Source organism: Misgurnus anguillicaudatus, chromosome 6, assembly GCF_027580225.2.
Source record: "Misgurnus anguillicaudatus chromosome 6, ASM2758022v2, whole genome shotgun sequence".
In the NCBI taxonomy this organism is placed as follows: domain Eukaryota; kingdom Metazoa; phylum Chordata; class Actinopteri; order Cypriniformes; family Cobitidae; genus Misgurnus; species Misgurnus anguillicaudatus.
Window position 1 is genome coordinate 3,733,180 of NC_073342.2, and position 236,278 is coordinate 3,969,457.

At 37.2% G+C, this 236,278-nt stretch overlaps 4 protein-coding genes across 14 annotated transcripts; 1 reads left to right on the plus strand and 3 right to left on the minus strand.

Moving 5' to 3' along the window:
- Nucleotides 1-61,433: 61,433 nt before the first annotated feature.
- irx3b (iroquois homeobox 3b) lies at nt 61,434-63,995 on the minus strand. Its single transcript, XM_055192595.2, has 2 exons — nt 63,629-63,995; nt 61,434-63,013 (listed from the first exon to the last, which is right to left on the minus strand). The coding sequence occupies exons 1-2, from the start codon at nt 63,818-63,820 to the stop codon at nt 62,141-62,143; spliced, it is 1,065 nt and encodes a 354-aa protein (XP_055048570.2). The 5' UTR covers nt 63,821-63,995; the 3' UTR covers nt 61,434-62,140.
- Nucleotides 63,996-102,728: 38,733 nt separating this feature from the next.
- On the minus strand, nt 102,729-220,719 carry LOC129434041 (uncharacterized). 9 transcript variants are annotated; one of them, XM_055192843.2, is made up of 10 exons: nt 220,441-220,719; nt 191,909-191,958; nt 184,369-184,699; nt 170,650-170,790; nt 160,898-160,957; nt 148,837-148,959; nt 129,163-129,249; nt 116,302-116,374; nt 104,772-104,867; nt 102,729-103,309 (listed from the first exon to the last, which is right to left on the minus strand). In XM_055192843.2, the coding sequence occupies exons 3-10, from the start codon at nt 184,684-184,686 to the stop codon at nt 103,167-103,169; spliced, it is 1,041 nt and encodes a 346-aa protein (XP_055048818.2). In that variant the 5' UTR covers nt 184,687-184,699; nt 191,909-191,958; nt 220,441-220,719; the 3' UTR covers nt 102,729-103,166. The 9 variants fall into 9 exon arrangements, with proteins under 9 accessions (XP_055048818.2, XP_055048819.2, XP_055048813.2 ...); XM_055192844.2 differs by lacking the exon at nt 191,909-191,958 and adding an exon at nt 220,301-220,343; XM_055192838.2 differs by lacking the exon at nt 220,441-220,719 and adding an exon at nt 193,220-193,439.
- irx5b (iroquois homeobox 5b) lies at nt 193,942-196,713 on the plus strand. The gene is made up of 3 exons (XM_055192847.2): nt 193,942-194,416; nt 195,260-195,665; nt 196,111-196,713. Exons 1-3 carry the CDS (start codon nt 194,207-194,209, stop codon nt 196,626-196,628), a joined length of 1,134 nt encoding a protein of 377 aa, XP_055048822.2. The 5' UTR covers nt 193,942-194,206; the 3' UTR covers nt 196,629-196,713.
- Nucleotides 220,720-222,861: 2,142 nt separating the features above from the next.
- On the minus strand, nt 222,862-235,403 carry amfra (autocrine motility factor receptor a). 3 transcript variants are annotated; one of them, XM_073868371.1, is made up of 14 exons: nt 235,316-235,403; nt 234,489-234,816; nt 233,308-233,400; nt 229,547-229,711; nt 229,171-229,327; nt 229,032-229,070; nt 228,818-228,948; nt 228,553-228,686; nt 226,385-226,495; nt 226,027-226,217; nt 225,840-225,943; nt 225,619-225,753; nt 225,354-225,544; nt 222,862-224,883 (listed from the first exon to the last, which is right to left on the minus strand). In XM_073868371.1, exons 2-14 carry the CDS (start codon nt 234,738-234,740, stop codon nt 224,712-224,714), a joined length of 1,875 nt encoding a protein of 624 aa, XP_073724472.1. In that variant the 5' UTR covers nt 234,741-234,816; nt 235,316-235,403; the 3' UTR covers nt 222,862-224,711. The 3 variants fall into 3 exon arrangements, with proteins under 3 accessions (XP_073724472.1, XP_073724473.1, XP_073724471.1); XM_073868372.1 differs by having other exon boundaries at nt 228,818-228,956; nt 229,040-229,070; nt 234,489-235,348; XM_073868370.1 differs by having other exon boundaries at nt 234,489-235,348.
- Nucleotides 235,404-236,278: the final 875 nt, after the last annotated feature.

The following is a 236,278-nucleotide window of genomic DNA, read 5'->3' on the forward strand; positions in this document are numbered from 1 at the left end:
TGACATGGTTAACCTGCACAGGCCACGTACTACACGGGCAGAAGCTAAATGAATTGTTGGAGCCATTCATAGATTTATTATTTTTAGCTGCGTCTCTCGGAGGGCACAGTCTGTGTAACTTGAATGCACTGTGAATAGTTTTGGATTCAAGTGTCTGCTGAATGCCTGCATTTAAATCTAAAACAAAAAGATTTGTCGCTGGAAAGATACCATGTAGTACCTTGTTTAAGCCAGTGTTACAGTGGAGATACAATACGCAAACCTTTAATGATTGGTAATGATTTAATGTAAAACTTGAACGTGTCTGAATGGGCAGCATTGAGCGTCTGACTCGGCTCTGTACTTTATATGAATGCTCGGGTTTGAGGCGGTCTTGTGGTTAGGGTTTGATATTATGTATATTTTAAGGGTGGTAGTAGGACAATCTGATGGCTGGGGTTGTCTGAATATGACGGACCTGTCTGTGGGTTTCATGGCGGGCACTCAAGCGCCTGCCCAGCACACTATAAGCTGTCAACCGCATGATCAAAGGTGCTTGAAGACAGCATTTCTGTCACACTTGCTCTTTTTGTAATATTGGCAGATTCATACTGAAATAACTTGACTGTAGGCGAGGTGTATTACATGAGAGTTAGGAATGAACCAGATGAAAAAAGGTTCTCAGCTGCAGTTAAAGTCCCCATGAAATCAAAACGATTCTTTTTTTTTTATCGAGTATTGCAGTGTTTATTATGAACAGTTTATCCGTAAAGTCATTTTTTACTTATGTGCCCTCATAAATTGGAATCAAAATCTGAAAATGTACTTCCTCCGTGACATTCTCTGATGATGTCAGCTAGATGGCTTGGGCGGATCATCTTTAACTCCACCCCCTCCAACTTGTGCCTTTTTCTATATCCAATCAATTCACATTGGAAAACCTACTATTTTCCTCACGTGACGCTGCATCTGAAACCGCGTACTTCCATCACTTCAAAAAATGACTTTCTTACTTAGAAAGTTCTACTGAAAACAAGACAAAAATACAAAAAATTCTTAAATCAAGATGTATTTTCTTGATGAGCAAAATGACATAGGAAAATACGTTTTTAGACAAAAAAGTATACCATTTAAATAAATTTGTGCTTAAAACAAGCAAAAATATCTGCCAATGGGGCAAGCAAAAAAATCCTGAACATTTTTCTTAAACACTAAATTCAAGAAAAATTTGCTTACCCCATTGGCAGATTTATTTGCTTTTTTATGCCTAAAATAACTTAAATTAATATTTTTGGTCTAAAAACTAGACTTATTTTCTTGGGTCATTTTGCTCATCAAGAAAAAGCATCTTAAAGCAACACTATGTAGTTTCCATGTAAAAATGACTTACAGCTCCCCCATGTGGTTGAAAAGTGCAACAGTGCCTGGTATTAGACACTCTTCTGCAGGCAGGGGGAGGGGCGGGGCTGTGTGCTCTACCCTCCACCGCCACTTTCAGAGTGTGCTTGTAGCAGCTAGGAGGCTGCTCAGGTTGCAGCAACAGTACAATTTGTCCAGTTAAAAGTTGTTCTATCACTGAAACAATTTTAGAGACATTATTTAAAGGTAAAAAACTACATAGTGTTGCTTTAATTTAAGAATTTTTAGATATTTTTACTGAAAACAAGACAAAAATACTAAGATTTTTTTCTTGAAAATCATTTTTTGCAGTGTATAGGTGAAAAGTACCCGGATGGTCTACTACTATCGGCAAAGCTTTGAAGTGTACATTTGATGGACACTTTACTATACTGTCAACCAACAAAGAAGAAGAATAGGCATTTTCATACTCAAACATTTTGGAAAGTCAATGGTGACTTCCAGCTCATTGTGACTTTAACTCAACCTTGCAAAGTCACCTGCATGTACACTGCAAAAAATTACTTTCTTACTTAGCATTTTTGTCTTGGTTTCAGTAGAAATATCTAACAATTCTTAAATGAAGATAGATAATTTGCTCATCAAGAAAATACAAGAAAATAAGTCTAGTTTTTAGACAAAACAAATCAAATTTAAGCGAATTTGTGCTTAAAACAAGCAAAAAAATCTGACAATGGAATAAGACATTTTTTCTTGAATTGCCTTAATACAAGAAAAATCAGCAAAAAATTTATTTTTCCATTGGCAGATTTTTTTTGCTTGTTTTAAAATATTTTCTACTGAAACCAAGACAAAAATATAAAGAAACTCATTTTTTGCAGTGTAAGTTTCTTCTTAACCTCAACACATCAGCTTGTTCATGTGAGTGAACAAAAACTACCCTCATGTCGTTTGATCTCCAATGTCTTTCTTTGTTTATCAGAACCCAAACAAAAAAGTGTTGTTTTGGGTTTTTGGTTACTATGGAAGTGGATGATGACCGCCTTTCAAGCGACAAATAAATCTTTTGTGTCCCCAGAGCACATATGCAAAGTTTTAGCTCAAAATATCATATAGATAATTTATTATAACATGTTTAAATTGCCACTTTGTAGGTGCAAGCAAAAATGTGCCGTTTTTGGGTGTGTCCTTTAAAATGCAAATGAGCTGATAATGCAAACACTGATCACCATAATTGTGGTTTGTTAAAATAAAAACTCAATTGTGCTGTTGCTTATTATTTTCTCTCTCTGTCTCTTGCGCTAAATGGCAGTGCCGTGGTTGGATAGTGCAGATTAAGGGGCGGTGTTATTGTAATAAAACTTGCTACCTACATCACAAAACAAGCAAAATTTCCATGACCTATTTTTTCACATGCTTGCAGGGAATGGTTTACAAAACCTAAGTTACCGGGTTGTTTCTTTTTACATTTTCTGGGTGAATTGAAGCACTGGGGACACAATTAAACATGGAAAAAGTCAGATTTTCACGCACTTTAAGTGTCCTGAAAGCATAGATGAGATTTTTTTCTTTCATTCCTCTTTCTCTGTCCCTCGCTAAAGGTTCAATATTTGTGGGGGTCCCTACCATCAAAAATTTGAAAAACCCATGGCTTAGATTATCATAAAGCCCCCCTAACCTAAACAATGCACTTTTATATGTGTTTCAATCAGAAAGTGAGTCGCCGTGTGTGTGCAGAAATATCCGGTTATTATACAAATCCATCTATTCTACTTTGTGTAATCTCCTGCAACAGTCACCCAAAACAGGCTGTTGAGCTGAAACTTTACAAACACATTCTGGGGATACCAGAGACTAAGTTAGGGGACCTTTAAATTCCAGGTTTATCTATTAGGGCTATAAGACCTGACCAACCAAAAGTAGCGAGAATAACATGTCGGTATCTAAAAAACATAAAAGCAATACATAGTTTATTAATGTTTAGGTGGATTATGGCTGTACTACAGTGCAATATTGCAATGGTGTCCAAAAACAAACAAATAAATAAAATTGTACATGCCCAAAAATCCATAATAAAGAGATAATGTCCTAAAACCAGACTTTGTAGGATATACAGGGAAGTACCACTAGGTGGCGCTCTCACATCATTGTTTACATAGAGACCCTGTCAAGCTCTCTGTTTTTCTCAGATTGAATGTTATTTAATGGAAATGTTGTCACAAGACACATTGTTACGTTCTCACCTCCTTCCCAGTGAACTCTTGCCAAAACCTGTTACCTTGACCATAATAATTAGCTGCTTTCAGAGAGTCGCTCCGGTCAGGACTGAAGACATAAAGTCTGCTCATACGTGAGGACTTTGAGTGACTCTCAGGTCATGTGCTCTTGACCTCGTGCTATCATTGGCTCGACATTAACACCGCTTTAATGTATGCGTGGCATGTCACCTTTGAAATTACATTTTCAAATCAGCGCTGTTATGCTTTGCCAAACTGTTAATCGTTTACAGTGTCGAGACTACCGTACTGCTCCGAGACAACCCACTGCTTGTATAATATTTATGAAATCCAAACATTGTGTTAGGTTATGTATAATGAGGATGTTACAATCCATATTTAACAACAAAACCTTTCACTAGGATGTATAAAGTTATAGATTTAAACATGACACAAATCCCCTCATTGCACCTCTGCTCCGTCAAACCCAAAGTTTTTCACCTCACCTGCTCTGTCAAACATTAAAGTCATTTGACTTTCACACTAATGTGTTTCTCATGTAATGCATTGCTCACTGTAAGTCAGGTATTTCATGAGACGGACTGTGAAAATGTTAAAAAATAATTAAACCTAACAAAAGAGATCTCTCACATAGAAACAGGGACTCAATACTCATGCACTGCCTACTTAACTGACATGTTTTTGTGACAAATAGATATCTTTGATGTTTCAGGTGCTGTGTGAAAGCACATTTCCAAAGCACTTTTTGTGAATAAAGAAAAAAAAATTTGATCACAATCAGATAAAGCAGATGTTAAATGTTTTTTATCCACTTTTACAGGTCAATAATGATAATTTTTAAAAAATGTATTTATGAGGTTATGAGGAACGATTGATTAATAAATGATGACATTTTGGCAATAATCGTTAAATAAACATAGATAAATAACATTGTAAATATCATTTTTCTTCAGCATTACTATACACTAAATGCTTGGGTATTTTAATTTTAATTTAACCAAAATTCTGGACAGTTCTAACCCGGGTGATTCTCACGAAAACTTGGTTTTAAAACTGTCAAGCATTAAAATGTAAAAATTGCTTAAATTTACTTTTTTTCCCACCAGACATTGAAAAACAAAGTCTGGAGTAAATGGGAACATTAATTTAAAAACTTTTACTTATCATTTAACACTTTTTGTAACATAATTTAAAAAATTAGTCCTAAAAAATCTCATTACCGCAACAGTCAGAAAACATCAACACTGACATATTTTCAAAATGACATGACAAACCTGAAAGAACATAATTTGGAGATTCTGCACATGCATTTAAAATCAAAGTATTATGCTTCTATGAATTAAATTAACATTTAATAAGCATCTGTTGCGGTAATGATAATCAAAATGTTGTGTAAGCATTCTGACAAGACAATATTTCAAATTAACTGTAAAAAAATGATCTTACCTGGTAGCCATCTTGAAGTAACTGGTCCATGTGCTTGGTCACTCAAAATCAAACTTTATTCAAAGTCTGTATGTGTGCTTAAACTGTTCTCAAAAAGTGTTGCGGAGGATGAGAACATCAGGCATGGACACATCATTTTCCTAATTTTTCTTCATTATTATTATACATGAATATTCAGTAAATATTTTAGTCTAGCAAAACATCCATTTATTTTTTTTCGTAATATTTTTGTGTTAATTTGATTAAATTACAACATAACGCATGTTCAAACACAGCCGGACACATTGCGGTAATGAGAATTTCAGCAGAAAATGAGATAAATTTTACAATTATAAATTCTTATGTTGAAATCACACATTGTGCAAGGTAGACAGTATTGTGTTAATTCTGATGCTTTTTAATGTTACTATATTACACATTTTAAAGCTAAAATCATTAGTGCCGTGGTGTTTCAATGGTTTCGTGAGAATCACCCACTTATTGTTGGGTCAAATATAAACAAATTTTTACCAAGTGTTGGATTGAAAATAACCCAGCATTTTTTTTAGAAGGGAGGTTTCCTAGACAGGGTTTATCTTATCCCAGACTAAAATGCATGTTTGAGCTGCCTTACTTAAAAAAACAACATGCACTGACATTTATCATATATCACATCTATCAGTGACATATCATGAAAATCTGACTTTTTCCATGTTTAAGTGCTATAATTGGGTCCCCAGTGCTTCTACACTGCAAAAAATGACTTTCTTACTTAGTATTTTTGTCTTTGTTTTCAGTAGAAATATCTAAAAAAATCTTTTTTTCTTGATAAGCAAAAAGACCTAAGAAAATAAGTCTAGTTTTATAGACCGTTTCAGCAGTAACAACATAAACAAGCGGCTGTTGCGGTCCGCACGTAACTTCCGGTAAACTCTGCTAATAATAAATAACAACAAAGTTCTTTAAACGTAGTTTATTCATATAACAAGCTAAAAAACAACACATAGATTACATAGGAACCAAAACATTTGTTATTTTCGACGAGGCATTTGTTCAAGAGATCAGTTTAGCAACTAGTCAGACCATTTAAAAAAAGCGAAACCGGAAGTAAAGTTCGGATCCTGACGTGTATCACGTGCGTCCGATGAAACCGTCTATACAAAAAATATAAAATTTAAGTGAATTTGTGCTTAAAACAAGCAAAAATACGAGAAATAAAAATTTTGAAATAAGTTTAATTTTTTTCTTAAACTTCTTAATTTAAGATTTTTTTTCTCAGCACATTGGCAGATTTGTTTATCTTGTTTTAAGCACAAATTCACTTAAATTTGATATTTTTGGTCTAAAACTAGACTTATTTTCTTAGGTCAATTTGCACATCAATAAAATACACCTTAAAGATCAACCCAGTAACTTAGTTTTAGTAAACCATTCTCTGCAAGCATGTGAAAAGCTAGATCATTGTAATTTGGATCCCCTTGTGATGTCAGAAGGGGATAATACCACCCCTTAATCTGCACTATTCAACCACGACACTGCCATTTAGTGCAGATATCAGCTCATTTACATTTAAAAGGACACAACCAAAATGGCACATTTTTGCTCACTCTTACAAAGTGGCAATTTTAATATTGTCACCTTCCTAAAATAATCATTTTTCAAGTCTTTTTTTTCAGGTTTCTCAGAAAACACAAATAAATGGAACTAACTTTGAGGTTGAGTAGATTTGTGTTCTTCTTGATGCAGCTGCCATTTAGAAAAGCTTGTAAAAGTCATTGAGAATTAGGCAATTTAAATAAAACAGCCTAAGTCATGCTCTTGACAGGCCATTATACTACAGGGGTAGAATAGCATGATCTGTTCAAACGAGGATGTGGGCGATTTTACCAGACGTGGCCAGATTCATGAGGAGATGATATATGCACAAAAAAAATTTTTTGTCAAAGGCAATTATTTTAGGAAGGTGATGTTATGTTACAATAAATTATATGGTATTTTGAGCTAAAAGTTCACATATGTACCCTGGAGATACCAAATATTTATTTAACATCATAAAAAAGTCTTGTGAAATGTCTCCTTTAAGTTGCACACCAGTAATGATTTTTTGTAAAAACAGCTTTAATGTCCTAATATAAGGCTTAGTCCTGGATTAATTTTAAACCTGTTCAAGAAACCACCTCAGAGAGTATATGTGGTAAAATATTGAATTGGTCACAATGTTCTTTTTTAATTGTAGCACATATTTTTTTGCATTTCTGTGTGTCTATTTGTTTATACAGCACATGTACATGGGATTGTATGGTTCTTCCCAGCGATGCCATAGAAGAACCATTTTTGTCTAAATGGTTTAATAAAGAAAATTGTTTCTGTTTCACAAAAGGTTCTTTGAGGAACCAAAAATGGTTCTGCTATAGCATCACTGTGAAGAACCTTTTAAGCACCTTTATTTTTAAGAGTGTAAGTGTGTTCTGAAACATGACCGTGATGCATTATTCAGTGTTGGAGACCCACAGCTTTGTTCCGCTTTCATTGGACAGACGGTTCCAGCTGTGTTAGAGTCCTCACATGTACAGCAGAGACACACCGAGAGACAGACAGATCAATGTTTATATTAATGATCTCAACTCTGACCCCATCCACATTTACATTACACCTGCCTATTGTCTCCTCGCTGCAGTCATTTCTCAAACACCACCTGGCTCAGTTTAACCTGAGATGAAAACACTTAAAGTGCCTGAATGTGTGTGGAAGAGAGATATACGGACAGAATGAGAGATTTGTGAATATTATAGTGGTTTATATTTCATTTTCACTGGTTGGTTTTATTAGCTTTTCTACTTTTTGTTAAACGAAAGTCACAATAAAATCTTCATCCAGTACCAAGATTTTCCAAATAATTTTAAATTCACCAATAAACTTTATATATATATTTTTTGTTCATGTAATAAATAAAAGTCTATTTCTGTTTATTATTTGTTTTGAAACACAAAGTTATGTCTTCAACATAGCTAAATGTACAACAACCCACAACTTAAACTTAAAGATTAAATCAAGCAGTTAATGGTTAATTTAGGCAACAGGAAGTAACACTGAAATTATTGTCACATGACAATCAAAACAAATCACAGTTGTTGACATTGAATAATTTGATCATAACATTCAAAAGGTGTTCCTGCATCAAAGAGCCGAAATACTTCTGGAGTCTGTCACCGCATCAGTACCTCAGTGAATGAATGACAGATAGTTAGCGTTATAATAGCTCTCATGATGGTTACGTGCGTGAATAAGTATGCCTTTTCACACCTTAAGAGAATAAGCTGAATAAATTAGTGAGTCTATTGCCTCTTGGGTTAGACATTAGACGTCTTTAAATGGGACATGAGGGTGTGAAGTGTTAGTGATTCATTAAAACTAACATATGTGTGTGTGTGTGTTTATTTAATGGTCTATCTGTCCGAGCTAACCTTCTCCAAAGACGCTGAAAAATTATGTTGTATAGTACAGCAGAGCAATGCTGATTATTATTTAACATCGAAAATGTACTTTTTTAAGCTCCTGAGATGTACGTGTTATGTATGTGAATGTGTATTTTAAAGGTTATAGTAATCATGAATTTAGCTGAATGATGTGTAATACTGTGTAATAGCACAAAATGCTACAATAAAAGCCCTAATGCTGTTTGTACTTAAAAGTCAAGCAATCATGACTAAACATTTCTTAAATTTTGCATTTTGGATCCATAACTTAAATCATTCAAAATTTTCATGTGCAAGGTTTTATGGGTATTCCTCACTGAATTTTGTACTGCTGATAATTTTAAGATAATTGCACTTGAATGTTTAAGGTTATGAATGTTTAAGTTAATAGGTTGAATGAACAAAGATATTTAAGTTTGATCAAAGAATAAAAACTGATGGGACATATAAACAAAATAAAGTGTAATATATAGTTTTTTTTTGTGAAGTCCCAATTATGGTGATCAGTGTTTGCTTTGGTATTCATGCCCCACATTCAACTCACTGTATGTCTCTCCACTATAATGAAGATATATGTGAACCATGCAGTTTGTTGTGTGCTTTTGTGAAGAATTAAGTTTGACACAGAGTCAGTCCTGAATACCTTTCATTACACCTTGTTATATAAAGTTAAAGCAACACTATGTAGTGTTTTTACCTTTAAATAACGTCTCTAAAATTATTTCAGTGATAGAACAACTTTTAACTGGACAAATTGTACTGTTGCTGCAACCTGAGCAGCCTCCTAGCTGCTACAAGCACACTCTGAAAGTGGCGGTGGAGGGTAGAGCACACAGCCCCGCCCCTCCCCCTGCCTGCAGAAGAGTGTCTGATACCAGGCACTGTTGCACTTTTCAACCACATGGGGGAGCTGTAAGTCATTTTTACATGGAAACTACATAGTGTTGCTTTAAATGACAAGTCTATGTGAACACAAAGTGAACTTAATTGTGAACTTAAAGGATTACTTCACTTTCTTTAAAAAATCTCGATAAAAATCTTTCTTTGTTCAGTTGAGAAGAAATCAGTGGTGGCTCGTGACAGCTCTTCCGAGGGGCGCAAATTCAAAATGTGTGTTCAGAGTGTCATGTGTGTTGCTCGTGTTTTCAGAATATGTGTTTGTTGCATCATGTGAACCATGTGCATCATGTGTTTTGTCAAAATAAGTGCCTGCTGCACTCGCGTCAAACCCGTTTATGATAAGAGAGACGCTCACGTTCACAAAATAAACGCAAGACACTCCCTTAAGAGTAAACTCTGATTACGCATGAGATCTTGTGACACACCAGCGTGATCTTACATATTATGTAATCACGTGGATATGTCACGTGTGACGTATGTGAAACTACTGCTTCAATGTTTACATGTGTGGAGAAAGAGGAGGGTTCAGACGTTGTTGCATGTGGAATGATACTAATTAATATCTTTGTGTCAGTTTATTTATTAAATGGTCTGCAAGTGTGCGTTTCACATATGTAACGCGTGACCTTTTCATGTGATGACACAATACGTAAGGTCGATCTGGCGCGTCACACGGCTGGTGCAAGACGAGAAGTTGTGGTTTAAAAGTGCATATTTTTTATTTTTCTTGTCAGAAAATGACTATAGTTTCGCTAGATAAGACCCTTATACCTCGGTTGGGATCGTTTAGAGTCCTTTGAAGCTACGTTGAAACTGCAATTTTAACCTGCATTAAAACTGTAAAATGTTGGGGTCCAATAATGTCTATTACAGTTTTTTACAGATGCTAGGACACATTTCTCAATACTTAGGTCACTTTTGCAAAACTCTTCACACAGTGAGAACAACATAAGGAAATGTGGGATAAACCGAGGATCAATTATCAGTGCTTCGGCACAAAATGCCTTCAATGACTACATCTCTAAAATTTCATGAATTACTTTCTATTCAATTCAATTTTATTTTATTTATATAGCGCTTTTCACAATGGGTGATTGTTTCAAAGCAGCTTTACATTAATAGAAGCAGTAAAAGCACAGAAAAACGACAGATAGCATAACATAATACACAATAGCACAAGCAGCTAAATTTGCTGCGGCTATGAATCAACATTATAAGCGTGCGTATTGCTAATGTAATGTAAAGAAGAGGGTGCTAAGTTAAGCCCAAGAGGGCTGCCTCCCCGGGTTGAAAAACCCCCTAGGAGAAAAAAAAACCCCAGGCTCAGCCGGGGAAGTAAAAAAAAGTCATAGGAGGGAAAAACCCTTGGGAGATATATTTATATATACATTGAAACGATTAAGGAGATTAGGCGGAGGTTAAGCGGGTTCTGCTGGTGGTCGTTGGTCATGCATCAGCTGGGCATCACGTTGAAGGTCTGCCGGTGGGTCAGAGGTGTGCCGACTTTCACATTTACCGGAACTGGGTCTGTTTGTCTCATTGTCCTCGGAGACAAGGACGAGACATAAAGAAAGAAAAACAAAACCCAATTAGCGTAGGGGCCATTCATATGTATACACATGTACATATACACAAACATATATCTATATATATATACACACACATACACACACATGTACATATACGTATTGAAGATACAACGTCATCCCAGTGAAAGACTCTGCACAGTTTGGTTTAGGGAGAACGAGAAAAATGCACGGGACGGCGAATGTTTTGGAAATGGGTGCAGTGACACCCTTTTAAGGACTGAAGTCCCGCCCCCGACTAATGGGCTTAACACCACAAATCTATACTCACCGAGCTTTATTGAAATCCAGACGAGCAAGGGAGTAAAGACACAACAACTGCCAAAATTCTTTATACATACGGGCCAATTTGCACATGCTTACATACTGTTTTCAAAACTGTTAAACATATGTTTAAAACAATAGCATAATACACAACTGAATAAGACAGCAATTTGCTACATTTCTACAGTAATATTTTAATGAAATATATTTTAAATCTTAAATTAAATGCTATAAAAACAATTGGCCAAATGGAGAAGACCGAGATGATTAGCATTACTATTGTATCTGTATCAGTGGATGGTGTTTATACAAATTATTGTATTTTGGCATTACATGGAGTGCAAACAACTAAAAAATATACGACATAAAATATTGACGAATTCTGCATAATGTCTGATTCATTCTAGTAATATATATTGCAGTGAATTATAAACAGAGATTTGTCCTTGTTTTACACAAGAAAACATTGTATAATGCTACATGTTGTTAGTGTTTTTAGGTCATTGTTTTGTGGGTGACAAAGTGTGTTTGTCGGCTGTCAACCTTTGCTAGTGTTCTGGAAGAATGAGTTGATTTGAGACCTGAATAAAGTGTTTTAGTAGTTGTAGTGCATTTTGAATGTGAAATTAACTGCTTTGCCAATCTGAAAGTTGGTTAGGAGAACTGTGTGAAGAGTTTTGCAAAAGTTACCTAAGTATTGCGAAATGTGTCCTAGCGTGCGAAATGTGTCCTAGCGTCTGTAAAAAACTGTAAATTGAGAAAAATCCTGGAATGTTTTCCTTAAAAACTTAATTTCTTCTCGACTGAACAAAATACAAAAACAAGACATAAACATCTTGGATGACATTGGGGTTAGTCAATTATCGGGATTTTTTTGTGAAAGCTGAATTTTCCTTTAACAATTTAAGTTCGCTCTATGTGGCCACCAAGTTAAGTGAACTTAAATATATAAGTTTTTGGAAGACCCAATTGAATTGAGGGAACGAGTTTACGCAATCAAATGAGTTCAGTCAACTTATTAGGGTTTTCAGTGTACATTATTTCAACCACGTCAGAGTAAATTAGTGATTCATATAATTTACATACTGAATCTAAAAAAAAATATGTTATAGTATTATTCGGTTGTAGTGTCACTTATTTAAGAATTCACATTTTTATATAATTAACAAATAAAAATTCATAATCTGTTTTCCACCTTTTCCACCTGTTTTCCATTCATTTGACATGTTTGGGTTATTTCAATGCATTAATAATGTACAAATATGTTAAATGTTAAAACAAAAATTTAGAGACACATTTTTCTTACAATTTTTTATATATTTATAAAAATTATATATTTTTGTTATTAAACAAAATGCATAAATAATGAACTTTTGAAACTATTTTAATTATAATAAAAGCAAAATGTCTGAATTTTACAGGTAGAAAGAATATTTTTGTTTAATTATAACTGACTAAATGGGATGGTATTGCACAGAAAAACAAGCATTGTAAATCTACTGAGTGTAACATTTTACATTAAACAGAGTTAAATCTATCTGTGTTCTGAATCCTGTGAATTAAATCCTTAATGATTCATAAGGACATCATTTTGGAAATGAGTTTTCCAAATAATGACCTGTGAATAAATACACCTGACTTCTACTGATATACTGGTGGCAAAATCTTGCATTGTCCAATGATCTTTGACCGCCGAGACCCCAGCGAGCATCTGCGTATGTATTTGCGTCTCAGCACATTCCTTGAGTCCAGTATAACACCAGATTCCCATTTCTAACAACTAGGAGTGAAATCATCTCCAGATCTAATGGAGGTGTTGGAGGTTCAGTCTTTAGTTTGTCACAGTTTGTCTTCGCTGACAGTTTTATGTGATCAGGGTGTATCTCCCATGACTGTCAGGCAGGTAGTGTATATGACAGCTTTACCGAGTAAATACAGTAATCTGTCTAACACCTGCCAAACACACTCCAAATCTACTGCCATTTACTGGGTTTGTCTGGCTTGGCAGCTCTCTTTAAACCAAATCTCAGAAAAGTTTCCTTGTTTCCCATTGACAGAAAAAGGACAGGTGAAATATGGTTTTACATGGAAAAAGCCATTCTAATATTTATAATGTTTCATTGCTTCAAAGTAGCTTTACAAGAAAGACAAAGAAATAAATCTTTTCTGTTTTCCAAATGTTTTTTCTATGTAGACAAATGCAATAAAATAATTTTTTTTGGGGGGGGGGGGTTGAAATACAAGCATGAATCAATTTTTGAGCATGCTAAAGAATTATATTTTATTTTATTTAGTGTTTTAATGAATGAATTTTTCATTAAAAGCATTGTTACATTAAAAGAGCTAATACTGAAATATACAGGTCTCATTTAAAGCATTATTTTGGTCTGTAGATAAGCGTGATGTTTGTTTGGGTTGGCCGCGGCAGCTAAGGTGGGTCGGCAGACTATATCCTTTGCTGGAATGATTGATTGAACCTTTTGTTTCCATTTACCCCTGAGGGCAGAGAGTCAGTATATCCATTATTTATGGCTGCCTCAGTGCGGTGGGCCGCCCGCTTGGCCCCTGTCTTCTCGCCTGCCTTTATGACATAAACCTCTGAGAAAGTGTTACAACAGAGAGAAATATAGCAACACGATCAATCACACCTAACCTGGTCGGAGGTCGACCCTCATCACTAAATGGGAACCTGCTTGATCATACGTTAAAACTGTAGCACAATATGAGAGTTGGTGACAGTACAAACTCAGATTGAGAAACAAGGATAAGCAATTTGAGTTGTCAACCGTAATAAGGCTGTAGACTTTCCAGAGAAGAATAAGAAACGTAGATATGTCTAGAATGAAAAAACTGTGAAGGTTAACTGTGAGACTGTATGTGAAGAATGAAACAGTATTGTTTTGTAAGCCATTAAAATTCATGGCCATAACACTTAACACAGACATGTGAATGAAGCAGCAGAAGGGGCGAATGATATTCACTTCTTCTGACCTGAAATTTGAAGGATCAAATCAAATTTGGTTTAACAAAAAACAAGATACTTGAGAACTCAACTCTACTCTTGGTACATAGCTAACAATTTTACGTTATAAAAACGCTCCCGTAACATCTTACGAAAGTTTGGAAAACCTTTCTTAGAACGTTAAAAGCGTCCAGTTTTTAAGACGGGGTATTAACGTTATTGTTTGGTTATAAGAACGTTATTCAAAACATTTTAAAAAAGGTTCAGTCTGTTGTTATATTAATGTTCTAATTGAAACGTTCAATTCACCATTATATCAATGTTCTCAGAATGTTTTTCTAACGTTCGTAACAGGTTATAAAAACATTGTTTAAACGTTCTTAGAATGTTAAAAGCATACAGTTTTTAAGACGTGGTATTAACGTTATTGTTTGGTTATAAGAACGTTGTTATATTAATCTTATAATAACGTTTTTTAAAACGTTATTAAAACGTTCCATTCGCCATTATATTAATGTTCTCAGAAAGTTTTTCTAACATTCATAACGAGTTATAAAAACATTATATTTAAATGTTCTTAGAACGTTAAAAGCGTCCAGTTTTAAATAACGTTCTTATAACCAAACATTAACGTTAATACTACGTCTAAAAAACTAAGAACTTCTAAGAACGTTAAAAAATAAACGTTTTACAAACTTTCGTAAGACGTTACGGGAACGTTTTTATAATGTAAAATTGTTAGCTGGGTCGGTATCGGATCGGATTGTACTCCCTGACTTCTACAATATTCGATCTGGCCATTTTTTGCCAATATCGGATTAATATCGATACTGCATATCGGATCGTCCCACCCCTATTTAAATCCCCAGAAGATAAATTTTTATGCTAACATTTTTAGAATGTTCCACTATGCAATGGTAATGTTGTAATGCTAACATTTTTAATGTTAATGTTTTTTAAAACGTTCTGCTAACAATACAATTATAAGGTTTTCAATGCTACCATTTTAATAAAGTTACATTGCATACACAACAGTAATGTGTTCAATACCAGGTTGTGTAGAACGTTCTGCTAACAATTCAATTATAATGTTTTCAATGTTACCATTTTAAGAACGTTATATTACATACACAATTATAACATTTTCTATGTTACTGTTTTAAGAACGTTACATTATATACATTATATACAATAGTAACGTTTTCAATACTAAAGTGTGTAGAACGTTCCACTAACAATAATAACGTTTCTAACGCTAACGTTTTAAGGACGTTTATTAATTGCAGATAACGTTAGAGAAATGTTCTACTAATGTTATTGCAAGAACGTTTTTGGATAACTTTAGGAGAACCTTTAGAGGACTGTAGCCAAAGTTACAGGAACGTTCCCTGTTAGCTGGGTATCCATGACAATTAGCATCAAACAGCGACAAACTTATGGAATCTCGCATGTAAATCTCAAGAAAAGAGGGTCGTAAAGTTCATTCACTCGACATCACTAAAGTTTGTTGGATCGAAACCCGAACAGATTTTCTTTTTTTAAGCACCAAATGAAGACAACGAGGCCGAGTCATTCTGCCTGAGTTCCTCTATAGACAGCATATGGCGCAGCGTGAAGGCAACAGTTGGTTCGGTGAAGATCTACAGACGTGGACAAAAGAGCCTCCAACCTCACAGCCATTTCAGATGAAGGCAGAAACAATATGTTTTACTATTGATGATCAACCGTAGAGAGCACTTTTGTCTGTCTTGTCCAGCATTCAGAGACGTGTTTCCAAATGTTTTACACCTCATATAATGCTTTGAATGTGTCCGGCACACTTTGACATAGATGGAGCGTTGTTAAGGTCGGAGTGTCTGGTGTTGTTGAGAACAAAAACATGCTGTTAATGAAGTGAGCAATCTACAATTGGGTGAGAATTTTGCTTCGCTTGGCATTTTTGTTTGTTTTTAAATTATATTGAGAAATGTAAAAGCTTGGATAATAAACAAAACTATACACACAATCACTTCAATTGAAAACTATACTTGCCGAGCACCAAGTGTACAGTGAAATGCAGACTGATCTCACGGAAAGTCGTGTTATAGTCACCAAAAATGAATACTTTTTTTGTGTCCATGGCACGAAAAACAGCTTTGTTTCGTGTCACTTGCACAAATTTCTATAAATAGTCTTTCATGTTCGTGGCACAACGTTCTTTTTACATTTTATGTACTTTTCTCATAGTTTTTTGCTATTTACTTACCATTGTCGCTTGGGGTTGGGGTTAGAATCACTTTCTGTTACATTTTTAGACATCCTAACCCAAACCCCAACTCTAAACATACATTCACATCACAAGCGACTTTGTCGCTGTGTGTCGCTCGTCTCTTTCAAAAGAGACGTTTCTATATCTAGTTGTCATACACAAATGAGTACCATCCACTCCAGTAACTGACAAGAGACTGATGCCGTGAACTCCACTGCTTCGTTCTTATTGGTAGTCGCTCCCAAAAGTCGCTCATAATTTGTATAAAGTTAAACATTTCTCAACTTTGTCGTGCGACTGGACGCCCCCCATCCAGTCGCCAACGGTCAATGTCGCTCGTGTCGCCGGAAGTCGCCAATCTTCCATTGAAATTAATGAGATCGCATCGCTCTGCAACTGCTAGTCGCTGCTATTCTGAATGCAGCTTAACCACAACTCCAGGCAAGAATAGTTTTAAAAGCAGAAGAAAAACGAGAAGAAACCAATACATAAAAATACACTCTAACCCATAACCCGAAAACTGACCCCAACCCCAAGCAACAATGATTTGAAAAAAAGAGAAAACAATACATAAATTGACACAAAAAATAAAGTTGTGCCACGGACACAAAAAACTATAGAATTTGTGCAAGTAACAAGAAAAAGACATTTGTGCTCAAGGCACGAAAAAAAGCAGAATTTCATGTCATGGACATGAATAAATTAATCAAATTTGTCGTGACTATAACACAACTTTCCGTAAGATCATGTTGGTGAAATGACATTTAAACCATGTACCAAAGAAGACATCTGTTGGGATTTTTTTCACGGCAATTCATACATATTTTACAAATTGGCTAATTTATATGAAACGACCAAGTTAAAACCAAATTCGCAAGCTTTTCTACGATTTGCTCTGGCCCGTTTGATGTCAGGTTTAGCCGTAGGGGTATCATTATGGTTTTTTTCTTCTTCTAATAATCGTATGTTTTTGTATGATTCACTTCATATTCCTTACACTAAGCAACTAAAGCAAAAACATTAGAAACATATGAATTTATACGAACAAAGTTTTTGTATGATTTGCTTTTCCCCTTTTAATGTTGGGTTTAAGGGTGGGGGTAGAAGTGGGGTAACTGTATTTTTCTTCTAATGATTGTAAGTTTTTGTACGATTCACTTCGTACTCCTCGCACTAAGCAACTAAAACAAAAACATCAGAAACAAAATCACAATGTGTAACACAATATCATGGCAATTAGTTTTTTATGAAGTGGCTAATTCATATGAATTTGTTTGACGTTTTCGTAGGATTTGCTTCCGCCCTTGTGATCTTTGGTTTAGGAGTGGCGTATCACTAGTGTTTTTTTCTAATAATAGTACATTTTCGTACGATTCACTTCTTACGAATTCATACGAAAAAGCCAACATGTACAAATTCCAGACTGATCTCACAGAAAGTCGTGTTATAGTCACAAAAAATGTGATTTATTTATTCGTGTCCATGGCACGAAATTCAGCTTTTTTACGTGCCTTGAGCCCGAATGCTTTTTTGTGTCACTCGCACCAATTTCTATAAATAGTTTTTATGTCCGTGACACAACTTTCTTTTTCATGTCAGTTTATGTAAAAAATTAGAAAACAATACATAAAATGACACGGAAAAGAAAGTCGTGCCACGGCCACGAAAAACTATTTATAGAAATTTGTGCGAGTGACACGAAAAAGACATTCATGCTCAAGGCATAAAAAAGCTGAGTTATGTGCCATGGACACAAATAAATTAATCACATTTTTTGTGACTATAACACGACTCTCCATAAAATCATGTTGACAAATTCCTATAAGATCAGGCTGGGAGACCGACTCATCTCATACATTATGCAATGATTAATCAGCGTTTTTCAGGAGTGATACAATTATATGCAGTGTTGGGGGTAACGCATTACAAGTAACTTGAGTTACGTAATAATATTACTTTTCTGAAGTAACGAGTAAAGTAACGCATTACTTTTTAAATGTACACATTAATATTTGAGTTACTTTTTCAAAAAAGTTACTTTTTTATATTAATTAATTTGATTTAAAAATATGCACTGAATTAAACTAAACGTATGCACTGTGTGGAAACACTTTGAGTCAGAAACTGAGATGGCAGGCCAGAGCTAAACATTTTTGTGATGAAATATGCAATTTCTGAAGGCAGAACTTTTCAGTCATAAAAACACCTGCAAGGCCTGAAAGAGATCAAGCTTTAGCCAAGAAAAAGTAACGCAAAAGTAACTAAAAGTAACGTAAGCATTACTTTCCATGAAAAGTAACTAAGTAATGCAATTAGTTACTTTTTTTGGGAGTAACTTAATATTGTAATGCATTACTTTTAAAAGTAACTTTCCCCAACACTGATTATATGTATATAATAAATATTATAAAATTACGCCAAATATACTGTAGTCCACTTACAGGTGTATCAAAAAGTTATACGACTTTTCTACTCAAATGTCCGTTCTCTGAACCCAAACTCAGAGTCACAAAGTTGTGTTTTGTCTAAAAAAGAAGACAGGAATTGTCAACTGTCTTTAAACACATTTTTGTTCAGGCAATGACAGGTGCTGACAGTGAATATCTGAAGAGCAGTTTAAAGCTGTTTTCTGTAAACATGGACAAAGACCTGTCGACAGCTAAATTCAAACAGACCTGGATGAGATTCCTGGTTCAAATGAGGGTCAGTAAATGAAATAGGTTAAGAATTTAAGTCAGACAACCTCCGAGTTTTCTTTAGAAATTGTTATGATGAAGCCGTAAACTTCAACCAGAAGGTTGTTAAATGCATTATGTTTAGCAACTTTAATGTTTAGCCTTTATATTTCACAACTAAGTTATATTCATCTATATCCATTTTAGATACTTTGCTTTCACCTTTAAATTGCGACTATGGGTCCACACTGAAAGTTGTGTACGTCAATGCAATGTATGTTAGAACCTTTCTGTGAAATAATACATCCAGTGCATTTAAATAAATAAAAATGTAATTGTGTAGCCCAGTTTGTGAAAATGCAAGATTCAGAAAGAGTCCTGCTGTTCATATTGACATCGAAAACACCGAGCTGGATATCTGCCTCTGTGTCTTTGTTTGTCTAATGACAGCACCTTTCACTACGCCCGCTCACACTATAAAGAGCAGTGTGTGTCTGTGACCTCTAACCCCTGACCCCGGTTGACACCTCCACACCCACCCAGGAAATGACCCCACTATGACCCGTCGTCGGCATAAAGCGCAGCACTACCCGAGTTAAAGGCGCTCATCATGAGAGCAAGCAGGCGAGTGATCCGGAGCTGCCAGCGGTGGGGGGTTACGTTGGCTTATTTAAGAGGGGCTATTACATGATAATGGGCATTTGAACTAAACGATGAGGGCTTTTAGGGCACAGAGGGGGCAGGAGATGAGAGCTGAGACAGAGAGACACTGGTGGGCCACATTTGATAAATTAACAGAAGTCAACACCCATCTGGTACTGCGTCGCCGAGCCTCTCCGCCTTTATTTGTGCTTTTATGTTCTCTCTTTTGCTGTCTTCAGCATTGACCAGACTCCTGCCACTCACTATTGCGTCTCTTTTAAAGACTTCCTGGGACTTCCAGCATATGCAATGCTTTAAGAAATTACTGTTTTAAATTAAACCCAACTCTCGCCATAGTCATAGAAGCTGGCATGGTGTTAAAAGAAAAAAAAGATCAGTACCAAGCACTGAGAAATGTTTTAGTCTGGGACTAGGATAAGCCCTCTCCGGGAAATCACCCCTATATGTGATGAAGATTTTCCCAATCTCTGAACGGCAATATAATATTCATAAATGCTACATTTTTGATGCGTTATGCTGATTTCAATGTTAAGTCAATGTAAATATGCGTTTACGCGCATCTAGAGGTCTCACAGCGCGAATTAGGCGTTTAGCGCGCCGCCGTAGACGCGAATCCGCAGTGGGTTTACACCATCCCGTTTAAGGTGTCAAAATGTGTCTACCGCGTGTAGTTTGCCGCTTGAACATTTTTAATTTACTCGCTTCATTTGCGTGAAAACCGTGTGTGAAATTCTAGTCATCATGACATTCACGCGGAAATTCACGTCATGGGAGGAGCTTCTGTGACTCCGCTCGCTTTCTGTAATTACGTCGCTCCTAGAGCAAGCTCCTGATTGGTTAACGCGGCGCGTTTTTCCGGCAAAGTTCAAATTTTACAACTCGCGCGAATGAGGCAGAATTGCGTCTATCGTGCCGCACTAAACACCTCATTCGCGCCGCGGGACCTCCAGACGCACGTCAACGCGTCTTAACATTGATTTAACATTGAAATCACTCGCACTTGACACCTCTACTGTGGCTGGTGTGAACGCAGCATCAATGACACGAATTGATGCGCGAATGACGTGAATTGAGTGTTGCCACGGGAAACGTGCGAATTGAAAAATCTAAACTTTGGCGTGTTAAAGGCACACAAGGCAAGTTGGAGTATTATTTCTCTACTAGCTCCCCCTAGTGTCTGGGAGTAAATGCTTTCTATATCTGAGACTTTACGAGACTGAAGGACACCGGGTCGGATACAGCGAACTTGCAAGTGGGGTATTCTTCCTTCAGACGGTAGGGGCGGGCGAGAGGGTCTTCATTCGTCATGTAATGAGTCATTTAACAATATACCAACTTACGAAGATGATTTATTAACATAAAAATGCTGCCTTGTGTCCCTTTAACCAATCAGGAGCTTGCTCTAGTAGTGACATGATTACAGGAAGTGAGTAGATTCGCATAAGCCCCTCCCATGATGCAAATTTCCCCGTGTATGTCTTGAATGGCTAGAATTTCACGCACGGCTTTCACGCACGAATAAAGCGAGTAAACTCAAAATATTCAAGCATCCAACTAAGCGTTTTTGTCGCCTCTACCGTGTTTGGTGTGAATCTAGCATTAGAAGGACTGATTTATCATAACAATCCTACAACAGAGATAAAATGAGGGCTGAAAAGCATTTAATGAAATCAAGACACAACATGGATCGGATTCCACAGTTAAACACTACGTCTATGGCACAAACACCATCTGTGACTTGACAAACCTCATTGCTGAATACATTTGAGAGTCATAGCTTGGGCGTTTCATATGATTTTAATATGTTTAACATCAAAACACTATGACCCTTCAGATCGACGTCCCACTCAGCCCATCCCACAAACCTAAGCGTAACATCTGCATCAACTGGACGTGTGTCATAACCAGATGTGAGTTATCATGGGAATACAGATGGAATTTTATCAGGATGTGACTTTAACCAAAACGGGCATGTGTGCGGAAACAATAACGTTAGGAGCTCTTAATTTCCCCTGAAAACCCCATCAATTATTCATGCTGATGCAGTCGACGCTACGGCTGGCGTCTTCGCACCATGAACCGCTGTTAATTACAACCTACAAGACTGTTACAGTTAATTTCGAGGCGAGCATATTGTCTCTCTGAGGCCGGCGAGCGGGTCGTAAATTATCCTGAAGGTGAAGGAGAACTCGAGGGAAACAGTTATGAAAATTTCATCAATCTCGGCCGCACACCGCAGCTGGTCCTGTCAGCGGCCGCATTGTGGAAGAGCGGCACTGGGCGGAGGGTCAAACCTGGAGAGCGGCGAGGGCCGCGGGTGGCCTGTCACATCCCCGTACTGCTCTCTGTCACGGCAAACACACACACACGCGCACATCGCCTATTATTGTAGCGCTGGGCAGACAGCCACAGAGGCAATCTTCAGCCTGTCCTCCTCTATTAATTTACTCAAAGCATACTCTGTGGTCAAGACCTCATCTTTTCATCAGCTTGACTGAATGTGTGTGCGTGTGTGTGTGAGATCATTAGCACTCACAATTTGCCACATCATATTTTAGCACAACACACAAATGCCTGTTCTTGTGAGGGCCAGATTGGTTTTTGATTGTGACAAGAATGTGACAAGAAAGTCTAAAGGAGCTCTTTATTAACTTGTGCATGAAACCATAACAAGCCTTCAGTAACATATATCGCTCAGTTATGTTAGCGAAACATCACATTGCTTTTTGTGACATCCTGTACGACAAATGATGGATGTGAACCAGATTCAAACATGAGTGATTCAAACATATGTGCTTGTAACCATTTAGCCATTGCTCCAAATGGCCTTTCACACTATACTGATAACTGAGTTCATAATAATGAGTTCACACTTTTCTTCAAATTGATGACTGATAAAACATTGACAGCCAATCAAATCTATTTACATTTAAAGTGCTTGAGTATTTAAAATGGCAGACAACACTGTGGAGAAGCGCATTGCCGAAGTCCATAACAGGTATCCAGCGCTGTTGCAGTTGCAGTGAAATTGAATACGTAATGGTTTTATTCCACTACACTGATAGATAAGATGATACGATTACACAAAGTAGATTCACTGTTTAGAGACGAAACGCAGCGTTGAGAACATGTGCTGGTTATAGCTGTGCAAATGCAACAACGACGTTATATTAATAAGTTTAATGATATGTCAACATTGCAAACGTTTTTATTAAAGGAAATGTTTAGTGAATGTAATGATTTGTGTGAATTCTGCACCTCATGAGCACATGAATATAATGTTTAGGTAGATGGAGTTTTGGTAATTTATCAGTATTTTACACAGACAATATAGTTTTGACCTGCATGCACACATCTATTCTGCTTTGTTGAGATATTGATCATATATTTGGCCTTCATCCCAAAATTACAGTCATATCAATTTTGGTCAACATTGCCCAGCCCTATAATCGTCCGGTGGTCAGGACTCTAATATAGTTATTGTTATAGTTAAAGTTATTGTTAAAGTGTTAACAGCTCATAGTTTGTTATGTATTTGTTAACTTCAATTAATTTTGTTGTTGCGTTCATTAGTTTTATTTGTTTTGTTTTGTTTGTTTTGTTTATAGAGTCATATCTTATAAAAGCATCTGCTAATTAAATACGTGTAAATATTAAGTCAACTATCTATCTTTTTCATCTTTTTGATAGTTTGTTCATTATTATTTTGTCTTCTTTTCTTAGTTCTGTCTATTCATTGCTGCATTCTTAAATTTATTCATTCATTGTTTTCTTTCATTCTTAGTTTTTTTCTTTTTCTTTTGTCCTTTATCATTTTATTCTTCTTTCTTTCTTTCTTTCTTTCTTTCTTTCTTTCTTTCTTTCTTTCTTTCTTTCTTTCTTTCTTTCTTTCTTTCTTTCTTTCTTTCTTTCTTTCTTTCTTTCTTTCTTCCTTCCTTCCTTCCTTCCATCCATCCATCCGTCCATCCTTCCTTTCATTCTTTCTTTCTTTTTTGCTTCCTTCCGTCCGTCCTTCTTTCATCCTTCCTTCTTTTCTTCTTTCTTCCATCCTTCCATTCTTTTCCTTTCTTTTTTCCTTTCATCCTTCCATCCAACCATCCATCGATCGATCGATCCATCCATCCTTCCTTCCTTCCTTTCTTTCTTTCTTCAATTTATTTATGCATTCATTGTTTTCTTTCATTCTTTGTTTTTTTATTTTTCTTTTGTCCTTTATCATTTTATTCTTCTTTCTTTCTTTCTTTCTTTCTTTCTTTCTTTCTTTCTTTCCTTTTTTCTTTCTTTCTTTCTTTCTTTCTTTCTTTCTTTCTTTCTTTCTTTCTTTCTTTCTTTCTTTCTTTCTTTCTTCCTTCAATCCATTCGTCCATCCTTCCTTACATTCTTTCTTCCTTCCTTCCATTTTTCTTTCTTTTTGCTTCCTTCCGTCCATCCTTCTTTCATCCTTCCTTCTTTTCTTCTTTCTTCCATCCTTCCATTCTTTTCCTTAATTTTTTCTTTCTTCCTTCCATCCAACCATCCATCTATCGATCCATCCATCCATCCATCCTTCCTTTCTTCAATTTATTTATGCATTCATTGTTTTCTTTCATTCTTAGTTTTTTCCTTTTCTTTTGTCCTTTATCATTTTAGTCTTCTTTCTTTCTTTCTTTCTTTTTTTCTTTCTTTCTTTCTGTCTGTCTGTCTGTCTTCCTTCCTTCCTTCCTTCCTTCCTTCCTTCCCTTCTTCCATCCATCCATCTTTCTTCTTTCTTTCTTCCTTCTGTTCTGTCTTTCTTTTTGCTTCCTTCCATCCTTCCTTCCTTCCACCCTTTTTTTCTTTCCCCATTCCTTCATTCCATTCTTTTTTCTTTCTTTTTTCCCATCCATCCATCCTTCATTTCTTCCTTCCATTTTTATTTTTTCATTCCCTTCTTCCGTCCATCCATCCACCCTGCTTCCTTCCATTATTTCTGTCTTTTTTCCCTTCCTTCCTTCCATCCTTCCATTCTTTTCCTTTCTTTTTTCCTTTCTTCCTTCCATCCAACCATCCATCCATCCATCCATCCTTTCTTTCTTCAATTTATTTATGCATTCATTGTTTTCTTTTATTCTTAGTTTTTTCCTTTTCTTCTGTCCTTTATCATTTTAGTCTTCTTTCTTTCTTTCTTTCTTTCTTTCTTTCTTTCTTTCTTTCTTTCTTTCTTTCTTTCTTTCTTTCTTTCTGTCTTCCTTCCTTCCTTCCCTTCTTCCATCCATCTTTCTTTCTTTCTTTCTTTCTTTCTTTCTTTCTTTCTTTCTTTCTTTCTTTCTTTCTTTCTTTCTTTCTGTCTTCCTTCCTTCCTTCCATTCTTCCATCCATCTTCTTTCTTTCTTTCTTCCTTCCATTCTGTCTTTCTTTTTGCTTCCTTCCATCCTTCCTTCCTTCCACCCTTTTTTTCTTTCCCCATTCCTTCATTCCATTCTTTTTTCTTTCTTTTTTCCCATCCATCCATCCTTCATTTCTTTCTTCCATTATTTTTTTTCATTCCCTTCTTCCATCCATCCATCTATCCGTCCATCCATCCACCCTGCTTCCTTCCATTATTTCTTTTTTTTTCCCTTCCTTCCTTCCTTCCTTTCTTCCTCCATCCTTCCATTATTTCTGTCTTTTTCCCTTCCTTCCTTCCTTCTATCCATCCATCCATTCATCCATCCATCCATCATTCCTTCCTTCCTTCCATTCTTTCTTTCTTTCTTTTTTCCTTCCTTCCTTTTTTCTTCCATCCATCCATCCATCCTTCCCTTCTTTCTTTCTTTCTTTTTTCCTTCCTTACTTTCTTCTTTTCATTCATTTATTCATTCATCCACCCATCCATCCATTATTTCTTTCTTTCAGTTTTTTCCTGTAATTGATGTTTTTGGTACTTTTGTGATTACAGTAAGCCAAATGTTTGCAATTGCTGACAAAATGTATAATTTATACAAATGAAATGCAATTTAAATAGTTAATTTCTTTTTTGTTCCTTTCTTTCTTTCTTTCTTTCTTTCTTTCTTTCTTTCTTTCTTTCTTTCTTTCTTTCTTTCACCAGTGCAGGTTGAAGTGCTGCAGCTTGCCTCGCCGCCCCTCCCTGCCAACAGCTGTGCCACCCGTCCGCAGTCATACATCAGCAGCCTCACTCGTCCGTTCACCGCAGCCACAGACGGACACTGAGGTGTGCGAGCGGCTCATCTCATCAGGTGTGAACACCGTCTTCCATCCCTCAATCTGTCAATTAGTGCTGCAGTAGATCAGACGCGAGCGAGTGTGTGTGGGTCTTTGATAGTGGGCAGAACAGCCTGTCACACAGGAGAACCAGGCGGAACAGAGCTGACATGGCTATTTTTTACCCTGGCTCCACTTTCCATGAATGCTTATGAATTTTTTTGACACTCACATTGAATGGTTTTGCATAGGAGGCGCAAAAAAAGACTTCTCGACACTTTTAAAGATAGCAAAACAGATTAAAGATTGAAGAAATGAGATAATTAACTAATACAAGATTTAAAAAATATATCTCAGATCAGTGTTTTGTGTTCAATCATTCACTTAAATGTAAAGTAGTCATGCAAGAATTGACATATACCACTTCAATGTAAGGTAACAGCCTAATCCAACTTCTATAATATGAACCTACTAATATGATTTCACTGTTAAAGCTGCAGTCTGTAACTTTCACCTCTCTTTACTCTTTACTATCACACTTACGTAGCCAACTATGAGGCCACCAAGGTCAGGACCTCAGTACATTTTTCATATTAAAAAATAAAATGTAAAGTTCTCTAAATGACTAATAAGTAACAATGTCCACTCCCAAAATATATAGACAGAGTGTATTACTTCAATGCACATGAAAATGTACACAATAACAGTAACACAGATTTTTTATTTTTAACCAAAAACATTACAGATTGCAGCTTTACAAAATGTGAGTTTGGTTTCTATACTATAAATTACGTATTTGATATACCTATGAAACTAGACATGAAACACAGACTATAATGGTATCTCAATGAAAGCCATCTATATTATACCCAAATGTGATGTCTGATTTGGCGATGACCTTTCGTGTTTGAGGCGCTGTCTGGGTCTTAGCGAAAGCCATCTCCTCCATAAGACTGGCACGTTTTGGCACCTCGGACAGACGCATAAACAGATGCAGTCTCTGTTAGTAATGACAGGTGATTATATGTGGCAGCAGTGCCAAGGCAATTAAACGGCGAGCTGACGGCACCATTTGGTGCGCTGTTATCCCAGCGTTAAGGCTAATTGTGGCAGCACTTTCACTCCTGCCAGGACACTGCGTCGAACATCGTTCATTTTACACCGATACATGTTGTCTAGAAATGAATGCTGTTTTTTTCTGAGGGCTTCTGGGATCAGACATGGTAAAGTAATTACCCGACGTTTCATAATTATGATCAGTCAAACTGTTTTTTGTGGCAATGTTCCTGTTCATCTGATTCTCTCAGAGGCTATCAGTTGAAATAACAATGCATTTTGAAAACAATCGAGTTTTACGTTTATGCATTCGGCAGGCGCTTTTAGCCAAAGTGACTTGCTATGCAATACAAGGTATACATTTTTTTATCAGTATGGGTTTGAACCCATGACCTTTTGTACTGTATTACTAACGCAATGCTCTACCACTGAGCTATACAGGAGGTTTAAGGCAAGGATGTAAAATGATTGTACCCCTCTCTTTGTACCCCATCAATGAGAATCAAAGCAGATTGTGTAGGTATCAGTGAAAATGTAAACAATGTAAACAAATTTTGGTAAATTAACACGTTCGACCTTTATAAAGACCATTCTTTAAAGGGGACATTTCTCAAGACTTTATAAGATGTCAAATAAATCTTTGGTGTCCCCAGAGTACATATGTGAAGTTTAAACTCATGCAAAAGTAAGCTGACCTCTGCACAAATGGCAGGGGTGTGTTTGGATAGTGCAGATTAAGGGGCGGTATGATCCCCTTCTGACATCACAAGGGGAGCCAAATTTCAATGAGCTATTTTTTCACATGCTTACAGAGAATGGTTTACCAAAACTAAGTAACTGGGTTGATCTTTTTCACATTTTCTAGTTTAATTGAAGCACTGGGGACCCAATTAAAGCACTTACACATGAAAAAGTCAGATTTTTATGACATGCCCCCTTTAAATATCAGCATAAGGTGTTACTGTATTACTATATAAGGTGGGCAGGGAACACTGAAAAAAAATTTACTTTAAAAAATCCTTGTAAGAATTTGCACGAACTTTTTTAAAGTAAAATGTACACTGTAAAAAATAATATGGCCCATCTACTCAATAAAATTGTGGCAACAGATTACAAGCAATATCATTGATTACATTCAACAAATCAAAATTGATTTAGATTTACTCTATAAACTCCTTAATATTAACATATTCAAAAAGCCAAACTGCAATTTGCAATTAAAAATTTTATTAAAATTTAAACAAAAATATTGGGTATACTAGACAAAGATGTAGCACTATACAATAAAAAATATTATGCCATATCTACTTAATAAAAGTGTGGCAACAGATTACAAGCAATATCATTAATTAAATTCAACAAATAAAAATTGAGTTAGAATCACTCCATAAACTCCTTAATAGTAACCCATTCAAAAAGTTAATCTGCAATTTGCAATTAGAAATTAATTTAAATGTAAACAAAATATTGGGTATACAGGACAAAGACCTAGCACTATACAATAAATACTATTCAATTATACTATTTTAATTTAACATCATCCATTAATATTATTATTAGTAATGAATATTATATCTAATTTCAGAATGACAGACAAAGATGAATCAATTCTTATTTTATTGCAGTCAAAAGAACAGGAAAGCATCTCATTTTTAATGGTGTATTTGTCACAGTGTAAACTTCAAAAAGTATTTTACAGTCTTTAAAGAAAACCGTCCACATTTCCAGATGAAAGGTTCCTTGTTTGTGTTCTGTTACATTGATTCACACCCAGAACATCAGACAGCAGTTTAGACTTACTGTACTGTAATCAGTTTATAAACTTTGAAGAATCCAGCTCCAAGAAAAGTTTCTGAAACACCTGAAAAGATGCCTGGGATACTGGAGATTCAATGCATCGATCCAATGAGGATAAAGACTGCCCTGGGAACACCTTTAAGGCCTCGATAACAATCCCAGCATCCTTTGGGCTTCCACTCCTAGAAGATCCATTCTTTACAATTACAGCCTTCACAAGCTGCTCAAGTCCCACATCTTCATCTTTATCCTGCAACATTAAACAGCAATGTCTTAAAACCTTTATAAATGTATACAGCTTGAATATTGAAATAATCCACACATTAAACTTGTATATTAAAATGTTTTAAAGAAAACTGGAAGATATGTGCAATGAGTTCATCTGAGTTTGTGGCTTATTAGGTGTGTTTGAAATGTGCAGTAATATCGAAAACTGTTAATAAATTCTCATTGGAATGACAAATAATATCAAAAAATGTCGGAAAAGATATATAATCTATATTTATAATTAGGGCACATCTTTTCCCTACATTTTTTTCTGTCACACGATAGGATACAGTCACATATTTATTTGTTAACCAAGTTACTCACATGTGTATATACACACACATACACTATATACACAATATAATATGTACAATATATTTATTTAATAATATTCCTCACCTTTTGTTGTGAATAAAGTTCTCCCTCAGCAATGTTTCACGTTGCCTGCAGGAAGCTGCAGTACGTTACAGGCCTTCATGAACACAAAATTTAGATAATAGGTCGCGAAATTAATAATAATAATAATAATAATAAATGTTTAATTTACATTATGTAGAAAGCTTAAACATTTTAAAAAGACAACTTATACATTTAATATCTTACTCACCTTTTGTGGAATTAAATGAATAATGTTATATTTCCCCGCAGTAATGATACTTTACTCCAGTAAGAGGCCTTTGTCAAACAATTCAGTCAGAAATGGTTCATGTTTTCCGCGGGAAAATTCATCACAGGGGGTCGCAATTGAGCGCACAATTAATTTACAGCGGAGAATAGTTTTACATTACCAGTTTATTCGAATACTTTGTGGATATAATTAACACAAAACTAAATAAAGCAAAAAAGACCGCAGTAAAGTCACATCCGGAATTCCGGATTCATCCGGAAGAATCACACCCCTGCCAGTTCATATTAATCCTTATTGTAATTAATATTTACAAATTACAAACAAATTATACAAAGAAACACTGCTTATATACTTATAAGACCAAAGATTGCCCGTTAAATTTACCCGAAATGAAGTTTATCAACAGTTTAAACACTACATTGATCAACTGTGATTTTTCAGCAAGACTGGTCGAGGTGAGGCGCCGTTGTCCGGTATAATATAAGCGCGGAGCAGCCGCTGATTATCTGGAGCTCCCATCGCCAAAAAACTCGAAGTTTGTGAAATGTTTAAATAGGCGGTGTCTTTATGAACCTACTGCAGATTCTTGTTTAAAAAACATACATTCTCGACTGAAATGCTTTCCAAACTTTGAATTTTGGCACAATAACAGAAATATTTCCTAAATCCGTCTGCTCAGCGCACACGACCTGCATATCAACCCGGAATGGTTTTTGATTTAAAACAGCTGATTCGTAGTGCGTTGGATTTATTCAGTATTCGCTACATGCGCAGATACACAATAAGAATAGCTAAATCCTTCACAAAAACAATATGTTGTTTTTATTCTAGTCATTTTTAAAGAACTTTAACACAAAAAAAAAACAAACTACATGAAATTAATTTTATTAAATAAAGTTTACATATTCAATTTCATCAAATCTACAAGCCTGCAGAATTACTTTTTACAGTGTGCTGCTTTTTTAAGTACAACTTACCTACTAAAATCAAATAAATTCTACCTAATAATGCATGAAAAACATATGTTAAATAATTAAGTAAATGTTAATTCATTATGTTTTTTTTAAGTTAGATTTATTTTAATAATCTAGGTAAAGTCTATTCGTTTTTTATTGAAGCATTGCTGTCCTAAAAATATTAAATAAATCGTATTTCCCGTTTAATATTTTCTTTAACATAGTTTTATGGACTTATTTTTAGTGTTATAAATGGCATTATAACACAAAATTCATGACTGACTATAAGTCAGTCATTGAATAAACTTGATTCGGAACAGAAACGCACACAAACTGTGTTTCTGACATGCATTGTCAGCACTGTGGAAAGAAATACAATATAATGTTCTGAACAAGGTTCATGTAAAGAAACACTGATCACCTGAACGGTGACTTCACAAAATTATTATTTACAACAAAACAACATCAATAATATAAGAGCTTAAAGGCGGAGTCCAAGATGTTTGAAAAACGCTTTGGAAAAGAAGACGGGCCGACTACCAAAACACACTTATAGCCAATCAAATCAAATCAAATGCCGGGTTGCGTATGTGTGGGGCGGGTCTATCAACAGAAGGTCCAGATTCTATTGGGCTAGGGGCGTGATTGTTTAGGTGATTTCAAATATCAACATTGGCTTTCAAACATCATGGACTCCGCCTTTAACCTTTATGACATTTTATTAACAAATATTTATGTAGTTAAGGTTCTTATCAGTTCTTATTCTGTGATAAAGCTTAAAAAATAAAAATATTCAGGTGCAAAGGATTGTGGGTATTCTACTAATTTTACTTGAATTTTTTTTTTTAGTTTAATGGATTTAATATTCTTAAGTTAAATGAACTAAGATTTGTTACTTGAATCTGCAAAAGTTTTGATTAAAATTTACTTAATTATTTTAGGACTATGTGCAGTGACTATAAAACAGTTAAATAATACAAGAAAATATCTAATACAACTTACTATTCCCACACAGTTCATTTTTTACATGAATTAATTGTGTATTTATCATTATTTTACTTAGGAAAATCTAGTTCTTAATAAATGTTAATATTATTATGTAGAAATTATGAGAGTTAATCTAATAAATATTACTACACCAAAAAGTTTTTCAGTGAACAAACGGTGACCCAAACAAAAAAAAAAGTCCAAATGCACTGTCAGCGGGCAAGTCCCCTGTGGTAAAAATCATTTTTTTTATTTTTGTTTACATGCCTATGATGTTTTTTAATATGCTTCAAGACTAACCATGTGCAAATCATCATTCAACATCATTGCTGAATATTTTGAAAGTTTTTCACTCGTCCTAATGGAATGAAGGTGCAGAAAGGGAAAACCTCCAGCATTTTTTGTTTGCAGATAATACTGACCATTGTTGGTATACAGATATTGTATATGTAAGAGGCAGCAGTTTGGTATCGCAGAAATAATTCCCGACAGTGTGACACTGAAAGAGCTTACATCATGATAACAGTCTGCTTACTGTACATTATCCCACTTATTGCACAGCTATTTACCTCATAAGTGAGGTAAGGAGTGTTAAAAATTGATTTAAAATATTTTATTTGCTCATTTTTAATGAATGCATTGCAGACCATACACAAGGAAAACCAGACAAAATGTCATGAGCATAATATTTGGTTTATTAGTTTGTTATTATTTAAAGACATAATTATATTTAATTGTATTTAATATTCCGAACCTTGGAATGTTGTGATCGGCCAATCAGAATCAAGCATTTTACAGAGCCGTGCAATAATTCCACATATTTTTGGGGAGGCTGTTGAAATGCAATCCTGTAATTATATACAAGAAGTCATTTTCAATGAAGATTGTATCAGGGTCCAGTTGTAGCGGTCACATTAAGTCTGCTTTGTCAGAGCATTACACATCTCGGTGTAATGAGAAGTTGACACCTGCATGACACATGTGTTGAAATGGCTGTTGACCATATGATGCCACAGAACGCAGTGTGCTGTTATTCTTTCATTACTGAGGTCTTAACTCTGAACAGCCAACGCTAACAGCTTTTAATCTTGCAGGATTTGACACAGAAGAATGGTCCCGTGTGGAATTTCACAGCCGTGTACACGCCACACCTCACAGGCAGATTTTATCCACAGACATGTGTTTGCAGACCTGAAACAATAATGAGATTACAAGCTATAGTATGTAACCCACTACACATGTTGTTCAATCAAATATAACCAAAATGTATTTTTCTAATCTGAAATGATAGATTTTGTTTGATACTATGCTGGATACACCGTTGTCTAAAGCTGGTGTAAGATGTAATTCATTTAATTTTCACTTTGCATACTTGCTGTATTGGAAATGATGCCTAATAAAAATGCATAGAGGAAACATTTTTACTCATATTTTTGCTTCAGATACTCCACTTTAGACATTCTACTAACTTTTCAAATACTGTCAACTAACTCATTAGATTTGGTTAGGTTAAGGGTATGAGAATAAGTTGTTTTGGTCAGCCCTGTGTATTTTTTATTTATAATTTTAAAGTTAGGTGTTACATTTAAATATTTTTTATGAATGTTTTAGTTTTCCTCTTCACTATATTGTCCACTTTAAGTGTGATAATAATGTGCATTAAATGTTATGATTTGTGTGAAGCATTGTTTTGGCAGAGGAGAAGTCCCCATCAGATGGAGTGTAATTAGGAGTCTGTGAACAGACTGTTGTCTCGCTGGGCTGTGTTTGATGCTGTCGGGACGCTGTGCTGTCAGTTTGACCAAAACCAGCCAATTTTAAATGGGGGGTCAAAGAGATTTCCTGTGATCAGCTTTAATTTACCCACAGGCATGCCAAAATCACTTGATCATCCATACAGCAATGACACCTTCCACAAATACACATACATATCATTGTCCAATTATTTTATACTTGATGTACAAATGACATGTTATTGGTAATAGCAGCTATATTAAGATATGCTTTTATTAATGAAAGATTAACAGTATAAATGATGTCTTAACTTGATTTTGAATTCAATTACGCAACTTCAATGAATGTAGTAGAGACAAACTTGAATGGCTAGCTGTGTAACACTTTATGTGTCAAATTTGTTACCGTATTACAGAAAATACATTTTTTTTACATTAAAGGGGCCATGTCACAATAATTTTTTAAGATGTCAAATAAATCTTTGGTGTCCCCAAAGCACATATATGAAGTTTTAGCTCAAAATATCATATAGAAAATGTATTATAGCATGTTAAAATTGCCACTTTGTAGGCGTTTGCAAAAATGTGCCGTTTTGGGTGTGTCCTTTAAAATGCTAATTAGCGGATGAAGTGCAAACACTCATCACAAAGATGGTGGTTTGTTGCAATTCAAACTCAATTGTGCTTTTCTCTGCACTAAATGGCAGTGCCGTGATTGGATAGTGCAGGTTAAGCGGTGGTATTATTATAATAAAATCCCCTTATGACATCATAAGTAGAGCCAAATTTTAATGAACTACTTTTTCACGTGCTTGCAGAGAATGGTTTACCAAAACTAAGTTACTGGGTTAATCTTTTTCACATTTTCTAGGTTGGTAAAATCACTGGGGACCCAATTATAGCACTTAAACATGGAAAAAGTCAGATTTTCATTCCATTACCCCTTTAATAAATGGACATTATTTAAACCATTTCTACAAAACAAGCTTATTTTATTCATTTATTTTTTGCACAAATTTCTATATTAAATGTATTTCTGAAGCTGACCCCCAAACCATGTTAGAAAATTGCTGTAAAAAAACAATAAAATAAATAATTTTTTTCTAATTTATAAGAAATGTAAATGTATGAATGCTTGCAAATTAAATGATTGCATTTAAAAAAAGGTTTAAAGTAAAGAGCACACAACTGAGACAAAATTTCCCACCTTAATTTTGGCTTGAGATATTTTCTGGGAAATAAATTAAGTGTAATTAAGGCTGATGGATATTTTTTTAATGTCTACAATCCCCTCTTTGGTAAAAATTCACTTCTGGATCATAATAAATAAGGTCTTTAGTCAGGGGCGTCGGACTGGGGGTAAAACCAGTACTGATTACCAGGGCCCCAAAGGAAGAGAGGGCCCTTGAAAGTCTGGAATGTATTATGGGGGTGGGGCATGGGGGCCCATCAGGACTGCCTTTGCATAGGGCCCGAGATCTTGTGCAACGCCCCTGCCTTTAGTTACAGACAAACATATTTGTGTCTGAGTACAAAATGCCATTACAAATATAACAAAAATAACCATGACTTTTGTATTTGTCATAGACATGAGCTCATAATAATTTATTCATGCTATTAGTAATGGAATTGGCCTAAAGTTATTTAGAGTACAGGGCATTTAAACAAATAAAGTAAATGCTAATACTTTTGTACTTTAAAATATATTTTACAAACCTGCAAGATCATTATCAGCAATCTGTTTTCAATTTATAATCAAATTAAAGGTCTCATGTCTTCAAGATATTTGTGTCCTCAGCATAAACTTTTATTTAATCTCAGATAACAAATCCTATTTTAAATGTAATTTTACACAATGTGTATTATCACGTGTTCATAAGGTCATTATTTAATGATGGTGTTTTGTCAGTGCTTAACTGGAATCAGACTATTATAGTCACATTGCTTTGTCCTATCTTTCTGACAGTAGTCATTAAAGCTTAACTGTGAAAATCATTACAATAAATACGTTTGAATATGCATTTAACATGTTTTAAATCGATCCTGACACATTTCATTCCACACAAGATACTTTCATGTCACAATAGCCATTTGATCACCTCCTTTTATTTGAACACGTCACATTTTATTTGAAACGCAGAAAATGATACGACTAAATGACTGTCAAACATCTGCACAGTCTGTTGCTGTTTGAAGATAACATTGCTGTTTTTAAAGGATAAAACATTTATTAAAGAGTGTTAAACAGTGAGTGAATTCATGATAGACACATTTAAACTTCATGAGTCCTCTTCTGTGAAACACTCACGAAAAATAGATGTCAAAGAAACAGAATTTATTTGAATCAATGATTCTTGATTTTGGCCTAGTTTTAGTGATTTCTGTTTTATTTTTACACTTTCTTACACATTTTTTTAGTAAGAAATGCTGTCTGCTGGTCATAGGCAATTTTGATACTGAGTTGGGTTATGTGTTCACTGTAAAAGGTTGAGAAATAAAATCTGCTGGGGAGCAAAATAATAAAAAATATAAAAAATGGCTTTGCCATAATGTTGGTAAATGTGTTGATACAGTGGTGCAGCAGGGCTTGTAAACACTGTAATTATAGTGAAGTTAGAGAGATAATTAGGAAACGTTAAGGAGCCCCGATGGAGAAAGACTTAATAGACTTATATAATGACTCCCCATTACTTTACCTGATGATTATGACCTTTATTCACATCTGCAGTGTAATTTAATCTACATCCAACAGCACAATAAATGTATTGCTCATTCTGAATCATGAGAAGGGGCGGGTCTATTGAAATTGTGCTATAAACATTCAAAGGACAACAACTATTTTTACCAATCTGGCCCTTAATTAACACTAAGTGCATTCACATGCATAAATGAGCAGTTTCCTTTTATAAAATCGCTATTTGGAGATAGGTATGGTCTCTCGCAGACAGTGATGTCAAGTCTGCCCAGTCATTTAAAAAGCTGTTGGGCAATCGGTCAAAAGCTATACGGTTATATCTCTTCTCATGTCTGTAAATGTAGCATGAGCCTTTAATTTCCATCAACTGCATGAGTCTACAGCAGAGATACTTTACAATTATTTCCGCTTATGATGTTGATCTTTTACACAGAAAGACATGCGCACATGAACAAAAAAGCTCGAAAGCCTCCTCACCTGTCAAACGACAACGACACCCAAACAAAGAAAGTGTATCGTGTATCTCTTATTTATTTTCTTTTTTCTCTTTTATATATTGTTTTCTCATTTCTATGTAAAGCACTTTGAATGACCTCTGTGTATGAAATGTGCTATACATATAAACTTCATCAAATATTAACATTCAGTAAAACAAATTATGTAAAGTTCATCAGAAGTTCAGTTCATACAAGTGACACAAATCTTCACGTTAATCGTCATATATTAAGTCTTAAGCATGTTTATTATTTTACACCTTTCTCGCTTTGCGACTGGATGATCCAACATCACTAAATCTGTGATGTGCCACAGGGTTTAGTGCTTGGCCCTCTCATTTTCTTATGAGAGCATAATTAACATCTTTTGGGTCCAAATGCAAAAACTTGTTAACTGCCAGTACAAGTCTAAACTTAAAGTGCACCTATTTCATTGCTAAAAACCGTTATTTTGTGCATTTGGTATAATACAATGTGTTTGCATGGTTTATGGTTCAAGAAACACATTATTTTTCACATATTCGCTCACATTCGCTCACAATCCAACCCTAACAGGAAATAACTTACAGGCTTTGAGTCAAAGCGGGAGGAATCCCAGGAAGTAAAGTGTTGCCTACAATCCTTGTGTTTGTTGTAGTCCAAGAAAAGAGATTAATGTTGGAGACGATAACTCGCGTCATCGTTTGCTTTGGGGTTTGTACCTTTTGCATATATTAACATGTACTAATACAAACTTACACACCAACGGAAATGTAACATTTTAAAAATCATAAATCTTTAAAATCATAAAATCATAACAATGTCATTTCTATTGACAGATAGTTTGTTTATTTATTTTTTTGTCTGATGCTTTGTTCTTAATTTTTCCTTTCAGCAAATTCAAATGTGTTTTTTGGTTCATTTCTTAGATGTGTTGTATACTTCCGAATGGTTTTGACACAGGATACTGTCAGAGTTCTGTATATTTTCTGTTTTCACAGGGTCCACCTTTAGCCCTTTCGCTATTACACATGTCGAGAGTTTGCAAAACACCAGGCTTTACTGTGTTATTGAAATGATAGCTATTATATCCATTCAACTGAGGTCAGACACTCAGTTATTGAATGAGGTTTGATCTTTCCCCAATGAGAATCCAATGGCATCGATCGCTCTGTAATACGAGCTCATTAGCAGACTGATTCAGGATCAGTGTGTTTGGGAAACGAAGAGGCAGTCCATCTTGACCTTAGCTAACGTCTTCAATCGATTAACTCAGACTGCAAAAATAAGCCGTGGAGAGGTGAACAGTGCTTGGCCTGAAACATGATTACAGTACTTTGGCCTCTTGGTTTTTAGCATTAGAGTAGAGTAACTTTATTAGCACTTACTGATAGTATTAATAATGACTTGGGGCGACTGATTTACATTGATTCTTGTTGCGTGCGTTTCAAGAGCCGTATGGCACCACACACTTGATGTGTTTAAATTATGTGAAAGTGCATGCTAAATTACTGTACTCGGAGCTGATGGCAGGTAATGTCGTTAATGACTGCCTAAAAGATTCGATTAGACTCTTTAAGCATTTCAATTGAGTGTTATGTACCTGAGTTAAGTATGTCTACTGAATATGTACCTCAAAATACTGGAGCTGGCCTTTAAGGAACGTGAACGCAATGGTTTGTCGAGCAGAAACATTATGGTTGCTGTTACACCTCACAAGCCTCGCTGTGTGTTATCATCATTAACTGCAAAATACAGTAATGGCTAAAATGCAGTCAACATTTTTTTCCCTTTTTGAACCTCAGCTGTATCCTAAACCACAGTTGACACCGTGGAGTAGCGTCTAATATAAATGGCTAATGGATTGTGATGACCAACTACATGGTTGAAAGACCATGTAATCTCTCTTCAATTACTGAAAAGCACACACAGCTCTCTCTCTCTCTCTCTCTCTCTCTCTCTCTCTCTCTCTCTCTCTCTCTCTCTCTCTCTCTCTCTCTCTCTCTCTTTCTCTCTCTCTCTCTCTCTCTCTCTCTCTCAGTGAGGGGTTGTGATGTGTAAAAAATGAAGATCTGTTTTTAAGAGGCTCTTGAAGGCAGTAGGCAGCTGTCTGATTATCTGTGTTTAGCACCATGTGGTATTATAAAGCGCTCAGATGCACATGCACACACTTTGAACTCACTTGCATGCTCGTCAAGTATCCCTACTATTGATCTTGTTTTGTTTCATTGGTTTTCATTGACTATTCAGGTAATAATGGAGCAAACATTTTGTCAGAATGTTTTTTTAATGTTACTCGCATGAATTTCTATAAATAGTTTTGTTATAGTAATGTCCGTTGCACGACTTTCGTTATATTCGTTTTTCTTTTCGTTTTATTTTATGTTTATTGTTTTCTCATGGTTTTTTCCTATTTTCTTACCATTGTCGCTTGGACACAAATAAATTAATCAAATTTTTCATGACTATAACGCATCTTTCCGTGAGATCATGTTGGTGTTAGTACATGTAAACGATATGCAAAGTTACAAGTCCCAATGTATCCGATGACGTGGGCAACAGTTTACTTCCTCAGTTAGTTGACGTGGACTCGACGCACATTATCATAGTCACGCCCGATTCTGACTCACAGCCTGTAAGTAGTTCATGTTTTTATATTTAAAGAAGTTAGTACTGACTAATCCATGATTCAAACACAAGTTTTTAGTAGGGTAGAGTGCGCTTGTTGTTTGTCGTCTCTACGAACCGAAATGCAGACATGGTTCAAATGTTTGAGTTTCTTCACTTTACCAATCTGTTGGGCCCTTCTCAAGTCGCGCTGGTAAAGTTGATCGATCAGCTGTTGCCAGTAAATAACATAAATATAAAATCTACAATAAGTTACTGTCAACCAGCTGCCAGTAAAACTGTCATTTTTACAGGATTTTTTTCAGTGTATTACTTTTAGTGTCATAAATTGTAACACAAAATTCATGACTGACTATACAGTAAGTCAGTCATTGAATAAACTTGATTCTCCACAGAGACACATACACAACTGCGTTTTTGAGATGCATTGTTAGTACTAAAAAAAGATGTGCTAAACCAGCCTGGGTTGTGATTCCTGAAAGCATCGTTAGCCAACTACAGTCGCAAGTTCCATCGTTTCAGCATAGTGCACATTCGCAAACTGCATCGCAAAGTTGTGTCGTTGGAACGACAGCTCTTCACCTTTTTTTTCACCTTTTGAACAAAATAAGCAAAAAAAAAAAAAAACATGTAATACAGTCTATATCCAACATTCTAAATATATTAAAAAATTATTTGACATCTTTAAGTTTGTAAACAGAATTATAACGCTGCATTTGAAAACTGCGCATGTGCACAGTCATACAAGCTTTAAGACCCTGGGGAATCCCTGGGAGGAGTGACTTAAGAGGCAACTTGCGCGTGAATTGAATATCTTGAAAATAAACAATAGATAAAAAAATCACGATAACAAAATCATGTTACTATGCTTTCGGGAAACAATCGTGACAAGTTAGTTTGTTTCTCCAACTATGCATCGTATGCTGGTTCAGCAACGAGTTACGTCGTTGTTCGGGAAACGCACCCCTGATCTCTCAAGAATTCGTACATATTTTACGAGTTTGGTAATTCATACAAATTTATACGAATTATATTGTGCAAAAATTTACGATTCTCATGAAAATAAAACAATAGCGAAACCTAACTCCGCTACTAAACCCAACGTCACAGGGGTCAAGGCGAATCGTACAAAAACGTACGAATGTGGTCATATGAATTAATACAAATTAGCAAACTCGTAAAATATGTATGAATTCTTGTGAGATAGCGTTGGCTAAACAGGGCTCATGTAAGTAAACAAGATGAATGGTGACTTCACAAAATGATCATTAACAAAAAAACAACTAATTGCGTTACTTAGTTACTTTTCATAAAAAAGTAATGCTTACATTACATTTTAGTTACTTTTGCGTTACTTTTTCTTGGCTGAGACAGGTGTTTTTATGACTGAAAAGTTCTGCATTCAGAAACTGCATATTTCCATCACCAAAATGTCGAGCTCTGGCCTGCCATCTTAGTTTCTGATTCAAACTGTTTTCACACAGGCGTGTACACATAGAGTGCATAATGTGATTACGTTTAGTTAATTAAACTAAAAAAGCAACTTGCATTACTTTTTTGAAAAAGTAACTCAAATATTAATGTGTACATTTATAAAGTAATGCGTTACTTTACTCTTTACTTCAGAAAAGTAATTGCACGTTACTTGTAATGCGTTACCTCCAACACTGTTTATATTTAAATATTTAAGTATTTAAAGTTTTTATTCTGTGAAAAAGCATAAATAATCAACATATTCAGGCACAAAGGATTATGGGTATTTCTTACACATGTACTGATCATTTAAGTTCATTTCACTTGAATGTTTTAGTTTAATGAATTTTATATGCCCAAAACTTAAAATATTAAGTGACGCTTATGTGATTGTTTATCTAAACACAATGTCTGGGTTAACAGTGTATATAAACCATGTGAACACATTTAATTACACCAAATACACAAATACAAACACCATAAAGACATCTGTTTACTCTACTAAAACAATAATATTTACCAAACTTTGAGTTTCAATTTAAAAATCTGCACTACTCAAAGAAAATGTTACACTGTAAAAAATACTTTTGCTGACTTAATTTATTTGTTAAAGTAACAGTATGTAGGATTGTGGCCAAAACTGGTACTGCAATCACAAAACTTGTGGCCAAAACTGGTACTGCAATCACAACAACTGGTGGCCAATACACAACATGACAACATAAACATCAGTTGAGGGCTGCAACTCCACTTTTTAAATGACAATATCCTGGCCGGACCACTGTTGTCAGTGATATAAGTATTTGAAATAAAAATGATTTCTTAATGTCTAGTGACATATCAGGGCCATTTTATGATTAATTGATATAAATTTATTACATACTGTTCCTTTAAATCAACTCAGATTTTCAAGTCATTTCAACTTACTATTATTTATCTTGACTAGAGATCAGTTGTTTTACAGATGAGAAAGTCAACTTTATTTTATAAGTCTCTTGTCAAGATAAAGAAATACTTTACTCAGAAATATTGTAAACAAATAGAAAACAATAATAAATAAATCTCTTTACGTTTTCAGTTTCAAATTTGAAAGTTTAAAATTGCTGTAATGTTTGTGGAGCCTGACAATTCTTCAGTAAGTACTAGTTTGGCACAATGTTTTAAACTTTTTCTGAAACACATGTCAAAAAAATCTAAAATTTGGGAGCAAAGATTACACTTTCTTGGCACATGCATTTAAAGTATACATTTCTCTTTTTTGTCATCATTTTATATAATTTTATGTCTGAAACCTTTAAATTAAAAAAATAGTTTGCACTCATAAAGATTACGGTCAGATAACTGTAAAATCTCATATGATGATTTATAAAGTAATGTGTGAATATGGCATGCATGCATCTGCTGTGAATAAAGCAAGATGTCTGACCCATCCACTGCTGTTTTTACTGTACTGTACCTCCTCTATATGGCTGAGCTAAAAGCAACCCGACGACTAATGCTTTTATTAGACCAATGCCACAAAATGACGAGCAATCTAATCTCATCAAGCATTTAAGAGTATGAGAAATGAGACGTTTGCAGGTATACACAAAGTCCTAATGTCAGTGTTCCCGGGCTCTTCGTCCCCTCTGGGCTTTCTCCATCACGACGACAGACAGAAAGAATGATGTGAATATTATTCTTCTCTGAATGGCATTAGAAGCCCACATGGTTTCCGCGACAACTTTAGCGGCACGGCGATATGAAAACCGAAGAGGTCGTGGCTCATATTCAGCGATGATTGACAATTATGGCCACATAATTCTCCTCCTGTCAGTCGCGCGCTGCACCCTGCTCTCTCTCCATCGGAGTGACACGTCCCTTAGATAGAGGAGAATAAATATGTCATAAATCAAGCCAAAGGCTTATGGGCCCCCACTGGGATAATCTGCCATGATGCACCAGTCTAGTATTCATCATTAGATCGAGAACTAGCAAAAGGTCACAGCACCAGGTAATTTCCTCCCTCTCTTTCTCTGGAATCGCGGACACGCGGCCCGCAAAACGCCCGCTCATCTCAGCCAATAAGAGTGCATTAAAATGAGATTTCCGTATTATTTCCCCCAGCCTCCGCCGTATTCACGGATAACCTCGTTTCGCGTCAACATTTCGCCCTACTTGTTTCTTTTTCTCATCTGCTTTCCTTTGTGTGTCGTGTCTGTCAGACGTTGATTTATTAGCATCTCCTAGCATCGCCGCGGCGCTAGCTTAAGTCGGGTTAGCATGGGCGCCGCTGTCGGCTGCTGAGCTAATTACCGCTCTTAATGAGGAACCGCTGCTTGGGTGGACATGACACTTGAGGCGTGTCGTCAGAGAAAAACAAACAAAGGGAAAAATTTCATTAGCGCAAAGTGACAGCTTCTTTTTATCTCGCTTCTCGTGGCTCAGATCGCACCGCGGTCTACGTCGTTTGCTCTGCATATAATGAACCGCTCTGGTATTTTTCGGAGTAGTACCAGACTTGCTTCTTAAGAATCAACGATAATAAGGAAGCGACTCGCCCTGCGTGTGCTATGGCAAACATATCAATTATTCATCTTTGTTAGCCTTATTATCTCTCTAGCACTAACGGTAAACGCCATGGCGTATTTGACAGTGGCTAATGATCAATGGCTCATCCAGACTGGAATAGAGTAAGATGTGTGACAGGACTGATTATATTTACACGTTTTTCCTCTAAATATAGACAAGTTGCAGTCCTGCCAGTGTCGATTCAGGAGGTGATGGTGAAGGAACACCACGCTACCGTAATAAGAGCTGTTGTATTGAGGGCTTACCATATGAATTTGTTAATGTAACAAAATGATGAATGATTGATTACTGCATGTGCATACAAAACATTTAAAAATCTAACTTTTAACTAATGTTTAAAAAGTTTATACTTTTTAAAGTATATAAACTTCTCTTTGACCTGACAGATATCACTGAATGAGTTATCCTTTAACTCATTCATCGCCAGCCTTTTTGAGAAAAGTTGCCCACCGGCATTTTTGTGATTTTAACAAAAGTTTCACAAAATTCCTTGCAGGAAAAATTATCTTCTATAAATATATAAACAAACAAATTATATCAAATTAAAGAACACACCCTCTGCTTTCAAACAAACAATAAACAAATAAACAAACAAACAAAATGGGGAAAAAACTTTCATTATATATTTACTTTTCCCACTTAATTTAACCACTGAAATATGGATATTTCTCTTCAAAAATACAACATTTTGAGCAAAAAGCTTTAAAAAATTGCGTTTTTGTAAAGGAATTTATGTTAGAGATCAGACTCAGAATGACTATCAAACATAAAGGCAGTTAAAATAAATCATTAAATCTTTTTAACTTCCGTTTTTGATAAATTCGGTTTGGCGCCATCCAGTGGATAAAAGTTAAAAATTACACTTTCACTTAATTCGTCCAGAAAGGCATATTTATTAGTTAAATATTAACTCATAATTGATGAGATAACTCGTCAATGGCGGAGAATGAGTTAATATCTCCTATATAAGCTCTGAAAACTAAAATAAATAAATAAAATTTATTTAGCTTTTCATTGCATCTCATTAAGATGGTCTTGAGTATGCAACAATGTAAATGTCTAATTTAATAGTTTAGTTTGGCAGAAGTTCCAAAATTGCCAAAGCTTTGTCTACAATTATAGAAGCACAAGTACCAAAAGTTCTTAAAGGGATAGTTCACTTTAAAAATAAAATTACGTGATCATTTACTCATCCTTATGTTGTTCTATATCTGTATGAATTTATTTTTTCTGATGAACACAAAAGAAGATATTTTGAAAAATTATGGTAAACCAGCCCAGTCTCATGAAATTTCGTTATATAATCACGTAACTTTTTATTCTTTTTTCGTGACATTATCACGAATCTTCGCGTTTTCGTGATGGTTACAGTTGAGTAACCAATACGTGATAATCACACAAAAACAGGAGTTATTGTGTGATTGTCACGTATTTTAGGAAAATAGGAAAAAGCAGTTGAGTAACCAATACGTGATAATCACACGAAAACAGGAATTCGTTATACGATCATGAAAAAACGCGGAAATTCGTGATAATATCATGAAAAAAGAATCAAAAAATTACGTGACTATATCACAAAACCTCGTGAGACTGGGAAGGGTAGACACACAGCAGATAGTGACCATTAACTTCCATAGTAGGAATAAAAAATATGATGGAATTTAATGGGTACCGTCATGTGTGTGCTAACCATCATTTATCAAAATATTTTCTTAGTCATCTATCACAATAATTCCAAAATATTTTATCCTACTATGGAAGTCAATGGTCACTATCTGCTGTGTGTTTACCATCATTAATCAAAATATCTTCTTTTGTGTTCATCAGAAAAAAAATTCAAACAGGTTTAGAACAACATGAGGACGAGTAAATGACAGAATTTTCCTTTTAAAATGAACTATACCTTTAAATCTCTTTGGTGCGAGTTTTAAATATGCACATATTTAAATATTTTGTGTCACAGTCAGCAACAAGACACATGAGACATATGAGAGTAAATATTATTTGTCATCTTTGCCATCAAAACCTTAATTTGACCTTTTAAAATATATATGTGAACATAAATGTGGTTTGAGAGCTGTAGTGAATCTTTGACATTTTTTACCATGTGTCACAATTTTCTAATGTTATCAGAAAACGCACCTACAAACTAAAATCCTGTTTTTGTTCCATCATGAAAGAAAAAAATTGGTCCTGTTTTATATTATGTGTTTTTAACTATTGTTTACTTAAAAGACATTGAAGACACAGTACATATATGTTGTTCTGGTGGGGTTAAGGGTCAAGAGTGTAATGACAAGATACTTAAATGTAAGTACAATGTGACAACACACATGTTAACAATAGTTACATTGTATAAGATGAAACTTATTCCTAAATGTAAGAATTTTCATTTGTTGGTGATATCCCTTTAAGGTTCCTAATTTGTTACGTCTGTACTTGCAGGCAGCACCAATAATGGCATCAGCCCTAAACTCAACAAGTTTTAATTTGTTTTTCTCGGCCTTACGCGAGGTCTAGCATCCTTGTAGATGTTCATTTGTTTACGCTCATTCTCTCACCCTTATTTTCCCATTTCTGTAATTCTTTTATTTTTCGATTTTCTTTATTTCTTGTCTGGGTAAATCACATCAGCCCTCCAACCCCCTCCCCTACGCTTTGATAAATAATTTGCGCTGATGCGCGGAGCCGTCAGTCATGCGGGCGAGCGTGGCGTGGGCTCTGCCGTGATGCGATAACCGCTCGCATCTCTTGGCTGCGGCGCAGAGATTTATTGAGCGCCGATAAGTGAAGAGCTAGCCATCACGCCCAGCCAAATAGACTCCCCTATGCGTTTATTCTTATTGCGGCGAGAGATGCAAAATGTCTCCCCAGAGGGCCTCGCTGCTGCCAAAGAGGCCTGGCAGGCTGAACGTGTCATTACTTTCTATTAGATAAAGAAGGAAATGCGGCTCGCTGGGACTGCGGCGATGATGGCAGTCGTTTGAGTGAGTGACAGAACATCACTCACCGGCACCTCTGGAAACGACTGCCATCCGCAGCGGCCTGTCATCGCTCCGCCGTCATATTTTTCTCCCCTGCTTAAGATGTTTTTTTTGTCTTTGCTGTTTTCAAGTCATTAAGGAGCGCGGATCTCTCGGGCTGTTGTCGCTAGCGTGGCCTCGCACGTGAAACTGTCCTATCAGAGGATGACAGAGGAACTGTCTTGGAGACAGACTGTTTATTAAGGCCTGCAGTGAATGAAATATTACACAATGGGTTCTAATAAGCACATTATAAATGCACACTATAAGGTGATTGAGAATAAGGCTTCTGTTCTGACAATGAATCAAATATTAATTATAAAAGAGTTTTATTTCTGAATGCTGATTGGTCTACAGCCTTCTGTTATTAATAACACTGTTATTAACACAACTGTCTATTAAAGAAACAATTTGAAAGTTCTAAAGATATAGCAGAATTTTTTCTAATTAAGTGGATGGGTTATATTTGTCTCTGCACAATACTATTGTTTCTGTATAATAATATCTTGTGCTCCTGTATAGCTCAGTGGTTGAGCATTACCCTCAAAGGGACTAATTAAGGGAATTTTACGCCTCTTTAGAACGACCGAATCAAGGAATCAAGCCAAGTTTTTTTATATGAATCTTGACAGATAATCTGGAAAGGTCACAAAATCTTATTTCACTGAGATAAAGGGAACCATGTTTTTAAACTAAAGAAAAGTGGCTTGGGGGTAGAATTGACCCCAAGGGTTTTATTAGGGTTAATATATGTATACTTTTTTTATATAAAAATAAAAATTATTCGCTTTCAATTATAAATTAAAGTTGTAATAAGTTAAACTAATTCATCGTTATTTTTTAAGTTACAGCAAGATACTGTAAAACATCAAAGTTGAAATGATTTGTAAATCCAAGTTGATTATAGTTAAAAATGAGACATTTTTTGTGTGTAAAAATATTCATATATTAATATATTATGGGGAGGCAGTGGTTCATGTAGGTTGTCTACAAACCGGAAGGTTGTTGGTTCAACCCCCGGCTCCACTTGACCAAGTGTCGAGGTGTCTATGAGCAAGACACCTAACTTAACTCTGGACTCTTCCCTTTTCTCAAAATTTTTAATGTTGCGCAAATTTAGTTAGTGTATTTATTTTCCCTTCCCAGGCTGTTTTGTTAAAGTTAGCTGAAGAGGCAAAGAAAATTACGACGACACAACATCACTTACTTCCATTTTAATGAATTGAAGCCAAAAATGTCTAAACCATGGATGCTGCCAAGTTACGTAATTCACGTAATTCGGTATCAAACTTCCACCCAAACGCTCGCTCGCGAATGACCATCTTTGGAAAATTTTGTTGGAAGTGTAAATTATTTTTTATTTAGAGGCGAGTCCTTTGCATGGAGAGGGCGGGGTTTATAACTTCTACTGCAGTCAGCCACCAGGGGGCGATCAAATAGCAAGCGGCTTCACTTTTCAAGATGTAGAGGCACACCTGGTATCATCATCCAGTAGCCCAACTTACATACACATTAGTGATGTGCGGGTCTGGGTTTTTTCCAACCGGTGGGTCCTGCTTTATGAAATATTTGGCCCACCCCTTCCCGCACCTGCGACCATTAAAATACACATACAGGCATTTGTAATATAAATAATAGGGGCTTTATTTCAGCCTAAAAGTGCTTGGAAACAGCCATTAGATTACATCACCCTGTAAAATGGCAACAACATACGCGAATAAACGTATAGGATAATGATAAAAAATTAACAATTACAAAACCAGCGTTTGTATTGTTTATTCACACACTCCTGACCTAAATTTCTCCTGCACATCGTCTTCACTTTTATGTCTCCGTTTGTTTTGTTGTTGTCGCCGGCAGTGCGAGCTGCTTGGTGCTTTCGTGACTTGAGGCTAAGGTCAAAATTACGTTGCTACGTAATTTAACCTTATCAAAGAACCTAATAAAATATGAAAATAAATATTCCCAAATATGTAATATAGACTATAGGGAATTGCACGCAACATAATTTTTTTTTATTATTTTGTTTTTAATGACCCGCTCCGCAATAAAGTTACAATAAATGTCTTTACGCGTCCCAATCGTTATGAGATGACCCACACATCACTTATACATATCAGTGAAGAAAAATAAAAATAGCATTGTTTTTATACAATAGAGGTAGACATTCTTAGATAGTCTCAGATCTTCATCTTGTGTCTGCATAATTTGATGCTTTTTATTTTATTTTTTGCCATTAAAGTTAGATCATCGTTTACAAGTGACATTCTTACAGGCAACCGAATTTCAGGCCACTAAACATGCAAACAGTCCCAAACGATTTATGTTGGTTTTGTGGGTAATGACTGAGACTTCATTGACCCCTCATGATTTGGTTCATTGCCCTGTCTAACTCAAGCAGTCTGTCTGCAGTTACGTTCAATCCTACTTCTGTTTAAAACAGATAAATGTTTCCACCCATCAGCACCTGTAATTCAACTCCACAGCCCCGTCTGTTCTATTGGCAGGTGATTGAAGCTGTCAGGTCATAATTCAACCAGGCAAAGATCCCGAGCCGTTCCCACTGCTTTCGTCCGAACAAGCCGTGCTTTAGTGTGAATTGACTTGTTGTAAAAGTCAATGGTCCAATACCTGGTTTTAAAGGTTCAGCAGCTCGCAGTTATTTCAGCTGTCAATATTTTGAAACTACAGTCGACAGTGGCATTCGGCAAGGTTGCCGTCCGTGCAGCGTGTTGGTGCATTTCTGCTTGTCTCCAGGACTGGGCATAAATCCACCGGCTCAGTTATACGTTTGACTGAATTGCTTGGAAAATCAGTGACTTTGCATATTACTGCAGTTGTGGAAATAAATAACTTGTTCGTTTAATGTGATGTTACTGTAGCAAAACTGTCAGAAAACGCAGGCACACACTATTCGCCAGATTCAAAACAGTATCATTATCGTATGATATAAGTGTTGTTACAACCTGTTGTTGTCAATACAACACCAAAAATGCAACACAATCTTGTTGCAATTCAAACAGATTTTTTAAGGTTATGATGTACGAATTTGTACAATCTCATTGCTTTTGCCGCTGTTATAATGGGTTTATAGGCACACTATAAAAATGCTGGGTTATTTTTAACCCAGTGTTTGGTGAAAAAGGGATGAGCCCAGCGCTGGGTTAAATTAACCCAGAAAGTGTTTATATTTTATCCAACAGCAAATTAAAACAACCCAGCATTTTGGGTGGAAACAACCCAGCATTGGTTTTTGACCCAACGATGGGTTAAAAATAACCCAGCATGTTTTAAAGTGCAGGGTTAGGGGTGAGGTGTCATTCATGCTTTTGCCTCATAATCATACGGTTTGGTACAATTCGCATCAAATGATTTAATGTGAATTAGCTACATTGTAAAATATGTATGAATTTCCAATGCTATCTCGTGGTAATTTTGCACATATTTTACGAGGTGGCTATTTTGTATTAATTCGTACGACCACATTCATATATTTTTGTACGATTTGCCTTGACCCCTGTGATGTTGGGGTTAGGGGTGGGGCATCGTTATAGTTTTTTTTTTGCAAGATTTACTTTGTATGAATTCAAACGAATTAGCTGACAAGTTTTTCCGCCTTTTTGTGTGAACATGTCATGTATTTCTGTTTACGTGTCACTGTCACGTATTTGTTACTCAACTGTTTTGTCCTATTTTCTTACCATTATCGCTTCGGTTTAGGGTTAGATTTACATAAAATGACATCCTTACACTATAAAAAAGTCCGTAAAAATGTCAATGTTATTGCAGCTGGGTTGCCGGTAATTTACCGTAGATTTACATTTATGTTATTTACTGGCAAGAGTTTTTTCAAAGTTAAATAAATTTTAAACATTAACAAGTCTTTATCTTTACAGAATAAAACTATACAATAACAGCCTCATGCAAAGCATTCTGGGAACCATAAATCATCATCAACCTTTTTCTGTTTTTTGCTTCAGATTTTGTTTCCCAGAATGTTTTGCTTGATGCTATTTTTTAGTTTTACTCTGTAAAGACAAAGACCTGTAAATGTTTAATGTTCACTTAACTTTGAACAAAATGTTGCCAGCAAATAACATAACTTTAAATCTACGGTAAATTACCGGCAACTCAGCTGCAATTCCTACAGATTTTTTTTACAGTGTACCCAAACCCAACTCTAAACCTAATGCGAGGGCGACAATAGTTTAAAAATTATAAAATATAAAAAATAAATCAGGAAAAAGGTCGAAACCAATACTTAAAGTGACATCCTAACGCAAACACCAAATCAAACGTCAATGGTTTGAAAATAGGACAAAGCAGTTGAGTAAAAAATAAGTTACAGTAAAACGCAAACAGAAATGCGTGAATCAAAAAGGTGGAAAAATGTGTCAGTGTCACGGAAAAGACTCACAAAATTATGTGACTATAGGTAGGCTACATAATTTCGTGATACAGGGTTGAAATATGAATGTGGTTGGAAATGGATATGGTTTTTGACAAACTTTTATCTGTCCCACATGTGATTTTAAAATACTATTTACTTACATTTATAACTGCAGTGTTGAGCGCTTTCAAACAGTCCTGATTCATAAGCACCGCTGTACTTTGAGAAAGCCATAGACACATTTGAAAGGAATCTATTTGGCACTTCGGCTCTTTTGTCTGTCTTTCCTTAGAAAATAAAGAGTGTGGGTTTTCTTTGTATTTCCCCTCCTCAGTTTTTCCTCCTATGACCTCCTTTGCTTTGTCCAGGGATATCATTACTGTTTTGCTGAATATTTCATACACTTCAATCCTGTCTTCAGCTGACAAATGCCATCTCTCACCTGCCAATAAAGGCAGGAAATAAATAAAACAAATGCTGCTGTGGATAAACTTAAAAATCGGCCCATAAGTCTTTTTAAGCACCGCTGTCATCTCTCGAGTTTTTTCAATTCTTTAGCATCTAAGATGTTGGCCTGGCAACACCCCCTGAATATGCCCTGTGTTCTTTTCTATAGCTTCCATGTAATATCCTTTCCTTATCTTTATTTCCTTACATTCCCCTTTCTGTTCCTTTCCTGTTCAGTTCCCTTTACTTGCCCAAAATGAATCATCTTTCCCCGCATTGACGAGATATCTCGTCAATTAAGAGTAGGGATGCACCGAATCCAGATTTTTTAGGTTCGACCGAATCCCGAATCTACCGTTTAAGATTCGGCCGAATCCGAAACCGAATACCGAATCCTACTCGCATCCTTATTCCATTAACACAGTAAAGCACATTAATGAAGTAAACAATGTCCACAGCAGTGTATTTTTCATTTTATTTAATTTTAACTGTACATTATGCCAGGATGACAAGTTGGAAAACTATTTTGACAATTACCATAAGCCTATGCATAATGAAAGCGATGCGTTGCGACACGCTCGTTTTTCCAATAAGCAAGCAGCTCCGCGCTGAAAACTATATACTTTAAGTAAGAAGCTCCGCTTAGTGATGAGCGAGTCACTCGAAACTCGGATCATTTAACCCGATCCCTAAAATGACTCGAGAACCATGAGTCCTTAGTGACCATTAACCCGAGTCAGTTGAGTCCTCTCAGATTGTGCTTTAAAATGAGAAATTGGATCAAACACAAAGCTCTTCAAATGTTTACAACAGAATTACAATAACTCTACATAAGCTGCCATATATTCTATAACTTGCAACAACGAGTTAATTTACATCACCAAATGTCGACTGGGGGTACCGAGTGAGCCAAAAGCACACTCGTAATTTTCTGCAGCTCCGAGTCCGAGTACAAAGGGATGCGTGCGCGCGACAATGAGTTGGTCCGCGGCTCGGGGATTCACACAGAGAGTGAATCAACTCATAGAGCTTGAATCCTGGACTAGGAGAAACGAGCCTTGCTCGTGTTATTAACCCACTGACTCATGTAGGCTAATCTGTTGCAATATTTGACTGGCACAATGTTTTGGGTAGAAGCTGCAAATGTACACCGACAGACGTACACGGCTCCTCTTGTTGACTGAGTCACTCAGAGTGACGCGAGTGGTTCACTCACAGGACCCGTGCAGGAGCGGGCGAGCGGCTCTGTCTGGGACTCACTCACAAGATCATGTTCTTGCGCGGATGAGTGACTGTGTGGTTGCATTAACCGAAGCCTATCGTGGATCTTGTAAGTCAATCTGAAACAGGACACGTTCCTCTCACGTCCCAATTCAACAAAGCCTCACATCTTTTAAACGTGGTGTTGATATATTTGTCGTTATGAAATTAAACTAAACACACACACCAAACTTTTACAATTATGTTATTGATAATGTTACCATGGACATGCATGTTTGTTGCAACCCTATATCACGACATTGCGTGACTATTTCACGCATGGACCAGCGTGACAATGTCACGCTTTGCCGCGTTTGAGCGTGTGCATGTCACGCTTTCTGTTTGTGTCGCTGTCACGTATTGGTTACTCAACTTTTTTGTCCTATTTTCAAACCATTGTCGCTTCGGTTTAGGGTTAGATTTGGTGCTTCTGTTATATGTCACTTTAAGTATTTGTCACTTTAAGTATTGGTTTATAAAATAAAAAGATACAATACTTATTCTTTTATATTTTCTAAACTTTAACCAGTTGTCACCTGACGTTGGGGTTAGAGTTTGTTTAGGTAAGGGTGTCATTTTATGTAAATCTAACCCTAAACCGAAGCGACAATGGTAAGAAATTAGGACAAAAAAGTTGAGTAACCAATACGTGACAGCGACACAAACAGAAAGCGTGACATGCACACGCTCAAACGCGGCAAAGCGTGACATTGTCACGCTGGTCCATGCGTGAAATAGTCACGCAATTTCGTGTTTTTTTACAAGTTCCTCAGGTCACATGAGCCCTTTTTTGCGAGCAGAGGAGTCGTAGACTCGTAGCTGCATGCGTGATCTGAGTTGCATTCGTATTAGCGATTGGAACTGGGAGATTTTGACCAAGTGATTCAAGTGACTCAAGTGACTCGCACAACCCGGATCATATTAGTGAGTGACTCAGATTAACCCGAATCCTTAAAAAGATCCGGGTTGACCATCACTAGCTCCGCTCGTCAATGTCACAAGGTGTGTTCGACTTCATACGGCGCTGCGCAGACCGATCGGTGGCTGACTTAAAGCAGTGCATTCCGGTTAGTATTTTTGTCCGACTTCAGCTGGCGCTGCAGGCACGTGACTGTGTCATATGGTTTTTAAGTACCGCGAGAGCGGTTCGAGATCAGCCGCCTGAGTTAGCCAGCGCATTTCCCGAAGAGGAGCTGCACGGGCTGTAATGACGACACAGCTGTTTCACCATTGGACGGATTCTCCACATGACAACAATCACATGTGTTTCGTGCTTATTTTCACGCCCTCAGTCCACAAATGCTCACAAATCTGTATTTTTATAACAGTTAAAGCTCTTTTCATGTAGTCGCGATGTTATATTGTGTCATCTTCATCAAAATAAAATGGAAATAGAAATGAAAAAATGTAGACCCCACTTCATTGGTATTTAAATAATTTATGCTTATTTTGAACTTTATTATTGTAAAAACAGATGATGTAAGCATCTTCAGTTCCACTCATGCTCATACACGGACATTCAAAACAGTATAATTCACTTTTTATGTATTTTACATCTTACAAATCATGTTTATTGCGATAAAGCAAGCATACGGCACGTGATCAGCCATGCCTGACGTAAATGCCGCAAACTACGGGAAGCACAGCGCGTCCGACTTCACGTCTCCGTTTTCAGCTCCTCCCCACCTGCACGCGGCTAATCTCGCCGATCGGTTACATCCAGCCGCAGCCGATGTCGAACACACCTACAGTCTTCACACGGCCGTCCAATTACAGTGGAGGAGAGGCGGGACATTACCACAGCAACCAACCGGCTCACAGCTGAAGCATCACTGCGACCAAGCGCTCAGCTGAAAAACAGCTGGCATTTGGCGTCCTCAAGGCGTTTTCAGACGTGTTTAAAGGTTTTGGTGTGTCCAGCTCCTAAGGCTCACCGAAAGAAAAAGCTCATCTCCTGTAATACCACTTACCCAATTTAAAAAAAACTGAAGCAAAAAATATTTTATTAATTTCACACTCTGTGTATGTTTTGATCAATGTGATTTGAGTTCCGTGGGATAGTCACAGAATTTTTTGCTCATTTTTTACCATTGTTGCTTCGTTTTAGAGTTAGATTTGGTGTTTGCATTAGTGTGTAACTTTAAGTATTGGTTTATACATTTTTTTCTGATTTATTCTTTTATATTTTTCTAAACTTTAAACAGATGTCGCCTGGTGTTGGGGTTAGAGTTGGGTTTGGGTTTTGTCATTTTATGTAAATCTAACCCTAAACCGAAGCGACAATGGTAAGAAAATTGGACAAATTAGTTGAGTAACTAATCCATGTGAAAATTGCAGGGCCATGGAAAAATGTGACGATCCGTGAGAATGCCGCTGAAAAATTTGCAAAAAAATCTGTGACTATCCTACGGAAATTTGTGAGATCAGGTTGGTTTTGATAATCGTTCTGAATCTGGTCTCTAACAAAATTCCTTCACAATTATTTCAGATTTTTGCTAAAAAAATATATTTTTGTAGAAAAATACCCATATTTAAGAGTTTATAAGCAGAGAAAAAAAATATACAGGATTAAACGTTTTTCCCGTTTTGTTTGTTTGTTTGTTTGAAAGCAGAGGGTCTGATATTTCATTCGATATATTTTTATGTTTATATATTTTTAAAAGAAAATTTTCCTAAATGGCCTTGAGAATCACAAAAAAATGGGTTGGGCAACTTTGCAAAAAAGGCTGGAGGGCAAAGTGTTAAGTTCAATTCAAAAATTGTGAATATCTACAACTGTTACAGTCCTGTTCTGTTGTTTCCTTTTGTTTTTCCCAGTTATCTCCCTTTGGACTCAGTTTCCCATAATCCTCCACTCTCTTTCACTTGATCATTAGTACTCATTATCATCACCTGCCAACAGTTAACATCATCCCATCCTCTCTATTTAAACTGACTCTGTGTATTCATTGTTGTCCGTTCTTGTTAATGCTATGTTTCCTCAGTGTAAAGCGTGTTCTGTATCATCCTGCTTGTTTATCTGTTTATTGTTTTATTATTCATGTTATTATAAGTCTATTATCTCTCCAAAGTTACATACCGTAACAAATACTGACAGTACAGGGTTTTTAAATTAAAATCAAGTTAGTCAAAATTTTTATTCTTCAGCTGAATGTCTTCATATTTAATTTAATGTAGTGGATATAGTGATGCTTTTCTCTACAGGTGTTGGCTTACAAGCACAGGCTAAAAGGGCAGTGTGCTCCTCTCAAAATCTGTTGAGATTATTCATCTTGTACATCTTGTTTTTTTGTTTTAGCATGCCCTTGGTTTCACATGTGTACTTCTGTGATTGAGCAAACATCATGTTTGGGTCAATAAACAACATACAACACAAAGAGCTTAAACCTTTTTGCTTAACAGTAATTTTTCTTCAGATTTTTGTGTAGTGCTGCTAAGAGAGGATGTCTCATGTCTAAAGTTGATTATTTTTTAATATGTCCATAGTGAAACTTGGTGGTGTACAGTATGTGTTAACACATTTGTGAGTAAAATTCCTCAAGACAGTGCGATTGGGTGTGTTAGGATTGGGAATTTGGCTCTAAGAACAAACTGCTCTAAACTGCAAGCACACTGCATCTCGGTCCAGATGAAAGCATGTTTACTCTTTATTTAATTCAGTTTCTTGAGCATGGAGTGCCACAGGGCTCTGTCTTCAGCCCTCAAACTTTTAACTACACCAGTATCACGGGCCAGGGAAGTCTAACGGTTTCTTTTGATTTCAGTGTCTAAACCAAAGAATATCCTTGTCTATAACTCAGCAGAGATCAGTATTATGTTCTATACAGCATATCTGATGAAAAAAATCTCTTTTCTATCTGGGTGTACTGTATCTCATGAACCCCACCCAGAAATGTCTAGGACATTAGTATTGATAATAACAACAGCTATTGTGTTTGGACAGGATAATTTTCATTGGTGTATTACAATGATTTCTGTTTTGCATTACAGTAATGACAATTTGTATAATGTTTATTTTGATATACTAGAATGCATGTTTGTGTTCAGTCATATCTGAGCTCACCGGCGCTCTGAGCTGCTGGTCTGACGTTTCATTAGAGACCGTGTGTGAGCTGGCAAATGCTAGCACCAGGGATGATTTTCCAAGGACCAGATGCTTTTCAACATCAGTCCAGTGAAGGACACGTGTGCTGGGTCATCGAGAGAGAGATGGCCCTCTCATATTGGTGCTATTTAAACAGGCGTGTGAGAGGAGTGACCGGCAGGTTTATAAGATTTAATTCACTTTACAGATAACTGCAATGATTATACTCCTCAAATAGGCAAGTGAACTTTATATTTACCTCTGCTCCCACATAAACACATAATATTTGATCTGTGGATGACTGCTGTATAATACTTGTCCGTACTATCACTTTACATATCAATTCTTGACATAAAAAAGGATGACTCCTTTGCTTTTTATGTAGGCCTATAATAAAAGCTTTATTACAAAAATGTTAGTTGTGGTGGAAAAAACTTTACAAATGAGGAAAAGCTTTTGTGTGTAAATGATTTACAAACAAATGTTTTGTTTACTTGTTAATTGTTTATCGTTAAAATTTTAAAATGCAATAATAATATTTTTTTATAATGGATGTCTGGCATACAATGTGAATAAACAAACGAAAGTCATGGTAAAAAGTTTCCAACAGTTTTTTTTTTTAAATTAACCTCTTTGGGGCATGAAATTGCCCATATTTTAAGAAACAAGCGTTCACATTCAGTCAGCCATGGTAGTTAATGTCCTTGTTTGATAAAGATTTGCTGTGATGCGCATGGATACAGTAATGTCATTGTGGATAACTGTCAGGAAACATGATTTCAAGCCATTTAATTATTTTGGATGTGGATTTAACAATTCCTATGTCTTTGGAAAACGACCACCTGTTCATCCGTGTAAGATATATTTATACCGAACCCAGATTCCAATAACTGTATATTCTTATTCAATACAACACATACTGAGTCCATCCTGAAGAGGATGAGAGAAACTCCAGGGAATTCTTAGAGGTCGACATTTTAATACTGGTAATTAAGTTCTAATCTTCTTGGGAATCCACCTGTAAAATTGTATTAACCATGCGATTTCCCATGGTCCTGTGGGGCGGCGCCCCAGTAAGGAAGTCCTATTTTGGATGTTTGATTATTTAATGGGAGAGTGATCTTACGCCTCGCACATTTCTCAAGGTCATGGGAGTTTCCAGGGAGAGTTGTGTGTGGATGATACAGCGGGCCAAGGATGACGGAGGATGTTTAGTTGGATTCAGGTTGCGTATAGTTCATCAACATTCAATATTTTCGGAGAAAAGTAAACAATAAACTGGTAGCTGTGGTCAAGTGCTGTAAATAGACTTACCATAAAAGTATTGTAAAATGTAATATTTTGCCCTTGATAAGTTTACAAATGTAACTGATAAAACAAGTGACATTTTTTAGGCAAAAAATGTATAATCTTTTTGTGTATAACAGTGCTACACAAAGCACAAGATGTCAAAATCATATAAAGCTTGTTTGAAGTTTGACTTTGAGGATTGAAGATTTATTTCAGTATTACTCATTCACTCGCATGTCCCCGGTTTTGGCCGCCAGCCGTCATGTTGAAACTAGCGCCGCTGTGTTAGATGACTGCCAGCACATTTTCTCAGATGAAGGTGAAGTTGTGTCTTATTAGTTCACACGTCGGCTCTACATTTTAGTCCAGAATGATGATGTGGTGGAGCGGTGAGAACATTTAGGGAAGTTGTTTACAGGGCAATGCTACTGTACTTGTGTACCATCATGCATTGAAATCCCAGATGCTTCGAAACATGAATCACAACCTGAAGACTATACATTCCCTTCATTGTTGCTAAGGTGTTTAGTTTGTTGATTTGTTCTGGTTATCAGATGGTTTTTTACTTAGTGCCCTATGTCCAAATCTCTATCATAATCCTCTCTTAGGGTCTGTGGGATACCTTCACCTGTTTTAATGTATTCCAGACAAAAAAAAGTTGTGCCGAAAATAGATAGTAAAATATTTAACAATCTCAAAAACAATAGAAAAAATAGGAATTTTATGTTCTGGTTTAAAGCAAATGCCTCACTAGTTTTGTTAACTTCATGTTTCTTAGATCAAAAAGACATTTTTTCTTATTTGTGTTACAAAGTCTATATAGTAATAGCACTTCTATATCTCAACTCATTATAATTTAATTAAGAAATGAAAGAATTGAGAAATTTAACTTTAATCAGTCACTGTAAAAAATTATGTGTTAATTTTTACACATTGTGTGTGTCATGCCATTTAAGGCGTTATTTCATGTTAAAATAAATGAAAGGGACAACACAAGTTGTGTTAAAAACCGTGATGGGAGTAACGCGTTACAAAGTAATTCCGTTACTGTAATTCCTAGCGGTAACAAGCATGTAACATTGAATGTGTTGTCCCTAAACTAACACACCTTCTGTGTTATTTTTCATTGTGCCGCCCACCACGGTGCTGCGACAATAAATGTCTTGTCTGCAAGCGTTCATTTATCACAAAATAGAGTAACGCGAGTATTCAACTCATTTAAACTTTAGTAATTGTAACTGCGTTACTTAAAAAAAATACTTCGTTACATGCTCATTACCGCTACAAGTAGTGGAATTACAGTAACGGAATTACATCCCATCACTGTTTTTAACATAACTTGTTCCCTTTCATTTATATTAACATGAAATAACACGTTAAATAGCATGACACAATGTGTAAAAAATTAACACATCATTTTTTACAGTGTAATAAAGTGTGAAAAAATCTTATACAGAATAAATTATATGTGTTGATTCATTTTTCAAAACAGGGCATCAGACAAAAAACAGAGCCCCCCCTGGCTAAGTAAGGTGTCTGCACACACATTTTGTATTGTACTGTACGTTCAAACAATTTTATACTGACAATTTTATATCATATGGGTTGCTTTAGCCTGAATGACTCTTTTACATTTCTCTACAGACTTTGTTACAAACTATAATTCCAAAACAAAAAAGGTAAAACACTGTACTGACGTTGCTGCCATATACTGTAGGTTTAGCCGAGGTGCCTCAAGTGATCCAATTTTACTGCACACTTTTTCTAATAACAGAGCAGTTTTAATTTTAAAGCATCTCTCGGTCTCAGTCAGCTGGGTCATAAATTAGTACATAGTGTACACGGGTACAAGACCCTTGTTCATTACTGGGAAACTGATAACTTTATTTCTGTGACATGACTACTGAAGCGTGTTGTAAATCGTGACTACTGTTATTTATCAACAAACTGATGTTTATGACATTATTAATGCTGTTTAGAAGACATTATGAAATATATTATACAGTATGATAACCAGAGGTAGACACTATTAACTATTTTTACTTTCTACATAAAAGTAAATTTTCATGTATTCGTATTTTATCAGTGTTTTTCTTTGGAAAACATACATTCCAAAGCATATTATCATTATTTTTTACTCCACTACGTTTCATAATTTCAAGTTTATATTTTTATTTATATATTTATATATATTTACGTACATTAAACATCTAGTTGTTTACTTTTACTTAAGTAAAAAGTGCTTGTACTGTTACTCAAGAAAGTAAAAGTACACAATTTTATGTAACTAGGTATAAAATCAATTTTAAACTGTTAAGCGTCGCCGTCCCGAATACGGGACACCTACGTTTGCATTAATATTGTTGATGTCAATTTTAATCTATCACTACAAACTATATATCGTTGGAAAGGTCTAAGCCTCCAGAATAGACATTTCAACAGTATTTTATAAAATAAATTATGTAGGGAGAGTAATTGATTCATTTATGAAGAGAGTGTGCCTCAAAACATTTATTTTCTGCTAAATGTCACTGTCCCACCAGCAGGACGACTACATTTACTTCAATGTTTGCATATGAATTCTTATCTAATCATGACAAACTGTATATTCTTTGAAAGCTCCAAGAGTGTAGATTGAACTCAATAGGGTGGGGTGACGCTTAAAGGAATACACATGATTCTATGCTTTAGAATGTAGTAAACATTTTTTAGTAAAGTCAATTTTTTTCTGATAAAGCACAGATGCTTGGAAAATGTACTCAAAGTACTCAAGTAGTGTCCACCTCTGATGAAAACTATATTGTATTTCCTACCTGTAGCAATTCTTATGTTGATATTTAATAAAAGTTGTCTTTTTGTAAAGTTTGATCACGTTTTATGATGTTTATTTAGTTGGCTCGTTCGATTTCTATCTGAGAGGCCAACGAGAGGCTTCAAAATAACAGATAATTTCAGGGATGCTCCCTGTTTTATTTTTTTTCATTGCATTTCAGTGTACTTGAATGATTTTAGCATTTGAAATGGCCGACTTCCTGATCAGTGCCCTGAGCATTGAGCTGATTGAGACGCAACCTCAACTCAGATTAAGTGGGAACTTCTTTTCCTTGACACACAAATAAAACCCTAAAACTAAAACGTTGAATAAACCCTACCCTGCAAGTAAAAAAATGAAGCATATTTGTCAGGTCAAAACTTAAAATAGTACATTGAATTGACTCGCAAAACCCGGTTGTTTTAACTTTATGCTGCATTTTTTTTTACAGTGTAGGCCGACAGTTGTTTTCTTCAGAAAATACAAATATTGTTTAACATCATGCCTTGTTAATTTAATAAATATTTTCAAAAGAATTCAATACAATTAAAAAACATTTCGACAACAATGTTATTAAAACTACCAACTAAACAAATTTGTGGTGTTGTGTGTCTGAAACATTGATGATTTTTAGACGCGGCCTGCAGAGGGCGCTGTAACGCAGAGCAGTTGAGTGAATCTGAGCCAACAATCTCTCAAATCCTCGCAACTGTTTTCAGTTATTTAAGTGACCTATGTTGTTAATATTCAAGCCTTGAACAACATTAACTATATTTTACACATTTTATAATTAAATGTAAAGGCAGTAATTGAATTTATAGTTTTAGTGGGGCAGGTAAGCCTATTGTAAAACAAGAAATCGAATTAAAGCAAATATATAGCAAATCTTCTCTTAAACAAAATTGACAAAGAATAATGACAATTGTGGGATTTTGTTTTAATATTCAAAATATATGTCTTTGTACAATATTATTTCAAGTAGGTACATTTTCATTACATTTACAAAATCATTTCAAATATTTAGCTTTTTCCTCCACATATAAATGAAGCTTATTCAGAAAAGCATGTGACATACAAACTGAAATGGGACAAAACACTTTTTGACGTAACAACAATAGAGAATTATTGACCAACAAAGATAAAGATACATGTTGTTGTCACTTATTGCGAATCCTTAAAACGGATGTGCTAAAATAAGACAATGATGGAGATGCAGCACTTCAATTCACAATTTATGTGAACAAAGCTTTGTGTTTTATGTGTTTTAAGACATTAGAGAGAGTTTTAAAATTCCCATATAGGCAACCTCTGTGAACTATCTTTGACATTTCATTTTGATATTGTATTCATTTATATTTATTTTATTTAAATATGCTAGCTCTGAATCAAACCAGTATATTTAGGATTATTTATTTACTTAGAAAAATGTCTAACAAATCAAAGAGTGAAATTTATTTGTACGGCAATAATAACATTATAAAACATATAATCTCATAATAATTAAAGATGTAATAGACAGTTTCAATCTATTATAAATTCAGGGCATCTTTTAAGTAGAAATATGATATTTCTCTGATAGATAAAAACTCCCATAATCAAAAACAAAACATGAAAAAGTCTTTAAATGTCTGTTTTATTCATAAGTTGTGAGTCCTCTGGTCTCCATGCTTCATGTGTATGTGGTTATTTAGGTTGGTTTGCTGTTTAAGTCCAAGGTAATGGCTGGTTAATGCCATCTGATGGGCAGAAAAAGACATTTTTGTCCAGTTTTGAACATGGAGAGGATTTCTGATCGACTGAGCATCACAGTTCCTCCAAGAAGACTTTTTGGGACTATCAGGCGTAGTTGCAGTTTCAGCTAAAGACCAGATTTTGGGCTTTTGGGGTGGATTGTCTAAGGGCTGCTGTGCTGCCGGACTCTTTTTCATTTGATCTCTCTCAGCCTCATCTGATTTTTTATCACCCATCATATTGTTCACAAAATTCTTTTCAGCTTCCGTATGATGATATTCCTCAGATGCATCAAAATCAGTCCTGTCTGATACTTTAGACACAGATTTCACATCATCCCCAAATTCACAATCCTGCTTGTCCTCGAAATTCTCCGTGTCTATGTTCTCCAAGTCTATCTCCTCATCCTCGTCTTTCCTGTCTCCGTCCTCGTTGTCGCTCGTGTACACATCTCCGTCCTCATCCGTTGGCGTTTTGGGAACCCAGGTCATTTTGTTCTCTTTTTTTAGTCTCCTGCGGGCGTTGGCGAACCATGTGGAGACCTGAGTGAGGGTCATTTTTGTGATGATGGCCAGCATGATTTTCTCACCCTTGGTGGGATAGGGATTTTTCCTGTGCTCGCTGAGCCAGGCCTTCAGGGTGCTGGTGCTCTCACGGGTGGCGTTCTTGGATCGGGATAGATCTCCATACTGATACTGATGTCCGTACGGGTAGAAGGATGCATGAGGAAACCCTGCGTGCTGAACACCAGGGCTGTCTTTAAACTCGTACTGTGAGCCCTTGGAAAAACACAAACATATATCAGCATTTATTTACTGCCTTTAATCACAAATGCAGAGGTGCACAATCCAGGACAATGAATTAAACAATATAATAAAGGACTTCTTCCAGAATCTTACATTTGAAAAGTGAAAAATGGGTTAATGGTTGTGGTTAAACATTTTTTACTTGAACAAAGCCAGGTCATTTAAATAGAGTACATACTGAAACACATTTGTAGGTTGGCTGACAAAACCTTTTTTTTTTTAGGGATAAAGTTAATCTCTGTATTTATAAAATAAGTTTATATTTAAGTTTAGAAAGTAAATTAATACAAAGTTAATATAACATTCGGTTTAAATCAGCAAATAAGAAAAATAGAACAAACCTCGACTAGATTTTGGTTTAAAAATAAAATATTTGTTTTAATTTTTAAAAAGAGCCAAACTTTTTAAGAAACACTTTCGTTCTTTTTTGGCACGTCACACTCTCTAGATACCTTATTTTGTATGATGTTTGTATATTTAACCTTATTTCCGTTTTTTTTACTGTAATATAAATTATATACTTTTAGATATTCTAAAACATGAATATGTTTGTTAAATAAAAAAGATTGTTGAGAGTTTTAGACTCACCAGCTGACTGAGTATAGTCAGGTCACTGGAGTACGGCAGGAAAGCGCTGTAACCCTGCGCGCTGCTGAATGGAGCTCCATACATTACATTGGAGAGGACGCTGCGCGAGCCCGACGCGCTCAGATCCGCGCCCACGCGCCCCGCCATCGGCCCGTGCAGCGCTCTGATGTAGCCGAGCTGCGGGACAGACATGACTCCACCGACAAACAACAATCACGCGGGACTCAGTGTAAAACTCACGGAGAGTCACAGCCCGTCTCCTGTCTGAGGTGGACTGAGGTCAAACTCACATTGAGTGGGATTGTTCACAACACGCATATGTGATTGACATTTCTAGTGTCTAACAGGCCCCTCCCACCTAAAACTCTCTCTCTCTCTCTCTCTCTCTCTCTCTCTCTCCCTCTCTCTCTCTCTCTCGTTCGCAGACTTTCGCACACGCACGTCTCTGACGTTTATAGATAACCTGAGACTTTATTTTCTTATTTATTTTAATAATGACAAACTGTTAATATAACTTTAAATTATTACCACATTTAACACAACAAAAATATAATTATTTCGTTTTCTTTATCATTATATGACATTATAAAATATAGTTAAAATGAAATGGATAGACAGAATGACAGTAACAATAACAGGAAAATCGTCATAAACAGCGTTTGTTATTTGCCATGACATTAACACATATTTGACCAAACAGCGATGGATAACAAGAGATACAATATTGAAATTCGAGGATAAAATAATATAAAACATGAAGAGCTGAAGAGCGCTGTGCTTTACTGAATAAAATGACATCACAATCGCTTTATTACGAATAGATCATAAATCTTATTTAATGGTGAATGCTATTATCTCATCTTTTGTTTTGGTGAATTTCAGGTTTTACCAAAACTAATCAGCTTTAAAAAGATTTTTATCCTACAAAGCAGACGATAATAGCCTATTATTGTTATTATTCATTGCCATTACTTAACACAAAATAAGACAGTGGATGTTTAATAATTGATTTTAGAGTAATAATAAATTAATAAAACGTGGAGTGTACATGGGAAGCATAATAATTGTTTTTTCTATAATTAAATAATGAAGAAAAAACTTAACTTGTTAGGTTTGATGACTTCAGTTATAATTCAGTTTTATACAGCTTTTAAATGTAATTGCTGAATTAAAAAACAATGTTTGATGTAGTTTTGTCATCAGATTATACTGTACACTGTAAAAAAAATCCGTAGAAATTGCAGCTGAGTTGCCGGTAATTTACCGTAGATTTAAATTTATGTTATTTACTGGCAACATTTTGTTCAAAGTTAAATGAACATTAAACATTTACAAGTCTTTGTCTTTACAGAGTAAAACTAAAAAACAGCATCAAGCAAAACATTCTGGGAAACAAAATCTGAAGCAAAAAACAGAAAAAGGTTGATGATGATTTCTGGTTCCCAGGATGCTTTGCATGAGGCTGTTATTGTATAGTTTTATTCTGTAAAGATAAAGACTTGTTGATGTTTGGAATTTATTTAACTTTGAACAAACTCTTGCCAGTAAATAACACAAATGTAAATCTGCGGTGAATTACCGGCAACCCAGCTGCAATAACATTGAAATTTTTACGGACTTTTTTTACAGTGTACATTCTTACTGATTCTGCATTTTTTGGTTACTCAATAATAGGATTTAGTCAAATATATTACTGTTAACTGTTACTGTTTACTAAACTAACTCTAAACTAACTTGTATCTTGTTATAAGCACCTATTGTATTTTTACCTTCCTATGACATATCTCTTTTGTTTCCTAATCTTTGTAAGTCGCTTTGGACAAAAGCGTCTGCTAAATATAAATGTAAATGTACTAAAGCTCTCTTAAGGCTAAAATGATATGAAAATAAGAAATCCTTAGCAAACCAAATAAAAGCTGGCCAAAGTATAGAGTTTGGTATTCATTTAGTCCAACTCTACACACTTTTCAAGTGAAGAATTAGCTCACAAAAAATGAAGTTTATTTAATTAAGTTTGGGAGGAACATGGTCATGTAATGCAACCAATCAGCATGAAGAGGTCTGTATCATCACTCATGTCTGTCCTATGACAGCATCTCTCCTCTACCCCATCACCTCACTCTCGGCTGGTACCCATTCCAGTTATGAGGGGGGAGTACATTTTGATTCAGGCAAATATTCTGAGCTATGAGCCTCCTCTTGGACAGCATGCTAAATATTATCTTATCTGGTTACATGTAGGGCTGTCAAAAGATTAATCACGATTAATCGCATGCAAAATAAAAGTTTGTTTTTGCATAATATATGTGTGCGCACTGTGTAATTATTTGTATTTATAAATGCACACACATGCATGTATTTAAGAAACATTTAAGTGTGTGTGTGTGTGTGTGTGTGTGTGTGTGTGTGTGTGTGTGTATGTGTGTACCTGGTAATTATCACGTTGTAATTATCACGTTGTGGGGGACCAATTGTCCCCACAAAGATAGGAATACCAGTATTTTTGTGACCTTGTGGGGACATTTTGATGTCCCCAAGAGGAAACAAGCTTATAAATCAAACAGAATGATGTTTCTTGAAAATGTGAAGTAGTAGAAGGGTTTCTGTGATGGTTGGGGTTAGGGAATAGGGTAGGTTAGGGGAATAGAATATACAGTTTGTACGGTATAAAATGCATTACGTCTATGGAATGTCCCCACAAAACATGGAAACCAGAATGTGTGTGTGTGTGTGTGTGTGTGTATTACCACAAACATTGCTCTGGTGCCTATTTTTAAGACATTTGACAAGTTAGGTGTGCGGTTATCAGAAATTAATGCATACCCACGTAACATTTCAGAATACAGCATTCAACAGACCGTGGTATAAATATAAATAAAAATATACATATATACATTTTTTCTTAAATGTATATTTGTGTGTATTTATACAAAATAATTACACATAACACACACACACAAATATATTATGCAAACACAAAACTTTTATTTTGTATGCGATTAATCGCGAATAATTTTTTGACAGCCCTAGTAAATGCGAATTCGTCAAATTACATTTCTGACATTATTTCATCACCCTCATCTTGTTTCAAATTCACAATTTAATATTTTTTTCATGAAACACAAAAGCAGAATTGACTATTATTAAATGATAATAATTGAATAACAGCTTAAGTCTGAATCTGTTCCTCAATTTTGAGTTTTGGTGTTTTTTTACCTATTTGGAGACAAACATGTTCACAACGTTGTGTCATTTGGAAAAAGCTTTTTCTTTTGTATTCCATGAAAAACAAAATAAAAGCATAAGCAATAGTTTGGGATGATGGGTTTAGATACAAATAATGACATGAATGTGTATGAGTTTTAATTTATGAGCAAGCTATTGCTATAACTCAGTCCAAATACAATAATAGGTCCTTTGAGAGATTTAACAGTTTATAAAGACTTCATCATCTGCAATGAGTATGTTTACATGAACTAAATTAGCGGATTTCTAAAAAAAACTGTTTATATGGAATTTGGATATTCGCCTGGTTTGTCCCAAGCAGTAATGCCACTGCCTATAGTAAATATAACACAAGTTTTTTGAGTCGAGCCGATTAAGACATTTACAAGTAATGTAAAATCAGGGTATCTAATGGACACCTTTGCCCATCAGATTTTGCTTTAGTCATTTTTGACCTTTCTTTGATAAAAAGGAAAACGTATATACGCGTTTACATGGCATTAGACTTTATCAGTTTATTAAGCATAACCAATCGTTTAAACACACTGATTGATCATTGTAAATCTTTGCTATTATATAAGCCGTATAACTGCAGGTCTCTCCTGAAGGCCGAGGTGTTATACTGTACAAGATTAAAGGCTACTGCTTTGACCCGTCAGCATTGATTTGCATGCTAGTGTCGGTTGGTAAAGTGGTGCAGAAAACAAAACAGAAATAATGTTTGCAAATCATTCTCTGCCATCTCATCCTCTTTTTCTCAGCAGGCAAATGACTGGAATCTCAAGGAATAAATATAGGTTATTTTCTCATTTAGTCACGTTTTCTTATGGCAGTTGAACAGATGTGCTCACACAGCCAGTTATCCTTAAGTAATAGATACATTGAAGATACAGAGAAAGCCATTTCCCCTTCATACTAACAGGAGCGTTTGGCGTCTGTGTAAAGGTCATAGGTTAATGCGATGCACGCTTGCACGGTTTGTTTTCCTGCGAAGTTTAGATAAGTAGCCGACCAACGAAGCTTGTAATTACAATATTCGGAAAACTGGCCCCGGATCAGTATATAAATCTCTCCATCCAATTACAAGATGTAATATTTCTGCAGTGGAGCTGGTAATGAGCTCTAATGCCTGCGCTGGAGTTAATCCCCATCGGATGCCGCACAGATCAGATGTTGCCTATGTAATTAGACTGGCAGAAAATCATTATTTCATGTTCAAATAGAAAATGAGGTTGGTTGGGGAAGTTAATTTCTCTCTGCTCTGTCAAGCATGGACAAGAATTTAATGATTTAATTACAGTTGTAAGCTCTCTGGATCACACTTAAATGGAGCCAAGGTTTTTTTTTGCCTTTTTTCTTTGGCACATTGGTGTGAAAGGGTACGATAGCTCAGAGCCTTTGACACAAACTCAAAAAGAGACAATGTCTTTGTGAGGGCTTTTGATTATGATATTAATTTCCACGGTTTCTTGTTCAACAACTTTACCACATAATACCTCTTTCACAGTGATGCCAAAAAGGATGGCTTTTCGTGAAAATGTCGAACATTAATTAAATGTAAGTAAGCCTGAACTATGCCTTTAAAATATCTGCTGAAATAAAAGAAGAAAGCATAACTGTATATGTTGAAGATATTAAGGGTAAGTTGAACCATTTGGGACATCAGTTGGGACATAGTGTGTACCTAAAATGTAAGGGATACTGTCCCAGGGACAGGCTGGGACCATTTATTCTGACAGCGTAGGACAGCAGTATTTATATTGAGCCAATCATGTAATAGTGTACGTGTTTTGTCCCAAAAGCACATTTTTAAAAGAGTAAAAATTGTTTGAATGAGGTGTTTGCCTTTGCAAACGATTTGTGAAGTTTTGCATGTTGTGTGTTTTGGGGTTGTGCGAACAGATTTACAGGTTCTAAAATCGTGTCTAAGCAGTTGTCACAAACTATATGAGAGCATCTGTGCCCTGTGTAGTGTTAAATATATTCCCAACGCTGACATCCATCCACAGTACTGTTTCAAATTGCGAGTATGGATTTTAGTAGGGCTGGGTATTGTTAGGAATTTCACAATTCGATTCAATTTCGATTCTTGAGGCTTCGATTCAATTCGATATTGATTCGTTTGCTTCGATATCGATTCAATAATAAGTAAATACACAAGCAATTAGGTACCTGAGTATATTTTTAAATAATGTGTGTAGTATTACTAATGTTTGATCACGTTGATGGTGCAGGCTTGAAAGAAGTGCTGCTGTTTGCCATCTTTGATCTTTAGGGGCATTCCATTCGACCTTAAGTGGACTGCGAAGTGGACTTCACAGGGTATTCCGCCATCTTAAGTGAGATTCCAATCCGAAGGGAGCGAACATGTTCAGTTCGAAGGGCACTGCGCACGGCATAGGGAATCAGGGAACATCGATACATCACTTCACAGGAAGTGAAGAGCGATAATCACCCAACTGTCATTGCGCGCATCACGTGATCGCCAATCAGAACAGTCAGACCGCTATGCAATTATATGACAATCGTTTAAAAACACATGAATACATATAGTTAACCAAATAAAAGTTTACTTTCATATTTGCATGACAGTTACAGCAGGGCTTCAATTCTGTTAATAGTCAAGTAATAGCAGCAATAGTCAATTTAAGTGTATAATAAACATACGTTTTTCATTACGTAGTACTCAATGTTTTTTATTATTGTATAGTGTACATATTTTAAATGTGATAGTAAATAAAAATTAAAATATGAATGTAGTCCTATATATATTTATGTTATATCAATCTGCGCGACCCCTTGTTTACTTTCTTTGATGACGTTTGAAGGCCGTTCCAAATGAGCGGTTATTGTCCGTGAAGTCCACTTCAACTGATATACCGTGCTCAGGGAGTAGGGCTGAATCGATTCATAGGATTTCATGAATCGATATTGAATTGAGAAACAAATAATTGCAATGCATTGATGAATCGATATTTTTACCCAGCCCCAGATTTTAGTATTCAAAGGTTTTTTGTGTTATTTAACGATAGATCCATATCCCCTATTCTGGTTTATATTTAAAAATTATCCCTTGTTCATTGTCCCATAGAAGCAGCTTCCAAACAAATAAATAAATTGTTGATAATTTTAACATTCCTTGTTTTTAAATATATTGGTCATATATTTACAGTGCAGTTTGGGTGCGTGTGCAATTTTGGGACCGTAGTGAGAAACAAAGCAAAGAAACAAATTCTAGGGCATGCTATTAAAATCATGTATATTTGTACATATTTTCCCAATATATAAGTAAGCTTTTGAAGCAATACCATTAAAAAACACACATGATTTTTACACTTGATGTAAATAAGCAGCATGCACACCGCCAATGACTCGCAACGGCGGAGTGATGCAATCTAATTCACTTCGATGGAAGCTTGACGACTTCTGACAACATGAGCAACAGTGATCGTTGGTGAGAGGATGTCCAGCTACATGAAAAGTTGAAAAAAGTATGCAAATGACAAGCGACTTTTGAGAACGACTACCAATGAGAGTGAAGCAGTGAAGTTCACATCATCTGTCTTTTGTTACCGAGAGGACTAAAGGGCTCCTTATAGTTGTGCGTAGGTCCTACGGCATAGCCGCAACGGCGTAGGTTACACATCGGTTTTCATTTATACTTTTTATCGTCGACATGCAAACACGCATGCAAGACCATTGGATGGCAGTCTCCAGACGTGTAACCACAGTAGCAGGGCAGCCGTCAATGAAGAAGCAGCTTGGCAAGTTTAACCCACAAATGAAGGAGAAACAGCAAGTTGTTGTGTGTGTTTGAGATGACCAGCAGTGATGAAAGTAAATAAATAGTGACTAATGTTGCAGTTTGAGTTTAATCACTCCTCAACTTGGCTCATCTTTGTTCTCACCGTCAAAAACAGAAATGCCTATGACGCAGTTTTTAACCTGACGGGAGGGGTTCCAGTGGACCAATCATAGCACTTGCGGTCCGCGTAAAACTGACACGCTATTAAAAATTTGGCGAGGTGCACATCAGGCTACGCAGAGGCTATGGATACCTTATGAACGACTATAAATTGGACTTAAGTGTGCATTTGACTCCACTTGTAGACACACACTCATTGACTTCCCTAAGCATTTCCCTAAGGAATTGTTAAGTGCGTTTCACTTCGCTAAGTAGACTTTCTATTTGGACAGACCACTGTTCCCTCGTTTTGACCGAGGAAGTGAGTCTATTCATAGTGCCCCTTGTAACGTATACTCGTGTTCTCTTGAAGGGACACACTTTTTTGAAAATATGCTAATTTTCCAGCTCCCCTAGAGTTTAACATTTGATTTTTATCGTTTTGGAATCCATTCAGCTGATCTCCGAGTCTGGCGGTAACACTTTTAGCATAGCTTAGCATAATCAATTGAATCTGATTAGATCATTAGCATCGCGCTAAAAAAAAGAGTTTTGATATTTTTCCTATTTAAAACTTGACTCTTCTGTAGTTACATTGTGTAGTAAGACAGACGGAAAATTAAAAGTTGCGATTTTCTAAGCCGATATGGCCAGGAACTATACTCTCATTCTGGCGTAATAATCAAGGACTTTGCTGCCGTAACATGGCTGAGCAGGCGCAATGATAGTCCCCAGCTATTGGAAAATCACAACTTTTAATTTCCTGTCAGTCGTAGTACACTATGTAACTACAGAAGAGTCAAGTTTTAAATAGGAAAAATATTAAAACTCTTTGGTAATTTTTTAGCACGATGCTAATGGTCTAATCAGATTCAATTGATTATGCTAAGCTATGCTAAAAGTGGTACCGCCAGACCCGGAGATCAGCTAAATGGATTCAAAAACAGTAAAAATCAAATGTTTAACTCTATTGGAGGTGGAAAATGAGCATGTTTTCAAAAAAAGTTGAGTGCTTCTTTAATAGTGCTCTGAAACGAAGCTAGTGTAGCTAGAAACATTTGCATTCATGTACTGAAAAGAACGTTTCGATATGGGTTTTTACAAACCCGTAACCCACAATAGTAATAGCGAAAGCACTAAATATAATGTCATCTGAATATTAAAACATTACAATCAGAAATCACCACACCAGTTCAGCCCTTTGAGAGGACCCGACACAATACGACAACCCCCTCAATAGACACCAAACACGCATTGTAATGTAAAACATGCCGAGGAGGAAAAGGCAATTATTATTTTAAGAGAACGATTACAATCTGAAATGAAAGGACCTCTGTGGTCCGTTATTTTTACGAGAGGCAGATTAATCTCCTCCAATCTTTCCAATCATAATCAGGTCTGTCTCTCACACCTGGTCTTACTGTGTGTGTGGCCATGATCGAGAGAGAGAGAAAGTCAAGTAATTAATGACTCTCGCCCCACGGCTGACAGTAATGGATTGGCTGCTATCAGTGTTGGCCATCCGTTAGTTCGTGGGAAAATATTGCGGCGGCCCACTTTGATGGAATTGAGTGAGTCTTCATCAAATAAGGTTTTCCAGTTAAGTCATCTTGACTTCTAGACTGATTGTAAGAGCTCCCCGGGGCAGGTTATGATGGTCAGATGCTTCTTAACAGATAATTTAGCCTATAAACGTTTTTTTTTGTGTGTGTGTGTTTTACCATTCAATGTGATGGGTTTGATTCATGTATGCATACCATCAATGCATTGTAAGTTGCTAAAAAGTTTGATAAAAGCATCTGCAAAATACTTGAAAACGATGATGCAGACAAACATAATTTTTACAAACATAAAAATGATTTTCTGTAGTATATATTGTGTCTCAGATGCTATTGATAAACATTAAGTTCTATTGAGCATCGTTGAGGCACAACGGCATATTTTGTTCCTATATCTATTATTAGAAATGTAATATATAATGATATCAACATATAATGCATACACCACAGTCCACAAGCTTTGCTAAATCTCGTTTAAATGGTAAATTATGTTTCAAAACTCCGATATTTTCCATTCGACTCCAATATAGCCTATACATCTTCCCTCACACTCTCATAAACGCATACACGTTGAGGAAAAATGATTAGCATAAATACATTAGAATATGAATAAGCGTGAGCGCACGATTCTCCTTCAATAATGATTAATATTCATTCACGTAGCTCTCTTCAGATCAGCCTCACTACCCAACAATCCACAACTATTAATATTTAAATGCTGGTTTTATTTAACGCCCATACTCTGCATGCGGGTGTTTATGGGTGTGATCTTGATAAGTTTCTCATGAGAGCTGCACTTGAACGGATGCATTCGGCCTGACGGTGTCATCTGCGAAATCCAATTTAACACAAAGCGCTCTTATTTACAGAGAAGCCACAGATAAACATCCCTGAATGACTTTTGTCCAAAACCATTATGCTCACAAATTCAGAACCCAAACCTTTTTCTCGGCTTCTTACTTCTATAAAATATATCTTTGTGAGGGAAGTCTCGTTTGTTTAGAAATCTGCCCTCGATTCAAATGTCAAGTGCATAAACTGAGACCTTGGTTGTGGCAGACTGGAACCTTTCTACCTAACAAGTAAGTTTAATATGCTAACCAGCACTCCATAAACATAATAAAACCTTCTTATATATGTAAAAATTATCACATTAATATGAACTTAAACATTTAAAACGTCAAATACAAGTGTCTGACCAATGACCAAAGGCACAATATCAATATCAAAAATGGGCCTGTTTACACATTAGCATGTGTTTTGGTCGATCGGATCACAAGTGGACAAGGCAGACACATGTCCGTTCACACCTGGTGTTTTAATCCATCTCTTTTGTCCACTTTCGACCGCTTCTGTTTTGATTACTTAAAGGGGATGGTCTATGGATAAGACCCTCTGCTTTGTCAAAACACGAGCGGTTTAGTTGTCACGCACTAATAATATGTTAGACTACTGCTGCTTGCGTTGTTAGCAAAAATCATGCACAAAGTTTTGTACTTGTATATGTAAAGGGCTTTCTCTGATATTTCAAAGCAATGGGCAAGATAAGCATACAAAATTTGCTTACAAAATGAGTTTTAGTTTTTTTTTAGTTTTAGCAAAAATAGCCTAGAGACCACGATGAACACTGTGGGTTCGCACTGATGAAGAAACATTGTGATCGGGATATTACACATTAGATAAGTAGGCAGAGAGTGTGCAGTCTTTTCCAACATATTGGACTACATGACCCCTCTGAACGTGGTCAAAAGTGGAGGAGCTCAAAATGGTTTAGACCCTGTTTACAGCTGTATTTAAGGCGGTCCACTTGGGATCCAATCGAAACATATTAACTCTAACCAGCGTTTTTTTTTAAAGTTGCCAGCCAGCGCCAGCATTTTTAATGATTTTCACAAAAGTTTAATGTCTTTCAGAAAATGTTCTTTAAATATATGAAGAGTTTGGTTCCAAAACGCGATAAATGCCATTAAAAAAAAATTAGTTACCACCAAAATCAGTATTGTATCAGGTCAGTATTAAAAAGTCAATTCTTAATTTTACATGAAATCCGATATCCACCGTGTTATTCTGCTATCTTCTCTCCTTTTTTCCCAAAACGCAATAAATGCCAGTCTTTCTTTTCTGCAGAATGCAATAAATCCGCTCAATAAATCACAGCACACCATTACACGCATTGTAAACAAACAATGGCGGTGCGTTGAGTACACGGAATGCTAGTTTTCCTCTACTTTGTACTTTGTGATCAACAAACAAACAAAAACAATATAATACTTTTGATTGCATTGATTAACCTGTGGTGGTCTTCTGTGGCGGGGAAGAAACGTAAGCCATTTGGGCGACGGAAAAATGCTCACACGACAGCATCAAGCTACTTTCACTAACACATTGACCCCAGGGGATCTTATGAAAAACTTTACATTATTTTACTCAAAGTCAACAAAAATCAAGCAGGACCAAAACATTTAACAGCTGATCGCTGTCAAAAAAGTTCAGCGATGACGTCCCAAGGATGATAGCAGCAATGACAGTGTTTTTAATATGACAAAGTAAGTGTTTTGATTAATGCCATTAATGTTTAATCAGTGTATACCACTAGTCAACTAAATGAATACAACATGGCAAAGATGAATGCACATTTATATATTGATTCGATAGATTTATAGCATTTTGGAAAAAAAACGTACACTTTGTTACATTTTGTGGAAAAAATAATCAGTTTTTATAATAAATCTTTGAAAATCAAATTATGGATTAGAATTTTTTATGTTATTATAACCCAAAGATGCTATGTGAAAGTTTGTATCAGAAAATAGTTGTTTTCATCTTGTCACTTTCTTGGTATAGAAAACACGTTTTTACCCAAATTAGTCAAAATGGATTTATTGCGTTTTTTGGAACCAAACTCTTCATATCTTCAAAAATACAAAATTTTGAGATAATTGCATTTTTGTGAAGATATCAGATTCAGAGCGATGATCAAAACATACACAGAGTTTGAACTGTTTCCCCTAAGGGATTGCTTCCGGGTTTTATAAGTTGGGTAAAAGCGCCACCTGGTGGATAATAGCGGAAATATGGATTGCCAGAAAAACTTGTCAATGGCAGGGTAAGAGTTAATACCAGGCAGTTGTAAATAGGGCCTGTGTTATTTAATACTAAAAAGTACAACTATTAAAGGATTAGTCCATTTTCTTAAAAGAAAAATCCAGATAATTTATTCACCACCATGTCATCCAAAATGTTGATGTCTTTCTTTGTTCAGTACAGAAGAAATTATGTTTTTTTGAGGAAAACATTGCAGAATTTTTCTAATTTTAATGGACTTTAATAGAACCCAACATTTAATACTTAACTCAACACTTAACAGTTTTTTTCAACGGAGTTTCAAAGGACTCTAAACAATCCCAAACGAGGCATAAGAGTCTTATCTAGCGAAACGATTGTCATTTTTGACAATAAAAAAAACAAATATACACTTTTAAAGCACAACTTCTCGTCGTGTAGATCCGGTCGTGATGCGCCAGCTGACCCCACTACGTCACCGCAATACGTCATGACGTCAAGAGGTCACAGAGGACGAACGCGAAACTCCGCCCCAGTGTTTACAAGCGTCTTGAAAGAGGACCGTTCCTACGTTGTTGTATGTCAACTGATACTAATTAATATCTTTGTGGCAGTTTATTGTTTAAAATGGTCCGCACGTGACCTCCCTACGTCACTACGCATTTACGTTAGGTCGCGCTGGACCGGACCTTCATGAAAAGTTGTGCTTTAAAAGTATATATTTTTTATTTTTCTTGTCAAAAATGACAATCGTTTCGCTGGATGGGACCCTTGTGCCTCGTTTGGGATTGTTTGTGGTCCTTTGAAACTCGTTTGAAAAAAACTGTTAAGTGTTAAGCATTAAATGTTGGGCTCTATTAAAGTCCATTAAAATGAGAAAAATTCTGCAATGTTTTCTTCAAAAAACATAATTTCTTCTGGACTGAACAAAGAAAGACATCAACATTTTGGATGGCGTGGTGGTGGGTAGATTGTCTGGATTTTTCTTTTGAGAAAATTGAATATTCCTTTAACAACTATTTGACCCAGTATTTTGTTTTCATATGTACTCAATATTTTCAACATATTAAAGTGTTGCACTGTTAGCTTAGCATCGCAAACAGAGTCCCCCCCCACATATGTATGTAAATTAGGCGGCTGCTAAGGAAACCCGCCACCACTAGGGGGCCCCTAAACTATGGTCCAACGACCATAGACCTAACATTACCCAATTCTGACTTACATGTGCAACACTACAATGCTTGGTGTTGCTGATAGAGCGACAAGCAAGGATCTTGATGTTTGATCAATGGAAAACTGGCAATAACGATGACCTACATTACATACATAGCAAAGCCCTCTGCCCTGCGTTGCCACTTATATATGACCATTTCCCACTTGGCCCACTGCTGCCAGCTTTCCTTTCCTTGAACCTGTATTTATTTTAAATTGCAAAAAATGAAAAAAATCTATCATTCAAGCATAGAAAAAGGATAAAAAAGAAGCATGAAGACGAGAAGAGACAAATAAAACCAAGAGGCCCCCCCAAAAATTTTGCTTCCAAATCCATTTTGGTCATTTATGTGAGCTGCAGAACATTCCAAACCAGTCAGGGTACATTTTTCTGTAGATGAAAATCTTAAAAACTATAACTTTTTTATTGTTTTTACAGGGTATACCATGAGCAATGCATTTTGAATGTACGCTTCAAGTGAGCTACCTATGTAGAAATAGACAGCAAGGCAGTTCGGTGGGTATTGAAACAGAGCTGTCATCTGTAACTGATGCTAGAAGCTGATTAGCTTATTTCTTTTTGTATGCTAACAACCCACCAAACCATACTGATCCTGTCACATAGAGTCTAGCTAACCATCTCAATAAAACCATTTTATGTGCAGGATGGACGTAAGCATTCCAGTAAACGTTCATAATTACCACTTTAACACTTCACTTCATGACCACTGGTCTCTAGATGTGGCTATCGCTAGCGACTGATATGGATTCGCCTGCCCACTTCCCAAGCGCATTTACATACAAATTGAGGATTTTATATTTATTTATTCTTATTAATCAGCTCCATGGCGGGAATCACACAGCAGCGCTCCATCAGTGTTTAAATACATCTCTGTGACATTTGTCCCCTGCGTTAGCATGATAGCGCCGAGCTGAGGGATAATGTAGCCGTGATTACTTTTTCCATTGAAAGGACAAACGCTTTCATTTTTCCTGTCATCTCGAATAAGTGTTAAAGAGGGTTTAGGGCCTTCGCCGTGTGCTCAGTATGCAAAAAGAACGAACGCGGAGATGGCTGTATTAAATAACCATTAGCACCTCGGCTCAGATCCATTATGACAAGCTGCCTCTTGAATGCATGGCGGTGATTTGGGTTGCGAGGGATCTGTGCTCGGGGCTTGCAGTCCACTTTCTCTTCTTTGGTGCAGTGTTAATGTATCATTGCTTAAACAGCTAGCGGTTGGATAGTAATTTTGTGCGGTGCACATAAGGGTGAGTCGGTGCCAACCGGGGTCTCATTTTTTATGGAGATGGTCAGCCGGAGGGGACCCTGAATTTGTGGTTGATCTTTGTAATTTGATGTTTGTCTTTTGTAAACTGCATTGTTTAATCAGTAGGCCGTAAAATGAGGTCATCATCATCTTAAACCTGGTTGGCTATGAATAGAGGATCATTCTGCACATGTAGTTTATGAGCGAGGAAACTGAATTTATTACCTCGGTTTTCGTGTTACCTGCAACTTAAATTCATGATGATCTGACATAAATTTTACAGTGCTGTGTTTGGTTTGTGAGAAATATGTTAAAGTAATGTGCACCAGTTAAGAACGCTTTTTGTGAATATTTATTACATAGAAATAAAGGTGTCTTGTTATTTCCTTTGAAACAGTGTGTGCAGTCCAAAACCCCTTCGTTGTGGAGAAGCCACAATTGAAGTTAAAACGTTTTAAAAAAGTGCATAAAAATGCATAAAGAATATCTGCACCAAACATTACTTACAACCTTGCACCATTAATAATGCAGTTAGTGAAAGATACAAATTGGGTCTGGAGAGGTCAAAGCGAGTTAAATGAGCGGTCAATGCGAAGTCAGATGCTTTGGTTTAAACCTTATTTGTGTTTTAACACATCACAGAGACTTCCCTCATCCATTTGACTGATGTCTACATTAATCTTTACTGTGCTTGATGCAAACAAATCAAGAAATAGTTTTAAAACAATACACTTGTGAATCATTGTGGTTATATACTGTACATTTTCTAGGGTAACTGTTAGCAAGTTCACTTATGACTTCCATTACAATAGACCAAGTCCGTTGTGGTAATGGATAATGTAGCTATTTCACACAATACTTTCCATTACTGGTTCCAGGCTGTTGTTTCTTTGTTGTGAACATGAAAATTGATATCCTACTTACATGTATCCTTTATGTTGGCTGGTAATGCACCTGTCACATCCGAGGAGTTTGGCTCTCCTAACTTTGCCAAGGGGTTGATGTCCTCAGGGCAACATTATGTTGACATCAACATTTCAATCAACCAATCAGATTTCAAAAATAAGTTTACAGTTTGTTTCAAGTTTAAGCTTACAACCAGGATTAGCTGCTTCTTGCTCATCAAGAATAGATATTATGTACTGAAAACAAGAACATATGTGTAGTTTTTGGACAAAAAACATACAATTTAATTTAATTTGTGGTTGGAACAAGCAGAAAAAAAACTAACAATGGGGTACGAAAAAAAATCTTGAAATTTTTTATACACCTAATTTTATACACCTAATTAACAAAAAAGTGATTTTTTGTTTGTTTTAAGTCCAAATTCACTTAAATTGTATATTTTTCTGTCTAAAAACTAGATTTATTTTTCTTGGTCATTTTGCTCATCAAGAAAATATATCTTCATTTAAGAATTTTTTGATATTTGTACTGAAAACAAGACAAAAAAAATAAAAAAAGAAAGAAATTTTTTGCAGTGTAGACAATTGTTTTTCAAAACAAAATACTCACTTAACACTAAACTCTGATTACACATGAGATTAAGCGAGTATCTTGCAAACGCGAGCATCTCTTTTATCACGTCAAGCACATATTTTTAAATGACTATCCACACATATGACGGGCTACATACATGTTGTGACGAGCTTCGTATTGTGCGCCCTCGAAAAAGAAGTCACCGGCCGCCACTGGGTTTAGGTTTTAATTACAAAATTGTTGTCTTTGGGTCAACACAATATGTTGTTCTGAGGACATCACTCACTTGGGAAAATTAGGTTGAGCATGTGAGGATCGTGGGTATTTGACAGACCGGAAATTGGCATAATATTTGGCCTACTTTGCAGCTCAAGAATCGTCTACTTTTTTCCTGAGACATGGATAAGACCAGTGTTGGGAAATTTACTTTCTACATGAACTAGTTCAAAGTTCAGTTTACAAATTTTAAAATGAACTAGTTCAGTTCATAGTTCATAGTTCAAAATATTGAACTTCACAGTTCCAAAAATGAACTCATTTATAGTTCTTTTTTCCCATATTATTCTTTTTTTTAATTATTGCCATTATAGTCCATATAGAACCACAGACAGCAATTATTTTATCAGTTTTAACACTGAAGCTAAATGCGTCAGATTTCATCTTCATATTTAACTTTAAATCCTTATCCAACCAGGGTTTACATTAGCATTGACTGTCTTTTCATTTTTGTATTTGCTTGCACATACCTTAAAAGGCTAGACGGGTACTTCAAGGGGGTCGCACACCGGGCGAGAAGTGCTGCGAGGCGTTGTATGTAGGACAACTCGCAGTTTTCGCACACCGCACGTGCACGTTAAATAACGTGAGCTTAGTCAGAGTCTATTTCAAGATCCAGAATATGCATTAGCAGCCTAACTTATGTTAATCATTAACGATTTAGGACAAAAATTATGTTATTTAATGTTAAACTATGTCAGTGGCGTGGCAGGGATTTCAGCAGCGTACAGAGTCAGGGTTATTTTGATGACGCATGCAGCCGTGAAACGCTGTTGTTGCCAGATTGGGTTTTTTCCGCTACACATTAAAGCCTTTTTACAGTGTGTTTTAGCCGGGTTTTCGCCTGGAAGACTCTGTAGAAATCTGCCACCCTATTGAACGACGTTAAACTGAGAGAGCGTGCCGTTCACAAACACCAGAATGAACGAGTTCACAGTAACGTTCATCAGGCAGTAGTACAGTACGTTCAGTTCACGTTCTCCCAAAATATGAACGAGTTCATGAACCTTTGTTCAATGAACTCGTTCAGTCACAACACTGGATAAGACTCACTAATTCATGGCTTCATTTTACCATGTTACCACGGTACCCTAACTTTCCATTGCATACTAGTGGGAGGGGGAATTATAGGTGCGGCCTACTGCTGTGACATTAAACAAAAGGGTGAGCAAGCATCATTTGAATGCAGTGTTTCCCATACATTCATTTATTTGTCAGTCCGCCACAAAATCAAAATTGACCACCACGAATAGATGTTTGCACATCGCGTTTATCACTACATTTGTCTCACACGACAGTTTCTGTACAAACACCAAAAATGCTGTACATAAAAAAGCTGTGCATTTGTTTATGTTGTTGATTCTGAAACTGTGTCCTTATTGTTTACCGCTTCTACACTGTCAGGAAAAATTGTCAAAATATGTACCCTTTCAAAAAGTGCAACTTTGTACCTATAGAACTCATATTAGTATCTCAAAGGTATATACTGGGACCAAATGTACAAATATCTGTACCTTATGGTACATATTATAGGGACTTTTTAAAGGTACATCCCTAGTGATAGCTGGGGTGCCTATTTTGACAATTTTTTCTATCAGTGTACCAACACACTCATCCTTGCTACGATTTCCACCCCAGGGCCCAATCTTTGATGTTTTAAGTGAGAATAGCTGATCTCAATTCATTGCTAAATGTCTATTTCTAGCAGGACCCTCAATTGTAGGGCAAAATGCGAGGATCTGTGCCTGTTGAGAATCAAGGCTGTCTAATCCCATTAACAAAGAGAGAGAGAGAGAGGGAGAGAGAGAGAGAAAGAGAGAGAGCGGGTGAAGAGATCCTTTTGACCATGGCAGTCTAAAGAGCAGTCAAACAGCAAGACATTACACTTTTGCTGGGCTTAGATCCAACAGAAAAATCTCAATACAGTATACAACAAGGATAACAAGTCATACTTCACTTCGCTTAACCGGTGCAGAAATTTGGTTTAAAATGTTCCATCATGAAACCACAGTCATAAAATAGTCCTCCCTCCTACACAATCTGAGCGAATATGTTCACTGCACTAAGCTACTATTTCAAAAAAATCAAGACGTAATTGAATTCAAAGGAGATTTAGTCTTGGCCTCCCGCAGTTAAGATGAACCTCAGTAGTGGTGCGGTAACCCAAACCTGAGCGGTTCCCCGGACCGAAGGCCCATGTGGCTGGATCTCAACCGCCCCTCCTGGCCAAGAAGACGTAAAATCTTCAAATGCGTTCTTCATTATGGCTCCTGAAGGAGTCTCAGATAGAGCTAATTAACAAATGAACGTCTATTATATGACCTCCTGAAGTGCACCCCCACTGGTTAAGCTCAAGGTGTACTTTAGCATCTAAAATATCAGAAACTTCCGCGCAAACTATTTTTATAAGCTTCACTGATGCAATCAAAGATTGCAAGATGGGTGTCTAGAAAGCCACAATGACATCATTCTGGCTATTTCATACAGTACCTCACAAAAACCTGTCTCTCAGTTCAACAGTTCATTATTTAAATCCAGTGAGGATTTGTTATTGGAATTTTATTGTGTTAGATATGAGGGATGGCAGACAGTGTGCATGGCAAAGTCTGTGACTGTTAGTGTGTAAATCTGCTTGACATATTTCCACTCGGATCAAATTTCAATATTCCAGCTGTGGTGAATCGGATGCGAATGATGGATTTTTCATTTTCACTGCTCACGCCAGAACACATTACTTCAGATCAGTGACACTTAATTGTTTAGCTTTTTTGCAATAGTATTCATCCTAACTTTGGATTGGATTGTTTAGATAAAATTACTCCTAATGTACTTGTTAGTTACTAGTGTTAAATTAAGATTTAACTTAGTATTAGCCGTTAATAAAGTATTATATGTTTAATTCTTATTCCTATACCACATCTTTTATTTTATATCAGCAATTATACCACAATAATATTGAATGCTTCATTCTGATAAGTTTGTGCATTATTTTTTAAGTAAACAAACACATTTGAAGTAGTTCCAGTTCTGTCGACCGCATTACAGACAAGTTTAACTGAAATACAGGTTTAATTTCAACAAATGAAGCATAAATATACACTGCAAAAAATTATTTTAAAGGAAAAAATTCTTAGTATTTTTGTCTTGTTTTCAGTAAAAATATCTAAAAAATCAAAAATTAAGATGCCCAAGAGACCCAAGAAAATAAGTCTAGTTTTTAGACCAAAAATATCAAATTTAAGTGATTTTGTGCATAAAACAAGCAAAAAGTCTACCAATAGGGTAAGCAAATTTTTCTTGAATTTTTCTTGAAGATAAAAATGTAGATTGCTAACCCCATTGGCAGATTTGTTTTGCTTGTCTTTTGCACAAAATCACTTAAAATTGGTATTTTTGATCAAAAACTAGACTTATTTTCTTGGGTCGTTTTCTTATCAAGAAAAAGCATCTTAATTTAAGAATTTTTAGATATTTTTCCTGAAAACAAGACAAAAATTCTAGGAATTTTTTTCTTAAAAAACTTTTTTTGCAGTGTATATGTGTGGTAGGAAGAAATAACTTGAAAATAATGAATAAAATAATAATAATAAAAAGAAAATGAATACAAAAATAAATAATGATTGCCCCCTTTTTAAGTTTTGTTTTTGCTTTATTCCTTATAAAATAAAACTAGAACAAATTGTACATAAATACATTTTTATTTAATTTAGTGATAATATGTAAGGAATAAATGATGACAGGCCATTGAATTATCAGAAAATAATGCACACCCAAGGTGATAATGCGGCATGACCGCAGGTGTGCATTATTTTTAAATAATTCAAAGACAACGCTCTGGTGGTTATTTTAAGAAATAATCCATACCCGGGACCACTTAAAAAACATTTAACAACCCCGTGATAAAATGAAAATAATACACACAAATTATAAAAAATACACTCAAATATAAAACTAGAACAAATTATACATAAATACATGTGATGTAATTCAACGGACGTCTTCAATCATTCCTTACATATTTGCTTAATGTTTTCCTTAAAGTATATTATTTCTGCACCATTAGCAAAACACTTTCCCAAATTCTTGCCCCATCTGACATTAATGACAGATATTCCTGTCTTAAATTCATGCCGCTGGTTCAACCTGCGTCAGGGATGTTAAAACAAACAAAGCATAGCATAGTTGTCCTTGCAAAGAGTGAAAAATAATACAGTCCTGCCTAAAAGAGGTCAATATTTTATAGAAGAATACCAGGCCAACCACTAACCTACTTCTTAACCAAAGGTTCAATTTAATTCACCGCCAGTGACTCTATTTTGGGACAGGATGTAATTCATGTGTCAGATAACACCATCCACAACTGAGTCCTACCATCTCAGTATCACTCCAGTAAAAGTCTAACCCTCTGTGGTCCCAGGTTGGACAAATTAAAGCTGATTAGTTAGATGTCGGCTTTGTGTTTTTGCCCCGAAGCTAAAGAGCCGCTATGTCAGTGATACCTCATCCCTTATCAACCGAGTTTTTTTTCTGTTTGTTCAAACTACCACCTCCGGTCAGCGTGGGCACGGCGGGGGAGACCGAGACTTACTGAAGCGTCTTTTGATTCGGCCCTGTCTCGCCAGCGGCGTCTTGTGTAAATTGCGTTTGGAGCACAGGTGCCCACACTGACTGTGTATCAATGGCCTGTTACCCAGGGTGCTCAAATTGAAGTGGGAGGGTTGTGATTAGAGGAACGGCTCTTTTGTTGCCCCTTAAAAAGACAACAACGGGGAGGTAACACAGCGGCAGGCCTTGGCCTAAGGCTCTGAACAGCACGGCGCCGTGGTCGAGTAGGAGATTATGAAGACGGAGAGACGTGACTGCAGAGGGGCGGGATTAAATCAAAGTGCTCTCCTTATAGCGAAATTGCGTGGTTATCACCCTTAACTTCATGCACCTTGTAATTACGCACTGTTGTTTGTGTTCTAGGCTTGGTTTCTTTCCAAGTTGAAGGTGTTTCCTGGCACAGAGCTTTGTCGCATCCTAACACAAAGAGTTGGAGGTGCAGTGCGCAGTTTAAGTGTCGTTCAGGCAGTTCTCAGCTGTTCTGTACTAATCACTCTACATTTGACCTCGGGCTAAATCAGCAAGCCGATCCATTCATCAAAGCTCCAGCCGAGATGGGCGCAACCCAGCGCTACACGATGTCCCAACATGTGACAGCTGAGCTCTTCTAAGAAAGAGCCTCTTTACAGAACATAAAGTTTTGAACCTGATCCACACACCTACATGTACAAGCCCATGCAAATGTCCTTCTTTTGTGAGTAATCTCAACAGCCAAGTGAATTCTTAAGCTTGAAATGCATATTCCCAAAAGCACCAGATTGGGGTGTCCGCCTACTAAGTTTGTGCTCTTAGAGACAAATTGGTACAGCACATCTACTTTCCCTTATTTGTCCCCAGAAAGCGACTAAACCCAAAGTTGGGTCCATCACCAATACATGTAACCCAAGACCCCCTGTGTTGGGTACAAGATGCATGCACTAACACCCTCAGGGTCCTCATTTGGATGGTTCTGAGGGTTTGTATGATACCCACCCACAGAGGGTCAGAAAAGGGCTTCACGCTTCTGCCCGGTCTATACACTGTCCTACCACCTCCACATCATCTGCTACTGCCATTAGCTTAATGACTACAAAAGAGCTACAGAGTAGACTGTGACTAATTGAGCTCCACCATTCAGCTGTGGGTGCAAATGGCCACTTTTATATCAACATCTGTTTATATGTTAACACATTTTGAATGAAAGACATAATTAGAAAACAGAGCAATACTGCTAAAGCAATCCCAAAGCAATGCATTCTGGGAATAATTTAAAAACTCCAGAAGTAGAGAGGTTCAGGAAGACACTAAACCATTCAGACTTTGCTTTTAGACAGTTGGTCATTTCATGCTAAAACTCAACCCCTTGACTCTTTCAGACACTCTCTCACGAGGGATAAAATTATCATATTAAATGGTTGTGAAAGACGTCGACATTCTTAGAGCAAGTCCTTCATTGAAATGTTGTCTCTGAAATGGAAAAATGCATTCATCTGGTTTGTAACGCCTTTTGAAGTGGCTTTTCAGGTCATTAGCCCATTTCCCATTCAGCAAGAGTCCGCATGATACCCCATTTTGGCACAACAAAGGCCGTTAATGAGTTAACGCCCCTGGTCCATTCTCTGTTTTCATACAGACTGCTTTGAGGGGCCCGTAGGCTGGGTCTCCATTGGCTGTCTGTCTTTTTATTGGCTATCATAACAACTCCCAGCTGTGGGAGGGGACGCTGAGGGTTTGATGTTAACACAGATCGGGAGAGGTCGTGCCAAAGTTGAGAGGTCAACACATTGTTGAGCTGCCAGTGAGAAGTGTATTTAAGAGCCCATAAACAGTATTCAGCTCATTTGGCTAAGTAGCATTCCCGCTAGCCTTTTGTGTCGGGGTATTCAGGTAGCCAATTACACCCAGGCCTGCTCAATAGAGTTAATTTTTAGTCTGCTTTGTGGCTAAGAGTCACTTGATAGGCAAAATGGGATGGTAATTGATGATCATTAAAGGTTGTAAAACTGTTTGGGGTTTGAAGAGAGCGATCTGTGAATGAAAAAAGACATGGACGCTTTTCTCAGAAGGCCATTGTCAAAGCATGAATGAATGAAATGAATGCAAGCCTGACCTGCAGTTAGTGAAGCCTTGAAAACATTGATATAATGAATTGTGATGGACACAAACACTTCATTTCTCTTCTGAGGAAGAATCACATGTTTTAGCATCAAATTGTTTGAAAATATTATCCGAGAGCTCTGTTCACAAATAAAGGGAATTTCCTCACAAAAGTGACATTGCCCCATGCTTTTGACTGACTGAAATGCAATTTATTTTTTAGTAAATTTTTATTCAACATGATCTCACAGCAAGTTGTGTTATAGTCAAAAAAATTTTTTATTATTATAATCATGTCCATGGCACAAAATTCAGCTTTTTTCGTGCCATGAGCACAAATGTCTTTTTTGTGTCCCTTGCACACATTTCTATAAATAGTTTTTCATGTCCATTCCACAACTTTATTTTTCGTGTCATTTTATGTATTGTTTTCTCATTTTTTCTACTATTTTTAAATTATTGTCGCTTGGGGCTGGGGTTAGATTTGGGTTTTGGGTTGGGATACTTTTATGTTAGGATGTACTTTTATGTATGGGTTTCTTTTCTTCCACTTTTAAAACTATTCGCGCCTGGAGTTGGGGTTAGAGTTGGGGTTTGGATGTCTAAACATGCAACAGAAAGTGATTCTAACCCCAACCCCAAGTGACAATAGTAAGAAAATAGGAAAAAACAATGAGAAAACAATACATAAAATGACACAAATATAAAGTCGTGCCACGGACATGAAAAACTATATAGAAATTTGTGCAAGTGACACATGAAAAAGACATTCATGCTCTAGGCATGCAAAAAAGTTGAATTTCGTGCCATGGGCACAAATAAATTAATCACATTTTTTGTGACTATTACACAACTTTTCATGAGATCAGTTTGATTTTATTCACACTCTTAAAAATGCTATGTTATTTTTTTTAACCCAGTGCTGGGTCAAAAAGGGACAAACGTAAACCATTGGGTTGTAATATAATCTATACTGGGCTGTTTTAACCCATTGTTGGATCAAATATAAACATGTTTTAGGTTAATTTGACTCAACGGCTGGGTTTGTCCCTTTTTGACCCAAGCTGGGTTGAAAATAAACCAGTATAGTATTTTATTGTACCATATAGTGTTTTAAGTACCTGTACCTCCTTAAGCTTAATTTTGATAATGTTTTAGGAGTTCACTACCATATAGGATTTATGTGTCTTGTTTTTAGTACAAACATCTAAAAATTCTTACATTTTTCTTAAATCAAGATGCATCTTGATGAGCAAAATGACCGTAACAAAAAAGTTTACATTCTTTTTAAAATGTAAGTGAAATTGTGCTTAAAACAAGCAAAAATAAAATCTGACAAGGGATTAAAGGATTAGTTCATTTTCTTAAAAAAAAATCCAGATAATTTACTCACCACCGTGTCATCCAAAATGTTGATATCTTTCTTCGTTTAGTCAAGAAGAAATCATGTTTTTTGAGGAAAACATTCCAAGATTTTTCTCATTTTAATGGATTTTAATGGACCCCAACATGTAAGGGCACACTCACATTATCCAAAGCAAACCATGCCTCAGCGCGATTGTCACCCCTCCCTACTCCCCCAGGTGCACGCACTCACACTGTACTTTTTATCGATCCGAGTCCAGACGCGTTTTCGTCATTAAGATGCGATTGTTTTGAAAAAAGCAGGACGTAAAGCTCTCTCATAACACCGTAATGATAAGTCTGTGTTTTTTATTCGGAGTCGTTTGGTGCGCAATTACAGACAGCCCTCTCACATGTCATCATATTGTTTGGTTGATCTGTCAAGTGCCCAGCTCATACGTTCACGTAACCCCGCTGCGCGCATCAAAAGGTTTGCACGAAGGCAGATGAAGGTGAGTGGTCGCGCAACTGACGTCTTCACCTTTTGAATCGTGCTCAGGCGCGATTGCGCTCACACCACAGCCCAAGTGAACCACGCTCCAGCCCACCTCTGCAACCCGGTCACGGCGCGATTAACCAATCCGCGCCCGGGCGTGGAACAGAGCGATCAAACAAACCAGGCTTTGGGGGTCAAACGCGCCAGAACGCGGTTTGGATAGTGTGAGTGCGCCCTAACAGTTTAAATGCAGTTTAAAATTGCAGTTTCAAAGGACTCTAAACGATCCCAAACAAGGCATAAGGGTCTTATCTAGCAAAACCATTGTCATTTTTGACAAGAAAAATAAAAAATATGCATTTTTAAACACAACTTCTCGTCTTCCTCCGGTCCTGTGATGCGCCAGCGTGACCTCACGTAATACGTCATCACGTCAAGGGGTCACGGAAGACGTATCGAAACTACGCCCCAGTGTTTACAAGTGTGGAAAAAGAGGACCGTTCTGATGTTGTTGTATGTGGAATGATACTAATTAATGTCTATGTGTCAGTTTATTGTTTAAAATGGTCCGCAAATGTGCATTTCATATATGTAACACGTGACCTTTCCACGGCATTACACAATTTCTTGAGGTCACGTAATGCCTCGTTTGGGATCGCTTAGAGTCCCTCGACACTCCGTTGAAAATGCAAGTTTAAACTGCATTAAATCTGTTACGTGTTGGGGTCCATGAAAGTCCACCAAAATGAGAAAAATCCTGGAATGTCCTCCTCAAAAATTCTCGACTGAACAAAAGAAAGACAACAACATTTTGGATGACATGGTGGTGAGCAAATTATCTGGATTTTTTTTTTTTTAAGAAAATTGACTAATTAATTGTTAAGAAAAAGTTCAATATTTGTTCTTACCCCATTGGCAGATTTATTTTTAAGTTTTTTCTTGTTTTATGCACAAGTTTTATGTTTTATTCCCTTACATTTTTTTTGTCTAAAAACTAGCTTTATTTTCTTAGGTCGTTTGCTCATCAAGAACAAAGATCTTGATTCAAGAACTTTTAGATATTTGTACTGAAAACAAGACGAAAATACTAAATAAGTAATTTTTCGGAGTATAGATCAGAATCAGATACATTGTTTTTAAAATGCAGGTTAGATATAGGCAACTAATAGGTTTTGTAACAGATACAAAATACATTAACATCATGGTAGTGTCCAAAAGCATAATATCGCCATGGTAATACCCAAATATTTAGTTTGTACTATCCATCCACGCATTGTCTAAGAGTGTTATTTTGTTGTCTGTATGTTGCTCCATTCTTCTCCGCCTTTCCTTGTTCTTTCCTTTCATTGTTTGCTTGTTTCCAGGTGAATATGATCTCTCTCTACGGCAGCCTGTGAGGCATTCTGTTGCTTATCATCACATTCACTCCCACATCTGCACCGGCTCTAAAACAAACATTTGCTGAGCGAAACAAGTCATTTAGCATGGGTGTAATTGATACAACAGGGTTGCAACAACATAACTACACAGCAATCAACATGAATCAAATGTGTTCAAACAAGTTCGTTGGCTCGTGCTTGAGCTCTGTAACTCTACAAGAGAGCTAAACTAAATGAGGGTAATTTTGTTTTACCAACTTGAATAATGTCATGCTGTTTTATGTACATTCGTTCAACAGGATGGTATAGCTGAGATTGAGATATACTAACAAAACTAATGTTGTTTTGTTGGGTTTATAAATTCCATTAAAAACTATAAGAAAGGAAAAGACACAGACATGACCTATAGGCTACCTTGATACCAAATAAACATTTAGATTTAGGCATTTAGCTGACACTTTTTTCCAAAGTGGCTTACAAAAGTGAGAAAAACGTCAAATGTTAATATTTTACCCCAAATAAGACACAAAGCATACATATATGATAGGAAGATAAAAGTGCAAAAGGTCTTACACTGGGTTCACACCAGATGCGAGTTTTCGCGAGTAGATTAGACTACATAAAAAGTCAATGCAAAGACGCGTGAGAGCGTGGGGCGATGCGAATGACGCAATATGGCCGGCACATTTGCCACAAAAACACGTGCTATTTGCCTCAAACGCATCTTCGCCCAAGTTGAAAATACTCAACACGACCAAAACATTTGCATGACACGAAGTTAAATCCCGCGAGTATTCTAGAGCGAGTAGCGCAATGCCCCTCGTTTGGTGTGTACGCAGCATTAGGCCACCATGCCAGAATTTGATTAGTTGTTTTTGCAATTGTATAGTGATCATATATAATTGTTTCTCAGTCTGTTTAATAGAATACAACCATAAAATACAGGAAATGTGTATTTAGTATTAAAAACTGTATAAAAATGTAAACTGATGTATCAAGTTTTTAGGGTAAACTCCCCTTCCTGCAATAGCAGGAAACTGCAGGATCTATGATGCTGCATTTACACCAGCCGTGGTAGAGGCGTGAAGCGCTAGTGATTTCAATGTTAAGTTAATGTGAATGGCGCAAATTGAGTGCTTGGCGCAGTACGTACGATACACGCCAATGGTGCTTTTTGTGCATTTTGCGTTTGACGTGAATTGTCGGCTGACGCCGAAGTTGAAAAATTGGAACTTTGGCGGAATTTAGCGCCGCGTTAACCAATCAGGAGCCTGCTTGCTGCTATGGCGGCAGCCCCACCCGGAGTCACTCATTCAACCTGAACGTATGCTTGATATTGTCCATTAGCAGTCACCCAGAGCTATTCGACACAAGTTCTTATTTCTATTGAGACAGGAATAAAAAGGACCTCGCTTGGAAGAGTGTCAGTGAAGACATCGGGCAACCTGGTAAGTTGTAATACACATTTCACTTTTGAGTCACCTGACGTTTTTCGACCCGCACCGTTTATTTTCCCCCTATAGTTAGGTTACCAAATACAAACCGGTAACTCTCTCAATAAATGCACAATCAACATCAGTCATCTGGTGTGCTTGCTTTTTCCGCGCATCTATTTTGCTCTACACGCGCAAATGCATTCAAACTGTTTAAGCGTCAAACTAGCCGCGGTAGACGCGATTTTGACGCCTGAAACGCGGTTTGTGTAAACGCAGCATTAAACCTAAATAAAATTCTTTTAACTTCATTCTGCTCAAGATGTGTTTAGTGCCAAGAGAGGTCACACTAAACACCGACGATGCCTAAAAAAGACATTTAGTCTTGAAAATTATTATTTTTTACATATTTTCTGTATTTTCTGTTTGTATCTTAATAAAATAGAGTGAAAAAGAAAATATATATGGATGGACATTTAAACTTCTAAAACAACAAGTCTGATGGTGGTGGCCTAAGACTTTTGCACAGTAATGTAAATGAACCAATTTTTTGTCTTTTTCTCAAATCTCTCTCTCTAGTTTGCACCTGCACCTGGCGGCTTTGAAAAACTAGCTGTGGTGCATAAGGGCCAAGACCTCTGCCCCTACACCCAAAATCATCTATTAATCACATTCAAACAGCATGCTTTTTACCTCTGTATGTTGACATGGGCAGTATCTCTTCCTCTCGCCTCACTCCCTGTACGTCACTCACCACTTTGTAAAATCAATCAAACAGACTGGGGTAGATATCACTTCATCTGAAGACATTAATCAAAGACAGTGTTATCAACGTATGTGAAGCTTTCATTTGTAGGTCTGAATAATGTCTCTGATTTGGGTCGGATGGATAATTCACGGATCAACTTAAGTTTTTTTTAAGAAAAGTACATGAAATATGCATACTGTAGAAAGTATATTGTAACATAATGTCATAGCAAGTACTTTTCGATGTGGCTAATTTGTATTAATTCATACGACCACATTCGTTTGTTCATGATTTTACATGTCCTTTGGTGTGTAAGTGTGTATTAGTCCATGTTAACGATATGCAAAAGGCACAAACCCCGAAGTAAACGATGACGCGAGTTATCATCTCCAACATAAATCTCTTACTACAACAAACACACAGATTGTAGGCATTACTTCCTGGGATTGGTGATGTAGTAAAGACAGACATTATCATTATTCCTCCTGCTTGGGCTCACAGTCTGTAAGTTAACTCCTGTTTAGAGCTGTAATCGGGTCTTAAAAGTAAGGCCCGAAATGTCCGGAGCCCGACAGAATGCAGCCCCGACCCGAACTTACATTTAGATTTACATCTTTTTAAAAGCCCGAACCAGTTTACAGCCCGAAATTATTTAAATTTGCGCACACACACAGCTTTTTTCAAGAATGAGTAATTTTCACAGGTTTTAACATTATTTATTCATGACTAATAATCTACACGCCACGTGGAAGTTGAAACAAAGAAATAAAATAAGTCATCTGTAACATTGTAAAATCTCATTCTAAATAGGCTTATGCAATACACTATAAATAGGCCCATAAAAATATTATTTCTTAACGAATTAAATTAAGATAATACATTCTGAATTAAGATGGGTATTTGGCAATAACGAAATTAAGAGAAAGGCTCCGCGGGATTTGCGTCGGCACTTCTCTCCATTACTGCCAACATAAGTCTATATCCTCTGTCTAAATTATGTATTTAAGATCGATTCATATTTAGTTATACATTGAAAAACCTACTCACCAAGATTAGGCTACATGTTTTTGATGAGGAAAATCATTAAATCCACTGTAAATGAATTCAGCGCGGTCCTGCACTACTGAAAAAAGCCGGAGCGCAAGCCCGAGCCCGTGTAAAATGTTAGAAATGAAGCCCGAACCCGCCAGAGCCTGTCGGGTCCCGATGGGTTCCGTCGGGTTCGGGCAAAGATCTTCAGCTCTACTCCTGTTAGCATTGCATTGTGAGCGAATCTTTCAAACATGGTAAGGAGCATCACATTTCCAGCTGATGTCAGAGGTATTCAGGCCAATCACAACGTACAGATTAGCTGGCCAATCAGGGACACAGCGCTTTTTTCAGATCGATGAATTTTGTACAAAATCTGTGTATTTCAGGAAGAGTGGGATATCTGGAGCTACAAAAATGTACAGTATGTGAAAAAGAATGTGTTTTTTAACAATAAACCACACAAACACATTGTATTATACCAAATACACAAAATAATGTTGTTTTTCGGCAATGAAATAGGTGCATTTTAAGGTCTTTCAATTTTAATATTGTTAACATGTACCTGCAGTTGCTAGGGTGCTCTAAATGGTTTCTAGGTACTTGCTAACTGGTTCAAGTCTTCATAATATGTGGCCAGTTGCATAAACATAGCAACTAAGTTAAAGCTGTTGCTACGTGAAACTGTCTGATTCCAGTAGGTGAAAAGCAGTAGGCAAGGCGAGTATGTCCGAATTCATAGTATTCGAAAAATAGTAGTGATGATCTACTACAGTACTTCCAATAAGTCCTTTTATGCGATGGACTCTTTACTTTCCTGTGAGCCCCCAGGAGAGGAGTTATCCAATGAAGAAGCGGAGAAATGCTGTTTTATTCAAAAATGTCCGAAAGCAGTAACGCTGCTGTATTCATATGCAAAACCAAATATTAAAAAGCTTTCTCTTTTGGTTAAATTGTGTTTGTTTAATTTCATTCCAGTTAACGACTAACTTGTTGTTATGACAATCACGTGCTGTATCAACATGGCGGATGTAATATGTCCGAATTCATCCATACTATCCATATTCATACTCAACCTGATCTCACACATTTTCGTGAAATAGTCACGCATTATTTTGTGTGACATTGTCAAATATTTCCACCATTTTACGTGCCCCTGCCACGACTTTCTTTTCCGTTACAGTTTCACGTATTAGTTACTCAACTGTTTTTCCTATTTTTAAACAATTGTCGCTTCGGTTTGGGATTAGATTTGCTGTTTGCGTTAGGATGTCACTTAAAGTATTGGTTTTTATAATTTTTTCGTATGCTGTTTAAAGGGGACAGAGAATGAAAAACCATTTTTACCTTGTCTTTGTTGAATAATGGTAGTGTACCCGCATTCACAAACATACAAAAAGTGTTAAACATGCTAAACATCTCAGTCTCATAGAAATTCCTCTTTTAGAAATGTCAGCCAGAAAACAGCTCAATCTGATAAACTGATGCTTATGACATCACAGGCATCTCACTGCCCTTCCACTTTAAAATAATTGGCTACATTTTTAGAGTGGCAGCAAAGTCAGCCAATCAGTAATGAGATTGCAAGTTAAGCCAGTAGGGGGAGCCAAATAGGTGCAAAACCACTTGTTTAAATTCCCCCACCCTAATAGAGCTATCTGAGAGAGGTTTTTAGGAAGCTTCTAAGGCATTACAGACCCAAACAAAAATTTTTTGTCTACATGTCTCATCACAGAACAAGGATAAATACTCCGTTCAATCATTCTATGTCACCTTTAAACCATTGTCGCCTGCCGTTAGGGTTAGAGTTGGGTTTGGGTAACGATGACATTTTATGTAACAGAAAGTTGTTCTAACCCCAAACCGAATTATAAGAAAATAGGAAAAACAGTTGAGTAAAGTCGTGGCAGGGGCACGTAAAATGGTGGAAATACGTGACAATGTCACGCAAAATAATGAGTGACTATTTCACGTATTTTGTGAGATCAGGCTGTTCATATATAGTACCACTGTTTTATTGGGCGATGAGTGGGTGCTACAACTAATTCAGTACCTACTGTCACAGTATGAGATTTTGGATGCAGGGTGTCTTATGTGACCAACTAGCAATTAGTAAAGGCTATTTAGCCTTACTTTTGAGATTCAACCTAAACCAAAATAATAATAGATGACTAAACTAGTGTAGGCAGTTTATGTACCTTAACTGGTCATTCTCTCATAATACTCTGATTCCTCTATCAATGTCAATCTTTGGGATTTGTTTGATCAATAACTGGGTGAAAACAGTAAGTTTTGATAACTTAGAAAAGTAATAGTATACTTGTCTTGTACAAGCCCTATAATTTCAAGAATCATTCATTTCTCTAAAACAAAGTGTGGGTCAAGTTACATGCTTAGTGTTTAGTGTTCATCAGAGTTAAGGCAATAGTAAGACTGAGCCTCACCTTAGCATGCTTGACTTTGTCTGAAACGATGGCCGCTAACCATATGTAAACCGAACAGGGAGAATTAGATTGTAATTACAGTTTGTGTGCTTTTCTCTGCGTTCTTGTCCTGTAAATCTAGGCCAGCCCTCCCACGTACAAATGACACATTGTATCTGATTTATTTGATATGCAGGTTAATACTGAGTAGGCTTGTATTGTGTTACTTTTGTGAGTCAGTGTACTAAAGCCGCGCTACATAGCTCAGATCAATCATTAAACATGTTCACACCGCTAATATAAATATATTAGAAAGGAATAACAATGTTTACTCACCTGCTCGGGTCCGAGATAAAACATCAAAGTGAGAGGCAGCACACAATTATGGCTTGTCAGTGTTTGGAGTCGGATGAAAATGTTGTTGGTGTAGTTAGGTACACCACCTAAACAAGGCTTGGCTTAAATATAGAGAAAAGACTTCAGATATGTCTGTTAGTCTCGAGTGGATTGTGTTTGTTGGACCGATAGAGGAACAGGTGTTCAGTCTGTGAATGAGTCAGCTAGAAAATGACTGTCTGAAGTGATAAACTCTTGCTTTTATCGCTTTGTGTGGGTCTGACGGACATGTTTATGCTCTCTGCAAATCACAACAGTTTACTGGTTGCTGTGGAGACACTTCTTAATGAAAATTCATTTCAAGACTCTTATCTCAGTTTGAAGAAAGATACTGCACTTTAAATTCTGCTGGGTTATTTTTAACACAACGCTGGGTAAATATTGGACAGAACACATGTTGGGTTATATGCTGGGTTGTTGTTGACCAAACCATGAGTTGAAAGCATTGCATTGAAACAACCCAGCATGTGTTTATTTATTAACCCAACATGTGTTCTGTCTAATATTTACTTAGCGCTGGGTTAAAATTAACCCAGCAGAATTTAGAGTGTGTTAAGTGAATTATCATGGATTGTTTTTATTTATTTATTTTTACATTTTCTCAGATGTGGCTCTCTCTTATTTGAGATAGTGTGTTGTGTTTTATTGAAGTCCTAACTTTGTTTTAGCTATTTCTCCTAAAATTCTTTAAAAGTAACAATAATAGTCACACATTGTTATTAAAGGGACATTCCACTTTTTTGAAAATAGGCTAATTTTTCAGCTCCCCTAGAGTTAAACAATTGATTTTTACCTTTTTTGGAATCCATTCAGCTGATCTCTGGGTCTGGCGCTAGCACTTTTAGCATAGCTTTAGCATAATCCATTGAATCTGATTCGACCATTAGCATCATGCTAAAAAATAACCAAAGAGTTTCGATATTTTTCCTATTTAAAACTTAGCAATGATATTACGCAGTGCCCGAATATAGTCCCCTGCTATTGAAAGTTGTTAAGGGGACTATTTTCAGGCACTGCGTAATATCATTGCGCCTGATGCAGCCATGTTACGGCAACAAAGTCCTTGATTATTACGCCAGAATAAGAGTATAGTTCCTAGCCATATCTGCCTAGAAAATCGCATCTTTTCATTTTCCATCATTCTTAGTACACGATTTAACTACTGAGCAGTCAAGTTTTTAATAGGAAAAATATCGAAACTCTTTGGTTATTTTTTAACGCGATGCTAATGGTCTAATCAGATTCAATGGATTATGCTAAGCTATGCTAAAAGTGGTACCGTCACACCCAAAGTTCGGCTGAATGGATTCCAAAACGGTAAAAATTAAATGTTTAACTCTAGGGGAGCAGGAAAATTAGCATATTTTCAAAAAAGTGGAGTGTCCCTTCAAGTATTTAAATGACTTTAGAGCAATACAATGAATGTGAATAGAATAGGACGAATTTGATAAGACATTTGATTTGTAAATCTGATTGTTGGATATCTTTTTTCTGGAACTTCAGGGACATGTAAGATTGTTTTGTAACTCTAAAAGAGCCACGTATGAGATCATTAGAGTCTTTTCCCCAAAATTATAATTTAAGAGCAGGAGTTTTAAGCAAAAGTTTTTATTTGTTCTCTATTTAATGTCAGCGTTATTTAGTGGAAAAATCTAATATATTTGTGTGCAATTTTTTTCACTTTGAATTTGTGGTAATAAATTAATTTTGATTTGATAACTTTATTCATCCCAAAGGGAAATTTTGAATGTCACAGCAGCAAGTCACACCCAACAATATATTAAAACATAATAATACATCATAAGAAATAACATTCATAACACACCATCCAATTTTTGTGCAGTATCAATTTGCAAAGCATTATTATTATTTGGACATCTACATGATTCTATAGGGTTCTTCATCTTATATACCGTTGATTGTACAGTCTAATAGAATACTATGAGATATCTCCTCTAAAGTGGGTAACACACACCCCACAACCGATCCGGCCTTTTTTATGAGCCTATTTAATTTGTTCTTTTCCTTTTCCAACAGTCCCCCTCCCCAACAAGTAATGGCATACATAACAACAGATGATACAACAGAGTCATAAAATGTCTTAAGTAATAGATGATCTACACCAAACGATCTCAGTCGTCTCAACAAATGAATACGACTTACATATTTATTTATAACTGTAATACAGGATTAAATATAAAGAAATTCAAAAGCAAAATGTGCTAACACATTTTGGTAATGCTAACACATTGTTGCAGTTATATTAAAAATAATGTCCCAAAAATTCCTAAAGGTAAATCCACCCAAAAATGTAAAAGCTATCATTATTTATCCAATCGTTTGTTGTTTGAACCCCCAATGTTTTACGTTGTTCTTCAGAACCCAAATCCAGAAGTGTTTTGTTTTGGGGATTTCTGGTTACTGTGGGAGTGGATGTTGACCATACACTTTAAAAGATGTCTGGGTTATTTTAAGCCCATGCTGGGCAAATACCGGACAGAGCACACCGCCGGGTCAAAACTGACCCAACGCTGGATTGTCCAGACCCAACTGCTGGGTACTTATAACCCATGGTTGCATAACAACAACCCAACATTGGGTCATTTTTAACCCAACAGTGTGTTCTGTCCAATATTTACCCAACGTGAGCTTAAAATAACCCAGACATTTCCAAAGGATAGTAAAAAAAATCCTTTGAGCTAAGTGTCCTGAAGACGTTTTTCTCCTTTACTTTCTTGCTGTGGAAAGTTGTTTTAGTTGTTACACATTATTTACAGGTAAACATCCTAAAACTGCCTAAATAAACAGTTTTACAAAATAAAAGAATTAGACATTATGGGGTTCAAACGACATGAGGATGAGTAAGTAATGATAACGTTATCATTTTTGGGTGAACTGTCCCTTTAATATATCTTTCAGTTGCTTTATGCTAATAAATCTTTGAACAGGTTCTGGAAATGTAATCTTGAAGTCCACACAGCAGTGGTCGTGTCAAAAGGCTTGTAGTGCTTCAGCTAAACAACTGATGACATACAGGGCGTTCCTCTAATGACTGTGTCAAGGTTGTCCTCATGACCTGAAGGGGGCTGGGCCGCTTCACATCCACTGTAATTATCCAAACAAAGGCCAGGCCTAATTGTCCTGTAAAACAATCCAGCTGCCATTGAGCCAGCGGTGGATCTTTTCTCTGGGCTCGGGTGATCCATCTTTGTGTGTCATGGGGACAGAAGGAGGGCCCTGACAGGTTAAGCCCAGATATATAGTCATGAATTGTGTTGTGCATCACAGACGGTAACACAAAAGAAAAGTTAACCTGGACGACTGCATTGTTGCCGTTCTCTCGGCTCCACTGAGGATTTGGTGATGAAAACGAACTCTTGGCGACGCACAGGGTGCCAGACATGAAATTGGACGCCGGTGCTAAATCTGTTATTGATGTCATTCCGATGACACTAAAAGAGTGTAACTTTACCACAGGGGAGTTTGTTAACGAAACACAGAGGACATGAAGAAACGTGAACATTTGTTTATCTGAACAGAAATAGATTGAGCATCGAGGGTGAATTCAGGAAGCCTATTTGAAAATAATCCTTATTTCTTTGATCGTAATTACTTCACAGTGCAAATAAATTTAACAATGTATACTAAAGATAGACAAAATATATCCTTGTGTATGTCTCTCTGTGTATTTGTATGTGTGCCCTCCTATTTATGCCTCGTTGAAGTACCTCGGGGTCTTAGGTTTGTCTTTTTTTTCCAGAGATGAAGGATCTAGATCTTGACTTTAACAAATAGCCTGAAGCAGGTGTGAGGGACTGTTGTTGATGGATTGATAGATGTTGGACCTGAATGAATTCCTGCTCTTTTAGCTGTCAGAGAAGCACTGCTTTAGTCTATGAATTTAGTAAATTGATTTTGTCAAGGTACTGAAATGAAAATATCATATAATTAATACAAAACAGACCAAAAAAGAAAGTTTAGTTCAGTGATTTTCAAAATGATCCTTTTCCTAAAAGGAGTATCTATAAGCTATCATGTCTCACTGCGGTTCATGACATAGTCACAAAATTTAAATCTATTAATTTGGACAATTTTCCCCATTTTGTTGTCACTCAGCACAACTTTCAATTGAATAGTAAATATCTTTCATGCCTGCACCATGTTTTTCTTTTTACTACTCAACATTTAATCAGGAGATTTTAACCTTGTTTTTATTTGCTTATATTAGGTTAGGGTGTCTAACAGTGATGCGCGGGTCATTGGATAAAGAACCCGCACCCGACCGACGTTTTCAACTAACCTGCCCCGCTTCCTGGCTCGCATTTTTTAAAAGTAGTAATTGTTTAAAATAGTAAATTGGCATCTTTATTTCAAAGGACCCGATCGATCGCGACTCGAATATCTTTAAAAATATTTTTGGATGACTCGTAAAATGCATCCACGATTTGTCTGGGATTGTTTGATTTTTGGTTCATTCACACTGATTTGCCGGAATTTGTATGTGCGTTCACACAGATACCGTAAAGATCCCGAAAAGACACATGACGTGTTTAAAGCGTAACTAAACCCTAAACCAACTTTTTTTAGTTAATGATCTGTAAGAATGATGCTTTATTAGTGCTGTTCGTTGATTTTAGTACTTTTTTGTAATTTGGATATAAAGTGTTTCAATACTACTGTAAAAACGTCTGAGTGCTGCCCTCTTCAGGTTGAATGGTGGCTACTGCAGTTGAATTTTCTTATTGGATGTTGGTTCCAAAAAATACCTTGTGACGTAAGCAGGTTCAAGCTCACCACGCCCTTGTTAGGATCTCACCACACACTCGGTACGAGCTTAGTGTGTCCCCTCTATCTCCGTTGGGATCTGCCCACTTTTCTCGCATTTTTTAATATTGCCAGTGGGTGGAGTCACGCTCTGACCAGGGGTTTAGTTACGCTTTAAAGTCCTGCACTGGGTGTGCCGCGTTTAAAGTTTGCTGATAATCAGTTATTTCTCTCTCCAGAAACAGCCTGATCTCACGAATGTCCGTGGGATAGTCACGAAATTTTTTGCTCCTTTTTCCGTGGCACTCTCACGCATTGGTTACTCAACTGTTTTGTCCTATTTTCTTACCCTTGTCGCTTCGGTTTAGGGTTAGATTTACATAAAATGACATCCTTACCCAAACCCAACTCTAACCCCAACGCCAGGCGACAACTGTTTAAAGTTTAGAAAATATAAAAGAATAAATCAGAAAAAATTGTATAAACCAATACTTAAAGTGGGATACTAACGCAAACACCAAATCTAACCCTAAACCGAAGCGAAAATGGTTTAAAAATAGGAAAAAGCAGTTGAGTAACCAATCCGTGAGAATGCCACGGAAAAATGAACAAAAAACTCCGTGACTATTCCGTGACTTCGTGAGATCACGTTGCCATTTCTCAATGTTAATGTGCATTTAAAACCCCTGTTTTATATATTGCGATGATGCACGTTCATTTTTGTTTATTATAAGCTCAGATGAGCGCATGACGCACTATTCTTTTATGTTGCTGAATGATTTCCTCTTTAGTGCGGATAGTGACGAGCTACCTGATCTTTGCTTCGGTCCATTTTGCAGACATTTCACGTCGTGAATGTTAATCTGCATGTAAATCCCTCATTTTATAGAGTTGAACCTTAACTTCATGTTGCCATGTCACTTGCGTCCTCACTACGAGACGTCCCTTACAGGATTGTTTCTGCATCTCGTTCACACTGAGGGCTTTCTGGGTATCTTACTAGGTTGTTACTAGGTCCTCTTTCCGGGAGCGATTCCAGAACATATACGGGACGTGTTTGCGTTTACACAAAAGTTTGTCTGCCAATTTTACAGGTATTTTCTGGGAGCAAAGTGCTGTGTGAATGAGGTTATTGACTGTTACTTTGGTGAACATGCCAGTAGGACCATTGTGCTATAGTGTCACGAAAAGGGGAAATTTGTGTCCATGAACACGAATCAATAGATGTAAATGTCGTGATGTAGGCCTATATGCCATGAGACTGGGTTGGTATAAATGTTCTTTGCTATATCTGAACAAAATATGGGATAAATTCAAACTACAGTATACAAACAAAAATGCTGGGTTATTTTTGAACCAACAATGGGGTCTTTTTAACTTTTGCAACAATTTGACCTATCAGTGGGCAGTGATGTCACAAACACTGTTAGCTTTTATTTTGCAATTTTATTTTGCATTTTCTTTCGCCTTAACCTTTTCTTAATATGCGTTTTAAGGTAAACAAGTGTTTCTTTGGACTACAGACTAGACATGTAATGTAAATGACAGAATATAATTTTGTGGAGATATTTGTGGCCTGTTTTCCCATAAATTACCAGTAAATGCAAAAGATATGGTTAATTTATTGATATGGTTATTTATTTATTCTTAAAAGATATGACACAAGTTGCACATAACGTTTAAGCTAATGATTATGGGGTAGTTTCCCAGACAGGGACTATCTTAACTTAAAAATTAAGTTAAACAATTTCAACTTGATTTTATGAATTGTGTCAACTTTTTACAGGCCAAAACTTCAAATGGTAGGTTAAATTGACTTGCAAAACCAAAGTGTTTTAACTGTTTATGCTGCATTTTTACATTGTACTTTAATGTCCTAATATAACTAACGTCTGTATCTAAAAATCTATTTAAAAAACAGCCTCTATGTGTTTACTGTTCCTCTATAAACACTTTTCTTCTCGACTTATACAGTACTGAGTATTCATACAGTAACTGTAGATCACTTTAAAAACCAGACGTTCGTTTTGAATGTCAAATCCGAGGCCTGCTGTGTCACGTGAACACTTTTCTATGTGACATAAACTTACTGGACATCTTCTGTGAGAGTTGGTTTGAAAGTGAGAAATACTGCAGTCAGCAGCTAACAAAGACAACGGCCTGAGATACAACAGATGGACAGTAGCATTACACCATGATGTGTTCATTTAGCCGCTGTGTTAATTGAGGTGCTTATAAAGAGAGCAGACAAAAACATTTTGGTATTTTTGACAGGTAAACGAAAGATTAACAGCAAAGATGTTTTGGGTTTTGTGACTCTCACACTTTTAATATTAAATAGCAGGTGAGATACTTTAAATGCAGTTTATAAATTGTATCACAAAACCATCATCTGCTCTTCAGAGGAGACTCGGCAGGTGTTTATATGGAGGTTTATTGATTCTTGGGGGTAACAGATGTGAATGGTTAAATGACCAAATAAAATCCTTTAAACTGTCAGGCAGACTTGCTTCCATTCACTTTACATTAGAAAAGAAAGTGACATATGCGCATACACCACCAGTCAAAAGTCAAAACACGCCTACTCAATCTCATATTTGACTTTTAAAGTAGCAATCCTTTCATTCTTAAATGTACTTCTTCATAAGTGCCTACCCAGTTATTAAACAAAAATGTGTAATTTTCTATATTCCATAGCTACAAAAGTTTTCTTGTTTCTTCTTAAGGTTTTTTAACACATCTTTCATTTTTGGACCTGGTTAAAGATGTCAAATTGAAACCTGTAATTGATATTGGTTGTTTGATATGGCATTAATACATGACATACAGTACACGCTAATGAGGGTTTGTTTGGTATCAGGGAGAAGGTGATTGGCTCTTGCGGATTAGAGGACTGGCGCACATCTCCACACTGATGTTGCTGTGACTCCGTGAGCGAGACAGAAGGGCTGACAGCTGAGCGTAACATTGGCCCCGCCTCCCTCCTGACCATCTGCCACCTGAGTGGAGGGAAGCAACTGTCAATCACTTTAAACAACCACTTAAACAACAGAGAAACTTGACTTTGACACTATGTAAATAAGGGTTAATATCGTTAACTAAAACTATCCAAAACTAAAACTATTAGAAATATGTTTTAAAAACTGCATTTAACTTAAATTAAGCAATATTTGTTTGGAAAAAATAATAATATAAAGCTAATAAAATGATAAAAGCTCATAGCAAATTACAAAAAATTAAACTACAAAACTAAAAACATTAAATTTGTGTTAATTCAAAATATTAAAGGGATAGTTCACCAAAAATGAAAATTCTGTCATCATTTACTCACTCTCGTGATGTTATTAACTTGTATAAATGTCTTATAATATGTTTTATATATGTATAAATTGTTCTGATGAACACAAAGGAAGATATTTCGAGGAATGTTTGTATTCAAACCGATCATAAGCCCCATTTACTTCAATAGTAGGAAAAAATAGTACTATGAAAGTGAATGGGGCTCATGAGATGTCGCATTCTGGACCATCTGCAGTCTAGAGAGAGCGGCATGACTAATACCAATGTAGAGGCCATTGCAGTAATCCAGGTGACTTAAAATAAAAATATGAACAACTTTTTGAAAAATTTTAAGTGAAAGAAGAGGTTTTACCATGGTGAGTTGTCTCAATTGAAAAAAAAATTGATTTAACTACCAAGTTAATCTGTTTGTCAAGTCTAAAATCACAATCTATGATAACACCCAAGTTTTTTTACATACTTTAGGGCCTCACAAATGGATTTAATTTATGAAGGTTTAAATCTACCGACTCACAGTTACCCCCTGTCCTAAACAACATAACGTATTTTATTTAAAGTAAGGAAATGTAGTGCCATCCAGACCTTGATTTCCTCAAGACACTGCGATAGAGGCGCTAAAGAGCAAGTATCTTTCAGTTTCAAGGCAGATAAATTTGCAGATCATCTGAATAGCAATGAAAGAAATACCAAATTTTCTAAAAATATGTACCAAGGGGAGCATGTACAAGGAGAACAGAATAGGCCCCAAAATGGAGCCCTGGGGGACCCCACACGTGAGAAAAGAAGTTCAGGAGGGAAAGTCACCAATACGAACTGCAAATGTTCTTTCAGCCAAATAAGATCTAAACCATGCCAATGCTGTACCTTTAATACCAAAATATTGTTCTAGCCATGTAATCAAGATCTTATGGTCTACTGTATCAAATGCAGCTGAGAGGTCTAGTAGAATTAAGATCGCACATTTTGTTACATCAGAACAAAGACATTTTTACAGGTTTGTAACAGCATGAGAGTGAGAAAATGATGACAGAACTTTCATTTTTGGGTAAACTAGCCCTTTAATAAAATACAACTAAAACTAATTTACTCTATAAATCTATCAATTGTAAATCTATAAATTGAATTCAACCACTACATAGACGTATACAGATGTTAATTTACCAGAATGCGATCCGTGTTTGCAAAAAATATCCATGTTGCCGTTCCAGTAATGAGCTGCTCTCTTGCCATGATAGTCCCTGATATTGACTTTGGCATCTTAAGAGAAAAAAGGTTCATTTACATTTTTAAATAATTATTTAATGTTACTTTAAAAGAAACTACAAAACTGCATAAAAATAATACATTTTTAACATACTCTGAAAACTGTACAGACATGAAACATTCCCACTTACATATACACAAGCTCTACTGTATAACACAACAACAGTTGATGTTAGAAAGACATCCATCCGGGTCCACTTAGATCCGAAAACCCAAGTCCATCCCGAGCGGGTTTGGTCTAAAAGTTTCATGTGTGCTTCGGACACGGTCTGGGTATAAAATTAGCGGCCTCGGGTAATTTAAACTGAATGCGTTTTTGCTGAACGGACCTGAGAAGATGTGTGTGCATCGAGTCCTTTTCCAACCCCTCCTCTGTTTGCCAAGAGGGCTTGCAACATTGGGTGGCTGGCGGTAGGTTAATTTTTTGTTAAGCCAAACTTGTAAATTAATTTAATTTTCAATGCACATTTTAGAGGTTACCTTGGTGTTGTTATCAGATAACAAATAAAAAAAATGTGAGGACATTTAAAATATTTATATTTAAATTATATATATATTTTGTATTTATATTTTTTGTCCATAGTAACAGAGAAACAATGTATAAAAATGGGTTGTTTTTGTGAAACAATGAATAAAATATGATTCAAACACAGATGGCTACTCTCTCTTTCTTTAAGACATAAACAGAGGTATGAGTACATGGGAGGTCAAGGTTACGTGGAGATCAGGTACTGGTGCTTAAAAATAACAAATGCACCGTCATGTCAGCCGTTTGGGAGTTGTTACAAATAATATACCCAACCATTCTTATTTCAGCCTTATCCTCTCTCCTGTGCTCCACAGCACACAGTTATAATCGTAGTGGCCTTGTAACAGCCATATGGACTTGGTCTGGTCTGGGGCCCGCTGCAATACCGGAGTGGTTAATTAGATGCTGAATACTGAGAGATCGAGTGCTGATCTGAAATCCCTTCACGCTTGGATACACAGAGCGGCCTTTTGAGAAGCCGTGGGCCTCTAGGGACCCGGGCCGAAACGGAGGGGTAATTATTTGGGATAACAGTGAAAAGAAGAGGTAGGGATTTTGCTTTTGAAAAGAAAGCAGGCAACATAAAGAGAGAGAAAACGAGAATAGGATAGAGAGGGGGGCGTTCGTGGTAAAGGTCAACATCCCCTATTTTTATGTAGAGTGTCAACAGCCTGTTACACCTTTTCAAAACGAGTGCGGTTTTCATATGTAACATATTCTACTGCTGGAGATTCAGCTTTAGAGACGCTGCTGTGCCTGATAAATGAATCTACATAAATGACACATCTTTTCAAACAATTTCTAGTTTAACGTTTCATTCTTTGGAATCGAATAATTAAGGCTTTATAACTCTAATAAAAAACAATGGGGTTTGATATAAATAAACATATATAATGTTTTTAGGCTATAACCAAACATGATATTAAGGCATGGTGTGAATGTGTCATGTCTTTTGACGCTTCATGCCTTAAAGAGTGTATTTTTTTCCTGTGTTGACATATTTTTATTTAAAGAGGAAGTGGGGGTGTGAGGGGCATTTTGAAAGGTCTTTAACAGACTTTAGGTTGCAGTCTGACAAGGTCACACAAAGCTACTTTATTTGCTAAGTAATGTCAGTGATGATTTGGAAAGAAAATAAAAGCAAACAAACCAGCAAACACAGTGTTCCTGTTGCTCAGTAGAGGTCATGGCTTCATTCCTAGAGAAAAGACAAACTGATACAAAAGTATACTGTATCTTGCATCTAATGTAAGTCACTTTGAATAAAAGTGTCTGCCAAATGCAGAAAGTACTAGTTTAAGAGGACCTAAAGAGACAGAGATGAGGATAATGAATATATTAATGTACCAAGGTGCGCTGTTAAATAAATGGATGGATAGACGGACAGACAAACAGATACACCCTAAAATGTGCTGGGTTATTTTTAACACAGTGTTGGGTCAAATTGGGACAAAATCAGCCATTGGGTTGTAATGTAACCTATGCAGGGTTGTTTGAACCTTAAATGCTAGGTTGTTTTAACCCATTGCTGGGTCAAATATACTTTTTTATTTAATTTAACTCAATGGCTGGGTTTGTCCCTTTTTACCCAGTGTTTTACCCAGACAGACAGACAGATAGACAGACACCCAGACAGACAGGCTTGCAGGTAGATAGACGGATAGACAAACAGACAGACAGGCCGGCTGGCAGGTAAATTGGTAAGTAGACATATAGATAGACAGACAAACAGACAGACAGACAAACAGACAGGTAAGTTGGTAGGTAAACATACAGGTAGACAGATAGATAGAAATATAGAAAGAATGGCAAGTAGACAGACAGACAGACAAACAGACTGACTGACTGACAGACAGACAGACAGACATGCTGGCAGGTAGATAGATGGATAGACAGGCAGACAGACAGACAGACAGACAGATAGATAGATATGATGGCGGGGGTAAATTGGTAGCTAGACATATAGATAGACAGATAGACAAACAAACAGACAGACAGACAGACAGACAGGCTGGCATGTAAGTAGGTAAACAGACAGACAGGTTGGCAGGTAAGTTAGTAGGTAAACATACAGGCAGACAGACAGACAGACAGACAGGCTGGCAGGTAAGTAGGTAAACAGACAGACAGACAGATAGAAAGATAGACAGAATGGCTGGCAGGTAAGTATGTAGACAGACAGACAGACAGACAGATAGAAAGATAGACAGAATGGCAAGTAGATAGACAGACAGACAGGCTGGCAGGTAAATTAGTAGGTAAACATACAGGCAGGCAGACAGACAGACAGGCTGGCAGGTAAGTAGGTAGACAGACAGACAGGCAAATAGAAAGATAGACAGAATGGCAAGTAGATAGACAGACAGGAAGGCTGGCAGGTAAATTAGTAGGTAAACGTACAGGCAGGCAGGCAGACAGACAGGCAGGTAAGTTGGTAAGTAGACAAACAGATAGAAAGATAGACAGAATGGCAAGTAGACAGACAGACTGACAGGCTGGCAGGTAGATAGATGGATAGACAGACAGACAAACATACAGACTGACAGACAGGCTGGCAGGTAAATTAGTAGGTAAACATACAGGCAGACAGACAGGCAGACAGACAGACAGACAGACAGACATATAGGCTGGCAGGTAAGTTGGTAGACAGACAGACATACATACAGACAGACTGACAGACACACAGGCTGGCAGGTAAATTAGTAGCTAGACAAACAGAGAGACAGGTAGACAGGCTGGCAGGTAGATAGACGGATAGACAGACAGACAGACAGACAGACATACAGACAGACTGACAGACAGACAGACAGACAGACAGGCTGGCAGGTAAATTAGTAGGTAAGCATTCAGGCAGACAGACAGGCTGGCAGGTAAGTTGGTAGACAGACAGATAGATAGACAGAATGGCAGGTAGAAAGACAGACAAACAGACTGACTGACTGACAGACAGACAGGTAGGTTGGTTGGTAAGTAGACAGACAGACAGACATATAGACTGACAGACAGACAGATAGATAGACAGACAGACATGTAAGTTGGTAGGTAGACATATAGATAGATAGATAGAATGGCAGGTAGACAGACAGACAGACAGACAAACAGACAGACAGACAGGCAGATAGATAGGATGGCAGGTAGACAGACAGACAGGCAGACAGGCTGGCAGGTAAGTTAGTAGGTAAACATACAGACAGACAGACAGACAGACAGATAGATAGGATGGCAGGTAGACAGACAGACAGGCAGACAGGCTGGCAGGTAAGTTGGTAGACATATAGATAGATAGACAGACAGGCTGGCAGGTAGATAGACAAATAGACTGACAGACAGACAGACAGACATATAGACAAACAAACAGACGTGCTGGCAGATAGATAGACAGACAGACAGACAGACAGACAGGTAGGTAGCCATATAGACAGACAGACAAACAGACAGGCTGGCAGACAGAGACAGACAGGCTGGCAGGCGGGTTGGTAGGAAGACATATGGACAGATGGATGGATGGATGAATGAAAGGACAGACGGACGGACAGACAGATAGACAAATTTCATAGCTTATATTAATGTGCTCATTTGTCAAATGTGTTCATTTTAATTATAATAATATGATTAAATATAACCTTGTATGAAATATCATATACATATTTAATTATGATTTACAATGTTGTAAAATAAACAGATTTGCTTTTATAGACTATATCCCAACTTATTACATTTATGCATTTATGCATTTAGCAGACACTTTATTCAAAAGAATTTAAAATCCATGCAATTTTATATTTTATCACTACTGTATGTGTGTTCCCTTAAAACCACGTTTACATTGCTAACACAATGATCTACAAATGAAGCTACAGGAAGATGTTTTTCACCACGCAGGCAAAATTTTTTTCTTGTTTAAAGCCAATGCCTCGCAGTAAAAAAAGAAATAAAATACAATAAACGTTTTTGCAGTTTTTTATTTCAGTTTCCTGAAGACAATTTATCTTGGTTAAGAGATGTTAAGGGATTAACAGATGTTTTTTAGAGATTTTGTTTTTACTAAAACACAAGATAAAAATTCTGCTTAAGATAAAAACACCAATGATACAATATTCACAGTACGGTTCCTATCACGCAGAGCCTAAGTATCGACAGCGGACGTGAATTGATAGGAATAAACTAATAAAACGGCAGTTTTAATAAAGAGCAAACGCTGTGATTTTCAACAATCCAGTCGTGGCTGTATCTTGAGCAACTGCGAGCTGTTTAACCGAGTTATGGGATTTTAGTTGTGTCTGGAGAAATTCTGTGTGCTTTAATAGAGTTACGTGCGGGTCTTAAGCTGTCCGCCGCTAGGAGAGGCTTATGTTTCCAGGCGCAAAGCGGTAATCCTATAACTATATTGCTTAAGGCACTGCAAGCAGTCAGTTTGTAACTATGTTAAACTATCTAGAGTTCCCTAACCACATGCACTGATCTCTCTGAGATAAGATAAAGCATTATTCACTTTGAGCACAATAGAAATTACTTCAGAGAAGACATGCTGCTTTGAACATTTTAAACACATTTGGAGGTCTAGGCCCTTTACAAAAAAGTACTGTTGTTGTACTATGGTTCAGTAATGGCATTAGATAGGAACACCGTTGTATTTTGATACATAATACGGTTTGCACAAAAATGTCATTTTTTTGCAATAAACACATAGCCCGGGAAGATGAATGATTTCTTTGTATTGTGTATACAATTACTAGTAAGAATTGTTTTGCTAACACTTTACACAAAAATGTGTCATGTTCATATTTTTCGAGGCCCTTTAAACATCTTTGTAACTTATAACTGTATTGTATACACATCAACACTCTGTAAATATTATACATGTCATGGGGTGAACGGTAAACAATCTGGACACTTAGTCAGGGGTATGAATGGGCGCCTGATGGCAGCTTGGCCTGACATGGCTCATTGGTTTGGAGGTTCCCAGGTGAAGTTCTGGCTCTATAGAGATCTCATCAAACTGATGCTATATCACTAACTGACACTCAATTAACATTCACTTACAGCCCAGCCATAAAAGAGTTAACATAAAATCGTGTTTTGTTAAGGAACTTTATGTTTCCAATAAATTGTCCGAGACCAAATGCAAACGCTCGGCCAGCATACTGAAAGTGTGGTCCAGGGTAGGGTTGCACCAGTCGTTCGTAAGTTCTTACTTAAACTGGGACGTAAAGTCCAAACTAGAGGCTTAGTAACTAGTTTATAACTAACTTGTACTTTATTCTGTTTCACCATTTGTTCTTACGGCAGAACATAGCTAGTAGGTCGTAAGCTCTCCGTAAGGTAATGCGTTGTCGCATAGAATGACGTCAATTTTTCTTAACCCAATCACAAGCCTTCTAATAAGTAAACAGGAAATAGTCTGAACAGCGCGTAATTTCAAACTCATTCTTGACTGGCCTAGACTAAAAGTTAAAAAGACGTTAAAGCAAACGTTATCGACCTCAAAACATTACACTTTTAATTGATATCTATCCCACACATGGAGGAGAAAATAAACAGAAAGAAAAAATTCAGTCATGAAGAAATTAGTATTTTAATTGATGGATACAAAGAAAACAAAACGAACTTGCGGCTCTTCATAATCAATTACGAGCTCATGGATGTGATCTAATCTGGCTGACATCTTATTCCGAACGCTATTCATGGACAGAGGCTTCCGTAAATATTTAGTTACAACGTATTGTTAAGTTTAAACTAAGTTTAATGGTGCAATGCAAAAACATTTAGTACGTCGTCGTAACTAGGCTACGTTGTAACTTACGCACAGCTGGTGCAACCGGCCCCTGTTGTATAAACTTAAAGGGAAATTCCGCCTTGAAATGATCCTAGGGTTAATAACAAACGTGTACCGAGTTCGACCGTTCACTGGAGTTTGTTTTCATGCTAGTCTAACGTGACCAGTGTTATTGCTAAACGCAAATTAGCATGTTATGGTAGCCTTCGGGGCATCAGTGCATTAAAAACAAAATCGCTATGTCTATACTACTAATAATGCTCAAAATAACCCCACACTTACACTGTAGCACAATGAGGGTCTCTATATGTAAACCGAAGCATTGAGAACTTTGCAAGTGTACAGGCAGTTTATTAAAAAGAAACATTTACCGTTCACGTCTGGATCACATATCCATGCGGGCGCCATCTTGGGAAAACTAAACTCTCGCGTGAAAGCACAACACCTGTTCCGGGCAACAACGTTTCACGTGAGAGTTTAGTTTTCCCAAGATGGCGCCTGCATGGATATGTGATCCAGACGTGAACGGTGAATGTTTCTATTTGGTAAACTGCCTGTACACTTGCGGAGTTCTCGGTGCTTCGGTTTGCATGTGGAGACCCTCGTTGTGCTGCAGTGTAGGTGTGGGGTTGTTTTGAGCATTGTTGGTGGTGTGGACATGGCGATTTCGTTTTTGATGCGCTGATGCCCCGAAGGCTACCATGGCATGCTGGTTTGCGTTTGGCGGTGGCACTGGTCACGTTGGACTGGCATGAGGGCAGACTCCGGTGGGCGGTCGAGCTCGGTGCACGTTTGTTGTTGACCCTGGGATCATTTCAAGGCGGAATTTCCCTTTAACATGCACTCTTGTATTAATGTGACAGCAACAAACTAAGTACTCAAGGGGGCAACAGAGGTACTGAAAAATGTGCTGTCTTTCTGTATTCTTTGCTTAAAAAATGACTTTTCTAAGGTTGGTACCTCAAGTCCTGCACTAGATTTTAGTGTTGAATAGAATAGAATAGAATAGAATAGAATAGAATAGAATAGAATAGAATAGAATAGAATAGAATAGAATAGAATAGAACAGACATAAAATAGACATAGGATACAATAGGATAGAATGGACATTGGAATAGACATAGAAATAGAATAAAATAGAAATAGACATAGAATAGACATAGGGTATAATAAGATAGAATAGACATAGGATAGAATAGAATAGAATAGAAATAGAACAAACACAGAATACAATTGAATAGAAATAGATATAGAATAGACATAGAAATAGAATAGACATAGATATAGAATAGACACAGAATAGACATAATATAGAATAGAATAGAAATGGACATAGAATAGACATCGAATTGACATGGAATAGATATAGAATAGACCAAAAAATAGAATAGACATAATATAGAATAGAAATGGACATAGAAGAGACAAAGAAATAGACCAGGGGTGGCGAACGTCGGTCCTGGAGAGCCGCAGTCCTGCAGAGTTTAGCTCCAGCTCTAATCAAACACACCTGAACAGGTAATCAAGGTCTAAAGAGTTACTAGAAACATACAGACAGGTTTAATCAGGGTTGGAGCTAAAAACTGCAGGGCTGCGGCTCTCCAGGACCGACGTTCACCATCCCTGAAATAGACCCAAATAGACATAGAAATAGAATAGACATAGAATAGACATAATATAGAATAGAAAAGAAATGGACATAGAATAGACATATAATTGACATAGAATAGAATACAAATAGACATAGGCATAAGCATAGAAATAGACATAAAATAGACATTGAATCACGTGCGGTGACACGTCTGGTCAAACTTTACTTCCGGTTTCTGTTTGTTTAACTATTTCGCCGCCATTGACGAGATATCTCGTCAATTAAGAGAAAACGCTTCCCCGTCAATGACGAGATTTTCCGTCTTTCCGCAATACCGCTATTATCCACCAGGTGGCAACTTATACAACCCGGAATAGCGCCTCACGTGAAAGAGAAAGAACTTCGTGTATGTTTTAAAGATCGCTCTGCATCTGATCTCTATCAAAATTCTTTCGCAAAAATGGAATTATCTCGGCTTTTTGCTCAAAATTGGGTGTTTTTGAAGAAACCTACCCATGTTTGAGAGGTGATTACAAGAGAACTAATGAAGGTAGGATGAAACTTTTTTTTGTTTGAAAGAAGAGATATCTCGTCAATCAAAAGAAAAACGCTTCCCCGCCAATGGCGAGTATTTCCGTCTTTCCGCAATACCGCTATTATCCACTAGGTGGCGCCCTTCCGCAACTTTTTAAACCCGGAAGTATTGCCCTATGGCAAGCAGCTGCATGTCCGTGTCTGTTTTAAAGATTGCTCTGAATGGGATCTCTATGAAAAGTCCGTCACAAAAATGGAATTATCTCAGCTTTTTGCTCAAAATGTGGTGTTTTTGCAGAAACCTACCCATATTCAAAAGCTGGTTACAAAAGAACTACTCAAGGTAGGATGAAACGGATTTTTTTGTTTGAAAGCAGACGGTCTGTTTTTTCATTTGGTATATTGTATGTTTATATATCTGAAGAAGAACATTTTCTGGAAGGCATTAAACTTTGGTGAAAATCATGAAAAACGCTGGCGCTGGCTGGCAACCTTTTTAAAAAATGCTGGCGGTGAAAGAGTTAAAAAACGCTGGCGGGGAAAGAGTTAATTGTCCGACTTGTTATATAAATAAACTATTTTAAAAGGACATTGTTGTTATTTATTCTTAGCAGAGTTTACGGGAATTAAATTTTTTTTCACGAAAGCCGCTTGTTTATGTTGTTACTTATGAAACCATCTATAGTATAGAATAGAAATAGAATAGACACAGAATATAATAGAATAAAGTAGAAATAGACATATAATATAATATACTATAATAGAGGGTATGCAATAGTTGCAAGACCGGTCAAGACCACAACTGATGGCACATCACAAATTTATTTTTATCATTAATTGTATGTAGTTTATTCAGGTTTGGCATAAGATGTTGGCATTGTTTAAGCATTGTATAAGTTTCTCCCAATGACAGTTTTTCTAAATTTATTACTAAAAACGCCTGCATTGTGTTAAGTGGATGGCAAGCCATGGAAAGACAGATCAGATTAAATGGTTAAGTTGATTTCAGCTCTTTAGTGTTTGTTCACTTTTATTTGCTTATAGACAAAGATAAATTCCCACATAATCTGCAATGCCTTAGATTATTTTATCAACTTCTCTGATGGCACACACACACACGCACACGCACGCACGCACACACGCACACATACAAGAAGTACCTAATCATTAACATATTCCACATTTTATCATAAGTGTTTTAAAGCAGTGACTTGCACTGGTCTCGGCCGGTCTTGGTCTTGGTCTTGACTTGGTCTCGGCCTGTCTTGGTCTTGACTCGGTCTCGACCCTTTAAAGTCTTGGTCTTGTCTCTGTCTATCTTGTTCATGACTTGGTCTCGGTTTATGTGGTCTTGACTACAACACTAGTATGCAACGACGTCACTATTACACATGACCACACCAGAATATATAGCATTCATAATTGCAGCCGATTCATCCGCGATTAGGATGCGATATTTCCCCTCTTTTCAGTTAACTACGGCTCTGTGTAGCAAATTCCATCTGAAAGCAGCTGTTGGCGATTTATTACTAATCAAGGAAGTGGCTTTATGCGCGTGATAATAGACATAGAATAGGATTCAGGGTTAATAAAATCAATACATTTTTAGTCAGAAGCCTATCAAATCTGTCTATAGTTGACATGGGCTAAAACAATATTCCTCATTAAAGAATCACAAACCAAAAAAATTCTGTTCCAACCTGATCTCATTGCTAAATGCAAATTATAACATTCAACTTACAATATACACTATTCAACATTTAAAGTTGATCAAAACATTTAATAAAAGTTTCATACATTTTTCATCCACTTCAAGTTGGGATGGTATATAAAAAAGTAAATGGGTATAAAAAGGAGAAACACTTTCCATATCTATTGTTGTCGATGTCAAGGGTCACGCGTTTTTTGCAACAATTCATCTGTCACCTGGTAGAAACAGCCAGATTGGGCTGATGGTAACATAGACAGCTTGTGCAAGATGCCCTCATATTCAAAAACCTTCAACAAAACAATTTTGTCTCAAAACTATGTGGCCTTAATAAATAATAATAATAAATTAATTAATAATAAAATAATAATAAAGATACAATTTTATTTGAAAAAAAAAGTTTTCACTCATTTTAATCTGGTAAATATGAATTAAGTAACATAACATTCGCCAACTGCACAGTCCTTGTTGGAAAGCCCGACCAGTAAATGAGTGCTAGTAAACAACTGGTTGGATGTTCATTTAGCTCATATGAAAAATAAGATCGTTATTTCATCTATAATGTTTGCTAAGCACCGGTTGAGGGCACTGATGTGAACAACACTGCATGCTCGATTGAGGCATTTTGTAAAGAGAGACATTTACAGTTTGGCTGAACATTTTTGGTACCTTTAAAATAAGGACAACACAAATTTCTCTCTCTCTCTCTCTCTCTCTCTCTCTCTCTCTCTCTCTCTCTCTCTCTCTCTCTCTCTCTCTCTCTCTCTCTCTCTCTCTGTGTGTGTGTGTGTGTAGAGTCCAAGAAAGCAATAGGTGGTGATGGGAAACCATGGAGTATCCATTTCCACACACCATATGGAAGCTCTGTGGTTTGCACTGCAGAGGTGGGAGCTAATAGTGACCCAAACCATATGTGTTTTAGTGAATTACAAACACAACAGTGCTGAGCAGACACATAACACACAACATATGGGCATCTTTTCACTGTTAGGCCCTTTATCAAACAAGAACCCGCCCCCCTCCCACACGCACATGCGTGCACACCGTCCAGAATCTCAAGGGACTTTTCTTTTGAATTACTCTATTGACACACACCCTAGTTAGCTTCATTAGCGGGAGTTAGCATTAGCGCACAGTATGGGGGACCTAACTGCATTTTTTGCCCCCAAACCAATTATCTTAATGTTCTGCATTATTGATTTGATCTGAGATTTTCTGTGTGTAACACAGTTTTCAGTTTTTCGAGTTAACACATTTTTTACAAATGTTTGGGTTAGTATTTTTACTTACTGTAGTTATTGATCAAGAGTTGGATAATGTTGGAGTGTCCATGTAGAGAGGCGAGATGAAGCGGCGTGTAACCCTGCAAACACACACACAAAACAATCCTTAAGTTTTACTGTACGAATGAAGTCAGAAGCGAGATAGGACTGTAATATGACAGTATTTCTTGCTGTCCCATTGTGTGTGTCACTCTGTGGTGATAGGTTATTAAAAACCGCTGGATATGGCATTTCACACGGCACTGTGCAGCTGACGTTCAGTATCTGTGCAGTTAGCCAGACAGTGAGACCTGCTGTGACAATCGCTACAGTACATCTCTCACATTAACATGGGACGAACCCGCCACTGGATGCCGTCAGTCATCCCTCTCTGTTTTAAACTACAACAACCAACCAGCCACACAAAAGATGACAGGTCTGTCTTAAAAAAGACGACGGCAAATAAAAAGATAGAGTTGACAGATTGGATGAAATGTGAATGTTGTTTAATACCGATCTGAGCTCTAGCTGTTTTTAATGTGAATGGCTGCACATTAACACTCCACAGGGGACAACACTTCTGCAAACGGTGTTTTATGTGGCTTTTATCTTTCAATGATATCCCTTTGGTGTCGGGTTTGTTTTAGAGATACATTTCTTTGCTCATAACAGCAATGAGCTGTATGATTTCTGAAAAAAAGAAAAGATAGTGATCACAGTTATTGCATACAGTAAATAAAAAGTAATTCAGTAATAGTGCAAATGGAAGCAAGCAAGATAGGCGAACTTGGATCACCAGAAATCAACTCTTACCTCCCTCAAACTCATCATATCTCTTTCCCTCCTTCACATAAAAAAATCAAATGTCCAATTACAGGAGCCATAATGATTTAGTCAAAAAATATTATCAATATTTCCCCACAGGCATTTAAAAAAAAAAAGTTGGCACCCAGCGTCAGCATTTTTGATGCCTTCCAGAAAAGTTTCCTCTTTGAAAATGTAAACAATATATCAAATAAAAGAACAGCCCATCTGCTTACAAAACGTTTCATCCTATCTTCATTTGTTCTCTTTTATCACCTCTCAAATATGTGTGTATATGAGTGTACCTTTGAAAATAAAACTGCATTAGTTATGCATAAACAGAGCAATGTTTGTTTATTTATAGTTTAAATATTAGAAAATTATAAATTAGGAGAATCAGGTCAACTTTAATTTTAATATAACACAACAACATTTACTTTCGGCCACGGCCCTCAAGTCAGGTTTGATTTTTGGCCCTTAGTAGGAAAAATTTTGGGCACCCCTCATGGAAATGGGGCAGCAGATTTACACATGCCCCAGGGGTCTATGGACGCCCCTGACACCACCTGAGTTCACATTACACATCACTCTTCTTAGCAGTGCAATGGAGGACGACGGCTCCACTTAGTGGAGTAATGCTAAAGTTTTATGTCTTGTTACAAAAATAAAGTTGTGTAATCTCGTATGTCCATTGCATATTGCAGCATTTGCTTCCTTTGTGGCTCTAGCTGTTCTGGATCTATCTAGATGTCAGGTACGAGTCACTTTTAAAAGATGATGCGAGCCAGTCGTCACAGATATGGTCAGCAAATCAGAATTTTGCCTTAAGACTTGCAGTGTAAATGTAGTCTGTGTGGTTGCTAAGGTGGACTTATTATTATTTTAGTGAACTGTTAATATTGTAAATCTCTTACACAAAAAGTCGTTCTTATATTGTAGCATCAGTTCACATCAGAGTCAGTGCTGTCTGTCTTTGTAGTGTGTAATACAGTGTAGCCATGTCGCTAACACCACAGCACTATCATAACTCTCTTCCTGAAGTTCTGATGCCATAAAGGTTAAAGTCGACTTCGCTCTGCTGTAGTCCTCATTATTACACTAGTCCTAGCATTGACATTTTTCAAAAGGTCACAGTCACTTTCATGTGCTTGGCTTCACGTCAGTTTCAATATAAGTAAAGGCCCCGGAGAGGCTGTCCAGGGTGCCAAAGGAGCCGATAGAGATCAAGGTAAGTCAGGAGGGTTCGGTTTTAACGAGAATGGTTGACAAAGCTACACACACTTTTGTTGTGTCTGAAATACATTTTGGGTGTAACATCCCATCTAGTTTTCTATGGATGTATATACATACAGTACTTCATTCTTTTGAAATGCAGTCTGTGTAGTATTATAGCAGAAAGCGTTGCATGAAAACGTAAGCAATATCTCAAAGTAAAAATTACATAATAATTTATACATCCGCCTTAAAATACTATAACATATCATTATGGCAGGTTTATTCAATCTCCATCTTGGATCTTTAATACAAACTTTTTGTTCAATGCTTAAGCCAAACAGAAGAGATTGGACAGCCAATTGCATTCAAAATCTAAAGCCCATTTCTGGTAAATCCTGCTTTAACTCACAGGTGTATTAAAATCAAACTCACCCCCTTCAGAGATAAAGAAGAAGAAAGAAAGTATGATGTCTAAGGGCCAGAAGTCCTCTCCCGTTTGCCAGAAAATAAAAAAAGATGAATAAAAGAAAATAAGCATAGTAAAAATAGGTCAAGAACTGAATTTCACACTGATCTCATGGACGATCTGTCCTATACAGTGCTTTATCTGGTTAGATAAAATAAACTTACATGCTGGAAATTGTCCAGATAACGATGTCATAGGATCACAAACAACAGAGAAAGACAAAAAGACATTATGATACAAGTAAGCAATAAGGTACGAGAGGCAAGTGCTGTATCGTGAATAAGTAACGGCTGAAGGGCGTTGTTAGGCACGACGCGAAGCGGAGTGCCTGCAACCCCTTCAGCCATTACTTATTCACGATACAGCACTTGCCTCTCGTACCTTATTGCTTTTATAAAACGGTTACCACACAATATTAAAGTAAAAAAAATTAGTGCAACTTTCATGAAGTTAAATTAATAAAAGCATTCCTTCCGCTAGAAAAAATAGTCCCTGACTGCGAAAAACAACATAAAAGTTCAAATAAAAACAACAAACTGTTCTCAGACTTTGTCTCATTATATGTTTATGTGTTGCTAAGGGTGTTGCTAAGGGCGCAGTGATATTAAATAGAACCGTTGGGGGAAGCGGTCATAGCCATGTTTTATTGCGAATAAAGCACACCTATTGACCAATCAGAATCAAGGATTGGAACTAACCGTTTTATAAGGACAAATTATAACATCACAAGAGAGACAGAACTAAAAATAAATATTCATCACATTCGGTGTGCACGCAGCTTAACATCTATACCAGGGGTTTTTAAACATTTTGATGGCAGGGACCCCCACAAATGATGAACCTTTAGCGAGGGACCCTTTCCCAAAATATTTATCCATGTAGCCATATTTGTATAAAGAAACTTCTAAACTGTGTTAGATAAATTGTAAATGGGATAAATACAAGAAATTGTTTACAAACTTAAATAATATGACTTTTATGATTTTTGTTTTGTCTTTTATGTCTTGATATTTTCTGGAGACCCCTTAGAACATTCTGGGGGTCCCCGTTTGAAAACCTACACTGCAAAAAGGACTTTCTTACTTAGTATTTTTGTCTTGTTTTAAGTAAAAAATATAAAAAAAATCTTAAATCAAGTTTTTTTTTAGACAAAAACTATCAAATTTAAGCAAATTAATGCTTAAAACAAGCAAAAAAGCTGCCAATGGAATAAGAGAAATTTTCTTGAAATAAGTTTACTTTTTTCATAAACACTTAATTTAAGAAAATTTTTCTTATTCCATTGGCCGATTTTTTGCTTGTTTTAAGCACAAAAAAGCACAAAATGTAATTTTTTTAATAGTTTTTGTGTTATTTTCCTAGGTCATTTTAATTTAATAATTTTTAGATATTTTTACTTAAAACAAGACAAAGATACTAAGTAAGAAAGTCATTTTATATGACTTTATATGATAAATGTATATGTATTTATATTACTTTTTTATAACAAAAAATATATATTTTTGTCTAGAATTTTCTTGAATTTAATGTTTAAGAAAAATGTTCAAGATTTTTTTTGCTTACCCCATTGGCAGATTTTTTTGGCTTGTTTTATACAAAAAAAAATCACTTACATTTGATATTTTTGGTCTAAAAACTAATCTTATTTTCCTAGGTCATTTTGTTCATCAAGAAAATACATTTTCTTGAACTTTTAGATATTTTACATGAAAACAAGACAAAGATACTAAGAAAGTGCACTGCAAAAAAATTATTTTCAGTATTTTTGTCTTGTTTTCAGTAAAAAAAAAAAAAATCTTAAATAAAGATGCTTTTTCCTGATGGGCGGAACGGCCCAAGAAAATAGGTCTAGTTTTTAGAGCAAAAATATCAAATTTAAGTGATTTTGTGTAAAAAACAAGCAAAAAATCTTGAATATTTTCTTAAACACTAAATTCAAGAAAAATTCTAGAAAAGTTTTCTTATCCCATTGGCAGATTTTTTTGCTTGTTTTATTCACAAAATCACTTAAATTTGATAATTTTGGTCTAATAACTAGACTTATTTTCTTGGGTCGTTTTGCTCATCAAGAAAAAGCATCTAAATTTAAGACAAAAATACTAAGAAATTAGTATAGTATAGTGCTGAACAAACATTCATGTTTGCATCTACAGTAGTAAGATTTAAGAGCAGATTTTTTTAGTGATGAACAACTTTAATTTAAGTTCAGATGTTTTGCACAAAGCAACTCTTTACAAAATTTATTTAAATTTTCACTTTCTATGGGGATTTATCTCACTTTTTGAACTCGAAGCCTCAGGCAGCTCCCTCCCTCCATCTATCCTTTCAATGTATATATAAGAGCAGTGTGAGTGATATGTCTAATATCTCCACTGAGATCATAAAGTCATACAGGAGTGGGGATCTGTTTTAATGTTGACTACTATCAATTGCTTGTCAAAGTTGTATCATAAAGAAAACACTGCATTAAAAGTGCATTAAAAGAAGTGTAGGGTAAGTGAGACAGCAGACAGTGAACGATAAACGATATGCCTCCTGTGTTTGTGAATCACGGCATATAGCGTATCCAGACCGGCATTTCATGGATTATTGATTTTTTTATTTCATTTCTGCCCAGAGGAGGCTGCACTTGAAAAGCACCATTAGGCCCATAACGATTAGAGAGCAAAAGTTAATTATGTAATTATGAAAGCAATAAGAAGTGCATGTGAAGGCTTTAAACATTATCTTCAATGGGCTGCAGACGAGTGGAGGGGAATGATGGGTTAAAAAAAAAGAGAGGAGAAAACATTAAGTAAAACACTTTCCCTCAAGTGTATTCATATTGTGTACAGCATATATATTTCTTAAAGGCAAAAATGTCTAGGAGGTGAGTGCACCATGTAGGTACATGGATAGATACACTATCACGACACTAGTTATGAGACACACGAGAACCAATGATTGTCTGGAATGGCAGAAATGGATCTGGCCCGCTGCCATTTTGAGTGTCATTACATTACATGTTAAGTGTAATGTCAGTCCAAAGCTAAAAAGAAGCAGGATATTATTTAATATATTGTAAATCTGATTGTGTTCACTAAAGAAAGGAAGTCATATACACCTAGAACAGCATTAGGGCAGTGCATCCCAAACTTCGGGAGGGGGAGTCGGGTGCGTAAGATGAGCCCAGTTTTATAAAATGTTTAAAAATACATTAATTCATTAAAAATATTCTCTTCAATTTAACCTCAGAATAAGGTTACATACAACAATCTTCTCCTCACTATGTGCTTGCTGCCTGTCCTCTGATCAAACTGTAAAAAACGCGATCTCTGTAGACAGCCTAGGCTCCACAAATGATGTTTTATATAAACAAGGTTTGGGAGGAGCTGATCAGTCAATGAACTCGGCTGGCTTTCAATCACTAATCAATGAACTTGGCTGGCTCTCAATGAACACGGCTGGCTCTCGATGATTAAGCAATGAACACGGCTGGTTATCAATCACTAATCAACACAACAACTTAGTACCAGCTCTATAAATAATCATAGAGTCCTTACCCTCAATTCTCTGGGACATTATTGCAAGATGTCCAGTCAAACAAACCCAGCACAGGAAATTCACCATACCACACAGGATTATCTCGGGCCTTCCGACAGCGGTCGGGATGTTTCAATCAAGCCCGAGGCCTCCCCACAGGCCGGGCGATCTTCCCGCATTGCTACACGAATCCCGAGGAGAAAAGGACCATCTTCTCGCACCCCGCAGAGGCGCTCCCCACCATCACCTTCATACGCTTCTGCTTCTCCAGGAATCCCCGACATCAAGAAATGGTCCATCCTAGGCCTCGAACTAGCTCTTGAAAATGCAGATATTCCATTCTCACGTAAACAAACAAAGGCGCAACTGTTCAGCCTACTCCGCGATAGCCAGAGGGCTACTCAACCCCCGCAAACAGCCGTGACAGCAAGCTCTGACTCCTCGTCTCTGCAAGCACGGAAAACACGGAGGTCTCAAAGACACCACATGAAGCCATCAGCTAGCCTGGGTCGCCCGCCGATGTCTCCAGCAGCCAGCTCACAAGCGAGTCAGCTAGCAAGCCAGCCAGACAGCGCGAACATGCTTCCGCTCACGGCAACGGCTTCGCTCCTCCCACTGCCCCTTCTTTCTCCCGGCCAATGGCCTGCTGCCCCTCCGTCTCTCTATCACACGGGGTTGCGTTCAGCAGCAGCGCCGGCCGCATCTATTTTTCCTTCTCACATTTCTCCCATTTTTTCCGCAGGAGCTGACACGAGCGCGGCAACGGCTTCGCTCCTCCCACTGCTGCTTCCTCCTCCCGGCCAATGGCCTGCTGCCCCTCCGTCTCTCTATCACACGGGGTTGCGTTCAGCAGCAGCGCCGGCCACATCTATTTTTCTTTCTCACATTTCTCCCACTTTTTCCGCAGGAGCCGACACGAGCTCGGCAAAGGCTTCACTCATCCCACTGCCGCGTCCTTCTCCCGGCCAATGGCCTGCTGCCCCTCCGTCTCTCTATCACACGGGGTTGCGTTCAGCAGCAGCGCCGGCCACATCTATTTTTCCTTCTCACATGTCTCCCACTTTTGCAGCAGGAGCCGACTCGAGCGTGAGGATGCCTCCGCTAACGAGTCAGGCCCCGGTTTTCGCTGCAGGAGCCGACACGAGCGTGAGGATGCCTCCGCTAACGAGTCAGGCCCCGGTTTTTGCCGCAGGAGCCGACACGAGCGTGAGGATGCCTCCGCTAACGAGTCAGGCCCCGGCACCCTCTATGACTTTTCAACCTGATTTTTTCGCCCACGGATCGACCCAAAGCGTGAGGCTGCCTCCGCAAGCGGCTCCAGCGGCTTCTTTTTCTGTTGATTCTGTTCCCCAGACCCGTCAGCCTTTCACGCTGGCTACCGCAGCACCAATGCCCATCCCACCCAACGCATTGGCCTTGGAACCTCCCCCTGTCATCAATTCCATCAGGCAACAGATCCTCGCAGAAATTGAGGCAGCCGGCATCAGAAGCGGATCTTCACCCAACACTAGTGCCTCCCTATTCAACTATAATATTCCCTTAAATCATCCACTCAAAGACCTTCTTACCGCCTCTCTAGATACTATACTCCAAGCAGTCTCAATGGGAACTCTTCAAACCTATCTGACAGCTTGGAGAAGCTTCAGAACTTTCCATCATTTACACCAGATCCCTTTAGCCAACTTCTCTCTACTTACCATAACATCATTCATATCGTACCTGCATAAAGTCAAACACCTTCGAATCAGCACAATAAAAGGGTATATGAGCGGAATCCAATTTTTTCACAAACTAATGTTAGGTTCACCCTCAACTGCTATCACTAATCCCCAGACCGCCATGCTTTTAAAAGGTATTGAAAAAACCCAACCCAAGAGTCCAGATCCCAGGTTACCCATAACCATAGAAATCCTTTCAAAATGTCTAGCCACTCTTCGCAAAGGCTACTCCTCAGTACATACTGCCCGAACCCTAGATGCCATGTTCGTGTTAGCCTTTTTTGGTTTCCTCCGCTGTTCAGAATTCACTGTTTCAGCCACCTTTGACCCAAACCTACACCCAACCATCTCTGATCTAGCCATAATAGATGACGAAACCATCTCATTTTTTATCAAACACAGCAAGACGGACCAAATGAGAAAAGGACACCACATATACATTTTCAAAATTCAAACCCCCATCCAACCATACCAAGTTCTCAAAGCTTACACTTCCTACCGTTGCCACCAGATTAAATCCTCTTCCGACCCACTTTTTGGGGATGAATTCAACCGCCCAGTAACCCGCTTTTGGTTTCAGAAGCACCTAAAACAAGTTTTGCTAACATCTGGCTTCCCCCCCATGAATTTTCAAGTCATTCCTTCCGCATTGGAGCAGCCACAACAGCTGCTCAAACGGACTCCCAGACTCCCAGATACAAACCCTAGGCCGCTGGTCTTCGGAAGCTTTCAAAAATTACATCAGGGCAGATCGTGCTTCCATCAAAGAAGCCCACCAAACACTCACGGCCCAGCAAACGGACATAAGATCACACCGTCACACATAAACCCATCATCACCCTCGATCCACTTCCCTGCCTCCGCAGAAGCTAGTACCGGCAACTCAAGCTGACACCCTCATCAAAATCTTACACAGCCCTACCGCAACAGATTTCCTTCTCAGATAACAACAACTGTCGCAGCGCGACCGCTCTTGCAGAAGCCCAAGCTTTTATTTCACTCTCTGCCACAGCAGATGCCTTTTTTAAGCCAGTATCGCAGCAGCGACCGCCCCCACAGGGGCCCGTGCTTCTTTCACTTCCTCTGTCAATAAAACCTTCCCTTTCCAACTCAGGCCAGTATCGCAGCAGCGACCGCCCCCGCAGGGGCCCGTGCCTTTTCCTCGATCTGCCGCAGCAGTCGACTTCTGAAGCCAGTATTGCAGCTGCGACCGCCCCCGCAGGGGCCCGTGCTTCTTTCACTTCCTCTGCCAATAAAACCTTCCCTTTCCAACTCAGGCCAGTATCGCAGCAGCGACCGCCCCCGCAGGGGCCCGTGCCTTTTCCTCGATCTGCCGCAGCAGTCGACTTCTGAAGCCAGTATCACAGCTGCGACCGCCCCCGCAGGGGCCCGTGCTTCTTTCACATTCTCTGCCAATAAAACCTTCCCTTTCCAACTCAGGCCAGTATCGCAGCAGCGACCGCCCCCGCAGGGGCCCGTGCCTTTTCCTCGATCTGCCGCAGCAGTCGACTTCTGAAGCCAGTATCGCCGCTGCGTCTGCCCCCGCAGGGGCCCGTGCTTCTTTCACATGCTCTGCTAATAAAACCTTCCCTTTCCAACTCAGGCCAGTATCGCAGCAGCGACCGCCCCCGCAGGGGCCCGTGCCTTTTCCTCGATCTGCCGCAGCAGATCATTTCAACCTCGAAGCCCGTATCGCAGCGCGACCGCCCCCGCAGGGGCCAGTGCTTCCTTCACATTTTCTGCCCAGCAGAATCTATGCATCTATCGCTGCCTAAGCAGTACTGCTCCCTCTGGAGTTTTCTTCTTCCCCAACTACCTCATGTCTGGCTCCTCTAGAGCACAGCCCCATCTCAGGGCACAAACTGCTTCCTTCGCTCCCTTGGAGTCCTACCTTGCTCCTTACAGCACTACCTCACCTATTACCTTTAAAAACTCCCCACTCTTCTTCAGAGTACAATTTTCTCCCTTCCCTACATATTGGCAGCAGCAGATTTTGCTCCCCCGGAGCCCCCTATATTCTTCAAACTACAGCCTTTGGGTCCAGGCCTCTGCCCCACCTCATATATCCTTCTCAACCTCTTCACAGCACTTCTCAACAGTGCCCGCTCTCCAGAGCTGCCTTTTTCAATTCTACTCTCTACTTCAGCATTTTCCCCAATGAGGGCCAGCACCTCGCCTTCTCAAGCCAGCCTTCTTTGGGGAATTGTTGTTCAGGCGGCTGTCCTGCACCACCTGCTCTTTTTGGGGATAACCCGGGTCAGGGCACGCCCCAGGCCCGGGGCTCCTTCCCCGGTCAAGGGACGAACGTTCCGAACTCGGGGGGTATTTCCCGAGCTCGGAACCTTCGCCCCGGGACAGCACGCCACTCACGCATATAAGCAGTCCCTCTTTATTGTCAGTGAGGCGAACTCGTAAAATGATGTTTTATATAAACAAGGTTTGGGAGGAGCTGATCAGTCAATGAACTCGGCTGGCTTTCAATCACTAATCAATGAACTTGGCTGGCTCTCAATGAACACGGCTGGCTCTCGATGATTAAGCAATGAACACGGCTGGTTATCAATCACTAATCAACACAACAACTTAGTACCAGCTCTATAAATAATCATAGAGTCCTTACCCTCAATTCTCTGGGACATTATTGCAAACCCACCTCCACCCCTTCGCCTCACTATGTACATTTAGCTCAGCACCGGGGATAACCCGGGTCAGGGCACGCCCCAGGCCCGGGGCTCCTTCCCCGGTCAAGGGACGAACGCCCCGGGACAGCACGCCACTCACGCATATAAGCAGTCCCTCTTTATTGTCAGTGAGGCGAACTCGTAAAACTGCAATAAATACAAAGTGGCCAAACCTACCACCAGAAACGATTTGGAGGGGGGTTGGGCGCGTTCATGAAAGCACGGAAGGGAGGGGGAGGAGTTAGCTATGCTCCATTTGTTTGAAAACAGTTCAAACATCAACAAGGTAACATCACACAGATTCGCTTAGAGCGCCTTTAAGATGTACTTTCCTGATAAACAAAATGCCCTAATGTACGGTGCCCCTAAGGAGACAAAGAGCAAAAAATAAATAAAGTTTAGTTTCGCGTGCGCACGTGAAACTTTCGTGTGCGCACGTGAAACTATTGTGTTTAGTTTCGCGTGCACGCGTGAAACTTTCATGTGCTCACGTGAATCTATCAGGTGCTCACATGAATCTATGAAACGCAATAGTTTCACATGCGCAAGCGAAAATTTCACATGAGCACGCAAAACTAAACTTCTGCACATAAAGGTTTCGCGTGAGCACATGAAACTAAACTTCAGTAATTTTTTACTCCAATGTATTTTCTTGATGAACAAAATGCCCTAATGTACGGTGCCCCTAAGGAGACAAAGAGCAAAAAATAAATAAAGTTTAGTTTCGCGTGCGCACGTGAAACTATTGCATGTGCGCGTGAAACTATCGCGTTTAGTTTCGTGTGCTCACGTGAACCTATCGCGTGCGCACGTGAAACTATCGCATTTAGTTTCGCGTGTGCACGTGAAACTTTCGTGTGCTCTCGTGAAACTATCGCGTGCGCAAGTGAAACTATCGCGTTTAGTTTCGCGTGCACGCGTGAAACTTTCATGTGCTCACGTGAATCTATGAAACGCGATAGTTTCAATTGCGCACGCGAAAATTTCACGTGAACACGCAAGACTAAACTTAAAGCATAACTAAACCCCTGGTCAGAGCCTGACTCCACCCACTGGCAATATTTGAAAATGCAAGAAAAGTGGGCAGATCCCAAGGAGATAAAGGGGACGAACTAAGTGTGTGTTGAGATCGTAACAAGGGCGTGGTGATCTTGAACCTGCTTTCGTGACGAGTCATTTTTTGGACTCACCATCCAATAGGAAAATTCAACTGCAGTAGCCACCGTTTAACCTGAAGAGGGCAGCACTCAGATGTTTTTACACCATATATTGTAGTATTGAAACACTTTATATCAAAATGTCAAAATACTTACTAAAATCAATGAACAGCACTAATAAAGCCCCATTCTTACAGATCATTAACTAAAAAAAGTTGGTTTAGGGTTTAGTTACGCTTTAAAAAAAAATCTGCACATAAAGGTTTCGCGTGAGCACATGAAACTAAACTTTAGATATGTTTTACTCCAATGTATTTTCTTGATGAACAAAATGCCCTAATGTACGGTGCCCCTAAGGAGACATGGAGCAACTTACCCCACTGACAGATTTTTTTCCTGTTTTAACCACTAAATGATATGTTTTTGTCTAAAAACTAGACTTTTTTCCTAGGTCATTGTGCTCATCAAAATACTTAATTTACAAAATCTTAATTTAAGAATTTTTTGACATTTTTAGTGAAAACAAGACAAAAATACTAAGTAATAAAGTCTTTTTTGCAGTGTTTTATGTTATGATTATTTTTTGTGGGGTGGCAATGATGGGATGCCCCCCAGATAGGGTGAAAGAATCTTTGCTGCTTTAAAAATTGTTGTTTAATTTACTTGGATTTGCAAGTGATTTTAAATAATCACACTTACTATTATTTATCTTGACTAGACATGAGTTGCTATGACTTATAAAATGAAATTAATTTATTTCAACTATATTTATAAGTTGAAGTACCTCATCTGTGGTCAAGGTAAATAATAATGTGTGATAAAGACAGAAAGGGTGATTTATGGGTGGACTGCCAAAGGCACAAAGAACCTGTCAGTACTTCATCTGCACTTCACCAACACTGAATGGGATGAGATAAGAGACAGTAAATTATAATATGCATGAGGGTGAGGCCAAAAGCATTCAATGCTGGAGAGTTGGTGTATCTGGAATAAATAAACATGCAAACAAAGAGGAGTGTTATGTTACACATCAGTCTCTGAACTTAAATAAATACCATTTAAAATGTATTTGAGTAGTAATTGGTAAATACAAACTAAATGCAGATAGATTTGTAGCCTCTGGGTTTATATGAATAAGAAATGAAAGCACATGCAAATGGTTTAATTATGAACAAACACGCATTATTATTATTATTATATACTCATACAGTAGCTGCAGAGAACTGGTGTTCAAAATGGTGTGTGTTTCTGTGTGTGTGCGTGCGCCCCTGCAGAGGTGTAAATGTGAGCGTGTCAGTAGGGCCACTGGCTCCTGTCAACTCTCACCGCTCTCTGGTTGACGTCCGCTCCACAGCGCGCCATCATGTCCGCCATCTCCACGTGGCCCTGCTTGGCCGCCCAGTGGAGTGCCGTCTGCAACACACGCATACAAACGCTCTAGCTGTCAATCACCATATTGCTGTCAATCACATTATAGTGATGTATTCAAGCTGTTCTGTCCACCTGGGCTTAATAAGAGCCTGCGGACCTACAGTAAGCGATTACTGAACTCAAGATTATGATGATTCATTTGCTTAAAATATTTGCATTATTGGCTTTGTGGTTTGAATTCCTAAGAAGAGAACGATTATAATTTTAAATGCACTGTAAAAAAATTAGCTGTAATTATCCAGCTGGTTGCCATAAGAAAAAGAGAGAAAATGTTTCATGTTCGTTTAACTCTGAACAAACTGTTGCAAGTAAATAACATAAATGCAAATCTACAGTAAGTTACTGGCGGCTAGTTGCCAGTAATACCCAGTAATACTGTAATTTCTACAAAAAAATTTTACAGTGTGCTTATTGGTGCTTTAAGTAATAAGAAGACTGTTTTTATGGGGTCTTTGGGATTTTCTTGTCTGTACATTTCAGACACAACAAAAATTGTGTGGTTACGTTAGAATTGAAACTGCTATTTGTACACACACACACACACACACACACACACACACACACACACACACACACACACACACACACATACACATACACACACACACGCACACATTGTAAAGCCTGTTTATGCAGCATGTTTGGGTTCATTTGCATAAGCAGATTCGTCCACAGCAGAATGAATGTGAACAGATCTGATGCATTTGCATAGCAGCTAATTCAGCACAATGTAGCTCAGTGAGGCCAAGCTAAAAGAGCCCAATTCAAGGACACGTACTTCAGTGCCAGTGTTCTATCAGACACATCATTAATAAAAACATTTATTTCTTATTTACATCAGTGCATGAGATATTACATGACTCTTTGCATAGAGAGGTGGGCAATGTAACGCCTGCATACAGCAATAAGCAACTTATAACCAGATTATGATTTTTCAATGATAAAGTAAATGACAAAAATTGACACCATACAAAAGGTTTGTAATGACTTCGCTTCCCGGTTGTTTTGTTTTTATGGAATTTTCCACATTTTGTAATATGGGTAAATCATGCAGCAACACTGCAAAAAAATACTTTCTTACCTAGTGTTTCAGTCTTCTTTTTAGTAAAATATCAAAAAATTCTTAAATGAAGATGTATTTTCTTAATGAGCAAAATTACCTAGGAAAATAAGTCTAGTTTTTAGACAAAACAGTATCAAATTTAAGCGAATTTGTGCTTAAAGGAACAGTATGTAAGAAATGTATATCAATTAATCATAAAATGGTCTAGACATTAAGAAATCATTTTCATTTCAAATACTTATATCAATGACAACAGTGGTCTGGCCAGAATATTGTCATTTAAAAAGTGGAGTTGCAGCCCTCAACTGATGTTTATGTTGTCATTTTGTCTATTGGCCACTAGCTGTGTACCAAGTACCAATTTTAGCCACAAGTTTTGTGATTGCAATACCAGTTTTGGCCACAATCCTACATACTGTTCCTTTAAAACAAGCAAAAAATGTGCCAATGGAATAAGAAAAAAATTCTTGAATTTATGAAATTCTTGAATTTTTTCATATGTGTTTATGAAAAAAGTAAACAGATTTTTTTTAAAGCTGATTTTTTTTTGTGCTTGTTTTAAGCACTAATTTATTTAAAGTTTATATTTTTATTTTATATTTTTAAAACTAGACTTATTTTCCTAGGTCATTTTGCCCATCAAAAAATAATACATCTTAGTTTAAGAATTTTTAGATATTTTTACTGAAAACAAGACAAAAATACTAAATAAGAAAGTCATTTTTTTGCAGTGAACAAACTGTGGCACACAATTGAAGTCATTACACTGCAAAAAAATTATTTTTCAAGAAAAAAATTCTTAGTATTTTTGTCTTGTTTTCAGTAAAAATATCAAAAAATTCTTAAATTAAGGTGCTTTTTCTTGATGAGCAAAACGACCCAAGAAAATAAGCCTAGTTTTTAGACCAAAAATATCAAATTTAAGTAATTTTGTGCATAAAACAAGCAAAAAAAATCTGGCAAATGGGGTAAGCACATTTTTCTTAAATTTTTCTTAAATTTAGTGTTCAAGAAAAATGTTCAAGATTTTTGCTTGCCCCAATGGCAGATTTTTTTTTTTTTTGCTTGTTTTATGCTCAAAATCACTTTATATATATATTTTTAGTCTAAAACTAGACTTATTTTCTTAGGTTGTTTTGCTAATCAAGAAAAAACATCTTAATTTAAGAATTTTTAGATATTTTTAAATGAAAATGTTATTTCATATTTTTAAATAAACAAGAAAATGTTTTCTTGAAAATATTTTTTTACAGTGTGTAAATAGGAAGTTCATACTATCTAAGTAAAGACTATCTAAGACTACGTATGTCTGGACTCAACAACATATAGGTTACTTACAAACTTCAGGTCCAAGTGAAGGGTTTCATGTGTTATTTTGTATTCATTTGTGTATGTAGGGTCCCAGAGAGATAAAGAAAGAGAACAAGCAGGAAAACAACATTAGTAATGAGATAACACAACTCTCTGTGGCCCTGTTGCGATACATAGTCACCACTGTTTTCTATTACATCAGTGTGTTTAGCCAAAAGCTTAAGAGTGTTTCTCCAGTCTCCATCCACATCAAAGCTACAGCAGCCAAGCCTTTTGTCAAACTTTTCTCCACAAATTTCTGTCAGCAAGTTTTATCTCTTCCAAATCAGCGGCAGCCTTTAACCTCTTCTGAGCCGATTAGCCGAATGCTTGATTTGAGCATTAGAGATACTATAGCAACCTGTAATCTGCCGCAGTGTGAATCAAAAAGCCCTATGTATCTTGTCACGCAAGAGCTGGCAGCCCACCTTGACCCCATAAGCCGTCTCTTACAGATCCCTCGCGGGGCGGACAAATCACACACTCATTCACAACACACACACACACATTTCATTGAGAAATCTCTCTTATAGCGTTTCTGCTGTTCTCTGTCCAATCTGTGAACCATCCTCACTATACTGAAGAGCATCAATCTGCTCGGGTCTGTCGTTTAGTACAAATGTAAGAAATACCTCAAGTTTAAAAGATTTGTACTATTTCATGTTTTAGGCATTCAATTTTTAAACCCAAGATACTAGCTGTGTCCCAATTCGAAGGTGGGACCTCCGAAGGGTGCATTCAAAGGCCTGTTGCATCACACCAGTGCGAATGAAGGCTATAATTCGAAGGCTGCTTAAAATGTGACCCCAGAATGTGTCCTTTTTTCTCCTGGCTGCTAACGATAAAATAAATAAACCTTAATGTAAAACCTTTGTTAATTAAAGGATTAGTCCATTTTCTTAAAAGAAAAATCCAAATAATTTACTCACCACCATGTCATCCAAAATGTTGATGTCTTTCTTTGTTCAGTCGAGAAGAAATTATGTTTTTTGAAGAAAACATTGCAGAATTTTTCTCATTTTAATGGACTTTAATAGAACCCAACATTTAATACTTAACTCAACACTTAACAGTTTTTTTTAACGGAGTTTCAAATGACTATAAACAATCCCAAACGAGGCATAAGGGTCTTATCTAGCGAAACGATTGTCATTTTTGACAATAAAAATAACAAATATGCACTTTTGAAGCACAACTTCTCGTCGTGTAGATGCGGTCGTGATGCGCCAGCTGACCCCACTACGTCACCGCAATACGTCATGACGTCAAGAGGTCACAGTGGACGAACGCGAATCTCCGCCCCAGTGTTTACATGTGTTGAGAAAGAGGACCGTTCCTACGTTGTTGTATGTCAACTGATACTAATTAATGTCTTTGTGGCAGTTTATTGTTTAAAATGGTCCGCAAATGTGTGTTTTATATATGTAACACGTGACCTCCCTACATCACTACGCATTTACGTTAGATCGCGCTGGACCGGACCTTGACGAAAAGTTTTGGTTTAAAAGTAAAAAATTTTTTTTTTCTTATCAAAAATGACAATCGTTTTGCTAGATAAGACCCTTATGCCTCGTTTGGGATTGTTTGTGGTCCTTTGAGGCTCCGTTGAAAAAACCTGTTAAGTGTTGAGTTAAGTATTAAATGTTGGGTTCTATTAAAGTCCATTAAAATTAGAAAAATTCTGCAATGTTTTCTTCAAAAAACATAATTTCTTCTGGACTGAACAAAGAAAGACATCAACATTTTGGATGACATGGTGGTGAGTAAATTATCTGGATTTTTCTTTTAAGAAAATGGAACATTCCTTTAACCTCTTGTCACTGTTTGCATTATACGTTATGTTTTGTTTTAATATTATTCTGTGTATGTTTCATATATTTCTAAGGATGATTAATTTGATATACTGTTGGTTCATTTAATTTACAGCAACGTGTCATATTTTGCAAATAAAATTCATATTTTCCTACTTTTATATTTATTCTTAGTCAGAAACATCTCTGCTGTGTCCCGCTGACAGGCGCGGTGGGTGCGTACAGCAGGTGACACAACTTACGGATCTTCCGAAGGCTAGCCCGTCTCATTTCAGTTCTCTTCGTGGACTTCGGAAGCTGCGACCTTCAAAGACTGAGTCCTCACTTCGAACACTTCGAATTGGGACACAGATAGACCAGAACTATTTTGACCAGGGTAGAAAGCACCCATCTGGCATTGGGTCTCAAGCAAATTTGTTCGTAAAATGTGCGTATGGACGTTTTAACTTACTAATCTTGATTCAACAGAAACTTTCATACTAAAACGTAAGAATAACTTAGACCACACGTGCGCAATAATCATGAACGAGGAAAAAGAACCCTACAATATATATCTGTGTTATATATTTTATATATATTTTCCTTGTTCGTGATTATTGTGTACGTGTGGTCTAAGTTGTTCTTACGTTTTGTATTTTAGTATGAACGTTTTTGATGAATCATGATATGTAAGTTAAAACGTCCGTACGCACATTACGAACAAATTTGTGTGTACGCATGCTTAGTGAATGAGACCCATTATTATGTAGTACTGTTTCTGCAATTATGAATGAGTTATTACAGTTTTTTACAGACGCTAGGACAAACCTCTCAACACCCAGGCCACTCCCGCAAAACTCCCCACACAGTTCTAACAAACTTTTAGTTTGGCAAAGCAGTTAATTTCACATTCAAAATGCACTACAACTACCAAAACACTTTATTCAGGTCTCAAATCAACTCATTCTTCCAGAACACTAGCAAAAGTTGACAGCCGACAAACACACTTTGTCACCCACAAAACAATGACCTAAAAACACTAACAACATATAGCATTATACAATGTTTTCTCTGTTTATAATTCACTGCAATATATGCTACTGGAATGAATTCGACATGATGCAGAATTCTTCAATATTTTATGTTGTTTATTTATTTTTACATTTTTGCATTGCGTAATTCCAAAATAACATAATTTGTATACACACCATCCACTGATAAAGACAGATACAATAGTAATACTAATCTAGTCCAATTGTTCCAACAGTTTTTATAGCATTTAATTTTAAGATTTAAAATATATTTCATTAAAATATTACTGTAGAAATGTAGCAAATTGCTGTCTTATTCAGTTTTGTATTGTGTTATTGTTTTGAACGCAAGTTTAACAGTTTTGAAAACAGTATGTAAGCATATTAAAAAATTGGTCTGTACGTACAAAGAGTTTTGTCAGTTGTTGTGTCTGAGTGAGAAAAGAATTCATGAAATTTGAGAGATGTAGTCATTGAATGCATTTTGTGCCAAAGCAATGATAACTGATTCTCAGTTCTGTTGTGCTCACTGTGTGAAGAGTTTTGCAAAAGTGACCTAAGTATTGAGAAATGTGTCCTAGCGTCTGTAAATAGCAAAACACTTTGCTTAACAAATCTTACCAATAAATAAACAGCGCTTGCAAACATATGTTGTCTCCAATCTCTATCTAATAACCCCCAAAAAATAATAAATACACAAACTTGGATATAAAAAAAGATTTGATCAAGCCAAACATAAAAAGTGTAATATGTGTGTGTGTGTGTGTGTGTGTGTGTGTGTGTGTGTGTGTGTGTGTGTGTGTGTGTGTGTGTGTGTGTGTGTGTGTGTGTGTGTGTGTGTCTGTGCCAGATGGAGGCTCTGTCTTTTATTGGCAGTGAGAAAGAACAGCTTATAGTGCTCCTCTGTGGTCCACTCAATAGAGAGGCTGAGACCCTCACAAACTCAAAGCCTGATGCTTGTCACCATATGGAGCTGTTTAAAAATGGCCACAGCCTCATACTAAAGAACAACATTAACACTCTCTTACAATGACTGCTGGGGTAACAATGAATTATTGCACAGGACCAGCGGTCACACACAAACACAGACACTCACTACTGAAGCTACAGTATTTAAGAGGAAATCTCTCTCACAAAGACGATTATATTTACAACAATACAACTAACACTCTCATAAACATGCTGTATTACATGAAAATACATAATTTAGGCTTATTTATGACTATGAGTTTTTTTTCACATTAAGATCTCACTAGTAACAGATTTATTATGTACTATACATAACACATGATTTGGGTTTTTCTAAAACTGTACACACAGAGGCACACACACCTATTCCGCATTTACGATACCAAATACTGAAGCTATGCAGATATTCATTTCTAGGAAAGCTTTATTGGTTTGTAATAGTGAAACACCATTTTAAGGTATAAATATTCAACATATCTTTTCTGGGCATAATCTAAAAATCATCTTGACAGATTGTTATGGAGAGTCTTTTGAAATTAATTAATGAGTAATAAAATCCAAAATGGCTGACGAAGTGAGAGGAATGTTGATTATAAATCAGTGGCGGCTCGTGACAGCTCTTCCGAGGGGCGCAAATTCATAATATGTGTTCGGAGTGTCATGTGTTTTGCTCGTGTTTTCAGAATATGTATTTGTTGCGTCATGTGAACCATGTGCATCACGTGTTTTGTCAAAATAAGTGCCTGCTGAACACGCGTCAAAACCGTTTATGATAAAAGAGAAGCTCACGTTCACAAAATACACGCAAGACACTCCCTTAACATTAAACTCTGATTACGCATGAGATTATGCAAGTATCTGGTGAGCGTCTCTTTTATCATAAACCCTTTAGACGCGCATCTGCAGCAGACACTTATTTTGACAAGACACGTGATGCACATAGGTTCACTCGGCACGGCGAAAACATATTTTGTAATTACGAACCACACACGACAGGCTACTTACATGTTGTGACGAACTTCTTATCGTGTACCCTCGAAAAAAGAAGTCACCGGCCGCCACTGCTATAAATATATTTTATTTAAAGAGCCACATAGATCCAAAAACGAAACTGACCTGTATTGCATTGTGTCATGTAGCTGTCCATCAATGTAAACAATGTGCAAAGTTGTTGAACCAAAAAGTGCACGATTAATAAAGTTATTGGCTTCTAAAGTAGGGAGTCGACTCTGAATCGCTGAAATGAGTCGTCATATGGATTGAACCTCCTGCCTGACTTTATCCACGTAATACCAACACTTTGCATAATAATCTCCGCCTACAGTCTTGCCCGCGGGAGAAACAAAAACTATGACCTGCCCACAGAGACATCAGCTAGTTAGTGTGTAAACATCATATCACGCTGTGTTTTCAGTTTGTGTTGTTTTCACTACCAAAGAATCTGTGGTTAAAATTACTTTTTCACTGAGGGATTTACTAGACGTTTGGCAATGAAAGATGGTTCAGTACTCACTTTATTTGGAACAACATGCGTCTCCTAACCACAACTTGTAAGTATGATTATAGCTACATACTTGCTTAAATGAGTGTAAAATTGTTTGTTTCTATCGTCGATTTTATTGCTTGGATTAATGATGAATGATGTCGTTGTTTAAACTCTTAATATACTGTCAGAGAGTCACATTACCAAGCGGCTAACGCATGCTGCACTTATGGTTTTGCTATGACATGGTTAGTTTACATAAATGCTTAAATGAGTGTAAAATGTTAGTTTCTATCGTCGTTTTTATTGCTTGGATTAATGATGAATGATGTGTATTGATGTCGATAATGTCTTCTCAGTAAATCATTTTAGCAGTAGGTCAATACATATTGCACTATTGTTGGTCTGTGCCACTGATCTGTGGTCTGTGGAAGATTCTGTCAATTGACCAATCAGAGCAAAGTAGGCTACTGAAAGGTGGGGTTTAGGCAGACTGAGTCGTTGAACGGCTTCACACGAATTGTTTGTGGATCTTTGAGAATTGGGGTAATTTTAAATTTATATTTTAAGAAAATTACAGTGTTTTTTGACCTTGCATGCATTTAAACCTGTTGTTCGAGACTTATAAACAGTATTGGACGCTTAAAATTGGCATCTTAGTGGTTCTTTAATACTACAATGTACAAATATGTAATAATAATAATAATAATAATCATTTCTTTCTTTCTTTTTTTGGCTAGTAAAAGTTCTGAATGGCCGGTATCTTAAAAATTTAGTAGCCAAATTGAAAATGAAAATTAATTTCAAACCCTGGAAGTAATGTACACGTAGTCTTACAAATTAGAAGTCCTTTGTTAGTTTTCCTACAGTCATTCAAGAAATATGAATTAGAAATAAAAAACAGAACATGTCTTTCTTGTTGGTAGTGTATTTTTAATTTGATACCCTTTCATCACAGAAAATTGTTGCAATCTTACCGCATTTACTTTACAATACTGTGAAATGTTTTTGTATGTACACAAAAGGCCAATAAAAAGAGTAAAGAGCTTTCCTTAACCTAAAACTTAAGTAAGAGTTTAATCCTTTTATACCATAGTATCTCAATCCTCTGCTCCTATTGGCTGAAAGCTAAGGAGAAGTGCATGTCAGCCCAGAGGCGGTCGCAGCAGTGCCTGTTTGTAAATCTAATGATTGCCGTGTCATTACACTGTAATTAGCCACAATGAGCATTGGGCTGCCTGTGCACAGTGGAACGTATAACAAACAGACACATTAGCATAAATTAAATTCCTTATCATTGCAATTATTAATGTTGAATAAAAACACCCAACTGCTGCATTAGGGTGCCTTAAGGTATAAACTCCTTAACTATGTTTTCATATTTCTCAATGGCTTCTCTCATTATTTAATCATGTGCTATGAAATATATGTACGCAGACCTCTTCAATGTCATTTTAGTGAATAAAGATTGATGGGAAGCAGTGAAATATGTGCAGTGAAATATGTGCAGTGCAATAGCACCTGTCAGTGTGCCAAAAATCTATTAATCCTGTTTATATAAAAATATATAAGGAAACTGGTAGAAAATTTTGTTAGCATCGCTAAAGGTCAGGGGTTCAATTCCCAGGTAACACACATACTAATAAATACTGTACTTAAATAAGCCACTTTGGAAAAAAGCATTTGATAAATGTGTAAATGTACATGTTTTATTTGCCAGAACATTGCTAGGTGGTTTCTTGTTGGTACTTACTGGCCCAAGTCAAAAACGCCCAACCTCCATACGACATTTTGGTCGCTATATAGCTTGGGTCTGTTTTACTGCCACCACAAATACATATGTTAACTTTATATAGTATTACTTACACCCTAAGTATACATAAAATAGTGCTAATCACTTTATCAAAAGCATTGATAGACTTTAAACTCTGCTAGAAGAGCATACTTACCCCCTAAAAGTCCATTGAGATCAATGAAGTGATTGAAGACAACATGAATTAAACATTGTTCTGATGTAAATAAAATACTGTACAATGAACTCTGAACTCTTTTTCATATTCTAGTCAAGAGAACTAATGAGATTTATTAAAAGCACTACTCCTACTAAACCTACTCCACTAATCCATTCCACCTTCATCAACACATCACAAGGCTAAAGTTTACCAGCCCAACTATAGGGGAGGATTGTTGTGAAGTACAGGCTAAAGGAAAAACCAAATCTAGGTACATAGATTAGCATCTACAGAGGGATTATGGACACCTACTCCTATTTCAAAGCCTCGACTATTTTTTTTTTAAGTTTTGGGGGTGGTTGGCTCTAAGCTGAGAAATTGTGAGTCTAAAGGCTAAACTCTCATTTGATTCCTGTGGGATCTTCACAGCTTAATCCCCAGATCCACGTCTCATCTTCTCTTGTTATTCGATCGCCATAAGATCAGTGTCCGGCCGGGTAAAGGACACCCCCTTTCTCATTTCCACCCCCCACCCCTTCATTAATTTCTCTTAAGAAGATTAGCGAGCCTTTGGATGTTATTGTTTACAAATCTGATTTGGCCGGTGTCAAATTCTTATAAACAACAGCATTGCGATGGATGCGAATGACCATCAATGCCTTTAGTATTCATCAACAATTGTCAGCAATGGCTAAATTCTACATAGGTTTTTTTTGGATCCTTGAAGGACACTTGCAGAAAGAGGAAGGTTTTCTCAGGGTTGTTCCAAATAAAAGTGAGCAACTAAATTCCTTCAGGAAGGAAATACACACGAGACAATAATGTCATGAATATTTCAAGTGTTTTGCCTTACAAAGTGATTAGGTCATGCTCCCTTTTAGATGGAACTCACCCGAATTCCTCTGGCCAAAAGTATGTGGACATCATTGATGTTCAATGAAGTTAAATGATGAAGTGACAGAGTGCTTTTACAAGCACAAACTTACTCTAATTATGGTTAATTAACTGATAATGAGTAAGGTCTTCTAGGGTCATACGTTGCTAAAGCAAATCCAATCAGCACAGGTACACTCTAAAAATGGTGCAAAATATACCTGTGTACAACTTGTGAATCATATTATGTTATGTTGAACCTTGAGTGGTGCTATTCCCCTATGATTACAAGCTTTTAGTACTATTTAGCACTATTTTTTTAGAGTGCAATTTTCTGCTTATTACTCAAATTTTACTTTACATGATGTAAACATCTTTACAGGCTTTTTCGGAATTTTGTTCATGTTGGCATGTTTCTGCATGTAAAAGATAAATGTCACAAATGGAAGTAAGTGTAAAGTAACACACAAAGTCTGCCCTCGACTTGAAGAAAATGTGAAATTAAAAAACTTACGTGTTGCATGATTAGGTTCTGCAGACATGAGATATGAGATATTACAGTACAGACGGTTTCACGTACGGAGACGCGATTACGCATCTGGTCAGAACTTTTTCTGTTTGTTTAATGGTCTTACTAGTTGCTAAACTGAACTCTTGAACAAATACTGCGTTGAAAATAACAAATGTTTTGGTTTCCTAGATAATCTACGTATTGTTTATTTTGGTTGTTATATAAATAAACTACTTTAAAAGGACTTTGTTGTTATTTATTCTTAGCGGAGTTTACCGGAAGTTATGTGTGTTATTTCAAAAAAGCCGCTTGTTTATGTTGTTACTGCTGAAACCGTTTATAGCTTTTGACAGATTTCCTTGACAAATCAAACCTAATCTTCAAATCTAGTGTAAACGCAGTTCCTAATTCGTCAGTCACAACGTGACATCTCTGTTCCCTTCCTTCAGGGAACGAGGGTTACAAACTGAGACGTTTTCTGCATATACCGTTGTATTGATTTGTATGCACTGTAGAAAATATTTGTTGGTTTAACTTAAGGGGGGGGATCAGATTCAGAGTGATGATCAAAACATACATGGAGTTTGAACTGTTTGCCTTAAGGATACTTCTAGGTTTTATAAGTTGGGTAACAGTGCCACCTGGTGGATAATAGCAGAAATAGGGATTGCTGGAAATATTCGTCATTGGCAGGGAAGCGTTTTCTCTTATTTGACGAGTTAACTCCTCAATGGAGTTGGATTCGTCATGCTAAAAACATAGGCAAAGACCTTACGTATCATTTCTTTTATGGGCAATTCCCCCGGGAAAGCAAGAAGTCACAGGCATCACTTCACGTGACAGCTTTGTTTTATATCAAGACTCAACAACGGTACGAAAGAAGAAGTGTGTTTTTGGATGTAAGGAAAAGTAAGTCAGCATTATGGAAACAATGGTTATATTTTTATCATCGATACCTGGCTTTCTCCAGCGATGGCCTTGCTCGTTGCCAGTTGAGAGACGGAGGAAGAGACGCGGAAAACGCGGCGGCTCGGCGGTTAGGCTGAAGTTTTGCCTGGCTTTGCAGTCTGGTGTGCGATCCCCGGGTCGTCGAGGGAGATGTTTGGCCGGTGACCATTTTGTCCGCTGGCGTTCGTTGGATCTTCTATATGAGCGGAGCGCTCCCCTGGTTCCAGCAACTGTGATTTCTGGTGTGTGTGGATCCCCCCGTATCTACCGCCGTCGAGGAGTGTGCGTTAAACATCTACGTGCTTTCCCTCGGGTGCGGGAGTCGGAGGAACTGACGGAGTTGTATAGCCCGCGTCTATTCAAGCTGGGTCTGTTAAATTCGAGATCGGTGGTAAACAAGACTTTTATTATAAATGACTATTTTACTTCGCGTGAACTGGACTGCTTATTTATTACGGAAACCTGGCTTACCGTTGGGGATTTAAGCCCTCTGTCGGAACTTGTGCCTTCAAACTGTTTGTTTTTAAATTCGCCTCGGATGATTGGCAGGGGTGGCGGATTGCTCTCTATTTTTAAAGATATTTTCTCATATCACCAAATAGTACAAAATGACTATAGAAGTTTTGAGTTGCAATTATTTGTATTTGAACTGAGTAGTCCATTGTTGATTGCTCTGATATATCGCCCTCCTAAACACAATGCAGATTTTTTAAATGAATTTGCAGATTTTTTGGGTCAATTTGTACCAAAATACGATAAATTGTTACTTTTAGGAGATTTTAATGTGCATGTGTGTTGTCCAACAGACTCCTTAGCTAAAGAGTTTATTACCTTGATAAATGTTTTTGACTTAGATCAGCATGTTAATGTTCCTACCCATCAGGGTGGTCATACACTAGATCTTGTGTTATCATATGGTATCTCTTTGTCTGCTCTGGAGATAGTGGAAAATGGGTTTTCAGATCATAAATGTGTTTTATTTTCAATTCCCACAACTTCAAGTGCCTTGAAACCCAAAAGACAAGTACGTAAATCGCGATTAATTAATTCAGATACTTGTACAATTTTTTCATCTGCCTTCTGTGATACTATGCACACTTTGAATTCAAACCAGTATGCATTAAGTGCAGAGAAGCTTCTGTATGAATTTAATTCTAAATGTGTGGATGTTTTAAATGCAGTAGCTCCAGTGAAGACCTTAAAATCTAAACCGAGAGTCGACCCGTGGGTTGACGATAATATACGTTCCTTGAGACAGTCTTGCAGGAAAGCGGAGCGCAGATGGAAGAAGGATAAGCTTCATGTTTCTTTTGAAATGTTAAGTGATTCGTTGTTAAACTACCAAAAGGCCTTGAGAGCAGCAAGATCTGACTACTTTACAAAACTTATTACAAACAATTACCACAGACCAAGAACACTTTTTACTGTTTTTAATTCTGTTATTAATCCACCTGTTTATGAGTATTCTAATGTATCAAGGACCCTGTGTGATGACTTTCTGATATTCTTTGTGAATAAGATTAATGACATTAGAATGGGGATCTGTTGTCCGTCTTTTGATCCATCGACCTTGGTTGCTTGTTCGGCGGAGCTGAAGAAATTTGAACCAGTCTCTCTTTCTCATCTGCAGAATATAGTGAGCCAATTAAAGCCGTCGGGCTCCTCTATGGATGCCATCCCGCCCCTGTTGTTGAAAAAAGCAATGGAGACTTTAGGGCCTTACTTGTTAATTATTATAAATCGATGTCTGGATACCTGTGTGGTACCAGACGCATTGAAACATGCTGTAGTTAGGCCGCTGTTAAAGAAACCCAACCTAGATTTAAATGATATGGACAATTTTAGACCTGTTTCAAATTTGCCTTTTATCTCGAAGATTTTAGAGAAGATAGTTTTGAAACAATTGCAGAGTTTTTTAGATGACAATAAGATATTTGAGTGTTTTCAATCTGGTTTTAAAAAATATCACTCGACAGAGACTGCACTTCTGAAAGTTTTAAACGATGTGTTAATAGCTGCCGATTCTGGGGTTCCTACTGTATTATTATTATTAGATCTGAGTGCAGCCTTCGATACAGTAGATCATTCTATTCTTCTTGCCCGTTTGGAGCATTGGGTAGGTATTAAAGGTCCTGCCTTAGAATGGTTTAGGTCTTATTTGTCAAACAGGACGTTTAGTGTTAACATTGGGGAACATTTATCGAAGGCTGCTTCTCTGTCCTGTGGTGTTCCGCAAGGATCCATTTTAGCTCCAATTCTTTTTACATTATACATGCTTCCATTAGGGTCTATTCTCAGGAAACACGGGTTGTCGTTTCACTGCTATGCAGACGACACTCAAGTTTATTTACCCCTAAAACCAAACTGTAATGGACTGGAAAAAATTAAGGCGTGTATATCTGATGTGAAAGCTTGGTTAGCTCTAAATTTTCTTAATTTTAATGAAAATAAAACCGAAATTATAGTTTTTGGCTCATCAAATTCACCAACTCAAATAACCCTAGGTAATTTAACCCTACCTGCGAAGACTTGGGTTAAGAATTTGGGTGTTGTTTTTGACGATGGCCTGAAATTCGACAAGCAGATAAGTTCAGTGGTCAAATCCTGCTTTTTTCAGCTTCGTCTTTTAGCCAGAGTAAAACCAATTTTATCTTTTAAAAATTTCGAAAGATTAATACATGCATTTTTGACAACAAGGCTCAACTATTGCAACTCACTGTACTACGGGATCAGCCAATCAGCTTTATCCCGGCTACAAATTGTTCAAAATGCGGCAGCAAGACTCCTAACAGGTACTAGAAAACGGGACCATATTACTCCAGTGTTACGTCAGTTACACTGGCTGCCTGTACGATATCGTGTAGATTTTAAAATTCTTCTTTTGGTTTTTAAATCTTTAAATGGGTTGGCCCCTACTTATCTTTCGGATCTATTGAAAGAACACTCTCCACCCATGTCTCTACGGTCTTCTAACCAGAAATTATTATTTACACCGAAATCGAAGTTGAAAAGTAGGGGTGATCGCGCGTTTTCAAATGCGGGGCCAAGATTGTGGAATGCGTTACCTTTTACTATTAGATCTGCTCCATCCTTGTCGGTTTTTAAATCTAGGTTAAAAACCTATCTTTTTGATTTGGCATACGCCTAAGGGATGTAATGTATTGTAGGTATTGTGTTTTAATGTATTTTTTATTGTTGTATCTATGTAAAGCACACTGGTCAACTGGTGTTGTGTTTAGTAGTGCTATATAAATAAATTGACATTGACATTGACATTGACATTTTGTTTGTCCGGGGTAGCAGCGGAGGTTTGCATGTGTGTTTGTTTAACGCTGGATTTCGTTGAAAAGTCCCAACCGGGTCATAAGTTGCAGGCGCTAAGTAAGACTTCTGTGTTATGTTGGAATTCGTCACATAAGTGCATATAATGTAAATGACACGAACATGTGGTCAATCATAAGTTATCCGGTGTTGCTTGCTCATGACTCGCTTCTCCCGCTGCACGCCCCAAGGCTTTTCTGGAAACATTTCCTAGAGCTGATCCGTCTTTTGTAGATAAAACTTAAGACTCTTTGGATATATGAAGGATGTAATACTACTCTATACGTACTTAAGATTACCTTGAGATATGCAGAAACAGCGTGTGTTTTATAAGAGCTTTAATAAGTTACCTGATTGCCATTACATTTTGAGTTAATTCAACTTAAAAATATTACTTAACTCAATCAATTTGTTGTGTCAACTAATATTTTTGATAGAAATCTGCTTATTTTGTGCATGTAAACACACTTATAGAGATATTCTAGTGTTAATCCATTGTGCAAACGTATTAAATTATTTTATTACAACAAATTACAAAAAATGTGTTTGACTTGCATTTGAAACGCATGACTTAAACTAAATAATTAAAAAGCAGCCAATAAGAGGCCAGAACTCCTTTAATACTGATCACAACAAAAATATGTGTTAATCTATTTGTTTACTATCATTACAAAACTTTTAAAAAAACGTAGTGTTCTGGTAGCACATCTGCCAGGGCATTGCAATAGCAGGTCATAGGGTTGTATACCTTAAATGTACTGTAGTGCAAGTCACTTTGGATTAAAGTGTCAAATACATGCAAGTATAAAAATGTGAATAAAAACGAGTAACAGACCATAAACTTTTGAATAGTGTATATTAAACACTGCGGTAGACTGAATCCTTATTTTAGTCAAGTAAAAAGTAAAGAGTGGAATCTGTGCTTCAAGGACATATATGTGCTGTGTCAGTGTGTCAAAATACTTTTGGCCATAGAGTGTACTTTAGGTGAAAACACAAAGAACGACATGAAAATAGTGATACTGATGCATAAAGAGAGGTGAGAAGATGCAGTATCCTTACTTACAGTGACAAAGTCCTGTAGATGTAAAAAGAGGAAGAAAGGATGTAATGAGATTGTAAACATCACGGCCACATAAGTCAAACATGGTCAAAGGATGTACTGCACAAAGTCACACATCGAAATTTCAATGGACCGCTGTTTTCTGCTGGGATTGCTGTTGGACTCGGAATGAGACGGCACATCTTTCCGCTAATTAATTTGAGAAGCCCTTATCGCGCTCTGTATCAGACTCTATAAGAGGTGCTTGAATCATTTGGCCATGTTGCTTCAAACACAAAGGGCTTTATTTCCCCTAGAGAGTCCAATGCCAAGTTCAAACCCACAAACCCTTTCAATCCTGCCAAGCAATTCCAGGCATGCCATTAATTCCACAAAGCCAAATGTAATTGATTGATAAGGGCTTAAGATTAACCTTTCCTATGAGTTTTTGTCTCTCAATCGCGATGGCCACGTAAGATGCTGTCTATCCCATCAACACTATCTCTTTTATCTGATCCTGCTTAAGAGCATTGGCCATTACTGTTGACCTGGGGGGACTGGACGAGCAAAAAACGTCCACTAAAAATGTCCGCCTTTGCCGGCCACATCTGAAGTCCGATCTGATGAGAGTGTCCCGTCTTATCTTTAAAGACTATAAAGATGAATTTGAACTGGTTCTGGGTTTGAAAAGTGTATTGTTGGGGTACAGAAGAAAATCTTGCATGCTCTTTGAAAACGTCCTGCTGTTGTTTAAGTTAGCATCGCTTACACAAAGGAGCATTTTGTTGGTATCATTGAAATACTGGCGGACACACAGTTGTGAGCTTTTGGGGCGTTAACAAATTTCTTCTAACTGCTATAAAAGCTAAAAAAATGGAAGCATACAAATTAATTTGGCATTATTGGTATTATTAGCTGTCCATAATTTACCAACCACAATGAAAATACTGGACTATAGTGTGAACCTTTTGAAATGTTTAACTGTGACACCCAGTAATATATAACATTAATCTATTCTTGAGGTCACGAAGGCATAAAAAAACTTTTTGGGTTTATAAAAATAGACAGCATTTGTGCATGTATAAATAATGAAGGATTGCTGTGTGACACACTAAAATGTAATAATGTAATTGCAAATACACAATGGGTCTTACAACATGGTTCTTCCCTAACATCTAGGAAAGGTTAGGGAAAGTAATATTATAATATCTTCTACTTTAGGTTTGTTTTTTCCAATAAGCATCACACCCAGAATGTATTTTTAGCAAAACAAAATAACTAGCCATTAAATCTTTTATATATCATTAATATCTGTTGAGCGTCTGCTAACTTGGACAACTGGTAGATATTATCAGGTACAAAGGAATGTAAACAAAGTATGATAAGCATAGTAATGAACTAATTCCAAAAATGCAGGTGGCCTAAAACACATCCCTGCGGCACACCATCATTAACTTACATATGACATTTGTTTATTTACATAAATAAAGTAATAACAGTTGGATGAATAAGAACTATATCATGCTGATGCCTTTGTGGTTTTTAAGTCTATCCAGGAGTCTGTAGTGTCAAAGACAGCGCTAAGATCCAATATCATTAAAAGTAACATGCAGTTCCAGTCAGATGATAGAAGTACGTTGTCCAGGTGTCTTTACTGGCTATACATATTGTTCATTCCTGTTATGCTATGACATTAAAGTTTGGAGTATAGTCAGTTTTTGTAAGTGTATGTGGGTAAACATGCACAGTCTAATGCACAACGATGTATGCGCATTGCGAAAAATTGCATAACCTCTCCTGACCTACATACAACATACTCCTGTATGCCTGTACGTGTGACCTACGGGAGGTTCAAAGTACGCGTGGTTACAAAACACATAGAGTGGACCATTGCATACGCACAAAAACACAACTATACTTCAGGCTAAATGCTAGGTTTACACTACAATGATGTAGTGAAAGGTTGTCAAAAATGTTGCATTTACATGGATCCTTGAAAACAAATAAAAACGCTAAATTATGTATGTCACGCCAGTAAATGTGACTTTGTGAAGAAACACTACGTGCCTCCACACATACGCATTCTTATACAAGTCAAGATAGGTAGGATGAAGGAGGTTTATACTATGGACCCTGGACCATAAAGAGGCAACATTTTGTTTATTTTAAATAAAATTTGTTAATTAAAGCAATTATTTGCCATTTCCTTACTTGCATTAAACAAGGTTACATTCAACATAAAACTATTTACTACAGTTTTCTTTTTAAAGCAAAATTTAAGCCACTTTTTAAAATGACACATAAACATAGAGCCTCTGGTAATAGTAGTATTAGTATTATAGGCGGTAAATGTTGTTGTCAGTTGCTTTAGTATTTAGCAACGGCAGCCGTTCCCTGTCATCCCCGCTCACCGTGCAGATTCACTAAACTTCATGGAAATTTAATAAGAGCTGCTGCTTGGGGCTTCACTCCCGTAGAGCCGCGACCCGCTGCTGCTGGCGGCACATATGTGATGATTTACAACCAGACAACCAGTCTACCACCTTCTACTCTTTCTTTTTCTCCCCCTTTGCTCTGTCCAGCCATGTCCCGTGTTTGGGAAGTGTGTGTTATTATAGCGTAAGTGGCAGAATGCACAGCCTTAGGGCCAAGGCTTCTGAAGTTAAGCCAATACAGGCTGCGCTCGCATCCAGGGGACAAACAATATCTGGAAGTTGTCAGCATGTTTTATTTTCTTTTCTTTTCACCTTTAAAGCGAACCCATGCGGTTTCCCAAACACTATCAGGCAACAAAACGCTCCTGGTCAAACAACAATCCGTTCCTGTCGGAATCTTTTCATCCTGCATCAAAGTCTTCAAACCAGGCACATTCTAGAGCCCTGTGCAGTAATGTAGTCCTCAACCTAATTATCTTGTGCATTACAATAGAGAACAGACAGTCAATGCAACCACAGTCATGTGTACACAAATATGAAATCCAAAAATTATATATCGATATCTTACTTTTTACCCAAAGCGAAAAGATTTATAAAGCAGATTTTATAATAAAAGTTGCTGGTGTCTTTGAAAAATTCATCAGTAAATAGTGATCTGAGATAAGAAGAGTATACATGGTGTAGCAGGCAATGCTTTCACTAATGGTGCAGATGCAGTGGTGCGACCCAAGTTTGAATCCTAGCTCAAGGTCCTTTGCCTTCTATTCACCCCCAAAAAAGAAGGGTACGGATAGGTTTTACCTTTTTGGAGACAAGGGTGTTGTCTTGCTGCAGGAGTATGTACAGGGCAGAATATTTTCCTAAAGCCGCACATCGTAACCATTCCTTCTCAACGGGATCCATCTGCATCCGATGAAACAGTGACTATAGAAGACAGACAGAGAGAAGACTCAGAATATAAGAATTGAATAATGCAACAGATTCAATGGAAAGTTTGCATGGAAAGAGTGGTGCAAAATATGCAAGAAAGAAGTATAACTAAAGGTAACATGTTAAGACTTAAACAAAGTAAAGTCATGTGCAATCTTAGTAGCTTTGTGTATCAAATGCGTAATTGCAAGTGATCGTACTGTACTTATGTACTGGTACAAACATTAGAAAAATAAGTCGCCACAATATGAAAATTCCTCAATAATTTGCTCACCCTCATGGCACCCCAGGTGTTTATGATTTACTTTCTTCAGCTAAACATAGATTTTTTTTTATTAAAATACCGCCATGTTATTTTTGTATATAAGGGCCAACGTTGCAAAACTTTCACACAACACATACATCCATCATTCAAGTAATTCAAATGACCCCAGTGGGTAAATAAATGAAGAGCTCAGATGATAAAGCTACTAAATGCCACCTTGTTCAAAAATGACATAATAATATTGACAAAATGCTCTCTGCACGCATTATAAGTTCATCTAATTCTTTCAATTCAAATCCACTTTATCCCTGCCTCAGCAAAGTCCTCTAAGTGCATTCAATAAGAAAGGTGCAAGAGTCGCATATTCATGGCAACATAGATATCGGCACAGTGTGTTTAAATATGGCAGCACAATAATAATATCAAATCTCATTGTTTTTTGCGGGTCTCATGACTAGTTGTCATATGCGTGTTTTCCCACAAGGAATAAAAGAGAATATATGTGAGAACTTTCATACAATTAGAGGATACTAGCATACTACTAGTGTTGCAATCAAAACGATTTAAATAAAAACTGTTTTCAAGGTCTTCAAACTCTTATACCCTTTGCAATTGATCAGACAAAAAAAAAAGGTCCCACCACTAACTTATGCCATTGGTTGAGCGTATGTGTTGGCCTGATTAAATGCTGTTTGGATGCTTAACCAACAGTGATGGAGGTAAATAGACAGCGACTTTTGTCGCAGTTTCAGTTAAATATCACTCCTCGATTTGGCCCATCTTCGTACCGTCGCAAGCAGAAATACCTATGAAGAAATGCAACATGGATTTTTTTGACATGATAGAAGGGGTTCTTGCGGACCAATCACAGCGCTTGATGTCTGCGTAGAACTGATGTGTTTTTAAGTTTTAGGTGCGTGTCAGGCTACGCAAAGCTAAGTACAGCCTACACATAACCTACAACGTAGATCCTACATGGGACAACTATTTTAACAACAAAATATGTTTAAAACCTATGCCTTTCTGTAAGAAGACCTTTAAGTTTTGATTCCAATTTCGAGTTGGTTCCAGGCAGCCACGCTTTAAAGAGAACCAGACAGTGTTTCTTGTCACACTGATCAATGACCTGTGACCGGGTCTGGGGCCCTGCAGATGCCCGTAGCCAACACAAGGGCCCCGTTGTTCAATCTAAGAGTAGCGCCGGGGATCCAATACTCAGATAACACGATCCAAGGGAAGAGCGTGAATCTCAACACCGCTAATCCTCATGTTTAGCACCTGTTTATGATATGACAAATTGAAACCCCCACTGTGAAGGGTCCTGACATTATTGCATTTCTGTTCAAAACATTGATTCAACATGGCAACCGATGGGCTCCCAATTAGGGCCAGGAGCTGAGCGTGGATATTGACACATGTAACTGATAAATGCTGAAAGGGCAAGAAGTCCAACATCTCAGTATAGTTATTTGGCAAGAATTTAAACCTAAATGTTTCATATTTGAATTAACCATTCAATGATACCTATTAATTTTATTATTTAGTAAATCAAAAGCCTATAAATTATGAATCTGCTTCCTGTTGTGTACATTTCTAACAGTTAAAAACATACATCACAACATTGCAATTAATAAAACTTTCTATATTCTGATTGGACAAGCCTCATTTAATGCTATAATACATCATTTATAATATTATAATACAGCAATATGTGCACACCTGACACTGTTGAATTATAATAAAACTGCAATGTGTGGGGTTGCATGGCATAAGTAGTAAAGCAAAACAGCGTTAGCTCCTGACATTTATGCATGCTAACACTAAATACACTATTCAGAATGTATCGCTAATATACTGCAATATGATTTTAATGGTCTAACTGCAAACCAACCATTGTTGGTAGTGAGTATTGCAGTTGGTATTGCTAACGTGCATATATTTTGCAATAATACCATGTATGCAAACCTCTTTTTTAGTGACACGATATGAAAACCTAGCTAATTTGACTGTTTTCTACATAAAATCATGCTAAATAAAGAACATTTTGTGAATATATAACCTTGTCTTTTATAAGTAAGGCCATGTCAAAGATTTAAATAAAACTTTGCTCCTTATGTCATTATTAGATTATGAGATTTTTTTCTAGATTTTACAGACAGGACTAAGTAATAAGTCGGTGATTCTCACAAAAACTTGGTTTTAAAAATGTCAAGCATGAAAATGTAAAAATTGCTTAAATTTACTTTTTTTCCCCACCAGACATTGAAAAACAAAGTCTGGAGTAAATGGGAACATTCATTTAAAAACTTTTACTGATCATTTAACACTTTTTGTAACATAATTAAAAAAATTTGTCCTAAAAAATCTCATTATCACAACAGTCAGAAAACATCAACACTGACATATTTTCAAAATGACATGACAAACCTGAAAGAACATCATTTGGAGATTCTGCACATGCATTAAAATCAAAGTATTATGCTTCTATTAATTAAATTAACATTTAATAAGCATCTGTTGCGGTAATGATAATCAAAATGTTGTGTAAGCATTCTGACAAGACAATATTTCAAATTAACTTTAAAAAAATGATCTTACCTGGTAGCCATCTTGAAGTAACTGGTCCATGTGCTTGGTCACTCAAAATCAAACTTTATTAAAATTCTGTATGTGTGCTTAAAATGTTCTCAAAAAGTGTTGCGGAGGATGAGAACATCAGGCATGGACACATCATTTTCCTAATTTTTCTTCATTATTATTATACATGAATATTCAGTAAATATTTTTTCTGTCATCTGAAGTAGTCTAGCAAAACATCCATTTATTTATTTTCTTAATATTTTTGTGTTATATTACAACATACATAACGCATGTTCAAACACAGCCTGACACATTGCGGTAATGAGAATTTCAGCAGAAAATGAGATAAAATTTTCAATTATAAATTCTTATGTTGAAATTACACATTGTGCAAGGTAGAACACAGTATTGTGTTAATTCTGATGCTTTTTAATGTTACTATATTACACATTTTAAAGCTAAAATCATTAGTGCCGTGGTGTTTTAATGGTTTCGTGAGAATCACCCAAGTACAGATATTGAGGTACGTCTATTTAGTGTTAAGCAGATTTGCAACAATGCAAATTTGTAAAAAAAAAGCGTTATAAAATACAATTATGAATTGAACTATTATATTGCCCTTCTCTATTTCACTGGATGATAACAGAAATAAAAAAGTATACAAGAGGAAAGAAGGTTTTTGGCAGAGATTCTCTGGCCTTGCCCCACGGTGACCTCCGACCCCATGTTAAAGGCAGAGCGTGCAGAAAGACGAAGAAAAGCGTCTGTAGATCAAAAGGAGCTGACAGATGAAGGCGAGGGGTTTGCGTGACCTTGATTCTTAAACTTCAGCTGCGTTTCCAGACGAGAAAACACTGATTTGAACTCCATTCATCTGTGTCTGTTAGAAATGCACTGTGCCACATAACATCGGTTGCTAATTAACGGCAAATCATTAGAAAGCAACCAGATATAGCAACCCTCATATGTCAACAGCTAAACTAAAAAAGTAAAAAAGATGTAAATAGAATTAAGTAAAAAATAAATGGTAAGAAGTAAAAGGTAAACGTTTTTAGATCATTGTTGCTAAGAAGCATAGAGTTGTTTTTACACTGGATGGTGAACTGGGTGGCTATGTAACGGTCATTGGCGGCTGGTGTTAAAAAAATTTTGGGCGAGGCGCAAACAAATTTAAAATCAAAGTTTGTACTGAAGTAATGTAGGACAGTAAGACTTTTCACTTGTTATTATTCTGCCATCAATTATTATCCGTCATTTCATGTTTTAATGATAAAAATTGTTTTCGCTCACGTGTTTATTTCTAATCATGAACTTACAAAACGAGCATATAAGTTAAAATAGGTTATTTTATGTATTTGTTTGTTTTAAACGGAGTTTGAGAGATTGCACGGTATCTTTCTCGTGTGCCACCGCCGCAGCTATTGTCAACTGGCTCCGCTGCCAGTCTAATCTCTCTGCCACGTGACCACACCAAGTAGAGTAAAACTCCATGTTATTCTCCAATGTGCGCAGAGGCAAAGCACCCATCAGAGAATTATTACTGCGCATCACTGATTGGTTGAATAAATCATTTTCAGTGACGTTTTAATAGCATATCAGACCTCCATTGGTTAGTTAGAGAGGGCGCCCTTTCTTGGCGCCCGAGCATAAAACTACACATTTATGATGATATGCGGCACACAATGAAGCTGGCAGACAAAACCTGACACCCACACCTGTACAGAAGAAAGTCATGTTTTTGTCGAACTTAAAACTTTTTTTACACTTGGTAGGAGGGAGGTGCCCAAGCGCCCATAATAGACCAGCCGCCCCTGGTACTGGTACAAGTTTTTAATAACATTTAATATCATTGAAAGATTTCATGTCACTAGCTATGCTTCCATCAACCAATTTTTATGTATCGCATAAAAAACACAATGGAACCGCCAAAATGCACATATATTCTATAAATGCGAATAAAAGCTAATGCGCATAATTGAGTTGGATAAATTTCTTATTTGATAAAAAACACTTTAGCCGAATAAATACCTAGATGCGCATTAAAAAGTCATGTGACTTTGCGCGTTGGACAGCATAGCTGGACTAACCAGCTTATAGAACTCATTGCACAGCACAGTTTTGGAATAAGTTCTGTAATAAAATCACCCTGATTTTATGCACATTTTGAAGTATCGCTTAAGAAACCAGTGATGGAAATGCCAAATTTTAAATAAAAGTCCCCTTATTCTCAAAAAACATTCTCTCACTTCACTTTGACTTAGACGAAAAAGAGTAAATGTGAATAATGGGAGATGGAAACGCATTTGCTGAATAAATTCTGACGTAGTGAACATTAAACCCATGTGACTGATCTTCTAGATGTATCTGCTGACATATGCTGAGTCCCAATTCGCCTACTTATGCTACGACCTAAAAGTATGTACTGTTTTTGTGAGGAAAAAAGAGTATGCACGTTCTGGGCATACTTCGATGACGTCATGCAACGTGAACGAAAACGTGGTTGCCTAGTTACGCACACCTCGACTGTTAACAATAGCCGTTTCTCAATACCAAGTACGCCAAGTTCGGACTTGTGTCCTTCCTAGTTCGGACTTGCAAGTTCAGACTCGGAAGAACGAACTTCTGACGCGAAATGCATTCTGGGAAACTTCGCTGTCATAAGTCCACACAAGTCTCCTCTGATGCATCCTCGATAAACTGGGCGGATCAAGAACACATCCGGGGATTTTATGTGAACTTGGGCTTGATGCGAACTTTGAATTGGAACAGTACTTGGGCCGCGACTGATGACGTTTCACAAGTCCACAAGAACGCAAGTACAGACAAGAACGCATATTGAGAAACAGCTAATATTTCATTCATTCTTATAACTTATGTCCAATATAATTTTATTTACTATTCCCATCTTTTTTCTCATCGTTTTTGTTCACACTACATTTTACGATGTGTTCTACCAAGTTGAGGAGTGAAGCAGAGCGTCATTGGTTCTGACGTTCATGTGCAATGTGTGTAACGAAAACTACTTATTTTAAAGTCAAAATATTAAAAAGTTTATAGTATAACTATTGTTTAACGTATTTTATACTTATTTTTATACTTATATATGACTCAAAAATACCCAGATTAAAATGAACCATGCTTTTACTATAGTAAAAGTGTAGTCACCATGTTTCTTTCGTTGGACTAATAAAGTTAACATTTGTACAGCCACAGTATTACTACAAATAAGCAAGAGGGTCAGTGTGGTTAAGCTCCTCCCTCCCGCACGCAATGGGTTGTGGGCAATTTTAGCCCTTAGAGTGTGCATTGATCTGCACTTCGAATTCTAACCGGAAATTGCAGACCATCCGGGTATCTTTGGAATACTCGTTTCAAAATACTACGATTTGGGACGTACTAATTCTAGTTTCGAATACTATTTAGGACCGATAGTATGCTAATTGGGACTCAGCAATTGTCTTTCCCATATATGGGGCTCAATGTCGCAGCAATGCTCTTGTACCTGTATCAAAAACTCTGTGCAGAATTCAATTTGGCAATTACAAACTGCACTGCTAGTAAATGTATAACTTGCCCAGTCATAACTAAATGCAGTCCTGTCTCCATTTTCTAAGCATGCTTTGTTTTGTTTACTGTTGGTTACTAGGTTCCCAATACCACTTCATTTGCATGAACAACTTGATGGAAACGCACCTATTTTGTATTTGTTTGATTTTCTTATTTTTTTGCAAATTTTAAAAAGATTTTGATGGAAACCCAGCAACTGATATTAAGCACCAGTTTATTAGGAAGTGATGATTTGCTCTCTTCAGCTCACTAAATGGAAACGCTGCTTTATTCGCAAATGTTTAATGGGATATTCCAATTATGCGCATAAGTTTAATACGCAACTTTGAAAGGAAACATAGCTATTGACACATATTTTTGTGAACATCCTACCTTAGCAGCATTGTTTATAACATTGGACATTTAAACAGAAAGTATGTGGACACTTAGATAAGCTTTAAAACAGATGCAGTAGTTTTTGGAAATTCACGGCACATAAGATTCCTTGTCACAAGCGTGTTCAAACACAAGGCATCCCATGTTGAGGAAATTCCTGCTGTGAGAGGGCAGACCCGTATAACAAGATCCATAAAAATAACTGTGGCATCCTGTTGCTATGGTCAACAAACAGCCAGATGATTGATGAAGACAAACTGCTGAGGTGATGGATGTTGTGAGGTATCTCTTTAAAATGGCTTGTCTTGCCCAGGCTCTCACGGACGCATAAAAGGATTTAAACTCTCTCTCTCTCTCTCTTTCTCTCTCTTACTCAGACAGATCAGATGTCACAGCTCTCCGTTTTCCGCACTGTGTGTTTTTAAAATCATGTTCTTCATAAACTTTCAAGTTTATGTGTTTTAAGTCCCTAAGACGCCATATTGGAAAACTATGTGATCAATTTTATAGTGAACAATGAAAACAGAGCAAGCTGTGCTATTGTATCTCAATACGTATCTCAATCATTTATTTGAATTTCAAAAATTAATGATGTGCACCAATAAATCATTCATAATAAATACTGCAATATAAAATTAAGAATTGTAATTTTTTCATTTGATTGCGATTTTAAAATTAAAACCAACATTTTCCTTTATGTTTTTAAACCATTTTAATCATTAAATAGAGCGTCATCTGCTAACATGCTAAATCATTGCAGTCTATTTTTGAAAATTGTGAAAACCACATTGGCGCTCCAATCTTCATCTTAGCACGATCTCACAGAAGGTGTCGGTTCAGACAGTGAATCCTAACATAGAAATAGCTGATGTGGGATGCTCGCTCTGTTAGCATTGGCACATAGAGAGAATGAGACAGAGGTCAACATCCCGCTCACCGGGGGTGCAGATACCACATCAGCAAGTTTTGTGCCCTTTGTTTGGAAACTGGGGATGGAGTGCGAACACACTGTAGCTCACGGGTACAGCGAGTGATGTGAGACACTTATTGAATTACAGACATTTACAGCAACACTAAATCCACTTTAAAGTATAAGCTCTATATTTAGTGACTGTACTGCATCTTACCCCATAATAAAGCTCTGTGGGACCACTAAATGTAGGTAACAGAGAACAACAATTGGGTTGGGATCTTGCTTAAAAAATAACACTTTATTTCTACATTTACTCTCCCTATCAAGCTCCATGCAAAGCATGATGGGAACTGGAAGTCCTCTCCACAGTTTATGTAATGCTACCTTAATAGAATAAAATTCATTTGTGTAGTTCCAACTCAACTGAATTAAGGTGACCCAAGAATTGGTAATAATAATAATGAATAATTAATTGTGAGCAAGTACAGTAAACCCCACCCATTGATTAACATATAATTTGCATACCGGTTGACATTGAAAATGAAAACGAAAACCATGAAATAAAAGAGAATATAAAATGAAAAGTAAACCTTACAATTTTATTTGGATTTTTGTCACGATTATTGCTTAAGTATTAGTAAAATGAACCTTTAAAAAAGATTTGTATTTCCTTTTCACGTTTGCCCTTTAAAATTTAATATTGGTTGTCTTGCCACGAGATTATAGTGAAAATTATATGTCTGATCACCATTTGCATTTATTGATCAATTTACAGTACAGGGAAGATGCATTATCACCTTGAAAATTGAAATGAAATCATTTTATTTAATTTTCAATTTTGGATGCAGTTTTGTATATTGAAATTGCAAATCTGGTTTGAATTTTTATCATGTTCAGTTATTTAAAATTGGCAGAAAAACCTTGCAAAAGGTTGAAATCAGGACTGAAGCCCTGCAGAGAATTTATCACCCCAACATAAAATTAACAACAGAAAGAAGCTGTAATTGGCAGGCCATTTGGTACCCAACAAATAAAGTTTACAACAAAGTTAAAATGAAAGTTTACAAGAGACAAACTCCACTCCATTTCTATTCTGAAATTAATGTCTCTTGTGGTTTTTGGGTCTGACGCCTTTTGATGGCCGCTTTGAAAGAAATGTTTTCAGCAGCAAATTAGGATGTATTTTATAATTTGACCGAAGAAATCATGCCACAAATCATAATTACTCTGTATCTGACTCTATATTGTGTTTATTCCACATAAAGCTGCTATGTAACAATGCACATTTGTAAAAAATGCTATATAAATACATTTAAATTGAGTTCTATTTGTAATGGAAACCCAAACACAGAGAAAGAACATTTAGGGGTGGTTTCCCGGACAGGGTTTAGATTAATCCAGGATTTGGCCTTATTTAGAGTATATTAGGTCATTTAAGAAGTTTTTACAGACATATCTTACAAAAACACTACAGGCGTGCATCTTGAGACAAAACAGTGGCACCGATACATGTTAAAATTAAAAAGGACAAAGTGTTTTTAAATTAAAGCAGCTCCTGGAACTAGGATAATCCCTGTCCGGGAAACCGCCCCTTAACTATACACACTAAAGAAGTTATAGACGGTTTCAGCAGACGGTTACCAACATAAACAAACGGCTTTCGTGCAACAAACGAAACTTCCGGTAAACGGAAGTCTGAATAGGTTGTTCCTATTCTCATAATGAGTAATGGGTGTGTTTTGGGCGTAACATGCAATAAACCAATGAGAGTCTTAGCTCTCATTCCCTCTCATTGCTCTTGCGCCATGTTGTAAACTGAAAAACTAAGCGTAGGAAAAAGAACACCAGTTTAAGATTCATGTTAAAAATTGCGTTGTTTTTTTATTTGTATTGAAATAGTTTTTACATTTGGTTCTCTTTAAAAGTTGTATACTTTTAGTAATGGAAGTAAAATTAGCAGGCTTTTAATTGCTGTAAATGTATGAATAGCCTACATGGTCAATGTAATCTCAAAGAATATTTTACAAATATGCAAGAAAAGGTTTGTACACTAAAAATACTTAATGTGTAACAAACAGGAGATAAAAAAAAATGTACAAACGTGTGAAGAGCCGAAACTTTTCAGCACTCGGACAGCGCAACGTCATCATATAGTATAAATCCGTGGTTTCGCATTAAAAAAAACTAATGCAATATTTGCATTTGTTTAAAGTCAAACATTCAAATACTTACCAGGCTACAGGTGAAGCAGCTCTTTACTCCTTTAACATATCGTAATCGGTCCTCATTTATGTCCAAGAGACTCAATTATAATCATTCACATTTTAATCCTTTAATTTTTATATTTAAAAACAGTTGTGTGCTGCTGCGCATCCATGTGTGTGATAAGCACATTGTCTTGTTTATACCTCCCTGCTGATAAAAACAGCATCTAACCAGCATGGACCAGCATGGGAATTATGCTGGTCTATGCTGGTTTGATGCTGGTTTAGCTGGTGGTCACCAGCATACCAGCACCAAAACACAACATATGGTCTTGCTGGTTTTTTCAGCAGGGCTTTCGTACTATCTGTCACATTTTATAGTTTGGCTGGCCCTGTGACTTCTAGTCAGGTGCGACTTATAATATGTCCAAATTAATTCATATAAACCAAGAGAAATCATTACCGTCTACAGCCGCGAGAGTCCGCTCTATGCTGCTTCTGTATTTATGTAAATCAATGGATTCAGTGATGTGGAATAACTTCGGGACCTTTTTGAATTTTAATTTGGCTTGTTGTGTTAATTTAGCCTATTCAGCCTCCCAGGTATGTTCGATATGCTGTTGTGTTAGCTGAATAAATGGTAATGTCACATTAACATTTACGGACACCTATTCGGCCTGCTGTTCTGTGCTATAGTTTAGTTGAATAACTTGCCTTTCCAGATTAAATGTCTGTTCTTCGGCTTGGATTTTGTGAAATCATTTTCTAAATAAAAGGGACATGTAGTCCACTGTGACTTAAATATGTTTTTTCCTCTTCAAAATGAATTTTTGACTGATGCAATTTATACTCCGGAGCGAGTTGTAGTCCGGAAAATATGGTAGGCGCATATTACTAACTCGCTCTTTGAATAACAAAAACAATATTGCATAATTGACTTTAGACAAGGTTTTAGTTGGTCAATGGTGTAGTCTATTTTAGTTGCCTCAAAATAGTAACGCCAATACACACCTCGTTTTTAGACCAGAATGGGCGCAAATGCGTTTGCTTGGCACTGAACGTGAAAATGATAACTGCGGCAGGAGTTTCCACCTGTCTAATGTATTTTTATGTCTCTTCTGCTGCAGAAGAATTCTGTAGCTTAAGGTTTCAAATTATTGTAGATCATTTATTGTGAATGGTGTTGTCTATATTACAAGAAAAAGAAACACAATACGAATCAGTCTATTTAACCACTCTTGACCAAAAACACCTCAAAAACCACTGGTGTAAGTATTGGGGACAAACCCTTTGCGACTAACTGTATTGGGGTCTATGCACACTAATGTTATTCATAATTGATATTAATGGCTGAAGCGAGTGGCGTGTGAGTGATACAGGCACGTTCATAGGTTTCTCAGCTGGTCTCGCCTCGCGTGTATTAATGAGCTTTTCCCTTCATCGGTGGATCTCAGGGCCGGGCTGCTGACAGCAAAGTTCACAGCCCTGTTTACAGTGCAGGTGAGAGATGCTTGGGAAGAGGTGCCACCTCCAGGATAATTAAAAAACCCAAGCGCTCACCAAGGGGGCCGTCCTTCAACTGTCTGCATGCTGTTCAGGGAGAAGACTGTTTATGTACTCTAAAAATGGTTCACGGATGTTGAAAAATGCCTAAAATAGAACCCAGTCCTCTTTTCCTAACAATGTGTGGTAAGGTTTTATTGATTTATGGTAATGACAGTTGCTCATGTGCAATTTAAGAGTGATGTAATCTAATGAAACAAACCATAATAGATAAGGTTTTTTTTATATGATCCGGAGGAGATTAATGTAATAAATTTGCTTAGTAAAACAATTGTAATATCATGTATTTAGTATATTAAAATACAAGAGGTTGCGTTATATTTTGAACATGCTAATATGACTAACAGGTATTGTTAGGCACAATCCATAGTGGAGTATCATGGAGTAACATGGCCTTGAGTTCCTTATTGTTTTTACTAAACAATCAAGAAGAGGTATAAGTAAAGATGAAAAAGATTAACATACCATAACAGAAGATGCTGTGACGCTCTGTGTGTCTTCTTCAGGCCCCTCTTGATCATCACTCTATACAACACAATAAAAACAACTAATACTGTATATAAATAGACCTAAAGCTGCTTTTAATATGGATATAACATCAACATTTAAAAATGCCATCCTATCCTCCAACTCATTCGACTGTTTGAGTTGTTTGTCTATTCCATTCAAATACAACCCACAGAAACACTGACTAAATTAGCACCTCTACCAGCAGGCAGGTAGGGAAGGGATAGTTCACCAAAAAATTTTAATGTTCGATTTATTTACCATTTATTTATTTATCGATGTTTCCACCACAAAGTGTTGACCAGTCAAAATGAAAGAAGGCAGGAGTTTCTGTTCAGAGAATCCGTGAATGACTTCCAGACAATTGAATTACACATCTGAGCAAGACTTCCAACCAGTGGGGGGGGGGGCATACAAACTTGAAATTAAACTTTTACTGTGGCAATGCAGGTCTGTAAATAGCCATTTATCAGGTGATAAATATCATGCTGAAAATTTTACTGTTGAAGTCAACTAAATCATGAAATACATTTACTATGAATGTGTAAATCTGAGTATAATGTGGGTTTATTATCAGTAATGAACTAATCATGGTAATCATTCATTTACACACACACACCAGAGTTTGCGTTAGACTATTTCATTTGAAAATCCCGACAGTCAATTATCCATCATTTCACGTTTTAATGATAATAATTGTTTTCCTTCACCTGTTCATTTCTAATCATGACCTTACAAGACCAGCATTCAAATTCAAATGTGTTTATTTATTTGTGAAGAGAACATATGATGAACAGAGACTGTGGATCACTTTACATTTAACATCACATGAATTTAATGAATTGTTTTTTCTCACAGTGACAGACAGCTGAGGCGATTAAACACACAAACTTTGTGCTGAACAGGCAAATATGAACAAATCAAATCACAAAATATTATTGCGATTAAAATAGCAACAGGCGTGTAAAAATCTGAATTAAATTAAACACTGTGTATCTGAAACCATCTTGTGTAATAAACGCATGAAGACAGATAAATGCAGACTCTTGTCATTAGATTTTGTGTTTCTGTATCTAGCAGTTACATGGCACAGCGCGGTTATGAGACTCTGAAAACGATCCAATCACATGAGGTCAAATACATAAAAAACTATTCTGATTCGCTGACAACATAAGTGGGAGGGTTTGGGGCGCACAGTCCTGCGCCCCAGGGCGGATCCCAAACCAGCCAATTAGAGCTCAGCCTCAGGTCACATGTTTTTACCCTTTTTACTAACACTCATTAGGGGTGCGCCCCAGACACACAAACATGACACACACAACGAACTCAGTTTTGATTTTTAATTTTTTTAAATAAATGATAACATGACTAACAGTGAAATAGTACAATTAAACGATTTTATTTTGTATTAATTTGCATTATATATTCAACTTTTTTGTAACATGTTGAAGTAGCTTTCTTCTCTGGCCAACTTTGGGGGGCGGCGCCCCCTTTTGCTGGGTACTGCCCGCTAGAGGGCGCTTATCCCTAAAACGTAACTGTACACTGTAAAAAGTGAAACGTTTGATCAACTAAAAAAATTACTTCAATTGGCAACACCTAAATAAGGGCCGGACACACCAAAGTTTTTACGCCCGCGGCCGGCGCATGTTTTCAATTGATTCCAATGGAAACTCTGAAGTTAAAGCTGAAGTATCACAGCTACCAAAGCGCTCGACTGAAAAACAGCTGGCATTCGGCGTCCTCAAGGCGTTTTCAGCCACGTTTAAAAGTTTTGGTGTGTCCAGCCCCTAAGTATGTTTTTAAGTGAAAAATTGTTTAAGTGAAAAATGTGTTTTAAAAAGGAAAATTTTTCATTACAAAACGAAACAGCACAGGACAGAAAACACAAGAGCAATAAATAAGGGAGAAAATTAAGAGGGCAACAGGTCAGATGAATTAACAAATAACAAGATAATTACAGAGGAGATGAGGGGGTGGAGTCTGGAGATGAGACAGGAAAGCAAACAGGACCAAAGGCCGGATTGATCACGACAAGGAGCGGGTTTGCTGTGTGTTGATTTGCCTATTTTAACAGACACGCTGCCTGCGCAATACGCGCGTATCAGGTGCGGTCCAACCACACCGCAACCACACGAAGACGTAAGGCTTCGGTTGAAAAGGGCAGGTGTTAGTCACGCAAAATAATTTTTAATTTGCGCAAGTGTGGAGCGATTTCACCAGAGCGTGATGAAATTGTAGGTAAGCAGAGCACAGAATTGAGCAAAGCGGTCTGGTCCAACTTTGAGCAGTGAAGCGGAGTTATGGGGCATACACACCAAACGCGAGTTTAACGATTCAACGAGTAGATTACATACAAAGTCAATGCAAACACACGATCAGATGCGTCCTCACGCGGGGTGATGCTAATGACGCGATATGGACGCCGCATTTGCTGCAAAAACCACACTATTCGCTTCAAACGTGTCTTTGCCCAAGTTGAAAATATTCAACTCAAGCAAAAAAATCGCATTGCCCCGTGTTTGGTGTGTACGTAGCATCAGCGAACACCCACGTGAGCAGGGAGTGGAATTTCTCACCGCTCAGCTCTACTCACATGCTCTGGACCATGTGCTACCACACAAAACACATGGGCTTGTCATGATCCTGCCACAAGAAGCAAAAACTATGACATGAAGGCAGGACCATGACAGTTACCAATTGAAGTCATTTTTTAAGTTGATCCAACTTTTCACTTTTTACAGTGTACACTCAAAATAAAAAAAACTTTTACTTTTGCCAATTTTACTTAATTCTTTCATGTTTTGATAACTTCAAAAATAAATTTAATAATGTGACTTAATCTAGTTCATTCAACAAAAAAGTATGACTTGTCAGCTTTACTTAATACTTACTTGTTTCGCCAACATAACATTGTTGCATAAAATTAACAAATTAATAAAACCAATACAGACTTGCATCTCATTGGCTGAGGATTTTGCAGTGATCTGTGATTGTTGTTTTGGCACCCTCTTGCAGAAGTAGCACCATAAGATAGGCCAATGAGTCAATGAACATGTTCTGATATATTTAAGAACAAAACAAACAAATGGTTTGAAATGTAACATTGCATTTCAAATACGTTTGTGATATGTTTGATAAATATGTTCAGTGTTATGGATTTATTAAATCCTAATTAAAGGAGGTGGAGTTTATAAAATGGCATTATTAAATGTTTTTGTCATCATTAATTAAAATGTTCATGTACATTAACTCAATTTTTATTTGTTGACTCTACTTAGGTTTGTTAAGTTTATTTAAACTCCTTTTGTAAAATGAACTAAATGATTGTTTGTTAAGATTACTTTACTTTTTATATTTTTAATTAAACCCAACATTTCATTTTTCTGTAAAAAGATGCTTGCAAAATTGACCTTTGAGGTTAAAATGTATAAATGGTAAAAGATATCATGGTTATGACAAGTTATTCACTTATTTTTGTAGTTTTTCTGCAGTGAACTTCTTCATTTATTTCCAATACATTTATTGTAATAATGTTAATTAATAAAGAGCTTTAGGCCATGCAACAAACCAACCGGAACGTAACAACTTATAATCCTTCATAATGCTTCACGTAAGTGGACAGTGAGCTGTTTTGACATGTTTTTATGATAACAGAGTATTTTCTGGATGATGGGTCGCTCTTTGAGGATTATGGGTAGTTTAGTTCTTCATCAAGTATTCTGCTTTACATCACTTTATTCCTTAAATAAAGTTGCAATCACACTCTCCTGTGACTTCTATAAGCATACAAATTACAGATTATCACATTCAAGTTTTATAATTTACATTCAAAGAACATATTTCTGCATGTAGAAAATACAAGAAAATCCTTGTACCTGTTTTCTTTTTCCCAAACAGCATCTCTCTCTCTCTCTCTCTCTCTCTCTCTCTCTCTCTCTCTCTCTCTCTCTCTCTCTCTCTCTCAGTTATGAGAACACTCTCTGAATTTCAAATAGACTTCACTTAATATAGAAAATAAATGGAGAAAGTGAAAGCTGGTTCTTTCATTTTATTCATCTTTACTTTTTTCTGCCATTATGGTGTCATATTACGATTTTTATCACATCCGAGATACAAATCCTACATGCATATTGTGGCGTTGTGTTGGTTACCAGTTTTTTGTCTTTCTTATCTACACTTTAAGTACTCTGTAACAAACCAAACACAGGTCACTTGAAATATTAGTATGTGAAATCTGACATCCCATAGCTTAAAGGGATAGTTCATCAAAAAATTACAATTCTGTCACTCACCCTCATGCTGTTACAAACCTGTATGAGTTTCTTTATTCTGTTAAACACAAAGATATTTTGATAAATGATTGTCAGCACACAGTTTACGGTACCCACTGACTTCCATAGTATTTTTTCTACTATGGAAGTCAGTGGGTATACCGTCAACTGTTTATTGCTTACACAGCAAAATCAGCAGTGTTAAATCTGTATACCATTATTTATTAATGAATAATGTTTATTTGTTAGAACAACACGAGTATGAGTAAATGGTGATGACAGAGTTTTCATTTTTGGGTAAAGTATCCTTTTAAACTTTAAGTAATGTGGGATGCAATGGCAGTTTAAATAGTCCAAAAATATATGTAGCTTTTGTCTGTTGAACTGTGCTATATTTGAGATACGATGTCTATCTTGTACATTGTTTTAAACATTAATGAACATGACTTTAGGCATGAAGAGAAAGAAAAGTAATTCTATGATTAAAAGCCTGCAGTTAAACATGGGGAATTGTACAGTTTTATTCATAATCCATGAGATTTAGCAGGCCATTTACATATCTAAATGATTTACATATGGTACGGAGAGCCTCAAGTCATAAATAATTTAATATCGCAACATTTCCTAAAGGAGCAGCTCATCAGGGCCACATTTAACTTTAATTACTCTGTTAAAATCACAGTTATGATTCAATAACTCTCTCTGCAAAGTAAATGTACCTCAACAAATTACTGAGAAAAGAAATGCAGCAGATAAAAAGACTGGGGGAGGGTAAAGAATGTGTGTGCGTCCGTGTGTGTGTTTTAATAATGCAATAAGACACTCGGTGCTTTGTGTTACAGTGATTTTGTCATGGGTAAATAGGGTATTTTTAGACACAATGCAAAGCTAGTTACCTTTATTATTAAAAAATAATAATAAGTAATAAAGTATACTTTCAATACGTTTAAACAATACTTTTAAGTAATAATTTTATTCTTAAAAGTAATTTAAGCATTTCGAGTTCATTGTGAATTTTAATTCAAATATTGCACCTCAAGAAGCTTTTCGATGCATTGCTTTATGGCAGTGATATCAAATGCTTATTGGCTCTTGCGTGCTACATCACTGATTGCAACGTCATATTTCAGTCAATGTACTTTTGAAATTTGAAATGTGTGCCTTTACAGAGTCAAGCCGGATTAACGTTCTCATGGATTAATAACTTTAATACTCTGTACTTCATAAACTCCAGATAGAACCGCAAATTTATGTATAAAAAGAGTTTAGGGTAAGGTTTAGGGAATTAGGGTGATAACTCTATCGATAAAATGGTTAAAGGGAAATTATACAGCAATCTTTATAAAAAGATTAAAATTTGTAAATATTTTACAATTTATAGCTGTAAAAATTTTATAATTCTACGCTTCTATCCAAACATGCAAAAAAGTGTTATTCGTGTTTTTGAAAGTTACATATTAATACCACGTATAACAGTGAGGCTGATATATCCTGGGGATCAACCAATGACCTTTGCATTGCTAGCACAACATTTTACCAATTGAGCTACAAGAACACATTATAGAGCCTTAATCTATAACAATAATAATATAGAGCCATTGGTTCAGCCCAGTTACAATGAGAAAAATCTGGCCGATTTATTGTGGACATATCCACCTTATTAAGTAAGCGATGACGTATTTCCTGCAATACTATCTGTGCACAAAACATCAGGGATGCACGATATATCGGCCGACGTATCGTTATCGGCCGATAACTGCTTATTTTTAATATTATCGGTTATCGGTCTCATAGCAAAATTAGGCCGATAAATGAAAGTCGATAAATGATGGATTATTTTGGTTTGTTGAACCACTTCACTTGCTCATTGCTGGCCATGTGAAGTTTTGATTGGTGCTTTCTGTGACATAGCACGAAGATGACACGTGTTGCGGGCTTAAGAAGAGTATCCTAGGCTAGTGCAAAGACAAGATGTCCGCGGTCTGGGAGTTTTTCATTGTGAAAATAATATGAATATTTATCGGCCTATATATATCGGTTATCGGCCCCCAAATATAAAGAGTTATCGGTTATCGTTATCCGCCAAAATTTCCTTATCGGTGCATCCCTACAAAACATGATTAACTTTTTCCCTGCCATTGACGGGTTATCTCGTCAATTGAGAGAAAACATATGCATAAAAACGTACCCAATTTATAAAAAAAACTGAAGCCAAAACATTCTTTACTAATGTTAAACTCTGTGTATGTTTTGATAATTGTTCTGAATCTGATCTCTAACAAAATTCCTTCACAAAAATGCAATTATTTCAGCTTTTTGCTAAAAAATTTGAATTTTTTAAGAAAAATACCCATATTTAAGAGTGGACTAGCCGTGACATAATATATATTATTATTATATATTATATATATATGTATATACACACACACATATATATATATATATATATAATGTATATAACAATAATAAATAAATAAATAAATCATGTTTTCAAATTCAGATAAACCCTAAAAAAATAAGATCACCATCAAGCCGTCATCACGTGCCAACAGAACAATGCCCACGGAGCACATAAGCGAGATAATCAGGTTTTGGAATATGCAATGTGATTCATCTTATACTAATTAAAAAGCGTGCATGCCAACATTAACATATTAATTGAGGTTCAAGCGAAGGGCTTTTCTGATGAGGAAATTCAAATGAGTCTTTTTCAGGAAGAGAATAGAAATTGAGGTAACAGAGGGATGAAGATAACACACACACAGACCCCTGTGTTACCAATGGCCTTATCTGAAATAGTGCCTCATATGTGTGTGATCTGACATGCCACCCACTCCTATTATCAGACAGACATTTAGAAATGAAAAACCCATTTACTTCCATTTACATCCAGCGGGCCTGTGGGAGAGAGCTTTCTGCCCCACAATGCACCCCGGGACTGTCAAAGTGACAGGACGGCGCACAAGGTCAGCGAAAATTACCAGAAAACCACTCGCTGCGCTTGTCTGAGGACGTAGACGACATCGGCTTTTTGTCTTGTAGTTTAAGAAGGGCCATTTTCTCATATTACTTGTCCCGACAGCGGCGTAGCAAAACAGCAATGTTTTAGTTAAGAGAAAATGACTTGGCCGCTTCAGTGAGGTTTGTATGATTGTAAGAGCTTCACCCGATGACAACAGCTTCATGAAGTAACAGGTTCAGGCCACTGATCTGACATTAAAAAAGATACCTTCTTTCTACAAAGAGTAACAGAGGAGTCAGGCTCCGTTAAGCGTGAAATCGCCGGAAAAAGGACAAATGTATCTGGTTTCTTTTTAGATTACACCACAGTGGTCATAATATTGTCTTTTCAAGATAGTAGTTGGGATTTCACTGCAATACAAGATGCTTTGGTTTTAAAGCTAAAGTGTTCAAAATTGTCTCAAGTTATTAATTTCTGAGTTATACATGTTGCTCATTCGAATGCCACGCAGGTAAATGAAAATAGCAATTTACCAGTGAAACAGTAAAATCTTTCCACAATTTTGGCACCCATATTTCTTTGGCCTTTGAGGGTCACATCAACCAGCAACTGTGTCCCCTATACTTATAAAATGGTTGTAACATCCCTGCTTCTTCTACCTCTACATTTAAATAATCTTGTTAATGTGCTATGAGCAGTATGGCACAGTGTACTATCAGAAATCACTAGCATTCACCCACCTCCACCCCAGCTCCACCTGCCTACTGTAGATCTGTTTAGAGGATATTTTCCTAACCCTGCAGCAGCATCACTTGCATGCTGACAGCAACATGTGTGAAATTCGTTTTATCTGAGCTATAAGTAATCAATTGCTGGGTTAATTTCCCCAGATTTTATAATAAAAGTGTGACTCTTATTTAGGCCTCCTTAGGTCGCAAATGCAGGCTGCATCCATCATTACACGCCTGGTGTATTTAAGTTAACTGAGTATTACATTCACAAGTCATAAGCATGTTACAACAATATACGATTAAAAAAATAATAATAATAGTCAACTAGAAAAATGTTAATATTCTGAAATAAGACGGTCTTCATGGTGTATGCAGCCTGCAAATGCGACCTATGGAGGCTGCAGACTTCCGATTGGGAAACGCGCCCCTGTATTAAGTGAGCTGACCTCAGCTCTAGGTCCAGCTACAATAAGTAAGCTGCTATTTTCATTTTTACTGGGTTGTTTTTGTTTTCAGGAATTGACCCATCTTTAAACCCATCATCTTTTCTTGATTCTACAATCACAACTTATGCTTTCAAAGGAGTACCGAGCAATAGCATTAATAATAATAATAATAAAAAACTAGGTCAATTGAGGGAGTGACTCAATTCTTAAAAGCTGACTGATTTGTTGTTGTTTAAAGTTGACAAACTAAACTGAAACTTTATTTTTTTATTTTATTACATGGTCTAATTATTTTTGTCCTTTTTATGAAAATTGTAAACACTACAGTACACTACACTTTGTACTAGGGATGCACCGATAGGATTTTTTTGGGCCGATACCGATTCCGATTTAAACAGACAACTTCTGGCCGATACCGATGTCGATACCGATATTAAACACTTGTATACAATACTATACAGTTGGTCTATTAGCTAGTTTATTTCTGCATCAAATTATTTTTACTGAACATGGATTGGATCTAATTAACATTCAACTGACCAACATAATAAGAGAGGCACAAATTAAGCTAAAACAAATATACTAAGACAGCATGACAACCTTCAAAGGTGGTTTTTGCTATTCAGCATTTATTTTATTAACAACATCAACTCATTTTTTACATATAATGGATTTCTTTATGCAGTTAATTAATAAACAATCGGTATCGGCCTGTCTCGTGCTATTGCCGATATGCAGATGGTTTCAAATTCATCAAAAATCGGCCGATAAATATCGGTGGCCGATACATCGGTGCATCACTACTTTGTACATTGTAATGTTCAGTCTTGTTTAATAAACACTTATGGCAGTTTTTCCAAGTGTTCATTTGTTTTTTCCTTCCTGAAATGTTTCAATAATTACCGTACCGTGGACATCATACCGAAATACTACTGTACCGTGAATTTTTGATACCGTTACATCCCTACTAAAAACAAATTTTTCTTTCGCATTTGTGAAAAATGTCCCGTACACACCACAACTTTGTTATAGTTGTAAAGTAATCGTGCGTGCTTGTAAACAGGACATGTAATACACGTGCATGACGTCATCGTTTTCACAGATGTTCGTTTTTGTCATTTACACGAAAACAATAAGTGTTTTTCAAAAAAAGTTTGCGTTTTCAGGACCTCAAACGCCATTGTTGTGTCAATGAACAATCAAAACGCATAAAACTTTTTCAGATTTTGGTTGTTATGTAAACAGCCCCTAAGATAAGAACATCTGGCTTGTGTGTGTCTGTGTTTAAGGCACTAACTTTGCCTGAGATGAGAGATACAGTGTCGCTCTTCAGAGACTGCAGATCACTGCTGGTGAACTCGGTGCTATCGCTGGGACTGACATTACTGGATACCATGTCCACCGTAGATAACATTGTGTTCTCTGACTGGTTCAAGTCCTGAAACACACACAGACAAAATATCAAGAAAAAGAATTACAATGATGTCACTGAGTTCGATTTTCAAATTAAGTTTTAAAAAGGGACATATTATGAAAATCTGACTGCTATAATTGGATCCCCAGTGCTTCTATCAACCTAGAAAATGTGGGAAAAGATCAACCAAGTAACTTAGTTTTGGTAAACCATTCTCTGCAAGCATGTAAAAAAAGCTCATTGAAATTTGGCTCCCCTTGTGATGTCAGAAGAGTATACTACCGCCCCCTTAATCTGCACTATCCAACCACGGTACCGCTGTTTAGTGCAAAGATCAGCTCATTTGCATTTAAAAAAAAAACATTTTGCTCACACCTACAAAGTGGATATTTTAACATGTTATGATAAATCATTTGTGAGGTATTTTGAGCTAAAACTTCACATACATACTCTGGGGACACCAACGATTTATCTTAAAAAAAGTATTTTGAAATGTCCCCTTTAAATAACCCATGACATATTTAAGTCCATGTTTGTTACCTTTGAGCCCATCAACATGTTAGTTTACCTTTAAAAGTCAAAAACATTAACTTTTAAAGATATAGGGGCAGTTTCCCAGACAGGGTTTAGATTAATCCAGGACTAGGCTTACATTTAAGTAGTTTTACAAAAATAGCTTACAAAAACATTATCTTGAGAGAAAATTGAGAAGATGTGCAAGATGTTTTTAAAATAAAGCAGCTCAAACATGCATTTTAGCCTGGGACTAGGATAAGCCCTTTCCGGTAAACCACCCTTTAGAAATGTAAACTTTTTTCACTTTCTCTTCCAAATGTCTTTCTTTTCTGACAAAAGGGATGAAAAGTATTGATGACCATAACAGAGAATTACAACTGTAGTAAATGTTGTTGTAGCAAATCCAACCTGATCTCATGGGAAAACCCCAATGCCACAGCGGCAAAAGCAGATTATGAATTAGGGTGACCATACGTGCCATTCTTCCCGGACGCATCCCGTCCAGGATTTTCGTGCCGCGATACCTCCAGATGCGCGTCAACGTTTCTTTACATTGACTTAAAGGCGGAGTCCATGATGTTTGAAGGCCAATGTCAGTGGCGGTTCTACACGGAGACCAAGGGTGGCCCGTGCCTCTGTAGACATGTCCCTGGCCACCCCTGTGGCCACCCCGTGCTGACCAAATAAAAAAGTATAAATTTATTTTGATTTTACACGCGAGCGCCACAAGCGGAACTAATGCGACGCAACGTTCTACACGGGCAAATTAGAGCGACGCACCCAACCACTGCACTGTTGCTGGCTGCGGGTGCTGCTCGGCGAGTGTCTCAATTTGTTCCCAATCTCCCGATGTTGTGAATGTGTATGCAGGTTCGGGTACTGGTAAGGACTCTAGCTCACTTGACACTGGGATACTTATTCTCCTGTGACGTGGCTGCGCGTTGTGATCATTCACAGCTGTTACTCATCAACAACCGGAAAAACCAACATCTCGCTAACTTTTTAAAGTTTACACATTGTAAAAAGCGCTGTAATTATGCTCTTACATATACGTGCATAAAATTGGAGGAATATTATTAAATGTTACATATAAAAATCTTTACAATTTAAAATAAATATTATTTTAAATATTGAGTAGACTGTGGTCCCTAACTGTCTAGCAATGTGTGTTTATATTTAAAGTAAAACAAACGTTTGTCTTTATAAAAGTTTGCATTTCATACAGTTTATTGAGTAGGCTCGCGTGATTTTCGGTTGGAGGGCTTTAGAAAAGGTCACGTGATTTCCAGTAAGGGAACATAGGGACCATCGATGCTCACTGGTTTTTGCGTTGCATGGAATTTTTAGGTAACTAACGTTTGGCATAATGGCAGACTACCTAACCACAGTGCCCTGACTACTGATCAAGGGAGCTGATGAGACCCCAGCTCCTCTTTTGCACCTGCACTCACTCTTAAATAAATATGTATATGATTGTAAAGTAAAATAAAGTTTAAGGGGTGTTTTCCCGTACAGGGATTAGTCCTAGACTAAAATAAATGTAAGAGCTGGCCAACCTCAAAAAAACTAGCAATGCCATAACTTAAAATACATCAGTGTCCTTTGTTTTGCTTCAAAATGCACACAAGTAATGTTTTTAGTAAGGCATGTTTGTTAACTAGTTATATTTCCTAATTAAACTAAGGCATAGTCCTGGCTTAAACTAACTCCTATAACCACCACCCCTATAATCTTTAAATATCATTTCTTGCCATTTTTTAATGTCCCCCTCTGGTAAAACACTGGCCCCTCCTTGGCCCCCCTAGTGAAATTTGCCTAGAACCGCCACTGGCCCAATGTTGATATTTGAAATCACCTAAACAAACTCGCCCCTACCCCAATAGAATGTGGACCTTCTGTTGAAAGACACGCCTAACACATACGCAACCCGGAATTTTATTTGATTAGATTGGCTATAAGTGTGTTTTGGTAGTCGGCCCGTCTACTTTTTCAAAGCGATTTTAAAACATCGTGGACTCCGCCTTTAACATTGAAATCACTTGCGCTTCACCCTCTACCACGGCTGATGTAAACGCAGCATTAGAGATTAGCTTGTTGTAAACTAAAAGGTTGGAATGTACGGTAATAATTACACGATGATACAAGTTATGGTAAAAAAATATTGTTATATTAAAAAATTGCTATATTTAATGAAAAAAATATTGATCTTAAAGGCAAGAAAACTGATTAAACCATTTAATGTGGTCTTTAAAATATTCCAGGTTGTTTCTTTACAATGTTATATTGTTATATACACTCTTAAAAAATGCTGGGTTATTTTCAAGGGTTGAGCCTAGCCGTTGGGTTAAATTAACCCAGAAATTTTTTATATTTGACCAAACAATGAACTTTAAAAATGTCTGGGTTATTTTTGACCCACAATGAGCAAATACCGGACAGAACACATGCTGGGTCAAAAATGACCCAATGTTGGGTTGTTGTTATGCAACCATGGGGTATAATAACCCAGCAGTTGGGTTAAAACAACCCAGCATTGGGTCAATTTTAACCCAACGTTGTGTTTTGTCCAATATTTACCCATCATGGGTCAAAAATAACCCAGACAGTGTGGGCAGCATAGTTAACGCTAGGTTAAAAATACCCAGTGTAGGTCTAATGTAAACAGGAATTGTGCATATGTAAACACAATGATTCCTCTATTACAATAAAACAACATGAAAAACACCTCAGCAATCTATTTCAATAAACCACCTCTTTCAGCTCACCACGACACCCTTTAAAATCCCCTCATCTGAAGCTAATTATCATATAAAACAACTCTTTTACTGACATGATGCGAGTTACATTCATTCTAGCCAGGGAAGGAAATTAAAGACTTACTTTACTTGTTGCATGGCATTACAGGCCAACAAACAGTGAGAGGAAACAGTTTAATATCTCTGTAATTACCCATGAGAGCTCATTACTGAGAGACGCTCATCATAAACACTCAATACTTTCAATGAAAGAGCATCAATCAGTTTATTTACTCTGGAGAAACAGCACGGCAGCATCTTTACACAATTATGGAACCAATTCACACCATTGAATGCTCAAACCTCTTAGTGACAGCTTCACAATAGCGTTGATTGATAATCAGAACTTAAATAACTATGAAAGGAAACACACACGCAAAAAAAACTGTTAATAAATCTTATGAAGAAGCGCCTGGCCTGTATTTAGCCTTTCATCAAATTCTTCCTATGTCAAAAACCTTTTTAAAGGGATAGTTCACCCAAAAAATTAAAATTACCTCATGATTTACTCACCCAAGCCATTCGAGATGTAGTATATGACTATAATTTCTCAGACGGCCCTATAATAACTATCTTAACTAGTTAAAAAACATGCACGTATCCTTTTGGCTCATCAAAAGTAGATATGTTAATCTAACATTACCAGAAAATTACAATGAGAATTACTATTAAAACTTTCGATTGTCCTGTTCTTCAACAGACGTGTCAAAAAAGCAGCTTAAACTCGGTGGAGATGTACAGCCTGAGGTCTAATTAACTTTCTGCTGAAGTATTCGAAGCCTGCGCTTGACTGGTTTTGATCAGTATCATGGAAAAACAGTAAAGCCGAGCTTCAGGGGAGTAAACCGCGGTGCGAACGACAATGAGAACATTGTCATAATGACCATCTGTAAATATCACACGGCATTACACATCTAAAGCCTCTTCATGCGCTTTAACATCCAAGAGTCAACTGAATAGCTCGAATGAAAACGGGGGAGAGATAAACTCGCGGGGAAGATGTTGAATGTAAAATAACAAGAGGATCTTGTGTCAACATCAACGCGTACATCACTGACAAATCAAAGAGAATATACAACGCTGTGATTTCCATGCACCTCGGCAGGCAAAAGCTGTGCGGGCGCGAGCGCGTCTCTGACAGCCGACGACTGCGGGTGAGTCTCTGAGTTAGCTCAACTTTTTAAAATCACGACGTTAAATACGCTATGACATCGCAGCGTGAGTCTGGCACATTGAGAACGGTTTTAGCTAAAAATGTTTGCTGAGGTTTACACGCTACTGCACGCTTTCAAACCACACGCGAAGCTGTCATAATAACACGTCACGTCCTGCAGTTGCATGCACACAGCTAGCAGTCTACAACTAAAGACCCAGCAGAGACGCAGAATCGCTCCAAATCTAGGAATAAAGAGGCCATATTTGACATTTTATGTAGCTTTTTTCACAGCTTTGCTAAACAAGGAATACTTGTTGATATAAATGCAACAGAAAATTGGTTCAAACATGTTACAAATCACTGACATCACAATGCTATCTCACGAGAATTCTTCATTAATTCATATGACCACCAAGTTTTTGTACGATTTGCCTTGATCCTTGTGACGTTGGGGTTAGGTGTGGGGTTTGGTTTAGTTTTTTCATGAGAACCGTACGTTTTGCCATAGACTGGAAAAAAGATGGACGTAGTGTCAATGACGTCACCCACAGGTTTCTGAAGATCGTTTTTGAAGCTTAAAGTAGGTGTTGCCTGCCGTCGCCATCTTGGCCAAGCATCACTCGCGGATATCTGAAAATGGGTAAAAAGGCGGGACGTGGGTGAAGCTGATGTGACTGGTTGCTGTCGCCTAGCTCGACTCTAGTGACGACAGTGGCTGTTCAACCGTCACTCAATTGACCACGCCCTTAATTATGCAGAACGTATTATCATTAATATCATCTTAGGCTTAATATCATTTAAAGGAATGAGTTACAAAAAAATTCACCCCCCCTCACAGTTGTCATGAAGGATAAAATTAGCTATACAGACCAAAAACTATTTCTGTACCAGGCTGTAAACATATTATTTTCTACTGTAAAGTTGGCTATTTTAACATGGAGGTCTATGGGAATTGACTCCCTTTTGGAGCCAGCCTCAAGTGGCCAGTTGATGAATTGCAGTTTAAATCACTTCCGAGTTGGCTTCATCAGAGGGGTTGGAAGGTTGCCCCTCGGGTTTTGCACGATTAACTTCATATGAATTCATACGAATTAGCCAAATTGTAAAATATGAACGAATTCTTGTGAGATCAGGCTGGACATCATTACTAAATACTTAATGTGCATTGACTATTACCAAATAATGATTTATTCAATAATTCTTTGAATACGTTCAATATATACACACATACAGTATAATGGACTACAGTAATTGTGTTTCCTTTATGTTTTTTAAAAGTTTCACGTACAACGGCTAACAATGCTGTATTATGCCTATAGTAGCCGGTGCTGTAACACGATGTCTAATCATGTGAGAAGTATGCACATGATGTCACCATTTTCACGCGTTTGTATTTTACACAAAGATGACAATGTTATTATTTAAAAAACTTTTTTCAAAAGTTTGCATTTTTAGGCCCCCAAAACACTACTGTAGAGTAAATAAATGCTAAAATTCATAAAAAAAGTTTTTGTTACTAGTTACAAATGGTGTTTGGTGTACCGTATATTTCGGTCTATAAGCCGCATTTTTTTTCATAACTTGGCTGGAGCTGCGTCTTACAGTCAGGTGCACCGTAAGTCAGTATGAATTAATTTTGACATTTATGAAGCAAGAGACAACATTACCGTCAACAGCCGTGATAGTCCGCTATATGCTGCTTCTGTATAATTCAATGGATTCTGTAATGTGGAAAGAACAGTATGCAAACTTCACGCTAGTTGCCTTGTTCGGTGAATTTAGACTATTCAACCTTCTAGGTAAGTTCTGTATGCTATGGTTTAAATAACTGATAATATTACTTTAACGTACAGACATCTATTCAGCCTACTGTACTGTCTGCTATTGTTTAGTTGAATAACTCGACTGTCCAGATTAAATGGCTGTTCTTCGGCTTGGATTTTGTAAAAAAAAATTCTAAATAAACGCGACGTATAGTCCACTGTGACTCATATATGTTATTTCATCTTAATGATGCATTTTTTAATGATGCGGCTTATACTCGGGTGCGGCGTATAGTCCGGAAAGTACGGCAAACAACTCCAGCGTCGTCTATATTTAAAAAACAGCTAGATTTGAAGCACTCCTTCGGAGAACTTGGAAACGTAAATTGTTTATCAAACGCTAATGCAGCCGTTTAATCCAATTTGCATTCATATTAGTTTTTGGGTATCTCCATCCGAGGGGAATTACTTCTTTAGTGGCCCACTGAGAGTCCAAAATAACTTCATGCATGATATTGGTATCTTTATATTTCTCATTTGCGAAGCCAATTGCTTTCGAATACACTCTGAAGTCATTTGGAGAGGCTTCAGTTGAACAAGCATGCATACACACCAGCGGGTTTTGGAGTCTGTCATAGACCAGCAGTCACCAAATCAAAGCGTTCACTGAATTACGTCTTTTTGTCTGGTCTGAATCTGTTTGGCTGTGGCTAAGTTAATCTTTAAGTTTTTTAATGATAAAACAACACAATATACAAACAAACAGCAGTTATTTTTCAGATAAGCCCATCACCACATCTTTGGTCTGTAGATATGGCTCAGATACTTGGGGTGAAGGATTATAAACCTACCTAAGTATGAGAAATTGTAATTGCGATGCCTTAGCAAACACCACAAATAAATATTTTATGACTTTCAGATTGCTTATTTAAAACATCATCTAACAAAAGCAGACATTTGTCTTTTAAAATCTTTGAGATAAAGGGGTTAAACGACAGAACAGATGCTTCACCTAGACAATAGTGTGACTGGGGTATAAAATATTACATTTACAGACAAAATCCATACTTTTATGACACTGAGAAATGCGTATATGCAACAATGAGGTGAAGACAATGAGACGCTTTTGACAGTAAACTGTAGGTTGCATACAAAGAGACAAGGGGTCAAGTTGAAATTGTCCATCACCCAGACAAGCAGAACTCATTTGGATGCAAACGAGTGCCTGCGATATTCAAATATTCAATATAAATTCAGAGCTTCGGAGAGCACTGGACCCAAGAACCCTCCCCCTACAAATATGCTTTTTACCTGTGTTGAACAAAATATGAGTTCAAAGGTGTAGTACTGATATTTATGTGTGCAAATATTTGGCTATGTGGACTTTTCGAAAATAAGCTATTTTATATCACTTTTTAAAAACATCACAGGTGAACTCCAATTTTGTAGTTCTTTTTTGGACACGTTTTACCATGTCCAGATGCGCTGCAACACGTGATAAAATATATCATTGTCAATGGTGATATGTGATAACCGACGTTAGTATCTATTTCAGACGCGATATCTATTTCTGCAACATTTCAGCTGACAGCTCCGCCCACTTTAATAGTGGTTTCCTTTCGCGATTTAGTTCGATTGTGTTCATATCAGCAGACAACCGTACCGCAGTCCAAACCACCCATTTCATGCGGACTAGGGAGCGGGTCGTGGGTGCGCACCCGAGTTCGGAAAACATTGTTCACATTATCCAAACAAACCGAACTCTGACGTGAAATGGACCCGGGTGTGCACAAAAAGTGCCAATGTGAAACCCCTTGAGATTCCATTTAATGAAAGTTCTGCATATCATAAATATTAAAGGAGCTGTTTGTAGGTTTTTAGAAAACATGCTTAATTCACCTACTGTATCTGTTTCTCTAAAAAAACAATAAAGATGTACTGATCGACTGGTCAGAGACCGGAATTGGCGCGTTTTACGCATGATCTTGCGACATTTCGATTTCATGCTGATCCTTTTGTTGCCAGTGGTGCAAGCAATAAAACGTGGGTTTTTGTTTGTAGCCTACACTGTTAGACTTAACTGTATTTTCTACAGTTACTTACCACAAAATGCCCAGTAAAATACCATGATTTTATTTTCCAGTTCATTACTGTAATATGCATTGCATTATGGGTATTAACATTTAATTTACAGTGATTTACTGTATTTTTTAATTTGCGGTAGACTGCTGTAAAACAACAGCAGTAGTGCTACTGTAGTTGAATAAAACAGTGTTATAGAAGCATATAAAATGGAATAATAAAATAATGCATATGAAATGAAATAAATTTTATTTGTTATGCTTTTAACTAAGAAAAAGAAACTCAAGGTTTTGTTGGAGGAGACCAGAAATAGAAAACGGGAAGGATGAGGATCTATATTGGGCCAGTGTTCTCTCGCTGGCGTGAACTAAATTTTTTTTTTTACGTGAATTTTGCTGGATACTACTTGGGGAGTGTAGCGAGTCACAATTGACTTTTATCAAATGACTCTGTAGCACTGTTACGGACCTATGACACAGGCGACCAGAGGTTGATTCCCTTTTAAGGCAATATATTTTTTAAAACTAGGTTACAGTAAGAGTATTATACTGTAAAATGGAACTGCGGTAAGGGCATCATACTGTAAAAGCATGTACAGTTATGGTACAGTAATGGGACAGTTAAAGTAACTCACTGACAACGCATATATACAATAAAAAGTCTAACAGTGTATGTGCTGTCAATTATAGTTCTTAAAAAGAAAATCACAATAGGCGGGTCACACCTACAGAAAAATCGGAATCATCAGGAAAATTGCAATCAGTGCACCTCTACCAAACAATGCTGTAGCCAGTTTTTATTAAAATGCGGCATCCATGTGAAATGTTTGTGTGATCCCGCCCACTGCCAATTTACCCAATAGTGCAGTGGTACTCATTGCGCAGCTTTAATTTGTGCCTCGCATGGCAGTAAATAATACGGTGATAAAGACACACGTCGATAAGCGTATTCAGTCATATGCAGTGTTCCACAGAGCGATTGTCATATGACATCAAAGTACCGTGAGATCAGACGACTTGTTATGCTTTCGAATTACTCTCGCGGCAGAGTAATGTCACAAAATTAAGAGAATACACATAAAATTAAGGGAAAGGTGGCCCCCTAGTGGTTCGGGGGGCACTGCATATGTACATTATAAGAATGCTTAGTATTAAAATCCTGTTTTCATCTTGTCTCAGTTACAAATTTTACTGGAAAATGATAAAGAATGATTTGCCTTTGTTTTTATTGCATTGCAACAGATTGATAAGCAGACATGCTATTTATGACTGAATGTAACATTTGATACTTTGCGGTAAAGGCGGCTCTCCTATGGACTCTGACCTATCAGTGTGGCTCTCAAAAAAAAGATATTGAAGACTAGGGCTGTGCAAAAAAAAACGTTTAATCAGAAAAGCCGGTTCCTTGATTAGTAGTAATTCGGCATCAGCTGCCTTCAGATGGAGCGGCATTCACCACACAGAGCCGTAGTTCACAGAGAAGCTAGGCAAAATCGCATAGATTATCAGAGTCGATTTTCCTCGATTATGAACGCGATTTTGCGTAGCTTCTCTGTGAACTATGGCTCTGTGTAGTAAATGCTGCTTCATCTGAAAGCAGATGGCGATTTAAAACTAATCAAGGGAACGGCATTACTGATGAAACATGCATGAGAATCGCAGGCGGTGAGTAATGATGACACAATTTTCATTTTTGGGTAAACTATCCATTTAAGGATTACGGAAAAACATTTTAATTACGTTATTTTCAAAATCACACTCACATATTTATTTAATGTTTTATGTATATTCAAAATTTTTATTTTCTCTACCGCCATTTTGGATGAGAAAACTGCAGGAATTCCCAGATCCGAATCAATCGATAACCTCATCCAGGTCCATAAACACCAGCACAGAACCATGAGAACATCACCCACACCAGACACTTTCTATTTGCTTAAACTCATCATAGCCACCTGATGCCAATCATTTTCAGTCCAGGATCAATTGATATCCTGTGTCATTGGAAACTCTGCACGGATAAGCTAATAAAATAAACACAATTGGATAGCAGAGAGTGTGGGTCAGGCCAGAGTAAGTGCCTATTTACCTGAATGAGAGGCTGGTATAATGTATTGGAGTGGATATCACATTAACCTGCCAAGGCCTTTTTAAATGGGGTCCAGGGCTTAAACTGATTTATCTATTGCCTCCCCCAGGGGCATTTTAGAGTGTGCAGCCCATCTCGCTAACCCATCTATCTAACACTGCTCAGCAGATATCATTACTGCCCAGTAAGGGCACTGTAACAGGTGTGTATGTGTGCATACTGGATGGGAAATACTGCTTAATTCATGTGTACTGGATGTGCTGTAAAAAAAAAGAAGTTGCTTGAATCTTAAAGCCTCAAATATTCCAGGGAGGTGGGCATTGACATTTTCAACGTTGTCACTCTTAGTAATGTCACAACACTTTTTCTGACTCGTCCAATGCAGTGGCACAATCATTTGTCTGATGGGGATGTTTGGGAAATCACTATTATTATTCAAATAATAAATCATATAACTACATTCAAATATTATTATAGCTTATACACACTATTAATGTAACTTACATTAAAATAATAGTTTTTTATACAATTCTAGTTCTGTAACATTAACTCTTTCCCTGCCAGCGTTTTTTAAAAAAGTTGCCAGCCAGCATTTTTCATGATTTTCACAAAAGTTTAATGCTTTCCAGAAAATGTTCCTCTTAAAATATATAAACATCAAATTGCTTTTGAACAAAAAAGCTGTTTTATCCTACCTTCATTAGTTCTCTTTTTATCACCTCTCAAATATGGGTAGATTTCTTCAGAAATAAAAATTTAGAGCGAAAAACTGAAATAATTACATTTTTGTGAAGGAATTTTGTTACAGATCAGATCCAAAGCGCTCTATCATACTCCCAGCGCTATGCGCGACGCAAGTGTCTTTTGCTAGTTTCAACCCGGCACAATTATAATTTTCATGTTTAGCGGATTAGCGCCACGTTGATTAAATAGCAAATGCATTTGCGCCCATTTTTGCGCCCATGGGCGTTCTGATCTGAAAAAGAGGTGTGTTCAGGCGCATTGTTGGTGCGTTGCTATTTTGAGGCAATTAAAATAGACTACGCCATTGACCAACAAAAACCTGCTCTAAAGTTTATGGCGCAATATTGTTTTTGTTATTTAATGAGCGTGTTAGTAATATGCGCCTGTAAACAGGACGACAACGCGGGTTTGCTTATCACACACATGGATGCACAGCAGAACAAAAAAGCTTTTTAATATGAAAAAGTAAAGTATTAAAATGTAAAAGATTATTTTTGAATCTCTTGGACATAAACGAGGATCGATTATGAGATGTCGGAAGGCGTAAAGAGCTGCTTCACCTGTAGCCTGGTAAGTAAATAAATGCTTTGCTTTAAACAAATGCATCTGTTTTTAAATGTTTTTTTTTAAATGCTACCCCACGGATTTATTGTATATGATGACTCTGTACCTGTGGATATGGTGAGATGAGAAACATTTTAAGTAATGCTTTTAAAAAACTCCTGGCGCTGTCCGAATGCTGAAACGCTTCGGCTTTCTGCACGTTTGTAACTTTATCTCTTGTTTGTTACAAATAAAGTATTTTTAGAGTACAAACCTTTTCTCAAATACTTGTAAATTATTTTTTGATGATGTTGGATAGCCATACATTTAAAGCAATTAAAACCCTGCTATTTTTACTTCCATGACTGACAGAAAACGGGTTTTAAAGGTTTTAATAAACAAAATAACAATTTCAATACAAGTGAAAAACAACACAATTATTTAACATTAATCTTAAACTGGGGATCTTCTTCCTCCGCTTAGTTTCTCAGTTTACAAAGTCCGTCATCTAAATAGGGATTAGACATAGCGCCAGCGCAACTGGCTTTTAAAGGGGTTGAGAGCTGAGACTCTCATTGGTTTATTACAAGTTACGCCCAAAACACTCCCATTACTCATTAAAACAATAGGAACAACCCTTTTCGACCGTGCGTTTGCCGCACAAACCATTTTCTCCGTCGTTTAATTAGCAAAAGTGTATTCGGACACGCCCATTTAGACCGTGCGCTTTAGGGCGTTTTCACATCTGTAATTCGGTTCATTTGGTCCGGACCAAAAGCAAAAAATGATACATTGTAACTTTTTTAGCTGATTTGGTTCCATTTCACACCACACTGATTGCTCTGATCCGCACCAATTGAAACGAACCAAAATTCTGTCATGTGATAAGATCAACATCACTCATTGGCCACATGTATTTGAACGTATTTCCTTAACGGCTTTACGATTGGTCAGAATCAACGTGCGGCAAATTCCAACGGAACCCCCGAAAGTAAACAAAAGAAGGATAATACAGCAGACACCATGGACAGACGGCTGCGCGCTGTAATTATGTCTCCATGGTTGTTATACATAGTTTGTATACAGCACTCTAGACAAACTGTTCATTTTCTGAATGAATCGCGGATGCGGCTTGAAAACAACGGTTTAATGCACTACAAACGGCGAAGATAAAAAATTTCCGAGGCTCCGCCCGCACCTCCTCGCAACTCCAGGTATGTCCACGATTTTGCTAATAGAAACGGTCAACAAACACTTCCTCATCCGATAATGCACTGCGCAGTTGACTACGGCAGCTGGTTTAGTCCAAAATGCACAGTAATTTTGCAGTTAGGTCGGTTTGATCTCAGATTGTGTTCTCACCACAAACAAACCGCTCTAGAGTTCGTTTGAAAGCGTACCGAGACCACCTCTGCAAGCTGGTCTCGGTCCGCTTGTTTGGTCCGCTTTTGGTGCGCACCAGAGTTCGATTGCTGCATTCTCACCTGCCCAAACGAACTGCACCAACTGAGCAATCGAACTCTGGTACGATTCAATCGAACTAAACAAGGCAGGTGTGAAAACCCCCTTAGACAATGCGCTTAGCTCGTTAAAATAGGGCCCATTATGATTATCAAAACATACACGCAGTGTAAAATTAATAAAACAAATTTGCTTCAGTTTTTTTTATAAATTGGGTAAAAGGGAATCTAGTGGATAATCCCAGTATTAAAGATTACCATAAAAACTCATCAGGAACACTTTTTTTTCATGCAAATGTTTTCTCCTAATTGACGAGATAACTTGTCAATGGCGAGGAAAGAGTTAAGCAACTGAAAAAGCACTAATGTCAGTTCAGATCAAATCTTCGCCAAGGCCCCAAAAACCTCAAAGACCTCAGAGGGTTAAATAATCAAATGATTTGGTCTGTACTCACCTCCTCTGGTTGGGTGATCACCACAGCTGGAATCATTTCCTCTAAATCGTAACACTCAGCTTCCTCACCTCTCCGATTCAACAGATTCACACCAGTTTGCCTGTCCGGTTGAAAAAATAAATCTGATGTCCAGTTTTGTGTGTCCTGGTTTATTTCAAAGGGTCTTTGACTGGGTGTGGACTCATATGTGAAGGCCAAAGTTGGTGTTTGTGTATAGCATTGAAGATTTAGCTCTGGCTGTTCTTTGGTGACAAAGTTTAAACCCTCAAAAAAATTGATGCTTTGATCCTGAAATCGCAAGGGATGGCATAGAGTCATGAGCTGAAACCTCCTAGAAAAGAGAGGAAAAACACAATTTTCACAATATTTACATGTTTATACATCTTTTATATAATCATTATACTTTATACAACTATATGCAATGAACATAAGGTTTGAAGATCTTACTGAAAGCACAAGAGAAACAAATCATTATTCAAACATTAGCACATCCTCTTATCTTACACCTAACAGCATCACCCAGTCTTTTTCTGTCTTCATCTAAAATGGGCTGACAAGCACAAATACTCTTTAGCGGAGGAATAACATTTCACTCAACGCAGGCATGATTGCTCTTCATTAGTCTGTAATGTGACAGTATGACAAGTGCAGTGGCTGTTTTAGTCACCTGCTGATGCGTGTACACGGCCCAGTGGAGATGAGACCCCTGTGTAAGTGGCCATTAACCACAGTTCATCTGTCAGACACCAGACCAGACTCAACCTCCACTAGACTTCATTTAGAAAGAGAAATCCCAGCAGGCTTTGTGTCATTTATAGCAGTGGTCATGTTCATTAAGACCTTAGCAGTGGCCATGTATGAATGTCTCTTCAGTTACGGACACTTTCAACCTGTGGACTTTTAGTGCAATAATGCATAACATTTAGTCTGCATTCAGTTTTGACTTCTCTATTCAGAAGCATCAATTTTCTTTATTAACAATTGCAATTCTAGGACATAAAATGTACTATAAAAATTGTGCATCACATAACCTTGCTTTATTCAATGTCTTATTTGATTCAGATACTGTATGAATTTATTTATTCACACATTTATAAATCTAACCCAACATTGGAAATCTAAGTCAGACTGTTAGTGTGTCTCCCTTCAATGAGACGTCATATTAAAATATCCCAGTGTGCTTTCCACATGTCACAGCTGTTCATGCCTTCATTTCCACAGGCATGCCATGTCTTTCATTAGACAAGAATGTCTCTGTAAAATACCCCTCCATTTAAGTTGGTTTAAACAGTCTGTTCCGATGGGTATTCATTACATATGAATTGGTAACTGAAGAGGAATTGTTTTCATGTACATTGAATGTGTAATTCAAATCTTTTGCAGTTAATTGGAAAACAGTGTGTAAGCATGTGGCTGCTTGTACTTTGGCCTCTCTGGACAATGACTGATTCGTCCTGGACTGCTTAACATTTCAAATATTTGATGTTTCTAAATACTTGAGTAATCCCTTGTTAAGTTTGACAGAAGGTAGAAAAGAAGATTCAATAGGTTAGGCCTACTATAATATACCAAAGATATGGGTTACAAGATGTGGCACTACTATTACTATGAATGGGGCGAAATGCAACATTCAATATGGCCGTCTTGGCGATGTTATGCTTCGTTCCAGGCAGGTTTTTAAACCCGTGAGTTACGACTTCAAAACCACGACTCACGACCCTATGCGTTCCAGGCAGCCTGTAACTCGTGTTTTTACAACCTTCTACCGGTGAAAGTGCACTGGAACGGCAGTCAAACCCGTGACTTCCCACTCGTGAACTCGTACTAGATCGATGTACTCCCAGTTCAGAGTCGTGAGTCGTGGTTTTGAAGTCGTGAGTTATGGGTTACAGGTTGCCTGGAACGCAGCAGAAGTCTCGCCTTTTGGTGAAAAGAACCAATCATTAGTCAATAAAGACTATACAGGAGCTTGCCGACCTGTGCGCATGTGCAGTAGCTGTAACGTCTCTTGTAAAACGATAAGTTCCAATTAGAGGTCTTCACGGGTCCACTTAGATCCGAAAACACGATCGCGTTCGGGTCTAAAAGTTTCACACGCGCCTCGGACACGGGCCGGGTACAATAATAGCGGCATTGGGTCTCGGGTAATTTAAAATGAATGTGTTTTTGCTGAACGTGCGCCCGAGAAGACCCAAACTCTCTCGCACGTGTGTACGTCAATGTCCTTTTCAAACCTCTCATTTGTTTGCCAAGAGCGCTTGTGACATTAGTCCCTTTCACACATACAGTCTTTACTGGTAATTTACTGGTAAATTGCAGTTAACATGTCATGTGTGAACAGAACCTTTCCGGTAAATCAGTGCTCTTTACCAGTAAGACAGGTTGTAAGATTAACGGTAATTTGCCGGTAAGCGCTGTGTGTGAACGAAAAATATAGCATTACCGGCATTTAGATGACGTCAGACCGCGCTGACAGATCGGGCGGGCCAATCAGAAAGTTTTTTATACAGGTGACGCGGTTTCCCCCAGACTGTTTACGGACGTTTCCACACACATGTTGCTTAAAAGTCGAGCACACCTGAAGTTAACATCCACATTTCTTCACCAAAGTTGTTTAAAACAGCTTACCATCTAATTGCCAAATTGCCGACGTCCTTAGCACACCATCTGTGAAGCCTAATGTGCAAACGCGCAGGTTCCGTTTGACGCCGCCTAACGCAATGTTGTTTGGTCACGAGCAACTTCGCGACCGTTTGCCACAGATGTGAAAACAACAAAATACGGACCGTGGAATCGTGGATATTAAGTCATAACCCGCCGTTTACAAATACGACACGGACGGAGCTCGCCGGCCGCGCGCCACAGGTAACTTCCGCTTTCTCTCTGAGTTTACCGGTATTTTGATACTGATGTGTGAATGATGTCTTACCGGTAAAAAGACGGAACGTCACTGCATGTGTGAACAGCACATTTTTGTATTTACTGGTAAATTCATTCTGGTAAATTCATGGTAATTTACCAGAATTACTGTGTGAAAGAGGCTATTGTGTGGCTGGCGGTAGGTTAATTTTCGTTGAGACAGACATGTCAGTCAATTTTAAATGTACATTTTAGCGGTTACCTTGGTGTCGTCGTCAGATAACAAAGTTAAGCGAATAGAGCAGCTCGCCAAATTAGTTGCGAGGCCACCAGAGTTTCTTTCTGTCTGACTGCTGCGTGTGGGTCTGCAGAATGCACACACGTCAGTGCCATTTACATTCAGGTCAAAAAAATTTGGGTATAAAGTGATTCGGGTCATTTTGGGTCGGGTGCATTTCTTTGGACCCAAGAAGACCTCTAGTTCCAATCCTTGATTCTGATTGGTCAGTAGCTGTGCTTTATTCACAATAAAACACAGCTATGACCGCTTCACCCAACGGTTCTATTATCACTGCACCCTTAGCAACACCCAGCCACACATATCAGTTTGAGAAAGGCTAATTACAATAAAGCACATCCTCTCGTACCTTATTGCTTACCTATAAAGATGTTTTAGCACAATTTAAGCAAAGTACAGGTGATGTTAGGTTTCATTGTTGGTCAACAAATCTATTGTAGAGATATTTTACTTTCACATTTCAAGTAGAAGGACTTTAGTCTTGCATGACTGAAAAAATGTCCTGAGGTTTAGCAAAGATGACCTCCTAGTGGCACGACTTCATAAACGGACTTTGAATATAAACATAACTTACATATTTTCCAAATATCAGCCTAGTGTGTGTTTTCCGCACAGAAACCTCTCTCTGCTTAACTACCTTAGTACAATGCCTCATTGGAGAAATTAACTAGCTAGCTAGTCACGACTGTTTCCCGAAAAACATATGTACTTTCTTGCACATCTGTCGTTCAAACCATGTTTCACAGGCTCACACTTACAAATAAGTCAGAAAGATTAAATTGGTAAAAATATTTGGCGTTCTGTCCAGGGAGAGGGCTCTGAGCTTGGGAATTGGCCAGAATGCAGAGTATCCCCCCCAGGTTTAGGAAGTAACCTGGTGAGTGAGAGGAGATGGGGTGGTGGAGGGATTCTGAAGACTGTAGAGAATCCTTAGGTGAGTTTGACTGTGATTATAAATGGGCTTGCCTTAATGCTGATTGGGTAGATATGTTGATAACTGATTGTAGACAGCTGGTGACATTTGAGTAGCTTATTCGGACGTGTTGCTCCCAAACTACGTTAATAAAACATCATTAGTTCAACAACATAGTTATTAAAACGTACATTATTGATTTGCTATATTTCCTAAATTGTTTCATTTAGTTGCAGTTTCTTACATCGCTCCGGGGTGCCCTTTGCGTACTACTGCACATTCAGGCATGCGAGCGTGATCTTTTTGTACATCTACATGTCATACTAACACAGAGCTAAGCTTCGAAGCACAGCTCGAGAGTCAACGCAATCTCATGGCTATCCGTATTTATTTTAGAAGGTGGCCAATTCATATGAATTTGTCCGACTACATTCATACGTTTTTGTACGATTTGCTTTCGCTCCCTTGACGTTGGGGTTAGGGTTGGGATTTCATTGTTTTTTGTAGTAATCGATGGGGGTGAAACAATACGTCGATATGGATCGATGCATCGATTAAATTTCTTAAGGGCTCATTATAGTTTGAAAGTCCTACGGCAAAGCGGCGACGGCATAGATTACGCGTCGGTTTACCTATGACGCAGTTTTTTACCTGACGAGAGGGGTTCTAGTGGACCAATCACAGCGGTTGCGGTCCGCGTAGAACTGAAGTGCTGTTAAAAATTTGGTGAGGTGCACGTCAGGCTACGCAGAGCTACGGATAACCTACGGCATAGACCTTACGCACAACTATAAATTGGACTTAACGATGCAATCCATCGATGCCACACATAAAATACTGATATGAGGTACCTTTATTTTGACACTCTCCGCATCCTCATTGACGTGACATCCATCTACGTATTTCCGCTAAAGTGCGCATTTTCGTTTATTTTCATGTGCTAGTGTCAGCAAGGAAAATCAATGTAGTTTTCTCCCTCAATATTTATTTTTCTTTATTTAAAAAAGTGTTTTTTTTTCTTAGTTTGTTGTTGTAAATGTCCCAATTGGGACAGAGGTTGTGCCATGTTCAAAGAGGTTAATTAAACGTTCATGATATATATTTTGGTTGCATTCGTAAGTTATTAGGGCCCGAGCACACCGGGTGTGAGGACCCTATTGTTCTTCAAGGAGTTATTATTAAAACTGTAACTGCTTAACTAGACAAGTAATAGTCAAGTATCGATAAATTTATCGAATCGAATCATAATGCATTGAAGAAATGTTTGATGTACCGATTTACACCCGTAGTAATTATACGTTTTTACACGATTCACTTCATAGGAACATTCCTTACATTTTCAGGTTTGTAATGCAGATGCAGACAAGCAGAGGGATACAAACAGTAAAGAAACCATATAACGTTATATTAACTATTATCCCTCTCTGAAATGTCAACAGGCCCATCTGAAAAATGTGAGTAACTGTTGTATTATTAATTGAACCCAAATACACAAAGACAAAACTGGAGAGCACCTATTGTTAACGCGACTCCATAAATGTTCAGTTTAGCATACTTTAGCAGTGGGCAATAAACAGATCACTGTAAACAAAACAGGGGAATTCCCAGTTAGGCCGCCATGATAAGACTGCGAAAAGATGTAACACTTTTTAGACGCCAGCTGCCGCATATACTTCAGTTAATCCAGTTCTAGCTTTTGGTGTGTCCATTTCCAACCAGTGACACTTGATATCCACAACATTGTCTAAAGAGGCTCAAAGCCACAGGATCCACCTGGGGTCACAACATAGTATGAAACAAGGACTCACATGGCACCACGACACTGCAAGGAGGAACTGACACAGATTCACAAACAGGATAAATGTAAAAGTCCAAACAAGCAGGGCTAATCTTCAGTATTAAGCTTAAAAGACTCGAGAAAGGAATTCAGTATAAACAAGCAATTAGTCAACACGGATTTAAATAACATAATCCAGCAATGTTTGGGAAATCATGTTAAACAGGCAGTTACTCAAGTTACGTATGTGAATCTCAAATTTATCTCCTAAAGTTAAACTAAAGTGAAATTTTAAGTTGAAAAAACTTTTATGTGTTACCTATTAAAGTAACTTTTTTAAGTTGATCCAACTTTTTACTTTTTATAGTGTACCTACAATAGATTTTATATACATGTACATGCACAATGCTTTATGCTGTAAAACTTTTAGTTATAAAAAGTAGGATTTACAATTAGCATACTAATTGTATGAATTTTAAGAATACTTTTTATTTATTTTCTTCTAATGGTATTATTATCTGGTAATACATTTGTCTTATAATTTATGGGGAAGGGCATTCCAAGAAGTTACTGCTTAAATAATTGTATTTATAGTTGTTGTTTTCTGTTAAGAATTGTGTTTTATATTACATTGTATACATAGTGTAATTTTGTTTTTAAAGTTAGAGGAAATATTGATACAGAATGTCAAAGACTGAAAATGCTTTTTTCATATATGTAAAGTAAATTAATTTGTTAAATTATAACATCCTATATTATTTGTGATGTTAAGTAAATAATGGCAGATTTTTTTTTTTTTTTTTTTGGTGAACTGTCTTATGCCTTCTCAGAAAAAAAAACATTCTCAAGTCAAACCGAGATTGCACAGATAACTGAGACTGTAAAAACAGAAAGCACTTTATCAGTCATCATAATCCCATTAGAAATGTATGTAAATTACATTGTTATTTTCTCAAATAGAAAATTCCTGTTTTAGACACATCAATGAATAATAAAGTGGTGGGGTCAAAATCATCCATGACGACATGTTGCCATCATAAATGACAGCAATGATATTGTTATTTGTTGTTGAAAGGAAAGTACACCGAAAATGTTCTGTCATTTATACTCACCCTGAAGTTGTTACAAACCTGTAAAATAAAAAATAAAAATGTTAATAGCCAAACAGGTCTGGGGCACCATTCACTTCCATTGTATTATTTTTTTCTTACTATGGAAGTCAATGGTGCCCCAGATCAGCTTGTTTACAAACATTTTTCTAACTATTTTCCTCTGTGTTGACCAGAACAAAGAAATGTATACAAGTCTGGAACAACTTGAGCGTGAGTAAATGATGGTGTCATTTTCAGTGAACTGCCCCTTTAATGTTACGTGCATTAGGGCCCCACTAGTGTTTCTCTTTGTATGGCTTGTTTTTTCTTTGAGGTAAAGATCACTTTATATCAACTTTAAGGCATCATTTGTCTTTCCATCATACAACATGTATTATTATTTGTTATATCATTTTGTTATTTTAATAGCTAACATTATTATTTAGCATCATCATTTAATAAGAAACTGTTAGGACTGTGGCTCGCCCTTATTATTAGTCATGAGTACCATATTTTAAATGCCCTAGCACACCCGTCAGCTTTTAATTAAAGCTTGAATGGCTTAGATCAAGTCCTTAAAGCACGACTGAAGTTATAATTACCTTTATCACAACAGATTCCACAGGGCTTTCCTGCTCCAGGTATTTGGCACCTAAGCACAAATTAAAACACTTATTAATTATTCAAATCAACTTAAGAAATAATAAAAACTCAGCTATTTACATATCTGACATATCTGAAGATGAATGTGAAATAAATAAACAAAAACAGGTGTTTACAAGTCAACAGGTGTGCATTATAAATGCTGTAGTCTATACAGGTACACTCAAAAAAATTGTTTGTTCATTCAACATAATTGAATTAAGGAAAACTTTTCCACAAAATTAGTTTAGGCTTGTACAAACAAGAATACAATAAGTTAATTTAAACAAATAATCTTTTGTTGCCCCAACTTAATAAATATATTTTCATTGCTCATAAAAATATCTTGTTCAATAAACTTAATTTAATTAAGGAAAACTTTTCCACGCAATTAATTCTGGTCTGTTCAACAAAGATAAAACAAGTTCATTTAAGCAAAAAAGTCTAGCTAAACCAATTGTCAGTTTCTATATAATACTAATTAGCATAAGCACACGTTAGCATGCTAATGACACATTGGTTGAACATGTGAGAAGAGACACATGTTAGTGCTCTTTAAAAGAACTACGTACATCTCATCCAGAACTTAACCACAAGCGCTACTCTTCTGCACGATGGTAACCAAACAATTTGTAAAAATATAACACAAACTCTTCTAAATCAATAAGATAAACCAACATTAAACACTATAAAGTCTTTCTCTTTACCTAAAAATGCATAAAATAACACTTAATTTAAAAAAATACTCTCCAAAGGCAGTTGCATGCAAAGCATGCTGGGAAATACCGATTCACGGCCCAGTCAGTAATAGCAACAAAAAAATCATCAATGTGCTCCCAATATAAAATGATTTAGTTCATGCAATTTTTAAAAATTAAAGCAGATTGAACATTATAAAAATAGGTTGAGAAAAAAAAAATAAAAAATGATGTTTTATTAACTTTTTTCATTTAAGTAAATTAGACAAGGTTCAAAAATATTTTTTTTGAGTGTAGAGTGCATTGGTTAAACTTCATTGGGTGCATTAGGCATATCCTATCTATTAATAGAGCTCACAAATGAGATTAAATGTGTTTCTTCAGACTGCATGTACAAATTGGACAAGGAATTTAAAGATGCCTATAAATTCTGCTGAGAGGTGTTTAGATAAGAATATATGTCTGTATAAGCAGTGCAATAAACATTTTAATGAAATAATCTGGCCTAAACGCGTTGTGCGCGCAACTTCTCCCATATATAAAGCGGAGGTCAGGTGCACTTGTTCCTGTTACCTGTTTCGGTAGACTGTCTGTCGCATCGCTCGCGTGTACTGTGAGCTTCGTGTTTTCCCTCATCATCAGGAGAAATGTAATATTCCCGGTCAGTCTGACTCTGACGTGTCGACATGTTAATAGTGCAGGGTTTACTAAGCGCATCATGAGCATCAGAGGATTAATTCACATGCGTCCTCTACTGCTCATTCATCACAGGGCGTCTTCTTTCATAACAAATAAACCTGTTTGCACTGGATATGCGATATATCGCGTTTATCTGAGATATCGGTGGCGTTAAATTCGGTAATAAACTGCGGGTAAATGTGTGCAGACAGCTTCGGTTTTTTTTAATGACATAACCCATCTTGTGTGTACAAGGATTAAAACTTCACATACAACAAAATCATTTCAATCGGTATTTTATTTATTTCTGTTGTCATTGCTCTGAACTCAACTGGAGCACACTAGACTTTAATCTCATATAATCCTGCTAAAATCCCATAATTTAACTAAAAACCTATTATAACCACACAAATGTTAGTAACAAATAGCAGGCGTAGGGCTCTGTTGTCCAAAAGCGCATCAGGACTGAACCCAAAAAAAACGAAAACACGCGTGAACACCCCTTATGGCAAGACAAAGTAAAGCGAAAAACTTTGCGTAAGCGCGCGCGCGCGAGAGAGAGAGAGAGAGAGAGAGAGAGAGAGAGAGAGAGAGAGAGAGAGAGAGATGGGCAGGAAACTCATGAGCTTTTCTCTCTTCCCCATCAATGGCTATTATGTTTGAGGAAGCGCGCGGAGCTCTGTGACACTCACCGGAATCACCGGGACATTTTCCCTTCCAGAAGAACCGCAGCCCATCTAAAGACACCGGGCACGCACACGTCCTTCTTTAATTGTCTCATATCAGGAGTGTAAATATGGTTTAAATCTTTGCTCTTCTTTTGGATGGCACATAGGATGAATGTTCTGACTCTTGGACTTGTGGGAAGAGTGTAATTTAGCCATGGCATTTCCTCAAGGATATTTGTACCAGTCTTCACTCTCTCTGTTCTCGTGTCCTCCGCACGCGTCCGGGGCTATCACGGGCCCGCGCACGCATGATTTGGGACGCTCGTCCGCTTTCGCCCCGTACGCGTCCACAGCTTTCACCAACACAGCCTTTAACTCCATCCAGTACAGCTCTGAATCTACAGCCCCTTTCACTTCTTACGTGGTGAGTTTCAATTCAAAATACAACTTATATTGGGATTTTGTGTGTTTGAACAGTCCTGTGGCTCTTCATGATTGTTTATTAAAATAATTTTATCAGGACATTACTGTCTACAGTACCTTAAATATCCAAGGCACAGAATTTGACCCTTCAATGTAACTGTCGCCTGTCGTTTAAAGTTCATTTAGGAAAATAATAGATTTTTATCCCCACCAAAAAAAAATATGATAAGACTGATTTTAAAACATCCATTTTTCTTAACTTGTTTTTCTGTCACTTATTTTGTTTTTACTGAGTTGAACATACGAGCATACAGATTGGAAAACACATAATATAATAATAATAATCAGTTATTGCTTTGTATTTTTCGTTGTTATTATTAGTACACTTTCAGACAAATCAATAGGTCTTTTTTAAATCCCCGAATTAATTATTTTATTTTAATTTTACTTTAACTAACACGTGCATAATTTACTAAGATATATATGAGAGAGAAAACTAATGAACAACCAAGCTTTTTAGTGTAACACTATTTATATTGAATAAATATTAAATAAAATATATAACAAATGTCTTTGTTTAATTAAGCAAAATTCTTATATGTGTATTATTTAGAATTTAATTGGGGTAATGTTTTACTTGTTATTAAAACGAAACGAAAAAATATGACACAACGTATTTTCGATCAGTGTAAATCGTTTTAAAGATCATTGTTAAGGTTTATCGCATGTATGTCCTTAACTAGTCCACTGTGTATGACACATTTACACAGCAAAGCCGAAATAAATTATTAATGGCATTAATGTATAATAACCTAAATTTAATCAGTATTAATTCATTGCCCAGGGCTCCCCATACGACCACTCGCCGGGCGTAACGGGCTCGGTGGGCTTTCATCCGTACGCCGGTGCGCTGGGCGCGTACCCGCTCGGAGACCCCGCTTACCGGAAGAACGCCACGCGAGATGCCACCGCCACCCTAAAGGCCTGGCTGAGTGAGCACAGGAAAAACCCGTATCCCACGAAGGGTGAAAAGATCATGTTGGCCATCATCACAAAAATGACCCTCACTCAGGTCTCCACCTGGTTCGCCAACGCTCGGAGAAGACTGAAGAAAGAAAACAAAATGACATGGACGCCACGAAACAGAAGTGAGGACGAAGATGAGGAGGACAGCATTGATTTGGAGAAAAATGATGAAGATGATGAACCTCTCAAAACCACAAAGACAGCAGAGATAACCAAAGATTCAGGTATTCATTTGGTATTTTCTGTCTGAAGATGTGCGTACTGCTAACTAACACAATTATTATTATTATTATCATCACTAAAAGTTTGATTAATTGATAAATATATATTCAAGAAAACTAAATTTTATTTAAAGGAAAGGTCCGCACAATTTGGGAACGAAACTTTTAAAAAAGGTTCCCAAAGTGTTCTTTGTGGTTCCATAAAGAACCTTTTATGTTGCAAAAATTGTTTTTTGTAGTATATAGACTAAAAAGGTAATAAAATAAAGATTTTTTTAAGAAACCTTAGACTTGTAGAAACCGTATAGACTACTATCTTCTTATTTAATCGTTAATGATGCAAAATATGTTTGTGTTTAAGTAAAAAATCCTGCATTAGGTGCATTTCCTATTTCCTTTAAGCCAAATAAACTTAATCGTGCCTTTGTTGTATAACCTCATGCTGCAGTTGGCGACGACTGTTCAGAAAGAATCACGGAAACGCACGACGACGCGGATCGTGTTACAATCGACTGCGGAGAGCACGAGACGCGGACAATGCGCGAGTCGCCGCCGGTGGCCACGACCTCCTCTCCCCAAAACGACACGAGTGAAACCACGAAACCCCCAAATGAAAACTGCAAACCCACATCTGTCATTCATTCAGCAAACCCGACCCCTAAACCCAAACTGTGGTCTCTTGCTGAAATCGCTACGTCGGATAAGGGGTGTGACGAACCGTCCCAGACATCTGGGAGGTTATCACCCGCTGGGTCACCCGTGCGGTGTCCGTATCCCCCGAGACATTTATTCTACACTCCTCCGGGATTCTGCCCGGGCTTCACGAGCGCATTCGGACCCCTGCGCGAATCAAACCCGACGCATCTGAGCGGAATAAACCAGACTGCGTTACACAGAGACAGTAAACTCACACTGGAGATGTGTCAGGAACTCAGCTTTGCGCACATCAGGAGGCAGAATATATAACCAGATCAATTACTTTTATTTATTATGTTAAAAATATTTTCAGTATGCCCGAATAAAACAGCTCCGATAGAGCATTTTCTCTGAACTGTATACATGCTACATGTTTTTTTTATATTTGAGAAGAAAAGCGCGTGGGTGTGTTTTTTATTATTTTTCTCCAAATATTTAATGTCAAACATTTGTGCAAGAGGCCAAAGTACTCATTTATCAGTTTTGTAAACCCAATAATTTATAAAATGGTCTATTTAATATTATACATGATCTTATTTTAATGGATATACATCTGTGCCATTTAACAAAAGTAACACAAAAATCATGTTGGGCTTATGAAGTAAATTTGTCAGGATCAGTGGTTTTGATTTGAAATATGTTAAAGCTGTGTGTATATGGTCCAGTTCTGTATATGGCTCTGAAGACATCCGTCAAGCCAATTTAGTAGCTGCAATTGTTGCACCCAAGATATTTTTCACTCACATTATAACCCCGTGAGGATTATTTTATCAACCTTTCTTTAAGTACACTATGCAGTGCCTTCCAGATTTTCTCACTTCTATGGATTCAAAGAATACACTCGATAACTGTAATAGTCGCCTCCTGGGCATAATACAGTGGATAAATTGTATATTTAAATAGCACAAGTCAACATTTATTGCAAGGGGATTATGGGACAGCACTCTTAAGTGGAGGAGATATTAAATTTATGCTCCATAAAGCATCTTCTCGTGAAACGTGTGTTGAAGTGATGCGGGAACAGCTATGGGGCTGAAAGTGTTCAAAAGACCATTTTAAAAGGGATTAAATTTAACATTTAGTAAACTCTTCACAAGAAAGACAGGATTACCACCGATTCCCTATTTCTGCTCAGAGTCCGACATCAACAAACATCAGAGAAGAGACTCGGGCCATGTGGCTTACAGGAGTAATACAACATTTCGGTACACAATATCATGAAAAGAGGCTGCAAGGATTTGAAAAGCTCTCTAATCCTTCAAAGTTTGAGTATATATATATATTTATACACATGGTGCAATGCTATTTCACAGTTCAGTGAATTTGATGCTTGGTAACCAAAGATGCTGCATCAAAACTATCCAGTCATCTTGCGCCCATGCACTCCTCTGACCAGTGTCAGGGGACGGAGATGGGTTTCATTTTTTCTGGGGGTTGTGAAAAATGTATATATTTATATTTGTAACATTTTCTTTCTGTTATTGCAAGAAATTATACATCTTTTATCAATGCATAAATATTTAAGTGAGAATTTGCTTGCTATTACATCGCTGACTCGGTTTCCTTTCTTTAGAGAAGACGTAAAGTCATTGTGCAATTGTAAGTGAAACAACGTAACCGAGACCTTTTAAATTATTTTCTTTTAAATGATATAAATGTTTGAATGCTACACGGTGTTGCAGATAAAATATCCTCTCAGGAACAAAAGTATAATTTTATAATCTTATACTTTACAGAGACTGTAAGACATGCATACAGAACCTAATTGAATATTGTGTGAAAATATATATATACTTATATTATATTACATGTTTTAAAAGTCTTAAGTGCAGGTCTATATCTAAAGAAGATGTTAAGACAAACCTTGTCCATCTTAATCAATATAAGTGGGTCATTTTTAAAGCAAGCACGCTTTTGCTCTTAACTAAAGGGTGTGTAAAGCTTTTAAAGGCATTGATTTAAATTGATCGATGCAGACTAAGGGAGGGCTTTCCTGCACTAACGTACTGCCGATGAACCAGACGGCACAAGCTTAACTGTGGGCTTGTTGAAAGGAGGGTTGTTCAAATTACCTCTCGCCCACTTCAGCCTGGAGTCAAACTACTGATTATCAAATCAACACTTTCTAAAAATGATTTTAGTTTCTCACAGGATGTAGAGTTGCCTGCTTGATTATTTGTTCTCATTCATATTAAATTATTTCGATTTTAAAGTGTTTAAGCAGTTCAATCTTTTTATAAGATTTTATAATGGATATGTAGTGCTATATTTTTTTTTTCCAAAGGCCCCTTTAGTCCTTGCAAGAATCATTTGTATACAGTACCATTTTTAGATCTGAAGAACCATTTTCTTAGGTTCTTCAGATGTTTAGGCTTCTTTATGGAACCATACAAAATGTTATTATTTAGCACCTTTATTTTTTGGGTTGTGATGTGCAGACTTCAGTACAGAAAATCAGTACAGAATAAAAAATACTGAAAATTAAAAAGTCCCTAACAATAGCACCATTGTTAACATGATACACATGCAGGTGCTTTTACCCATTGTGATATTAAGCCATGTTTTATAAGTACATTGTATAAGTACAAAAAATCAAACTTTGGCTTTACTGGTGCCACCAGTACCACTTAAAAAAGGATCAATTGGCAAAGTGACAGTTTATAAAATATCTCTTAAATACTGATGGTTATTTAATAGGTTATTGTTTATGTTTTTAAGAAAATGGGCACAAACCACAGCATTGGGTCAAAAAGGGACGAGCCCAGTCGTTGGGTTAAAGTAACCCAGAAAATGTTTACGAATGTTACATTTTTTGTATTTGACAACCATCCCAGCATTTATTAAAGTGCACATTTTTAAAAATGAATATGCTTTACAATGTCCTACAAGAACCATTTTTGTCTAAATGGTACTTTTAAGCAGACTGGGGGCCGGGAGATGGTGCCAGGGGGGCCCAGTTTCAGGACATTTTATAAAATACATTATTTTATCCAAATTTCTGTGTAATAATTTAATATGTTTTGTTTAATTCAAATTTTAAGTTTTAGGATGTTTTATGCCATAAATTTTCTTTTGGGGGGCCATAAAAGGATGCACCGTACACAAGGGGGGCACACGCTGAACAAGTTACCAAAAAATAAGGTTCTTCTGTGGTATCTCTATGAAGAACCCTTTAAGCACCTTTATTTTTAAGAGTGCACTGACTGATAAATTTTTTTAAACATAGAGTTGGATGGATGCTTTGCTTTTGATGTCAACAACGAAACACACAAAATGTTTTTTTCTCAGTTTTTTTCCTTCTGTTGGCAACCAACCAGTTGAGAAGCAGCATTAGCAATAAATATCTTACTTTTGTTTGGACACAAAGCATTGCCAAAAAACGTGTCATTTTGACACGTGTAATTTAAAGTAAACTACAGCGTAATTCAGATTTAAGGGTGACTTATCCTTGCTGTTATTATTCATTCTCCTAATGAGCTCCTGCCAAGCACCTCGCGCGCAACATTGCTGTATTATACTGCAGGCCTTTGGCAAATAGATTTCATTTAGGGTTCAAAACGGCCAGAGACGCTGATGGCTCAATTTACTCAATAATAGATGGGAGGCAGTCTCTAAAATAATATTGACTTAAACACTCCCGCACGTCGAGGAGGCTCAGGCGGGCGTTAAGAGAAGGAGGCGTTTGAAACAGACAGCTGCGCTGTAGCCTCAGGGCTCCTCTTTAATTGAAAGGATCATTAGGCACCCCTGCGTCCCTTAGCAGCTCCCGTCCTAGCAGCACAAATAACGCTTCGCTCGACACGGTGCCACAAACGAAACATGAGGCTGTTGTCCCCACGTGACGCATTTAGTGAGAGCCTGACGCGCAGGTAACAGCGTGCCGACACTTGATTGGCTAATTAAGGTGTCACCTCGCATTGTCTTTGGATGCCAAGCCTTGTTTGCTTATTTAAATGGAAGACTGAGAATAATTTTGTACACCTGCAAATAGGAAACAATAAGTAATTGAGTAATGAGAACAAATACTTGTTTTGATTATTTGTCATATTGAGTCATATGCACTACTCGTATTGTTGGAATGTTTGATTGAATAATTGTATAATTTTAATGTAAGGGCATAGTGTGTAATGTTTGGATGCTTAAAATCATTTCTTTTTTTCTCAAGTGACATGCAGACTTGAAGCCAGACCAGTATTTAGTCCACTAAAAGGTACCAATCAGTCAAAGAACCATAATTATACCTCTTTATAATAAAGGAAGCCTTTGTGAAACAGAACTTCAGATCTTAAAGGTTCTTTATGAAACCATTTAGCCAAAAATGGTTCTTCTATGGCATCATGAATGTGTATAAGACGTTGGTATGTGGTTGTTTTGGAAAAAAAATTGTGAGTCTTTGGTGCTATTAACACATTGGTCTGTTTGTTTGAGAGTTTCAAACCTGACACTGCTATACTGGCAAATGTAACTGGAGCGGGACTGTCTGTATATCAAACCAGTGGCAGATGAGTCCAGGGTTGAGGAAACCTTTCTGAGTATTTTAGCATTATTTACAGTAAATAATTCAGTTTTGTTGCGCAGAATTTAAATCTTCAGCTGTACGTGTTCAAAATTGTAACGCTTTACAATAAGGTTATATTTGTTCACATACATTAGCTACCACCAAGATCTTCAGATGTTAAAGGTTCATTATGGAACCATTCAGCCAAAAATGTTTTGCCTGGTCTCACTGTTAATACGTAGTTTAAATACTGTACGTAACTTTCTAAAACACAAAACATACTTTTTGTACATTTAAATAGATGCTGAAGCGAACAATGTAGATGTATTTGCAACATTTAATCGTAGCATTATTACGTTTTTTTAGCTACAAAACATAAAACGTTTACAAATATTTCATAAATATTGCTGTTTTATTTCCCTTTAACCATTTTATCGATAATGTTACCACCATAACTCTACCCCAACCCTACCCTTAACCCAAACCCTTTTAATAAAAAAAATAAAAAAATACATAATGCATTCTTTTTATATTATGCAACATAACTGACAAAAATGTGTAAGAAAATTTTCGTAACAATAGAGAAAATAGATCATGAAAATCTGACTTTTTCTATCAACCTAGTAAATGTGATAAAGATCAACCCAGTAACTTAGTTTTGGTAAACCATTCTCTGCAAGCATGTGAAAAAAAATAGGTCATTAAAATGTGTCTCCCCTTGTGATGTCAAAAGGGGATCTTGTTATAATAATACTGCCCCTTAATCTGCACTATCCAACCATGGCATTGCAATGTGCAGAGAGAAAAAGTGAGAAAAAAATATGACAGCACAATTAAGTTTCAATTTCAACAAACCACCATTATGGTGATCAGTGCTTGCATTTCATCAGCTCATTTGCATTTAAAAGGACACACCCAAAAGCAGCAAATTTTTCCTCACATTTACAGGTTATAGTAAATTATCTATTTGGTTTTTGAAAGTACATCAACTGAAAGACGACAGTCAATTTCGCAAATCTGGGATGTAGCATGCAAGAGCCAATGAGCGTTTGATATCAGTGCGGTAAAGAAATGTGTCGTAAAAAGCTTCTTGAGGCGCAATTTTTAAATTTAAATTCATAACGAATGCGAGATTTGACGTTTACGGTCACTGCTGAGAACTGGAATCAAGATCACTGGAAAAAGGGCTTGTTGATTAATCAAAAGTATTAGTTAATACTGAAATTAACATGAATTAAGATGTTGTAGAAGACTTGCTAATGAATTAACACGAATTATTAATGTTAATAAATAAAAACTTATTGTAAACATTTATTTAACAATGTCGAAGGAGGACAAGGACGCAAAGGAGGACGCAAAAGAAATACTTTTTTTTAAAGTCGCTGAGAGAAGGAGAAAATTGTCAGAAGAACGTAATGTAACCAGAGTCGTTATTGTAGAAACGTTTCAAAGCTGGAAAGCAATGAAGGAACGTTAGGCGCGTAGGTTCTTGTCACATGACCTGGGGTGCGCTTTGCAGCATTTTGAAAAGTTGAAATGTTTTTAACTCAATGCAATGCAGATGCACCTGAAAAAAAAACGAGCGTGTATACCCAGCGCATACATTTGAAATAACGGAGTTTAGCGCGCAAAAGCCGCGATATGGGAATCACCCCTAAATCCTGTACGCAGAAAGGTTCTGTGGATCTTAAAGGTTCCTTATGGAACCAAACAGCATACAAAGGAACCTTTATTTTAAGAGTGCAGAAAAACAAAAGAGACACAAAGAAAAACAGCATAGAAACTGTACCGTTAAGGCACAAATTGACCCAGTGACAGCTTTTGTACCTTTTTTCTGACAGTACATTAGCAATGCTAACTGTAAAATGGTAATTTAAAAAAAATATCTAGTCTGACGTAGGCTACGTGTTGGTTTTCGTATATACTTCTGCGTATTTGTCTGCGTCGATGTGTAATTACACATGCAGACCGCTAGTAGGCAGTATCCACACGTGTAACCTCAGTAGCAATGAAACAGCCAAAGAAGAAGCAGATTGGCCAGTAAACCCACAAACGAAGAAGAAGCAAGCAGCTTGTTGTGTGTGATTTAAGACAACCAGCAGTAACTTTTGTTATAGTTTGAGTTAAATAAATTTTCAACTTGGCCCATCTTTGTTTTTACCGTCGCAAGCGGAAATGCCTCTGGAGGAATGCGAGACAGATATTTTTGACCTGATGAAAGGGGTTCTAGTGGATCACAGCGCTTTTGGTCCGCGAAGAACGGAAGCATTGTTAAAGTTTTGGCATGATTACGCAGAGCTACGGACAGCCAATGCATAGCCTAAGGCGTAAAACTTACGCACGGCTATAAATTACACTTAAGGGCAATGGTCACTACCGTGAAAAACAGCTGCAGTATATATAGGAATAAGTAGGTGTGTCTAAACCAACAGTGTGTGCCCACACTAACAGCTATACATTAAATAAACTCGAATGTAGTTGGAATTGTCTAGAAGTTCTTTTGTACAACGATACACCGAAAGCACGAACAGTACTTCTGAAGAGTTGATATGTACGTTTATATCTAATTACATGGTTTCACATAGGTATATTCTTTAAACTGCACTAAGCTGAAATCCGATTAATGAAAAGTGCATCAAAAGTGCATCCGAGATCGGATTAGCACGTATCTTAACACCGGGAGGAACACACAGAGCATCTGCAATAACACGCGCTGACTCTGTAAAGCAATGCATTCATCTCATCTGTTAGGGCATTTAGTTAAGCTGAAGGAAAGAGAATGTTATCCAGAAAGCCGGAACAAAGTTTGAAAGGCAGCGCTGGCAGGTTTAATATCACAAGCACTCCCGCATTACATCTGTAATGCGACGCATTCAGCAAGAACAATTGACAGAGTGCCTCTGTATTCACAAGGGTTGAGTTATCATATTAAAAATACATTTATTCTAAGTCAATTTTTGAGATTGTTTGGCAGTGCTGGAAACAATAACATCATGGAGGACTCTATATTCCTGCCAGCACCCTGGGGTAGAACTATATTTCTTTTTGATGTGATTAAAACACAATGATGAATATGGTTTGCATTGCAGTTGAATAATGGCTGGAAAAGCGAGACTGCGCTGGTGAATGGATTCCTTAAATGGAAAGGCGCCGATATACTGTATGATTACATTTTTATCTATTCTGAGAGCGCTTTAGGTGATTTCCTCTAAATACTGCATATATTCCAAGACGCACGTATTATTAGCGACTGCTCATCCATTTTAATATTAGCCCAACTGTTTTTATTATAACTATTTTTCTTTCTTTCACTTATAGGTAATAAATAGATCAAGTATTATTGAGTGGAGGCCACCTTCTCCGGATATCTCAACCCAGGTTAGATGACTGTAAGGTGCGGTCACAATGACACTGCTTAGCAAACGGACCGGATGGAAAACGCAATGAATTAATAATCAAAAGGCTTTGGAGTGATGTTGACTCGCTCTATCAGAGTGATTGTGCCAAGCTTGCCGTAAACCGCTTCGCACATCAAAACAGAGGAAGCCCTGTCACCTTTACAGTTACAGTTTACATCGGTTGAAAACAAAGATCTGGCAACCTCAAAGACTGGCTTTGCATTGACAAACCTTAGCTTCCCTAAAAAAATAAATAGAAATTAGCATATTTTATGGTTTATATGTTAACAGATAACATGCTTTGTTTGGTTCACCTTCAGTTTCTCAATTCAACAAAAATGTAGCTAATATTTCTGCCATCTTTAGTTTGTTACAACAATTGTAAATTAAAGGAATACTCCACTTCATAAAAAAAATCCAGATAATTTACTCACCCACATGTCATCCAAGATGTTTATGTCTTTCTTTGTTCAGTCGAGATTTTTTTTTTTTTTTGCGGAAAACGTTCAACAGTGGACTTTAGTGGACCTCAACAGTTTACAGTTTCAATGCAGTTTAAAATTGCAGTTTCAATGCATCTTCAAAGAGCTCTGAATGAGCCCAACCAAGGCATAAGCATCTTATCTAGCGAAGTATTATATTTTTTACCACAAAGGAAAAAATATGGGAACTGTTAAACCATAACTTCTCGTCTTGCACTAGCCATGTGACGTGCCAGCGCGACCTTACGTATTATGTAATCACGTCGAAAGTGATTTTGAAGCTTTTGGAAGACTGTTGATATTACACTGTAAAAAATAATATGCTGGATTTACTTTAAAATATAGTGCATCATTTCTGCATCCACATTTTTAGTAAGTTTTATTTAAAATTTTAAGCAAACTTTAAGCATAACTTGCTTTAAAATTCCATGTAATACTTACTTAAAAATGGATGCAAAAATGATGCACAATATTTTTAAGTAAATCCAGCCTTTATTTTTTTTTCAGTGTAGCTTAGCTTAGTGTTTTGTAAATTATGTTAGCTTTAGGGGTGTGCACACCAAAGCATTTAAACGCGGCTGAAAACGGCAGGTGGACGCCAACTGTAGGAACTTGCCAGCTCTTTTAAGAACTTTGGTTGCTGTGATTCTTCTGCTTTGCTTATCAGTCATTAAGTGATGTGTCAGTTGGTTGTTTTGATATCTGTCCCACCCCTCCTCCACTCTGATTGGACGGTCGAGTAAGAAGTGACATTGAGCTGAGCTTTTACCCAAAGTTGTAGATTTTTCAACTCTCACACCCTACGCAGAGCGGGGAAAAAAACGCTGAATGCCGGTGTCAGCGCAAACAAAACCTGCTATCTGCTGCCGTTTTTGAAAAGCGCGGCGCTTCCACTGAAAACAATTGAAAACATACGCCGGCCGCCAGCGTAAACGCTTTGGTGTGCACTCTACCTTAGAAAATGTATTAGATTATAATCTATTTAAAAGGGACAAGAAAATATACAATAGTACTACATTAGGGATCCACTGAATGTTCGGCAACCAAAATGATTCGGCCGGAAATTGCAAAAGACAAGTTAAAAGGCCAAATAAATTTTACTGAACAATGAGGTCTTTGATGATGCATTCAAATTAACCAGCACAGAGTGAGAGATGCGCAAATGCAGCAGACATTTTGGCAAAAGCATTTTAAAGTGTCTGAAAAAGACATGAAAACATACAGCACTACAAGTTTCATTTATCATTTAAGATCAAGACATCCTGAACACCATGCAGCGTATAAGAAAGACCTGGCTGCGGTGATCCTGGGTCTGCTGAATGCACAAGCACGAAAAACGAGAGACTTTAGCTCTTGAGCGTCATCAGTATGTAATAAAAACTTTCTAAAACCAGTAGTCCTACAATGACAAACTTCATAGCTTTTTGTTAGACCTCTTTATTGAGCGCTTTTTCCTCTGTCATCTCCTCATCTTTCTCTTGCCTCTTTGCTCGTGCTTGACTGTGCACGCGGGCGTGCGTCCGCTGCTCAACATACAGTGCTACATAAGCGTTGTTGCAAATTTCTTAAGGCAGAGTAATGAATAGGTTATTTGCATTTTGCATGGAAATAGAAGATTGAATTAATATCCGTTTAGCCAAAACTCATTTAGGTGGTCGAATGTAAATGGAACAGTTTTAACAAATCTATCTATAGCTATCTGATCAGAGAAGAAGTGACCCGGTGTAAGGCTATAATGACATCTGGAATGTTACATTTTTTAATTTTTAAATAATGTGAAATAAATATAGTACAAAGGAAATTCTGAAAATGTAACTTGTGCAACGGTGAGAAAATTGGCAAAATAATTAGGAAAAAGAAAAATTTTATTTGGTTTCGGCCAAGAATTTTCCTTTCGGTGCATCCCTATACTATATACTTTCATGTAAAGCTTTAAGAAGCTTGAAGGGATGGTCACCATCCAATCCCATTGTAAAAAAACATGCATGTCAGTTCCAAAATTAAAAGAAAGCTATCAGTGTTTGAATGACATGAGGGTCGTTAAATAATGACAATTCTTTTTAAATTGGTTAACTAAATAATGATCATAGTTTGTCTTCCATGAACAATAGATTCACCAGATTTTGTTTACCATGTAAAAGAGTTGCCTGTGAGCAGCTCCTGCTGTTTGAACCTCAAGGACCAACAGCTGTCAGGATCTGTTCTCTGCCAGCAAACGCTCTCTTTTTACCCCAGTAATCCATCTCAACTGCCCCTGATCTGTACCAACTGCAAGCTTGTTGCCTCCAGCAATACACATGCGTAATACAAATGTAACCTGCAGGGAGATTCACCGGAAATATTTTCAGAAACATCAGTACACCATTACGCCCTCAGCTGCCTCCACCCAGTACACTTCAGCACCCAGTAGTGACATATGCTATCCCGGAACTGTTTTCCAGGAATTAACATGTGTTGCTCTCCAGATACATGTGAGGGTTGTAACACAATATATTATAAATGGAGTAATATTATAAATGGAATAATATTATGATCAATAGATCATAATATTAATGTAATATTGCATTTTTGGTCTCCATCTGCAATGTTAGTGGACACCATACCACAGAACGTACAGCGTGCGACACTTTCATCTGGCTTTTCATATCTGTCCTTATTAAAGCATTTCAAGTGACAGTGTGCGAGTGTGGGTGTTACCCAATAAGAGTTCCCTTGACTCCTGGTATTTACATCTATAAAGTGAATCCTAAATGAGATGAGTAATATCAAAGACAACCTAAGGAGCATTGAGTTTTTAATAATGTACCACCTGTTCTAAGCAGAGGCGTCAGTATGGCACTAAAGGTTTTAAAGCTTATAAATACAAAATGAGGTGAGGTAGACATCTATCATTATAAATACATGGCTGCTCTGTTCAAACAAATGTACGCTGTGATTAAGGTAGAGATGTTTGAGAAATGAAACACTGTAAGTGTGCTAATATGAGACATTCCTGAATCTGCTCAAAAAGCAAGCATTTGGGAACGGTTCACGGTTTGTGTACAGAATTTGCAATATTTAAGGCTCACTATTGTATGTTGTGTGTGATGAACCTCCTAACCCCTGGCATTTTAAATTCGAAGCTGTGCTGCTGGTGTGTCGGCGGAGATGGTGAATATTTCACTTTCTATTGAAGATCACACAGTGGGTATGAAGTGCCATAGGCGGCAATGAGGGGGTTCACAATATGGTACATGGCATTTGTGAGTAGTTACCTACTGATGCTGGCTTACCTGCTGGTAGTTACACAAACAGCATCCTGTTATCCAAAAGATGATATAAGCTACAGACAGTGAGTCAAAGTCTTTACAACATCACAAGAAGGTTTTAGCGTTATGTTTACATGACAACTATGAAGTAAAAACGTTTTTGAAACGTTATCAAAAAGATCTGAGTATATATGAATATCAGCTGATGTCACTCACATCTCAAACTTGTCTTCCGCCATTTTGAGTACCTGAAGTGGTCGCTAGAACTAGAAGCTATGCCTTCAATATGTTGTGAGCATCAAAATCGCTTCTTCAAGATCGATTCTTTATGTCTGGCAAAGATGGCGAGCGGACACCAAAACGACCAAAGTCATTTGTTCCAAACCTTTCTTTTTAGTAAACTCTTTGTACACAAACAATGTTCTCAATGCTCGTGTTCATGTGTAGAGATCCAGGTGATTCTTCGAGCAAAGTTTCATGTTGTGTCGCGCCTTGTAAAAATAGTGGTAGTTCGGCAGCTGCTGGAAGAACGCATCAGAGATAGGGATCACACCCTAACAATGATATTTTTTGACAGTCAAGGTGCGAAATGTTGTCTTTCGTAGCCATTTACTGTATCCATATGAGTCATAGACAGTAAAAGATAAGAAATCCATAAATCGTAGCAAGCTAGCCAATGCATGTCAGTAGACTACTGGTACTCGGTAGGTACTCAAAATGGCGGAAAAAGAGCAGATGACGTAAAAGGTCACATGACTGATATTCATGAATACACATATCCACAAAAACACCTGAAAATGCTGTATTGCATGTGCCGTGCCAGTAGATGGCGAGGTTACTATGTAAACAAACAATTCACGTCTCCACAAATACGCACACTTCTACAGAGCGATAAATACAAACAATCTTGATGGCGAAAGCATTGAGCAATATTCTTAGATAGACGATGAGGTAGGTTTAACTCTGAAATACAAAAGTTGTACATTTAGTTAGATATGCATTAATAAACTTCTAAAAACTGTAATGTGCATGACATCACTGTTTTCTCAGTTACTTTGCGTTTATGTTGTTTACACAAAAACAATAATGCTGTCGTTTTCAAAAATGTGCACTTTGAAACGTCGCCCCCTAACAATTAATTAGAAAAATATAGCTATCATTTATATATAAGGCATCCCCCACTTCTGGAAATGTCAGGTAAGATAAGAAGATGACCAACCCAACGTTATTCCTCTCTGGGCTCAATTAGTTTTGTCTGATGGCCTGATGTGTCCAAAGGTTCAGATGCAAATAGACCAGAGCCGACAAGCCCAGACCCAGCACAGGTGTTACTTAGCATGGGGTCTGTCATCTACATCAAAAGGACACCTCTGACACTTCACATAAACTTCCAGATCCTTCTGCTGCCACCAGAAAGGAAGAACAAAAGAACCGGCTTGAAAGAGGAATCAATAAGCATATGGCAATTAATAAAACATTTTCCCACTGAATTCAATACAGAGGAATTTTTCTTTGTTCTAGTTTCACAAAAAGAGGAGATGAGACTGAGCACATCACAGAATAATGTCTAACATTTCCTCAGTCCAAGTCTGATATTCGTCATTGCTTGTAAAGCTCAAAATAAGGACTTGTGTGCACTATTTTGTGCATTTAACATCCCATTCATGTATGAGTAGAGTACACTTTTAAGGGGTCATATGAGGCGATCTTATAGTTTCCTTTGTCTTTGGTAGTAATGGGGACAAGACAGCCTATGCCGAGTCCGAGTCAAGACCGAGTCTTTGAAGGGTCGAGACAGAGAAAGCAGAAATCGAGTACTACATCACTAGTCTTTGGGGTGTTAAAAGCTACTCGTGCTCGTCACTTCGTGGGAAGAGTTGCATAACACCGTCCACATGTATTTACGAAGAAAGAAGGCCTAACTTTTATTCTCACTGTAGTATTGTTGCGCCACTTTGTCGTGGAGATACTGTGTTTTGGGAGCTTATATTCAAGATATGGTAAGGGGAAAAACATTTCCATCACATGCTTGAGGTATTCGGAAAATCACAATGCACTGGATAGCAGAGCACACCACGCTTTTCAGAACAATGAGCTTTGTAAAAAATGTACGAGTTTCAGAAAGGTGGGGCATAGAGGAGTAACAATAATCTATGGGTCGTGGAAAATGTGTTCTGCCAACCACAATGTATCTGTCAACCATCTGGAATCCAGGATCGTCTTGACTAAATAAACCATTTTGTCTTCTCTGTCTGGTTTGAGAAGTTGGAGAAGATGATTTCAGTCAGATTATTCAGTGTGTAAGAAGATGCAACCAGATGCAACCAGTGGATAATTTGAAAATTTGATCATTTGTCTGTAAATAGAGCTTTTGTTCCTGGAGTTGAGTTTGCGGCTTCAGATACATTTCTTGTAGGCAACTACTGTAAACTACGGGCACACTCACACTATCCAAACCATGCCCCAGTGTGATTGTCCCTACTCCCCCAGAATCACACACTCACACTGTATTTTTATCGATCCACGCTTTGGTCATGGATGCGATTGTTTTAAACAAATCAGGAAGTAAAGCGCTCTCTTAACACTAAGGGCCAATCCCATTTCTCTGTCTTACCCCTTCCCCTTACCCCTACCCCTTAGTTTTGCAAGTTCACGTGAGAGTAAGGGCTATCCCAATTCTCGTTTTGATCAAGGGGTAGGGCTAAGGGCAAGTGGTAGATACCCCTTAAAACCAAGAATTTCCGCGAGCTTACTTGAAACCAAGGGGTACCCAGAATACACTGCGCAACCGGCAAAAATGGCGGCCAGAGCGTCCCATAAATGTAAGTATTTTCGGCTTAATAATTAATTTAAAAATTAGTAACGTCTTGTTTTGTGCTCTACACAGTCCTGTTCATATATATTTGAATTATGTTCTTAATTTAAATGTTTTAAAATTTCGCTAGTTTGCTACGCTAAAGTTACGTTGCTGATTTGCACAACATTCCCGTATTTGCTGATTTGCACAACATTCCCGTATTTCTCTAACTAGCCACGAATGGACTGCATGCTTGTCTACAGTTTTAACTAAATTCCATTAACGTTAGCAGCGAATTTCGTTTGATATCAGTGCATAACACTACTTGCTTTGGAGACATCGGTACGTGCTTTACGTATACCGTCCTGTATCACACAGGGACGCCAGAAGAAACTCGGCAGCTGATTCACTTTTGCTTACACTTGCACTCGGCATCTTGGAAGTTTGTGATCAACATTTGTCGCGTCTGGTGATGTTGCAGCCAGCAAACGACGATGTATGATGACGTAACCGTAACCAAGCGGTGTCTCATTTCATAGGGGTATGTTTTCACCCCTAGCGCTTAACACTTGGTTTTGAGGGACAAGGGCTAGGGGTAAGACGAAGTGGTAGGGGAAGGGGAAGGGGTAAGACAGAGAAATGGGATTGGCCCTAAAACCCAACGTATTGTTGTGTCTGTGTTTTTTATTCGGAGTCGTATGGGGTGCGATGACACACAGTTCCCTCACATGCTATCATATTCATGAATATCAGCTGACGTCACTCACATCTCAAACTTGTCTTCCGCTATTTTGAGTACCTGAAGTGGTCGCAACTAGAAGCTATGCCTTCAATATGTTATCAGCATTAAAATCGCTATTTTTACAACACTAAGAAAGCTCGACATAACATGATACTTTGCTCGAAGTATCACCTGTGTCTCTACACGTGAACTTGAGCATTGAGAACATTGTTTGTGTACACAGAGTTTACTAAAAAGAAAGGTTTTGAACAACTGACTTTGTCTGTTTTGGTGTCCGCTCGCCGCCATCTTGCCAGTCAAGAGGAATAGATCTCCGAATGCGATGTAAGGAGGGAGGAGAGTAAAGATGGATAGCTCCTAAAGCATAGTTTCATATAAATGCACGGATAATTCGTTGTTTTGTCACAAATACAGAGCGATTACATTAGTCAAACAAACCAGACTTTGGGGTTAAATGCACCCAAGCGCAGTTTAGTTTGGATAGTGTGAGTGCGCCCTAAGGGAGGTTACACACTAGCACTTTTGGTGTTCACCCTGGTCCGATTGACCAGGTCCGATTGAACTCAAGTGCACACCTTCGAACCGCACCCGAGTCTGCCTAAAAATGGTGGTCTATGGTACAGTCCATGTGGACTATGGTACATTTCGCTGTTGATATGAATGCAATCAAACTAAATCACAGAAGTGAACCGCTATTAATGCCTGAAATCAATAAATGATATCAAACTTTGATGCTCCTAATCTCATCATCAGAATATAAGACTTGTACTGTACAAGAAGTTTTTATAAGCAATTTATAAAACAAATCACACTATAAACCCACTGTTATCAGAACTGTGAAAACCAAATGAACATTCACCAGTAATCATTCATAACTAAACTACTTGTAATTCATATACCACCAGATCCATGAACACTAAAGCCCATGTACACACATCACTACCCTGCCCCTGTTATCCACTGAGAGTCCTGACTAGAGGGAAACAGCTTAGGAAAAAGTTAATCAAGCATATAATTGGGTTTTGACTCTTGTGACCTGTCAGTATCAGAATAAACAGCCCATCACCTGAGCGATTAGCACAACTAAATGAACACAGTCCATAATTATAAACCACCCTTAACTCACTTTCAGATGCAAAGTTTGGACTCTTGGCAGACAGACATAACTTACTGATAACATCGAAGCAGAGCTTGTGGATGTTAAGGGATTAATTTAGGGTCATGCCCTCGGCTGGATAGAGAGAGAGAGAGTCCACCCTAGCGTAACGAATAAAACTTACAAAACAATGTGGGAATCGTCTGGAAATGTCAAGGCCAAGTATCTCTGAGGAACACAAATCAATATAGCATGTGCTTTTCGGACAAGGCCACTCTGTCACAGCTTTCATATTCAAACGCAGGCCTCACAAACAGTTTAATTATGTATCACAAGCTTGCGCCGTACAGGACCATGACAGGTTCAGGTGTCCAACGCAATGCCTGCTGCATAATTGAAGACTTTGGCGATGGACACGAGAGCCCTCAATACATGAATTCAGAGCACCAGGTGGACTATGGGATTGCTGTGGGGTCTCGCTTGTGTTTATTTCCTATTAAAATATGTCTTTGTGTTTTAGGGAATTATCAGTAAGGTAAGTTGACTGTTTTACCAAGATATTTCTTTTTCGTTTTAAGGTTGAAGGGGGATGAATTTAGAGATGCAATATAGTAGGTGTTAGTCTGATGACATTTTTGTACAATTCACATTGTATGAATTCATACGAATTAGCCAACTCATAAAATACAGTGGCAAGAAAAAGTATGTGAACTCCTAGGAATTAACTGGTTTTCTACAGTGAATTGCCAGAAAAAGAGGTCTGATCATCATCTAGGTCACAACAATAGACAAACATAATGTGCATAAGCTGACAACACAAAAAAAATTCTAGTTCTTGTGTCTTTTTTGAAAACATTCACAGTGCTGGAGGCAAATGTAAGTGAACCCTTGGATTTAATAGCTTGTTGAACCTCCTTTGGCAGCAATTACTTTAAGCAAGCACTTTTAGTAGTTCCGAATTAGACCTGCACATCGTTTAGAAGGATTTTTTTGCTCATTCCCCCTTACAAAACCACTTAAACTGAGACACATGTGTAGGATGTCTGGTGTGAACCGCTCTCTTGAGGTCATTCCACAGGTTAAGGTCTGGACTTTGGCTAGGTCACTCCAAATGGCGCATTTTGTTTTTCTTAAGCCAATCTGTGGTGGATTTACTTTGATGATTAAGGTCATTGTCCTGCTGCATCAAACAACTTCTACTGAGCTTCAACTGGCGGACAGCCACCCTGACATTATCCTGTAGGATATTTTGTTAAACTTGGGAAATCATTTTCGCTTGATGATGGCAAGTGGTCCAGGCCCTGAGGTAGCAAAGCAAGCTCAAATCATGATGTTATCTCCATGTTCCCATTATGATGTTCCTTTTTGGGAAAGCAGCAAGTTCCTCTGTGGTGTTCTGCCATAGACACTGTGCCTGTTCAAAGACTTACGTATGGTTGAGTCATAAACGGAAATGTGTGCCAGTTCCAATGACGTCTTCAAGCCTTTAGCTCTTACTCGTGGGTTCTTCTTTACTTCATTGAGTATTCTGCGTTGTGCCTTAGGAGTCATCTTGGCTGTGCGACCAGTATTAAACCGTCTTCATTTATAGACAATTTGTCTAACTGTTGACTAATGGATGTCTAAATATTTTGAGATGTTTTGTATCCCTTTTCAGCCTTGTGGAGTGCAACAACTCTTGATTGGAAAGCTCCTTCTTGTGAGGTATGGTTCATACGAACTGATGCTTCTTAAGGACAGCAATCTCAAAATGTTTTAGTGTCTTTTATCAATCAAAGTATCTCTAAACCACATCTTTAAAGTCATTTTATTAATTGGACTCCAGCCAGATGAGGATCAGATTGCATTTTATGACAAATCACTGTAGAAAACCAGTCCATTCCTAGGGGTTCACATACTTTTCTTGCCACTGTACATACGAATCTCTGCAATATCAGGTTGTCTACACAGGTTTCTGCTTGTCGAACAGCCAGGTTGGAGTTGTGAGTGATTTGTCTTGGCCGAATTTGCGTTTAAAGAGTCCTCATCTTGCAGTAATCGCTGATAGCATTGCCTGAGCCCTTATGAGATGCTAATCCTGCTACCTTCTTGTCAGGGACAACGCTGGAGGACCAACACAAGCAGTTTGTTGTCCTGTTCTCGTCTGGCAAGCTTGACATTTTCCCCTTCTGCTTTTGTCCCCCGCTCTCTCTGAGGGCCTAGGCTCGAGGCGTGTATTAAGCACGAATCTCTCTCGGCCCTCCCGGATAATCTCATCAGAGAGCGGGATAAGGGGGGTGTATGTAAATCCACATCTGTTATGTCCTCTGCAGACAGAGAGAGAGAGAGAGAGAGACGCTGGAACGCTCATTGCGCCTGGCCTCACCATCCAGCATCACGAAGCGAGTTAAGGCCAAAACCTCTCTTCAGATGCAAACACAAGATTGCTCACGCAGGCAAGTACACATGCCGCACTTGTCTCTTATGCATTACACAGCATCTGATGAGGAATGTATTGAAGTTTTGAGTCTTGAATTTTAAGTACATGCTTCAAGTTGTCGACTATTAGAATGCACATCGCCATACGTATATAAGATAAAAATAAGACTGTGATTCAGGCCCCAAAAATCATCATCAGGTTCAATGACTCCCTTTTGCAGCTCACTACTACAACCTATGAAACCTGAGAAATGATAATAGCTGACTTTGTGTTTATATGAACTGCTGTTTCATTCATTTAGCTGTATAAATTTATTGAATGAATGTGTAAAATAAAATTAGATCATGATTCATCAGTAACTTTGCACTTATAAGGGAGATTCATATGTAGTTTAGACCTTCAATTATAACCATGTATAATAATGAAAATCTTTTTTTTTTTTTTTTGGAAAATCTATTAACCATAAGAGTGTTTGTTGTATTCGGATGAAATTTTGCATGAGAAACTTTTAATTTAAGGCAATGTCAGTAAACTACACAAAGTCATTAGTGGTTAACCGAAATGTTTTTTTTATGTCCGATGCCGATATTGAGCAAGCAATGTGGCCGATATAACACAAATTGATTTACAGTAAATGAGTAACAAGCAGTACATAGGTGAAACTAAATGAACTTATGCGCATAATATTTATAAATTTCCGCTTAAGTGCTTAAAAAACAATTTCAAGACATACACTCACCTAAAGGATAATTAGAAACACCATACTTATACTGTGTTTGACCCTCTTTCGCCTTCAGAACTGCTTTAATTCAACGTGGCATTGATTCAACAAGGTGCTGAAAGCATTCTTAAGAAATGTTGGCCCATATTGATAGGATAGCATCTTGCAGTTGATGGAGATTTGTGGGATGCACATCCAGGGCAAGAAGCTCCCGTTCCACCACATCCCAAAGATGCTGTATTGGGTTGAGATCTGGTGACTGTGGGGGCCATTTTAGTACAGTGAACTCATTGTCATGTTCAAGAAACCAACTTGAAATTATTTGAGCTTTGTGACATGGTGCATTATCCTGCTGGAAGTAGCCATCAGAGGATGAGTACATGGTGGCCATAAAGGGATGGACATGGTCAGAAACAATGCTCAGGTAGGCCATGGCATTTCAACGATTCCCAATTGGCACTAAGGGGCCAAGAAAACATCCCCCACACCATTACACCACCACCAGCAGCCTGCACAGTGGTAACAAGGCATGATGGATCCATGTTCTCATTCTGTTTACGCCAAATTCTGACTCTACCATCTGAATAACTCAACAGAAATCGAGACTCATCAGACCAGGCAACATTTTTCCAGTCTTCAACTGTCCAATTTTGGTGAGCTTGTGCAAATTGTAGCCTCTTTTTCCTATTTGTAGTGGAGATGAGTGGTACCCGGTGGGGTCTTCTGCTGTTGTAGCCCATCCGTCTCAAGGTTGTGCGTGTTTTTGCTTCACAAATGCTTTGCTGCATACCTCGGTTGTAACGAGTGGTTATTTCTGTCAAAGTTGCTCTTCTATCAGCTTGAATCAGTCGGCCCAGTCACCTCTGACCTCTAGCATCAACAAGACATTTTCACTCACAGGACTGCCGCATACTGGATGTTTTTCCATTTCACACCATTCTTTGTAAACCCTAGAAATGTTTGTGTGTTAAAATCCCAGTAACTGAGCAGATTGTGAAATACTCAGACTGGCCCGTCTGGCACCAACAACCATGCCAAGCTCAAAATTGCTTAAATCATCTTTCTTTCCCATTCTGACATTCAGATTGGAGTTCAGAAGATTGTCTTGACCAGGACCACACCCCTAAATGTATTGAAGGAACTGCCATGTGATTGGTTGATTAGATAATTGCATTAATAAGAAATGTAACAGGTGTTCCTAATAATCCTTTAGGTGAGTGTATGTACTGCTGACCTGACACATACTATTTGAATAAGAAAAAATATTCTTTGGCCAAATATAGGTTTTTAATAAATACATTTTGAGTAAAGCTTAGTTACATATATTTTTGAATTTCAAAATATATCGTTTTTACCTGCATTTATCAACATATATTTAAAAATATATTTCAGTGCAACAAACGGATTCCTAATACATGGCAAAAAATATATGTTTTCTGGCCAAAATATAAAAGTTTGAATAAAATGTTTAAAGTACAAGTATATTTTGTAGTTGAAAATATATTGAATTTTAATCTTTATAAACCTGTTATGTGTACAATGTTTTCTTTCAATGCAACCTAAATATAAATGCTTTAAAATATATTTATTTTTTAAATATACAAAAAATGGCCAAAAAAAGTGAGTCCAAGATGGCGTCATTACCGGAATCTAGTTATTATAGTTTAAAATATTTTTCTTACGAAATTGCATCGATTACCCGCAAAAGACCTTTATAACCCATTGGAGCCATGTGGATTACCTCTGTGAAGGATGGATGCACTTATTTGGCTTTAAAGTCAGAAGTTGTTCCCTGAATTTCTGTATTCTCCCATTATAAGCTAGGAAGAGCAAGGACATTTACTAAAATAACATCAAATGTGTTTGTCTGAAAGATGATGTGCATGTGTATCGCGGATTGCTTGAGGGTAAGTACACCATGGGGTCATTTTGATATTTTGCTGGAGTAGCGCTTTAAATTCTGTAGATGCAAACATTAAACTGCTGTTTACATTTCAGAAACATTAAGCATGAGAACTGCCTCTCTTTCTACCTGCTCTTCAGTTTTTGATTTTGTGGGAGTTTAATAACAGAATCAACATCTGATCTGTACAGCATTGGATTGGGATTAACTCCAGCACAGGCCTTGGAGCTCATTACCAGAAATATTACATCTTGTAATTGGATGGAGAGATTTATATACTGATCTGATGGAGTTTATCTAATAACATTGTGATTAAAGGCTTTAGTTTGAACTGGGGTTTATCAGTCAGAGCAGAAGAGTTTAAGGGCATAGAAAAGGATGATTTTATTAACCCTTGACCCATAGTGCTAACCTATGGTCAGTATAAATCTATGAGAAAATAGATAATCAAGTTCACCAACTGTATAATTGAACCAGGCACTTCATGTTTACATTAATTGGTTTATTTTGGTTCAGAAAGACAATGGGTCAGCTCTCAAACTTGGCACATTTGGGGTCTCATGTATTAAATGCTGCGCAGGAACTGTGATAAATTTATCAAAAAGTGCGTACATGTGATTCATAGATTGAACATACTCACAGAAAACACGTGTACGGCTCATGTAAAATTTATAAATCGCAAATAATGATTTTTTAAGATATATTGAAATTGTCCGCAGCTAAATAGTTTGAGATCTCCGCCTGGTAAACAATGCATAATTTTGTCATTAACATATAAAAGAGCCCCTGTCAATGTTTAAATCCTGTTAGAGATAAAAGAATAGCTTATATTTCCAAAAACATGCAGCACTTGGACAAGCAAAACTGGGTACGTCTGCTCAGACCGTAACGTGGCGCTATGCACTTTTCTACTTCAAAGACCGTTTACATATGAACGTCACTGTGGATTTTTGCGTATGCATGCTTTAAAAATGAGGCCACTTGTGGTCCGGTCGACCAAAACGCATCTTGATACCAGGTGTAAACTTTCCCTCTGGTGCGGTTCGACTGAAATGTAAACGCAACACAGAACAAAAACATCTAAACAAACCAATAGCAGGAAGTCATAAGAAGATGCGACCCCAAAAATCACTATTTGTTAATATGAAGAGAATTTATTCTACATTCATTTGTGCATATAATCAATTAATTCCTGCTGCTGTTTTGACTCTTTATTTTAATAATATAGGCTCTTCATGAGTTTTCCGCGGGTTAAAATACCCTCATATGTACATGCAAACAATGAGTGTGTTTAGCTTAGTAGCCCACATAATTTTTTGATTCTTTTTTCATGATATTATCACAAATTTTCGCGATCGTATAAAGAATTCCTGTTTTCGTGTGATTATCACGTATTGGTTACTCAACTGTTTTGTCCTATTTTCTTACCATTGTCCCTTTGGTTTAGGGTTAGATTTACATAAAATGACATCCAAACCCAACTCTAACTCTAACGCCAGGCGACATATAGAAAAATAAATCAGAAAAACTTGTATAAACCAATACATAAGTGACATTGTAACGCAAACCCTAAACCGAAGCGACAATCGTTTGAAAATAGGAAAAAGCAGTTGAGTAACTAATAAGTGATAATCACACGAAAACAGGAATTCGTTATACGATCACGAAAAAAACGCCAAAATCCTTGATAACATCACGAAAAAAGAATAAAAAAATTACGTGACTATATCACGAAACCTTGTGAGACTGGGTAGCAGCATACACATCATAAAAGCTGACCAATCAAGTTGTTACCTTATGCCTTTATGTTTGGTCACAATTAAATATCCAGTGTGAACGCTAAGCGAACTGTAAACAAATAATCTCTTTTTTTGGTCCAGGCCAAGTGAACCGAACTATAAGTGTGCACACGACTTTAAACCATTTCACGGCCACTGTAATGCAACGTAAGTGAAACTAAACGTGAAAGAACGATTGGTGTAGGTACATAGATCAAAAATTTTCACTCCAAAACACAGCTCTTTAACTTTCACCAAAGAAACAAGGCCCTGCTGAAAAAAAAACAATAAAACCATTACAGAAAATTCTAATGGTTTCCATTAAAATACCAATAGGAACCATTAGCTTTTACCATTAAAACCACTAGTGTGTTTTGGGCCATATTCCATTAGAACCATTAGAATTTCGAATAAAACCAATACAATTTCTGTGATGGTGTCTATTGTTTTTTTTAGCAGGGGGTTGCCTGCATAGAGCACAGAAAGAAAAGATATACGAGCTGATATATAAAGCACCAAAATTATTCTCAAATGATTGAAAGGCAGATAGGTTTCTTGTGTAAATGAGATCGAGCAACAGATACATTAACGAATTATAATAGTTCACAAAATGCGGATTGTATGTCTTTAAGAGACTTTACAAAATTGGAACATAAAAATATTATTTTCTACTTTGTTTTTGTTTTTTAAGACCATTGCAGAACAAAACGTTAAGTTATATGGAAAATCTGGCAAACGTTTTTTTATGTCAAAAAGGTTTGGAAAGATCAATCACAGCATGAATTTGATTTTAAAGTTGACTTATTGTTTAATACTTCAATATAACACAATAATAATAAAATTAAGCCTTAACTATTCACTCATTTAAGTTACCAACCCTGATGTCAAACTGTCTCGTTATCACTGTAAAAGAGAAGCCAAGAAAAAATGCTATATTTCGAAGTTATCCTTTTAGCCCAAAAGAGGTTAAATGGAAATGTTTAACATTTTTAGTTGGTACCTCAGAGATGGTGCGAAATCAAAGTTGTTATTGATTCGCGTGTCACCGACGCTGCGCGGGAAAATCAGAGAGAGAGAAAGCTGACATGATGCAGCGATGGGTGATGAAGAGACATCATCACAGAGGTTTGAAGAGCAGACGTCGGGCTGAGAGGGTGACAGTCTGAGTCTCTATTGATTTCTGCTGCGGTAAAAGCACTCAGGGGAAACATCTCAACCCGCCGACAACCTCAAACATCTTTTAGCGTCATGACAGATGCGTCTGACGTCACCGTAATACATTTTTAACGGCTGCTATCTGATCTAAAAAATCATAGTGAAACGAAACACATATTAAATGCAGATTATTCTTAATATACAGTTTAAAAAATGCATTCCGCACCAAAATGTCCAAATTATTGGTGGAGGTGTTTGTTGATGGTTGATTTGTATCTTTTATTTATTTTTTATTTTTATTTTGATTAATATAAGTAGCAAAACTTACACATACCTTACAGTCTTAGTTCCTACAGTAACAGCTATTAAACATTGTTTACTCTTAAATGACCCTTTGTGACATGCCCCATTTGATCACAGGTTGTCATAAACAGCAAAATAACTGTTAAAAATGTAAATGGGAACCCACATATTAAACCATTATAGTGATAATAAATATTGTAAATCATATTTTATTAAAATATGTGACGACTGTGGCGGCTGATATAAAATTTACCTCAACAATTCGTACTAAGAATGCCGTTTATAATGTACAAAATCTCTTATTTCTTATTTTCATATACCTAATTTTACTCTTGTCAGTTTACATTATAATACGGATAAGAACATAAACCAAAGAAAAATGGAGAGTATTAACAGTATGATAGTGTTATTAATAAATAATAAAGGTTATTAATAATAAAGGTAGCGTGAGTGACACGAGTGTATGTGGTCTCTTGTTTTCAGAGAGGTCATCAACACATATTGCAAATATATGTCGGCATTAAATGGTCATGAGTCATTTATGGGTCTATTGCCGACCTCTAGTGCCAATATACCGCATAGCACTTAAATAACGCATGAATAATACAACCTGCATATACACTCACCTAAAGGATTATTAGGAACACCATACTACTACTATGTTGACTCCCTTCCGCCTTCAGAACTGCCTTAACATGTCATTGATTCAACAAGGTAGTGAAAGCATTCTTTAGAAATGTTGGCCCATATTGATAGGATAGCATCTTGCAGATGCTCTATTGGGTTGAGATCTGGTGACTGTGGGGGCCATTTTAGAACTCATTGTCATGTTCAAGAAACCAATTTGAAATGATTGGAGCTTTGTGACATGGTGCATTATCCTGCTGGAAGTAGCCATCAGAGGATGGATACATGGTAGTCATAAAGGGATGGACATGGTCAGAAACAATGCTCAGGTAGGCCGTGGCATTTAAACGATGTCCAATTGGCAATACGGGGCCTAAATGTGCCAAGAAAACATCCCCCACACCATTACACCACCACCACCAGCCTGCACAGTGGTAACAAGCCATGATGGATCCATGTTATCATTCTGTTTACGCCAAATTCTGACTCTACCATCTGAATGTCTCAACAGAAATCAAGACTCATCAGACCAGGCAACATTTTTCTAGTCTTCAACTGTCCGAATTTTGGTTAGCTCATGCAAATTGTAGCCTCTTTTTCCTATTTGTAGTGGAGATGAGTGGTACCCGGTGGGGTCTTCTGCTGTTGTAGCCCATCCGCCTCAAGGTTGTCATGTTGTGGCTTCACAAATGCTTTGCTGCATACCTCAGTTGTAACGAGTTGCTCTTCTATCAGCTTGAATCAGTCGGTTCATTCTCCTCTGACTCTAGCATCAACAAGGCATTTTCGCCCACAGGACTGCCGCATACTGGATGTTTTTCCCTTTTCACACCATTCTTTGTAAACCCTAGAAATGGTTGTGTGTAAAAATCCCAATAACTGAGTAGATTGTGAAATATTCAGACCGGCACCAACAACCATGCCACACTCAACAATGCTTAAATCACCTTTCTTTCCCATTCTGACATTCAGTTTGGAGTTCAGATTGTTTTGACCAGGACCACACCCCTAAATGTATCGAAGCAACTGCCATGTGATTGGTTGATTAGATAATTGCATTAATGAGAAATTGAACAGGTGTTCCTAATAATCCTTTAGGTGAGTGTATATTTACAATTACGTCATTGAATATTTTAATAACTTAAATATTTTTGTTCTTTGTCAAAAAAGCTTAAACCAGTTAAAACTGACTTTTCCCAAATTTCACTTCACGCCTATAAACATTACACTAATAATGATTTCTAATGCCTGAAAAAAACTTTACATTGACATCTCAACCAAAATATTTTTCATATGTAAACAGTTTATTCCTCTAAAATAAAGACAATCTGAGAAATATGCTTAAAAGCTCTAAAGCAGCTGTGACTTTTATTTTGTACAGGGTCATTTCACATGTATTATACAGTCTTTATTACAAAATTATTTACATAAATCAAACTATTATTAAACCCACTGTTAATTCCAGGCACAAATTAATTATTCGTGTACAAAGAGCAATCTTCACTCCAGCAAACAGCATGAACAATATCATGTGAACAAAGTCCAGTGGATATTTAATAATTAGTAGTTTTAAGAAATACTGTTAAAGGTGCATCTGTGCGACCAAAACATAAATGCCTATGGTTTCACAACGTTCATCTTTAGTAGAGAAAACTGGGAATATCTTTGGGAATAATTGATGGATTATAGACATAACATTGATTTCATGCATAGAAAAAGTCATCCACATAAAAGAGGTGAAAAGACCAAATTTTAGAGCTGTAAACAGTATATTCACAGTGTAAAACATCAGAGATACATTAGAGATATATACGGCAAATGCACTACATTCTCAATGAACCACGAAAGTGATGACTGTGAATGAGTCCTGTTTGATTCAACAGAAGGCATTTTTTATGAACTTATATTAACTTACAAAAAAAGCTTATCCATGTGATGTACATCGTGGGCCAGTAAAAAATATAAGAATTTATAGGCATTAGTATTTTAGTACATTAGTACGGTGAATAGTACACATCTTTATAACCATTTAAATACAAATGCAATAAAATGCTAACAACAAAATGCTACAAAACTGACCTGTTAACCATTTTTATATACGCCCTATCCAAACAACTCGACTCAATATGCTTTCTAGTCGTCCATCACATAGGGCCATCATACATAAAACTATTTTGATCGTTAAACTGTTAATTTACTTGATTCAATAATTTCACGCTGAAAAAATAACTCTCTCAACCATACTCGTTTTACACTAAAATATACATGAATATATGCTTTCCACTTAAAACTGCAGGTGACGATATTGAAATTAAAACAGAAATTGTGCAGATCTTAAATAAGAAAATGACATTGAAAACTGTGAGAAAGGAAACCAAAATGTCTGATTAAGAAAATAATTTAAGTGCGAAGTCGACAGATAAACAGAACTCTAGATAAATTAAACCAAGCCTGCGTTTTTAATAACAAACTACGGCAAGATAAACGGCATCACACGACTAAATGAACAAATCTTACAATGCACTGATCTGTCAAAATGCAATAGATGAGTTTTTGTCAACTCTAAACGGACAGCAGGATCTACGCCACGACGTTCCCTCTTAACAATCCAAAAAAATGCCATGTTGGCATTATGAGAGCTCAGACTCGAGCCATATCTTTCTTGGCCAAACCAACAAACAACAAAACTGACATACAGATCAACTCCATATTTTTACTCCTATCCAAATCAATAAGTACGCACAGATTCAAATAAATTGTTAATTCAAAATCCTAATTCTAAAATCCAACATTTGAACCAAACTTGTTGAATGAAACGCAAGAATCTAAAGTTTCAGAAACGCTCCTAATGTTTGCAACATGCAAGCAGCCAAACAACCGATGCTTTTATTCACTCAAATATGAATTTAATAAAGATTTGACTGAAATATCTAACCTGCCTTCTTTATTGTAATTTCCCGCTGTGAAGACAACATCAAATAATTCTCATGAAACTGGCATTTCATGATCATCCAAAAGTGTGTACGTTTTAAGATTTTTGCAATCGGGCAGAGTTGTATCACAGCAAAGTCGCATCATGCACATTTTTGATAGGTGGAATAAGAACGGCTTCCGTTTTGATGATTAAGCCGTGGGCAGGATTATAGATGGGCAGTGCCGGACACGTGGACGTGGGTGGAGCTCATCTCACTGAGGCGGGTCTGTCTGACTATGCATGCGTCTCTCGGCTGCGGCCGCCAGCCTCCTGCGCCGCAGGGTCACCCAGTCGGAGTCTTCCTCCTCTATTGACGGTGGTTCATCATCGTAATCGGCCGAGGAGGAGAGATCTCCTTCATCGGGTTTCTTAATTAAATAACGCCTGATGAGGAGAACAAAGGGACATAAATTAATCATGTTTTTAAAGGGACAATAAGTAGGATTTACCCCCATCTGGTGGTGAAATTGTATTTTGCATTCAAACGAACTGTGCTCTCTAGCGCCTCGCCCTTTCACATGTGTGTTGCAACTACGGTAGACATTATGTTATCACTGATCTCTTTGTCCGTTTCAGCTAGTTCACGTGTTCTGATTGAAAACGCGTTGTGAAAACGAGTTGGTAGGCTAGTGATTTTTGTCCCTCTCTGCTATTATAGTTTATCAACACGGCGAACGACATGGAAGCCTCCTTGGACTTACCCGTTCAATGTGAGTAAAGAAAAGAAATTCTAAGCTTACAAAGAAAAGTCAGATCACTTGCAGAGGTCATCTGACACCAATGAGGACATATTTATGAATAACGACATTGTTTTTGATTAATAAACACTTACAGTCCCTTTAATTCAGACTCACCTGCGAGCTCTCTGGAGTAGCTCTTCTTTTCTCTGCATCAGCATTCTTTGTCTCTCTTCCGCAGATTTTGAAAAGCGACTTCCCCGAACCTCGAAGTCTTCGGGCGCAGGAGCGGTGACCTCTGAATTGCTGCTGGAACCGGCTGACTCTTCCGAAGCAGGGTTTACTTGGATGGGTGAGCGCTCCACAGGCTACAAGAGATATCATTGTAAGACTTCAACAGGGCTCTTTTGTTTCCCGTTTCAGATCTCTGTGATCAGCTCACCTGTGTTGGAAAAGGCACCTGTATCCTGCCCTCCAGTATGTTATCAGTGGTGACCTCCACAGAGCGTGTGAGCTGTAAGTCCTGCAGGATCAGGTGATAAGGGACCTGTGGAAACATCTCCTGGATCTGATGAGCCTGCGGAGACAGAAAACAAGATTGAATGTTGTGGCGAACAGACTGGGATGATAGTACACATGTTGAGCGTGACCTGACGGACTCACCATGGCGTTGAGCTGTGAGTTGTTAGCGTGTGCGATGCCCAGGATGTTAGTGGTGTGCATGACCTCCACAGAGAAACTGGGCAGCCAGCTGGCAATGCGGGACCCTGAAAGTAAATGTGTAGATATAAAAATACAGTCCGTCTATGTTGTGTAAATGTGGGTCGTGATGATTATTTTTGAATCTCACCATCAAAGTGGAAGAAGTGATTGTGTTGGTTGAGGTGCTGTCTAGCGTCTGCTCCCGGCCCAGCGACCACGTTTTCATCCAGCGGCCCTCTCTGGCCCTCCTGTCGCTCTCTCCCACCTTCGTTGATGTTCAGTGACATACGACACGTGGGACAGGAAGTATCTTGCTCCAGCCAAGAGCGCAGACAGGAACTGAAAATATGGAAGAATCAGATTTATGGTACAACTCGTTTTGATCACATTTGGCAAGTAACAAAAGTGTTATTTAAGGATGTAACAAATATCCTGACATGGACATTGAAGTTATTAGTCATTAGACTAGAACTCTAGTACTGAGAGCGGCTATATTTTTTGTTTACTTGTGAAACAGGTGTCCACAGGGCAGCTTGCGTGCTGTAGTCATTGAATCCCAGCAGATGGCACAGTCGTCATTATTGGCCACAAGCTCATCGGGTGTCGCCACAGCAAACCTGTACACAAAGTGAATGATCATTACATGAATTAAAAATAATAAATCATAAAAATAACACAATTGCACAAAAAGACTACGAAAAATATGTTAAAATATGAGATTCAGATGTGAATACATATTAATTGTACTTAATATAAAAATATAAAATAGCTCAGCCCTCAGGTTAACCACCATGTCAAAAGTTAAATCGACTTCAGCTTTTCTTTATGCTGCATTTACACCAACCGCAGTAGAGGTGTTAAGCGCGAGTGATTTCAATGTTAAGTCCATGAGAAGACGCGTTGACACGGCGCGGATGAGGCGTTTGCCGCAGTAGACGCAATTAGCCTTTCGCCGAGCCCCGCCCCCCTTAGTTACAGTTGCTACTTCCGACAAACAAATGATCAGCGCGACAGATTGCCATGACGGAAAGCGATATACCCGTGCGTGTCAGTGAAATTTTTTGGAGCAATACCGCCGCAATTTCCTCCAGATCGAGGCAAAAGTGGTTACAGTATGCAGTGGAGGGATATATTCAAAATATAAAAATACGCAATGAAGAAGACACGACTACTATTGAGGCTAATGCTTACCGGTCTCACGCAAAAAATGAGAAACCACATGACCTGTAACTCAAATGCAACCAGCACAGCCTTGTGAATCAGTCATGCTCTTGCACTGCCGAGTAAGTTATCTTTCATATGGTATAGTCTATTAATGTCTATTGCGAGTAGCTATTTTGTTAAAATACAAGGGTATGTTGGCTAGCTAAACCTACGTGTGTTTCAAAGCCATTCAAAGCTTACTAACATTTCTCTGTCTGTTGTTTTGAGGATAGCCGTTTTGAGAATCATAATGTTTAATTTATGGTGATAGATTTCACAAATAGGAAATTGTTTTGTCTTAAAAGTTGCAGGACAGATAATATAATAAATAAAATGTATAATATAACAGCATTTACGGGATTGGGAAACACAGGGGTAGGTTTTCCGTTCATAAAATGCTACATGAAAGATAAAAACAAAATTATTGAAAGTTTATTGTTAAGGCTATGTTCGACTTTGTCATAAACTGACGAAAAATAAAATTGGGGAGCTGAAAGTCCCAACACAACAGCAGCTAATGTAGCTAGCGTTATCTAACATGTTAACTAATGTTGGCAAAATAACTCATTAAATTTAGCATAGAGAGTAGGTTAACATTCTGGCAATTATATTCATGGTAATCATAACTTTGGTCCAATTTGTGTTCTTGCCTCTAGTTAGTAGATCTAGACCACACTGTAACTAGTTAGCTGTAAGCCTTACCTTTGTGCAGACGTATTTATGCTTCGTAAATGTTCGACACATTTAACTGAATGGGGCAGTCCACACCTTTTTATCCATTGTATGCACCGCTCACAAACGCTGCGGGCGTGAATGTTTGTCGGAGGTGCTCGCATAGTAACGGTTGCTGTGATGTGTGATTGGACAATGGCCGTTTTGGGGGAGGAGCCGGCGAAAGGTCAATTCCGCCTCATTCACGCGTCACACACGAATGGTGCTTTTTGTGCATTTTGCGTTTGACACGAATTTGTGGCTGACACCAGAGTTGAAAAATTTGAACTTTGGCTTATTTAATGGGTGCGTTATCCAATCAGTAGCCTACTTGCTGCTGTGGCGGGAGGCTCGCTAGGAGTCACTCATTCAACCTGAAGGGATGCTTGATATTGTCTGTAAGCAGTCACCCGGAGCTATACGACACAAGTTCTTATTTCTATAGAGACAGCAATAAAAAGGACCTCGCTTGGAAGAGTGTCAGTGAGGACATTGGGCAACAAATACACATTTCACTTTTGAGTCACGTGACGTTTATCGACCCGCGCCGTTTATTTTCCCCCTATAGCAAGGTGACCAAATAAAAACCGGTAACTCGATAAATGCACAATCAACATCAGCCATCTTGCAAACAGACAACCGCATAGCACTTGCCCCTCCCACAAGAAGCAGATTTTGCCTCTGACGCACGTCAAATGCTTGCTTATTTTGGACACAGCCATCGTTTATTAGCATGTGTGAAATGCAAGCGGCCCCTCACCTGGACTCCATGTTATCAATAACACGCAAGTAGTTTTTATGTCTCCGGATTCTCCTCTGGACCTCGTGAAAGAGATACCGCAACTGCATGAAGATCACCAGACTGGCCATGGACAACCAGATGTTACCAAAGAGCTGAAACAAGAACACAAAATTATGCACTTAAGCATAATAAACACAGATATGGAGATTTTTTCACGAAAGGAAATGATGTGTGAACTTAAAAGTTTCCTTTTATGAGAAACCAGGTTTAGTATTGATCTCACCAGCATGTGGATGTGATGCATCAGGTCCAGGCAGAGAATGACCAACTCCAAGATGAAGTCAGTGTAGTAGATATTTGAGCTCTTATTCTCCCAGGTGCCCTCATGGTTTAAGTCCCACAAGTGAATGGAGTACCGTATAATAAAAAATCATCACCTTTAGATGCATGCATCTGATCTCCTATGCTGGGCAATGATAGAACTGGAAACCCAACACACCGTATGATAACGTGTCCCGTGCGCACCGTCACCAACATACACTGCAAAAAAGGTTAGGAATGTTTCATCACTGGTTTATACACTCTGGTCTTTTCTTTACATTTCATATAAACAGCAAGAAGAAAAGAGATGCTTCTTACACTCAGCCGTCATGAAAGCAACCGTGTGCGCGCTGTGAAGATGGCCGACGATAACACAGAGCACTGCTAGACCTCCACAGCACACGAGGACGGACACCAGAAGAGTCAGGACCCGAACGTGACTGCTCATCGGAGTGGTGGGAGAAAATGAGAGCTGACAGAAAGAAATCAGTCAAATAATATATATATATAATCGTACACATCTCTACAATTATCTTGCAAATTAGAGTGATAACACCCATATATATATATTAGATGATAAAGCTAATGTTAATATTTTGATGTGTAAATGATGTCATCTAAAATAAATAAGGTTAAAGTAGCTTCTTATTAATAGTAATCTTGTGTTTATGTGGCGTGTAAGTTTGCTTACATATTCAAAGCGGTCTTTACAGAGCTGCACCATCAGATGGAGGAAGATGAGCATAGAGAACCACAGACACCAGAGCACCACTTCCTCCACCCGCTGCACATTCAGGACACCAAAGATGAAGATGAACTTGTAGAAGATGAAGTTCCAGAATTTGTCTTTCAGATGCTGGAGGGATACATAGAGATAGTTTCATCAATTTGCACTCTGCGACATTAAGTGCACTAGGCCTTGGTTAGATATATTGACCTTTCCTTATTTTAACAACTTTGTAATTAATTTAATGTTGGGGCATCTGTGTTATGTTGAGATTGGTCTGTTTTCCAGCCGTCTTTTGCATGCATGAGGTTTACATAAGAAGGAAACAATCATGTTTGAGGCTCCCGATATGTCATTACCATGTACAGAGCTCTTATTATTCATCAATGCCTACGTAAATACAGTTTTTTTATTCTATGGCACCTTCAAACAAAATGTAGTAACATGCTCTGCCTATAATTTCCTTTATGGCTGATTATATCAAGCCCTCCACCTACATAAAGACAACATTAATAATTCAACTGTATAGCATCAAGTAAATTTTTTTGTCCAAATATCACAGCTATTTTTTATAAGAACTAGGGATGCAAAATTCTGGGAATTTTCCAGACTGGAAACTTTCCGTGGGACTTAAAGGGAAAATATGGAAATAAATGGAAAATAACGTGGAAAATTGCAAAGTTGCCCATAACAGGGCACTTACATGTACTTTAAAAAATCTTGCAGCATCATTTTGTTTCATTTTCCAGGCCTTGACTTCCACAGAAGCCACACTTGGTGCATTTGAGGTGAAGGACTTCATCAAGTCAATTAAGTTTGAATGATAAAACTTGGATAAATATATTTGATCTATGGTACTGTAGTTTCACTAGCAAATACCAAATGTGTTTATAAAGTAGCTAGCTAGCAAGTAAATCAGATATCTAAAAATGTAAGCTGTCAGTATTTCATTCAAATTTATGAAGCTGTGATGCTCTTTCTTCTACATTCTGCTAGCCAGTTTTCTGTTATCATACAGAATTACTGTACCACACAAAAGTTTGGACACATTACTATATTTTTTATGTTTTTGCTCAACTCAAGCCTGCATGCATGTCTGCTTATGACCAAACAAAATCTTCATGTATGTATGTATATGATATAGTTTATAAATTTCCAGAATTTTTCAAATAATTCCTGTTATGTTTCCAATTTGGAATATTTCCAAAATTCCCCAGATTAAGTTCTCATGGAAAGTTTCAGAAATTTACCAGAAACTTTCCACCCCTTCGCAACCCTAATAAGAACACATCTACAAGATAACTATTTCTGGAATATTGTGGAACATATAGGGGTGGTTTCCCGGATAGGGATAGACTACTCCTAGGCTAAAATAAATGTAAGAGCTGTCCAAACTGAAAACAACTTGCACTGACATATCTTAAAATACATCAGTGCCCTTTGTTTTACCTCAAAATGCACACAAGTAATGTTTTTAGTGAGACATGTGTGTCAAAACTAGTTATATTTCCTAATTAAACTAAATTCTAGTCCTGGCTTAAACTAATCCCTGTCATCCCGGGACACCACCCCAACTAAAAACATTACTTGTGTGCATTTCGAGGCAAAACAAAGGGCACTATTGTATTTAAAGATTTAGTTTGGACAGCTCTAACATTTATTTTAGTCTAGGGCTATGTTTACATTAATGCATTTACCTTTTAAAACGCATTACCTTTGCCACATTTACGCCTTTCACTTACACTACGGCACTATTTTCGACCCTCTTAAATATAGTCGTTTGTAAACGCTGAAGACCCGGTTTTAGTTTGAGAACTCAGACGTTGCGCTGCAGTGTAAATGAACATAGATGGAGTCTTATGTAAATGAACAGCTGATGTTAACGTGACATCATTTTCAAAGTAAAAATTATTTTTATTCAGGTAAATAGAGGTTTGCAAAGGTTTTGCCAAAAAAGTAAACATCTACCAACCAGCTATTATAAACGTTATATTCGATTGTTTAAACATGTATTTTGTTTAACAAAATTAACTATTAATTTTAATCGATGTTTTGTTGATAAGTGTTGTGAATATAAATTAATAAAAACAATAAAATCAATTAATGCTGGTTTAGCCGATAGCGCTTTTTGCTATTTCTGTGTTGCTAGTGGAGGACGTGCACGGACCTCGCACACTTTTAAAAATTAACGTCATATTAATTTTTTATACTTTAGCCGGCCACACTTTTTTGTCGGAGAACGCGTGTGAGGGAACACACACACGCACTGAACAACAACAGGTAAGGGAAGATAAGTTATTTGGTGTTTTTCTGAAGAATACAGTCAATATGTACGAAAATTTTCAAATGGACTATAAGATTTTAACTATGAACTGCGAACAATGAACTATTATAAATATAACGGCGTGAAATGGCTGAAGAGGAACTCCCTACAATAAAGCAATAAGCATTTCTGTAGGCTAAAGCTATACTTCACCTCTTATTATGTTTGATTGAAGTTTGCATTTGCTGAAATTTATTTTTGCTTTAAGTTCGTTACTGTTCGTTAGTTCGTTAGTACTGTTCACTTGAATGCTTCCTTTTTAAATCATAAAGACCTTTCTTTTTGGTTAATAATAGGGATGCTCCGATCGATCGGCCGCGGATCGGTATCGGCCGATAACAGCATTAAAAGCCTCGATCGGTCCTCGCTAAATTTGCCGATCGCATGAACCGATCTTTGTGTTTACTTTTGTCATCATAAGGCTCCTGAATGCGGCTGCAGTTAGAGACAATTTTTACGCAGTGCGAGCATCATGTGCGATGTGCAGATTTGTATTTCTCTCTTTGCCTTTACAGAGATATGTTTATTTTCAATGAGGTTAGTTCCTAACAGTGCAACGCATCTTCACATTCCCATCAAACAGCGTATACAACACATATATCGCGGACAATAGTATCCTCATGCCGAACGTTTATTATTTGCATGCATTTTAAAGTTTTGAGCGTTTAAAGTTTCATTTTCCTCACAGCTGCTCTCGTCCGCGTACATCCGGCGCGCGCACAAACAGCAGCCTGTCATCAGTGCACGTGAACAAAGCGATCTCTGTCAACTCTTAAAGCTACAGTAACCTAATTCATCTCTCTATAAAATCACTCTCTGCTCTTCACTAAATAACTGTTATACTTCATACGAATGTGTGTATATGTAATTCATGAAAAGACTTTGAAGTGTTTTATTTTCATTACTTTTAACAGACATAAGACTTTTTAAAGGCATATTAAATTTCTCTTTGCAGAATAAATATTTGTTGTGCTAATTTATTTGATTCTCTATTAAAACAGTAATATACCTAATTACTGCAAGTAATATAACAAAGGCAACATCTGTGCTATTACTTTATCTAGAAAAAATGTTAACAGTTACAGTCATCAAAGAGCTCAAATATCAGCTTGAAAAATCGGTATCGGCATTGGTATCGGTCGATCACGAAGACAACAAATCGGTGATCGTAATCGGCCTGCAAAAATCCTGATCAGAGCATCCCTAGTTTATAACATCAACATTAACCTACTAATCATATTAATATGTTGTAGGGGGGAGATAAAACAATATAATTCTTTCCCAAACACATTTTTATATAAACAGGGCCTAGGACTAGTCTAATCCCTGTCCAAGAAACCGCCCCATTATGGAACACTCAGTGACAAATAATCTGTGACACGTCTTCATAAATGAATCCCACCTGTTTCTCGCTGACCCTCAGTGGCCCAAACACAATGCGTTGGATCACTTTAGCTATTAACATGAGGATGCAGCATGCTGTATTCACCATCACCTGTAAGACAATGACAACATGCAATCAAATCCAAAACATGACTTTCACTTGTACCCTAATTCATAGAGAAATTTAAATTAGTGATATATCGGCCAATAGGGCTTGGGCGTCGTGACGTCATTACTTGTCGTGGCGGCCATGTTGGTTGCCTCCTTTACTGCTGCGCTCGGTTTATAGACATACTTTCTCTCAATTGTGTGTCTTAATTTAATTAATTTGTCGTTATTTTTCAACCATGGTAAACCGTTGCTGTATTAATAATAAAGTAACACATTAAAAGTAATTTACATTAAAAATGACAGATAAGGACAAAACTTTATTATGTTTTATTCAATATCGGAAACCAAACATTAACCTCAACCCCTTAGTAATGTGTATACATGACATATAAATGACATTTATATATACGACAGTGAAGTATAACATCTGAATATTAATTTATATAGCTTAAGTCAACATTGAACATAAGGGAACTGTCCCGGTTTACTCGCCCAAAATACGGGAAAATTTCAACATTCATCTTTCTGTTGCTATCCCTCTGCTGACAGCAAAAACTGCTGCATTAACTATAAGCTACTTGTGAAGCTAGGTCATACGTGACTTTGCTTACAGATTGGCGTGAAATCGTGCTCTCACAACAACCACGCTGTTATCTTAAAAGGCTCTTTATTAACTCTTTTTTCATATGGATCCTAACCGTTAATAGTTCCGATTTTCTCCACATACCGGTCCCTGCTTCCCTGTTTAACGTATCCCAGTAAATTCCACATCCTTTTCCGGATTTTAACATCATTTTTCTTTCTTTTAATTCTCCCAACTCCGCCGCTTCTCTTCGTTCAACTTGCTGTATGTTTACATTCGCGAGGCCACCAACATGGCCGCGACGTCCCAGAATGCAACGCGGCGCCCAAGCCCTATTAAAAAGACTTTTAATCTGTTGGAATATTTTAATTACTGGCATTAGTCGATGTATCTTTTTTTAATCGACAGATAAAGCTATTTTTTCTTCGTCACTGAATTACAGTGATTACATTTGTGTTACATCGGCCTCAATACTTTCTCAATATCTGTGTAAAAGCCTCACATACCCAGACATACAGAGTGTCTGTGATGAGATAAAGTAACACACTGGTTAGCAGGTTCCCAAGGTTTTCCAGATGATCCAGCTTGATCTCCTCATTGGATTCAGTGTGTGCGTCTTCTGCCAGGGCAGTGGTGAACTCGGGGTCTCTGACTGTGCTGTAGGCACTTAAAATGGACCCAGCTAGCAGAACCGAGCTCAGGGCTGTGTATGTCTGTAAACTGGGCCAAGGGAACCGCTCCAAAAACAGCAACGGCATCCTGCCTGCTTCTCCAATTGTGACTCCAAATGTGCAACAAATCCTTTTCCAGAAGTTCAGTACACCAGTTTCTCAGCTTAAAAGTCCAAATGAAAGGTACTTCACATTCAATATTAAACGCAATACATCTCAGGATTAAAAATGGGAGAAGGAAATATTAGATATTTTCACCGAATTTTTTTTTATATGTCACAAAAGATCTGTTATGTCTACGTGTCCTATTTGATCCCCAACGTGCATAAACACTGTAACAGTGCACAGAAATAAACAATATATATGTTATCTGTTAACTGTCATGACAGTGTACGTTGTAAAATGTTTATGATTAATAAATAAACGTTTCTTTTTCGTAACCTATGTTTACAGCATTAGCATAACAGCTAATCTGTTTGAGCAACGCAACGGAAATCCGGATGAAAAAACGATATAGTTTAATACATTCCTTAGACAGAGATTATATCCGCATCCTGATACTCGACGAACAGTCTGACGTGTGCAGTTCTTAAATAAAACTGTTTAATAGCATGTTTATCCCTGTTTCTCTTGACGTTTCTGGCAGTTTCTATCCCTCATACCTGTTTCCGGTGATGCTGACGTCATTGCGCTGCAACCTTCCGGTGGACGTGCCTTCTTACATAAACATGAAATATTTAAATAGCTGAACCCGTAACCCACAATTGAGGTTTTAAATGTACAACATCGCTTGAACACAGTTTTAACAATTTGTGTATTATACATTATGCCAATTTGGAATTGGTATATATTTTGGGTGAATGACGGATAAAGATTTAAAATGTGAAAAAATAAAACTGGCAAAAAAATAAAATTTTAGGACTTTCTATAATTATTACAGTGTTGTGTATGTAAAGCAATGACACGTACACATTTCATAAATGTAATAAACCATTTTTTGTGAATCAGATCTTTTTCCCCATGAAAATGTCATGGGTAACGTAATGAATTCTTATTAAATTTCCTATACAAATTGGCATATAAATGTACTGATATCCATAATAGGGGCTCAACAAACAATTATAGCTTGGAAAACAATGAGTATAATCAATTTGGGATTTCATATAGACATGCAAGGGCTCATTTCATTTTTCTCTGCTGATAACCGAAAATTCAGAACCAAAAAAAAATTAAAAAATAAAAAATATATATAGGGGCTGGGCATAGATTAATCTCATACAAAATAAAACTTTTTTTTGCATAATATATGAGTTTGTGCTGTGTGTAAATAAATATTATGTATATTTAAACACACACACATACATATATTTATATATCGTTTTTTTATTTATATATAATATAGAATTTATAAAAATATAAATAATGTACCCTACTGAAAAATCCAGCTAAGACCAGCATAAGCTGGTGAGCTGGTTTTAGCTGGTCCCCAGCTTGGTTTTAGCTGGTTTTGCTGGTGTAGGAAGCTGGTTTTGCTGGTGTAGCAGCTGGTTTAGGTGTGTTTTGGTCACATTTTAAGCTGGTCTAGCTGGACTTAGCTGGTCATGCTGGAATACCAACTGGCCCAC

What these genes read in the sequence shown, in the direction of transcription:
- irx3b (XM_055192595.2), bottom strand. Translation starts at nt 63,820, where the DNA reads ATGTCTGTCCCGCAGCTCGGCTACATCAGAGCGCTGCACGGGCCGATG. An exon ending in TGACTATACTCAGTCAGCTG is followed by an intron (nt 63,014 to 63,628) that starts GTGAGTCTAAAA and finishes TGTTTTTCCAAG; the next exon opens with GGCTCACAGTACGAGTTTAA.
- LOC129434041 (XM_055192842.2), bottom strand. Translation starts at nt 184,686, where the DNA reads ATGACTCTATGCCATCCCTTGCGATTTCAGGATCAAAGCATCAATTTT. An exon ending in TCACAGCATCTTCTGTTATG is followed by an intron (nt 148,960 to 160,897) that starts GTATGTTAATCT and finishes TGTCTTCTATAG; the next exon opens with TCACTGTTTCATCGGATGCA. An exon ending in CAAACACGGATCGCATTCTG is followed by an intron (nt 103,310 to 104,771) that starts GTAAATTAACAT and finishes CCCTCCACTCAG; the next exon opens with GTGGCAGATGGTCAGGAGGG.
- irx5b (XM_055192847.2), top strand. Translation starts at nt 194,207, where the DNA reads ATGGCATTTCCTCAAGGATATTTGTACCAGTCTTCACTCTCTCTGTTC. An exon ending in CCCCTTTCACTTCTTACGTG is followed by an intron (nt 194,417 to 195,259) that starts GTGAGTTTCAAT and finishes TTCATTGCCCAG; the next exon opens with GGCTCCCCATACGACCACTC. An exon ending in AGAGATAACCAAAGATTCAG is followed by an intron (nt 195,666 to 196,110) that starts GTATTCATTTGG and finishes CTCATGCTGCAG; the next exon opens with TTGGCGACGACTGTTCAGAA.
- amfra (XM_073868371.1), bottom strand. Translation starts at nt 234,740, where the DNA reads ATGCCGTTGCTGTTTTTGGAGCGGTTCCCTTGGCCCAGTTTACAGACA. An exon ending in GGGACACGTTATCATACGGT is followed by an intron (nt 228,949 to 229,031) that starts GTGTTGGGTTTC and finishes TTATTATACGGT; the next exon opens with ACTCCATTCACTTGTGGGAC. An exon ending in TCACTTCTTCCACTTTGATG is followed by an intron (nt 225,944 to 226,026) that starts GTGAGATTCAAA and finishes ATTTACTTTCAG; the next exon opens with GGTCCCGCATTGCCAGCTGG.